Source organism: Sminthopsis crassicaudata, chromosome 3 (assembly GCF_048593235.1).
Source record: "Sminthopsis crassicaudata isolate SCR6 chromosome 3, ASM4859323v1, whole genome shotgun sequence".
NCBI lineage: Eukaryota > Metazoa > Chordata > Mammalia > Dasyuromorphia > Dasyuridae > Sminthopsis > Sminthopsis crassicaudata.
Window position 1 is genome coordinate 364,526,832 of NC_133619.1, and position 255,389 is coordinate 364,782,220.

Below are 255,389 nucleotides of genomic sequence, written 5' to 3' on the forward strand. Positions count from 1 at the left end.
AAATAAACGCTTGATAATTGAAAAAAAACGTTCAAAACAAAGATAAGTGATTTTATTGGTGGGCTTAATTTTCCATAGTAGATGATTTTGAGCTGTGCATTCACCAGATGAGGATTATGATTGGTGCTAGAAAGTAGAGGGTTTAAAAAAAAATTGCTGGAAAACAATAGAGCTCAAAGCTATAGTTGAGGGCAGAGAGAAGATTGGAACAGCAGTCATGTCACCATGTATATGTCATTTTGATGCTCACAGAACAGAAGGAAGAACTTGCATTTGTTCTCCATCAGGTTAAAGGGATTCTAGCTCCACTTCATTCTAAGAATTATCATATGGTCTATGATTCTAAGACTGATTGTCCCTTCCTGTTGTGTTGGTAGTGGGGGATTATAGTCTAATTCCATGAACTCTTTTTTAAGAATAATGTTTTTTAAATTCATAATATAAAATATATAGGCTTACAAAAGAAACTAGTTATATTGAATTCCCTCCAATTTCTGTAACTCCTGAGGAGGATTAAGTATGAACGCAAAAAATGTTTTTATTCCTTGATCTGTTCTTTGTTATATATTTCATTTCATGTCTCAATTGCTTTTGCTATTGGATTGATGAAATGTGATATGTCTAGCAATGGATTAAGACATCTGGAATAGTTAAGAGGGAGAAGGACAGAATTATAAGTGTGTGGTATGCTTTGTAAAGAGTAGAGGGATGGATGATTTCAGTCAGGTGCAGAGCTACAGAAAGGAGAAAATTAGCAAGGAAGAAAGAGGAAGAAGGAAGGAAGTAGCAGGGAAGAAAGAGGAAGAAGAAAGGAAGGCACTCATTTTGGAACCAATAGACCCTGGATTAGAGCCCCAGCTCTTTGAGTTAAAACCTCCCAGCTTCATTCTCTTCATTTTAAAACAAATGATAGGAACTCTGTGTTTCTTTGGTTTTAAGAATTCCCAAAACTGCTATCAATGAAGACAGAAAGGGAGGAAGGAAGGAAGGAAGGATGGAAAAAAGTAAAGAAGGAAAAAGAAGGGAAGGAGGGAGGAAGAGAAACAAGCATTTATTAAATACTTACTATGTGGCAGGCACTTTGCACTTAACAAATACCTGATTTAATCCTCACAAGAACTACCCAAGAATTTGATATAATTATTATTCCCATTTTACCTATATGAAAACAAAATTAAGTGACTTGTACATGACCACATAACCAGTAAATGTTGAAATATAAACTCAGGTTTTCCTGACTCCGGACCAAGACCTTTACTCTACCTCTGTAGATATAAATCAAAGTTTTAAATTCTATGCAAATCATTCCTCATTTGATAAATGGTCAAAGGATATGAACAATTTTCAGATGACAAAATTAAAGCCATATATAGTTATATGAAAAAATGCTCTAAATCACTATTGATTAGAGAAATGCAAATTCAAACAACCCTGAAGTACCACTCATGCCTCAAAGATGATAGGAAAAGATAAGGATAAATGTTGAATGTTGGGGATATGAGGGAACTGGAACATTAATGCAATGTTGGTGGAGTTATGAAATGATCCATCCATTCTGGAGCACAATTTGGACCTATGCCCAAAGAGATATAAAACTCTGCATACTCTTTGACCCAGCAGTGCCACTACTGGGTCTATATCCCAAGGAAATTATAAAGGAGGGAAAAGGACCCACATGTGCAAAAATGTTTGTAGCAGCTCTTTTCATGGTAGCAAAGAAATGGAAAATGAGTAGATGCCTATCAGCTGGGGAATGGTTGAACAAGTTGTCATATATGAAGATAATGGAATATTATTGTTCTATAAAAAATGATGAACAAGCTGAATTTAGAAATTTTTACACAAACTGATACTGAGCAAAACCAACAGAATCAAGAATACATTGTACACAATAACAGTAAGAATTCAAAGATCAACTATGAAAGACTTGATTCTTCTCAGTGGTTCAGTGATCTAAATCAATTCCAATAAACTTTGAATAGAAAATGCCATTTACATCCAGAAAAAAAAAAAAACACAAAAAACTTAGGAGACTGAATGTAAATCAACCTATGCTATATTCACTTCCTTTTTCTGTTTTTTTTTTTTAATCTCTTTCCCTTTGTTCTGATTTTTCTCTCCCAACATGATTCAAACAGAAATGAAAAGTTTTAAATTATAATTTAATTCCCCAACTCTGTAACTGGTAATATAAATAGAATACTTATAAACATTAGTAAACTATAGCAACAGAGAAAACATTCATATTGCTGAACCCATGAAAGTAGTTATATTTAAAAAAAAAAAAAAAAAAAGCACTAGTTTTGGAGTGAGGAGAATCTGAATTCAAATCTAGTCTTAGACATTTAATACTTACTAGATAAATGTGACCCTAAGTCACAACTCCAATTGCCCTTACCACCCCCCCCAAAAAAAAATCCTCTGTAAATAAATAGCCTCTCCTTGAATAGATTTCATTTGAGAATCTCACTTTTTATTGGGATTGCTTGAATTTTTTAATAGATCTAATTGTTTAAAAAAAATTATTCCTTTCATTGTCAAAATATTTTTCTTGTTCATTTTTCAGTCATGGCCAACTCTTCATGATGCCATTTGAAGTTTTCTTGGGACAGATACTGGGATGGTTTGTCATTTCCTTTTACAGCACATTTTATTGAGGTAAAAAGGATTAAGTGACTTGCCCAAGGTCACACAGCTAGTAAGTGCCTAAGGATAGATTTGGACTCAAGATGAATTTCCCAGACTCCAAACTTCACAAGCTATCCACTATGCCACCTAGCTAGTCAAAAATATGCATCAATGTAATTTATGCCCATTGATTCTAGTTCTTCTTCTAAAAAATAAGAAATAAAGAAACAAAAGCCCTTCAGATATTTTAAGGTTATGATCAAATTCCTCAAGTCTCTCCTTATTCAGACTAAACATTTTTTAGACAACATAATGTAAATGGAAAAAATATCCCTCTTGAAATCAACAGAACTGGGTAAAAGCCCCATCTCTTACACTTAAACCCTCTGAGTCTCAATTTACTTATTTGTAAATAGAAGAAATTTCATTAGTATAGAGAGATCTCAGATGAAGAAACAAACTCCCTTTATGAATGCAGGTTGATACCTTTTTTAAAATTTATAATTATTATATAATTTATAATCTAGATTGCAAAATTATTTGCAAAACAGGATAATAATACTTGTACTACTTACCTCACTTTGAGATAAGTGCTAGTCAGCCTTACAGCATTAAATAAATCTTATCATTATTATCATAAATTCATATAAAACAAGTTAATTCAAAATTCCAGGTTGGTTGTTTTGTTTTGTTTTGTTCATATCTGTATTTGAAGAACAGGACTGAGCAGTGTGTCTTATAGTTTGTCACTAGAAACCTCCTCGCTTAAAAGTTATTTGATTTCTTTGGGTCATACATTGGCAGTCAGACGAAACCCATTATTATTATGGTTTGTTGTCTATACTCATAATTGGAGGAAGTCCTAAATTTCAGTTGAAGATTACTAGGGAGAAAAAAGATAAATTTTTTTTTTTCCCATATAAGTTCATTTACTCTCTGAAATCTGTACATTGAAGGAGACTTTGCAAATCCATGGATTCCAAATCAAGAACCTCTACCCTAGAATGGCACCATTCTATTCATTAACACTCGAGTGCAATTGAGTTATCAGCATTTCCCTTTCTAATTTTATATAAAACATCAATTTAATAAACCGATAAGAATTTTGCTGGGAATCATTGTCAATTTTACTGCTCAGTAGTTCCTGTCTAGGATCTACTTTTGGGGCCAATGAGGATATTTGCTATTCCCCAGTTATCCAACATTAAGCCTGTTCTCTAATATTCTACAATCACCATAAGGGTATAGTAGTCACATGTGTTTTTAATATTATTTTATCTATTTTTATTTTTTAATTTAACATTTTATTATTTTATCTAGTTTTCACCACCTTTCCATGTGAAGAGATTTGAATTTTAGAGCAATAAGGTGTTCTCTTAATGGGCATTACTTTGCCAAAATAAAAACTTATTTAGAAAAAGTTTATAGAACTTGACACTAAAATGCTAAAAATAAATGAAAATTTAGATTTGAATGATCCATAGTATGGTGAGTATTGCCTGAGAGACCAAATTTAAGGGGGATACTAAACAGAAAAAGAAAAGAGGCAGCCCAAAGACAAACTTCAGTTATGCCATAGAGGTCCAAGAAGACGCATCCATTGTTCAGTGATCTGTATTGATCTGGATCCTTCATTCTACACTGATCTGGACTTACATTTCACCAAATATTTGTTTAGAATATTATATAAGAAAGGCACTTTTCTTTGTGCTAAGAATATAAAAATTATTTTCCTTGTCCTCAAGGAATTCACATTTTTACTGGAAGTAATAGCAGAATAAATAAGAATTAAAAAAGAAAAACCTTTTTAAGTTATTATGTGCTAAGCACTGAAGATACAAATAGAAAAAGAAATGATAGTACTGGCTCCAAGGAGATCACAGTCATTAGGGAAGATAACACATACACGAGTCCAGACACAGGATGGATGGAAAGCCTTAAGTCTATCATCAGTTTATATGATGCCCAGAAGCCTAGAGAGCTAAGTATTTAAGCTTTGAAAATATGACAAGGGACTGCTAGGAGAGGGAGGTAAGGAAAAAATTCTTCCATCTATTAATTTTTTCCAGGGCTACAGCCACCTAACTATGAAGTTTCTCTCTACCTTATCATAAGGGTGGGTTTCTTTCTCTTTGGTTTTTTTTTTTTTTTCTTTTCTCCTTTCTCAGCTCTCTTTCTTCTTCCTCACCACAGTGCCTTATTTATTGAATGAGTTAACTCTGTAATTACAGTGTAGGGTATATGTATATTGTCCACAAGGTCTGTCTAGATGTGGCTTGAAGGGAAGCATTTAGGGTAAGTCTCCTCTGTCCATTCTCCGAGGAAGATTTTGAGTCCTATTAGGAAACAAATAGGAGCTTAGGGCCATGATACTAGTCATTCTGACCTCCTTAGAAAGATGGTACTGGGTTATAATTATACATATATATTCCTCCATATTTTTAGTCTAGGGAAATAATTTTAGGTTCAAGCTATGCTCCTGATCATTATCCTTTAATAGGGAAGGAGTGACCCAAGCCATATACCTAAGGCTTGACTCCCTTCCCACAGTCATTGCTTCTGGGCATAACAATGAACTATGATAGGGTTTTTATATGATATGATTTTCTTTCCTTTGACTTGGCAAGCAAAACTTCCTTCTCTGATCCTCTCTCCTCCAATATATGTTGTCACCTTTATTAGAATATAAGCTCATTGAAGGCAGGGTCTCATTTTTATTCTTATGTTCCCAATACAAAGTATGGTGCCTGACACACAATAATGCTTAATAAATGCTTGTTGTCTTTCATCTAAGCTTTGTTTTGGACCCTTGCCAGTTGGAAGGTAGACTCAGGTTGGCACTAAAGGGAAGAGAAAAGTATTGCTTAATGTATTCATAGTATTCCACAATGTGCCAATGATCCCAGTTCTCAGCAACCTTGTTAACTCTTAACCAGTCACTGGGTAGAATATTATCCCAACTGGCAGGCCTACAGATCTACAATAATAATGATTACATTACCACCTTGTAGTTGTATAGCTCCTTACATTTTTCAAAGCACTTTCCCTAGGCATTACTTGCTTTGATCCTTTCAATTGCCTTCCCAGTTAGTTATTTGGAAAATGTCTTACCTGATGTTGCTTTGGTTATTGTTCCCTGGGTAATAAATGGAAAAGGAGGTGAGGAGAAAGAAATGAGAGGAAGAATAAACATAAGAAGAAGTTATCACAAAACCAGGTAATGGAGATAGCAAGATATCCTAAGTTTCAATAAGGTATATGAATTTGATGACAAATCTTGGCCCTGGAAAAGAGGGGATGTACCAGCTTCCTTTCCATAGAGAGCAGGGAGGATTATGAGTGTGAGTTACTCTCTATTCTGTCAAACACAATCATCAGTTGTTAAAAAAAAAAAAAAAAAAAATTAACTCTTTTTACTTTGTTCTAAAGGAAGACTCATTAGATCAGGATGAGAGTAGCATAAAGAAGAATAGCAAAATGATTGTAATATATATTTTAAAAGCTTCAATTAAGCTTTAATTTTTTGAAGCTTTAATTTAATAAATTTAATAATAAGAAGAAGGAGAACCCAGGATCACTATTTCATCAGGAAAATATTTCAGAGGATTATTTTAATGAAGAGCATAGTATGAGAAAAATAATCTAAAATGTTAAATATATCTGTCAGAAAATCCTTTTAAGAGGAAAACCATTGAAAATCTTACCATACTTCTTTGGCTACATTAGCTGTCTGTCTGAATTCAGTGGCAAAAAGTATTCTTGTGATTCATGTTGAGGGGTCCTGGCACTGTCTGGCTTGTCTCAGGAGGCCATTTGATTAAGAGCAGCAAGGTACAGAGGAAAAAACTATGTTGGGGTGGGGGTGGAGTTCAATTTGTATAAATACTGACACTGTGCCTTCTTTTTTTAAACAAAATTATTTTTAATTTAAAAGTTATATTTCTAATATACTTAGAAAACTTATTTTTGGTTAGATTCAGATGTAAAGGGGAAATTTCTTAGTATAGACAAGTCTATGTCTCTTAGTGTCCTCTTGACATTTTTGCTTCTGCCTTTTTCATTTACTTGGCCAAAACCATACCACCTTCTATTTCTTCCTTGTTCTGGTATAGTGACTTCTTTTTTTTTCCCAGTTGTTTTTATTAGTTTTATTTTTTATAATAATAGTTTTTTTTGTTTGTTTTTCAACACTCACCCTTGTAAAACCTTCAGTTCCAAATTTTTCTCCCTCCTTTCTCTCCCGCCCCCCTCTCTTAGACAGCAAGTAATCCAATGTAGGTTAAACACGTTCAGTTCTACTAAACTTATTTCCATATTTATCATGCTGCACAAGAAAAATCAAATCAAAATGAAAATGAAAAAGAAAAAAAACAAGCAAGCAAACAAAAGCATCAACAAAAAAGGTTGAAATACTGTGTTATTATCCACATTCAGTTATCCTCTTTCTGGATGCAGATGGCTCTCTCAATTACAAATCTATTGGAATTGGCCTGAATCACTTCATTATTGAAAAGAGCCAAGTCTATCACATTGATAATGACATAATCTTGTTGCTGTGTACAAGGTTCTCTTGATTCTACTCACTTAACTCAGCATCAATTAATGTAAATCTCTCCAGGCCTTTCTGAAATCATCCCGCTGATCACTTCTTGCAGAACAATAATATTCCATAACATTCATATACTATTGCTGATTCAGCCATTCTCCAACTGATGAGCATGCATTTGGTTTCCAGTTCTTTGCTGTTATAGTGATTTTTTTTAGAGCAAAGATTTTATGCTTGGGCTGCCAAACATGGCAGGTCACCAGATGACGAATATTAAGAGGTTTGTTCCTGCGATTCTTATCTTCCTCATTTAGGGACTTTCTCATGATATATTGTAGATTTTTTTGTATAGATTTCTTTGTATAATTTGGAAAGTTTCAGATTTTGCTAATACCATGTGACAAGGCACAGTAGTATTTTTCAGTTCATATATATTATTCTTATCTTTCTCCACAGTAACCAAATGGAGATTATCCAGATTAGCATCCACATTACAACCCTGAATAGGTTTATATTTTCTTTTTATGGTTTTTCTAAGGCGACAGCAAGAATGGACCTTAATGAGAAATAGTCACATTCATGAGTTAAAATATCCTCCATTACCCTATGACTAAATAACCCCACTACTAGATCTGTATTCCAAAAAGATAAAAAGCAAAAATATGTACAAAAATATTTCTAGTAACTCCTTTAGTAGTGGCAAAGAACTGGAAATTGAGGGAATGTCTGAATTAAGTTGTTGTACATGATTATGATGGAATACTATAATGTTATAAGAAATGACTGGTAGGATGCTATCAGAAAAACCTAGAAAGATATAAATGAACTGATGTAGAGTGATACAAAATGAACTGATGCAGTAATAGCAATATTGTGTGATCATCTACTGAAAATAACTTAGCTATTCTCAGCAATACAATGATCTAAGATAATTCTGAGGGACTGGTAATGAAAGGTGTTGTCTATCTTCAGAGAAAGAATTGGTGGAGCCTGAATGCAGATTTTTTTTTTTTTCTGAGGGAGAGGGGTCTGTCTGTTTTCTTTCACATCAGGACTTACATGGAGATATGTTTTGCATGACTGCACATATATAATCTATGTCAGGTTGCTTGCCTTCTCACTGAGGGATGAGAGGAAAAAAGAGAGGGAGAGAATGTAAAAATTAAAATTTGAAAAAAGGAATGTTGCAATCAATTTTACATATAATTGAAAGTAAAATAAATATTAATTTAAAAAAAAAACCCCTGCAAACCTTTTCTGTCCTTCCCGCCACTAATATATACCATATAACTTTTCCATTCATCATTCAGAGCATCAGGAGAGATTTCAGTGGCCATCTGTTTACAATAAAAGGTCTGGATCTTTTGCTCATCATCTATTTAGATGAGTTTCTGGCAGTCATTATCTGGAAGGAGATAGAAGTTTGGGCTTTATATTTACACAGGCCCAGATCATTCTTAGAAAGAGCTCTGCTAGTTATTTCTCACGGGAACTTAAGGAAATTATCTCACATGATAGTTCCTTAGTTTTATCTTTCAAAAAAGTGTTAGAGGACAAGAGTGCTTAACCTAGGGTCTATAAAGTTGCATTTAAAAATATACATTTTGGGGCAGCTAGTTGGTGTATGGGTAGAGCACCATCCCTTAAGTCAGGAGGACCAGAATTCAAATGTGGCCTCAGACACTTACCACTCCCTGGCTGTGTGATCCTGGGCAAGTCATTTAATCCCATTGCCTCAGTTGAAAATTAATTTTGATAGTTATATTTCAATATAATTGGTTTCCTCTATAAATATATTTTTAATGCATTTAAAAAAACATTATTTTGAGAAGGGGTCCATTTGTTTCACCAGACTGCCAAAGTTAAAAAATTTAAGAAGCTAAGACTCTTAGATTGGATGATTTCTAGGGTCCTATCTACCTAGACATTCACCCAGGGACTATAGTGTTTAGAATTCTCTCATTTGAGATTTATCCCAACCTCACAGTGCAGTTTTACTAAGTATTTCTGAAATACATTAAACCAATTCATATTAAGTCCTAAAGAAGAAGTAAGACTAAGGAAAGAAAAACAAGAGGGAAGATTCCCTCTTGTCCAATATATTCATATAATCTATGAATTTCAGGGAGTCACCTGGAAATTTTAGAAGATCAGAATCAGAAGACAGTTTGAAGTTACTTAGCCCAATTTCTATCTGGAGCAAAACAAACTCCTAAATCAAGTTCTTATCTTATATAAACAGGCTTATTATTACCTGCCTTTGTTTAAAGACCTTCATTGATAGTACTTCACATCTTAATTCAGAAGGTCCACCTCCAGAATGTTCCTAAGATCAACATTACTGCTAAAAAAAAGTATTTGGGAAAGGGAAATGGGTACTGGTAGGATTTCTTCTCTTGGGTCAGCTTATCATCTGGTTATTAAAATTGACAAATAAAATTGGGTTAATTTCATCAATAAAACACCTTTGATTTTTATATAGGGAGTAATAATTCCTGATATTTATTTAGTGCTTTAGGGTTTACCAAGTTGGTTATATACCATTTGATTCTTATAATCCAGAGGTAGGTTCTATTATTAAGTCCATTTTCCAAATGAGGAAACTGAGTCTGTGAGAGGTTAAGCAACTTGGTCAATATTACACAGCTAGTAAGTGACTGTGGCAGAATTCATTAAGTCAGGTTTTTCTGAATCCAAACCCAGTGCTGTAGCCACTACAACACTTGGCTGCCTATAATAGACAAAATTAATTGTATTAACAGAACAACCAACACTTCACTGGCTAAATTCTTTATGAGGAGATATGAAAAAAGGGATAATTAAAGTAATCACTGTTTTGAGAGAAAAATTCTATCTGGGTATCCAAAACACATAAAATGACTGAGGGAGCAAGTCTGGATATTGAAAGACAGAGGTCACCTTGATTTATGCATAATGACACTGATCCCTGCCTCTGTTTATGTCACCCTGTTGGAAAGAACCAAGAATCCTCATTTCACATAGATCCTTAAGCCATTCCCACCTGTACAGTGGTTATAGGTACTCTACTCCCAAAGACATGGCCATCTTCTGTACCAATCAGTTCTTCTAGTAAGACATAAGACCTTTAGATCTCATCATCTTCTAGCATATTGTTACATCCTACAGATTCCCAAGTACTGCTGTCTGGTTTACCAATGGATCCTAAAGCCTCACAGGACTTACCACTTGTATTGCTTTCAGAGTTCTGGGTCTTGTCACCTGCCCTAAAACTGACCTCTTACATATGTCATTTCCCCCAACTATTAGCATGAATTCCTTGACATCTGGGACTGCCTTGCTTTGCTAATTATCTCCCTAGTGCTTAGACATTGTAAGCACTTATTAAATAACCTTTCTATTCATTAATTTAATTATAATAATGAACATTTATTAAATACTTACTATGTTCCAGGAACCTTGATAGATGCTGAAGATAGAAATAACAATAAATAAAACAATCATTACTTGTAAGGAGGTTATATGCTTTGAGGGAGAAAGTGGGGTATATAGAATATAAGGAGAATAAATACAAATTCTTTACAAGGAAGGAAGGAAATAAGTACTTACTAAGCACCTACTACATGCCAGGCGATGTGCTAAGTTCTCTACCAATATTATTTCATTTCATCCTCACAATAGCCAGAGGAGATAGATGCTATTATTATCCCCCCCCCCTTTTTTTTTTCTTACAGTTGAGGAAACTGAGAGAGAGACAGCAATTAAGTGACTTCCCCAGCATCACATAGTTAATAAGAGTCTGGAGTCACATTTGAACTGAAGCCCTGACTTTAGGCATTGAGTTTGTCCACTGTGTCAATCTAACTCTTAACACTGATAGTATGAGGGGAAGGGCACTAGTAATTGAAGGGATTAAGGAAAGAGTTCATATGTTTGGAATGCATTTTGAAGGAAGAGGGGGAATCCTATAAGGCAGAAGAGAAGAGTGCATTTCTGGCAAGAAAGTCAAAGAAGGTAATTTTGATTGGATGGAAATATGGGAAAGGAAATGATATGGAAGGGAGCTAGAAAGATAAATTAGATTGTGAGAGCCTTTAAAAGCTAAGTAAAGAAGTTTGTAATTTATCCTGGAGAAAAGTAGGAAACTACTGGAATTTAATAAGTAGGGAAATGTTATGTCAGATATGCATTTAAAGAAAATCCCTTTGGCAGTATTTATTGCTGCTTTTTATATCATATGATGAAATCAGATGAAAGGGAGAGGAAAGAATTTTAAAGAAGGACATTCAGACATGGTTTGGGTGGGGACATGTTTTCATTCTCTCCCTTGATAACATTGGAAACTATAATCTAGCAGACACATAAGAGGCAGCAAGTAGTAGAAAGCTCACTTTGCTGACTAGTTAGATGTCTTTGAGAAAGTTTGGGCCTCAATTTCTTTTCCAGCAAAATGCCAAATGTTGGACTAGATAAGTGATTTCAAACTCAAATAGAAATAGGGGGTCACTAATCTATACAGGTCCTAAAACTCTATTTTGGCTTATTTTAAAATATGTTATCTATGTTTTATTGCATATTTACTTATTTGTTAAATATTTTCTAATTATATTCTAATCTGTTTTACCTAGCACTTGGAGACACTACCCCTGGTTTTGCTATTTAATTCAGGGCTACAAATGAAGACTTCTCAAGCTACGTATCTAATAGGGTATTTTCAGTATTAAGTACCTCAAAAATGTGTCTTGGTTTTGCTCCAAAGTAGGTCTGCAGACAAGAATGACTTCAGAGCAAAAGGAGAGCCTGTGTTGACAAAGCTGATAGCCCTATCAGAACTCAGTAACTTCAGGCATTATAGTCATATGATCTCTAACCAACTAATTGTTAACCAATAAATTGGTTAACTAATCAACCAATCATTTTTTATAGAGTGCTTAACATGTGCAAGGTATTGTTTTAGGAGTCATAGGAGACACAAAACACTGGCAACTTGATTTTTTTTTTTAATATATTTAATACTTTTGAAGGATTAATCTGGAAACAGCAACCTGAGGCCTTGAATTTATGCTACAAAATATGGTTAATTCTCAAAGTGATTTGAAACTCCTCTTGGGATGACCTGCAGACATCAAAACAGCATTCTGAATATCATTCATCAAGGCAAACTTTTAATCTTTGAACTAAGATTTGATTTTTGGAAACAATTTTAAAATACCTGGGGTTAAGTTGGATAACCAGATTGTTGAGTTACCAAACTAGGGAATAGTGTGGGTTTTAAAAAATTAAATATATCCTAATCAATGAAAATCTGCCTTCTCTTTCACTTTATCCCCCTATTCCCCTATTGAGAGAGTAAGAAAAATAAAATCTGAGGTTTTTATTTTTAATCTAAAACCAAAAGTTATGTAAAAGTGAATATTATGTGGCTTATCAATTGATCTTCAGATTGTTTCCAAAATGCTATTTCCAAAACATTGTAAACAATGGTAGCACTACAGGAAAAAGTATATAGCCTCCAAGGGTACTATTTAGAAGGGAGTTATATTCATTTGGATGGATTTATTATAGTGTCTTTGCTTAAAAGATCAGACTTGTTACTCTGCATTAGAGAACTAATGTAGTTTGTTTTTTGGATTGGATTCAGATCAGGAAAAGAAACTTAACTTTTAAACTAACAAGGTCTCAGCAATGACAGAAATGGAAAATCTATTAAACTAGAATATTAAGAGGACGACCCTAACACATTTTGGTTCACAATTAGGTTGAAATACTTGTGAAATACTTGCTCCTCCTTGTGGTCAAAAGAGATTCAACAACAAAGAGATAGTTACTGAAATTTAGACCTCGCTACCTGAGGTCTAGGAAGCCTGTAAACAAAAGATTGTAGAATCATAATTTTAGTGCTGAAAAGAGACTTTATTGGTTACAGTATTCCCATTTTTACAAATGAAGATAAAGTCAAGAGAGATCAAATGATTTGTTCAGAATGAGGAAGGAATTATTAAACCCAGGTTGTCTGATACCAGATTGTACCATGCTCGGTAGGAAACTTTGCCCCGTATTAAAAGCTGTTTTCAGGGGGCAAACGTGAGTGACCTTGTTCACTGAGATCTTTGAAACATGTAGCATGACCCAAGCCCCCTGCACCTGACTGGGTGGCCAACTGCATCCTGTTTTTCTGTCTTTGTGGTTGACTGCCTCCCTAGGAACTGGGTCAGGCTTTGACATGGCTCAGAAATTTCTACAAATATGGGACCTTTTCCCTAGATTGTTGCTGATCCCTTAAGAACCAAGTTTACCTCTCTGTTCATAATAAAATCTGCCTTGACTGAGAAGCAGCTTGCTTCCTGAAATTCTTTACCTGAGACTCCTGGTCCTGACCAATCCTTATCATGTTCTTAGTGGCCCTAACAGGGAACGCGGATAAAAGGTAAGTTCCATTTTCAGTCCACAGTGAAGCACTTTAACCTCACAGTTGGGACCTCCTTGAGTGACTAGAATTCTCAGTGCAGGTATGATTCCATCAAGGTTTAGGCTTTTTGGGATCTTCTTAGTTGTCCAGACTGCTCTCTTAGCCAGGACACACTGCTTGATGAAGTCTTTTTTCATTTTTTCTCCCTTACTAGGTCACTGGTACAGGGGAATGCCTATGGTACTGATGAGTGATGAGACAGGGAAAGTTCCCATTTATTCCCTGGAATTCTACCTTAGGTTGCCTCTTGCACATTTTGACAAGTTTGGCCTACAAGATCTAAAGAAAAGGAGGCTTAAATTTTACTGTAACACAACTTGGCCACAGTACAATTTAAAGGACCAAGAAACTTGGCCTGAAAACATTATTTAAGTTACATGATCCCACAATTAGATCTGTTCTGCAGAGGAGAGGGAAAATGGACAGAAATTCCATGTATCTATGCGTTTATGACCGTCTCCCAGTACCCTGCCTTTAGAAAACATTGCCATATGCTTCTTCCTACCTATGACCCGTCTGCTGAGCAGCCTGATATATGTCGATGATCCCATTCCCGCTAAGTTTACCGACCCAAACACCCTCTGCCTCATGGAGTCCCGGGTCACCCACACGGGTTTCCACGAAGTTCCTGCAGCCTCATTGGCAGGGAGGCCAGGAAGTTCCATAGAGGTCCTAGCCCCTACAGCTCCTTTGAAGCAGGAAGCCCGCACCTGCCCCAGGACCGCCCAGGTGACGACTGGAGCTCCCAACACTGATCCCTCCTGGCACTAGCTGTGGTCTATGGGTTCCCTGAAACTAGAACAGTTCTTGGCAGGACACTTAAGACAGTATGGCCCTCGAGAATGGGGCAGGAACAGGGGAAGGAGAGACCAGACCCAGGTTGGGGATAGGGTAGGGGGGAGATAGGTCAATGACTATTTTTCAGGTGTTTTCTCTTTCAATTCTTTTATATATACCTACTTAGCCTTAGGATGGTGGCTTTCCACCAAGAGGGACAAGTTGTGTTTTTTGTGCTTATCACTCTGGAATCTTATTGTTTATGACAGGTGCTCTAGTAGCTTGCAGGGCTATATTTGGTGTTCTTGGGGTTCCAATTTTTTCTGTGGAGGATAGAAGAGAGACACTACCCTGAGAGTGGCTTGCTTATCCCTCATTCTATGGACTTATTACTCTGCTCATCAGTGATTTCAAGACTTCTAGGAAATGTGAAAGAAAAAGTTCTTGAAAAGATTAGAAGCTCCTGCCTTAGCTAACAATTTTAAAATCTTTTTGCTCATTTCTCTTGGTGATAAATACCTGCTTTTGTTAGGTATTTTTCCTCTTTCAGGTAAGTTGATCTACTTGTGGTTTGGGTTTAAAGTTTTAAAAGTGCCCAAAGGTCCTATCTCTAGAGCTGATCCCCCAAAGCATTCACATTTCAATTGCTGAGTTGTGGGCTTGATGGCAAAATAGCTTAACAGTGTCCTATTGCAAGTGATTTGCCACTTACCAAGGAAGGGTGCTGCCCAATAAATTCCTACTTGATTCTATGGAGCTAGTTGAGATGCTGTTGTAATGATCTCTCTCTGGTATCTAGAAGCTTATCTACCCGTGATTATGTAACAGATTCTGACTTGGGGCATGGAGCCATTGTCCTTTTGACAAAGAAAGCTTCTCTCTCCTTGGATGCTAATACTCATATTCCTAAGACGATAAAATAATATCTGCATCTTCTTTAACTGTCAGCTCTGGAAATATAGTCTATTCAAAGTCTTTGAAGGAGGAGGGAACATCCACTTGGAAAAAAATGTAAGAGTCCCTGTAGATTCATCTTGATCATCCCAACAGCTATGAAGTTCGAAGGCCTCTCCCGCTGGACTCGTGTCCTGGGTAAAACTTATTTCTTATTTTATCACAGAATATATTGAGCAGCATACTTGTGAACCAATCTAGAGCTTAAAGTTTTTCTTCAACAAAAGCAGAGAATGCTTGTGACCAACTTATGACCAAGCAGTTATTTCCTCATTCTGTCTTCTCTTTTTTTTTTCTAATAAATGTATTGCTTTATGAATCATGTTGGGAGAGAAAAATTAGAGCAAAATGAAAAACCATGGGAGAGAGAGAAAAACAAACAAAAAAGAAATGAACATAGCATGTGTTAATTTACATTGTTTCCTTAGTTCTTTTTCTGGATGCAGGTGGCATTTTCTTCCAAAAATCTGTTGGGATCACTTTAGATCACTGAACCACCTCAGAAGAACCAACCCTTTCATAGTTGACCATTGCATTCTTGCTGGTATCATGTACAATGTATTCCTGGTTCTGCTTGCTTTGCTCAACATCAGTTTGTATAAATCTTTCCAGGCCTTTCTAAAATCAGCTTGTTCATCATTTTTTATAGAATAATATTCCATTACTTTCATGTACTTGTTCAGTTATTCCCGAGCTGATGGACATCTACTTATTTTCCAATTCTTTGCTACCACAAAAAGAGCTGCTACGAACAGTTTTGCACATGTAGGTCCTTCTTTATAATTTCCCAGCAATCTACCTTCTCTTTATCTCTGGTTTTGCATACAAAGTATTATCATGTTGCTTCCTTTCCTTTTGTTTTCAGCTTATTCCCCAGGCCTGGGACTGTTTCCTCATGCTGAGAGTTCTAAAGCAGTGGGATAACTAGGGAATTCTGTTGGGTAAGGTGGACTGCAGGAATGCTGGGTGTGTCAACCTGATTCCCAGGACTACAGCCTCATTCCCTACAGCTCTTTCAACTTCAGGAAGTCAACCTCCATGACTTCAATCATTAACCTCCCAGCCATGGTGATTGCTCTTCTTTCTCTAAACCCAATGATCCAGAATCTTTGCTTCTAGGCTGGGGATGGTCAAGAGACCACTTTTATCAGCATTTCAACAAATATAAATGCAAGTGGTACAAGATTCAGCACTATGAAGTTTTTTCCTGGCCTCCTCATGCAGAGTCCCCTTAAATATCATCCAGTGACCAAGAGCACTATATATGTTTACAATATCACCAAACATTGGCCTGGGTTTTCTCTTGTATTTCCCCAGGCCACAGTATTGTGCAACTGTCTGAACCATACTGAGGATTCTCTTTGCACAGCCTGGGGAACTGTCTTCCTGTGTGAACCATCCTCAACAATACCCAATCCCTTGATGTTGTCCTGGCACCCATTGCTTCTCCCTATATCAATCTCTTGGATAGGGTACACTTGGTCCCACTGTACCACAAATTACTATTTATAATAGAACCTATAATGGATCCTATCTCCTACATCAGTGTGTGCTCTCCTTGTTGACCATGCATGCTAAATAGGATATCCTTGCTCCAGCTGAAGGTTCAGAGCCCCTCAATATATCATCTGAGATAAAGAACCAATATGATACCAATAGGTGACTACCCTGTAACTGATAGGGCCATAGAGCTAAGAGTATTTTCTAAAATATCTAATAAGGAGAGAAGTAGGAAGAAAAAAAGTAGGGATAAGGGATAAAGAAATAGAGGAAAGAAAAGAGTAGTAAAGTTAATTATATAATAGTACTATTCAAATTAGAGGCTGAAATGGAGAACTGAGACCATATAGTTAAGCTACTTTTAATGGAATAGGTGAATATTTTTTAAATGCTATGGTAACCTTCAACACATTTGTTATTGAATACCCAATATTTAAGTTCATAGACTTTTAGGGCTGGGGACTTTAGATTGATACAAGAACATTAAAGTGACAAGAAGCCTAAGTTCTAGTTCTGGCTTTGCTACTTATTCACTGTCTCTCTTGGGGAAGTTAATATCTCTAATCCTCAACTGCCTCATCAATGAGGGAAGAAGATGTGGTTGGCTCCAGATTAGATCTAGCATTTTACTGTTTGAAGCATAAAAAGTCCTTTGTCTATTCTCTCATTTATATGAGAATGTGAAACCAATTTTTAATGGGATGATGCTCAAAGAACTACTCAGAAATCTAATCTCGATTCAGCATCCATTCAAAAGAATAGCTCATAAATTTTTACTAACATTTATTTTTACCAAGCCAACCAAGGACACATTAAAGCAAAAGACATTGATACAAATAGCACAGCCAATAGTCATGAGAAAACTCTTCCATTCACAGGGAGTACGTTTTCCCATAAATTCTATAAATAATCAACATAAAAGTAGAGTACACACACTTGACAAGACATATGACCAGGTACATACCTGGAAGAGGAGGTGTGGCCAGAGGATGTGTGTGAAGGGATGTGAGTGCTGGATTTGGAATTAGTTTGAATCAGGATTCTGCTACTGTGTGACCTTGGGCAAGCTATTTAACTTCTTGGGGCCTCAGTTTCCTCATATGTAAAGTGAAATGGTTGGAATTGATGACTTCTAAGTCCCTTCAAGCTCCAAATTTATGAATTATGTGGTTTAGGCATACATGGAAGGCTAAAAAATGACTACACTAATTAAAACAAATTAATGAACACATTTTCTAACCTCTATCCTCCCCCATTTTAAAAAACAGAAAACCCTTGTAACAAATATGAAGTTAAGCAAAATAAATCTCATTTTTGACCAAAAATGTGTTTATTATATTCAGATAGATGGATTTGTTCAGTTATTCTGTGTTAGAGGGATGCTAATAAAGTTTGCTTTTTCCCTTGAAGAATTGCTAGGACAAGAAACTGTTCACAAATAAAAACTGCCTTATAAAGCTGTGGCTACCCTCTAACATTATTCTCCCATACTGAGCAGCACGATGTGTGTTAAATAGCAAGTGATGCTGTCCAATGAGCTGTGGCTCTCTACTGCCATTTGCTGGCATTTCACTATTCAGCCTGAAGAGGACAAAGAGTACTTGATGCTCTTTGCTATCAGCTGCTGGGACTAAACTGGCACTGTTAAGGAACAGTTACTTTAGTCCATGTAGACCCAAGGTATCGATTGTGCTGCTGTTTTCCCACTCTGGTAGTTGCAGGACTGAGGCTTAAGTTTCTCCCATGACTGCTATTCTAAGTCCAAGTTCTGAACAATTATGTCAGTCTTCATATAACCTTACCCAGGGCACTAAACGAGAGCTTGGTACCTTCTTTGGGTAATGCAAGTAATGAATGTACGTTTTTTTAGAGATTAACATAGGTATAGTTATGCTTGTTATCCTTTCACCCTATTTTTCTATTTTTAATATAAATCCCCACAAGCTTCATTTGGCTAATACTGACAGAAATCATGTAGACGGGATCAGCACCACTGGCTTGTTAACCAAAATGATATTACTATGGTCGGGGGTCAATGTACAGCCTGTGTATGGCTAATCAGACCAATAAGTACTTGGAGGGGAGATGCCTTTTTGCACATCTCATGTTTCTTTGGGGCTCTTGCATTTTGAATCTAGCTCTGTATCAAAGCTCTTAGGTCATAAGAATGTGTGATTAAAAAAGAATTTCTCAACAACTATCCTTCACCAACAGAATCATGGAACAAAAATTGAAATCAGTTTTACAAAAAGCAAAAATAGTCCAAGGTAAATCAATTCCAGTGTATGCTTACTCGGGTCACTTTTCAAAATGGGCAATTTCACTATGTTTATAATTTTATATAACTTAACAATCATATATCCACCTTAGTTCAGTGCAATTACACAATAGAACTTTTTTGGTGGTCTCCCCAAATGAAACACTACACAAAGTTCTGCAAAATGCTTAAAATAGATGATAATGTACCACCCTTGGTTCTGTCACTTCCCATTTGTGTGTACTATCATTTAACTTGGTTTCGTTTTTTGTGTTTTTCCTGAGGCAATTGGGGTTAAGTGACTTGCCCAGGGTCACACAACTAGGAAGTGTTATGGTCTGAATCTGGATTTGAACTCAGATCCTCCTGACTTCCGGGCCAGTCCTCTATCCACTGTGTCATCTAGCTACTTCCATTTATCTTTTTAAGGCCTAAGTTTTCTCATTTGAAAAATAAGGATACTGGACGTTAAGGTCCTTTTCAGTTTTAAATCTGTTCTATAATCCCCAAATATATCTACATATTTATATCTATTAAACACAGCTTTTTGGGAAAGGTTATTTATAGGGTATACATCTGAGTCATACTAGGAAGACAAGCCCCAAACATCTCTCCTATTCAAACTATTTGCAGTATCTAAATTTCAGTATTAGAAATGTTTCTTTGGTTTATGGCATTGCCCACTAAAAATAAAAATGTTCCCAGAAAGAATGGACCATACAAAGATGATTTTAATTCTCCCCTCTATTTAAGCCAGCTTGAATCAGTAGATACTCAATTGTGAACTTTCAGAGTGACAAAAACTACAAACTGGAGTTTCATTTATTGTTTTCTTGTTTAGATTTAAGTGATAGAGAAAAATGTAACAAATTTAAAAGGGTGTTGTGGGTACAATTTCATTCCCCTCTTCACCCAGTTGTTGTTTATCAGCATACTGGTAGTTATGCTTTTCAAGTCAAATCTTTGCCAGGTTCATTTGATTTTTAAAATGTGATTTCATCCTAATTATCAAATTTACTTATTAAAAATAACATTTACATGGCATTTTAAAGCTTGCAAAGCACTTCAAAATCTTAAGACATTTGTTGTAGTTCTTGATCTTTCTCTCTACCCTACTTCTTCCCATCTCATCTTTGGCTCAGTTAATGGTACCACAGGACAGAAGGTTACTATGCTAATAGGTATCATGCAGCAAACTTCATGAGGTAGATATTATCCATGTTTCACAGTTTTAGGGATGCTAAATGACTTGCCAATGGTCAAAGAGTTAAAGATGGGAATTAAGGTCAACTAATTATTCTGTCCCAGTCCCTTCTTAACCACCAAAGGGATATTCTTAGAGTAATAGGGATGACTATTATTACTTCTTTGCACAGTAAATCATAGTAGTTCCCTTTTACCTCTAGGATCAAGTGCTTTGTTATCTATAGGGTCAATGGCTTCGAAAGCCTATCTTGTCAGGTTTAATCATATGGCATTCTCTGGCATGCACTGTAATCCACTAAAAGTGGCCCTCTTGTCATTGCTCACATAGGATGTTCCATTTTTTTTGGTCTCTCTGCACAGACTATTTCCTGAAAGGCACTCATTCACCTCTTGGAATTGTCAATATCTAGCAGCTGCTGTACCACGGAGGATGCTTAAGAAATACCTATTGATTGAAGATAACAGGCTCCTTTGCTAGCCCTACTGCTCTTGGGTCAAAACACACATTTTATAGTCAAAGTCTATGAGAACAACCAACAAATTTTTTTTCCCCCCTTGGAATTCTGGTATTTAGTCTGTTTACAATTCAGCTTTAAAAAGAAAACTCCCTATATATTCCTTTATCAGTTTTTTCCTTACCTTATAGTTCTGTTATGTATTAATTTCAAAGTTCAAATAACCAAGATCATTTAGAAGGGGAAGGGTATAAGGAGTAGGAAAAATGCTAAAATCCAGTTAAGAATACAATAGTAGAGGATGATAAAGATTTTTACAAGACCAACTGTATTTGGGGATTCCCCAGCTCAAGCTATCAAAAGTTAATGTGTGAACAATTGTTCTCTCCTATGCTGAAATGAGTGGGATAATCAGGAAGAGTCCATGAGTGTTGGGAATGAGTACTGCAGTTGGTTGCTGATCAGAGTAAAATGGGGAGGCTCTGGGTTCCCTTCTTCAGGGGTGGGAACTAAGACTCATCAATGTGGGCTCCTTACATGTTCTGTTACTACAAGGTTATTTAGTTTCCAGTGGGACATTTTATTTCAGAAATCAATAATAAAAGAATTGCTAACTTTGTACTACCGTGTTTCCCCGATAATAAGACACTGTCTTATTATTTTTTTGGGACTAAAAAACACCAGAGGGCTTATTTTCAGGGGAGGGCTTATTTTATCCTCCATCATGCCCCTTTTATCCTCCATCATGCCCATTTTAGCCTCCATCATGCCCCTTTTAGCCTCCATCATGCCCCCTGAGTGCTTATTTTATTCTCCATCGCTTACTGAACTTACCGAGTTTTTAGATGGTCCTGTCTCAGCTCTACTCCGCGGCGCTGCTCTCAGTAGCGCCAGCAAGCAAATCACCAGGGAAGAAGAGGATGACGCGCTCACTGCTGCAGCTCTGATTGGATGCAGCTCGGAGCGCGATGTGCGTTTCACCTGGGAGGGGAGGGCGGCGCTGCTTACTGAAGGTACCGCTACGCAGCATATAGCGCAGGGGATCACCATGATGACCGTTTTCATAGTAAGTTCGATAGGGCTTATTTTCGGGGGAGGGCTTATTTTAGCGGAATATTAAAGAGTATGTGGGTGTCTTATTTTCAGGATAGGTCTTATTATCGGGGAAACACGGTATTATGTATATATGAGGGCACACAGTAATACATTAATTATTGATAAGCAATGCTTATGAAACAGTATCTAATCATTGTGCTGACTCCTACCAATTAAATGTTTCTTCTACTAATCTCCCAAACTAAAACTCAGCAACCACTTGGATCAGTTACAAGAAAGAATCAAATTCACATTATCACACTTTCCTCAAAATCCCATCTAAAGGCCTACAAGTTAATTATAAATATTGCCAGAATACAACTCTCAAGTCTCCCACAAAATAACTGCCCCCAAAGTCTGAACTTTAAATTACTAAAGCACATCTTTATTTTGCAATTTGAACAAGTTTCACAACTATATTTATTTTCAAGTTTTACCTAAACAACTATTTCTCAACAGAAATTAAATATAGCCACAAAATGTTTAACAGCATCTCACGTGATAAAACAAAGCTTTTCTTAAGACTAAAACAATATTGGTTAACAAAAATTAGCATTTTCATCCTGGAAACTGCTGGTATTTGTAGATTATTTTGTTGTATTGATGGCAAGAGCTTTCATCTTTGAAGACAAAAAACACAAGCCCTTTTTAATGCATACAGTAAATAGCTGCAGTGGAAAAAAAGCACAAATGACAATGTCCAGTGTTGACCAAATTCAAGTTTATACATTTTTTTTAACTGAATCTTTTGCTCTTTTGTCATAGGGAGTTTGTGATAAATTTTGAATACAAATATGTTTTGAAGGGGGTTATAATAATATGAAATCATTAAAAAAAAAGTTAATATAAAAATCCACAGGACTAATTTCAGCTTTGAAACAGTTTACAAACTTGGGATAGTCAATGTCCAGTTTAGTGGAATTAGATAAACAAAAAGGGCAGGAGAAACATCAAATTCTTTATTATAATCAGGAAATAATTTCTGCTATGATTATGATATATATGAGATTCTTTTTTTTATTTACATATAAGCTAGCACCAGGAAAAAAAAAAAACAAAAAACAAAAACCCAACCAAAATCCTAAACATTCTTTATTACACAAATAAGCTTTTCAAAAATTATTATTTAAAATGAGATCACTGTTAAATATACAGTGAAATATCTGTCCCAAAATTAAGCCTACACTGTAGAAAATAAAGACTAGCTTTTCTTATTTGATAAGATAACATGGATGGTAACTGCAGCGTCCTGATGCTGTAGGGCTAGGCAGTTTATTTGTAGCAGATATGTTCTAACATACAGCAGAAAATGAAACAGCTTAATGTAAACTGTTTTAACCCCTTACGCCCCATTTTTTGGCATGTGCCTCGAGTAAAAAGGGTTAGGACTTTTTTCTTAATTGTACTGTTGTACATTATCTACTTATCTTTAGTTATCAAAACCTAAAATAAGTTACAAGTACAAAAAATACATATTTTCAGGTATTTTATGTAAATGTCAAAATAATGCAAAGCAGAAATGTTCATAGTAAACAAAGCCTGTCTGCAGCAGAGAGAATCCAGAGTTCAGCAAGGAGAATCCCTTTGCAGTTTTTGCATTAAATAAATTGATGAAAGGTGGACAACTAAGATTATACCAGTTGACTTCTAGAGATATTCAATAAATTATAAATTGATATTGTCAAGCTTCTGTAGTTGGGCATAATTTTTTTTAATGCTACATGATGATCAATTAAATTCCTTTTCCAGAATTCTACCTCTTACCCTCCAAGCCCCCAAAAGAAGTCAGTAGTTAAGCATAATATAAAGTGCTACTATTGAATTTATAGGAAACAGTATGTTCAAATTTGGTTTTCTAAACAGAAAATTATGTGGCACCACTGATTTCAAACCCATCTATGGGAATAAAATTAGTGATACACTATTAAAAATGGATGAATGCCAGGAAACTTGAAGAAAACATTTGTAATCTTCTAGCCCAATATAAACTTGATCAAGCAAACAACTAGAACATAACATTTCCAGGAGTGCAGAGATTTAAAGTACCTGAATTTTCCACTTAAGGAACATGGTTGTTTGCAATTTATCCTTAGTCTTTTAAACACAGTTTGAAAAGCCTGTATCTTCTTTCTAAGATCCCTATGTTGATTTTGGGGATGGGAGCTTTAAAAAAAAACCCTACTTCTTTGTAATTAAACTAATATAATCAGAATTTTCTCATCTGTAGGTGCCTCTTGTTGAAGGATTTCACTTAGTAATAATGCATTTCATTTATGGCCAACACAATGGATAATTCACTGTGTTTTTCAAATCTTTTAGGACTAGGAAGGCTAATACTAGCACTTTACTTTTTTAAGAAACAACTATAACCAAGACAAAGGAAAATAAGCCCCACAAATATTTAGAGTAGTTCCTTCTTACACACAACTTAATTATTCAAAGTAAAACTGGTTATTAAAACTACTAGAAAGTAACAGATGCTAATGAGCGGCAAGAATGGAGACAATAATGCTTCAGAGAAAAGAATAAAGTTCTGCCTCTAAATTGTAAAAATGACAAGAAATGACCTACTGAATTGCTATTTTCTATACTACACAAAATAATCATTAAAAAAAAGTTGGTTTCATATTTTAGTTTCTTTGCAGATGAGTTAGTAAATCTTTTAGGATTATAAGCAACCAATAGTGTATTATATGTACATGACTCCTAGAATTAAAACTAACCATTTTATTGCTTTAGTGTAATCCACTTATACTCAAATTCAGTATATTTGAATGATATAGTTGAGGATATAGTTGTTTGGCTTAAATCAAAGTTATGACCATCAAAATGTTTGCCTGAATTTTTGGATGCTTTAGGGACAGTCCCTTGAGATAGAATCTCAAGTTAAACACACAAAATATACCAAGAAATATTTGAAAACCTTTTCCTTTTCTCACTTCCTGTATATACATGTCCCCCTCTATATTCCAGAATTCAAGAATACACAACTACATTTAAAAACAATATGCTAAAATTTTTACAAATGATATATGGCCCTTGAGTTTTCAGTCCTAAAGCCAAAAGGAAAACAAAATGAAAAAAAAAATCTGTATACATCAGTCACAAACTTCAGCGAAAATGCTCTTATTTATAATACAATGAAAACCACTTAGGTGTCAAGCTGCATTTTGTCTAAGGGAAGTGTAACAAACCTTACTTTTTTTTTTTTTTTCACCCTCTGCCTTTTTTTTTTTTTAAAGAAATGGTATGAAAATAACTCTTTGTAAAGTCCAAGTCATAATTCTAACCATTATATGTTTAAAAGGTACATTCATGTTCTTTTATAGCATGAATGACATAAAATTTTTTTTAAAGAAGTGATAATTTATACCTAAAGTAAGATTTTTTAGCAGTTTTGACATTTTTTTAATCCATAGAAAAATATATTTACACTTTTTTATGCCATTTATACCACAAGAGAGAGAAAACAAGGTTTTAACTAAAACTTTAATAATATTATAAGGCTTTAAATTTTCTTTAAATTTGCCATGAGAATTCTTAAATATTTTTAAGACCTTAAAACAGATAGGGAACTTTCTTCTAAAATTGTGACCTTAAATAAAAAAATCTGCCCTATTTTTTTTTTTTTAAATAAAGGAAAACTAGAGACTGTACTGCAGATGATGAAAAGGAACTAGCAAAACAATCTGCTTTGGTCCAGAAATTTGAAGATCATAACAAAACAAGAATTCTAACATATAGACTTTCCTAGAGCATTGAGAGGTTAAATGATTGGCCAGTGGTCAAACTCCTAGTAGTATATCAAAGGTAAACTTGAACCCAAGTCTTCCTGATTCCAAGGCTGCTGCTGCTCTTTTATATTCATTAGACCATAAAGCTCTGGTATGTGAGCTATTAGCAATAGTTTTAAATGTGTATTAGAAAACAAGTAACATGGTTAGAAAACCACAAGTCTAACAGATCAAACATGCTATAATGTTGATGCCTTAGAATTTAGTGGTAACCAGTTTTTAACTTTAATTTGGTGGAAACAATATAAAAAGCTATTATGAAAAAACCCTACTTTGGCTAGGAAGCCAAAGCAGTTTCCATAGAAATAAAAAAATCCAAGAGTTTGCATTTTGATGAATGAGGTAATTTAACATATACTAGTGAGATAAAGATGGGAATGGATACCTATTATAATATACCTAGTATAATAGGTATCCATTATACTTTGGCATCAAAATAATAAGACTGTACTTTTTTTAAACACTGGTAATTTGACCAGATTTCTATTCTAGCATAGAACTGTTGTAATGTGATTGGCCAATAATGTTTTTATTGTTAAGGCTAAAACCAGAATAACATAAACTATAAAAATAAATACATCATCTATAACAATAAAACTACCTATAAATTGACTCTGCATCATTGTGGTATAAATGGTTTTTGTGGATGTAAAACTGTTTTGGCAAAGGTTCATAAGAATATTTAGATATGCAAAATAGAGATGCTATGTAGTACACTCTTCCTTTTTAATTCTAGTATATATTCATGATATGAACATAAATTCTTTTATTATAATGGACATGTTCTAAATCTTAATGATAGTTTTATTAAATTAGCCCTCTATAATAAAATTACAGTCTACAATATCTTCATATAATATCAACCAGTTTTCATAAATTACAATGGACTAACAACTATAAAGGCTAAAAGGTTAGATAAGGAGGTTAGATAAGCAAATTCATGAAATAGGATATCACTTATACCTGCCTTTTGAAACATAATTATCTGTTCCCTTAAGTGAAAATCCATAGCTGTCACCCAATGAAAACTGACTGAGGATAGGTCCCTCATGGAGAAATTCAAAACTGTAAAGCATGAACATTTGTGAAATTTAAGCCCATTATAAATTATTGGAAGGAACAAATGATTAGTGATAGGATCATAGTATTAGAGATTCCATGCCTGGGCATAAAAGACAGCAGCTAGTAGAATACAGAGCATAGAAGGCATCTAAATTCACGTCTCTTGTTTTAATGAGGAAAGACCCAGGGATTTTAAGTGAGATACCCACAGTCACACAGATAAAAAGCATCAGAGACAAGATATGAAATCAGATTCTTGGATTTCAAAGCCAGTGTTTTTTCCATTAGATCAAGACATTCTCTAGGCATTAGAAGGCAGTGTAGACTAGTGTAAAGAATACCAGAAGTAAAAGAGACTAGAAATTTGAAGGCAAAAGTTCAAGATCTTGGTTTTCTTATTAATTATGTTCAATTTTCTCACAATCTTCCCTTGTGGGTTATTTTATTGTGGGGGGGGAATTCATTTGTCTGTAAAATAAGAGGTTTGTATTAGATGAGTTTCAGATCTAAGCAGAGGACTTTAGTTCAAACAGACTCAATTTGCTCATATACTAAAAACTTGACCTTATAATTGATCATCCCCTTCTGTGATATTATATATACATATATGTAAACATGTTTACATGTATGTGTGTATATACACACACACATAAAGAGAGAGAGAGAGAGGGGCAGCACACATCTAAAATAAACTTTTCTCTATCAAAGCTTGACAACTGCAAGTAAACGACTGTGCCAAAAGAAATGGCTTAATAAAAATACTGATAAAATTAAAGCCAATTAAAACATCAACTCTCTCTGAATTCCCCTAATCAAGAGGATCAACATTCTTTTTAACTGGCAGGTCATTAGAAAGAAATTTAATTCTGTTGGTCTATCTACTTTGAATATGTGTGTGTGTATGCAAGTACACATATTCTGCTACCGTTTTTCCTCTTACTGCTAACATATACTTTATACCCAAATAATCTCCAAAACTTATGTCCTATGGGGAAAATGAACCTATGAGAAAAAATGAGAGACTTTTCTCTCTTGTTAAAAACAAATGCTCTTAATATCCTAATTTCCACTATTTTCTTCTAAGGAATGGTAGACAGTTGTTAGACAATGAGAGAAGACTTGGCATTTTCTTACAAAATATTACTTAAGAAGGACGGTGATCAGAACAATCCTGAAATTAGGGACCATTACTAGAAATAATTTTTGACCTGAAAGTAAATTTATGAAAACTCCCACAAGTTTCAGTTAGATAAAATTATATACATGTTCAGAAAAGAGCAAAGAATAGGTATATTCATGAAAATGGCTTTAAGATCCTCTCTGTCATTCTTCTGTCTAAGGATAATACACTTATTAGTTCTAGGAGGATATTAAGTCTCTACACAAATGTAAAAAATAAACTTGAGGGTACTCCCTGATAAGAAATGCAAAAGTGAGACATTTAAATATATTTATAACAATTCAAACACATTATCATATACTTATAGGCACTAATAAAAGCATAAGAACTCAAATGAAACCAATGATTACAGTAGACAACAATAACTCAAGAAGAACTCTCAGTGATGACAGTTATCAACTATGACATTTTTGCACATGTTCGTATTCATACATTTTCCTCTTCCTTAGTCTGGTTTTCACATTGGCTTTTTTTTTTTTTTTTTTTTTTTTTTAAATACAATGCCAAACGAAATGACTGAATTCTCAGTTTAATGGGAAAAACATATTTAGTTATTTGGTATAGTGTGGATAAGATTATCTGTTTTGATTAAATTTTCCACTTTTTATATAGGTATTATATAGGTGACTACATTGCATTAATCTGTGATTTTTAAATAGAACTGACTATATTTCTTCATTGTTCATGTTGGGAAGAACATATTTGGGTAGAAGTAAAAGAATTTGCCTTCACTTATCAGTTTACATGTAACTTTAGTATTTAGTATATTTCCTGTAAAACCTCATGGGTCTTGATTATTTGAAACTTCTATTAACTTATAATTGTTCATCTAGATTATACTAAAGTCTCTCACAGTGTGCAACATTTTTAACATCTCAAAATGGCATTCTAAAATGCCCATCATTTGAATCTATGCTCTACATAATTTATTAAGACAATACACAAATCTTCAGAAAACCAGCCATAAATAGTATCTCTTCTCAGCCACAATATATGATCATCTTTTCATCTCACATTCAAAATAGCTAAGTAACATTTCCCTAAGTATATCAAACTGGATAATTTTAAAAATTCTTTCTTCCCACAGGCTACAAAAAAGGAAATAAACATATACACAATCAAAATGAACTCTGATATTACATCAGATAGAGAGATAAAATTTCTCCTGACATACATATATATATAATTTAAATAAGTAGCATATGCAAACATGGACAATTTAACTGCACACCACAGTAACTAGAAAAACCACAGTCATTAAGAAATAAAAATTAGAAACAAATGAACACTGCTTTGTTGCTTACTTAAAAAATATCAAACCAAACACCAAAACAATGTGGATATAAAGTGAAATCAATCAAAATGAGTTTTGAAAAGGAATTTTTGTAGGAAATGGGAAGAAAAATAATCATAAATTTGTTACAAATTTAAGTTTGTAGTATTAGCGTATTCTTCATATTGCCATCAAAAAACAGAGCAGAGATAAAATAAAACATTCAATCTGAAGAACCTAGTAGCTCTCGTTGAAATGTATCCTCTTCCCCAAAGAAATGTGCCACATTTTAAAACAATTTCACAGCAGCAGAGTGCTTATTTCCCCAGTAAGCAAAATAATTTTGTTCTTCACAGGAACAAACAAGCATTGAATACAAAGGAATTGCATTTTTTTGACTCCCTCTATCACTATATGCTTCCAATAACCAGGTATCATTAGAAAATGTGAACCCATCCAAAATGCATAAAAAGGTGAGAATGTACACTATACATACCTTCCCCACTGGGTTTTATGAGTGCCTTTTCATTAGCCATTTGGGAAGTCTCAAGGCACTTAAGGGGTTAAGACATAATGCATGCATTCATTTACATTATATATGAAAAGTTACATGACTTGAAACAAACTAATTTTATGGACTGAGACTGCCATTGCAAAGCATTCTACAGATTCATATTTATACTTTTTATAAGATACTGGCAAATGGGCATTTTCCTAACAAAAGAAAATTACATTTTTCTTCTAATAAACAGTAGATCTATTTGGGGGGAATATTAAATAAAATGTGCCACATCAATAGGCAGTGTATTGGCTAATATTCTGAATATTGCTAATGTCTTAAAAAAAAAAAAAAAAAAAAGAAAAGAACCGGTACATTATAAATATATGAAACACTGGAGAAGACTGTAGCTAATGTCTGATGTTTACTTATTTTTTGTTTCCAAGATGCAGGTGTGTAGCACAGATGGTAGGAATTCCAAGCCTTGTTTTTAGTAATTCAACCAGAATAGGACTGGATGAGCATTACCATGACATTTCATAAATTACTCTGAATACATTTAAGTTCATTCATTCTTTTTTGTTGTTGTTGTTCGGAGCAAAGAATGAAATAAAGTCTTCAAACATAAGAGTTATAGAGTTTGAGAGACTGACTTTTGTTTCAACATAAAGTGCAAGAGTGCTGAATTTTCTAAGTCTTTTGTCAATTCTTCATTGTTCTCTGTTGCCATTGTCTGTAAGTAGTAGTATGGTGGCACAGTGGATACAGCTAGTTCAGTTATAACGGACAAGATTGTTTCAACAAAGATCCCAGCCCTGTTGCTCTCTTATTTATGCAACTATGTCTTTAAAGGTTTAATAAGTCCTTCTTCATAAACCTTCAAAATAGCTTCACAAACAAATCTGTATTGACTCTGAAAAAGAAGATGAAATTAGTTAGGAAAAAAGATATTATCAATAATACAGGCTAAGCTTCCTTATTAGAATATTAATCTAATTCCATTCAAATCTTTGGTTATTATAAAATATTAAAATCAAATTAAATACCACAAAAGGAACTCATCTAAAACACAATTAAAGTCAATGATCAAAAAAAAAATGAGAGAATAAAAGTTTTATGGTTATCTTTAAAAATTCAAAAGCTTCTCGAATGTAAATTGTTAGCACTACTGTCTATCTACCCAGGTTACTTATACCTTCGGAAGCTAATAATTAATGTGCAACAAGAAAATGGTATTTACACACACATATTGTATCTAGGTTATATTGTAACACATGTAAAACGTATGGGATTACCTGCCATCGGGGGGAGGGAGTGGAGGGAGGGAGGGGATAATTTGGAAAAATGAATTAAAAAAAAATTCAAAAGCTTCTTAATATTAAATAATTTTTACTGATCTATTAAGTTAAACCTGATGCTGAGATTATGTGTATTTCAAATACATTAACCTTTCTGGGCCTTAATTTCCATACCTTTAAAATCAAATTAGACCAAATTCCTTTCTAGCTATAAAATCCTATGATTTCTTTTTTTGTTTTTTGAATTTGCTTTAATGCAATTTGATTGTAGTTATCCAATAGTCTAAATACTATTATAATAATGGAAATTTCATTATAATAGATTGATAATTTCAATAGAACTATTACAATGGAAATTCTCAATTTCGCTCAGTTATTATATGGATTCTTATAGTTCCCCATCATTTATGTTAAATAATTGATACGATCATTTAAAAAATGCTTTAGTGTCAAGAAGGCTCAAATTTAAATTCTGCTAATAATATAAAAGACATGTGTGACTATGGGGAAATCACAACCTCTCAGAGCCTGACACTTTTTTTTAATGCAATAAATTATAGTTAGATTGCTAATTTGCATCAAAAAAGAGAATTTCTCTGACTGGGATAAATCATACATTTGGAGCACTCCTACCCCCAAACTTCCAAAAGGTAAACCCAAAATACCTAAAAACAAAAATTTGCTGGGGAATTAAGGGTAAAGTAAGTATAGTGCATAAGAAATTACTATTTGCATTCTTCACAAAAATACTGTACTTACAGGTGTTTGAATCATCATGGCTCTTTGATCTCTCATTGTCCTTACAATATCTAATGGATAAACTGGTTGATTGCACTCAATGAGACACATAGCTGTTTCCATTGTGATAAGAACCCCTGTTCGTCCAATCCCAGCACTAGGGGGGAAAAAAAAGAAATGGGATAGAAGACTTGGCTGAAAAATTTCTGATAAATTCTGGTAAGTAAGATGTACTGCAAAAAAATTTAATTGAAACTTTATTGATCATAATCTATTTGTAAACATGGGCTGTCTGCAATGTAATTTTAATGAGAGAAATATGATTTTCAGAACAATAATGGTCTAAGAAGCTCAACAAAATTCTCTTGTTTATAGTTCCCCTGGTTGCCACTTTTCTATGATAATAAATAATAATATTGATTAAAAATTTACTTTTAGCAATTTGACTAAAAATATAAATGTTTGTGAGCAAACTAATTTTAAAATAAAATAAAAGCTATAAAAATTGTAGTTAAGTACTTTGTATTTATTCTCTCTCCTTTTTTTTTTTTTTTTTTTTTTTTGCCCGAAGTAATTGGGATTAAGTGACACAGGGTCACACTACTAGGAAGTGTTAAGTGTCTGAGACCACATTTGAACTCAGGTCCTCCTGACTTTAAGGCTGGTGCTCTATCTACTGCGCCACTTAGGTGCTCCTTGTATTTATTCTCATTATAGTTATCCTACATATACTAATTTATATTCTTACAGTCTCCCCTGTTAGAATGCAATTGCCTTTGCAATAAGAATTTATTGTACTTAGATTTACAATGCTCAGCAAACAGTAGGAATTCAATACATGTTGAATGATACATATTAGGACTATGAGGCCTTCCTACAAAGGTAAAATTCGGCATTCTTTTCTTATGTTGAGGTTTTTTTTTGAAGAGATCTAAATATGTCTGTAGGTAAAGACCAAGATCGACAATGCATTCCATCCAATCAATAAATATTTACTGAGTTTCTAACTATATGCAAGAAATCTTGCTAGGCTCTGGAAATACAAATCTAATCCAAAGGAGTTCTGTTTTTCTTGCACAATCAATGGTAGTAGAGGGATGGGAATAGAAGGAAGAGAATTAAGAACAGAAAATAAAACTGAATTAAAAAAACTAGCTGCCTTCTCTTTCATATAGGAAGCCCAACAATTTGAGTATACCTCTGGTCATCTTGTGAAAGATGAAAAAAAATTTCTAAGTTTTGTTCCTTTTATTTTTTTTATTTGTAAGTTTTAAATTACTGTATGATGATTAAGCTATCAATCAGTTTAAAATGGATAAAATATAAATCAATGTTCTTTATTTCTATGAACCTGTTATCTATCTATGTACTTGTTCATTCAAAAAAGTAAGAAAATAGAGTACCTGCAATGAACAATGATAGGCTCTTCTTTGCCAGCTCTCTTATTTCGTACATGACAGACAAAATCGAGAAAGTCACTTGAATCATCAGGGACTCCATGGTCAGGCCAGGCTATGTATTGAATCTGGATTAGTTGACGACTCTCATTTTTCTAATTATAAAAAAAGAAATTGTAAGCTTATGATTTAGGAATGCAACTTAAATAAAAGAATTCTTGTATCTTAATTTTGAAAGTAAAGCAAATCCAAAATTAAAAAATTAAATTAAAATGAAAAATGAAAAAATGAAGCAATGGAAATTTTAAAAACAGGCTTTCTTGTACATCATGAAAAATTAATGTCACAGATATAGTACTTATCACATTGTTTTTAATAACCTAATACTTATGCAAAAAATTAACATCTGTCCCCATATGAAAGATTTGTTCTATTGACGCATTGATGTTAATGACAGTTAAGTATAATAATAATAAATAACCAGTTTTTAAATAGCACATACTATGTGCCAAACATTGTGCTAAGTGCTTTACAAATTGTTTGATTCTCAAAATTCTAGAGAGAAGAAATAAGGTCCAATTATCAACCTCATTTCATAGCTAAGTAAATTGAAGCACCAGAGGTTAAGTGAATTAAGATTTACATAAGTAAAATTGTACTTGATTTTGACTTTGCATAAAAAATTTTCATTTTGGTTTCTTCCACACAGAAAGTCAAGGAAATATTACAAATGTAGAATAAACATTTTACCTTGCCCTTGGAGGAAAAGTAAACTTCACTTACTAATTTTATGGTATTACATAAAAAGATGGAAAATTTAGGTCTTAGTTCAAGATATAGCATATTCTGTATGTCTAGTGAGAGAGAAGTACTCCCCCAAGATGATGTAATGAAAAACAAGATTATCTAAAAATCACTGAAGGAAGTGATTCCTGCACAGAATTGATCAAAACAAGACAAAACAAAAAAACAACATTCTGAGGGAAAAAATGTTTATAATTATCTAACTTTAAATTTCTTATTCAAAACTGGGAATTTTTAACTAAGAGTTTCTTATTACCCTGCAATCTGAAAAGTTCACAAAATACTCTAATATGATACAGAAACATTTTATACAAGGCCAGTTTCTCAATTTAGAAGATAGGCTTTAAATTCAGAAATAAGAGATGGCTATGTGTTGTGTAATAAGTGTAAATTGTCAAAAAGTTGAAGCATCGTTCATGATATATATCAAGAGAGCCTTGCAGATCCTTATTTAGAAACGTTAAATTATTATCGGCCCATTCATGATCTAGAAAAAAGATTGGTATACTCTTTTGCAGAGCAAAGTATAGTTTCCTTACCTTCCCATTATTGGGTGTTTAGATCACCAAACACAAATAGAAAGTGTTAAATTGAAGTGGAAATGGAGTCACTGCAATAGGTGCATTTTGATTTAGAAAACCACATATTAATATTAACATTATTCTATTGTATATTTATTTATTTTATTAATTATTTCCCAGTTAAGTTTAGCTTATTTTTCAGATGCATTCATTTTGGCACCTTGGGCTTACATCATCAACTCTTTTTTTTTCTTAATCTTGGTGTACAGTTTTATTTTTTTATTTTTTTTTTATTAATTTTTATAATTATAACATTTTCTTTGACAGTACATATTCATGGGTAATTTTTTTTTACAACATTATCCGTTGTACTCCCTTCTGTTCCAAATTTTTCCCCTCCTTTCCTCCACCCCCTCCCCTAGATGGCAGGCATTCCCATACATATTAAATATTTTATAGTATATCCTAAGTACAATATATATGTGCAGAACCGAATTTTGTTGTTGTTGTTGTTGTTGCAAAGGAAGAATTGTATTCGGAAGCTAAAAATAATCTGGGAAGAAAAACAAGACGAAACAAAACAAAACAGTGCTCACAGTTTATACTCATTTCCCAGTGTTCCTTTTCTGGATGTAGCTGATTCTGTCCATCATTGATCAATTGGAATTGGTACATCATCAACTCTTTGCCCTATAGCAATGTTTCTTAGGCTGGGATCTCTGAATCTACTTTAAAAAATACTTTTATGATTGCATCTCAACATAACTGGTTTCTTTTTATAATATTATGGTTTTTAAAAAAGCATTTAAAAACCATAATTGTGAAAAGGGGTCCATAGGTTTCACCAGACTCTCAAAAGTGTCCTAAAGACAAAGACGTTTAAGAGCCTCTGTGCCAGAAGATTAGTTCATGAATAAAAACTATTTCTAGAATTGGTATTATCTAAATAGTACACAGAGAAAGGAAAGCAGTGGCCAGGAACACAGTTAAGTCTTTTTAATTTGTGCAACAACATCTACCCATCATCTTTACAAATGAGATATTTTACCACATTACCGAGACCTGCTTTTAAGAGATCCAAAGCAAACAATAACATGGCTATGTAAATAGCACACTATTTTTTTTTCTGCATTTAAGTCTATAGCTACATAGAAACTGAAATTTCAACACATTTGACATTGGATGCAACATTATTCTCACCTCTAAGTTACATAGTGTCATATTTCTGAAGACATAGGCAGAATTTCCTTCTTCGGAATGGCAGGTAACCTGGAAAGTCCCATACGATGAACTTTCTGTGAGTTCTGGCCAATACTGGTGACACTTAACCTAAGGTAAAAAAACATTCCCAAAGAAATTGTGTTTAGATTCAAAGATTCTAATTGACCTAGAACCTGGTTTACATATCTGCCTTTGACATGCCCTGAGTGATTTTCAGCAAGTTACTTCCCCTCATGGGCCTAAGTTTTCTCATTCATAAAATGAGGGACTTGATTTGAGGGTCCCTTTCAGCTCTATGCTGATAAATCAAGTATCCCTTTTCATAATAATTGCTTTTATTACTAGCATTTGTATAAGCACTTAAAGAGTTGCAAAGTACTTGCACATATTATCTTATTAGATCTTCTGAATCTCATTCTAATTTTCCTTCCCTTTTAACCTGCTGCTTAGAACTAAAGCATCTATAGACTTTCTGGATATAGTGAGAAAAGCATTTGTAAATTAGAAAAATAATATGTAAATATGTAGTTATAAATGACTGAAAATTGATTAGAGACAGTCTTTTAAGAGAACAGTCAAATCAAAGAAAATCTTTAGAACATCAAAGCAAAGTGTTTTTTTTTTTTAACTAACATCCATTATGAACAAAGTTTAAGGCATTATTATAGACTTAAAAAAAAAAGATTAACACATAATTATAAAATGTAAACCCTGTTCACATTTTTCTATCTCAATGCCTTTGGCTTACACCATTTTCCATGTTGAGGATGTTTTTTTTTTCTTTTTCCTCTCCATAGTATATCTAAACCTTATTCATTCTTCAAAACTCATTTCAAGCCAAACCTGTAGGCTTTATGAAGTTTTCTCCATTTTCTAGAATGTCTCTCCATTTTCAACTTCTACTACATTTATTTCAACTATCATACTCTGTTATTTAATTCTTTACATTTTAGTTTTTTCTTTCCAATTAGATTAAAAGCTCTTTTAAAGGATCATAAAATTATGGAAAGGACCTGAGGTAATTAAATCAATATTCTCATTTTAAAGGTGAGAAAATTGAGACTCAAAATATTAAATAACCTGTCCAGAATTCCCACACCTGATGTCTGAAGAGGGACTTGAATCCAGATCTTCCTAATTTCAAGTCAAACACTCTATGATTTCATGCTTTTTTCATGAATTCAATTAAATAATAATAGCAATAGTTAAAATCTATATAGTGTTTTAAAGTTTGCACAGAACTTTATAGAGATATATATTTTTTTCCTTATTCCTGTGATGTATGTGTTGCTATTATCCCCATTTTACATTTGAGAAAACCAAGGCTAAAAGTGGATTAAGTAAATGTTTAGGATTACACAACTAGTAAATATCTGGGGCAAGATCTGAATTCAGCTATCTTTCTGAGAGCACTCTATTCACAATGCCACCAAACTGCCATGAGAGGCCTTCACATTCTTCCTATCAGTTAATCACCACAGCTAAAACTATTATTAGAATGCATTAGAATGCAGGTCTTTGGGGGCACGACTGGGTTTTGTCTTTCTTTGGGTCCCCAATCTTAGCATAGTGCCTGGTGCTTAAGGGCTTAATAACTGATTGTATTCTGCATAGATGGGACCATCTTTCCAAAGGGCTATTATCTCATGACTTTGTTGGTACTAGCATGTTAAGAGTTACTCATTGACTCTTTAGTGAAATCTTAGGAAAACCTTAATCAAGACATTACAAGAACATAAAGTTATAGGTTAAAAAAATTATTTGACTATTTTGGTTAAGAAAAATTCTCTACTTAGTAGCACATAGGATCCAAGTTCTGACTTACTCTGCCTCGTTCCACTTGTGTAGTCAACATTACAACCATGGAGGAACCTTGCTCCCATGTCATCTGCCAAAAATCTGTACAAGTGTTTGGTAATGGCCCCTGACAAGCAATATACTGATTTATAATGCTGGAAGAAGGGATTTCCATCTAAAAGGAAAAGAACAAAAGCAGCATAATTGTATTATTTAATTATCATCCCCTTTGGACAACTAAGTATATGAATCATAGAATAAATCTTTGCTGGATAATTTAGATTGAATTACAAAAGTCAGATTAGAATGAAAAAAGGCTTTAACAATAATAAAAACATGTCTGATAAAATACATTTCTAGGACTGTTTCTGTGACTATATGTCTCTGTTGTAAGACAAATTACAATGGGGAAGGCATATATACTATAAGGAAATGATAAGTCCTATTATTTTAAGATTAGTCACAACTGAAATAATTAAAATATATAATTTTTTATATAAATTTCTAGTTAATCAGCAGTAACTGTTATATTATTGTGAGGTCTATGAAAATAATTTGAATCAATAATTTACTAATTATAATTTGCTAAAGAGTGACTTATTGACCTATTTGATGATAGCACAACGAATTTTTATTACCCATATCTAAGTTTATCAGGAGAGGAATATCTTTGGAAATGATGAGCATCAAAACACATACTTGTGTCTCTTTAGAGAAATGAGGAAGCCAGTCATTTGTTTGTTCATTTATTTCAACAAACATTTATTAAGCAATTATGTGCCAGGTGCAGGAAATACAAAGACAAAAGTGAAATAGTCTCTGGAGTCAATGAGCTGACACTACTGGAGTGTAGGAGAAAAATAATACAAAGACAAACAAACACAAAGTGATTTTGCAGGGAAGGAAGGAAGGGTGCTAGAGTCTGGGAGATCACAGTATGTTTAGTTTAAGACATGATGTCTGTTACTGAGTCTTATAGGAGGTTAGGAATTACAAAAGGGCAAGGTCAGGAAGAAATATATTTTGGGTATGAAGGACAACCTAAGATATGCAGATGGAAGACAGAATATTATATATGGAGAAAGAAAATAGGCTGACTGGGTTGGAAAGTCGAATTCACAAAGAAGAATCATATGTAATGAGTCAGGACAGAGGTAGGCTGGAACACATTTTAAAATGCCACACAAAAAAGTTTTAACTTTATCCTACAGAGAAGTGGGAACTGAAATATCTGAAACTGTGGAATGACAAGTTCAAAGGTGTTCTAGGAAGCAAATATCAATTTGGTAGCTGCATGGTGGATGAACAGAGAAAGACAGACTAGAGGGGAGGGACACCATTAAGAAGGCTCCTATAACAGCCCTGGTAGGACGTGATTAAGTTTTCATTTGTGTTCTAGGCATCACTCCTGACTCACTGGATTTTCTCCACCATGTCATAGGAGCTTTCCTAATACCAGTGATAATAGCTTTCTTACTGTAGAACCTTCTGCCCTTGCACCTACTGGTAAGTTTCCCTAGGACCCTCCTGGTTGAGGAAGGGCCCAGGCCAACTATTCATTTCTTTCTTAGCTGTTTCTAACTCTCTAGCTTTCTCCATCATGCCCCTAACATGAGTGCTTTGTTCTTTCCCCCCTCTTTTCAACTTGGTTTTATAAGTTGTTTACCTTTAGAAAGTAAGTTCTTTGAGGGCAAGGGCTACATTTTTGTTTGTATTCGGATCCCTAGTGCTCAGAAATGCTAGACACATAGTAATTTTAATAAATGTTTCTTTTTAAAAATTATTATTATTGTTTTTGGTAAGGCAATTGGGATTAAGTGATTTGCCCAGGGTCATACAGCCAGGACGTATTATGTGTCTGAGGCCAGATTTGAACTTAGGTCCTCCTGACTTCAGGGCCTGTGTTTTATCCACTGCATCAAGGTGTCCTTTAATAAATGCTTCTTGATTTGAAATAAGGTGTAGTCACTTGGAAGAGGAGAAAAGGATTGATGTGAGAGATGTGAAGGTAGATTTGACTTGGCAACAAATGTAGATGAAGTTTGTGAGAGGAAGCATAATGCAAAATGTTTTACACCTTAGTGACTAGGGTGGTAACTTCCATAGAAATGAGGAAATTTGGAAGACCTGTTTTAGAAATAGATTCAATGTGCCTAAAAGACAAAGGCAGTTGCTCCAGGACAGTTATTTATTGTTCTAATTATTCGCAAGACTTATGGCTTTAGAATAGTTTAATAGAAAGCCAACTGCTTACTTTTTTGAGATTAGCAATCATTTATGACTAATATAGAGTAAGTAATTTTATTATATGTTAATATAGATAGTGTAAATTGTTGGGAGAATATGCTATGAGGTTCAAGAACTCTTAACATCTGTTTTTTTTACTTACATATTCATAAGGCAGTTTTAGAGTCATGTAAAAATACTGTTTTAAACCTCCATTACATACAAAGAAATAAAGAATATTTAAAGATTTGTGATTGAAAAAACTCATGCTAAGTGATAACTCTAACAAAAAGATTTTGGGGTAAGAAACTTAAAAATGCCCTACCATTCTAAATACCACTGACATATAGAAAATTAAACTTACATTTATGTAATTTGCATTGATATAGTCATCATTATCCTTTAAAATAACCCGTGTAGCATCATCTGGAAAAAAAAAAAGAGTATTAAAACAATGTTATTTGGCATTTATAAATCAGAAAGATCAAAATATTAAAAATTAATTTAAAAATATACTTACAAGGCGAAATATCTCTATATCTATTTTTGGAAATATTTTGAGGTAATTTGGCACAAGACATTGTCATTCCAGGCTTTTTCCGATAGAGTTGCTATAAGGGAATAAGTCACAAGTTTTGGTTATAGTTTAAGATCCACATTAGCACACAGACAACACCAATAAATGTACACAGGAAACTTCAACTACAACAAGAAGCAATGAACTCCATTCTTTTTTACATAATCCATGTGAAAATCTGATATTCTTCTTTAACTTGCTAAAATAAAATCACTACTAATAAAATGGAAGAATTTCAACAATGTTCTTTGTCATAAAACTGTTGCACTATATTTGGGTTTGGTTTTGCCATTAGTGAACATAACATTTTGGTATTCCATTTTCCTAACACTTATTTGCCAACTTTACATTTTGTAAAAGTACTTGGATCAATTATCTTACAGGATTATAGGGACAAAAGTGCTTTGTAAATGATAAAGTATTATGTAAGTATAAATGTAAGTAATTATTGTTACTACATAAAAAAAGAAAAAAACTTTAACCTATGAGTGAAAGGGAAAGAAAAATCTTAAAAACCCAAACAAAACCAAATTTATAAATGTGTAAAAATTCAATACTGGTGGGGCTGTGAGAGAAATAAGCTAATATTTACTCTTTAGGGAATATCTGTGAACTTCTTTGGAAAAGAATAAAGAATTTGTCAAGTTAAAAGAGTTGACTTATCAAATCTCATTAGAGAGTAAGAAAATAATATTCACAGTTGCATTAATCAGAATTAGGCCAAATAAATTATAGTATATTAATGTAATAGAATATAATTATAACATCAAGAGTAGGAAAAATGGAATATGGGAAGACATTTACAATAATAATTATAATAACTGCCAATTACACAGAATTTTAAAATTTCCAAAGATTTTAAAATATGTTATAATTTGAGTCTTATAGTAGCTCAGCGAGATTGAGATAGATTCTGGAGGCATTATATGATTTTAGAGATAAGGGATGTAAGATTCAGAGAAGAATTAATTTGTTCATGATCACAAAAGTATCAGAGATAGGGCTTGAACCTAGATTTTTCTAAATCCAGAAGTATATCCTCTTTGTCATGATGCTTCTCTAGTGATGAAAAATGAAGCAGATTAAAAAAAAATGCATCAACTACAGCTACATAAATGAAAATAACATTAAATAATAACAAGAGGTCACAGGTAAATACCATGGATGATGTTGGTATTGCCTTATTAAAATGAAGTCTTAAGAAAACAATGAAAAAAGTTAAATTAGTTAAAATAGAAATCTCTTAAATTTAACTTATGTTAATTTCTGACTATATATTTATTATTAGGGTTGACTTCTAAGCTAACAAGATATAGAATTTTCTCTTTAAGTAGACATATGTTACTGCTTATTTCTCATTTCAATCTCTTCAATAATCTATCTCCACTAGTTAATGCCAGCTGAAGAAACACGATTTAATTTGCATACATGAGATCTATTCTCATTTCTCATAAAGATTAGTTTAGCATTAAATAGTTCATTTAAAACTCTTCCTGGTTTGCCTTCTTTATTTTTCAAAGGGATAAACACATGGAGAGTTTTAATTGGAGCTAAGTAGAAGACATTTGTTTTAATTATATCTTCACTTGGGAAAAGCAATCTTTAAAAAATCATTTGAAACTTAAAATATAATTCCAGAGGCCTCAGTCCCCCCATGGTAAGAGTTTAACAAATAGTCAAAAAGAGTTTACAGAAGTTTCTTTGCTAGCACTTAAGCAAATCACTGTAGCTTTGCCTATACCTTAATTAGGTTCACAGTCCTGAGAGGCAGACACCAGTATATTACAGCCTGTAGCCATAGTGGAATGGGGACCTTTCTCACAGTTCCAGAATGGAAAAGAGTATTTGTGGTCACTCACATGCATTCATGGCAATGATGTTTGCATACTCTGCTAGAAAGAATATGGCAAAGGGGTATTCTACGTTGAAACCTGATATTAATTTGGATTCTCCTTTGTTAGGTCAAATGGTACTCCAGAAGAGCAGTAAAGTTATCTCTTCTTAGATCATATCATCTTGGGGAGAACTGAAAATTTACAGGTCCTTAGAAGGATCTCTGAAAACGGTTGCACAAAACCCCTGAAATTGGGACAGTGTACTATCTACCCTAAAAGTACAGCCCTATTTTAACAAAGAGTTAAAAGTCAAGTAATAAGCTGGGAAAATGAGCAAACAAGAAAAAAGATTCTAACCACAGAAAGTTACTTGGTGATAAGGAAGACTAAAATACACCTTCAGAAGAAGATGATAAAGTCAAAGCTCCTACATCCGAAGTCTCCAAGAAAATGTGAAACAAGTCTTGGGTCATGAAACAGCTCAAAAAGGATTTAAAAAATCAAGTAAGCAAAATTAAAAAAAAATTGGGAAGAGAAATGAGTGACACACACACACACACACTCAAAAACCCCCATGAAAAACAAGTCAATAGGCTGGTAAAGGAGACAACAAAAGAAATACAGAACAAAGTAACACCTTGAAAAACAGATTAGGCCAAATGATAAAGGAAGTTTAAAAAAAAAAGTACAAAAAAAAAGGAGAAGAATGCCTTAAAAAAGGCAGAACTGGACAAATAAAAAAAAATGCACTGAAGAAAACAACGCCTTTAAAAGTAGAATTGATTAAATAAGAAAGAAGGGACAAAAGCTCACTGAAGAAAGTAAGTTTCTTAAAAATTAGAATTGAGCAAATGGAAGATAATAATTTTATGAAAAATCAAGGAACAATAAAACAAAACCAAAATAATGAAAAATAGGAGACAATATGAAATATCTCACTGGAAAAACAACTGACCAGGAAAACAGGTCTAGGAGAAATAATTTAAAAATTATTCGACTACTTGAAAGCCATGACCGAAAAAAAAGAATTTAGATATCATCTTTCAAGAAATTGTCAAGGAAAATTGCCCTGATATCCTAGAACCAGAGAGTAAAATAGAAATGGAAAGAATACATCAATCACCTCCTAAAAAGATCCCAAAATGAAAACTCTCGGGAATATAATAGACAAATTCCAGAGGTTCCAAGTCAAGAAAGAAACATACCAAGCAGCTAAAGAGAAACAATTCAAGTTCTGTGGAACCACAATCAGCATAACACAAGATCTGGCAGCTTCTACATTAAAGGATCAGAGTCCCTGGAATATGATATTCCACATGGCAAATAAATAGAATTACAATCAAAATTGAATATAATGTTTCAGGTGGAAAAATGGATATTCAATGAAATAAAGGACTATCAAGCCTTCTTGATGAAAAGACCAGAGATGAATAGAAAATTTGACTTTCAAACACTAACCTCTTGAAGAAACAAAAAAAGTTGAATAGGAAACGGAAATCATAAGAGACTTAATGAAGTTAGACTGCAAATAGTCCTATGTGGGAAGATGATACTTATAACTCAAAAGAGCTTTCTTGTTATTAGAAGAGTTAGAGGGAATATTATGTAGACAAAGGGCATAGTCAAGTTAAGGAGTATAAGAGAAGTACAGTAGGAGAAAGGGAAGGAGCAAGCAGAATGGGGTAAACTATGACAAATCACAAGAAGAAATTATTATAGTGAAGAAGAGGAGGGGAAACATAAAGGAGAGTGAGTGAACCATATTCTCATAGAAGGAATTATTACCTCAAAAAGGAAATAAGATATATATTCAATTGGGTATAAAACGCTATCTTACCCTACTAGGTAATATCTACCCTACAGGAAAGTAGGAGAGAAAGGGGATAAGAGAAGGGAGGGCATATTGGGGAAGAAGGCAGTCATACGAGGCCTTTTTAAGGAAGGACAAAGTGAAAAGGAAGTAAGAGTGGAATAAATGGGGAAGTGAGTAGGAAGATAATGGTGGAAATAGCAAGAGTAATTGTGAAAAAAAAAAATTGAAACAAGTTTTTCTGATAAAGGACTCATTTCTTAAACAAAAAGAGAACTAAATACAATTTATAAAAATAAAGTCATTTCCCAATTGACAAATGAACAAAAGATATGAATAGTTTTCAGATGAAGTAATCATAGCTATCTTTAATCATATGAAAAACGCTCTAACTTATTATTGATTGGAGAAATGCAAAATAAAAGTTTTGAAGTACTACTACCACATAGCAATTAGATTGTCTAATAAGATAGTAAAGCAATGCCACTACTAGCACTGTATCCCAAAAAGAGACAAAAAATAAAAAGGAAAAAGACCTGTATGTACAAAAAATATTTACAGCAGCTCTTTTCTGGGGGCAAAGAATTAGAAATTGAGGGGATGCTTATCAGTTGGGAAATGACTGATTATTGTACTCTTATAGTAGTACAATGATGGGCAGAATGCTCTCAGAATAACCTGGACTTCCCTGAGCTTAAGCAAAATGAAATGTACTGTGAACAAAGTAACAGTAGTATTGCAAGATGATTAGCTGTAAATAATATAGCTATTTTTGGCAATACAATGATGCAAGACAACTCTGAGAGGCTTATGATGAGAAATGATATCCATATCCACAGAAAGAATTTGATGTCTAAATTACTGATTGAAGCATATGTTTTTTAATACTTTATTTTTCTTGAGTTTTTTGGGGGGATGGGTTTATGTTTTCCTTCACAACATGAATATTCTGCAAATGTTTTGCCTGACTGCACATGTATAACTTATAGTGATCTGAATGCATTCTCAAAAGGGAGAAGGGGAGAGAATCTGGAACTTAAAGTTTTAAAAATCAATGTTAAAAAACTATTTTTACATATAATTGGGGGAAAGTGAAATACTACATTTAAAATAAAGGAAGCAGTCAATCTCCTCTTCCCCTTATATACAAAATAGAAAAAACAAAACAAAACAGAAAAAGAAAACTTTGTCATTTGCATAACAGAACATAAAAGATTCAAAACATGTAACAAGTTTCTATTTCAAGAAAACATATATGATATTAGAGCACATTATATTCAGAGCTGTCCATTTTCTTTGCTTCAATGTAGGTTTTCTTTTATTTTTCTGCTGTGTACTTTTTATTTTTTTTCTGCCTTTTTCCTCCCTTTCACCTTACCCAAATATACTATAGTTAAATACAACTGTTTATTTATGCACACACACATGCATATACACATACATATATACCTATAATGATACAAATATATACATTTATATGCATCTATATAAAGCACTATGCTTATTTGTCCTCTTTTTCTGAAGATAGATAACATCATCCTTCTTAGGTGTAAGTCTTTTCATATTTTTCTAAATTCATCAACTCATCATTCCCTAAGCCACAGAAATATTCCAACCTTATATTAGCTAAGCCATAATCTTGGGCACATAAAATTTATCCAGAGCAGTTTAAATTTCATAAAAATTCATTTATTGTTTTTCAATATTGAGACAGTGGTTCCTTACAGATTTTGAAGGCATATTAGTTTATGGATTTTAAAGTTAATTATTCAAAAAACATGGAACTAAGACTGGAAAACTACTTAAGATTTTATGAAATGAAAGGAAAAATATTTTCTAAAAACACAAATGCATTGTTACTCACATCAAACTGTGTAAGGATTGTCCCACTGTCAAGACCCTCGGCAAGCTGGACCATTGATTCCCTCAAAGCATTATCATTCTGATGAACACCATCTAGTGGGGATTTTTCAGGGATATATTGGAAATCTGGTTCATTCTCAAATTTTTCTTCTACTACATCATATACAGCTGAAAAGGAACATGGAAATTATTAGTGTCTTTCACTTGCTGGACATGTTCCTAGGGCAAACAAATTAAAGACAAATTAATTTAAGAAGAAATATATAAAATTTGGCATCCATTACCAATACAGGAGAAATACCCCTATTATGCTGAATAACATTCCTACCTTTGGCATAAAATCATTACCAAATTAAAGCCTTTTCTAATATAATGTATCTCAAAGGAGTGAAGATTCAGAATTTCTTTAGTTGGAAGACCAACAGCCTTAGTAATCAGCACATTACACTAAACAGAAGAACTTCTTATAGGAGGGTAGTCTCTGAGCATGAATGGCTGAGTGAGGCTACGCTCTGAAAAGGTCTCAAGACTCCTCACCCACAGACTCTTGTGCTCAAAGGACAGGCGAAAGACAAAATCAATTTTTTCTGAAGAAGCTGCCATACTCCCAAATGAGTAGATATTAGTATAGGAATTTTGGCAGACTCTGAGGATTTGAAGAAAGTAAGATTATTACCAGACTGACAAAACAGAAGAAAATAGATAAAGATTGCAGCTGTGATTTCATTGATAGAGAATTCCCTATAGGAAATTCTGGCAATGCAGATAGAACCTTCTCTGAAATTCATAATCTTAAGAGAATTGCCTAGAACATTGAGGGATTAAGTGATGTGTGCAATCATTAAGTCAATGTAAGATGCAATTTAAACCTGTTGCTTCCTGGTCCTGAAACCAAATGCAACATTTAGTTACAGAGCAGAATTTTCCTACTAGGGCCAAAGCTAGTTACTATGACTATATAAAACTAGCAACACAGAGAAAAGGATACAAAGCACAGAGCACAGGGACAAGACAAAGAAGATGAATTAACATTACAGTGTATTAAAAGGTCAGAGAAGTGTCCAGTCTGACAGCTAGAAAATCTTTCTGTATAAAACCTGAAAGTGCTATAAATTACCCAAGCTCTGCTAAATAGGGGTCTAAGGCCCTAATCTTATATTGGTTCTTAATTTTTCTCAGATTTAAATAAAGCCTATTAAGGACAAAAAATAACAACCAATCTCTGCTCAACATGCCTCAGATTTTTTTTTTAAGTTATCTTTGGTTTTTATATCAACTCTTTTGTCTTCTCTTGCATATTTAGTCACTTCCATGTACAAAGGCAGAATAGCAGACTGGGACAGCTGAATTGCTGCTGGATTTATTTCACTTTAGTGAATTGACATCAGGGATCTGATCTAGTTCCAGATCTTTGTTCTAATCTTTATAATATCAGATATTTAAAAATAATACTGACCAAATAAATTCTTTATAATAGTATCTTCAGAGCCATCAGCAATATGAATAAGGATGTATGGTTGACAGTAAGCATAGTATAATGAGAAGAATATTGGATTTGAAATCAAAGGATTTGTGTTCAAAACCTAGATATCCTACTTTAACCTGTATAATCATGACAAATCACTTAAGCTCTTTTTAAACCAAATAAAAAGATTGGATTAGATATTGTTAAGGTACATTCTTGGTTTCAAATTGTGAGAAATACTCAGGTTTCCACAAGATGTTACAAGTTTCAAGGTAATGTAGAATAACAAAGCATTGCTGACCAACCAGCTTTCAGAAGAAGGAACCAGCCTAATGCAGTCTTGATAAAGGGGGCTAGGCTAGAAACTGGCTTAATCCAGGTCAGGGTCAGTGACTGGGAGAAGGCAATCTGGTAAAGCCTGATTACTATTGAGGTTTGTCATCTGTCTTAAGGAAACACTATATTTTCATTAGAGTTAAAATAAAAATGTAATTTCTTTTCTCATCCAAGATCATAGACCCCTTTGAAATCTATCTAATGATCTGTTATGAATCTTTGTAATAATTTTTTTTATTTCACTACAATCTTTCCCCCCTATTCTACTGTGTATACAAAGTGCTCAATTTAGTTGCTATTTATTAAATTCATAATAATTATTGAAAAAGTCATTTTCAGAATATATAAAAGGAAAGGAGAAGAAAACTTGGATGGTTTGACATGCCCACTAGATTTTATAGGAACTTATTTAAAGATTCAGATGAAGTATAGAATCCCATAGATTAAAATACTATAAAGAGAAGTAGGCCCAGGAATGATGGAAAACTGAAAGAATAAAAATTTAAAAACAAGCTTTACTGATGACTTTCATGTTTATATTAATTATCTCTGGACATATTTTTTTTGGGGGGAAAAAACTCCCTTTTAACAAAGAAGAGCAATTCAGGAATCATATCTATGTAAATAAAAGAATGAATTTTCACTGAATTTTTTTCTTGTTTTATTATGAACTTAAAAAAAAAAGAAATTTTTATGAGATGAATCACCATGGTAAAAGACTTAATTAAAAAACTTAATTCCTACATTAATTGGGATCACAAATCTCAGGAGAATAACAAGGTATATTATATACTAAGCTGATTTTACAAATACACTTAGTGTAGGGCAAAGAAAGGCTGCAAGGTTTTACTTTTTAAATTTGCTTTTTGTTTGCTCAAATTTCTGTTTAGCTTCTCTTTTTTGGTCTTGTTTTTGTTTTGTTTTTGCTGAGGTACCTGGGGTTAAGTGACTTATCCATGATCACACAGCTAGGAAGTGTTAACTGTCTGGAGGCCACATTTGAATTCAGGTCCTCCTGACTTCAGAGCTGGTGCTCTATCCACTGCTTTATCTAGCTACCCCTAAATTTCTGTTTTAAAGTTTCTTACTGTGGACCTTCAGAAATGACATGTATTAAGCTTGGTCTAAGAAGCAATCTGAGAAAATTCACTTCCTTTCTTTCTTTGGATAGAAGAGAAATAAAGGTCTGAAATGTGGCACATATTGTCAGATATACCCAAGAAAATAACTGGGTTTGCTGAAATGATTGCTTCCTTCCTTGGATAAATCCCTGAACAGAGGAAGGGGAAGAATATATTTGAAGATGAAGGTGATAGAAAAACAAAAGTTATCAACAAAACTGAGATTTAAAGGAAAGAAATGGTAGGTTTTGGTCCTAAAGCATTCAAATTGATAAAAGGATCATTTCAAATTATAAACTGGATGACTGGGGAAGGGCAGTATGAGATTATAGATATTATATTGAGCTCTCAGTTACCTCCTGACCAAATGTAGGAACTACTAGTCAGATGACTCTTTGGAAAAGACAAAGAGCAAAGCTGGAATAAGGTGATAAGAGAATCTTTCATTTTAAATTTTTACATGCCATTATGTTGTTGAAATAGAAGAGAAGCAAGAGTGATAGTGGTTCTTTGGGAGAAAGGGAAATCTGGATGTGGGACTTCAATGGTTAAAGGAATGCTTGGAAATTTTCTTCAATGATGAAAATAAGTAACTCATTTGCAAAAGATAGCTTTAGAGAATTATAGTTTTTAAAAGCTGCCTAGGAACTAAGAGGTGACTTCATGATTACAGAATAAGTTTGTCCCAAAGGCAGGATTTGAACTAGGGTTTTTCTTGACTCCAAGGCCATTTTTCTATTCATTATGCCATATTTTTAAACAATGACTCTTTCTGGAACTTTTTATGATGCTGATTACCTTGAAAGAATAAGGCACAATTAGAAATCCTATATGACATTTTAAAAAAATCCCTATAAGAAGAAAATCTTGTCAAAAAGATTCTCCAGAGTATGGTTCAAGAACACTATATAGAGCTAAAAGGAAGACGAAATTTCAAGATTATATATAGAAAAAAAAAAAAAAAAAAAAAAGATCACTCACCATTGGGTCGAACTAGGAGCACAAGTTCCCCTGAGTGTCTCTCACAGCTAGCTTTTATAAACATGACAACTTGATCATGAGTATGTTCTGTGATATCTCTGCCATTAATCAGCACAACTTGATCCCCTTCATTCAATCGAGGGACACAGAGGTCAGCCTAAAATATGATGGAAATAGGTTTCAAATTCTTAATTTTTCCTTAGATCAAAGAATTACATTTTTTTTTTTTTTGGATGACAACATATCAGAAGAACATTAGATGCAGCAATCCAAATTCTAACTACAAACTAATTTACATGCATCTTATATTGAGAAGAAAACTAGCGCTTAATTTCCTTTTGACTGCCAGAGTTCATTCTCTAGTCATGGCAGGGATTCTGTGTTACTTGTCTAGATTATACAGAAATTGCTGACCAGAACCTGATATGGGTCTGTATCTGTCTTTTTTTTTTTTTTTTTTTTTTAAATTTAGGTGATTTTGTCTCTATTCAGGAGAAAGCTAAAGGATACATACCTTCCATGCAATTTAAAAAGTGGTAATACTTCAGGGGTATATATAATGATTTCTCACAGTGCCTTAAATAGACTATGAAGAATTTTCTTTAAGCCTGTTCTTCCTGGACACCAGATTAGAGGACTAGACTCATGATAGTATAAATAATGATAGTATAATAAAAATTAATTGGGTACCTCAAGTAAAAAATTTTTTTTTTGTCAATGGAGATAACACTTTCATGCTTAATATGTCCTTTTCAGATATGCTACTGTCTTTCTTTCAATGACAGAATGCTATCATTGAAAATTAAACAAACTCACAAAGATCTAAACATTTTATTAAAACATATAGAACACTAAATTGAAAACTCTTAGGATATCACTTTGAAATTTTTTTGGGTAAATTGCAAGCTTTCTTATACTATTGTTTAGGATAACATAATTATCTTAACATAATGTACAAAAAAAATTATTCTTTTTTTTTTTTTTCTGAGGCAATTGGGGTTAAGTGACTTGCTTAGGGTCACACAACTAAGAAGTATTAAGTGTGAAGCTGAATTTGAACTCAATAGAGTGCCTGAGTTGGCACTCTATCCACTGTGCCATCTAGCTGTCCCCAAAAGAACATTCTTGATAAATTATTTGTAAAGAATTATAAAAGCCTTCCTGCCTTGTCAAATAAAGTGATTTGCCTTTATTTGTATCTAAAAGGAGCTCAATGACTTTCAGAAGGATCATGTAGTTAAGGAAAAATGGAACACAGGACCTTCTTCCCTTTTGAGGACATTTAGACCCCTTCTGTACTTGGAGGCCTTTTGTTGTTTTTTATTCTAGGTAAAGGGAATGGAGTCTCAGACCTTAGAAGTTGCAAAAGGTTGGGAGAGAGTCAAAGGAATCCATGAATTGAAAAACAGGTTGAGTTTTGCAACAAGCATAATGCTCAACCCTAAAGTACAAAAAGAACTGACAGCCACCTTAAGAACTTGGTAGGACATTTGCTATGCAGGAAATAAGCTAAGTCCTTAATCCTCTATCTGGGTATTGGGGGAAATGTTTTTATGTCTATTCTTACTTTATTTTTGAAATATATATATATATATATATTTTTTTTTTTTGGCAAAAGTTTTCCCTCTTCTCCACCCAAAAAAACTACTGTGTTTTAAAAGCAAAGACTGAGTATATCATTCACTCAGTAGTCCTTCAACAGTAAGTAGGATATTGACTTGAACTAGCACTCAATCATGATGACCATATTTATAACAAAATTAAAAAGACAATATTTCTGTTCAGCTTTGCACTAATAATGGAATATTGTATTCACTCTAGCACATTTATCTAGTATAAGAAGTGTGTGTGTGTGTGTGTGTGTATACATTATATATATAGTATAAAAAACACTCAAAACTAGGACATATTCTTTAGTAATCAACTGCCAAAATATGGTTCCTAATCTGAAGATACTGGAAGTACTTACTTAACTTAAGAAATGGCAATGAATGATTCATTTTATTTTGATAGTCTAAATCCTAGCAACATTGTACATATTATAGTTATATTTTGTATAAAAAGGGAAGATTTTTATGATTTTAAAATAGGATAAAAATAAGCTTACTTCATATCTAATCATTTCCTTGAGAACATTTGCTTCACAATCATAAAATTCAAAATAAAGGTTTGCCATTTAATCATATTTTTGAGATTTTAACTGAATAGTAAAGCTACAAATAGCTACAATATTCCCTAATATCTCATAATAATGGAGCTTGATTTCATCAACTATTATAACCACTATCCAAAGTACTTATTTTCTAAGTCACACATCTTAGGAGCACTTAATTACATTAATTTTGGTGCTATATTATATTTCATTTTGTATTCCTATTCTTTTTCGTGTAATTATAACCTATAAACCTATTTTAAGTAGGGAAACACATTATAGATTTCCTTTGTATTTACCATTAAAAACCTAGAGACAGTGCTAGACACAGAGAAGACATCCAAGAAATGATGAGATGAAATTATAGAAATTATTAAAAGCACAGAATAATTAAATAAAATTAGGCTTTACTTACTGAACTAAGGCAAAGGACTGGCAACACAGATAATCCCAAATATAATTTGTATTTGGCTTTTAAATGTGATTTTCTTTTTTAAATGGAATACATATATATGTTTAAGAAAGTCATAATATTTCAAAACTAAATAATCAAAGTCATGCCACAGTGAATATATGATATAGGAAGTATCCACCTGGGAAATAGTTCAGTTTCTCTAGCTTGCCATATACATTAAATTCCCCCTGTGATCCTTATTTAATAGTACAAATGGCTAATTCATGTCTCAGCTGCTACACAAACTGCACAATCCTAAAGCAAGTGAGTTCCTCTCTGTCAGACTGCTGCTAGATGAACACTCTCCCCCCACCCCGCCCCCCCTGAGGCTGGGGTTAAATTACTTGCCCAGGATCACACAGCTAGGAAGTGTTAAGTGTCTGAGACCAGATATGAACTCAGGTTCTCCTGAATTCAAGGCTGGTGCTCTATCCACTGTGCCACCTAGCTGCCCCTTGGTGAACATTCTTTCCTAAATTAAGCTAAATTTAATTAATACTAAAATATTTTAATTTAAAAAGTTCATTAAGAAGGAATAAAAAAATCCTGTTCATTGTAGAATAAAATAAAATGATGCATAAGACAATTAGAAATGGATCAAGTTTTGAAGAGTTTCACATGCCAAACAGAAGAGTTTATATTTGTAAAGGTAAAAGGGAGTCAGTCACTGGAGTCTATGGAGTTGTGGGACAACATAGTCATTATCGTATTTCTGGAAAATCACTTTGGTATTAGAGTAAAAGGGAGATTTATGTGAGAAGAAACCTGAGGCAGGGAAATGAAAAAACAAACTACTCTAAGTCTTAGGTGAGAGATAACAAGGATATAAACTAATGTGACTATGATCATTGAGTGAGTGGAAAGAAAAGGATTTTTGTGAGAGATATAGTATAAATAACAATAATGATAATAATTTTAAAAGATAATATTTAAATAATGCCTACTTAGTGCCAGGCATTGTACTAAATGCTTTACAAATATCTCATTTAATTCTCACTACAACTCTCAGTGATAGGTGCTATCAATACTCCTGTTATAGATAAGAAAACTAAGGCAAACAAATAAGTGACTTGCCCAAGTTCAAACAAAAAACCAAATGTTTGAAGTCATATTTGAACTCAGATCCTTCTGACTCAAGTCAAACACTCTATCCACTGTGCCACCTAGCTGCATAAAGTAAAAGAAACAATAAAACTTGGCAAGTGACATGCTACAGAAGAGTGAGAAGGCCAGGAGGACATTGAGTTTGCAAATCTTGATGACTGGAAAAATGACAGTGGCTTCAATAGGGAATTTTGGAATGGGGTGGATTTTGGGGAAAAGCTAATAATTTCTCTTTTGAATATGTTAGTTTTGGGATATTTATGTGACAATTAGTTCAAAGTGTTCCAAAGGCAGCTATTGATATAAGGCTGACATTCAAGAGAAAGATGAGGGCTGGACATGTAGATTTGGGAGACATCTGCATAAGATAAAAACTTAATTAATTAATTAATTAATTAATTTTTAATAATAGCCTTTTATTTTCAAAGATAGTTTTCAACATTCACTCTTGCAAAACCTTGTATTCCAAATTTCTGTTTCTCTCTTCCTCCCAACTTCTCCCAAGACAACATGTAGTCCAACATGTTAACCATGTACAATTCTTCTATATATATTTCCACATTTAAGATGATAGTTTAAAGAGCTCACCAGGTCAGAATACATGAGAAAACAGAAAAGGGCCCAACACATTCTTGGCCCACAGTAAGTGGGCAAGACATATATGAAGATGTAGTATCAACCATGGAGACAAGAGTGCTCAGAGAGGTAAAAGGGGGAAAAAAAAAAAAGGATGTTAGATTTGCTAATTAAAAGAGTATTAGTAAGTTTGGAGAAAGCAGTTTCAGATGATGATAAGGTCTAGAATTCATATTGCAGTAATTATGAGCACAAGGGAAGTAGAAGCACTGAATATAGATTTTTTTTTTTTCCCAAAGGTTGGCTAAGAAAGGCAGAGATGGCAACATCTATTGAGGTTTTTAAGGAAAAGACAACACTTGGATGGATTTATGGGCAGCAGAAAAGGAACAAATAGATAAGGAGAGACTTTAGGTTAGAAAAAAAAGAGGGGATAATACTGAGGGCAATTTGATGGAAGAGATGAGACCAGTGGTACATGGAGAAGGGTTGGTCTTGACAAGAAGGCCATGCCTTTATCAGAAACTAAAGGAGAACAGATAACAATGTATATAGGAATTTGAAAAGACCTGGTGAATATAAATTATAGTGAGTACAATCTGTCTTGAGATGATGAAGAGTTAAATATAAGGCAAATATATTCTAATTTATTTTCACTTCCATTGTGGTTTTTTATTTTAAAGGAAAAAAATCATCTAATTCATAAATGTAATGCTAATAAATTATTTTACATGAAAAATTTCAATTTGCTTTTATTAAAACCTGGAGCTCAATACAGCTGACTTACTTTTTTGTTACTTCAAGGGTTATAGCAACAAAACACTCATTTTGCCAAAGATATGGCCAGAAAATTGAGACAAAATTCAACATGAATTAAAAATAAACTTACACTAAAGGAGAATTAAGGAATGTTTTTCAGTAACAGGTTAAATTAACATTTCCATTTTTAAATGATGAATTTAAAGGGAAAACAATGTTTAATTTTCTTTACCTAAAGAACCAAATAATTAGACATCCAGATAAAGAATATTACTTTTAAACAACTCCCATGAAACTGAAAAATTTATAAAGAACTTACTGGTGTTCCTGGAGCTACACGAGAAACTATCACAGGCATCTTCTGATCATATCCACCCTTAGAAAATGTATTAAAAGTTAGTGTCAAATTTATGAGAGAGAAAAATTTCTTAACATAAAGATAAGCTAATTCAATTACCTTTACATTGAATCCAAACCTTCCATTCTCATCAGGTTTCATTTTTATCAGAACAAGATTATCCTGAGGAATACCACCATTGGGCTAATTAAAAAAAGAAAAGAAATTATGTAATTTCCTTTGAATTTACAAGTGACTATTTATATTTCTTTGGCCTAGAGATCCCATCATTCAATTAATCAACAAGGTTTTTATTCTTCCCCTTTTTTTGGTGTGAGGGGTGAGTAGATGGGAGGATAGTGAAGAGGACTGTTGTTTTTAAAGGGCTGAATTTCCTTTCTTATCTAGGGTGGAAAGAGATAGTTCTGGACTTAGTATGGAAACTTGGACCTATTCCATTTCCAACCTTGGCTGGGTCAACCCTGCTTAGGAAATATGGTAGCCTTTGCTCTCAAAAGATTCTGAAATTAATGTCAAAATTAGTGTAGACACCCACTCAACAGGTAAAGCTCACTGTAGCTTAGAACTTCTGAGGTCAAGTGATCAACCAGCAAACTGGTGATCTCTCTTAATAGGATTATATGTATATATGTATATACCAATATATCTGATTGCGAATCAACAAATATATATTAAGGGCCTAATATGTGCCAAGCACTGTATTCCTCCTCCTGGGCTTCTGAAATAATACTCTCTTGATTTTCTTTCTACCTATTTCAGCATTCCTTTTCTCAGGTTCCTATGCCAGATCATTACTATTCTACCTAGTCAGCATGGATGTCTGAAGGTTCTAACCCAAGCAGACTTCTCATATTTCCTCTCTTTATGATCTTTATGATCTCAAGTTCTACAAATCAAACACATAAATTAATCCTAAATCTATATATTTAACTCTAAGTTCTCTTAAAAATTCCTGATAACCATTTGCCATTTATCTCCAATGGATGTATCACATATTTTAAGATGCACATTTTAAATATAGCAGAGGTCTATAATGAACTTCTTTCTTTTCAGATAAAACCATACCTCCTTCAAAAGTAAATTTTTCTAATAAAGGTGTTGGTGTTCAGTCATTTTAGTTGTCTAACACTTCATGGCTTCATTTTGGGGTTTTCTTGGCAAAGATAATGGCATGGTTTGCCATTTCCTTTTCTGTTTTGCTAAAGACCTCACCATATTTCTAGTCTTTCACCCTCCCAACTTCACAGTTATACATGACTCTTCTCTTATTCATTTCCTAATCCCAATCAAGAGTAAAGCCTTGTAGATTTAATCTCTCTTATCTTTCCCCTTTGTCCTCTTTCCTATACTTGGACAACCAGCATCTTACATCTCCCAAAGACTATGACAATAACTCCATCTAGTCTATCTGGTTAATGTCTCTCCTATTCTCAATTCATTCTCTACATTGCTGCCAAAGGAATTTTAAAACAGGCATTGACCTGTCCTATTCAAATATGTTCGGTAGTTCCTTATTGGCTTAAGAGAAAATAAAAAGTCTGACACTGAAAATCCTTCACAGTCTAGTTCTAATTTACACCACTAAATTTACTTACCAAATTGGCATATTTGCTGAATAAAATGTTTTCCTCTCTCTGTAAATTTTTTATACAGCCTAGCCTGCAGGTCTGGGATAAACTTTCTTCTCATCCTGGCCTCTTAAAACACTTAAGTTACTCCAAGGTTCAGCTAATATTACTATGCTCCTTCCGCCTTAGGAGAAACCATTTTCTTTCCTTTCTCAAAATATCTGCTATTTGCTCATGATAATATGTTGTATTATTAGAATATAAGCTGTTGAAAACACCTAACTGGTTCCCTTATACACAGTAGGGGTTTAAATTTTTATTGAATTGACTGAAAATGCTACCTTTGATATTCTTGACCCTTTTCTCATGCCCTGTTGTCCTTTCACTATTATCTCTCTTTGATCATAATTTCCATCTTCTTGTCTTTCCATCTTTCCTGATCCCCGATATTAGAGTGAAACTTTAAACTCAAGAATATGCTTCCCTCTTTATTTATTAATGTATAATGAGCCAAAACTGCCTAAAGAACTCAACAAAATGCTACTTGTTAAAATTCCAAAGTTAACAATCACCAAAGGCTCTGAGATAAAAAAGCATGTCCCCAAAATATAGTGATTCAGGCATTTAGAAAATTTCGAGTAAATTTTACAATATGAACTTACCTAGGTCTGCCAGTGCGTTTTTAATCAATTAATTGATTATAATAAAATTATAAGTTAATTTTATTAAAGTATCTTAATTAAAAAAATTTATATTCCATTGAAAAGGTATAGTTTTAATTTGGAATGGAATTGGTATTTACATTCAATTTGCCTTTTGATTTCTATGGTTCTATTCAAGACTCAGCTCAAATTAGATTTGTGAAAAGCCTTTCTCAGTCTTCCTATTACCTTCTATTTCTTTATAAATATATGTATGTACATAATTAATTGTACATTGTCCTGTTTATTTGATTTGGAGCTCCTTGATGATCAGGATTATGTTTTTTCTTTCTTTTGTATTTCCAGTGCTCATAATAGTACCTAGAACATAGAAAGTGCTTAATGTTTGTTGAATGATTTATAAAGTACTTACAATGTGCTAGGAATATTTTACATACTAGGTATAAAAACATAATAGTCCTGACCTCAAAGACCCTAAAATCCAATAGGAAGAATAAGACCTGTAAACAAGAGTTTCCAAAATTTGGCTGTACCATAAAATGGTTAGGAAATAGCAGTACTGTAGTTAGATCCATTTTTAAGATATGCCATATATTTTTAACATACAAATAACAAATAACAATATATAAAAATATAAAATGAATACATGTCAAGTAATAACTGACTGTGGATTTTTCAGGTGAAGCAGGAACATCAAATGTTTCATTAATATGGTTGTCCAGATCTTGCTGGGAATGTGAGAAATGAATCTGGTTCCAACTATTTTTCTTAGATTGTTTAGGTGGTAATGCAGGAGGCTGCCCATCTTCTGAAGTCTCTTGAGATCTAGAATATAGAAGGAAAAAATGGGAGAGAGAAGACAGTTCCCTGAAAATTTTTTTAGTAGAAGCATTAAGTTTTTTTTTAAAGGTAAAACATACAAGAAAACTTACACATTTTCAATATTTATTAGAGATGACTTCAGAATAATAATTCAGCACTATCTAAATGAAAATTCTTTAACTTTTTACTTTATCTAATCAAATCCATTGCTGTCAAATTCTGACTTCTACATATTAGTTTACATACAAGGTAAATCCACATGAAAATATATTTTAAGGGAAAAAATCTTGAGTCAAATAGGCAAGATAATTATATGTGTGTGTGTGTGTGTGTGTGTGTGTGTAGTGAAATAGAAGGTAGCAGCAAGGAAGATTGAGAATCACCTTTTCCAGATCTAATTTGAAGTGAGTCTTGAATGAAATCTGGAGCAATTTTGAGAGTGCTTTTTTCTTTCCAATGATTTGTCTTCTTTAATTTTTTCTTCACTTTTTTTTTTAGGGGGGGGAGAAGTTAAGTAACTTGCCTAGGGTCACACAGGTAAAGAATTATTAAGTGTCTTGAGGCTGGATTTGAACTTAGGCAAACCTCCTGATTCTAGGGCTGATGCTTTATCTATTGCACCATCTAGCTACCCCTTCTTCATTTTTTAAAATTAAAATTTTCTTTATTATGAACTTGACAAAAATTTAAAAATGTAATATACATAAAAGATCATGAATTTTTTTTTTAATGATTAGGACCAATGTTTGATTTAATTTGACCTCTCCTTTTCTATCCAATTCTTTTTTTTTTTAAATTAATTTTATAATTATACATTTTTGACAGTATATATGCATGAGTAATTTTTTTTTTATAACATTATCCCTTGTATTCATTTTTCCAGATTTTCCCCTCCCTCCCTCTACTCCCTCCCCTAGATGACAGGAAATCTCATACATTTTACATGTGTTACAGTATAACCTATATATAATGTATGTGTGTAAATCCAATTTTCTTGTTGCACGTTAAGTATTGAATTCCGAAGGTATAAATAACCTGGGTAGATAGACAGTAGTGCTAATATTTTACATTCAATTCGCAGTGTTCCTTCTCTGGGTGTAGTTGTTTCTGTCCATCATTAAGATCATGAAATTATAAACTCCTCCTATGTAGTTTACAAAATATGTACATTAATTTTAACAGTATAGTATATTTCCCAGCTAGTCTAGCTTCCCTTCAGAACTACTTTTTATTCCTTCTTCCTCTTTTCCCTCTCCCCCTCCCTCTCTCTTTCTTCATGAAGCATTGGGGTTGAGTGACTTCCCAAGGGTCACACAGCTAGGAAGTGTTAAGTGTCTGAGGCCTAAGTTGAATTCAGATCCTCCTGACTCCAGAGCTCTATCCACTGTGCCATCTAGCTGCTCATATTTTCTTCTGCTTAAGCAGAAGAGTATTAGTATTTTTGGGGAACTCGTTTGCAAAAAGGAAGAAAGAGAGCAACTAAGAATTCTGAGGTCAGAATAAAGATGAGGGTCTAGAATGCCAGATCAAGCTAGAAGACATAGGCAACCTTTAGAAATATGTATGTAGGTTTAGGGATTTCAGAAATTGAATCTAAACAAGGAACATTGGAAGAAGACTTGTCAAGAATAGATAGGTTCAAAGATCAAGATATGTAGGGAAGAGAAATATGCAACAAGAAAGCTTAAGTAGGAGTGTATTTGAGTGATCAAGAATTCAGGATGGGTATGAGAAAATGGGTGGGGAAAAAGAGGCTGAATAGGGAGAAAGGGAAATAGTTATCTTAGGGTCTTAAAGCAGCAACACCTTCACTAAAAAAAATTTAAAGCTAACATTTGAAAAGTACCTGGATCCTTTAAAAGGTTTTAGTTCCTGACAATAATGAGGTAAAGAGTGGAAATCATGATTTATTTATATAATTATTTGTGTATTTATTTATTTATTTTTGCTGAGGCAATTGGGGTTAAGTGACTTGCCCAAAGTCCCACAGCTAGGAAGTGTTAAGTATCTGAGGTCCAATTTGAATTCAGGTCCTCCTGACTCTAAAGCTATCCACTCTATCCACTGTGCCACCTAGCTACCCCATTTCTGATTTTAAGAATAAAGAAACAGACCCAGACCAGTTAAGTGACTTTTCCACAATAAAATGGCTAGTAACTGGATAAAACAGAGCTCAAAACTAATTTTTTGTCCCTACATTTTGTGCTGAATTCTGTCATAAACTGAATATGACTACTTATCCCAGGTAAGCCAATTTCTGCTCTTTGCCATAGTTTTAAACATAGCTACACCAAGCCTGGCACATAAAGACTCTCTGCACTTTCTCCAATTCATCAGCCACTGGACATGGAGGCTATAGAGGCTGTTTATGGTGGTGGCCACTCCCAGGGTAAGCCTTTGTCGGAGTAGAGGTGGGCATGGACTCTAATGCTTCAATACTTCAATGGAACCATAAGGTCACTCTAATAGATATTCTCTCTCCTAAGGTACAGCCTTTCAACAACCCACATCTTCTCAGTCTGAGTGATTTTTATTCAAGTATCCTCATCAATCCTTCACTTATTCACAGACCTTTATCATTCCATCACAGGTGGCCCACATGGAAATCATTCTCTGTATGTTTTAATACTCCACGGGTACTACTCCAAAGTTACCAAGGAAGGGAAAGAGAAAGGAGGAGAAAAGAATAAACATTTATTATGTACATACTATGTGCCAGACATTATTTTAAGTACTTTACAAATAGCTTATTAAAGCCTCATAATAACCCTATGAGATAGATGCAATATGATTCCCATTTTACAGTTGAAGTACCTGAGACAAACAGATTCAGTGACCTGCACAGGTCACTCATCTTTTAAGTGTCCAAAACTGGGTTTGAAATTGTGAGCTCAGTATCTAATCTACTATGTCACTTAGCTGCCTATAAAGAAAAAAAAATGGCCCAAATGTATAAATATAGTTATAGCAGTTATTTTTGTTGTAGCACAAAAACTGAAAACTAAGAAGGTGCCTAACAACTGAGAAATGGCTGAACAAATTATAGTGAATGAATTTATTAAAATATTATTATGCTATAAGAAATGACAGAAGGGATGAGTTAAGAGAAACTCTGGAAGACTTTGAAATGAAGGAAAGTGAAGGGAACAGAATCAGAACAATTTATACAGCAACAATAAAACTAAGAGAGAAAAGAATGCCTATTAATTGAAAAGAAAAAATAAGCTAAAAATATAAGTACCAATGCTTCATTTACCACTTATCAGACCTTGTTCTTGCTCTAAATCCTGATCATAATTTCTTAGATATTATCTTTTATGGAATGTCTTACATTTTTTTAAAAACAGGCTACAAACTATTTGAACCTACCATAAGCATAAGTTTCCATTATCCTTTGAGCCATTCATGATGTTAATTCTTCAGACTGTGGCATATATGATAACAGTTATAAAAAATGACTAAAAGAATAGTGATGCTTTAAAAAAAAGTTAGGTGTTTGTGTAAAATGGTTGAAAGCACTGTATTATTTTCCAAATAAAATTCAATCTTTCATTTTATTCATTTCAAGGCCCTCTGCAATGTCTACTTAAGCAGGACCAACTTCGTAAGCTGAAGTATCAATACATTTGGAAATATCTATCCAAAAGCATATTAAACTACAAACATTTTTTCTGCTAAGGGCCATTTGGAAATTTATAACGTCATTCATGGGCCAAATAAAAATATCAACTTAAAAGAAATCAAGCAATGGGAGACTGTTATCACTTGCAGTTGCCTTGGCAGGGCCAGACCAAGCAATTCTGTGGGCCTTATATGGCCCATGAGCCAAATGTTCCCTCACCCCAATTTAGAGTGACAGGCAGGAGAAAAGGGAAGAATAATTAATTAGAAACTGAGCATGTGGGTACTGTTTATCTTTTTTTTTAAATTAAAGCTTTTTATTTTCAAAACATGCATAGATAATTTTCAACTGTCACCCTTGCAAAACCTTGTGTTCCAGATTTTTTCCTCTCCCTTCTTCCTACCTACTCTCCTAAATGAGAAGTAATCCAATATATGTTAAATATGTGTAATTCTTCTACACATATTTCCACAATTATCATACTGCACAAGAAAGATACAGATCAAAAAGAAAAAAAATGAGAAAGAAAACAATATGCAAGCAAACAATAGCAAAACGGTAAAAATACTATGTTGTGATTCATACTCAGTTCAGTGCCTACAATCTTCTTTCTGGGTACAGATGGCTCTTTCCATCACAAGTCCATTGGAACTGGCCTGAATTACTTCACTATTAAAAAGAGCCACGTCCATCAGAATTGATCATTGTATAATCTTGCTATTATTACAGTACTGTTTATCTTAAGGGTTAGAACCAAGTAAGAATCTAAGAGAATTAGGCTAATTTGGAAAATAATACTGAGAGTGACAATAAGTAATCAAGAGCAGAAGTGTCAAACACATAGCCAGGAGGCTCTACGTGGCCCAAAATACTCTCAAGCATGGCCAAAACAGACTAAAATGTAATTAGTAACTATTAAATAAAAAATAAATATAATACAGTAAGTAAAAATATAATATAATATAGATAATGTTAATATGTGATTTCTAAGTCAATATGCTTCCCCCAGAGGGCTCTTCATATATGATTAGTGACCCTTGTTTCTATTTTAAATTTGATACCACTAATCTGAGGGGCACAGATAGTCAGGATGGGAATTAACATTTAGGGAGGAAGCTACTGATATCCAAGGGTAAAGCATAAATTATGATTCAAGACAGATATAAGAAATAAGGAAGTAAACAGTTCAGGCTTTGATATGGAACAAGATCTCAAGAAATGGAATAGATGGACAAAAATCAATATAGCAGAACATAACGAGCATTGTGCCTTCTGTACTCTGATTTTATATAGTATTCCTGATTTGTTTAGGTAAAGTTAGCAAGTCAGCACTACAGTACTCAGGGTGAAAGAGTATTATCTAAGTGTTAGGAACTAAAATAGGGAACGAAGACTTTAGGACCACCTCCATAAAGCTAACAAAGGCACCCTTGACCACCCTTAATGCCATTTTTCTTTTATTAAAAATCACAAAAAGTAATGAGATAACCATGTTATACAGTGGACAGAGGGATGATTTTGGAGTCACAATGACCTGGGTTTAAGTTCTGCATTCGACACATACTAACAGTATGATGACCAATTGGGAAGTTGCTTCCGGAGCTATCTGAGACATTGACAGAACGTACCTTTAAGCCACAGAGGAATTACAACAAATTTCTCATGCTAATGAAATTATAGGTACAGAGAGAAGAGAGAGAGAGAGAGAGAGAGAGAGAGAGAGAGAGAGAGAGAGAGAGAGAGAGAGAAACATATAATGACCAATTAGTTACCCTGAATTCTAAGAACAAATCCCTGACTTGCAGTATAACACATCAAAGCAATTAAATTCAAACATTTTCATGTCTCAAATTCCTAAGCAGTTATGTTGACATGTGCCCCCCTAATAAATGACACTTTTTTTCAAACAGTTATGTTTCTAAGATATATATTCAAAGGGTACTCACAAACCAGCATAATCTGTACAGAAGCTATATCTCTCCATTTAACATGTAGTCATTCTGCTGCTTACTTTAAATAAAAGATCTGTGTCTGCTTTAGCCAGTGATGAGTTTTATAGGCAAACTAAAAATTATAATGGGGAATTATAATAGATTTAAAATAGTATCACTAAATAGGCCAATTCTAATAGTAGTTCCTATTTTGGGGTCAATGTAAAAAAAATCTGTCAAGTGTAATAGGGTAAGGAGACATTGTGTACTTGGGAAGAGCAAGTTAGTGGAGAGAGTTAGAAGGGGGAGGGGGCACTCTAATGAAAAAAGGAGGTTAAAGACTACTAAAAAAGTGAAGGTAGGACCAAGAAACTGAGCCCTAAAAAAGGAATTTCTTTGATGCATAGCTAACTACCTAAATAGGTCTATATAATTCATTAAAAAAGGAAGTAAAGTATTTTCAATTAAAAAATTTTATTTTAAAAAATTTATTTTCAAAAGTTTTTGAAATTTCTTTTATATTAATATCACATTCATTTATGAACCCATGTCTTCCTCTTCCTTACCCATTATCAAGGGGAAAAAGGATTTCAGCAAAACAAGTACACTGATCACTTTTTTTCTTTTCTTATTATTATACTTTTAGCAGTACAACAATAAGAAAAAAAGATAAAAATAATAATTTACTCAGCTGTAATAAAGATCACAAAGTCAACTTTAACCATCAAAATGGCCAACTTCTCAATTCTGAAAAAAGAGTCTTAATATTTCATTCTCTTAGGATACCAATTAAAACCTCTTTCCAAGAATTCATGTTTCTTTGCAATATAAATTAGGTTAAACTCAAGTTTTCTTGTAAGTTGTCTTGAACCTTTTTCTTTAGTCTTTTCTTCAGCTATCACAAGTGACAATTCTCTTCTGAATCACAATTAAAACTCTCTAACTCTCAAAACAAGTAAATCCCAATTCCAACAGTTTCTTTTCTCATTTTGTTTTTCAATTACAAGCATTTATTTTCTCTCCTTTTCATTCTAGTTTCCAATTTAAAAGAAAAACAAAATGCCTGTAACAAATAAGCATAGTCAGCCAAAACAGAACTTTTTAAAAACCGTATGTCATCTTGAGTACATCCCAGATATAAATGTACATCTTCATTCAGACAATGTACAAATGTTACAGTAATTTCCTTACAGTGCAAAAAGTATAAAAATAATATTTACATAGGAATCTGTTCATTCTGTAAACCTCTCTAAAACGCTTTCCAAACGTTTGCCTCCTCTAACTGGAGGCAAAGGATGGTATATGTCCCGAATAAGATAGGTTTCCTTGCGGTTCTGGTCTAGAGGTGAAGGCCTGAGAGGAGGATTCAGGGATGGTGATCTACTCAGTTTGGGAGGCACTTGGCTTGTTTTATTAACCTATTTCAGAGCAGCAAGCAGGACGACATGTGAGGGAAGGAGGGAGAGTTGTTGGTAAGCAGACTGTCATGGCTCAATTCTTGCTCAATTCACAGAAAATGTGGCCTGGCTTCCCTTCTCCCCTCCAGGAGAGCCTACTCCAAACTCAGGAAATGGGACTGTCTGTATGGTTGGTTTTGTTACATACAGGCTTGTTATCCTCAACCTAGCCCGGGGCTTGGCCTCTATAGTCTTGGAGGGAGGAACATGGGAAGTGAAGAAGGAGAGTAGAGAGTACAATCTCTAAGGTAACCTTGGTGACAGAAACTGAAGTTACTGTATCACTCTGGGGTAACAGAGCCTAAATTCTAAGATGAGGTCTGGAGTGTAAAAGAAGTGGGGGGGGACACGAGAGTTCTGGCCCTAGGAAGAGAGGTATGTGGCAAATGCTTTGTTTGGCTACCTGCTAACAGGGAATAAAGATACTAAGGGGGGAGGAGGGAAGTGAGTCCCCTTCTCCCCAATTTATTTTAGTTTATTTATTTTTAATGTACATTGTTTTACAAATTATGTTGGGAGAGAAAAATCAGAGCAAAAGGGAAAATCATGGGAGACAGAAAAAAAAAAACCCAACAAGTGAATATAGCATGTGTTGATTTACATTCTCTATCCTTAGTTCTTGTTCTTTTTTTGGATGTAGATGGCATTTTCTGTCCAAAGTCTATTTGAATGCCTTTGGATCACTGAAAGACTGAGAAGAACCAAGCCTTTCATAGTTGATCATTGCACATTCTTGATATTATGTATACTGTATTGTGTACACCAATGTATTCCTGGTTCTGCTTGTTTTGCTCATATCAGTTCATGTAAATCTTTCCAGGCCTTTCTAAATTGGCTTGTTCATCTTAAGGAAAAGTCCATTTATTCCTATACTCTAGTCTTTTTAAAAGGAATGGGTGTTGGACTTTATCAAATGCTTTTTCTGCATCTATTCAAATAATCATATGACTTTTGTTGTTTGGTTATTGATATAGTGGATTATGTTGATAGTTTTCCTAATATAGAACCAAGCTCTGCATTGCTGGTATAAATCCTACTTGATCATAGTGTATTATCCTGGGGATGACTTTCAGTAATCTCATTGCTAATATTTTATTTAAGATTTTTGCATCAATATTCATTAATATATAATTTTCTTTCTGTTTTCACCTATCTAGTTTAGCTATCAGCATCATTTCTGTGTCATAAAAGGAATTTGGTAGGACTCCTTCTATCCCTATTTTTTCAAATAGCTTATACAGTATTGGAATTAATTGTTCTTTGAATGTTTGGTAAAATCCATAGGTAAATCCACCTGGCCCTGGGGATTTTTTCTTAGGGAGTTGATTAATAGCTTGTTCTATTTCTTTTTCTAAAATGGGACTATTTAACTTATTTCCTCTTCTGTTAACCTAGGCAATTTATATTTTTGTAGATATTCCTCCAGTTCATTTAGATTATTATCGGCATTAATTTATTTTAATTTAAATTAAATAATAAAATATTGGCATATGGTTGGACAAAATAAATCCTAATTATTGCTCTAATTTCCTCTTTTTTGGTGGAAAGTTCTCCCTTTTAATTTTTGAGACTAACAATTTGATTTTCTTCTTTCCTTTTTCTAATCAAATTAACTAAAGGTTTATCTATTTTGTTGTTTTTTTCATAAAACCAACTCTTAGTTTTATTTATTAATTCAATAGTTTTCTTATTTTCAATTTTATTAATCTCCCCTTTTATTTTCAGAATTTCAAATTTGGTATTTAATTGAGAGTTTTTAATTTGTTCTTTTTCTAGCTTTTTTAGTTGTAAGTCCAATTCACTGATCTCTTTCTCTATTTTATGCAAGTAAGCATATAGAAATATAAAATTTCCCCTTACAACCGCTTTGGCTCTATCCCCAAAATTCTGGTATGTTGTCTCATTATTGTCACTCTTTTGGATGAAATTACTGATTGATTGTGTCTATGATTTGCTGTTTCATCCATTCATTCTTTAGGATTAGATTATTTAATTTCCAATTAACTTTTGATCTATTTTCTCCTGGCCTTATATTGCATATGATTTTTATTGCATCATGATCAGGAAAAAAAAAGCATTTATTATTTCTGCCTTTCTGCATTTGACTTTGAGGGTTTTTTTATGCCCTAATACATGGTCAATTTTTGTATAAGTTCTATAAACTGCAATCAACTTGTTCATCATTTTTTATTTACCTTCATGTACCACAGCTTGCTCAGCCATTCCCCAATTGATGGGCATCCATTCCTTTTCTAATTCTTTGTTGCCACAACAAGAGCTGCTACAAACATTTTTGCACATGTAAGTCCTTTTCCCTCCTTTATGATGTTCTTGGAATTCAGTCCCCATAATGGCACCGCTGGGCTAAAGGATATGCATACTTTGATAGCCCTTTGGGACATATTTCCAAATTGCTCTCCAGAATGGTTGGATTGTTTCACAACTCCACCAACAATGCATTAGTGTCCCATTTTCCCCAAATCCCTTCCAATATTTATTATTAGCCATTCCTGTCATCTTAGCCAAACTGAAAAGTATGAGTTGGTACCTCAAAGTTGTTTTAATGTGCAATTTTCTAATCAATAGTGATTTAGGTCATTTTAAAAATAGTTATCAATTTATCAATTGGGGAAAAAAGGTATATTCTTATAAATTTGACATAGTTTTTTAAATATTTTAGAAATAAGACCTTTATTAGAAATACTAGCTATAAAGACTTCCCCCCAGCTTTGTATTTCCCTTTTTTGGGGGGGGTGGGGATTGGGGTTAAGTGACTTGCCCAGAGTCACACAGCTAGGAAGTGGTAAGTTCAAATTTGAACTCAGGTCCTCCTCACTTTAGAGCTGGTGCTCTATTCACTGCACCACCTAGCTGCCCTTATATTTCCCTTTTAATCTTGTTTCTGGAAAACCTTTTTAATTCAATGTAATCCAAGTTATCCATTTTGCCTTTCTTAATGTTTTTCTACTTCTTCTTTGGCCATAAATTCCTCCCTTCTTCAAAGATCTGATAGTTAAATTATCCCTTGTTCTCCTAATTTGTGTATGGTATCGTCCTTTATACCCAAATCATCTATTAATTTTAATATGGGGTGTAAGATGTAGATTTATGCTGAGTTTCTGAAATATTGTTTTCCAGTTTTCCCAGCAATTTTTGTCAAATAGTGAGTTCTTATTTCAGAAGATGGAGTTGGGAGTTCTCTGTCCCCCATTTTGAAGAGCAAAGGGACAAGCTGGCCAGTAGAAAGAAGAAATCTCTGATTTATACAATTTGGAGAGGGAGGTCATTTATAAGGGCCTGGTGGCTGGTCGATGTATTTATAGTAATCTTATAGGCAGTGGGCAAGGGGGGAGAAGGAAAAACCAAAACAAGCCACAAATGTCCATCTTTAAAACCATCATCTCTCTATCAGAAAGGATACAACAGAGTTCAAAATCAGTTCTTAAGAATCATGATAGATCACTGGATTGACCAGAGTTCTTTCAAAGTTGTTTGTCTTTATTCATAAAAATGTATTCAAACATTCCTAGGTTTCTCTGAAACTACTTGCTTCCTTCACTCCTCTCTCTCCCTGAAAAACCATAATCTCTTGCCAAATTCTGGGTATTTCATCTTTATATCTCTCATATATGCTCCTATTTTCTGACATCACCATTACCTTTATTACCTCAAGCCTGGAAGTGCTGCAATAGATTTTTAGATATCCTCCTTGTCTAAAGTCTCTCCTCATTCCAGTCCATCTTCCATTCAGCTATCAGAATGATCTTCCCAAAGTACAGGTTTGATTACATCAGGCTCACATTAAATAAACTCCAATGGTGCACTATTACAACCAGGATCAAAAAGACAACCCTGTTGGATTTTAAAGACCTTTCTTTATACTCTGGTTCCTTCCTAGTTTCCAGTTTTCTTATTCTTTATTCTTCTCCTCTGTCTCTGTGGCCCTTTTCTCCTTCTGGTTGGTTCTAGTTCTGACCTGAATTTAATGATCTCCAGAAATTCATAATTCTTCAAGATTGAATTCAGTTTAGTAACTCATATCTCCTTAGATTATTTCTTACCCTAACTGCAGGACTCTATTATTCCCCTGGACCAAGTACTCTTACCTCCTCCTCATCACTTTTCAGCTTCCTTTTACATGTTGTCTTCCCCCCTTAAACTGTGAGTTCCTGAGAACAGGGACTGTCTCTGGAGTTTCTTTGTATCTGAAGGGCTCACTACAATGCCTGGCAAACAGTAGTTACTTAATGCCTGGAATCTCCTGCTCATTTCTGACTCCTGGCTTTCCTCTCTGCCTTCATATTTCAGCTAAAACACCACTCGTTGCAAGTTCTTCTCAGTTCCCCTTAATGCTAATGTCTTCTTTCTAAGATTAATACAATTTCCCTTAATGTACCTGACCTGACTCCATATTGCTAATAGTATGCCATTTCATTCATATATAACATAATCTGGCCATTTCCCAACTGATTGGCACTACATTTCACACCCAGAGTACTCCTTTTTAATGAAAAGAAGGAAGTGAATTTCCATATTGCTTCTCTGGGTTAAGAATGATTACTTTAATTATAAAACATTCAGTTTTATTTTATGGGTTTTTTTTTCCTTAAATATATTTTAAAGAACAGCACTTTAGTTAGGCTCCCTGTAGGTAAAGAATTGAAATTAATTTCAATTTAAGCTATAGTTATTCACATTTTGGGAATTCATTAATAAAATAGTCCTTGGAAAAGAATTTGTTTTTTTAAAACACCTTTTACTTTGAGATATTTTCCTGTAATAAAAGACTAATAAAAGAAGAAAGAAATGAAACCAAGTGCCTAGTATGTATCAGGTATGGTATTAAATGCTTTACAAATACCTCTTTGGATCCTGGCAACCACTCTGGAAGGTAGGTACTGTCATGTTAAATTATATTTTAAATTGAGTAAATTGACACAGATCGATTTAGAGTGACTTGTCCAGGGTCACATAGATATTAAATGTGATTATCTGAATCCAATCTAGGCAATATAAAATTGGATTTAAATTTGGGCCTTTTAGATAGGAAACCTAGAGCTTTATTTATCCACTGTCTTTATTTGCCTTTGACTGATTCTATTTATTTATATTTAACCTCATGTCTTAGACAAGGCTAGTAGAGAGTCTTTCAAATTTTATCTTGTCAATATAAGTTCATTTATATGAAATACAAAAATACAAAAGTATACATAGCAAATTCAGTGCTGAGTTAATTTATATTTCCAAGGCCAATAAAATACAAGAGTATAAAAGACACATAAAAGCCAAAAATGAAATTCCCCTTGAGCAAAAAACACAACACATGACAAGGTTTTCTGAAGACTTGGCAGCTCCGAAATTAACTTGATAAGCTACTATTATAACAGTGGCTTTTTTTTCTTCTCCTCTTTACTCTCTGTGGTTGTAAGTTTCATAATCTAGGACTCCTAATACTCAGTATCAGAAATGGCTAACTATGCAAAATATAACACAAAGAATCTAAGACTCACAGACAGTGGGAATGGGAGGAAGTATAGCATCATAGAGCTCCTCAAGATGACAATAATACAGTTGGACAGTAAGATCAAGGGAACATTAGGATTAAAGATAAGTTCAAGTTCCCACTTGGAAAAGAGCCAAGAATCGTTTGAGAATATTGGTCAATCTAAAATTGGATTTAAATCTAGGTCTCTATAGTTCAAACCATAGTAATATCTAACAAATTATGTCAGCAAGTATCTCAGTAAAAAAATATGTGAAGAGATATTTTATATTTATGGATAAATATGCTACACAAAAATCAGTACACAGTACTAGAAAGAAAAAAGATGCTATAAACCATCTAAGTACATTTAAATTTGTAATTTAGTTAGAATAAAGGTTCTTATTTTTTCAATACAGAGAAAGAATAGATAGGAGGGAAAGAATTCTGAGCTGAAAATGAAATGATTTTTAATTGTTAAATCAAATACAAATTGGAAAGATTTAAGAATTCTGAGCAATGCAATGATGCAGTGATTAGCCTTTGATAAGTTGTGCCAGCTACTCCCTTCTTTAACAGAGGTGTGGACCCAAAATGCAGTATAAATTAAATTTTGGGACATGGTGAATCTATTTGTCTTTGCTTTGTCTGACAACACTTATTTGTTACAAATGCTGTGTTTTTCTCTTTTTATTGATAGAAAGGGGATTTGTGGAGAAAGGGGAAAAAATTCAAAAAACTTCATTTTTAAAAACCACAAGACAGAATAGAAATTCAGGGGAAAACAGACAAGCAGTAAAATTCTTAAAGTGATGGAAATATTCTTTAATTGGTGTTCATTAAATTCAGAGTTTTTTTTTCCCTTGAAAATAACTACAAATCAAACCTTTGTAACAGTTACAAATAAGTCTTTCAGGAGGGTTTAACTATAATGCTGTTGTTGCATAAACTGTTCACCTCATGTCCTAAAGTTTTCCCAGGATTTTTCTGAAACCATTCCCTTCTTCATAAATTAAATCACTACATTTTATTTGTTGGTACACTAGGAGGACTATTTCCTTTATTTTTAAACATTCTGATCTCAAATGTAATTTCCAACAAGCATCTATATGCTGGTTAATTAATATGTATCTAGTGCATTCCTATGGTTAAGATGAAATATTATTTTATTTGAGTTAAATAGGACTCTAAAGATGTTATACAATATTTACCTACACTATGAAGATTATAGACAAGGAGGTATTATGTACCTTATTAACTAATAACTTTTGATTTTAAGAAAGGTTGAGATATAAAAGAAAAAAAATTCTAAAATGGTTCAAATTGTCCAAGGCTTTAATATTTGGGTTTTCTCTCTGTAAAAATATATGCAATACTGTAATGTACTATAATATATTAACATAATGAACTGTGATAGCTGACAATCTATTAATGGGCAAAACTCACCCTCCTTTATAGATAGATGCCTATTCAGCCTTGAATTTCCTTATGAATGCTTAAATAACAGCAGTTGAAGCAGTTTAGTCTGCAGTCAAAGCAGCTCTAAGGGTTATGGTTTTCAGTGATTTGCATCACAGTCAAGAAACATTTATTAAGAGCTCCAGGCATCATGATAAGTTCCAGGGGATACAAAGAAAAATAAAGACCGTTTTGGCTCTAAAGAGGGAGACAGCATGTAAACCAAAAAACCAAAAGAGCTAAAGGCAAGATTAACTAGAACAAGCAGGAGTATAAAGAAAGATGGAAATTTCTTTAAAAAAAAAAAAAAAAAAAAAAAAAAAAAAAGGTGGAATTTTAGCTATACCTTGACTTTCTAAGCATCTTTTTTACATAATTATATGAGTATGTTAATATTTTTAGTGTGATTTTATTGAAACAAACCTTTACCAATTATTTTCACATTAATTCATGTGGTAGATTATTTCAATAAATTATAAACAAACATTCTAAAACTGCTGTTCAAACAGCCAGACACAAGAAAGGAAAAGACAACTTGGTATCTCAGTAATATTTAGAATTAACTAGTGAATATGACAATCATCATAATTGCAATGTTTCCTCAAATCTATCTACTATAAATACCTTTAAGCAAAACAAGAAATCACATATCTGATTCTTTGGTTAACTAAAAAAAAATGAATGTTAACTGTGGACTTTCCTTTTCATCCATTTCCTTTTTCCATTGCTTGCAAAGATTGCAAAGGGAGGAAGTATAAGCTAGTGAAAAGAATACTAAATCTGGAATCAAAGACCTGTGTCCTCCTTTTATTTTTACTACTTTTGTGTCGTATGATTTTCAGTAGTATTTTATTTTCCCAAATACATGCAAAGATAGTTTTCAACATTTACCTTTGCACAGCCTTGTGTTCCAAATTTCCCTCTCTAAGACAGCAAGCAATCTGATACAGATTAACTATGTGCAATTCTTTTAAAACTATTTCCACATTCATCATGCTGTGCAAAAAAAATAAAATAAAATAAATCAGATCAAAAGGGAAAACTGAAAGAAAAAAAACAAGAAAATAAACCGTAACAATAACAAAATGTGAAAATACTATGCTTTGATCCCCAGGCTCCATAGTCCTTTCTCTAGATGCAGATGGCACATTTTATCACAAGTTTATTATAACTCCCTTAAATCAACTAGTTGCTGAAAAGAGCTAAGGTCATCACACTTGATCATCACATAATCTTGTTGCCAAGTACAACTTTCTCTTGCTTCTACTCACTTCACTTTAACATTAGTTCATGTAAATCTTTATAAGCTTTTAAAAAATCAGCCTGCTCATCATTTCCTATAGAACAGTAATACTTCACAACACTCACATACCATAACTTATTCAGCTATTCCCCAACTGATGGGCATCCACTTGGTTTCTTGGTTTTTTGCCTCTACAAAAAGGGCTGCCATAAACATTTTTGTACATATGGGTTCCTTTTTCCTTTTCTTTTTTTTTTAAATCACTTTGGAATATAGACCCAGTAGAGACACTGCTAGATCAAAGGGTACGCACAATTTTACAGCCCTTTGGTCATAGTCTAAAATTGATCTCCAGAATAGCTGCCCAACAATGCAACAGTGTCCTAGTTTTCCCACATTCCCTCTAACATTTACATTATCTTTTCCCATCATCTTAGTCAATATAACAGTTGTGAAGTTGTACCTTAGAGTTAACTATCTTAATTTGCATTTCTCTAATAGTGACTTAGAGCATTTTTTCATATGACTAGAAATGGATTTAATTTGTCTGAAAATTGTCTGTTCATATCCTTTGTGTGCCATGGGATCTTAATCACAATACTTAAAGCTTTATTTTTTTCATCTGTAAAAGCAGAACTACTTCCTTACTTCTGAAGACACCATAAGATTGAAATTAACACGCAAAAACAATAAAGAAGTCTGGTATGATGGATTGAGCTAACTAGACTTTAAGTAAGAAGTCTTAGTTTTGGTACTTATAAGCTATGAAACCAAGCAATACATTTAAACTCTATCAGCCTCAGTTTCTTTATCTGTAAAACAAGGATAGTGCTTGCACTACCTTTACCACAAAGTTGTTGGAAAAAAAAAAAACAACTTTCTAAATTATAAATCTAAATATCAGGTATTAACTATTGCTTACTTCTTTCTTGATTGTGCAGAAAGTACTTTGTAAACTGTGTAAATATGGCTATTATAAGGCAATTTAGAATTCCTTTGAAGATACTACACATAAATCTAAAATACCTTTTAAAAAATTAAAAATTTCTAAACGAACTGAAATTTAATTGAATTGAGCACTTTCATAACATAAGCATTAATAAATGTTAGTAAAGTAAATGAATTTATCTACATCAGCTCTCTAGCTCCTGATCTGAGAAAATGCTAAAGGAAATCGTGTGTTAGAGTTAAAGGTAAAGTCAGACTTACTTTCTTTCTTTCTTTCTTTCTTTCTTTCTTTCTTTCTTTCTTTCTTTCTTTCTTTCTTTCTTTCTTTCTTTCTTTCTTTCTTTTTTTCTTTTTTTAATATTATAGCTTTTTCTTTACAAGATATATGCATGGATAATTTTTCAGCATTGATAATTGCAAAACTTTTTGTTCCAATTTTTCCCTTCCTTCCCCCTACCTCCTCTCCCAGATGGCAGGTAGACCAACAATGTTAAATATGTTAAAGTATATATTAAATACAATATATGTATATATGTCCATATATGTATATATGTATATGTATATAATTATTTTGCTGCACAAGAAGAATTGGACTTTGAAATAGTGTACAATTAACCTGTGAAGAAAATAAAAAATGCATACAGACAAAAATAGAGGGATTGGAAATGCTATGTAGTGGTTTATAGTCATCTTCCAGAGTTCTTTAGCTCAGTGTAGTTGGTTCAATTCATTACTGTTCAATTGGAACTGATTTGGTTCATCTCATTGTTGAAGATGGCCATGTCCATCAGGATTGATCATCATATAGTATTGTTATTGAAGTATATAATGATCTCCTGATCCAAGTCAGCCTTTCCTTAAATTAAACTAGGTGACACATAAAAGAACTGGCTTCTGGTTTCATCAGGCCTGACCTAAATGATTTAGATATTCTCCGTTTGGCTTATTATCCTATAATTGTAATAATTCATTTGCATTCATTTCAGATTATGCAAAAGGATAAACCTTAAGGAATTAAACCCAATTCAACAAGGATTTACATGGAATGTTATGTTAGGTTTCACCTAGCATACAAAGATGAAAATAAAAAACACTTTGTTCTCCAGAAAATTTACAATGCTATAAAATTTACATGTTTCTTATTCTGTATTTGAGTTCTTCAAAATAATATGTATAGAATGCTACAGAAAACCAATCTGTGGCACACAATCTTGGAGTATTAAATTAATACTAACGTTAGTTATGTTTGAAATTCCTTGGAGCACTTAGAAGGTGCAGTGGCTACAGCAATGGAGGCAGGAGGATCTGAGTCAAATCCAGTCTCAGATACTTACTATATCTGGGACCCTGGGCAAGTCATTATATCCATTCCTTCCCCCAAAGATATTGCTTTTCATTGAGGGAGTAATTAGTGATAAAAATTTATTATATAACACTTTAAGCTTTTACATTTATTATTTCTTTTGATCATTACAACATTGCTGTAGAGCATTATTATCCCCGCTTTATAGCTGAAGAAACAGAGAATCAAAATAACTTTTTCACTGTCACCTAGTTAATGTCAGAGTAAGGGTTTGACTATGTCCAGAATTCTTTCTATTATATTATTATGCTTCTCATTTGAAGTTAAGATTGATTTTTAGATTAAAAATTGAATAAACAAAACTCACATTAGTCTTATAATAGCATTCATATTGAGAGAAAACATCAGGTTCTAGAGAAAATACTTTGAAAATCTTAAGAATGTGACAGATTTTGTTGAATTAAATTTACATTTTGCTAACATGTTTTAAGATTAAATTCTTTGCTTTCCATTTAAGTTTGAATGCTTTCTTCAAATGATCTTTGCTGATTATAATTTTTACTTCATTACAGTAATTAAAATGATCTCTTTACTATTTCTGCATTTCTGATTATATGTAGCATATAATCAAATTTACTTTGGGTCTTGACCTCAATTGTTGAACTTTTTGGTAATTTGTTTAGTTAGGTCTGAGGAAGTGAACATTGTGATCTCCAACTATAAAAATTTTGCTTTCTAAATCTCCCTGAAATTTGATTGGCATATACTTCAATTATTTCAGCATTATGTTATTTGGTGCTTTCAGAGATTATGCAGAGTATAAGAAAGGGAAGAACTGAGTATGATTCCTAGGTTGCAAACTGAAAGTTCTCAAAGGATGGTGATGTACTTAATGGAAATGAGAAAATCAGGCAGAGAAGGGAGGGTTTGGAAATAAAAGCAAAAGAGTTATAAGTTCTGATTTGGAAACACTGAGTTTAAGATACCCACAGAACAACCAGATAAACTGATAAATACAGCTGGGCCTTAGTTTATGACAAACATTCAAGACCAGATATACCAATATTAGCATTATATGTATAGAGCCATAGTTGAACCAATGATGAGATAAAAAGTATAGAGAACAAAGAAAAGAAGTCTTGATACAAAACTTACATAACTGCCCTATTGTTTTAAGTCTGGTTTCCACCCCAAGTTAATACTTATCTTTCCCGGATAGTTACAAAAATCTTCTATTTGGTCTCTCTGCCCTTATCATCCAACTTGATTCTGTTACAACGTATTCCTGCCACATGTATTCCTAAATTACAAATCAAGCCTTTCTATTCTCTTCCTCAAGGCCTTTTCTGCACTCTTTTTCACTGAGATGGATTAAGAATTTATGGTTATTCCAGAATAAGATTAGTCTGTTTTGATGATATATGTCAGTAAATTAGTATTTAAATTTTGTGATATATAGGTGTGACATTGTACCGTAAGTTGAATAGGTATTTGTAATGAGTCAGCCTATATAAGGTTCTATCATCATATAGAAAAGTCTAGATATACTTTAAGTACTTTGCTTCATTAGTTCTTTTGAAGTTGTAGGGGGAAGACAATTTTCTCATATTTTTTTGTCTCTAAAATACTTTTTCTAACATAACTGTTTACTTTTCAGTGCTTATAAAAAAAGGAGAACTACCTCTACTCTAGATATTTTCTCCCCTTTTCTCTTCTGCTACTGATATTGTTTTAGAATAAATATGCAAGTGTTGAGTCAATAATCTGAGTCAATGAAATGATAAGAAAATTCTGTACTAATGGGAACCTTGATAAACAAATTCATATGAGGTATAGTCTCTGTAAATATCAATATATATAAAAATTAAGACATACATTTGGGTACATTCAATTTTAGTTCTACTTATCTTAAATTATGGAATTTGAAATGTTGAAGAAATTACTTATAAGAAAACACTTATAAAAACTAAATAAATTAAAAGCTTACGGTGATGATTCCAGAATGATGCTATTAGCCTGTGTTGACGATGGAGATCTCTGATTCACAAAAACTTCACTTGGAGATGGGTGGACTATATGATCTACCAAGTGTCCAACTGAAGATGGTCGTAATCGGTTTCCTTCTTGTGTAAATGCAGAGTTGCGACTAAATAAAAGTTGTATAAAAATTTTTAAACTTTTAAATTAAAACTTTTGCACATTTTTTTTCTGAACTGTGTAGACTAAAAACTTTTCTTTTAAAAGATTCTACATAATCAAGATGTATATGTGTATGTATATATATATAGATATAGATATCAATATCTATATCTATATCTATCTATCTATCTATCTATATATATATATATATATAGTTTCAAAATTATTTTGCTCAGTTACTCTCTCATCATTCCTATCCTTCATTTTTTTAAGTGAATCTAACATATGAATATGTGACCCTCTCTTTAGAAGAACTATAAGCATTTTCCTTTATGGTGGCTCAAACATTTGTTTAATGTTGTTTTTATAGGAAGTTTCAATGGCTTGATCTTCATCCAGATGTGACGTTTGTGTGTGTGTGTGTGTGTGTATGAGAACAAAAGATAACAAAGATTAGTTTTCACTGGGCAGAAACTCATCTTAGAAAATTTGTAATAACGCAGACAAGTGAGGAACTGGGTTAATTTGAAGAGTGTAAGTCAGATTTCCCAAGCTTTTAAAAAGAGAGATTTTTAATTATTTTGAAACACTTTTGAGCAGGGGCAGTATTCTACTATAAAAGGAACTGCTTATAGCTGACCCTTTCTCTAGAAGAGCCAGGATATGACAACAACACTAACTTGTAATTATATCAAGTAAAGCCTTGGGATCCAGTAGTAGGTTAAATGGTAATCCACTATGTTAACTCAATTTTATTGGAAAGGGTAAGATAACAGAATGGGAACTATGTAGTCAGAACAGATGATTTATGCATACTGTATGATTAGCTTATAGTCCTACATATAATGTACATTTGGGAGTTGGAAAACATTGACAACATTATTTAAGAGGCTCATACTAATGCAAACCTGAAGTTTTACTTACTGATTTGGTGTTCCAGGTGGAGAGCGTGATGGTAAACTTTGTGTTTCTAATCTTTCATCAGACAATGAATTCCTACTCACAACTTCCCAATCCATCAATTTCCGTGCCAAAGGTTTACTGGGAGATCTGTAGAAATAATAGGAAATGGCTAAAATTATAACACAGGACCTGGTTTACCTAATCAAATCTTAAATGAAATCATAGTTATTTCTTTCAGGTAAATGAAATCTCTTAAGTAATTATATGCAAGAAATGAGTGTATTTTACAATATATTTTACAGTATTCTTTGTAACTCACTATGACATCTTATTATACTCCCTCCCACCTCATCCCTAGCCCTAGTTCTTTCCTAGGCCATCCCTTTGCACTGATTATATTCTTCTCCATTTTCATTTTGAACTGTTGATAAATCAGTTCAACTCTACATCTTCCTCTTTTTTTGAGTTCCTTGCTTCTTCTATCAACAATCTTGCCTTGCCAAACCTTAACTTTAGATTACTCTCAACATCTTGTGCCTTTATTCCTATTCACATGGTGAACCAAACTAGAGAAAAGGAAAACATGTAGTACACTACGAATTTAAGTCACCTAATTCCAATTATGATTCTCTACCCCTTTTCACTAAAAAGGCTTTTCCAAACCTTTTCATCCTTCCTCTAAATATGATTCCCTTTCCCTTTACTCTCTCAGCTAAGAAACTTGCTTCACAAGTTTAAACCATTCTCTAAGATCTCTTTCCCCACCTTCAGCTATCTTTTCCCACTTTCCTCTCTTTCACATATCTCCATGAAGAAATGGCCCTTCTACTTGGAAAGGTAAACCTTTCTACCTGAATAAGATATTCTCATTTCATAATTCCTTGTTCACTGGCTATTTCCTTGCTGCATTCACTTATTCTTGGGGGGAAAACAAAACAAAACAAAACACTTCATTAGATTTAACCATCCAAATAAGTAATTGTTTTCTACTCTCTTCTTTCATGGCTAAACTACTAGAGAAGTCTGCCTACATACAATTAGTGTTTTCACATCCTTTCCTTTCACTCAAGTCTCTTTAGCCTATCTTCTAAAATCATAATTCAAGAGAAACATCTTTTATCACAAACCTAATGGCCTTTTCTCAGTCTTGATCTGTCTGGACCTTTCTCCAACCTCTTTGATACTTTCAAATCACCCTCTTCTCTCTGATACTTTCTTCTCTCTAGGTTTTTTAATTATTATTCTAATTAGTTAAAAAAAACAGAAAAAAGCAGAAAAGGAAAACAAAATAGAACACTGCCATGTGCACAGGAGAACATCAGGGAGAATTCAAAATATATAACAATAAATTACCAGTTCAAGAAAGGATATATAATAGTAAAAGAAATTATATTCACAAGTGTCTTTGCTTTCTTGTAGGCTGTTCTTTTGTTATCTGCTGTGCCCTTTTTTAACTTTATTTTTTTCCCCTTTCAAGCAGGGTATAGTTATGTATTTCCCCCCACCATGTATCTAGAGATACACACACACATACACATAGAATAACATAACAAATACATATGCTTAACCACACACACACAGACGTGCATTTACCCATTTATAAATGTGCATCTAAAATAATATTACTATGGCTGACATATAATGTGTTTTCTCTCTTGATTGAATCGTTAAGTTTAACTTTGTCTAAGATTTATGATTACTAGGCATACTTTTTCCTTAATAAATTTTACTCCTGATTTTTGTACTCTTTAACTTGCCTTGCTATTATTTAACCTCCCTTCACTCATAGATCCTTCCTTTGTCTTCTTCCCCCACCCTTTCCTTTCCACTTCAGCCATCTTCTCACCTTATTTCTTGGCATAAAAGTAATATTGCCTAACTATTTAACTCTGAACTATAAGCCCTCCTTTCCCTTCTAATGCCTCTTTGCTTCCTCAGCACTTCATTTATATAATATAATCGTTATTTTTTAGTTAACTCTGCCCTAATCTTTCTTTTGAGCTTCCTAATTGCTGATGTCAATCTTAGATAAATGGCAAATATTTTCTTGCCAAAAAACCATAAAGCAATTTCTCCATGTTAAGTTTCTTGAAATTGTTCTTTGGTATTAGCTCTTATGTTAAATTTTCTATTGAGTTTGATTGAAAGTTTTGAAAATCTTCAAGTTTGTTGAATGTCTGTTTTTTTCCCATTCAATATTATGCATAATTTTGTTGGATATATTTCTGGCCACTGGCCTAGGTCTTTTGGTTGCTGATATATATGATTCCAGAACCGGTGGTCTTTTATTATGGCTGCTTATATTAAGTCCCACACAATTTTAATTGCATTTCCAGCATATTTGAATTTTTTTTTCTTGTTTCTTGCAAATTTTTCTCTTTGACATGGGGATTTCAAAATTTGGCAATAATACTACTGTTTTTTTCAAAAGGGTCTCTTTGAGATTGCGATCAGTCAATTTTTAAAAATTTCTAATTTTTCCTCCTGTACTATCACTCCAGGAAAATTTTCTTGGATTATTTCTTGCATTATTGTGTCAAAGTTCTTTTTTTGGTCACAGCTTTCAGGTAGTCCAATTAATTTTTTTATTTTTTCTTCTTGATCTGTTCTTCAGAACTGTTGTTTTTCTTAAGATATTTCATATTCTGTTATATTTGTTACTTCAATGTTCTCCTAAGATGAACCCTGGTCTTCTCTATGGTTCAATTCTTTCTTTGCTGGTTCATTTTCTTTAAAATGACAAGTATTAGTGTAAGTACCTCTAATGGTGAGGTAGGGGAATGTGTCTCTAGCTTCACTTCAATCTCTCCCCTCTGACCTAGAACCCTAAAACTCCCCCCCTCTTGTAAATGCCCATAGTCAGCAACAACTTTGTCCCATTGTTTCTGCACTTACTGGGAGTGCCAATTCCTTTTCATACAGGATGACATTTCTGCAGCACAGCTGGGCTTGGCTTTCCTAACTAGCCAAGGTTCCCTCAGTGCTCCTGGACACAGACCCCTCCAACTCTACACGCAGTCCGGGAGGTGACTGTGGTTCTTGCTGAGACTCCAGCCAAATCCAGCTATCTCCAGGGATTCACACTTGGTGTTTCTAAGTCTCTCTAGGTTTTGTGACAACAATCTCTCTTCCTTGATTCTACACCTAGTTTTTTTTAGATCATCAACTATATTATGCCTACTAATGTAGATACCTCCGAAAGTTCATTTCTGGCTTGCCTTCTCTTTTCTCTTTATAATGTTCATTTTGCCTGGTGATCTCCTTAGTTCCCATGTATTTAATAATCATTTCAAAGCAAATTGTGATCAAATTTACTTATCTACACTTAATCTCTTCAAACCCAACTGCCTATAAGGATATCTTAAGCAGGATGTCCTATAGACATTTTAAATTCAATAAATTTATAACTGAACTCATTATTCTCACCTATCTCCAACCTTCACCTCTCTTTCTTATTACGGTTGAGAGCACTATCATCCTTCCATTTACTAAGGTTCAGATCCTCATTTCTTCACTCTCTCACATACTTCTCCATTAAGTCATTCTTTACCAATGTCTGTAGATTCTAACTTTATAGTATTTCACATATACTCTCTTCTCTCCTTTAACAGTTATCATCCTGGATCAGGTTCTTATTACCTTAAAACTGTACAGTTATAAGAGCCTCATAGTTGATCTCCTTTTTCCAAGTTTTTTCCCATTCCACTCAGATTCAAAATGATTTTTCAAAAGTATAGGTCTGACCATGTCATTTAACTCAATAAACTAATAAAATAACTCAATAAATAAGTGATTTCCTATTATTTCTAGGGTAAATCTAAAAACCTGTTTAACCCTATACCAAGATAAGGTAAAAATGGATTAATGATTTAGACATAAAGGGTAATACAATAAGCAAATTAGGAAAACAAAGTATAGCCTACCTCTCAGATCTATGGAGAAGGAAGGAATTTATGGTCAAAGAAGAACTAGAAAACATTATGAAATGTAAAATGGATAATTTTGATTATATTAAGTTAAAAAGCTTTTATACAAAGAAAAACAATGCAGCCAAGATTAGAAGAAAAGTAGAAAACTGGGAAAAACTTTTTTACACCCAAAGATTCTGATAAAGACCTCATTTCTAATATATATGGAATTGTCTTAGATTTCTAAAAATACAAGCCATTTTCCAATCGAGAAAGTCAAAGGATATAAAAATAAAATTGTCATATGAAGAAATAAAAGCCATTTAGATAAATGCAAATTAAGACAACTTTGAAGTACCACTACATATCTCTGATATTAAGTAAGATGACAGGAAAAGATAATGATGAATGATGGAGGGAATGTGGGAAAACTGGGACCCTAACACATTGTTAATGGAATTGTGAACTTATCCAACCATTCTGGAGAGCAATTTGGAATTATGCCCAAAGTGTACCTTTTGATCCCGCAGTGTCTTTACTGGACCTGTATCAGGGAAAAAGACCCACATGTGCAAAAATGTTTGTGGTAGCCCTTTTTGTATAGGCAAGAAACTGGAAAGCAAGTGGATGCCCATCAGTTGGGGAATGCTGGTTATAGTATATGAATATAATGGAATGCTATTATTCTATAAGAAATGATGAGCAGGATGATTTTAGAGAGGCCTGGAGAGACTTACATGAACTGATGTTAAGTGAAGTGAGTAGAACCAGGAGATCAATTGAACACTACAAGAGCAAGATTATGTGGTGATCAAATGTGATGGACGTAGCTCTTTTCAACAATGAGATATGTAGGCCAATTCCAAAAGATTTATGAAAGAGAGAGCCTTCAGCATCCAGAAAGAGGATTATGGGGACTGAATGTGAATTACAACATATTTATTTTCATTTTTTTGTTGTGTACCTTTTCTTTCTTTTTAATCTGATTTTTCTTGTGCAGCATGATAAATGTGGAAATATGTATAGAAGAACTACACACATTTAACTATTAAATTACTTATTGTCTAGGATTACGCTTGTAGTAGAGGAAGAGGATGGAGGGAAGGGAGGGAAAAAAATTTGGAACATGAGGTTTTGCAAGGATGAATGTTGAAAACTACCTTTGCATGTATTTTGAAAATAAAAAACTATTATTAAAAAAAAAAACTATTTAGCTTTTTAAAGTCCTTCATAATCAGAATTCTTCCTATCTTTCCTGTCTCCATATGCCTTATTCCCTTTCATATACTTAATGATTGAGTGACACTGGCCTCTTTATTATTCATGAAGGAAGACATCTCCCTAACTTATACATTGTCACTTGTTGCCCTCAGTGCCTTTAATTTTTTCCCTCCTCACTTCTATCTCCCAGTAGTATCTCAACTAAATTCCACTTTGTGCCTAAAGCTTTTACCATGATCCCTTTGACATATTTTGACAATTTTGTGCCATCTTTTCATATAATAGAATATATCCTTGAGCAATCTTAATCTGGGTCGGTAAATTTGGGTTTAAAAAATATTTTAAAAACATTCTGTAATTTAAAAATTAGAAGAACATAGAATAGTTTACCTCTCAGACTTGTGGAAGAGGAAGGAATATGTAACCAAAAAAGAACTACAGATCATTATTGATCACAAAATAGGTAATTTTGATTATATTAAGTTAAAAAGGTTTTGTACAAACAAAACTAAGGCAGACAAGATTAGAAGGAAAGCAATAAACTGGGAATACATTTTTTACATTCAAAGGTTCTGATAAAAGCCTCATTTCCAAAATATATAGAAAATTGACTCAAATTTATAAGCAATCAAACCATTCTCCAATTGATTAATGGTCAAATGATATGAATAGACAATTTTCAGATGAAACTGAAACTATTTCTAGTCACATGAAAAGTGCTCCAAATAATTATTAATCAGAGAAATGCAAATTAAGACAATTTTGAGATACCACTATTCAACTCTCAGATTGGCCAGGATGACAGGAAAAAATAATGCTGAATATTGGAGGGGATGTGGGAAAACTGGGACACTGATACATTGTTGGTGGAACTGTGAATGGATCCAACCATTCTGGAGAGCAATTTGGAACTATGCTCAAAATGTTATCAAACTATGTATACCCTTTGACCCAACAGTATTTCTATTGGGCTTACATCCCAGAGATCTTAAAGTAGGGAAGGGACCCATATGTGCAAAAATGTTTGTGGCAGCTCTTTTTGTAATGGTTAGTAACTGGAAACTGAATGGATGCCCATCAATTGGGAGAATGGCTGAACAAATTATGGTATATAAATGTTATGGAATATTATTGTTCTGTAAGAAATGACCAACAGGATGATTTCAGAGAGGCCTGGAGAGACTTATGTGAACTGATGCTGAGTGAAATGAGCAGAATCAAGAGATCATTATACATGGCATCAGCAAGATTATGATTATCAATTTTGATGGACCTGGCTCTCATCAACAAAGAGGTGATTCAGACCAGTTCCAATGGTCTTGTGATCAAGAGAGCCACCTGCACTCAAAGAGAGGACAGTGAGAACTGAATGTGAACCACAACATAGTATTTTCACTCTTTTTGTTGTTTGCACTTTCTCAATTTTTCCCTTTTTGATCTGATTTTTCTTATGCAGCATGTTATTTGTGGAAATATGTAATGAGGAATTGCACGTGTTTAACATATATTGGATCACTTGCCAACTGGGGGAGGGAGTAAGGGAAAAAATTAGAACACAGAGTTTTGTAGGGATGAATATTAAAAATTATACATGTATATATTTTGAAAATAAAAAGCTATAATTTAAAACAAGATTATGTCTGCTAAATAAATATGACATCTGATTCTTAAGGCCAAAATCAATAATCTTTTTTGTTTCCTGAAATATAATATACTTGATAAGAATGTTGGAGGGGATGTGGGAAAACTGCATTTTTGGTGGAGTTCTGAGAGCAATTTGGAACTATGTCCAAAGGGCTATCAAACTATATATCCTTTGATCCAGCAGTGTCTCTACTGGGTATTTCCTAAAGAGATCTTAAGGAGGGAAAAGGAACCACATGTGCAAAAATATTTGTAGTAGTCCTATCCATTGTGTCAAGGAACTGGAAATTGAATGAATGCCTCTCAGTTGGAGAATGGCTGAATAAGTTATGGTATGAATATAAAGGAATATTATAATTCTATAAGAAATAACGAGCAGGCTGATTTCAGAAAAGCCTGGAATAAATGAGCAAAACCAAGAGAACATTGTACATTGTAAAACAAGATTATATGATGATCAAACGTGATAGACGTGGCTCTTTTCAACAATAAGGTAATTAAAGGCAATTTCAATAGATTTGCGATGGAAAGTACCATTCATATTCAGAGAGAATTATGAAGACTGAATGTGGATCAAAACATAATTTTTACCTTTTGCTACTGTTATTGTCTGCTTGGTTTTTTTCCCCTTTTGATTTTTTTTTTTTTTTTGCTTAGAATGATGAACATGGAAATATGTTTAAAAGAATTACATGTGTTTAACCTTTTTCAGATTGTTTGATATCTTGGGAAAGAGGAAGAGAAGAGGAGAGGGAGAAAAATCTGGCCCACAAGTGCTTACAAAGGTGAATGTTGAAATCTCTTTACATGTATGTACTTAATTTTTTCAAATACATACATGTAAAGAGATTAAGTACCATCAAAAAATTAAAAACAAAAAGAAAAATATTTTCTTATGGGATATGATTTCATAGGAATAAAAAAAAATCAAGAACAGATTAGTCATCACCAGTTTTTCTTTTGATAAATCATTATCATTAAGAAAAGCACTGATAAAAAAAATTTAACACCTCTATTGTCAATTTATACCTTATACTAGAGAAGTAATGCTAACTGTAAATGTGAAATTAAGTTGACTAAATGAATACAGTGCTTAAAAGAGAAACTTCTCATTAAATTTTGAAGTTAAGAGGAATACTAAAATTTTCAAATTATAATCTGATTTAGAACATTCATTTCACCTGCTTTCATCAGCTACTCATTCTCCAATATTTAGCAAAATTTCATTCTATCTCCATCTTTTCAATACCAATTACATCAAATCTTCATGATAATATAACTTATCTCTCTTTCCTTGGCAAACTTTGAAAAATCCTTTAATTCAGATTTGCTTAGTGCTTCTACTATGTTCAAAATTAAAGACCCCTTAATTTTTATGCCTCATCCTTGCATGTTCCTTTCACCTTCTGGAATTCAAAGAAATTCTATTCTCCTAGAAAATATTTCCCTAGCCATCCTTTCCAGTATTGGTTATACCTTCTTTCATACCCTAACTCTCTGGCCCCAACCTGGGAATCAGAATATTTTGGTCTCCACTGGGGATCTTCAGGTTCTCAATTATTAAGCTCTCCTCTTTTTTAAGTTATCCTTATCTACATTTGTCATTTATTGAAAATCCAAGCCACTTTTATTTCTTGGGCTCCAAATATTTTCCCTTATAACCCAAAACTTTTTAATCTTTTCAACTTCCATTACCCACTCATCTACTTCACCCAGATACAAAATGGGACAATCATACCCTTGATCTTTTATCTCTCAAAGTGTTTTATTTCCTTAATCAGTAAAAATAAAATTCTCATATAAATTTCATAATGTCTTATTTCTCCTGCCTCTCCCAATGCTAAATTTAACTTAAATCAATATATGATACTGTTTAAACACCTCTACATACATGATTAATCTCATTCCATTCCATCTACTGCAACAGATTGCTCCCTTCTACTTTCCCCATTCTCTCACTAATCCAGTCTCTCTCCATCTACAAAAATTAGCCAGGTCTTAAGACCTTATTAAAAAACAAAACAAAACAAAACAAAAAAGCTTTCAGTCTGACCATGTCTAATAGCCATATTTTTATTTCTCCTCCCATGTTTGGTTAAACTTCTTAAGAAAGCAATTTCTATACTTGGTTTCTATATCCTTCCTTCTCACTAAATTTCACTTCTGATTCCAATTACCTGAAAAATACTTTCTATGAAAGTTATTGATGACCTCATAACTATGAACTATAATGCTATTTTCACAGTTCTCATCTATTTTGACTTCTCTTTAGAGTCTGACCTTATCTAACACTGTGCCTGCTGGATTCCTTTCTCTCTAGTTTCCCGTGACACTTAAAACTTTGACTGGTTCTTCTAAAGTGCCTATACTTTCTCAATCTCTTTTGTTGGCTCTTCATCTAGCTGATTTACACTAATCAAAGGCTAAAAGGCTTTGTTCTGGACCTTATTCTCCTTACTTAAGCTGCGTTCCAAGAACTTAAAAAAAATTATCTTATTTCAACATAATTCATTTTTCTTGTAATCCATCATAGTTTGTATTATGCATTTAAAATGATTATTCAGGATACAAAAATGTCACTAGATTGTTTAAGGATTGCACCAAATTATATAAAAACAAATAGGGTAAGAACACCTTGTCAAATCCAACAAATTCAATTATCATTCTATGTAAATGATATCTTTCCAGAGCTCTAATTCTCAAAACATCAACTATCTCTCAGACCTCTTGAATTAAATGTTCTACAGGCCATTTCAAACTGAAAATATCCAAAACAAAATTTATTGGATCCAGCCAAAATCATTCCCACTTCTTCTAAATTTAGTAGTTTTCTTATACAAGACACCATCATCTTTCCGAGGCATCCACGCTCACAATCTTAGTGTCATTCTTAATCAATGATACTTTCCTTATATATCCAAACTATTGTCCAATCTTGTTTCTATCTTTACATCTCACTTTTACATGTCTCCTTTCTCCATTCATAATTATGTTAAATTTGTCACAGTGAAAAGAAAAAATACTATCTTATACTCTTAAATAAAATGGACAGGTCAATGCCTTAAAATGCACAAAATCAATACTTATTTGAACTTCATAATAAATGTTAAGTAACCTACTAATTGTACTATATAAGAACATTCAATTACCAGTCAGGGATTAAAACAGTTTTTGTTTCCCTTGGGGGCATAAAGATTCATTTGAAAAAAACAAAACACTCACCTTACATGTGGAGATTCGAGATTCTTTATGACTCTGTTACTATCATAATTTGAACTCTTTTGTATCTAAAGTAAATTTCAGGTATTTATTTTATTAACAGTTTTAACCTCAGGGACCCACCCACTCAAGTTTGCTGTCTATATTTCCTGTTGTGTGTGGAAATTTCAGAGAAAAAAATACCACATTGTATCTGTGACTTTGCAGTGTGATAAGATCTATTTTTTGACCATGGCACTCTTTTTCTGCTGTGTGGATACATTCTTATCCTCTTTCTTTATAGACAGTAAAATATACTTCTAGGAAGTTAAAAAGCCAAATATATATAAATATAAATATAAATATATATATATATACACACACACACACACATATATATATATATATATATTTTCAAGTAAAATAACTTGCCCAATTACTGTTGAAAACAGTTTTTATTTTATAGAAAATGTTAAGCAGAAATTTATTCTATTTTTTTTTTCAGAATTTCAGTAGATAATGTCACTAAGATAAGAGTTCTATAGCTTGTTTAGTGAAATAAATTATTTATATAAGCAACTATTAAAGTTCTGGTGTATTCTTGAAGACACAATCATGTCATTAGAATAAGATTAACATATTTCATATAAAGTTTACAAGATGAAAAGTTAAGGGCCAAATGTCATTGTTTAAAATAATGGTGCTAATTAAGTTAAATTGAGTCCTATACTGCAATAAAAATATCTGTCTAAAAAGACTTCCAACCTTTAGCTAATAGTTCCAGCAGGACTCAGGGCAAATGTATTATAGCACAATTAAATAATTAGGACAGTCCCTTGGAACTTACTCTAATGAGATTTGATCTATACTGGTTATACAATAAATGTGATTCATTTTAATTATTAAAAAAAATCTGTCAAATTAAAGATGAAATATTTTTATTTAGTGACTACAACTATAGAAGTAGCCATTAGGTTTCAAATTGGATAAAAATATTTGTACATTTCTGAATAGTTGTGACTTTGAATGACTTCACTTACAAGAAAAAATATGCCAAGTAATTTGTAGGCAATATTAACCTCAAAATATATCATTAACAGTTTGGGATCTGAAGAATTCAAAAGCAAGCCCTGACATGGTAAACTTAATTTAATCTCATGTTTGGTATAACTTTGTCAATATTTAATGAGTGCCTACTATGGATAACATAGTATGCTAGACACTTTAGAGTTTACATAAATGAAAAAATATGGTCCCTGTCCTCAGAAACTTTTAATTTAGTAAAAAGAAATATGACATGCATACAAATGACACTAGAACAAAAATTCAATGTGGTAAGTGAATAAAAAAAACATAAAACAAAACTATTTTTCCATTGATTAAGTTGACTTCTGATATTTCAGGAATAGTAGAAGAGTTCCATGATATATATAACTAATCACAAAGGAGCATAATGCAAAACACATATATTGGTCTTAAAAACATGTGACATCACTGCTGTTATATAGATAAAGCAGACACTCTTTATAAACACTACATCAATCTTGCTACATGTGTAATCAACTCTTATACTACTATTCAAGTACCACAAGTCATCCTGTTAGTTCTATCTCCACATTACTCCTGCATACTGTTTCCTTCTACTATCTCACTACTGTCTCACCTCAACTTGGCAGGAGTATAATTGGTCTCCCTGCTCCTTCCCTCTCTAAACCTCCACATTTGTCAAAATGATACCTTTTTTTTAAAAAGACTTTTTCCTCTACTCCAATACCTTTATTTTTTTCTCAATAATATTTTTCCAATTACATATAAAGATAGTTTTCAACATTCATTTCTGGAAGATTTTGAGATGCAAAATTTTCTTTTTTATATCTTACACTCCTTTTCCAAGACAGTGAGCAATTCAATATAGATTATATATGCACAATCATTCCAACATAATTCCTTTTTAGTCATTGGGAAAGAAATACCAGAACAAAAGGAGGAAACTACAAGAAAAAAGCAAAAAAAAAAAAGTGAAAATATACTTTTAATCTTCATTTACTCTTCATAGTTGTCTCCCTGAATGCAGATGTATTTTACATGTCAAGTCTATTGGAATTGTCTTACATCAATGTACTGCTAAGAAGAGCAATGTCTATCATAGTTAATTATCACATAATCTTGTAACTTATACAATGTACTTTTGGTTCTTCTCACTTGACTAATCATCAGTTCATGTAAGTTTTTCTAGGCTTTTCTGAACTCAGCTTTCTCATTATTTCTTACAGCACAATGATATTCCATGACATTCATATATTTACCATAACTTATTCAGCCACTCCCCAACTGATGGGCATCCACTTAATTTTACTTCCTTGGCATTACAAAAAGAACTGCTACATTTTTGCACCTGTGGGCCCTTTCCCCTCTTTTATGAACTATTTGTGGTACAGATACATAATGACAATGCTGCAATGGGCCAAAATTCTGGAGAAATTCTTACAACAAGGTGTTAACTCAGTGGAATTGATAAGACAATGGTTATCTACTTTAGCATGGTGATTAATAGTTCTCTAGTTCAGTACATGTACTTAGTACTTAATACAGCTCTACAAGATTCACACCTACAATGATGTAATTATAAGAGTATATAAACTGCAACAAACTCAGTCAGAGACATTCATTCCATCTCCCACTTTTGTGGTGGCTGGAGGCAGGAGCACAAGCACTCAGACTCAGGGAAACTTCAAGACAGAGAACCATTGTGGTGGTCTTCCTGCCTCCCCCACAGAAACCAAGAAACATTCCAGAGGACCTCCAGAAAGCTGGCCCAGGCCCCAGGCAAGGAAACTAGACTGTGAAGGAGATTTAATAAAGAATTTGGACTTTCTGATTCTTTTTGTACAGCAAAATAACTGTATGGACATGTATACATATATTGTATTTAACTTATACTTTAACATATTTAATATGTACTAGTCAACCTGCCATCTAGGAGAAGGAGTGGGGGGAAGAAGGGGAAAAGTTGGAACAAAAGGTTTTACAATTGTCAATGCTGAAAAATTACACATGTACATATCTTGTAAATAAAAAGCTATAATAATAAAAATAAATAAATAAATAAAGGATTTGGATTTTATCCCTGGCTATTCTCGTCATGATTATTCTGCTGAAAAGCAGGCTGATCCAAAAATCTCCAGAAAACCAACCAGAACACTACACAATGCTGCATCAAAGGATATGCACAATCAAAATGATATTCCCAAGGCCTAATTCTTATCATGTCACTCTCCTGCTCAATAAACTCCAATGGCTCCTCATTATATTCAGAATAAAATATTTCCTTTGGCTTTTAAAGTTCTTCACAAGAAAGTTGTGACCTTCCTTTTTAGCCCTATGTAAAAGCAATCTTTTTTACACTTATTAGTCCAGTCTGATTAAACTTATTGTTTTTCTTCATACATGAACATTCCATTTAATATCCTTATACCTTTGCATAAACTATCTCCTAGGGTTGCAATACACTTCTGTCTTTCTTCTTCTCCAGAGAATCCCTAACTTCTTTCAAAGCTCTACTTAAATTCTACCTACTCCATATCCTTCAGCACCTATATCTTCCTATCAGGAATTCAATCAGTCAAAAAGCATTTATTAAGTTCTTGTTATGTGCTAACATGATAAGTTATGGGCAAAGAAAGGCAAAAAAGCTACAGCCTTCAGGAAGCACATATTTGTACATAAAAAATACAGTATAAAACGAAAGGCAGAGAAGCTAAATGGCATCATGAAAAGAGTACTGAGCCTAAAGACAGGGAAATCTAAGTTCAAATCCAGCGAGAGATTTTCTAGTTGTGTGAACCTTGAGCAAGTCACTTAACCTTGTGTACCTCAGTTTTCTTATCTGTAAATTGATACAAAAAAAATGGCAAACTATTCTAGTATTTTTTCCCCAAGAAAACCCCAAATGAGATCATGAAAAGGTTGCAGACAAATACAATAGCAATGATAAGAACAAACAGAAGATGTAATCTTAGGACTAGTAGAAAAGCAAAGACACATTACAGAGTGATGGACCTTATACATAATGGGAATTAAAAAGAATCTAAATGAAGAAAGCTAGGAGTTGGAGATGAGGGAAATAGAAATAGGAGATAATCTGCAAAAATGAATAGGCATAAGAGTATTAAGTATGAGCAACAGCAAGTCAGCCACAATAGCTAGAAGGAATATCGAAAGAAATGGCAAGAAGGGAACTGCCAAGAGTTTTAAGTATCAAAGCTATTAATAACAATTTATTAATTTTTAAAGAAATTGATCATGGAGATAAAAGGAACCTTTGGAATTAATTATTGAGTAGAGGAATAGCATGGTCAGATCTATTAATTTGAGAGAGTCACTGACAATTGAGTATAGAGCAGAATAGGGAGAGAAAGAGGGAGACATGAGGAAGAAGGCTATTTCAGCTGCTGAGAGGAATGAGAGTTGGTTTTGTGAGTAGAAAGTAGGTTGAAACAAGTTTGATATTCTGAAACCATAAGATTGGCCAACAGATTAAATATATAGCTAAGTATGAGGAAGTAAAAGTAAAAAATTAGGAATGACAGTGAGGCTATAAAACCTCGGAGGAGGAGGATGGTATAGTATTTGGAAGATGGGGAGAAAAGTTTAGAGTCAAAAACAGACTTTTATTTTGGACATGCTGAGTTAAGGTGTCTATAGAACATCCAATTTGAGATGTCCAAGAGGCAATTGGTGATGCAGGAAAAGAGATTAGGCCTAGATATCTCACTGTTTAATCTATATCTATATCTAATGTATATTTATTTTCTTTCTCAAAAGAATGTTAAGTTTCTTGAGACAGGGACTGTTACATTTTTGGTTTTGTATGTGTTTGGCACTTGGAAAGCATTTATTATTTACTGACTGATTATAAGGTATATTATATTAAAGGAACACTTTTGGACAAAAGAATGTAAGACAATTTTATTCTTTTATTTGTAAGTAGATAAAACATTCAAGTATCTTAAAGTTGTGTAAGGTCCTTACTCCAGCAGCTCACAACATCTATTTTCTTTAATAGTCTAGGGAATTAGTACTGTCTTAGTTACAAAAAAAAAAAAAAATTTAGATTTACAAAAAAATCTAAAAATTTATCTAATCTAAAAAATTTAGTTACAAAAAATCATTTAGAAATGTTTACTCACTTCAAAACAAGGAAAAAATTATTAAATCTTCAACTTAGATGAATAAAAATGAATTACACATAAAGACTACACACTTCCATTAACTTAAAGACTCAGAAAAGTACAAAACTTCAATGTGCAATAACTTCTTGTGATAAAGTATTGTTTGTACTAAGGATTGGTTGTGTTGTTTTTTATAAGTTCTTCATGTGAAAGCTTGTACCAAATATAGGAATACCAAAGTACTTACTCATTTTAACTCATAGACTTCCCAAATACAGATTAAAAGTAACTTTTATCAATTAGTGCACTGTCAAGAAATAGTCTGATTAAAGTAACTTCAAGTTAGGTATGTTTAAATGTATAAATTATTACTGTAATTTAAAACAATTAAAAAAGAATATTCTGAAACTGGTACATGGAACAAAATCTTGACCCATTCTAACACATTTGGTACATTGCCCAAAACAGTAGCTAGGTGATGCAATAAAGAATGCAAGGTCCAGAGTTAGGAAGATTCATTTTCCTGAGTTCAAATCAGGCCTTAGATATCGCTAGCTTTGTGACCCTGGGCATGTCTCTGAGCTCAATATGCCTCAGTTTCCTCATCTATCAAATGAGCTAGAGTTAAAAAAAAAAAAAAAAAAAAAAAAGCAGCAACCCATTCTAGTATTTTTGCCAAGAAAACTCCAAACAGATTCACAAAGAATTGGCTACAAATGCAAAGACTGAGCAACAAAACAGAAAGCTCAACTGAACTTTTGAACATTTGAAATACTCTGATCTAAAGCCACATTTCCATTCTATTTATGAGTTAAACTGGGGCCAAGTCTTTTATTTTTTTTATTTTTTTTATTTTTGTATTCATTTTTCCAAATTACCCCCCCTCCCTCTATTCCCTGCCCCCGATGACAGGCAATCCCATACATTTTACATGTGTTACAATATAGTCTAGGTACAATACATGTGTGTGAATATCATTTTCTTGTTGCACAATAAACATTAGAATCCGAAGGTACATGCAACCTGGGCAGACAGATATTAGTGCTAACAATTTACATTCACTTCCCAGTGTTCCTTCTCTGGGTGTAGCTACCTCTGTCCATCATTGATCAACTGGAAGTGAGTTGGATCTTCTTTATGTTGAAGATTTCCACTTCCATCAGAGTACATCCTCATACAGTATTGTTGTTGAAGTGTACAGTGATCTTCTGGTTCTGCTCATTTCACTCAGCATCAGTTGATTTAAGTCTCTCCAGGCCTCTCTGTATTCCTCCTGCTGGTCATTTCTTACAGAACAATAATATTCCATAACCTTCATATACCACAATTTACCCAACCATTCTCCAACTGATGGACATTCATTCATCTTCCAGTTTCTAGCTACAACAAAAAGAGCTGCCACAAACATTTTGGCACATATATGACTCTTTCCGCTCTTTAGTATTTCTTTGGGATATAATCCCAGTAGTAGCGCTGCTGGGTCAAAGGGTATGCACAGTTTGATAACTTTTTGGGCATAATTCCAGATTGCTCTCCAGAATGGCTGGATTCTTTCGCAACTCCACCAGCAATGTATTAGTGTCAAACTGGGGCCAAGTCTTGACAAAGGCAGTGAATGATGGACTTGATTCACTACAAACTATTTCATTTTATGCTATTTCACTATAAATGATCCCCTCATTGCTACTCAGCAGTGGATCTATTAGTCTCTTGTTGATTATATTAATGTACTTACTGGTATAACTTGCTAGCTAGTATTTGCCTGTAATTTGTTGCAGCACAGTAAAGAGAGGAGACTCACAATTAGTAAGACTTAAGTGTGAATGGAGCTTTAAACACCTAACATCCCTGAGACAGTAAGACACTTATCTCTGGTTCTGTAAAATGAGGTGGTTGAATTTCATGACTTCTAAGTTCTAAACATGATCTTATGATCCTATGAGTTAAAGTCATAGCACACATCTCTTGATTTACCACACCTCCCACTCTTCTAAGACAGCTATTTCCTATTGCTTCTACTACTAAAGGTAAGCACTAATATTTGTTTTGTTTTCTCTTTCCCCTTGAGTACAGAAGAGGTACCTGTCTTCCTTTCAATAGTTAATATATTCTGTCTACTTTCTTAGTTCGATTGGCAAACTTTTCAAATGTAAAGTCTATACTCTATTTTTACTTCTTTTCTACTTCCTCTCCCATAAACCCCCAAACATGGCTTCTGCTGCTTCCATAGGTCTTTGAAACAGCAAATTTTTGAATGTTTCATCAGTTTCAAGGCTATTTTCTTTTTTGTTGTTGAAGCAATTGGGGTTTAAATGACTTGTCTAGGGCCACTCAGTAGTAAATATTAAGTGTCTGAGGCCACATTTGAATTCAGGTCCTTCTGACTTCTGATTTCAATTTTTTTTTCCCCATCCTTGAGGCTTATAGTGTCCAAAACATAACAGGCATTTAAATGCTTATAGATAGCTTGAACTGTGATTTCTTTGTCCTCCAAATTCAATAACCAATAACCTTTTACTTCTTCCTTCATATTACCTTTTTTAACCTAAACTTTCTTTTCCTTTCTGTTTTCATTGCCAGTGGAATATCACTTCATACCTTGAATACTGCAGCAGACTTACTTCTTTATTCAAACAATTTTAAATGTACTCTACTCAAAGATTAATCTGAGTATACATTTGTACAATGCTATAAAGTTTGCATACAATATATGCTGTTCTTTCTTACCCCATATTTTTGCAAATACCATTTCCTTTACCTTAATGGTCTCTTCCCTTATATAAATGAATGAAAATCTGTCTCATATTTTTGTAATAAGTTCAAATTTTACTTTTTTTCTCTCCCAAGATGAACCAGCCTGAAGTGATGTCTCTTTTCTTTTGATCCTTATAGCAATTATTACCTATAAAATTCATTTCACAATCACATATTATCTTGAAATATGACTTCTATAATGGGTAGTTTTAGCTAAACCACTGACTACTTAATTTCCCAAGCATTTTTCCCACATATCTGAGTTTTTCAATTAGGGTGAAAATTCTCTGAAGGTAGGAGATATTTCTTCGAGTCTCCCATAAAGCATTCTAAGTTGCAGGTATTCAAATAAATATACTAATTTATAGATTTCTGGATTGGCTGAAAAAAATGACAAGTCATATAAGTATAATCTATTCAAGGGCTAAAATTGCAATATCTTACCTTGCAAATACTCTGTCTTTGTTTGCTTTTTCTTTGCCATATTGTACTGACTGGACTTCTGTTCTCCCACTAAAAGGAACAAATTTACACAATAATGAAAAAAAAAAAAAAGAAAAAGAAATGATTATGCACAATACCATTTTGTTGAAAATTCTATCACGTCAAAAGTTGGGGAGGGGGGAATTATGTGTGGTGGTGGTGTTTTAGGAAATAAAAAAGTGAAAAAATTATAGACCAATGTGCCTAATGTATACTAATATACAAATCTTAAAACAAAACATTGGCAAAGAGATCACAGCAGCAATTTATCACCAAGATAATGACCAAGTGAGATTTATATCATAAATACAAGGCTCGTTCAATATCAGGAAAACTATGAGAATAACTGATTATATTAATAATAAAACACATAGAAAACACAGATTATTTCAATTTGACAAAACAGCACTTATTCCTAATAAAAACACTACAGAACATAGAAACAAATGGAGTTTTCCTTAAAATCATAAGTGGCATCTATGTAAAAAAACCCATCAACAATCAATGTATAGAGATAAGTCAAAAGCATTCCCAATAAGATCAAGAGTGAAACAAGGATTTCCATTATCAACACTATTATTCAATATTGTACTAGAAATATTAGCTTTCGCAATAAGAGAGGAAAAAATATTGAGGGAACTAGACTACACAATGAAGAAACAAAACTATCACTCCTCTGCAGACGGTATAATGGTATACTTAGAGAAACCTAGAGAATCAACTAAATAACTACTTGAAACATTGAACAACTTTAACAAAGTTGCAAGATATAAAATAAATGCACAATAATTATTGACATTTCTATATATTACTAACAAAGCCTAGCAACAAAAGACAGAAAGAGAAATTCAATTTAAAATAACTATCAATACAAAATATTTGGATATCTATCTGCCAAGAGAAACCCAGGAATACAATTACAAAACAATTTTCACACAAATAGTCAGATATAAAATTGGAAAAATATCAATTGCACATGGGTAGAACAAGCAAATATAATAAAAATGACAATTCTTCTTAAGTTAATCTACTTATTTAGTACCATATTGATCAAACTGCCAAAAATTATTTTATAGAGCTTGAAAAAAATAAAAAATTCATCTTTTAGAACAAAAGGACAAGACTATCAGGGGAATTAATGAAAAAAACAAAATACCTACAAAGGAAGGTAGTCTAGCCACACCAGACCTAAAACTACATTATAAAGAGGTAGACATCAAAACGATTTGGTACTGGCTAAGAAATAGTGGAATGGGTTAGGCACATAAGACACAAAAATAACCATAGTCAAGAACTGTAGTAATCTACTGTTTGATAAATCCTAAGTCTTCAGCTTCAGGATAACAACTCACAATTTGGCAAACATTTCTGGGAATGCTGGAAAACAATATGTCAGAAATTAGGCACTGACCAATATCTGACACGCTATACCAAGATAAGGTCAAAATGGGTATATAATTTAGACATAAGAGATGATTACATAAGCAAATTAGGAAAGCAAGGGAAAGTTTCTGTCAGATCTTTGAAGAAAGGAGGAATTTATGACCAAAGAAGAACTAGAGACATTACGAAAATGGATAATTTTGATTACATTAAAAAAGTTTTTGCACAAACAAAATCAATGCAGTCAAGATTGAAAGGAAGCAGAAAGCTAGGAAACAATTTTTACAGTGTTTGATAAAGGCCTAATTTCTAAGTATATAAAGAACTGAGGCAAATTTATAAAAATACAAGTGATTCCCAAATTGATAAATAGCCAAAGGATATGAAAGGAGAATTTTCAGATGAAGAAGTTAAAGACATCTACAATCTTATGAAAAATTCTTTAAATCACCACTGATTAGAGAAATGCAAATTAAAACAACTCTGAGGTACCAACTTATACCTATTACACTAGTAAAAATGAAAGGAAATGTAGAAAAACTGAAACACTAATGCATTGTTGGGAGATATGAAATAATCTGCATTCTGGAGAGCAATTTGGAATTATGCCCAAAGGGCCATAAAATTGTACATATCTTTTGATGCAGCAGTGTCATTACTGGGTCTATATCCCAAAGAAATCATAAAAGAGAGGAAAAGATCCACATGGGCAAAACTGTAGCAACTCTTTCTGTAGTGGCAAGAATTGGAAACTGAGTGATGATCATCAAATGGAGAATGGATGAATGATATCATGATGGAGTATTACTGAGCTATAAGAAATGATGAGCAGGTGGATTTTTAGAAGATTTACATGAACTGATGTTAAGTGGAGTGAACAGAACCAGGAGAACACTGTACATAATAACAGCAAGATTATATGATGATCAACTATGACAGACTTAGTTCTTAACAGTATATTGATCCAAGATAATCCCAATAGAGTTGGGATATAAAATACCATCTGCATTTAGAAATACAATTATGGAGATTGAATGCAGATTAAAATATACTATTTTCACCTTTTTTGGGGTTTGCTTTTTCTTTCTTGTTGTTTTTCCTTTTTTGTTCTGATTTTTCTTTTTCAAAATGACTAATATGAAAATATGCTTGGAATGATTTTGAATATATAACCTATATTGGATTATTTACTGTCCTGAGAAGAGGGGAGGTAAAGAAGGGAAGAAGAAGAAAAAAATTTTCAAGTCAAAATCTTACATAAATTAAAGTTGAAAACTACCTTTATATTTAATTGGAAAAATAAAATACTAATGAAATTTTTAAAAATCATAAAAACATAATTTAAAAATTGTCACATACTAAGAAACCCAAATATAGTTAAATCAATTAGTTCTCTTATAAAATGTGCAGTGACAAGTTCAAAATGAATCACAAATAGGAGTTGGCTGAGAAAAAAACCAAACTTATATTCAAGACCATTGCAGTAATGTCTTTAATTATGAATTCTTCCACCATTTTAATTTTATGGAGAGGTATAAATAAGGAAAATGGTGACAAAGAATTTGGTTGTTGGATATACTCATGCCATTCTTTATAAATGACAATTGATAGACAAGGGTCAGTGGCAGAAAAGTGACCACTGAAAATTTTTCCGTAAACATTTCTTCACAATTAAGGTTCGGAATTTCCCTTTATCCATCAACTATGTGCAAGTACTATATTATCACTTTGTTCACCCATTGAGAAAGAAAAGCAAAAACTCCAGGAAGTTTTCTATTCATTAAGAAAAAAACACATGCAAAACCTCTTTTGGATTTTGGGTGTCTTACATCATGAAGATAGTTAAAGTTGCTTATATATTAACTTATATAATTAAATATTAACTGTTATATATAATAATTATGTATTAGTTAATATTAATATAGTATATATTAATATATAACTATGGTTATATATTAACTAAAATTAATAGGTTTTTTTGATGTCGATACTTTCCATTATTCTAGAAAGATGGATTATCCATAGATTAAAAAAAAAATCATGGAAAACTTTAGAGACCAATAAAGCAAAGTAAATATCCTTGCTTTACTTTCACATTGGAAAGATTCTAGTGTAACTCTTTTGCACATAATGTTTGCTTTCGGTTTCTAATAAATTTTTATGATATTAAAAAGCTTTTCTAATATCTACAGAGATAATCAAATGGTTTTGAAAGTTTTGACTTTTTAACATGATTATATTGGCCTTTTTCTAATATTAAACAATGTTGCATTTTTCCTATGATTCTAACTTTGGCATAAGGTTTTCTTAGATGAATTGCAAAGGTTCATTTTACAAAATTTTTAAATTAATCACCATTACAGATATATGCCTATATTTCTCCTTCTATGTTATTGCCTTCTCTGATTTAGGTATTAAATATATAAAATGTATTAGGACTCTCACAAAAGGAATAATATTTCCTCAAATTTTGACAATAAACCTGAAGCATGGGAAAATAATCATTCTCTAAGAGTTTGAGAGAATTCCCTAGAAGACCATCAGAAACAAGGGGTTGTTTTTTGGTTTTTTCTAAATTCTGGCAACTTCTTTACAATTTACATTGTTGCTTTTGTTCAGAGTGAATTATTTTAAAAATTTCAACTAGACTTTTGTTAATGTGGATAGTTAATATTTTTAAAGGTATTATTCTATTTGGGGTTCTTACTTTGCTAGCATATAACAATCTATTTTCTTTCTTTTGATTTCACCTTGCTCATCTGTTAATTTTGATCTGATTTTTTATACTCTTCAAGATCATACTGGCTAACGGTTCATCAATTTTATTACAATTTCTATGCAGAGGACCAGCTTTTACATTTTCATAGTTTTATGGATTTCAGCTTTTTTATTTGTTTCCTAATTTTTAACAGCCTCTTTTGGGCTCTTAATTTGGGTTTATCTGTTGGCTTTTTAATTTTTTAAAATGCAATTCAGGTTCATTAATCCTCTTTTTTCTGTTTTGTCAATATATCTTTATAGGTATAGATAATTTTCTTCTTGAGAATAGCTTTAGTTGAAGTTTCCTTGTTTACCCTTTTCAAGCTTTGAATGTCTGAATGTTCTGATAGTACAATTCCAAATCCTCCTTTTTAAAATTTACCCTGCTAGAAAATAAATTATTTTCTCCACTACTCATTTTAATCCATTTATGTCTGTTTTAAAAATATTTTTGGTAAGCAACAGATTGTAGGATTCTTAATCGATGTCACTTTTCTATTTTATTGGATTGTAGGATCCGTTCACATTTAAAGATATGAGAGTTAGAGTTCTTCCTCCATTTGTCTCTAGTTGGTTTTTATCAATTAGAACTTTTTTTCCTTCCTGTTCTATAAACATAGTAATGTGCACTTGTAACACATTATAGAATATGTCATATCATTATGTTATATTATATAAATATATTATATAAATAATAAATAAATTATAAATTATATAAATGTATGTAATAGGTTATGTCAGTCAAGCAAAATACTAGAGGTGGAAAGGAACTCCAGAATCATTCTATTTTAGTTAGGATCTATCTATAGCACGTATGCCCATTCAACATATTAAAATACTTCTCTATCTTTTAGATGAAGGAAGAGCTTTACAACAGATTGATAAGATTAAATCTAGTTTGTGTTTTTTTTTTTGTTTTTATTTTTTTTACCTAACCATATATTGAACTTCTTTTAATAAAAAATATTTTCCCCAAGTTATATATAAAGATAAATCATTTAGAAAAATTTGAGTTCCAAATTCTCTCTCTCTTTCACCACCCTGGCTCCCTGTATTTAACTTCTTTTTGCAAACCATTTAACAAATGGTTGTCACTCAAACACAATGTGCTGATTAATTGTACTTTTACGGTAATTTAGGCTTTGTTTTTGTTGATATGAAAAAAATGAATAAGTGAAAGTATTTTTCTAGCAGATATCAACTTAAAAATTTCCTGAATTATAGGCAATAATTTTGTCATGATCTTATTTTCATATATGGCTGACATAAGTTTTAGAATATAATTTGAGGGTTTTAGTTCTGTTTTTTAAAAAGTTCTAATTTTTTTTTAAATTTACATGTAAAGTTTTTTTTTTTATTTCTTTTTTAAATTTTGAGTTCCAAATTTTCCCCTTTCTTCTCTCCCCTCTACACTCACTGAGATGGCAAGTAATTTGATATACTTATTATATATGTATAGTCATGTAGATGTATTTCCATATCAACCATATTTTTTAAAATACAGAATATACAAAAAGGGAAACAAAAGTTCTCATCTGCATTGATTTCTTCAGTATTCTCTGGAGATGGATAGCATTTTTAATCCTGAATCCTTAGAAAATGTCTTAGATGACTATAATTGATGAAAACGGACAAGTCATTCATAGGTGATCATCCTACAATATACTGCAGTTGCTGTGTACAATGTTCAACTGGTTCTTTTCCCTTCCCCTTGCATCATCAGTTCACCTTAAGTCTTCCCAAGTTTTTCCAAAGTATCCTGCTCCTCATATCTTATAGCACAATAACATTTCAGCACAAACATATCCCACTTGTTTAGACTGTCTTCAATTGATGGTCAAGCCTCTTAATTTCCAATTCTTTGCCACCACAAAAAAGCTGATATATTTTTGTACATTTATATCCTTTTCCTTTAAAAAAAAAATTTATGTACAGTGTGATAGCCTTTCCAAACGACTTATTCCTTACATGACTGGATTAGTTCACAACCCTAACAACAGTACACGAGTATCCTATTTTGCCGTATCATCTCCAACATTTGTTATTTTCTTTTTCTGTCATATTAGCCAAATCTAATAGGTGTGAGGTGGTACCTAAAGAATTATTTTAATTTGCATTTCTCTAATCAATATAAAGTAGTTTTTCATATTAATACAGATAGCTTTGATTTGTCTGAAAACTACATATTCATATGCACATATGCACATTTATCAATTGGGGAATGAATTGCATTTTTATATATTTGACTCAATTCTCTGTATATTTGAAAAATGGAGCCTTTATCAGAGAAATGATGTAAGAAGTTCCACTTAGTTTTCGGCTTTCCTTATAATCTTGGCTGCACTGGTTTTGCCTGTGTAAAACAGTTTTAATTAAATAAAAAATATTTATTTTATATCTTGTAATGCTGTCTTTTGTTTAAACATGAATTTTTCCCTTATCCATAGCCTGTATTCTGGCAATCTCACAATCAAACTATTTTATGCTCCTTTAATCTGCTTATGGTATCACCTTTTTTTGTCTAAATCATATTCCCATTTTGACTTTATCTTTGTGTATGGTGTGAGATTTTAGTCCATACCTAATTTCTGCAAAATTAAGTTCCAGTTTTCCTAGCATTCTTTGTTAGATTAAGTTCTTATCCAAAAAGCTTAGAACTTTGGATTTATAAAACACATTACTGTGGTCACCTATTATGTATTGTGTACCTAATCTATTTGACTGATTTATCATCTATTTTTTAGTATCAAATTCTTTTGATGGTTAGTTTGTGTTTTTTAAAATATTTTTTTATTTTTAAAAATTTTAATAGTATTTTATTTTCCCAAATATATAGTTTTCAACATTAATTTTTTTATTATAGCTTTTTATTGACAGAACATGTGCATGGGTAATTTTTGCAACACTGTCCCTTGCACTGCAGTCTCACACATCAACATTCAATTTTTTAAAACTTTGTATTCCAAAATTTTCTCCTTCTCTTCCTTACCTCTCCTTCTCCCCAAAACAGTAAGCAATTTGATATTGGTTAAGTATGTGCAATTCTTTAAATATATTTCTATATTTTTATGTTATACAAGAAAAATCAGATCAAAAGAGAAAAAAATTCAAGAGAAATAACACACACAGGTGAAAATTCTATACTTTACTCCATGTTTGTTCTCTCTTTTTGCATGTGGATGGCATTATTCATTCCATGGCTGCTGGAATTGCCTTGAATCACCATTTCGTTGAGAAGAGCAAAGTCAAGATGATTATCATTTTGTAATATACTTTGAGATCTGATATGATTAAGCCACCTTACCTTCCTTTATATTTTTTTTCATAGATTCCCTCCATATTCTTGCTCTTTGTTCTTCCAGATAAATTGTTACTATTTTTCTACATCTATAAAGTAATTTTTTGGCAGTTTGATGGTACGGCACTGAATAAAGCAAGTTAATTTACATATAACTGTCATTTTTATTATATTGCTCAGCCTACCCATTAGCAATTAATATTTTTCCAATTGTTCAGAGATAACATTTTTATGTAAAAATTATTTTGGAATTTGTGTTCATATAATTTCTGTGTTTATCTTGGCAGCTAAAGATTGATGTATTTTATAATGCCTACAGTTATTTTAAATGGAATTTCTCTGTCTAGCTCTTGCTGCTAAACTTTGTTGGTTAGAAATGCTAATCATTTATATGGGTTTTTTAATATACTTCAATTTGTTTAGTATTTCAAGTAGTTTTTAACTAATTTTCTAGGATTTTCCAAGTATATATACCATTATATTATCTACAAAGAGTGATAGTTTTGTTTCCTCATTGTGTAGTCTAATTCCTTCAACTTCTTTTTCTTCTCTTATTGCTATAGGTAAAATTTCAAGTATGCTATTAAGTAATGTGGTGATAATGAGCATCCTTTCTTATAAAACACTTTATAAAAATATATTGAGATGGACAAAATCTGTGGCCAAAATTTAGATAAGAAAAATTAGATTTTTATATAGTTAACATGACTAGGCACCGTGAATATTTTATGGTACTGTAAACTAGAATGTGACTTCCAAAAATGACAATTAATATAGCAAAACATTAATCATGAAAGTGGTACTTACCAGTATCGGAACTTTGAACCCAAAGTAAAATAATGTGCAAAAAAATTCTTCTGAGGTGGCAATGGTCTATCCAAACGAAAAAATGTGTGATGTTCTACACATGCTTTCCATAAATTTTTACAAGCTCTATAATTCACCATATTGAATCCCAGTAATGTTTCTCTAGATTCATGCTGTAAGAAATGAAACCCCCATCCCAAAACAAAAAACAATTTGATAAAATGTATTATTTTCTACAATTAGCATTAATATCATATCATTTAGAAGGATTTACAATTAAACTACTGTAGAGTCACTGCCAAACGGTGTTCCCTTTCCCTATCCTTATACTTTCTTCCTCTCCTGATGATCTGTGCAATCCACACACCATCTGGATGGCCAAGTAGAAAAAACAAAATTCTTCACATTTGGATGATGTTTACCCTGATTCAGCAATAACAATTCTTCCACTTACATGGAGGACCACAAGGACTTTTAATTTGTATTACCACTGTGTCCCAAGGTCTGGTAGGTCATACAACATTGCCTTGTTATTATTTACTCCAGACAAATGGGCTTAGCTACCACCTGCTAATTGAATCCTTGCCACTGAATCCTTAAAACAATCATAGATATTTCTCCATATGCCTTAAGAGCTGTACTCTTTTAAATGTATTGTCATCCCAAGTGAAATACGAATTCCTTAGGAACAGAAAGTTTCTCATTTTTTCTATTTGTATTTCTAGCTCTCAGCATAGTGTTTAACATATCGGACTTAATCAATAATTTTGTTATTTACTCATTTTAGAACTGCCCACCTTTTGTTTTGTTTATCTTAATGCTTCATTTATACATACACATTTATAAATGAAGTTATATCTCCTAGTAACCAATAAGTATCAAACTTCTTTATATGACTAAAATGAGAACATTCCTTGTGTTTCAAAATAGCAGATTCTCTATTTCTGTCAAAGGTATCACAGTCACCAACATTCACAACCTTTATATCATATTTGACACCTATTATTCACCCTACAGTTGGTAAGTCCTGTTCTATGTTCATAACAATTCTTACATATGTTTCCTCCTCTCTACTTACAAAATCTCCAAACCAAGTTCAGGCTTTTATTAGCAGCTATCATCTACATGACTATAATAGTCTCCCTGTTTAGGATCCCTCTCTTTAGCCTCTTCTCATTCCAAGACATCAACCACGTAGGTAGAAAAGAGATTCTGTAGCATTTTAAAATCATGAACTTGACCAATCATCAACAAATATGAACATTTTCAAATACAAAAGACAGAAATAAAATTATTATATATGAAAGTTTATTTTTTAAAGTGTAAATTAAATATTTCATGGTAGGAGCAACACTTCCTGGGCTTCTTACTTTCTGAATTTCTTTCCACTCATTTTTATTTAAAATTATTTTTGATTCACGTTGTCTTTTTTTTTAAAGTATCACTACCACACTTTCTTAAATATCTCCACTTACTTCCTTAAGCACACACACACAAAAACATTCCATTTCCTTATCATCTATTTCTATTTTATATATTTAAGCTTGCCTTTGCCCACCCAAAATGAGGAAGATTCATGAGATACGTCCTCCTTCGTATTTGCAACTCTTTTTGCTCATGTGCCCCAATTCTGAGAGAAAATTTTTTTTCTACTATTGTCTAAAATTTTCCAGTATATTTCTGTCCTCTAGCAAAGTCAACAAAACACGGCCAAAGCACACATTAGACCTGTGTATGTCTGAGACCTCAGAAGACAATGGAATTCTGAAGGGACACTTATCTATGTTCCCTTTCTAAGAATGTAAGCCCTTAATTATCATTTAATCAATTCCAACTAATAATATATATTTACATTTCTAGATTTCTCTTACCTGAAGTATTTGCATTTTAGAATTTCTTCTCAGCTCTGGTCTTTTCATCAAAAAAAAATTGAAAAACCATCTATTCTATTAAAGGCCCTATTGTGAGCCTGCAGAATTACAGGGTAAATTATTCTTGACTGAAAAAACCTTCATCTTCTGCCTTTTCAAAGACTTTTTTCCCTCTCTCACAGTTGCAGAACCCAAATGGTTGATCCTGTGTGGTGTTCTGCTATTTGAACTCATCCTTTGTGATTACTTGTCTTTATTTTTTCCTTTGATTTGAAAATTTAGCAATTTGACTATAACTGTATGTTTTCAGCATGGAGTTTATGTTAAGAGGTTATCAGTATATTGTTTCTTAATTTTCATTTTGCCTGTTAGCTCTATTAGTCTGAGGGCAATCATCTTTTTTGATTTCTCAATTTTTGTTTAGCCATTGTTTTTGTTTAAAAACAATTTTTTTTAAAAATTTTTTTAAAAACATTGTTTTTGTTAAAAAACAATTTTTGTTTTTGTTTAGCCATGGTTTTTCATGGAGTCCATTGATTCTTTAATAATGTTTCCTCAACTGCTTTTTCAGGTTTTTTTTTTTTGACAGTATATTTTCTTCTATTTCTTATATCCTTTCACTTAGTTCAAGTATTTCTTATTGTATCATGGAACCACTGAGTTCTGTTTATTCCACTGTATTTTTTAGGAAGCTCACTATCAGATTTTGGTCAGATTCATTCTAATGTGCATAAGCAGGTTATCTTGAGATAACTTTTTGATATATTTAATTAAAAAGTCATGATGACATTAATTTGCACAGATTTCTAATAAATGAAAATTAAAGTACTTGCTTTTGGCTATTAGAGTGTAAATTTCATGAGTGATGATATTCAAAATTTTTCTATTTTCACCAAGTACTAAATGAAGTATTCTAAACCTGTAGGTACTTAATATGTATCTGAGGAATTATTAAGTAGATGATGGTATAAAGGATAGGAATATAATATTAATCTGCTTTTATTTATATAAAACTTTAAAAGTAGCAGAAATTCCAAACATCGTCAACCTAGATCTCAAAATATCCTCACAGGATGAAAGGAGCATAGCATTAGAGCTAGAAGGGACAATAGGTTAGATATCTACTCTAATCCTTTTACATGACTTTTTTTAAATTTAAAAAAGTATTTAAGAGTACCTAGGTGGTGCAGTGGATAGAGTACCAGCCCTGAACTCAGGAGGACCTGAATTCAAATCTGGTCTCAGACATAATATTTCCTAGCTGTGTGACCCTGGGCAAGAGAGTGTGTGTGTGTGTGTGTGTGTGTGTGTGTGTGTGTGTGTGTGTGTGTGTATGTGTGTGTGTTGTACAACCACAAATACACATATACACACACACTATAGAGACATACACACATACATATAAATACTATGTATATACACACACACACACATATATATATACACACATAACATACATGTATAATCAAGAAAAGCAAAGCAAGATGCCATGCATGAGAATGCATGTCTAGTTCTATACCTTTAGTCCATCAACTCATAAATCAAGAATCATAAGATTATAAGACAATCAAATCTCTCTCTCTCTCTCTCTCTCTCTCTCTCTCTCTCTCTCTCTCTCTCTCTCTCTCTCTCTCTTTATATATATATGTGATTTATTCTATTTCCTATCAACATAGCTTATTTAAATAGTTCAGGTTAAATCGATGGTCTTTTCTCACTTTTATAATTTTTTTTTCTAATTTGATTTTAAATTTGACTTTTATCTAGATGATGATAGTCCAACAGTAAATAGGTAGTTGATTTCGATAATCCTTCTATGATAATTCATTGTTTCCTTTCTACTAACACATACACAAATTCATTTTTTGTGTGTGATGTCACTCTATTTTTGCTATGTCAAGTAAGTCCCTTCCAATTATTTCTGAAAGAATTATTTATGGTGCACAGATGTGAGGCTTCTGACTAGTCTGCAAGTATTTGTTCTCTTTCACTTCTCAAATCTGAGTCATACTTTCCAGTTTTTCATAGACTATAGATTTACAGCTAAAAGGGACCTTGGAGTCTAGATTAACCTCTTTACTTTACAAATGGAGAAATTAAAGCTTAGAAATGGAAAAACCTTGCCCAATACCATACATGTAGTAAATAGGAATGTCAGGATCTGAATCCAAGTCCTCTGACTCTAAAGCCAGTCTTTTTCTTTTATTCCATATGTTTACTTTCATATAAAGATAGGAAGTATATTTGAATTAATTTGAAAAATTTTGTCAAATTCTATATAGCTTTTTTCATCCTTTTGTGCAACAGATATTATCATCACACAAACTGCCATTTTCTTTCCAGTATGAGCATTGGCTTATACTTATTTTGAGGATGGCCAAGTATTCCACAAAAAGTGGCTTCTTTTTTTGCTTCCAGACACACAATGAAACCAAATGTCAAATTACTTGGTTTATTATCTCTGAGGAAAATCTGTGAGCAATTCTTGTATTTAGTATATACATGTAATTTCCCCTCCCACCCCCCCACCCAGTTTCTGTTTTTCACAAACATATCAATATTGGTATAGTTTGGTTCTTCCCTCTCTCCCCCATAAAAAAGTATGTCAATTCTTTGGTCATATTTAGATTATCAACAATAAAACTTTATAGATAGTAAAATAACTGTCAATCTTGGCCTTCCCTGTCATTTTCAAGGACTTTTTATTGTTGCTTTTTATGTAAGTAACTTCCTGCATAAAATATACTTAGTAAGTAAGGAAAATCTAATTTTTATGGATCTATCAATAATAAATATCATGTCCTAACTAAAAGGAAACTTATCTGGTCACATATAATTTTCAAATTCATCACTACTTAAAATTTACACAAATTTATTTCAAAAGAAGTTATAGCAATGCAGTTATATGAGCCTCTTCTATTCAACAAAATGTGAAAAGCTTATAATATGAAAATGGCTATATTGCTCTCTAAAAATATATCTTAATTTCTATGTTAATTTAACAAAATAAGATTAATACTTACCAATTCTTTCCTAAGTTGAATAAAAAACTGCTTGCACTTAAATGAAATTTTTACAATCTTCAACCTATAAAAAAAAAAATAAGATCAGACTGGAGTATTTGATACATATATGCCAAAGATGATTTTAAAAATAGATTTATTCCATGACAATAACCACATAAAGAATCATTTCTATCCAAACTGAATATATTTTACAAAAACCATTGTTTAGAAAGATAATGCAAAAAGAAAATTGAGTTGAAAATGTCTTATGATGGATAAAATATAATTACAATAAAGTAAAGGAAAATAATTGCTTGACTAATTCAAAATTGCATATGGGCTACTAAAACCATGAATAAGATTCAAATTTGATATTGCAATTTTTGGTAGAGTTTGAACCACTTTCCAATAAATTAGAGACTTTCTATAATGCTCATGAAGTGATTTTTAATACAGTCCAAATCACAAATGTTAACTAAATATAAAGTCGGAGAAGTAATTTACAAGACTAATTCTTGGTCTCTTTTTAAAATTACATTTCAAAATGATTTAAATTTATGCTTTTATGTTTCTTATGCCATTTTCCTCTTAATGAACAACTTTAATGCAATAAATATTCTAAAAAAGACAAAACGAAACAAAATACCATCAACAAACTCCAATAACATAAAGCTCTCTCCCTTGTATTATTACATGCAGCTATGAGTATCCCTCAGATTTCTTTACACTTCAATTTCTATAATAAGGAACTGTAAGTGGTCCAGGATACAGAAATCTAGTTTTGGAAAGCTCTTCAGCAACACAGACAGAAAATAATTATTAATTTTATATTTATAATTAATGTCTATATTTCCAAAGGGAAGGACATTAGTACATAATTTAAGAAGTATCTTTGAAAGAAGCAAATGAAGTGAAATCTACATTTCATTTTTTGGGGGGAGAATACTCCTTTACTTGCTTTAAATATGAACTCTTTAAAAAGCTGAGGTTTTAAGTATATACAGACTTGTAATTTACAGTTGGAGAGTCAAAATGGATTTGGGCATTTCTTTTGTCATATCACATGTATACATAAGTTTCCAGACATAAAATACGATGAAGAAAAATACAAACCCTGAATTTTTAGGAAAAACAAAGAGCATATACTTATATGTGGAAACAGCAAAGTAGCTCAGTGATAAAGTGCAAAGCCTGGAATCAGGAAGATCTGAATTCAAATCTGGCTTCAGACACTTCCTAGCTGTGTGACTCTGGCAAGGTCACTTAATCGATTGCCTTAACCCATTGGAAAAGGAATGACAAATCATTCTAATATCTCTGCCAAGAAAATCATGTATACTATGATCCATGGAGCTATAAAGAGTCAGACATGACTGAACAACAATATACTTGTATATATGTATTCATATTAGCTATACCATATAGCAGAGTATGTCTGTCCACACACATACATGTATCCATATAGATGTTTATAGTTTTAGTTCTTGTATTCTATCCTTTAAACCCAAATAAAAACTAATAGACATATAAGATTTTTCTTGGAGCTAGAAGGAAATTTAAGAGTTAATCTAGTTCAATATCCTGACATTAATTTGTTTTATTGATGCTTTTTTATGCCAGTCACTTCACAATACCATCTCCTTGTACCACTTCCCCTCCTAACAAAGAAAAATAATCAAGCAAAATCAAACAGTACAAAACTGGTATTTGTCACAAAGTATGGAATATTCTGTACTTACTGTGCCTGGTAATGTCCACTCTACCTACTTACTGAGGGCAAGGAGGTGTGTTTTTACCATTTTTTCTTAGGACATATATAAATGTCAAGCTATTGGCATTATTATTATATAGTACTAACAAAAAATGCAAAATGATTCAGTGTATTAAATAAGGAAATTTCTTTGGAAGACTAAATATTTTACATATAACATGTATTACAATTTTACAACCAAAATATTAATTCACTTAAAAGGGTTACTGAAATCATAACAGATTATCCTGTGTTTTCTTCTGATTCTAAATCACTGCTTTTATTTGTGTAAAAATTTTGCAATTTTCTACAATCAAATTTTCAGTTTGTCTTTTATCTATCTTATCATCTGCCTAAATATGAAATGTTTCCTTATTCCTATTTGGGAAATATAATGCTCTATTCTCTAATTTTTAAATGATATAGAATTTATAGTTAGATTACATATCTGCTTGAAATTTATTACACTATGGTGTAAAATGTTGATGTAAATCTACTTTTCATCAGTTTCCCAGAGGTTCTTGCTTTAAAAAAAAAAAAAAAAAACTATCACTTGCCTACTAATTTGCTCTATGTGTTATATGTGTGACACTGTGTTTAATTCTAGATACTGGATATCTGTTCTAGTCTACAATTTCATTTATTGAAAAAATGCTCGTTGAAGACAGGTAAGCTTTGCTTATTAAATTGTTAGATAAAACAAATTTTAAGGATAGATAAAACAAATTTTAGTAGATAACATACTGGATTACAATCACATCCTGAGAGATCTTGAAAGACTAGATGAAAAGCTAAATAGAAAAAAATGAAAAAAGGGGAGGAAGACAAAGTTTATATTTGGATTAAAAAGTTAATTATGCAAGTATAAGGTCATTAATATGTATACGTATATGTGTATGTATTACCTATCTATCTTGTAAATTTAAAACTTAAAGGGAATGCAAATATAAAGTGTGTCTAGACAACAGACTACAAAAGAGACCTAGTACTTTTAGTGTATTATAAATTCAACAGGAATCAATGATGCAGGGCTTGCAACCTAAGCTACCACAATTTAATTTACATTAAGAAGGCAGTATCAGATACAGAGATCTACCCATAAGTTCATGGAGCTTATAACAGTCCCATTTTTAAAAAAAAACTCTGGTCAAACTATTTTAGGAATGCTCTCTAACTACGGATACCACATTTTAGGGGGATAGAGGCAAATTGGAATCTATCCAGAAAGAGATTACCACAACAATAAGGAGCCTGGAGAGCATATATTATGAGAATGAATATAAAGAATTAGGGATGTTAGGCCCAAAGAAGACTTAGTGGAAGATATGTTAGTTGTCTTCAAGTATTTAAAAATTTATGTGAAAGAGGGATTAGACTTGTTCTACTTACCCCAACCCCCGAAGGCAGAACTAGGACGATTGGGTTGAAGCTGCAGAGAGGAAGATTTAGGCATGAAGCAAGAAAAAATTTTCAACAATTAGAGCTACCCAAAAATAGAATGGGTTGCTTTGGTATGTAGTGAATTCCTTTTCAATAGTTTTTCAAGCTTAGATGAGTACCTCCTAGGGAAGTAGTAGAGGGGATTCCTACTTAAGTATGAGCTGATATAGATAATTTCTGAGGTCCCTTCTGACTTGGTGATTTTTTTGAATGTGATCTTCCTAGGCCTTAATTGATGGGAGCAAAGACATATGACTATGATTGGTCGTTTTTAATGGTGGTGTACTGAATTAATTGGATGTAATCACAGGATATTGGGAAAATCTATAAAAATATAGTTTTTAAAAATTAGTCTATTTAAAGGAAAAAAATTATTAAAGGGCACCCACAATGGTCTAGATTGATGAAAAGAGGCAGAATCAGCGGACACTTCAACTTTCTAATGTTGGAAATTTAAAATGTGGTTAAATACAAGTTTCAACTAACAAGACAGACCCAAATACTGGACCCCAAAAAAAATCCAGGTGATTTTTTTTAAAGTCCAACAAAACATTAAATACAAATATAAAAGAAAAGGCGTTAATGGAATTTCTTACCATGGAAAGGTGTTCATTCGTACCCTGTTCTTATAAATTAGTATCCCTCCTGACATTACGCCAATCATAATTTCATTATTACTTTGATCCTTTAAAAAAAATACAAAATATCACAGAAAAGAAATAGTAGGCTTTAATTATAGGATCGAATTTCATTTAAATGAAGGAGCTATTTTAAAGAGCAGTATAAAAGAAATTACTTAATGATGTGCTTCTAAATATTTTGTCCAATTAGTACAGAAGAAACCAAAAATGACAAATGCAATTTCAAAAAAATAAACAGCTATGTTTAATGGAAATTCTTGTTTCTAAAATTCACAAGATTCAAAGTTACATGACTTTGGAGTTTCTAAAAGGGGGCTAACTAGGACTAATTATTCCATGTTGCAAGATCAATCTCAGAAGTCAAAGAATTCATTGATACTATAGCCTCTAAAGAATGGTGAGATAACAGCAAAACTAAGAAATTCCCTCAACAGTATTTTCCCTCTTCCAGCCCAAATACATAGCTCAATTGTACAACTGAGATGAGGAAAAGATCTCTTTCTAAAATGCAGAATGACATGGAAACAAAACAGTTATAATTCAATATTTGTTAGCCAAATGATGTAAGCAAAACATACCTACACATTAAAAAACTTTTACAAGAATAAAAAAAGAAAAAAGGGAAAAGGAAAAAAAAAATGCTACAATCTGCATTCAAAGTCCAGTAATTCTCTTATCTGGAGGAAGAGAGCATTTTTTAAAATGAGTTCTTTGGAAGTGATATGGATTACTATAATGATCAGTTACTAAAGCTTTCAGAGTTGATTAACTTTACAATATAGAATTATTTTGTAAATTATTCCCTCAATTCACTTTGTATCAGTTAATAAAAAATTCATAATAAATTATATATATATATATATACACACACACACATATATATATACATACACACACACACACATATATATGTAATAAAAATTTTTTTAAAACTCTTGCTTGGTTCATAAATTCATTTTGTATTTATAGATCTGACAGGCAATTTCTTCCATAGCCCCCTAATTTACTTACGGTATTACTCTTTATGTCCAAATCATGTATCCATTTTGATCTCATCTTTGTATATGTGAGATGTTGAGCTATGACTCTTTTCTGCTAGACTGCTTTTCAATTTTCCCAGTACTTTTTGTCAAATAATCTTGCCCCTATTAATAGCTGGGATCTTTGAGTATCAAACACTAGGTTACAGAACTTTGTTTTTGTATATCATATACCTAATCTTTTCTACTGACCAAAATCTTGTATTTCTTAACTAGCAGCAAATTATAACTTTGCAATATAGTTTGAAATATGGTACTGCTAGGTCACCTTCCTATTCATTCCCCCACCCTCCATATATTCTCTTGATTTTCTTGACCTTTTATTCCTCTAGATGAATTTTGTTATCATTTTTTTCTAGCACTATAAAGTAATTCTTTGGCAGTTTGTTTGACATGATATTGAATAAATTAATTGATTGAGCCAGTATTGCCATATTCTTTTATACTGCCTCAGCCTATTCGTGAGCAATTAATACACTTATTATTTACAATTTTATTTGTGTGAAGGGTTTTGTATTTTGTATTTCTCTTCATATTACTCTTCTATATACCTTGGCTTGTAGACTCCTAAGCATGTTATACTGACTGCATTTATTTATCTGAATTTTTCTGTCTTCCTGCTAGATTTTGTGGCAATATATAGAAATGCTGATGACTGTTTGGGTTTATTATTATTTATACTCATTTACTTATTCATTCATTCATTTATACAATAAGTCTTTTATTTTTCAAAATAACATGCAAAGATAATTTTCAGCATTTGTTCTTGCAAAGCCTTGTGTTTTCTTATTTTTCTCTCTATACCCACTCTTGACCCCTAGATAGAAAGTAATCCAATATAGATTTATCATGTGCAATTCTACTAAACATATTTCCACATTTATCATGCTGCACAAGAAAAAAAGGAAAATCAAATCAAAAGAGGAAAAAATGAGAAAGAAAAAAACCAAGCAAGCAAACACCAACAAAAAAGGTGAACATACTATGCTGTGCTTCACATTCAGTTCCCATAGTCTTCTCTCTGGATGCAGATGGCTCTCTTCATCACAAGTCTATCTGAATTGGCCCAAATCACCTCATTGTTGAAAAGAGCCAAGTCCATCACAGTTGATCATCCCATAATCTTGTTGCTGTGTACAATGTTCTCTTGGTTCTACTCATTTCACTTAGCATCAGTTCATATACATCCCTGTTTTTCTGAAATTAGTATGCTGATCATTTTGCATAGAATAGCAATATTTCATTATATTAATATACCATAACTTATTCAATCATTCCTCAAATGATGGGCATCCACTCAGTTTCCAATTTCTTACCACTACAAAAAGGGTTGCCACAAACATTTTTGCACATGTGGGTTCTTTTCCCTTTTTTATGATCTCTTTGTGAGATATAGATATAGATATAGATATAGATATAGATATAGATATAGATATAGATATAGATATATATCTATATCTATATATTTGGGTTTGTCTAATATTCCGCAACTTTATTGAAATTATTCATTGCTTTGTTAGTTGTCTCTCTAAGGTTATCTAGGTAAACCATCTTATCATCTACAAAAAGTGAGTTTTCTTTTCTCATTATCTATAATTTCTTTTTCTTGTCTTATTCTTATAGCTCACTATAACAATCAGTACAATATTGTACCCTATTGAATGATGACAATGGTGATGGATGTCCATCTTGCTTTACCCTTGATCTTATTTGGAAAGATGTCTAATTTATCCTCATAATAGATAATGCTTGCTCTTGATTTTAGTTAATACTACTTATAATTTTGAGAGAAGTTTCATTTATTCTTTTATTGTCTAGTGCTTTTAATAAGAATTGCTGTTGAAATTTGTCAAATTTTTTCTTATTCATTTACCTTCTTTTTTTGATCTGAGTTTTTTTGTACAGCAAGATAACTGTATAAATATGTTTATACATATTGGATTTAACATATAGTTCAACATATATTGGATTGCCTGCCATCTAAGGGAGGGAGTGGAGGGGAGGAGGAAAAAATCTGAAACATAAGGCTATGCAAGGGTCAATGTTGTCAAATTATCTGTGCATATGTTCTGAAAATAAAATGCTTTATTAAAAAAATTATTCCTCTTATTTCTTCCACCTATCTGTTCCTTCTAAGTGTGTTTTGTGAGGTCATTATCATGATACTTAATTGTGGGTCTACCTAAGGCTAACTCAACTTCCAACTCCCTTTTTTTTCTCCCAACTTTTTCTGTCTCTCTCCAAAGTTCTAATCATGCACTGTCAACTGCTTATTAGAAATTTGGAACTGAATATAAAAGGAAGCATTTCAAAATCAACATGTCTAAATTGGACTTATCTTTCCCCCACATCCCTAATTCTTAAACTTCTCCATTTCTGTCAAGGGTAGTATCACTTCCTTTTTAGTCATTCAGGTTCACAATGGCAGTTGTTATCCTTGGCTCATCCCTTGGCTTCACCCTTCAACCTAAACATTTGCCAGTTTTCATTTCTACTTCCTACAACTTTCTTCACATTACTACTACTGAAGGTTTAGGACCTCATCTCTTCTTGCTTGGATTAATGCAATACTATTCTAATTAGTCTTCCTGATACAAGTCTTTCCCTACTTTACACTACCCTTCAAAAAGCTGATCATTTTTCTAAAGCATAAACTTCAATGACTCCCTATTACTTCTAAGATCAATACATAACTTCCACTGATTTGCATTTAAAATTCTTTATAATCTGGCCTCATCTAATTTCTATAGCATTTATAGACTACTTTTAAACTGTAAGCTCCTTGAGGGCAAGGGCTATTTTTGTTTCTTTTCGATCCCTAGCACTTAACACAGTGCCTAGTTCATGGATATATTATGGACTTGGCTTTCTTATTGCAAGAGATTTAGGAATATTATTCAAGTTATAAATGTAAATCCGACACATGACTTTACATTCTTATAAAGATTCAAAAGTACTTCACAAAAACTGCTGAGATCTATATGATTACTTAATTGCCTTAATTTAGGTCAGTTACTTAGAATTCAGAGGATTTGCTAAGTGAAAAAATCCTTTAAAAATTAAGTCTTTTGATTTTATTACAATTAAAAAGTAAACAATATCTAGTTACACAAATACTAACCACTATGTACATCACTTAACAATTCTCAAGACTTAGTTAAAAACAAAAGAATATGGCTAAAGGACAGTAGGACAGCCCCACATGAAAGATCTATGAGTTGATAATTATATAATTTCCTTACCAACACAGATTTCAACCCCTGTGTTCCTTGCCATCTATGTGATTGTTTTCATACCTCTCCCATAAATATTTTATGCCATTTCTGTTCCTTAGTAACCTTCTACTCTCTACAGGTACCTTTATATTATTTGTAAATTTAAGTCCTATGAGACAAGACACGGGAAGTAGGACCTCAGAGATGCACTTGAAGTCTATAGACTTGAGATCTATTCTTATATTTACTAGCTTTGTGACTCTTACTGTACTGGTATTAAAGAGTTAGGAGCTTGCCAGTTTCCCTCTTTCCATTCAGTTTGATATCCTTCTTTTAACTCCATTCCAAGTCTAGTTAACTGTCAAGCTGTAATGTTTGCCCAATATTATAAAAAGAAATGGACTAATTTGAAGGGTGACTCACAATCCTGGCAGGTCACAATTTTCATATATTTAGATTTGCTCAGGTTGGACAACCAGTTTCCTTCATTTGACAGGGTGTATTTCTGAGGAAACTTTATAGGGATTCCAAAAAACTTGTCTGTTATTAACAAGACAATAGCATTTTACAAAATTTCACTACAAATCACAAATTCCTCTTTTATGAGCACATTATAAAGGACATTTCCCATAACAATGACAACACTTTTCTAGGTATCAAGAGTCTATACCTTGATATAATATCCTGTTACAGAATCTTAATATTTTGACATAAGGAAGAGAGAATCTTATCTGATAAGAGATTTTAAAGCTATTTTTTTCTACAGAATAAAACTTTCTTAAAAACAACAGAGAACAATGTAATGTGATATTATAGTCGCAACCCTCAGCCACCCATGAGATAGGCCTCAACTTTGTTCCCTAAAAAGGGAGCTAAATTAATTTTTTGAAAGGAATCTGACAGATATATACTAGTAGACTTTTAGAGGAGAAACCATAGCTTTGAGGAAGAAGCAAAAATTTAACATAAGGATAAAGGAAAGAAAAGGTTAGAATGTGTGTGGTAGGGAGACTGTATCTAATTATTAGATATGACCATGCCATAAAAAAATTTTATTCTTCTGCAAAATGTAGATAATTTGGCATTGATCTGATTTATTAGTTGTTTGGCAAAAAAAAATAATCACATGTAGCTAAAAGAAAAGAGTTTAATGAACAGAATTATAAAATAGAACTCAAATGGATGCAAGAGACCATCTCTAATCTCACAACTTACAGTTTAAGATTGTTACATAAAAATTATTAGCAAAGTTTTCACCATTTTATGTCTCAGGAAAATATACAGGAAAGGAAGAATTAAATATATAGAAAAATTTTTTTCTAAACTTTTCAGATTGCTTTCATTCACAGAGAAACATTTATGACTAATTTACTATTCAACTGGCTGAAACAACATCAGTAAAAGAAATTAACTTTCTTATCTGTTTAACTAGGCATTAAATTTGAAAATCATATAAAAATGAATTCTAAACTGAATAAAAATAATACATTCATACAAGGAAAATGTTTAGTGCAGCAGCAAGTACTCTATAAACACTTTAATACTACCTTTAACAAAAAAATTACTTTTTCTTAACAATACAAAAGCAATTTTTTAGGTTAAATTAAAAAGTATAACTTAAGAATATTAATATGTAATCCTTACCCTTGCATAGTGCAATTCAACTCCATACAGTTCTAAGGTTCGAGCTGTATTGAGATAATTGAATTCTGCTTCTGCAGGAGACAAGCCTCTGTAAAAACAACACTAGATTAAAAATCAGTTAAGTCTCAAATATGGATGTACTTTGTATATATGACATTTTCCAAGAAATTTAAAAATTCCTTGAAACTTAGCATGTATTTGAGTCTCCTATGACCATTATTTAATGACAATTTTAATCTTGTACAGTATAAAACTACTGTTATCTTAAGGTGACAATCTTAATAATGTAACACATAAGAACCAGGAAGGTTCTTTTTATTTTATTTTTTTAATGTCTTCTGGTTACCAAAATAATTAGTTTCAATATAAGTGAAAGAACAGTAAGACATATTATGTTTTAGGTTCACAGTATGGATGTGGAGTCAGAAAAGTCCTCAGAAGCCCTTTAGTCCAACACTCTCATTTTACTGATAAAGAAACTGAGGTCTAAAAAGATTAAATGACTTGTTCAGGGTTACCTAGGCAGTGAATATCAATCAGAGAGAGAATTTGAACTCAAGTTTGCTGACCTCAAGTACACCAGTGTTATTTCCTTAAGATAATTCATGTTCTCAACCACTTAGTAGGAATAATAAGACATATATATAAAGTAACAACTGAAAACAGAGGGATTACAAAGAAATTGTTAAATTATAATGAGGGTATCTGGAATAGAAAAAGAGAATACCTTAAAACTATGCCATTGTGATTAATTTCCATTCATACACAATTTTAGCATCCCTAATTATCTAATGTTTCAAATGACATCAAATTAAAAGACATAAATTAGAAAAGAAAAAGCATAGAGGCAAATACAAGGATAAATGAAAACTGACAAGTACCTTCCAAGGAAGGAGATGAGAAAAAAAACCCACCGTATTATAGTGTGCATGATTAATGTAAGGATCATAAAGATATCTTGAATCATCAAGAAAAATCAGATTCAATTAAAATGATTAAAAGTTTTTCAATGAGCATATAAGCTTCAATTACTTAGAAAATTTACATAGGATTTAATGAATGTCTGAAATATCTGAAATATATATGACAACTGTTTCAAAAATGTCTTTCTAAAAAATCAAGTAATAATGACAAAACCAATCCATCACATTTTCTTTACCCCATGTATTCACAAAAGATACTACATAAATGGATAAATAGCAAAGTAATGGAGGGTTCTTTTTCTTAGCTCCCTGATGAGTCTTACATTGCTCACTTACTATTGTATACTACATGAAAGTGAATCAACAATATGCAATTTGACTTTGAATTATAGCTTAATAAAAAATGAATTAAACAACACTGAATAAGTTTCACAAATTTATTTGAAAATCTATCTCAGTCTTATATAGTGAAAACCTTTTTTTACAAAATGTCAATAGTTATTTTTCCAATTACATGCAATGATAGCTTTCAAGATTAATTTTTGTAAGATTTTGAGTTCCAAATTATTCTCTCTCCTCTTTTTTTGCCTCTCCTTCTCCAGGACAGTAAGCGATTTGATAAAGGTGATATATGTACAATCAGAAAATGCCTTTTTTTTTTTTTTTAAAGTTACTTATAAATTTAATATCATTTAAAATAATAATAAATCTTTTTTTCTTTAGAAGAAAATAACTTGCAAATGATTGCTGAGAAGGAATGATATGAATGTCCAGTATACAGAAAGATAAAGGTATATATAAAAATCATGAGTAAATGATGCATTTATTTAAAAACTAGCAACTTGGGGCACCTAAGTGGATACAGTGGATAGAGCACCACCCCTGAAGTCAAGAGGACCTGAGTGCAAATCTGGTCTCAGACATGTAATACTTCCTAACTGTGTGACCCTGGGCGAGTCACTTAACCCCAATTGCCTCAGCAAAAAACAAAAAAACCTAGCAAATTAAAATTGGGTAAAAGAATATTTTTGTTTAAATAAAACTGATATGTTGGACTTCTTTCAGCACTTTTCAAATGATGCCCCATTTTATTTCCAGTTCTTTGCTAAAACAAAAGTGCTATTATAAATGTGTGTACATATGGGTCTTTTCTCTTTTTAAAAAAAATCTTTTGTTTAGCTAAAGGGTATGCATGATACATGGAGGGACATTTTAGATTGAGTTTTAAATTGCTTTCCAGGAAGCTTGGGGCAATACATAGGCTTAGCAACAGGACAATGATAAACCTCCTCTTATATAGCTTCTCTTGTAATTATCTTTACCCTTTTTTCGGCAACTGTGCCAATCTGATAGGTATAAGGAAGGTATTATCTCAGTTGTTTTAACTTACAATAAGATAAATGTAAGTTTTTTGCAAAACCTTCTATTCCAACTTATCCCCTCCTTCCCCGCCCCCAGATGGCAGGTAGACCAATACAAGTTAAATATGTTAAAGTATAAGTTAAATACAACATATGTATACATATCCATACAGTTATTTTTGTTGTATAAGAATTGAACTTTGAAATAAGGTAAAAATTAATCTAAGAAGGAAATAAAAAATGCAGGCGGACAAAAACAGAGGGATTGTAAATGCTATGTAGTGGTCCATACTCATTTCCCAGAGTTCTTTAGCTGGATGTACTGGTTCTATTCATTATTGAATGAACAGAACTTATTTGGGTCATCTCATTGTTGAAGAGAGCCATGTTCATCAGAATTGATCCATATGATTATTGATACCTTGCATTTCTTTTTTTTTGGAAAGTGATTACTCATACATATCTTTTTCTAATGGGAAATGTTTTTTTTTAAATCAATTTGAATTTGAATCAATTACTTACATATCTTTCATCAATCCTTTCAGAAATTTGTTAAAAAGTTAAAAAAAAAAACAGTTAATTTTTAACTGCAATTTTTTTCCAATTTTATATTGACTCTTTTAGCCTTATTCACATTTTTAAAAATATCCAAACTGTAGAGATTTTAAAGCAAATATCTATGCCACAAACAATAACTGTAGTTAATAAAAAGACTCAAATTATTCTGATTTCCCTAAATAAGTAAAAGTTCCAAACTTACAAATGTTGCTGATGCAATTTTGCGATTTCTTTTTCAAAATCTTGAGGCTGACCAGGGATGAAAGAATAATCGGAGAGGTAGCCTGGCAAGTTTTCTGAATGGTCGTAATCTCCCAATTCAGCTAACAAAAGAAAAATGCTCACACTTTAAGACATGAATCTCTTAATCAATACAACTATATGTAATTTGTAAAAGGGAAAAAAATTTCACTTTAGCAAATGAACAAGGATCTATCCATGTCACTCTTCAACGTCTGTCTAAAACCACTTAAATTACATTTTACCAAAAGTTTAAGGTACACTTTACCAGTTTTCATATAAAAAAATCTATTAGGTTTTCTATAAGGTGATGGTTTTCTACAACACTCAAAAGCATAAAATTAATTAATGAAAAAATTTTAAGTGATTACTATAAAAAAGCATTGGGATGCTAATACAGATGAGATAGAAATAAAAAACCCTCCATAACAACTATTTATCATTTTTTAGTTTGAGAGACTGAGAAGTACTAGGTAAATGTAAAATTATAATACTTACACTGTATAGCAAAGGAAGCCAAAAGGGCAGCAGTATTATAAGGACAGGGCAATCTGATTTAAAAAAAAAAAAAAAGAGAGAGAGAGAGAGAAAGAGAGAGAAAGATAAGATATGTATTGCAATTTTTCAAAAAGGCTCACAAAATTTATATTTCAAAGTACTGACTTGAAATTCCTAGTGACTCAGTATTTACAGTTTAACCTCAAAACAAGAACAAGTTCTTAAGATTCTCTGGTAATCCACAATGTGCTTTTCCTCATTTCTTCTTAAATGTAAACTCTTAAGAAGACAGTAGCCACACCTCTGTGCATGTAAGGTTGCCAACTGGCTAACATTAGACCAGTCTGGCTTGAATTTTATTTAAGAAGTTGAAGATACTCTTTTAAAAGAGTCATGGCATAGTTTGGTCTTTTTAATAGTTTTTCTGTCACAGTAAAGCATGCAATAATATATGTATTTATTCTTTTACAACATTTTTATATGTGTCGTGGAGAAGAGAATTGGATTTGAAGTTTAAAAGGCCTAGATTTGATTTTGATTTCAGACACTTAATAGTTATATGATCCTGGGCAAGTTATGTAACACCTCTTATTCCCATTCTCCTCACCAGTAAAATGGGCATATGAATAGAACCTACTTGACAATTTTGCTGTGAGGGTCGAACAAGATCAAATAATCAATTAATAAAATATATTAAGTACCTATTATGTTCTAGGAAGTATTAGGTGCCAGAGATAAAGATCTAAAAAAAGTGAAAGAATTTCTACTCTCAAAGAGCTTACACTTTAACACAGAGACAATATCCATCGATTCATCTAATCACACATATAAGAGGCATATAAAAATAAATAAATATAAATTAGGATGGTATTAGAAGTTGGGGAAGGATCAGAAAAGCCTTTGTGTAGAAGATTATTCTTGAAAGAGATAGTTCCCAGGAAGCAGAGGCAGAGGACTATATGAGATGATCAGCACGAAGACAAGGAGCTAGGAGATGGAATACTTAGGAGATGAAGTCATTATGCCTAGAGCAGAGTCTGAGGAGAGTAACATAGAATGAGATTAGAAAGATAATAGCCAAATTTATATTTGACCTCAGGGAGCATGTGGAGTTCATTGAGTAGAGTATTAATAGGGTCAGATGTGGATTTGAGGAAAATCATTTTGACTTATGGAGGGTGTCATTAGAAGGCTATTGAAATATATAGGAGATGAGTGATGAGTGCAAGAATTAAGGTGGTGGCTATGTAAATAAAGAGGAATCAAAGGAAGAACTTAAAATTTGTTAAGGGATTGGATAACTGAGGTGAGGGAAAATGAGGAATTGAGGACATTAACTTCATTATAAAGCTAGGACATTGGAAGAATGGTGGTACTTTCAAAATATAGCAAAGTTTGATAGAGACAGGTTTTGAGAGGAAAATAGAATTAGTGGCATCAGATTAGAATTTAATGGTGATAATAAGGTTGTAAAGAAAGATGTGTCATCTCCCCAGAGAAAACTACTAAGAACCATGGGAGTTGGTGACTTTAATGAGAAAGAGTGTGGAAAACTAAGAGAATGCCCAGAGAGAATCTGGATAGAGATACTATATATAATTCATTTTGCAAACTTTAAAATGCTATATAAATATCAGCCATTATTAAATAGAGAAATTAAAATTCAAGATTTTGCATTCTGATAAATTTTAAGCATAAAACTATAGATGGAAGAATACTTGTGTAACCAATTAGAAAATAAAATATAATTTTATCAAAAGATTCAAACAGCAAAAATAGCTTACCTTCCAGTAAGAATGTCTTGCTTAATTTGCAAAAAATACTGGTATCTTTAAAAAGAAAAAGAAAAAAAATGACAACCTAAGAATATGTAATTAAAGAAAAAGATTACTTTTTATCTCAAAATACATTTACTCTAACAAAATTAAAACAAAAATTAGTCATCTGACTTCTTAATCTTATATACTGATATTTTCATATATAAATTTACAAAATACATTGGATAACCACGAAGCTTAATGTAAAGAAAACAAATGTTTTTCTTTAAAAGCTCCCTGAACAGTAAAACTGAAACACAAAATCCTTCCAACTTTCATCATAAAACTGAAAAAAATTTCAAGAGTGTTACCAATAGGGCAAAATAGTGGGAAAAATTGATAAGAGAGTTAATGGCCTCCTGGGTACAGAATTTAGGAAATATTATACTTAAGAGAGAGAAAAGTAGAGTGCCAGAAGTGCTAATATATTAGTCACAAGATTACAGATAAAGTGGTACCATTCCTTCTGGAAAAAGAAAGAGGACTTTAAGAGCTAAGCATAGAAGTTTATATTTAACCTATAAGTAACAGAAAGCCACTAAGCTTGGTTGAATAAAAGAGTCAAATGATCAGATTTGCAAAATTATTTTGGTAACAGTGTGTAGGGTTATCTACAGTGGTAAATGACTTGAGATAGGGATATTCATTAGGAGGCTATTGCCAAAACTTAGAACAGATGTGATGAGGCACTGAATGAAGGGGGAAGAAACTATGTAAATAGAAAAAAAGGGAAAATGGGAAAAAAATGGAAAAAAGATGTGACAGAGTTGACAATTCTGTTGTCTGCTAGAGAAGAGCTGGTCCTCTATGACATCATTCTAATTTCTAAAATTGTTAATTCCGATGTCACTGTGTTTTAGATCTTCAGGAAGTAATAGAAAAGTAAACCCTAAAAGTATTTACTGTGTATGTAACATCTTTGTAAGAAAATGAAGAGAAAATTGTCTCAATATTTTTAATTTTATTTAATTTTTCAGTTAAAGATTAATGTACTAAAATGCAAAAATTACCCTTTTCTTCATTCTAATCAGGGCAATTTTATTTCATTTTTATCAAGCTAAATGTGTCTCCAGAACTAAACACAGATGTTCCTGGTGAGAGTCAATTGTTAAAAGAGTTGACTGTTCATCTACCCAGGGGTTCTCAAACTACAGCCAGCGGGCCACATATGGCCCGCCAGGCTATGGCAAATGAACTGAGGGGCAGAGACAGAGTGTAAGGTTTTGTTTTTACCATAGTCCGGTCCTCCAATAGTCTGAGGAAGAGTGAACTGGCCCCCTATTTAAAAAGTTTGAGGAACACTGATCTACACCACTGACAAATCCTGGTAAAATGTTTTATCTATATATGGAGTTGGAGACACAGAGTCATTGTGCCTAAGGTGCCTGCACTTGAATTTATGTCTTCCTAAGATTCCATATCTTAGGAAGACATAAATTCAAGTGCAGTCAATGACACCATATGGGTATGCAAATGTCTTCTTGTTATTCAGTTGTTGTTTGCTTGGCAAAGATTTGTCATTTCCTTCTCCAGATCATTTTACAGATGAAAATCTGAAGCAAATGGGGTTAATTAACTTGATGAGAGTCATACAACTAGTAAGTGTCTGTAGTTGGAATTGAATTCATGAAATTGAGTTTTCCTGATTCTAAATCCAATACTCTATTTCCTATGAATACATAGCCATGTGACCTAAAGCAAGTTACTTAACATACTCACATCCCCAAGCAATATTATCAGCCCAATTTAACATATTATCTGAGGAACTATGTAAGATAGAGGAAGTTTTCACAGTCTCTGATACTGATGAAATCACAGGCCTAGACCCCCCAAAATGAAATGTACTAGTCTTAGAATGGTCAATAATACACAGAGAATCAAGGAGAAAAAAAGCAATTTTGAAAAACACCTTTTAAAAATTCAAACTAAAAATGCCAAGTCCAAAATGAAAACATTTCAGGTTTAAGAGTAAGACAATCTAGTCAGTAAGTGTTTAATATGCACCCTACTGTGTCAGAATCCTGTTCTGGATATTATAAAAAAACAAAAAAATTATAACTAGAATTTATCACTTCTAAAAAATTCCTAATTTTAATGTGATTAATCAGAACCTTTTGTTATTAGATAAGAAGCTGCCACATTTTCCATCCTGAGGCGTATCTTCCTTACTAAAAGTCCTATTATTGCCAATAGAAGTTCAGCCATAAGGGATGTAATGATGGTGGCACAATTCTTGTTCTATAGAATCTGTTAGTCAAGATACACTAAGTAATCACAGAAGCCTAGCAATAGCTTTTGTTACACATTAAAGTCACTGGAGAATCAACATCAGAAGTCTGAACTAGAAGAAAAACTGCAAGAAAACAAGTAGCAGAATCAAACAAGATAATCAAGTACTTGGTACAAAATTTCCATGATAAACTAGTAATTTTGAACACAATTTCTCTTTCTTTATTTCTTTGGATTTCATTAATAATATATGGAAATGCTGATAATGTTTATAAATTTACTTTGTAGTCTACTATTTTAAAACAAAGTATTATTTATTTCAATTAGTTTTTAGTTGAATCTGACGGATACTTTAAATAAACAATAAAATCATCTGGTGATTTTGTTTCCTTTCTTGCCTGCATGTATTCCTTTAACTTGTTTTCCCTATCATAATGCCATATCAAGGATTTCAGGAATTAAATTTCTTAACAGTAAACACAATGGACAATACTTTATCTTTGATCTTATATAATATGAATTATTTGGTAGTTCTCTTATCAAGACATAGTAAGGACTTATAAGACAATAACTACAGGCAGGTAATAAGACAACAGATTCAAAATGAAAACATTCCCAGACATGGCTACATGGCCAATGTCTTGGTTTACTTTAAGGTACTATACATCTTTCTTACAAAGGATGACAGGTCTATGGGGCTTGGTTAGAACATCAATAAAATATTTATTGTTAGAATGAGAGGTCGAATTTTGTTATCATTTTGTTAAATTTCACAAGCAATTTAAACTGACAGAAATGATTTCTTATGCAATATTTTTCTAATTCATTTTTTGCATGTTGAAATGTTTATTGACAATTTATTTTCAAAACAAAGGAAATTTTTTTAATTCCATAATATTCTACTGAGCTTTTATCAGTAAATTTCAATAAAAATATTTCTACTAAAAAAACAAAAAAAAAGGAGAGGTCTTTTTTGTTGTTGTTGTTTTGTTTTTGGGGGGGACAGGCAATTTGGGTTAAGCAATTTGCTCAGAATCACACAGCTAGGAAGTATTAAGTGTCTGAGATGATATTTGTACTCAGGTCCTCCAAGAATCTAGGGATGGAAAAAAAAGGTCCTAGATGGCTTAACTTAAGGTAAGACTTCAACTCTATTTTCAAATTTGATAGGGCTTGGTTTTTCATCTTTTTTGACTTAATTCCTCTATCAACAAAAATATCTTAATGATTTCACAGATCCTGAGCAAATAAAAAATACATCCTATCCACAGCAGCAACACTGAAGATGTCATTTGTATTAGACACCAAACTCGTAAGCAAGTTGAATTTCTGAAGTAAGTTCAGAGATAAAAGTATAAAAGAACCTAGACAGTTATAGGACAAAATCAATTAACTGTAAAGAGATCAACAAAAAAATTATACAGAACAGGGGGCAGCTAGGTGGCGCAGTGGATAGAGCACCAGCCCTGAATTCAGGAGGACCCAAGTTCAAATCTGGTCTCAGACACTTAACACTTCCTAGCTGTGTGACCCTGGGCAAGTCATTTAATCCCAGCCTCAGAAAAAGAAAAAAAAAAAAATTACACAGAATAAGTTTAATCTCCATATTAAGCTCACACATTCATTTTGAATATATTGTGAAATATGGTACAAGGTGTTAAATCTGAATTCTGGTAACTGCTTTCCAGTTTTTCAAAGAGGTTTTTTTCCCTAAATAATTATGTTTTCTACTCTATAAAAAATGGCTTTTTAAAAAGTTCTATAGTTTCTGATTATTCCTATATAATCCGTTCCACCGATCTTTCAAAGCTTTAAATACTAGATGAATTTGATGACTGCTACTTTATTATATTGTGTGAGGGTCTAAAAGTGGCTATTCCCACTTTGTCCCTACTTTTCCTAATTTCTCTTGATATTGTATATCTTTTTTTTCCCCCTCTTCCAAATGAAATGTTAATTTTTTTAAAAACTCAAGTAGGGCAATTTGATGTAACATTAGAAGCATAAATTAATTTTGGTAATAATCATCATTTTTATTATATTGGCACAGTCTAGCCATTAGCACTTAACATGTCTCCAGATAGTTAGTGATTTCTTTTTCAATAATATTTTATTTTTCCAATTACAGTATAGTTTTCAACATTCATTTCTGTAAAATTTTGAGTTCCAAATTTTTTTTCCCCTTCCATACTTTTCCCTCTCTCTCCAAGACAGCAAGTAATCTGATATGGGTTATACATGTACAATTAAATTCTCTATTTCTTTAGGAGTACTTTGTAATTGAATCTATATAAGTCTTGTGTCCTTTTATATGTTGATTTCCCAGGTATTATATGCATTTTTCTAGTTATTTGAAATGCTATTTCAACTTCTATATAAGTGTTTCTTTTGCTTTGTTATCATTATACAGAAATGCCACTGGTTCCTGAGAATTTATTTTGTATTTTATAACTGCTGAAACTACTAATTATCTCAATTTGTATTTTTGCTGATTCCCTAGAACTTTCTAGGAAACCATCATATTGTTAGTAAATAGGGACAAGTTTTATTTCTATCAACAACAACAAAGAACACAGAGAAGAAATGAATTTGGTAGAAAGTGATAGAAATAGGATTCAAACCCAGGTCCTCTAAATTAAAATTCTTTTTTGGGGGGGGGGCGGGGCAGGATATCATCTGCTATCCATTATGGCCAAGGGGGGAAAAGGTATATGCAAAATAACTGGAAAAAGAAAACTTATGATCTCAGTTGTCTCTAAATCAACATGCAGACTTATAATTAAATTGTTTATACATAATTATTAAATGAAGCCCATGTGTACTAGGTAGAAATTTAAGAATTGATCCACATTTGGAGATATGTAAAAGATAGGTTTTTAATGACAAATATAAATATTGTTAGAAATAGGGTAGGGCAGTATGATAGATTACAGTAGTTTGTGTTGGGTTTCCTAGAGAGTATTCATTCAATCACCATGTAATAATGGCATTCTTTTCCTGAAATTAACAGTTCTCACTCTAAACATTCCACAGAATATTCTTCTAGTAGACTAGGAACAATTCATGTCATGTGAAATACATAAATTCAATACTAGATAACTTGTGACCTTAACTAAGAAAAACCTACCTTAAGTCTGTGTCCTGTCAGAATGAAGCTAAATATTTCTGTATAAAAAATGTGTGTATTATCAAATAGTTCTGAATACAATCAAATAACACTATTAGGCCTAGATATATCAAAGACCTTTGAAATAAAAGCAATTGAATTAACTTTTCAGAATGCCTTTATTTTTTTGATTACTATTAGTGTTTAAGAAAGTACAAAGTAAAGAACCAAAAATTGCCACTGAACTCTTAAATAACTTACATATAAGCATTTCATGTTCTTCAAAGAGAAGCTAAAATGGATGAAAGATATGCTTTATCATCATACATTGCTATTAGAAAACATTATGCCATTTAAAAAATGACAAGTTCTATTTGATTATAAGCAGTTCACATTTCTAAGATAGGAGCAAAATCATCAAATTGTTTCAATTAGTTACAAAAAATGCCAGTCTTTTTCATTTTTTGCTTCACTGATATTCACATCTGACTAATTTTCTGATGACCTATCTAAGAAAATAAACTTCTTTAACCCACCTTGTATATTCTTCTTGTAGCTTGTTGGGATCACTTACAAAAAATTTGACTCTCAAGTTCAAACTGTAAGGAGATCCTCCTAAAATTAACAGAAGTATGTCTAATTAATTAGGTTATCATAATTCTTTATCTTTTGCAAATGATTCTTGGAAAACAATAAATAGATATATGTGCTCACTTTTTAACTGCTTCCTTATTGGTTTGTTTGGATCCAGCCACCTCTGAAAAATAAATAAATAAATGACTTTAAACTATGATTTCTTTTCTCTGTCTCTCTCTGAAATGCATCAAAAACCACTAAAGAGTCTGAAAGCAATATATCAAATCTGGGAAATTTGTTCCATGCTGAAATTTACGATACTTGGTAAAATAAATTTAGTGAAAAGATTAAGAAAAATATATGTGATTCAATTAAATTTATCTATGTAAGTTCTGAATCTGAGTTTCTCAGATGATAAACCACAAGGTTTACCATGTGACAAAGGTAGTATTTATTTTTTAAAGTAAAGATACTCTACTTTATTAATTATATTGTATCACGAGCAATCTGTAGTGGTCTGGGCTTGAGAAATTTCTATTACCTTAAAAAATTCTTTTGAACTACCTATAGTTTACATTCTTTTATTCAGATCAAAGGAATAATCTATTTTTGAGTGCTTTTATAGGCTCACCTAAATCAATGTATTTATATGAAAATAATTTCACCAATTTACTCCTTTTAAATATGACAATTTAGATGAAAAAGTAGTTAGAATCTGAAAATAATAAGTTACAAATTAATGCATTTTAGAAAACTATTATTTGTGGATATTCACAACTGGAATCAGAAGACAATAGTCCAATTAGCCACATGTTTAAGTAATGAAAAAAAAGTATCCAAAATATATAATAGATATGAAAGCACTTTGTCTTTTTTAAAAATTAATTTTAAAATTATAACTTTTTTTTGACAGTACATATGCATGGGTAATTTTTTTTTTTTTTAACAATCTTATCCCTTATATTCATTTTTCCAAGTTTTCCCCTCCCTCCCTCTACTCCTTCCCCTAGATGACAGGCAATCCCATACATATTAAATGTGTTACAGTATATCCTAGATACAACATATGTGTGTAAAATCGAATTTCTTGTTGCACGGTAAGAATTGGATTCCGAAGGTATAAGTAACCTGGGTAGAAAGACAATAGTACAAACATTTTACACTCAATTCCCAGTGTTCCTTCTCTGGGTGTAGCTGTTTCTGTCCATCATTGATCAACTGGAACTGAATTAGATCTTCTTTATGCTGAAGATATACACTTCAATTATAATATATCTTCATACAGTAGTATCATTGTTGAAGTGTATAATGATCTCCTGGTTCTGCTCATTTCACTCAGCAAAAGTTGATGTAAGTCTCTCCAAGCCTCTCTGTATTCATCCTGCCGGTCATTTCTTACAGAGCAATAATATTCCATAACATTCATATACCATAATTTACCCAACAATTCTCCAAATTGATGGGCATCCATTCATTTTCCAGTTTCTAGCCACTACAAAAAGAGCTGCCACAAACATTCTTGCACATACAGGTCCCTTTCCCTTCTTTAGTATTTCTTTGGGATATAAGCCCAGTAGTAGCACTGCTGGATCAAAGGGTATGCACATTTTGATAACTTTTTGGGCATAGTTTATGGAAGCACTTTGAAAAAAATTCCCAGTACTACATAAATATAAGAACAGTATAATTATTTTGGAGCCCTAGTTTTACATTCTAAGCTCCATTCAGGACCTTTTAAGTCAAATGAAGTCAAGAAATGTTAACAAGCATGAGTTGGGCACTTAACCCTAGGAATAAAAAGGCAAAAACCAAACAACCCCCTCCTCCCAAAACTCCAGTCCTTGCTCTCAAAGAGTTCACAATCTAATGAGAAAGAGAATAATCACCTCCAAATAATTTAAATAACAAGATGAATTGGAGAGAATTTTAAGACTAGAAAAGACATATTGTAGAAGATGGAACTTTAGTTGAGACTTTAAAAAGCCAAAAAGTGGAAAGGATGGGGGAGAGTATTGGACGTAAGGCACTGAAAATCTCCAGTCAGGAGATGGAATGTCATGTGAAAGGAACAAGGTTGTCAGTGTCACTATATCAGATTATATTTAATGTACAATATAAGAAGGGGAGAGGTAAGGAGCTAGGTTATAAAGGAGTTAAGAAATTAAAGACTGGATAGTATAAATGATTCCAGAGACAAAAGGAAGGCATTAGAGTTGATTGAATAGGAAAGTGACATGACTAGAATTGAGCTATAGGAAGATCATCCCTGAATAGAGAATGGACTAGAATAAGGAAAGGTTAGTGACCAGCAGTTCAATAGTCGAAGTATAAGAAGGTGACAGCTTGTAACTGAGTGGTAACAATATCAGAAGAGAGAAAAAAGTATATAGGAGAAATTCTGTGAAGATAAAAATTGAGGGGACTTGGAAACTAAGTTTTCAAGGTTGAGAGTAAGGAGTGGAGGTAATACTTAGACTGAAATCTGAGTGACTGGGAGGATAGTCATTACCTTGACAATGACAGAGAAGTTTGGAAGTGGGGAAGAGTTTTTTGAAGAAAGGCAATTAGTTCAGTTTTGGACCTTCTGAATTTAAGATATCCATGAGACATATAGTTCTCAAAATCCAATAGAGGTGAAAGTGTTAAACAAGAGAGTTCTTTCTTAGGAGAAAGGATAAGGCTGAACAAAGTAATCTGAGAATTATCTCTAGAGATGGTAATTGAGTCCACAAGAATTAATATGGTCACTATATGAAATAAAAATGGAAGAAAATAGGATCCAGGGCAGAACCATGGGGAACATCCAAGAGTTTGATGTGGAGGAAGACAAAGCAAAAAGTAGTCATAACAGGTAGAAGAACCAGGAGAAAGAAACTTTGTCACCACAGGTTACAAAGAGAGGCAATGACTTAGTGAAATGTGAGGGGAAAGATGCCATAATTATAATTGTTTAAATCTTAGCTTAAACCATATTTTTTGGGGGGGAGCTAAAAAAGCATTTTAAGAACAGTTAGAAATACCTACAATTAAATAATCATTATTCTTAAAAATATGCTTTATGGTTTGAACAACCCTATAATATAGTTGAATATGAATGCTAACTGAAAAAAAAAGATTACCTTAATTTTATAAAAGAGAAAAACAAAAACTACACTTTCAGAAAAGAATTGCTGACTTCATCTATATATACCTGTTTTTATGCTCCTTTCCATGGATTTAATCTTGCCCTCTTATGTTGAAATGTCAATTAGCAATTCTTCCTATTAAAGTAATTTTCTTTGTGAAATTATAACTGCCTAATTCAAACTTTTCAAAGCAACCAAGAGTACACTATAACAAAGTAACCACAAAAAGTCAAAAGAGCTGGCACTTAACCATTTATTTTACTAAAAAAGTTTTCTAAGTAACTAATTTCCATTATTAGTTCATTATATACATTGTGAATAAAAATTATTTTGAGAGGGAAATCAAGTCTCTGTTTAGTAAACCTGACTAGCCTGCAGACTAAGAAATAATTAACAGAACAAAACAATATTGTGAACAAACAAGTTAAAAAGTCTGATTCTTAAGTAAAAAGATATTTTTAATATAACCATTGGAAAAATGATGAAGCCACTGAAAAATTTATTTTGAAATATTTTCTTCCTATTATCTTGAAATGGTGTGTGTGCCAAATATTTGGCCACTTCTTTTTATCATGTCATATTATAATTCTTATTTCAAAGAAAACAATTCCTTATGAAAACTGTTAAAAGCACTGATTAGAATATAAGATCCTTGTGAAAATGTAGTTTCATTCTTTGTATTTTTATTTCCTAATAAAGCACTTGGTATAGGGAGGTAGATTGTGACTAATAACTTAAAGAGTTTAAAAAAGCATTTCTTTAATATTTACCATACTTAGTAAATTAGAAGCAGGAGTAGAATAAGTACTCAAGAACCCAAAAGAATTTTAAGCCCCTTGAGGATATGTCCTGTTTCTTCCCCCCCTCTTTCTTATTCCCAGCACCTAGGAGTGTCTAGTTGTAGCAGTCATTAATAAATGCTTGTTGAATCAATGACATCTCCTAATCCTTAATCTTATGCTCTTCTACGACCCCATTATCTCATAACTAGTCATTTATTATAATACTATGCCCTCTTATAATCCAACTCTGTGACTCCTGGCTGAAATGATATTTTCCCTTGCTTTGGGCATGGAACTATTCTATCGATCACGAGACACTTTTTTCCAATGATAGCAGGAATTTGAAATATGTGTGTGTGTGTATGTATATATATATATATATATATGCCATGTAGGTGTGTCTAAAATAAGAGACATATATAATTAAAATAAATTTTTCTATTTTTTCTATTTACACTTTAATTAAGTTTTTGACTGGCTCCATACCATAAGAAATTTCTACATAAACCATTATAATAGCTATGCAGAATTGAAAATTTGTCTTCTAGAGTTCTGTAAAAGTTAAATCTGTTAATTTTTATTTTTGGCTCAGACCTATGATTTTATTGGCAAAGGGTTCTACTCTCTGTGAGGAAACTTTTTGCCAATGTGTACACACACACACACACACGTATATACAACACATATGTATGTATGTATGCATGTATGCATGCATGTATGTATGTATATAGGGGTCTCTTGCTAGACTTCAAGTTGTCTGGGACACAGAAAGAGTAGCACATCTAACTAAATCAGATGGTTAGTATGTGAGGTAAGCCTTGAATCAAAGTTTTCCTAATTCTGAGAATGGAGCTCTATTAGATATACAATGCTGCCTCTCAATATAAATTATTCATATTAAGCAAGAGGAAAAAAAAACTCTTGATATCTAAAAAAAAAATCTATTTTAGATACTCTCCTTTTCTCTTATTCAATGAAAGAAGAAAAGGAGGGAATAGTGGGGAAGTCAAGAGTCAGAAAGTCAGAGGGCTCCTAATCCTTCCCTGACAGGATCTCTGGGGACATGTCATTTCTTGTTTTGTGACTCTTTCCTTCTTTGTATGGTAGAGGAAGCTGCAAGAGTGTCTATGCCACTTGCCTTCCAAATCTATAAAAGACCAGACAAGAAAATAAAAAAATAGCTGTCATGAATCTTTTATGGGCACTGACAAGCTTCTTGGATCAAATCATTATACTACCCTTTGGAAACAAAGCTAGGGAGAAGAAAGTTGCCTAACCTGTTTTTCTCTGCAAAGCATCTTCTAGGACTGATTCACCTCTATTTTCTAAATCTGTTGTCTCTCTGTTTTACACCTTTCCTGGAATGGGATTTCAGTCTTTTCCTTTAAAAACAGTTGCTAGCAATTAATCCATTAAGAGTTCAGATTATGATTTTTAGGCTATTAGTAATGATCCATTTTTATTACCTCTTATGCACTAGGACTTCTAACAGCAATAGAAAACACTCAGGCCACAGAGAGGCCCGGAGGACATTTATTTGTGCCTGGAATATATCTATAATTTCTGGCTGCTAACTGTATGATAGTTTCAAATGATTCTGACAATTGTTGACATTTTTTAATAACAGCAACAAAGGTTCCTCAGTAATCCGGCTTTAGTAATTTTGTTTTCAACTTGTCAATCAGTAAAATGGTCAACAAATACTTCCTGTATCCAGGACTGCAATGAGACACTATAGGAAGTAGAAAGAGATAATTTTATTTTTTTTAAGTCTTGCTTTGGATGGAACATGCCATCTATATTCAGACTCAGAACTATGGAGAATGAATATTGATTGGAATATAGTAATTTCACTTTTTTGGGTTTTTTTTCTTTCACATGGTTTTTCTCTTTTGGTCTCATTTTTCTCGCACAACATGACAAACATGGAAATGTGTTTAAAAAGACTGCACATATTTAATCTATATCAGATTGGTTCCTTCCCCTTAAAAAAAAAGAATATTGAAAACTATCTTTACATGTATTTGGAAAAATAAAATACTATTAAAAAGTCTTGAACCTCAAGAAACATAATCTACTTAAGAAAAAAGGAAATACATAAAGAAGATAAACAACACAAGAAATAAATAATAGGACAATATAAAACAGCATAGTTCAGTATAAAAGTATAAAAACTGCCAGTTACTAAGGCATTTCATGATCAAGTACTCAATAAATAGTTCAGAAAATAAGTTCAGAAGAAGATATATTACTATGCTAGAATCATCAGGAAAACCTTACAAAGAAAGTAGAATTAGAATAGATTTTTGAAGGATATGTGCAATCTTTAAAGGAATAAAAATAATTAAGTCACAAACAAATGAAAAAATAAAACACACTTGGGAACTAGTAAGTGGGTTTGGAAAATGTCAAGTCTTATGCAAACTGAATTTCTGGTGTACTGGCAAAGCCAGGAAATATAGATAGGAGAATACTGTGGAGGATCTTGAATGAAAGAAGGGAAATGAATTTCATCTGAGCAAATAAAGAATCACAGAAGATCTGTGAACAAGTAAACATAATCAAATTGGTTTTGAAGAAGATAAAAGTTTGCGCAAAGTTTATAGAATTGATTTGACTGGACAGGGAACAGTTAGGAAGCAATTACTATAATGTGTGATGAAGGTGTGAACTTAAATGATAGCAACATTAACTCAAAGGGCAACAGAAAGGACAGTTGAGACAAACTGTAAAAGTTTTCAGAACTGATTAACTAAATGGGTATGAAGAAGAGAAGAATCAAATACTCAGGCCTTCATGCTTAGAAAATTAAAATATTAAAAAATTAAAATATTAACAATAGCAAATTCAGTATAGGTATAAAATATAGTAAATTAATTTTCTTTTGCAAATGTTTTCATTACAGAGATAATGATTTCAATATTTATGGGTGAAACAACTGATGTATTAAAGATAAATTTAGTCAGAAATGACAACAAGACTACATCTCAGTCCAATTCATTATTAATTAAGCAGCTAAGTGCACAATAGAGAAAAAGTTGTGGGCCAGGGACCAGGAAAACCTGACAACAAATCGAGCCTCAATTACTTACTTGCTGTATGACTGTAGCAACTTCTGTGTGCTTCTGTTTCCTCAACTGTAAAATGAGGATAATAATGGAACTTACCTTCCAGAATTGTTGTGAGAAACAAATAAGTTCTGAAGTGCTTAGCACAGTGTTATAAAAATCCTACCTATTATTAAATATCCTGCCTTTATAGCAACTAGTAACATATTTTCATCTAAAAGTTCAAAACCCAGATTTCATGTCTGATTATATATTTTATTTATTTGTATCACTACTATCTAAATAGTTTCTTTTTTTCATTCAGACTTGTTAATTCCAATATATAGTTGTGAGAACAAAAGAATAGAGTTACAATCATATACTGGGAGGAAGTAGGGTTATGGGAGGGAGGGGACAGGAAGGGAGTTATGGGCTTAAGCTCTCACTGCATGAGGAGACTATATTAACAAGCTTATTTTCCTCTAAAAGCAACAATCTTGTGCTGTTTTCATTTAAAATTAGATTGCATAAAATAAACATTATATTACCATATTGTCTTATAATATAATTTGATTAAACATTGCTCATTTCCAATCCATCAATATGTTTTAAAGTGGTTTTTTGCGGGGGAATGAGGTGCAGGGTTTTTTGTTTTTTTGATTTATGAAAAAAAAAATCCAAGCATTTCCATAACAGTAGATTTAACAACAAAAAGTGCACATGAAATTGCAAATCTTTTGTATATAACTTGTCCTTTAAAAACAAAACTTAAAAACTATAGGTTGTGACACTATATGAGGCCATGTAACTGGTGAATGTTGAGACCACAAAACATTTGGCAACAGTGAAAGGTTTTTGAATGCAGTGATCAAAAATTAATGCAAAAGTCAATGCATAATGAAACTAAGTCGTTCTTAGCAGCGATTGCCCATGGTGCATTGTACGACTTCATGGAAGACTTGGATCTGAACACATGATATGCCCCCTTTCCCCAGTGCATACATGAACACTGCCAGAAACAATTTGGCTCAAATTTGATTTAGGGTCACAAAAAATTTCTTGGGTAAAAAGGGGTCACAAGTGGAAAAAGTTTAAGAAGCCCTGCTTTAAAATATGTAATAATTACCATGTGACTTTTTTTCCCCTTCCCCTCCCACTCCAATCCTAGAGATGGATTAGACACAAATATGTATATATGTGTAAATTCAGTATAATAATACTTCCAGTTAATAGTTCTTTTTTGGGATATAGTTAGGAGCTTCCTTCAAAATTCCTTTGTAATTTAGATATTCATAATAGTCAAAATGACTTTGTTGGTCCAAGTTCTTCTTAAAACCACACTGCTATATGCAGCATTCTCGTGGTTCTACTCATTTAGCTCATTATTTCATGCATGACTAGCCATGTTTTTTCTAAAATCACTGAGTTCAGGGCAACTAGGTGGCGCAGTGGATAGAGCACCAGGTCTGAAATCAGGAGGACCGGAGTTCAAATGCGGCCTCAGACACTTAACACTTGCTAGCTGTGTGACCCTAGACAAGTCACTTAATCCCAATGGCTTCAGCAAAAAATAAAAATAAAATAAAATAAAATAAGCTCATCATTTCTTATAGCACAGTAGAATTCCATCATCATAATATCCTACAACTTGTTTAGCGATTCCCCCAGTGATGGACATTCCCATAATTTCCAGTTCTTTGCTATGACAAAGAGAACTGCTACAAATATTTTAAAACACATAGGTTCTTTTCCTTTTTTCCACAATCATCTTTAGAAAACAGATCTAGTAGTGTTATTGTTGGATCAAAGAGTATATAGGCAATTTAATAACTCTTTGGGCATAGTTCTAGGCTGCTCTCCAAAATGGTTGCATCAGTTCATAGTTCCACCAATAGTAAATTAGTATACCAGTTTTTCCACAACTCCTCCAGCATGTCGCTTTTCCCTTCAATCATTTTAGCCGATCTGATAAGTACAAAATAATATTTCAAGTTTGCTTTAATTTGTATTTCTCTAATCAATAATGATTTGGGTAATTTTTTCATATGGCTATAGGATTTGATTTCTTCATTGGTAAAATGACTGTATCCTTTTATAACTTATTAGTAGGGAAATACCCTATATTTTTACAGAAATGACAAATTTCTTTAAATATTTGAACTATATTCTGATGGAAGTGGATATCTTCAAAAAAGAGAAGATCTAATTCAGTTCCAATCAGCTACACCCAGTTTTCCCATTTCCACTGGGAAATGAGTGTAAACTGTTTGAATTTTTGTTTTTCTTCTCAAGTTATTTTTACCTTCTGAATCCAATTCTTCCTGTGTTACAAAAAATTCAGTTCTGCACACACATATTGTATCTAGGATATCCTATAACATATTTAACATGTATGGGACTGCCTGCCATCTAGGGGAAGGGATAGAAGGAAGGAGGGGAAAATTCGAAACAGAAGTGAGTGCAAGGTATAATGCTGTAAAAAATTACCTATGCAGATGTACTGTCAAAAAAAAGTTATAATTATAAAATTAATTTTAAAAATTAATAAAATTAAATTTAAAAAATATTTGAACTATGAGATCTTTATCTGAGAACTGTTTATAAAATTTTCTTCTACATTTCTGCCTTCTTTCTGATTTAGCTACATTTACTTTATTTGTACAAACATTTTAAATTTAATGTAATGAAAATAATCCACTTTATACCTCACAATGCTCTTCATTTCATTTATTGATAAACTTCACCTGTCTAGTTTATCCATACAAAATTTTCTTTGTTCACTGTTCACTTTTGGCCCTTCTCAAATCTTAACAGGAACTAAGCTGTAAGTGTAACCTAAGAAACAAAAAACAATGGGAACTTTGTTCTATTGCTATTTCAAGAGTATACTGGAGGATTCTCATTAAGTTTACTCCAAACCAGTGTTATTTTGGTAAACATTTAACATTCATCACTCTGAAAAAAATATACATACATACAAAAATGTATGTGTTAATGCAAGTGTACATAACTATTATAAATTTTTTTATAATAATAAGATTGTAGCCTGCAATTTAAAAAATGTAAATTCTTTATTCTTTATTGTAAATTCCATAAAACCAACTGTTTCTCATATAATGCTTTCACTGATTTTTGCCAAAATACTTATAGACATAGCCAACATTATAGTCACAATTCAAATATGATTTAACAAATGGGATGTGTTAACCATCTGCTAACCTTTTTCCTAATAAAATTGTCAATAAATGACATATAATCTGTTAAAATATTTCTCACTCTTGTACAAATCATATTCATCAAAATGAAACTTCTTTTAGCTTTAGCACCAGTGATTTCAATAGTGTTAGCTATTTTTAAAAATTTTCATACAGTTGCAAAGATTGGAACATTCAGAAAGTTTAAACTAGTATGTTTTGAAATTTCACTTAAATGGTTTAATATATGTTAGTTTTTCATTAGGCCACATAGTTGGTTGTAATAAATTAAGATAATCAAAAAGATTTCTATCATTTCAATTTGATAAAAGATATAACTTCATGTTTTAATTATTTTCTAATAACATTCTCAGAAAAAGGTACTAAATTATTTATCTATCTTAAAGTCTTCAATGTAAGATTTATGCTATTTCCAATCTTTAAATTTTTCAAACATGTTAAGATGCATTTGATGAATTTTTATGCTTTATGAGTAATTAGCTTGACAGCAATGAAATTTGAAGTAATGAAAATTCTTCAAGAACATCGATCTTTACATCAAAATATTACACAAAATTAATGTGAACTTGAGAGAAATTATTATTAAATAATCAACTATTAATATTGAGGAAATTCAGGATTTTTTTCCCCTTCCTATTTCTTCATTCTCTTTCAGGTCAAATCACCCTCTAAATAACAGAGCTGATAATAAATCAGAGTTGACATTCTTTTCAATCTAGTTCAAACTCCATCCAAATGGGTAAGTTTAGTTTGGATTAAAGAATAAAAGGAATTTACTTTAGGTGAATTCCAGTCCTAAGTATTTTATCAGGCTTGGTGGGGTGGCAGATCTATCTAGATTATCTGAGGTTCAAGGAGTCTGGGAGGAGTGATATGATCAAAGATTTATCTCCCAGCCTCTTATAGTATTCTTTCTACAAATGTTAACCAATGCTACTGCTACTTGGTGGCCATAACCACCATGTAAGGGGCAAGAGCTTCTATGATCTATCTTTGGTTGAGAGAAGGCCAAGAGATTAATTCCTGTTATTAATTATTCATAAGTCATATTTAACAAAAAGATATATTACCCAGAATTATGTCTCTCAAACGTTTTATACATCACAAACTAATCTCTTTGCCAAACTAGAATAAGAATAAGAAAAATAATACAAATTATAGAACATGCATAATACACAGCAGTAACAGCTCTTAAGAAACATAATGTGTATTTTGTTCCCCTTTAAAAATTTCAAGTTCTTTAGCTACAGCTTCTAAATTGGTGCAATTTTTATTATACTGGTCACAAATAGAATAAATCAAATTTAGAAATATTTAAAAATAACTTGCTTTATTTCAGATACCTAGTTGTCAACTGACAACAGCAATAAATGCTTTAAATAAGGTCAAATTTTAGGAACTTTTTCATGTCAGAAGTTGGTGAAAATTAAATTTCTTGCACTATAAATTTAAGTCCATTTCTCTGACCTGCTTTTACCTATATCCTACTATAAAAATATTTGCAACACTTGAGACTATTGTACAATGTAGTAAAAAAAAATTTAAACTATTTGTAACAGCTCTTTCAGCGACAAATAATAGTAAATTGAGGGGATGCCCATTAATTGAGGAATGACTGAACAAGTTGTAATATTTGATTGTAATGAAACAATGCGCTATAAGAAATGAAGAGCAGAATGATTTCAGAAAAACCTGTATCTGCAGGAAATGATACAAAGCAAAATGAGAAGAACCAAGAGAACACTGTACAGAGTTTAATAGCAATACTATACGAAGATCGACTGTGCATAACTTAGCTATGTTTTGTTTTTTTTTTAAATTAAAGCTTTTTACTTACAAAACATTGACCCTTGCAAAACCTTTTGTTCCAAAATTTCCCCTTCTTCCTCACACCCTCTTCCCTAGCTGGCATAGATAGTCCAATACATGTTAAATATATAACTTAGCTATATTCAGTAATATAATGAATGATCTAAGACAATTCCAAAGGTTTCATGATGAAAAATGTTATACACCTCTAGAAAAAGAAAGCAAAATATTTTTCACTTAATTTTTTCTGTTTGTCTTCTTTTACTACATGACTAATATGAGAACATTTTTTACATAACTGCACAAGTTATCTGTATCAAATTGGTTGTCATTTCAGTAGAGAGAAATTAGAACTCAAAATTCAGAAAAAAAATGCTAAAAAAATTTTTATATGTAATTGGAAAAAATAAATGAAAAGAAAGAGAAAGGAAGCTACCAACATTCTCAAGAGAAAAAAAATTTAAGGTCAAAAATATATTTCTATTTATTTTGAAAACATATTGTTAGGATACATTCATTATCTAGGGCTTCTGTAAAAGAAAAAGAACCATCTTGATTTTTTTTTTTGTCTCCCAAGCAAAATAGGGGGACATTCCTCAGGAGATTGTGTCAGAATACAATGTATCAAAGTACTGAGTTTATGCTATTTTTGTCTCAGCATGTTTGCTTGTTTATTTCCAAGTTAGGATGGATCATTTGTAAATGTTTACTTGTTCTATCTGTATTTCATTGCTCATAATAATTTGTGCTTAAGGATATTTTACTATGTCTCAAGTCTATAGCAGGGATTCTTAAACTGGGGTTCATAGAAATTTCAAAACATGCATGAAATGGAATGAGAAAAAAATATAAATTAATTTCCATTAATTTCTAATTAAAATGTAAAATTTCTTCCAATTAACAATTTTAAAAAACAATATTCTAAGACTTTGTCCATTGGCTTCCCAGTCTGCCAAAGAGCCCACAACAACAACAAAAACAAAACAAACAAAGATTTAAAAACCTCTGCTTTATAAGCCACAGTTTTGAAACAGCCAAAGCATAGAAATAGCTACCTTCTATGATCATTCTATGATTGTACTGGGTACATTCCTGAAGATAGAAGATCATGTGGCTTATGGTGCTAGATAGTCCATTCTTTATTTTGTTTATTTCCTTGAGTTTAAATGAAAATGACTTGATAAGCTTGAAATCTCTTTAGCTCAACTTTTCCATCCACTATAAAAATAGGATCTAATACAGGCAAGTAAATAAACAATGAATCCTCTAGCAGATTCTATATCAAATGTTCTCTCTCCAGATAATTAATGGCTGCTTATTTTTTAGCCCTACATTCATTCATCAATAAATTTTACTTTTCAGTTTAAAAAATGAGCAATGATTAATATGGAATTTTATTTATAAGAATTGTACATGTTTAACCTATATCAGATTGCTTGCTGTCTAGGGGAGGGGGAAAGAGAAGAGAGAGGGAGAAAAATTTGGAACACAAAGTTTTGCAAATGTGAATGTTGAAAAATATCTTTGCAAATATTTGGAAAAAATAACTTAATTTTAAAAAATAAAATTAGCACAGGACATGGAGAGTTTGGAGACCTGGATATGATTTCATTTTGGCTTCTTCTGTAACCTTAAGCAAACACTTATAAATGGGGATAATAATAATTATACTCACTAGGTGTTTTTAAGGTTCAAATAAGTTAATGTATGTCAAAGTACTTTGTAACCAAAAAGCAATACACAAATTAAAGGTTGAGTATATGGTTTCAAAATCATTAATATTTCATTCCCCTTTATTAATTTTTCATTTTTAAAGTTTCTACATATCTGAAAACAATGGAAAATCCTACACGTAATTTGTTCAGTGCTTTAAAAAGCAATATTTCCTCCAATAATTTTTTGAAAATTCCTTTCACCTTTCCTTGGTTCCCCTAAGTACTATCTGGTTACAATAAAATCCAAAGTCTTTGAAATATTTAAGTCTCATTGGAATGAATTGAAAAGAACCGGGGCTAAGGCTTTTAATCCTAGAATTTGCTTCTGTGTGTCCTTGAGCAGCCTCTTAATTTTCTAGGATTAATTTTCTTCTTCTGCAAAATGAAGTTTTAAATTTTTAGTCAGAAGGACTAAAGTAGCAAGTAATGATTTTTTAGAATTACATTAAAACTGATTTGATGGAGAAGAAAATTTCAATAAATTCTATGGACTGACCTCTTCCTATAACTACATTAGTATCATCCACTAATAATGTTCTGACATCTTCAAGTATACTACAATGAAGTGTTTGGAGTAAAATAATAATTAACCTTTTAGGTGATGTAGAATACTTTTAAAATTTTAAATATCCTCTGCTTCTCAAATAGTTTACTCATTAGATATGGTGATTTTACACTCTCTTAGAGGTAAATAAGAGAAAAAAATTAAGAACTGAGTATTAGATAAAAATGAACATGAGATTCACAAAAAGGAAAATAAAGAATGAGGTTAATGAGTATACAGTGTAATGAGTGTAAGTAGGAACATGGACAGCTATGGCTAGTACATCGTAAAATTAACAGCAACTTCATATAAAACTCAAGATATTTTTCTAGAGCTTTTGCAATAGTCATCTATCCATTCAACTCTTTATCCCATATGTCCGACATTCCTTCCTCACTTCTACATATCACAGAATCTTTCTCCTTCAAGACACACAAGTAAGATTCTGCAGAATCTTTCCTAATCATCTCTTTCCCCACGATTGCTAGTATTCTCCATTCCAAACTCCTTTGTATTTATATTTATTATGTACATATTTATATATTGTTCTCCACATTAGAATTCAAGCTACGATAGGGATTATTTAATTATATATTTGTATACCTAATACAATATAATTGCATTATATATATTTGTATACCTAATTCTTAGCATAGTGCCTGACACAAAATAATACTTTAATAAAACTCAAATTATGGTCTTGATTATTTCTATAATGATACCTTCAGTCAAAATGTTGGATTCAGGATGAGAGGATTATTTGGCAGTAAAGCCTTTTTCTTTCCAGAACAACACTAAGTTTTCTGTACAAAAACTGTTCCAATGTGAGCAGTGACCCCTGCTTTTGGAAATAGAGTCCCTAGGGAAAGGAAAAGGCCAAATCAAATTTTAATTTTTCTCCTTTTTAAAATCTTCTCTTTCTATAAGTCAGTCTAATTTTATTAGTACATAATGATACATAATATAATGGATAAAGAGAGAAACTAAGAGTCAACAAGACTTGGGACTCCTGATACTTCCTGGCTGTGGAACCCTGAGAAAATCACTTAACTTCAGAATCCCTGACAAATTCTTAAAACAACAAGTTCCTATAAATTACTAAGTGCTTATCTGCATTAACAGAGGGGATTTTTTAAAGCAAGACTTTTGTATACAAATTGCTTGATATCTCACTATATATAAATTTATATATAATTTTTTTCACTATTTATATAGCTTAGGATATTAGACTTATCAAAGAAAATTAATAGAAAGTTCCTTTCTCATTCAACAACTTAACTTTCTTATCCTAGTTGCATTAATTTAAAGGGATTAACCCATCCCTTTAGAATGTATTATGGAGTGTGCTGTAAATGATGATATAAATCTAACTTCTGCCAAACTGATTTGTAGCTTTCAATTCCTGCTTTATCAGGTAGTTTGAAGACTGAAAGTGTTATTCCAGCTTTGTCCTTGCTTATTTTAATTATTTCCCATAATATTATAGACCTTTTGATATTCCAAATGAAATGTTATTATTTTAACAAATTCTGCAAGTAACCTCCCTCCCACCCCCACCCCCAATTCGTGTGACTTAATTCTGGTAGCATTGTCATTTTTATTATATTAGCACAGCCCAGGCAAAAGAACTGACTATTCCTCCAGATATTTAAGTTATTTTTTTAAATCTCTTCATAGTGATTTATGTATATATCTTAAGTATATATACTTAAGTAAACATTTGAGACAAAAACCACTAATAACTGAGGGGATATAAAAAAAGGCTTCATTTAGAAGATGTGTTCAAGTTGCCTTAAAACAAAAAGAATTCTAAGGCTGAAGAATTGAAAGAGTAACAAGCACATAGGTTGCCAAATGCCATACTACAGAGGCAAAATGAGGGGAGAAATATAGCAGAGGAACTTGGATGGGGTGAATGAGTGAGCAAAGAATTCAGGAAAGTGCTCATAAATCTCTATGAGCAGAGGAATAAAGATATTTTTGACAGATAATGAATAGTATTAAAGAGTGGTGAGTTTAGGGGAATGATAGTGAGTTCAGTTTTAGCCACCCTGAGTTCAGGAGTCTCTTGGATATATTGTTCTAAATTTCAATAGGCAAGTGATAATGTGGGCCTAACTGGCAGAGGAAAAAACAATGTTGCACCTATACCTCTGAGCTCTTTGTATGGAGTTGTGAAACACCCAGCAGACTTGATGAAGTTGCTAATTAACATCAAAGGGTACCAATAAATCCTTTAATAAAACCACACATATAAGAATTAATCTTAATTCTTTATGAATATATTTTTGTTTTCAATTTGTAATACATTTTAAAATGAATTTTACAAATCATGACTTTCTGGTTAAACCTGTATTCCTTTTTAATTCTTCAAAATTTTACCTTCAATTATAATTCTCAATGAATTAGGAAAATTATTCAATGTGTCTTTAAGAATTTTTATTTCCTGCAAATTAAAGATATCTCTCAGATTGACGAAGATGACAAGAAAAGATAATGATAAATATTAGAAGGGATGGGAAAAACTGGGACACTGATACATTGTTGGTGGAGCTGTGAATGGATCCAACCATTTTCCAGAGCAATTTGGAACTATGCTCAAAAAGTTATCAAACTGTGCATACCCTTTGTTCCAGTAGTGTTTCTACTGGGCTTGTATCCCAATAAGATCCTAAAGGAGGGAAAGAAACCCACATGTGCAAAAATGTTTGTGGCAGCCCTTTTTGTAGTGGCTAGAAACTGGAAACTGAGTAAATGCTCATCAGTTGAAGAATGGCTGAATAAGTTATGGTATATGAATATTATGGAATATCATTGTTCTGTAAAGAAATAACCAGCAGGATGATTTCAGAGAGGCCTAGAGAAACATTAACTGATGCTAAGTGAAATGAACAGAACCAAGAAAACACAGCACACAGTAAGAACAAGATTATATGATGATCAACTGTGAAGTACTTGGCTCTTTTCAACAAGGAGGCGATTCAAAGCAATTATAATACAGTTGGGATGGAAAATGCCATCTACTTCCAGGGAGAGTTTTATGGAAACTGAATGTAGATCAAAGCATAGTATTTTCGCCTTTTTGTTGCTGCTGCTTGTGTTTTTTTCTTTCTTGCGATTTTTTTCCCCTTTTGATCTGATTTCATTTTTTTCCCTCAGCATGACAAATACAGAAATATGTTCAGAAGAACTGCACGTTTAACCTATATTGGATTATTTGCTCTCTTGAGGAGAAAGGAGGGAAAAAAATTTGGAACACAAGGATTTGCAAAGGTGAATGTTAAAAACTATCTTTGCATGTATTTGGAGAAATAAAATACTATTAAAATTTTTATTTCCCACTCTTTCAACTGTGTAATAGTGTATCTTTTAGTTCTACTGTTCTAAGATTTTATGAAAAAGTTTTTGTCCAATCCATCGATACTTATCATGATTACAAATAAATTTCTCTAAAGTATTTAATTACTAAGTCTAGTACCCCTTTAAAATTAAAAAAATATATATCATGGGCATAAGAACTAGAAAGATCAAAGATCATTTGGTCTAAGTCCTTCATGTTACAGATAAAGAAAGTGAAGCCCAACAGAGTTTAAGTAACTTACTAAGATTGATACAACCATTACTTCAAATTCTTTATATTTGCTGAATTCAGGCTCAAACAACTATTTTGCTTGGATATATCTACTCTATCATAAAAGTGGTATTAAAAATTATTTTGTTAAAAAGATTTTTTAAACAGAACTTGTAACCATAGCTTCATAGCTCATATCCTATGTGTGTCAATAAGCAGAAATCAAATTTGGTGTATTTTACTTTCTTGTGCTATATAGGCTGGAAAAGGAGAATAGATTTAATGATCGGACTAGAAGATTAAAACCTAAAAGAAAATAACTCATTATGCATTAGAATCAAACAAAAAAAATTAGCTAATAAATAGGGGAAAATATATAGGAAAGGTTTAAAAAGTGAATGTTAAATTATTAAACTTAATATTAAGACTACTAAAACATGCAATTTTTATAAATAAAAAGTCCAATAGAATAAAAAAATTTTCAGAAAACCATAACAAAATATACTTACTGGGTTATCTGTAGAATCATCAGCCAATTGTAAACCAAAATAATCTCTTTCAGTTAAATCAAGATGTTTAAAAACTATATCCAACAGAACTTGTCCCTGATCGTGTTTCTAGAAGAAAAATGAAAGAAAAAAAAATTTATGTCCTCACAACACATTAAAATTCTAATCTGGTCATTTTACACTTTACATTAAGATTGGAGGTTTTTCCATAATAATTCTATCTATAAAAATGGGAAAGAAAAATGAATATACCAATGTAATATGACATGAAAAACTTCCCAAAATGAGAACACACTTTTAGTAATCAAATTTGGAAGAGCTACATTTACAGAGGTTATTAGTTTTGGGATGAATAAAGTCAAAATTAAATCAGGAAGAATAGACATAATACAGAGAAAAATCTTTATATTAAATATTTCTGAAAAAAGCATGATAATAGAGAAATTGAGGAAATTGACAAAAACATGCAAAATTAAAATTATATATACATATATATATATATATATATATATATGTGTGTGTCTGTGTGTGTGTGTGTTCAAAGGTAAAAACTGTTACCTAGCATATGAAAAAATGCTTAATTCACAGATAATAAAATATGCAAATTATTATAATTCAAGCTTTAATTCATATTGATCAAATTGGTACAGATAATAATGGATGAAAAAAAATAGTGTTGGAGGAGCTAAGAGAAGGTAGATACTACTGGTATGACTGTAAATTCTGATCAACAATTATAATTATGAACATTGTTCATATTCTATGACCCAGAGATCATACTACTGGACGTATTCCGTAAGGAGATCAAAAACTCAAGAAATGCCCACATAAACCAAAACATAAATAAATAATCTTTTCTTTATGGTAGTTAAAAAACTAAGTAGACTGGATTGCTTGTTAGGAAATGGCTCTAGTAAAGTGAAATATATTGATATAACATCATTGCAAAATGTAGAGTTTATTCCATTTAGCATTTGAAACTTAAGTAACCAGTCCTTTCAAATTCATTTATTTCCATATATTCTACAATCCAGCTATACTTGCAGAAAATAAAATACTCAATAATCTATCTCCCTATTATGCTTTATGATTGATTGCTTCCCTCCACCCTGCAGTCCTGGAATACACTCCTTCACCTCTTGGCTTCTAAACCTTCTTTAATTCTATTTTTTACAAGAGTTCATCTCTCCTTCCTTCCCCAAATCCCTGCTATTACTATCTTCCCTCTGAAGAAGTGAGTGTGTGTGGGTGGGTGGGTGTGCGTGCACACGCTCATATTCTATTTCTGCACAAAAGGAGCTCCCTGCCCTGGACCTTGTGCTTTTGCCCTTTTTTTGTATGCCTATTACTTAGCACAATGACTACCATGATAGGAGCTTAATAAATGATTTTTTCATTGTCATATTTGATATCAGACAACAGCAAGAGAATATCAGTGAAATATGTCATGTCTCCCTTTCACCATGTGACCAATCCAATTTTATCTCATAAAATTTGTTGATGTCCTATTCTTTGAAACTTCTCAAGGCTTATATTTACACACACCATTTGCCATTTTGTAGCCTTCTTCTAAGAGATATTTATCTTCAAAGGCAGTGGTATTCAATGTCTAATCAACAGAAGAAGCCTCTGATAAAAATACTATTATTACAAGATGGACATTTGCTTATTTTTATTCTAAGGCAGTAACTGAAAAAGATAAATACTGTTGCTCCATTTCTCAAGGAATCCTGAATGATGATCTTGATGTAAAACAATGTTGTAACAGAGCTGATAAGGTGACAAATGTTTTTTGAACTAAAAAAAAAAAAAAAAAAAGCACAATGGGACCTTATAATTTTTTCAATTAAACAAAATTACAAAAATGTGGTCCATTGTTGACTATCAACTGCAAAAGTCTGCTTTGTTCCCTGCTAATGCTCTTCTTGAGAGTACTTTCAGTTGATGGAGAAATGAGCCTCATAAAGATTTTGTACTAATAGAATATGCACAAAGGTTGGCAGTTGATATTTACTTGGACAAGATTTCATTTTCAGAGCACAAACAAAAAATCTTTAGAGCTTCTATAAAACTAGATTATAACTGCCCTCAAAATATGTACAAACATACCATAAATATCAAAAAAGGAAACTTTATGGCACCCTAGAATAATCATGTAAATAAGAAAGGCGGAAGGAGGAAGGAATTAAGTTTTTGTATGGAGCCCATTATATTGTAGGCACTGTGTTAAATACTTCAAAAATTCTATCTCACTGTTTCTCATAACAATCCTATGAAATAGAGGCACTATTAAGATCTCATTTAATAATTAAGGAAAATGAGGCATAAAGAAATTTAGTGACAGCAATTTGGAACTATGCCCAAAAGGCTATCAAATTGTGCATACCCTTTCCAGTGTTATCTACTAGGTCTGTATCCCAAAGAGATCTTAAAGGAGGGAAAGGGAGCCACATGTGCAAAAATGTTTGTGGCAGGCCTCTTTGTAGTGGCAAGAAACTGGAAAATTTAAGTGGATAACCAACATTTGGAGAATGGATGTTATGGAATATTATTGTTGTACAAGAAATGTTGTACAAGAAATGATCAGCAGGATGATTTCAGAGAGGCCCGGAGAGACTTACAAGAACTGATGCTAAGTGAAATGAGCAGAATCAAGAGATCACTGTACATGGCAACATTATGTGATGATCAATTTTGATGAACGTGGCCCTTTTCAACAATCAGGCCAATTCTAATATTCTTGTGATGAAGTGAGCTACCTATACCCAGAGAAAGGACTGTGGTGACTGAGTGTGGATCACAGCATAGTATTTCCATTCTTTTTGTTGTTCACTTGCATTTTGTTTTTTGGTTTTTTTTCCCTTGCCTTTTCATCTAATTTTTCTTGAGCAGCAAGATAATTGTGGAATTAAGTATAGAAGAATTGCACATATTTAACATATATTGGATTACTTGGGAGGAAAAATTCAGAATATAAGGTTTTGTAAGGATTGACATTGAATTATTCATGCATATGTTTTTAAAATAAAAAGCTTTAATTTAAAAAAAAAAAAAAGAAATGTAGCAACCCTTTTTGCAGAGGCAAGAAATAGTGTACAATTAGCCTGTGAAGGAAATCCAAAATGCAGGTGGACAAAATTAGGGGGATTGGGAATTCTATGTAGTGGTTCATACTCATTTCCCAGAGTTCTTTCTCTGGGTGTAGCTGGTTCAGTTCATTACTGCTCTATTGGATTGATTTGGTTCATCTCATTGTTGAAGAGGGCCATATCATCAGAATTGATCATCATATAGTATTGTTGTTGAAGTATATAATGATCTTCCTGCTCATTTCACTCAGCATTAATTCATATAAGTCTCTCCAGGCCTTTTTTTAAATCATCCTGCTGGTCGTTTCTTATAGAACAATAATATTCCATAATATTCATATACCACAATTTATTCAGCCATTCTCCAACTGAGGGGCATCCACTCAGTTTCCAGTTTCTGGCCACTACAAAGAGGGCTGCCACAAACATTCTTGCACATCCAGGTCCCTTTCCCTTCTTTAAAATTTCTTTGGGATATAAGCCCAGTAGTTAACACTGCTGGATCAAAGGGCATGCACAGTTTGATAACTCTTTGAGTATAGTTCCAAATTGCTCTCCAGAATGGCTGGATACATTCACAATTCCACCAACAATGTATCAGTGTCCCAGTTTTCCCACATCCCCTCCAACATTCAGCATTATCTTTTCCTGTCATCCTAGCCAATCTAACAGGTGTGTAGTGGTATCTCAGAGTTGTCTTAATTTGCATTTCTCTGATTAATAATGACTTGGAGCAACTTTTTTATGTGGCTAGAAATAGTTTCAATTTCTTCATCTGAGATTGTCTGTTCATATCCTTTGACCATTTATCAATTGGAGAATGGCTTGGTTTCTTATACATTAAGAGTCAATTCTCTATATATTTTGGAAATGAGGCCTTTATCAGAATCTCTGACTGTAAAAATGTTTTCCTAATTTATTGCTTCCCTTCTAATCTTGTTTGCATTAGTTTTGTTTGTACAAAAACTTTTCAATTTGATATAATCAAAATTTTCTATTTTGTGATCAATAATGATCTCTAGTTCCTTGAAATATTTTTAGAAAGAAAACCAGAACTAAAGAGATCATTTGCTTCTTGAATACTCCAAGTAATAGAAATCAGAAGAAATAAATAAATGCAGACAGTAACAGCAATAATGACAACAGAAAGAATATAACAAATTCCATTAATGACAACAGAAAGAATATAACAAATTCCTTTATATTTGAATATTTTCTCTCTTGGCCACTTGCAGAATTTGCTTGTCACTGGAATATGAAATTTAATTATGTGTCTTGAAGTTCGAAGGATAGAACTTTTTTGGAAGAAAATGTAGCTTCTTTGGGGAAAATCAAATTAAGAGAAGCAGAGGAAAAACTGGAAAATGAAAATTTGAGAGTGACACAAGAAAATCATGAAAAATTAGTCAATGACTTGGTAAAGGTGGCATGAAAATTTAAAAAATAATAACATAAAAAGCAGGTTTGGTGAAGTGGGAAAAGATAAACAAAAATTCATTGAAGAAAACTCCTTAAAAAGTACAACTGGTCAAAAGTAAAAGGGGCCAAGAAAAAGAGGTACAAAAGCTCACTAAAGAAAATCATTCTTTAAAAAACTGAACTGGACAAATAGAAGCTAATGACTTTGTGAGATATCAAGAATGACTTTGTGAGAAACCAAAAAAGAATGAAAAAGAAAAGGGAAGAAAATGTGAAACATTTCATTAGAAAAACAACTGACCTAAAAAAATACATCGAGAGATAATTTAAGAACGAATGGACTACAATTCTTTTTGTACAGCAAAACAACTGTTTGGATATATATACATATATTGTATTTAATTTATATTCTAACCTATTTAACATGTATTAATCAACCTGCCATCTGGGGAGGGGAAAAATCAGAACAAAAGGTTTGGCAATTGTCAATTTGTAAATTACCCATGCATATATCTGGTCAATAAAAACTATTAAAAAAGAAAAAAAAAAAAAAGAATGAATGGACTACCTGAAAGCCATGATCAAGGAAAAAAAACAAAAAAACAAACAAACAAACAAAAAAAACCTAGACACCATCTTTTAAGAAATTATTAAGGAAAATTGTCCTGATATCCTAGAACCAGAAGGTAAAATAAACAAACATTGAAGAATCTACCAATCACTTCCTGAAAGAGATTCCAAAATGAAAACTTCCAGGAATATTATAGCCAAATTCCAGAGTTCCCAGGCTAAGAAGAAAATATTCCAAGCAGCCACAAAGAAATAATTCAAGTATTAGAAAGCCACAATCAGGACAACAGATTTAACAGTTTCTACATTAAAAGATCAGATGACTTGATAATTCAAATGGCAAAAGAGTTTAGGATTACAACCAAGAATTACCTATCTAGGAAAAGTGAGTATAACTCTTCAGGGGGAAAAAATGGTTTATTCCATGAAATTCAGGATTTTCAAATACTCTTGATGAAAGGACCTAAATTAAAAATCTGACTTTCAAATACAAAACAAGAGAATCAAGAATGAAATAGTTAAGAGAAATAATTAGGGGTGCAATAAGGTTAAACTGTTTACATTACTACATGGAAAGATGATACTTGTAACTCTTAAGAATTTTCTTATTGTTACTTATACCTTCGGAATCCAATTCTTAATATGCAACAAGAAAATTGGATTTACACACATATATTGTATCTAGGTTATACTGTAACACATGTAAAATGTATGGGATTGCCTGTCATCTAGGGAAGTAGAGGGAGGGAGGGAAAAATTGGAAAAATGAATACAAGGAATAATGTTATTTTTAAAAATTACTCATGCAAATGTACTGTCAAAAATTTTTTTATAATTTTAAAATTAATAAAAAAAGAGAAGCTTCAAGAAAAAAAAAGAATTTTCTTATTATTAGAGCAGTTAAAAGGAATATACATAGACAGTGGGCACAGGTGTGACTTGAATACGATGGGATAATTACATAAAAAATAAAATTCATGAGTTGGGAAAGAAATGCACTGAGAAAGGGGAGAAGGAAAGGTGGAAAGGGTTAAATTATCTCAGATAAAAAAGGCATGAAAGAGCTTTTACACTGAAATGAAGATGAGAGATGGAGAAGAAGCACATGTACATTGCATTTGGCTCAAAGAAAAATAATATACAAAGTAGTTGGCTATATATAGAAATCTATCGCCCTATACAGGAAAGTTGGAGGGAAGAGAGGTTAACAGAAAGGAAAGGGAAAAGCAGAAACCAGAAGGATTTTTTTTTACACTTTTGAGGATGTATAAGGTAAAAGAGGAGAGGGAGTAGGATAAATGGGGAAAACAGGAAGGAGTGAAATATACAATCAGTAATAATAACTGTGAAAAAAAATTACACCAAGTTTGTTCATTTGGCTTGTGTTTTCTTTCCCAATGTTATCAACAGGGAAATATGTTTTGTATGACTCCATATGTATAACATATCAAATCGCTTGCCTTCTCAAAAAAATAGAAGAGGGAAAACAATAAAGAACATGGAACTCAAAATTAAAAAAAAAAAAAAAGGTTAAGAATTGATTTTACATGTAATTGGGGGAAATTAAATTATTAAATTTTTTAAAAGAAAATCAGGAAATGACATTATATGAGGACTTTTTCCTTTACAAAAGGGTACAAAAAGTATAAAATAGGATTATTATTTTTTTTAAAGCTCAGTTCCCACAGCGATAAGGAACTTTGTTTATGGAACACTAGAAACAATTTTAAATAAACTATCTTTGTTTGTGAATGTTAGCATCACTAAAATAGATTAGCAAGTTACTTCAGTTTAAAAATGTAGTGGCTTTTTCAACTTAAATGCAGAAATACAATATAATTGAAAAGAATACTATGAGTTCTTCCTATCTGCTCACTTGTGTTTATACACATTTGAAGTCATTACCAATTTAAAATAAAATTTAAAAAAATACCAAAATTAAATTAAATTAAAAAATTAAATTAAAAAAATAACGTAAAATAAATTGTCTCTTCAATGAATCAAGTAGCAGTATTCAGCATATCATTAAGTTTTGCAGTTGAAAAGTATCTTAAGATATCTCGGCAGTAAAACTGGGTTTATTGTTGAGCCGTGTACATGTATGTTACCATATTAGAATATAAAGGGGAAAAGTAGAAATTGCTTTGAAGAAGTTTCACTCTATTGGATATTAATTTGGTAAGTAAAATGGACACAGATAAATCAATATAAGGAGGAATAGAGAACTCAAATGGGATGAGAAGAGTAGAACTTTCAATAAGACTTTACATATCCTTTGACCGAGCAGTGTTACTACTGGGCTCATATCCCAAAGAGATCTTAAAAAAGGGAAAGGTACATATATGTGCAAGAATGTTTGTGGCAGCCCTCTTTGTAGTGGCCAGCAACTGGAAACTGAGTGGATGCCCATTAATTGGAGAATGGCTGAATAAATTGTGGCATATAAATATTATGGAATATTACTGTTCTGTAAGAAATGACCAACAGGATGATTTCAGAAAGACCTGGAGAGACTTACATGAACTGATGTTGAGTGAAATGAGCAGGACCAGGAGATCACTATATACTTCAACAACAGTACTATATGATGATCAATTCTGATGGACATGGCCATCTTCAACAATGAGATGAACCAAATCAGTTCCAATAGAGCAGTAATGAACTGAACCAGTTACGCCCAGCGAAAGAACTCTGGGAGATGACTATGAAACACTACATATAATTCCCAATACCCTTATTTTTGTCCCCCTGCATTTTTTATTTCCTTCACAGGCTAATTGTACACTATTTCATAGTCTGATTCTTTTTGTACAGCAAAATAACTGTTTGGACATGTATACATATATTGTATTTAATTTATACTTTAACATATGCAACATGTATTGGTCAACCTGCCATCTAGGGGAGGGGGAAAAGGGGAAAGGAAGGGAAAAATTGGACCAAAAGGTTTGGCAATTGTCAGTGCTGTAAAATTACCCATGCATATATCTTGTAAATAAAAAGCTATAACAATAAATAAACAAAAATTCCTCAAATGACTCCTTTTCTCCTGAGTAATTTTTCTGTGACTCTGGTACATGGATATAAAAATAGATATAAGAGCCAAACATTTACTGATACTATGTAATAATTTGGCAACCTTCACATTCAGTTATGGGACCCCCATATGGGGTCACATACCACAGTTTAAGAATCTGGGCTTATAATAAAGCTATGATAATGTCAAATTCAGTGAAAAGTTAGACAATTTGGATAAGGCATAAAATGCAAGCAGGTGAGTAATATGAAATAAGGCTAAAAAGCTAAGTTAAAGATAAGAATGCAGAAGACTTTACAAGCTAGGCTGAGGAATCTTATCTTAGAAACAATAGGAAAGAGGAGAAAATTATTAAGCAAGAATATATCAAGGTAAAACCTACGCCATAAGGGTTTTGGCAGCTATGGGGATTAAGTATTGGAACATTGAAGTATGGGGGTTAGAAACAAAGCTAAGAGTGCAGAGGAAGTTCAGATGACAAATGATAACTTAAACTAGATTAATGACCATAAGTGGTCATTGTGAATTGATGTGAAAATCAATGTGGATGACCAATGGCTATCTAAAACCCAGCATGTCACAAAAAAACTCATATTCTCCCATAAATACATCTCTCTTTCAAACTTCTCTAATATTTTCAGGAACTACAGGTTCACAACCATAGTGTCATCTTCAATCCCTCATTCTTCTTCACCCCACATATCCAATCAGTAACCAAATCTTATAATTTTTTTTCTCTAAAATATATCTCATATTTGTCCGTTTCTTTCCGCTCACTCACATAGCCTCCTTAATTGGCGGATGCTCCAATCCATTCTCTATTCAAATGCTAAACTGTTTTCACCAGACATCCATACTGGGTTATCTGCCTCAATTTCATCTATATACACTTCTATTGTGCCAAATTTGTTTCTTCTATTCCCTTTCCCTATATAACCCATTCTTCTCATCTTTGTCTTCTTCTAAGACCATTAAAGCAGAATAAGATCCACAGTCCTTTGTGTCACTTTTATTTTTCTCAATGACCCTCAAAGATATACTAATGTTATGGGAAGACATGTGTCTCTTATCCCCATATTAACAATTCACCCCCAAAAATTCATGTTCAATTAAACAAATTAATTATCCATGTTTTTCTCAGTAGCTGTGTTTACATTACAAAATAAGTTCTTTGTTCTGGCCTTTTCAACAGGAGTTCTTCATTAATTACAAATTTCTTCTTTTCCCTTCTAAGTTTATTTTTAGGGTGGCCAGATAAATTATTTTTTTGGATGTAACTTATCTCTTCCATTTTGTAACACTGGATCTCAAGTTCTCCTTTCTTTAACAATGCAACTGCTAAGTTTGTGTGAATCTTCTCGTAATTCTTGATACTTGACTTCCCTTTGGCTACCTGGAACACTTTTTTTCTTTAATCCTGAAGTTTTGAATTTTGGCTTGGATATTCGTGAACATTTTCATTTTGGGGTTTCTTTCTGGAAGTTATGGATAGACTGCTTCTGTTTCCAATTTAACCTCTGATCTAAAAAGCTGGGTCTCCTCTGTGAGCAACAAATTATCTAAAGGACATTTGTAATGTATTTCTAGATAACTCAAATATGAATATCTATGACAAGAGGAATTTACATTTTCAGAACAAAAATAAAATCAATAAAATTAAAATCAGATTATCATCTTCTGTTACTCCACTGCTGCTAATTATAATGATATTACAGGCTATTAATTATCAGGAAAGGATAAAAATTAATTAGCTTAATATTCATTATATTTGGGGAATGGAGGGTGAAGTAAAGAGGAAACACTCTTCTGAGTTAGATAACAAGATACAGTAGAAAGAAGACTGGCTATAGTGAGAAAGCCTGGATTAAATCCTACTAAGTTTTACTTTAGACAAACCACTTAACCTCCCTGTCTCAGTTTCTTCATCTGTCAAACAAGGGGGGTTGCTGATCAAATAGCTCCTGACAATCCCTTGAAGTTCTTACTCTATGATTTTTTCTAAACTTACAGTTGTTTTATAATACATTAAAGACAAATATACATATCAGCAGAAAGCTTATAGTATTTTAATTTATTACTTAAAAATATAAAATTAAACATCTCTTTTTCAAGGAGATTTCTGATTTTTACTTCAAAAAGAGAAGTAAAACATATATCAATACATCAAATAGTAAAACTAAAATGTTTTAAATGGCAACCATTATATAATTTCACATCAATATTAAATCACAAAGCTAATCAAAGGCAATTGACATTACAATTATTTATATACTAAATTAGCAATGAAGCCCAATTCTAGTAAATATGGCATAATTCTAAAATAGCTAGACTACCAAATGGATTTATCTATTAAGGAATCTTGCCAATTAAAGATCTGTCAAGAAATATTTATACTGAAGGTAGTTGGGTAGCACAGTGGAAAGAGCACTGGCCCTGTACTCAGCAAGACCTGAGTACAAATCCAGCCTCAAAACTTACTAGCTATGTGACCTAGAAAAACCACTTATCCCCAAATGCCTCAAAAAAACTTTTATATTGTTTAATATTTTTTCTGCTTCATATTACTGTAACTAGGTTTATTTTGGTGAAAAAAATACAAATAAACTACACTCTTGGGTGATAGCAACAGAAATATCTACATTCAGAATGTGAACTTTTTTTTTTTTAAGGAGCTATATGTAATATACAACTGATTAGTTTAGCAAAACAAGATGCTTACAGATTCAGATGAACTGTCAATTCTGAGCAAATTAAACAACTCTATAAAGTTTCTGAAATTTCTTTCAAAAAGATATAACTTCATATGGGAACCAAGATGATGGAGTATTTTATACATTTCACTTAATATCCAAAGAACTTAAAAATAAGTGTCAATAGAATTTTGGAGCAGCATACCCAAAAATTGGCATACGATATTTTCCCAGCCCAAGACAACTTAGACAGTCAAAACTTTGTGATAGCTGAATAAGGGCTGGCTAAAAGTGCAGTGTAGTGACAATACTAACATTGGCTGCAGGCCTGGAAGACAAGAAAAGTGACGTTACAGTAATGTCTAAAGCTCTTACCACTCAAAGACAACAAGATAACCTCCCTGTACTGGAACTTGGGTGTGAGTCTGGGTAATGTCTGGCAACTTCACTGCCCTACTGTCCGTTACCTAGAACTAGATACCAGTTTCAGGGCACAGAGAAACACCTGTAGTCACAAGGGCCTTAGTGATAATTCCAAAAGGGGATCATTATTAGGACTTGGAAGTTTCAAGGGGAAAAAGCTGGTTAAGGACTATAGCACAGACCAGGAGAGCAGTAATCACACTGTTCCCCATAACACAGCATCTGGAAGCAGTAAAAAAAAGTTTTCCAGAATTAGTTTTGAAAATAGCAAGGCAAAAAAAGACGGATGCATGAAAGTATATCCCACCTCCCTTAGAATAGCAGAACTCTAACACACAATTCAAAGTCAAGAAAGAGACTGGAAAAATGAGCAAAAAAAACCTTGAACTTGATCATAAAAATCCATATGGCAACAGAGAAGCTCAAGACAAATTCAGAAGACAACAATAAGCAAAGTCTCAAAGCAGGAGTTGGAGAGGAAAGAATTGCATATTGGACTCAGAACCAACAAGAATTCCTAGAAGAGCTAAAGAAAAAGAAAAAAGAAAAAAAAAGATTTCAAAAATCAAGAGATACAAAAAAAATTAATAATTTCTTAAAAAGTAGAATTAGCCAAATGGAAAAAGTAAAAAAAGTTCACTGAAGATAACAATCCCTCAAAAATTAGAATTGGTCAAGTAGAAGTTAATGACTCCAGGACACATCAAGAAAATAACAAAGTCAAAAGAACGGGGGGAGGAATGTGTAGCATCTTATGCAAAAAAAAAGAAAAAAAAAGAAAAATAACTGATATGGAAAACAGATCAAAAAGAGATAATTTCAGAAATATTAAACTACACAAATGCCACATTTTTTAAAAAAGTGCCTAGACACATTTAAAGAAATTATAAAATTGCTTCAATATCTTAGAAACAGAGAGCAAAATAGAAATTGAAAGAACCTACCAATTACCTACTGAAAGAAACCCCCAAATAAAAATTTTCAGGAATATTATAGCCAAATTCTAGGGAACCTAGATCAAGAAAAAAATACTATAAGTAAACTATTCATATAACACAGAAGCACTATCAAGTTAATACAAGATTTAGCAACAGCCACAAAAAAGGAACAGAGGACTTGTAATAATAGTATTGTGGATGGCAAAGGACCTAGGATTACAACCAAGAATAACCTAGCCAGCAAAACTGAACTTAATGGTTTTTTTTTTGGGGGGGGGAGACGGGAGATGGAAGGGAATGGTCATTTAGTGAAATGGAAAATTTCCAAGCATTTCTGATAAAAGGAACAAAGTTAAATAGATAATATAACATTCATACACAAGACTCAAGAAGCATAAACAAACATTAAGGGGAAACTGCTTATATTCCTAAATGGTATATACCATGTAATTCCTAAGAAGTTTTATCTTTATTAGGGCAGTTAGAAGAATTCTTCATAAGACAGAAGGCACAGGTGCGAGTTCATTATGTTGGATTGATCTCAAAAAATAATAATAATAAAAATTCAGTTAAGAAAGGGACACATTGGGAGAAGGAGGAAGAAGAGGGATGGAGAAAATCATTTCACATAAAAAAAAGGCATAAGAAGGAGTTTTAACATTGGAGAGTAAAATGGGAGAAGGGTATAGACAATGCTTGAATCTCATTCTCAGAACTTAGCTGGTTCAAAAAGGAGAAAAAATATATGCATTTATAATATATATTTATATTTATGCACAGTTAGTTGTGTAATCTTTCTAATTAAGAAACAGGAAAAAAACCAAAAATTTTACCCTCTTTCAGAAGGAAGGTAAATTAAAGGAAGAAGTGGCCACAAGCAAAACAAACAAACTTTTGAAGAGGAAAAGGATAAACAGAAGAAAAAAAATAGTATGGAGAAAAATACATAGTTGGAAATAATAACTGTGACTGTGAAGGGAATAAATTCATCCATTAAATAGAAGCAGATAGTAGACTGGATTAGAAACCAGAATCCATCATTTACAAGAAATATACTTAAAACAAAGAGACAATAAACAACTGAAATAAAGGAGTAGAACAGATTTATTATTCTCCAGCCTAGTAAAAGAGGCAAGGGTAGCAATCATGATCTCAAAATAAAAGAAAAGCCAGCCCTAATTTAAAAAAGTTAAGCAAAGAAACATTTTGCTAAAAGATAACATAAACAATGAGCCAATATTAATACTAAATATAAATACCAAATGTCTTAATATCCAAATCCTTAAAGGAAAAGTTAAATGCGTTACAGGAAGACATAGATAGTTACATTTTATTGGTAAGGTAACCTCAATTTATACCTCTTAAGAGTCTAACCATACAATAAGTAAGAAAAGTTAAGGAAATAAATATATTTTTAGAAAACTTAGATATAACAGGCCTCTGGAGAAAACTAAACAGAAATAGAAAAGAGTATACCTTTTTCTTACCTGCACAAAGCACTTTCAAAAAGAGTAATTATGTATTTGGACATTAAAAACCTCACAAACAAAAGCAGAAATGCACCCTTTTAAAACAATAATGCAATAAAAATTGTATTCAATAAAGGGCCTAGGAAGCATAGATTAAAAATAAGTTGGAAAGTAAATAATCTAATCCTAAAGAATGAACAAGTCAAAGAACAAATAAAAAATATAATAAATAATTTCATTAACTACAATAATAATTCAACAACAAAATTTGGGCATGCAGCAAAAGCAGTACTTAAGGTAAAATTTGTATATCTAAATATAAATTTATATCAATAAAAGAAAAATAGAAGATCAATGAATTGGGCGTGCAAATAAAAAAACTAGAAAAAGAACAAAGAAAAAATTCCCACTGAAACACATACAAAAAACCTGAAAAATCAAAGGAGATGAAAAAATAAATAAAAGTAAAAAAATTAGTGAAATAAGGAATAAAACTAGAAGGGTAATTTTTATTAAAAAAACAAATAAAAAATATAAACAATTGATGAATATGATTTTTAAAAATAAAGAAGAAAACCAAAATATGAAAATTAGGACCAATGAAAAATAAAATTAAAGGAATTTTAAAGGGAGATTTTCCTCAATTATATGTCAATATAATAGACAATCTAAGTGAATTATGGATGGACAGTTACAAAAATATGAATTGATCAGATAAACATAAAAGGAAATGGAATACTTAAATAACCATCTTAGAAAAAGAAATTGAAGAAGCCATAAATGAGCTCCTTAAGAAAAATCCCTAGACCAGACTGATTCATAAGTGAATTCTAGCAAACACTGAAAGAACAAGTGATTTCAGTACTATGTAAACTATTTGAAAAACCAAAGACAGTCTCTTACTAAATTCTCTGTACAACACAAATGTGGTTTTGATATTTCAGAAAAAAGTATCAAAGCTATCAATAGTCACATGAAAAAATGCTCTAAATCACTTGAGATACACAAGTTAAAAGAATTTTGAGGTGCTACTTTACACCTATCAAACTGGTAACCTGACAAAAAAGGAATGACAAATGCTAGATAGAGGAGATATAGGTAAATAAATACATTAATGTAGTGCTAGTGAAGTTTTGAACCATTCAGTAAATCAATATGGAATTATGTCCAAAGGGGTATCAAAATGTTTATATGTCCTTTGCATAGTAATACTACTAGTAGGTCTATACTCCAAAAAGATCAAGGAAAAAGGATATATAAGTACAAAAATATTTATAGCAGCTCTTTTTCTGGAGATAAAGAAATGGAAATTAAGGATATGTTCATCATTTGGCAAATGGCTAAACAAGTTGTGGTATGTGATTGTGATAGAATATTACTGGGATATAAAAAATGAAAATGTGATGGTTTCTGAAAAACATGGAAAGAGTTGATGATATAAAGTAAAGTATGATATACATAAATATGAAGTAAAGTAAGTATAACCAGGAGAAATTATGTATAATAAAAATATTTATATAATGATCAACTGTGAAAGATTTTAGGTTCTCTATCAACACCAGATTGTATGACAATTCCAAAGAACTCATGATGAAAAATGCTATCCATCTCAAAGATGATGAAATCTGAGTGCAAACTGAGGCACTTCTTTCCACTTTTTTTAACCTGCTTTCTGAGGGGACAAGAACATACATTTTGTATGTCTTCATATGTAAAATTGATATTATGTTGCTTTGACTTCTCTTTGGGTGAGGAAAGGGTTAGGGGGAGGGATAGAGAGAATTTGGAACTGAAAATTCAAAAATGAATGTTAAATAAAAAACTTAAAATAAGGGGCAGCTAAATGGCACAGTAGATGAAGCACTGGAAGACCTGAGTTCAAATCCAGCCTCAAGATTCAAACACTTCATAGTTATGTGACTCTGGGCAAATCACTTAACTCCAATTACTTCACTACCACCCCAAAAAAAATTAAAATAAAAAAAAACACTTTTAAGTGCTTAGATATAGGTATATGTAACCTAGAGTTACATTAAGACTTTAAGAAAACAAAACCACCATTAAACTCCATACTCATAATTCATAAAACAGACAAAAAGGAACTAATTCACTAAAATAGCAAATAATTTTGGTGATAATTTATTCAAAATGAATAAACCAGAAATATTAGAATGAGAAAACTATCTTCTACACAATCAACCTAAATGCCAAGTACTACAAAGCAAAGGCTCATAAACATATTTCCAAATCCAAATTCTCATTAAGTCCCTTAATTCTTTACAATGAATAACAAACAACTTATACAGATTGTATTTTGTATCTTTTAAATGTCAAATAATAATTTCTATTTGGAAACTTTATAAGGTTCCTCTGACTTTTTCCTCCCCTGTATCCCTAAATAATTGTCTTTGATAGATCACTGCCATTTCTGTTTAGGGGAGTGCAAGAATTTTTATCTAATTCAATGCCAATCAAATAGTATATATTAAACTATTAAGATCTTAAGAGCCATGAAGAGTTAGACACAACTTAACAACAAAAAGTGCACAGATGTGATTCTTCTGATTACTCTATACAATTTTCTTACCAAATTATAGTCTATCTAAAATGTGCCAACAATCCTATCTAAGCTCTATTGAGGTGCACATCAGAAGGAAGACTAACACTGAAAATGGATCGATCACCAACTAATTTTAAAACAGTACTTCATATTTTTAGGAATGCTCAATAATAAATAAGTAAATATCTTATAATAAAAATAGGCTTCTCTTTCATGCTTTAATAAAAATAAGGCCCTTAATTACATTGAGGCCAGTTCTCTAAATCTTTACCTATTATATACAATATTTTTGTTTAAATTACAGCATACTTTGAAAGCTTTCTCCTAAAAGAATTTATAAATGATACATAATAAAAGTTAGATCCAACAAATATTTATTTAATCCGTATCATGACATCAATATTATTTTGTAATTGGTTGGTAGGCAATATAAACTATAAACCTGCTGGGCACTTGGAAAACAAACAAGATTTCTAGTCAGAGTTTACTTTGTTTTCTTCTGCTGTGGTATTTGTTACAGGAATATTTTACTGGACTACTAGAACCCAGAATGAGGTCACTTAAATTATGTCTTGCTTGTTTTGACATTTTTGTTATGTAATCCCAGTATAAAAGTTAAATTCTGTTTAAATTTAAATAAAAGAAAGCTCAGCCAATTTAGCTATATGTACAATTCTTGCAAATAATTGCTTGTATATTTAAATTCTAAATCTTTCATAAAAGATTAGCCTTATGAATACTAATTTGGATAAATGTTACAACATTTTGCTTCAATAAAAAATTATAAAACAAGAAAGGGCTACAGTGCAATTAGATGTGCCCTCTTTACAAGATTTTGGGAAGACATGGAGTTGCAAGGAATAGACAGGCATGTAGGGGTTGGCATCTACAATATTGGAGGGAGTATAAAATACATGAGTCTTTGTATCTAGAATCAGAAGGATTGAGTTCAAATCTCTTATCAAAATAAGTATCTCATTAGAAGGAAAGCAATAAACTGGGAAAACATTTTTACAATCAAAAGTTCTGATAAAGGCCTCTTTTCCAAAATATATAGAGAATTGACTCTAATTTATAAGAAATCAAGCCATTTTCCAATTGATAAATGGTCAAGGGTATGAACAGACAATTCTCAGATGAAGAAATTGAAACTATTTCTAGCCATATGAAAAGATACTCCAAGTCATTATTAATCAGAGAAATGCAAATTAAGACAACTCTGAGATACCACTACACACCTCTCAGATTGGCTAAAATGACAGGGAAAGATAATGAGGAATTTTGGAGGAGATGTGGGAAAACTGGGATACTGATACATTGTTGGTGGAATTGTGAATGTATCCAGCCATTCTGGAGAGCAATTTGGAACTGTGCTCAAAAAGTTATCAAACTGTGCATACCCTTGATCCAGCAGTGTTACTACTGGGCTTATATCCCAAAGAGATTTTAAAGAAGGGAAAGGGACCTGGATGTGCAAGAATGTTTGTGGCAGCCCTCTTTGTAGTGGCCAGAAACTGGAAACTGAGTGGATGCCCCTCAATTGGAGAATGGCTAAATAAATCGTGGTATATTAATGTTATGGAATATTATTGTTCTGTAAGAAATGACCAGCAGGATGATTTCAGAAAGGCCTGGAGAGATTTACATGAACTAATGCTGAGGGAAATGAGCAGGACCAAAAGACCATTATATACTTCAACAAGAATACTATATGAAGATCAATTCTGATGGACATGGCCCTCTTCAACAATGAGATGAACCAAATCAGTTCCAATAGAGCAGTAATGAATAGAACCAGCTACCTAATAAAAGAACTCTGGGAAATGAGTATGAACCACTACATAGAATTCCCAATCCCTCTATTTACTCTCTAGTGGTATCTTACCTTAATGCTTCCCTTCCCATACCTACAAGTGAGAGTTGAATCACTTTTGAGTTTCTTTCTTCAACTATTTTTTTGATACTATTTTTGCTGATCTTCATTCTTTTCAATAATACAAATAATAATATTCAGTATTTATTATATAATACATTAGGATTTTCAAAGCACTTTACAAATATCCTCTCATTTTATTTTTCAGATAACTTTTGGAGGTAGATGCTATTAATTATTCCCATGTTACAATGATACTGAGGCAGATGAAAAAAAAAAAAGATTGAATGGCATGAATCTGAGATACTTTTTTTGGGGGGGAGATGCTCTATTTATTTATTTATTTTGTTATGGCTTTTTATTTACAAGATATATGCATGGGTAATTTTCAGCACTGACAATTGCAAAACCTTTTGTTCCAATTTTTCCCTTCTTCCCCCCACCCCTTCCCCCAGATGGCAGATCAATATATGTTAAATATGTTAAAGTATATGTTAAATACAATATATGTATCTGTGTCCATATAGCTATTTTGCTGCACAAGAAGAATCAGATTTTGAAATAATGTACAATTAATCTGTGAAGGGGTGGGGGGAAGAAGGGAAAAAATTGGAACAAAAGGTTTTGCAATTGTCAGTGCTGAAAATTACCCATGCATATATCTTGTAAATAAAAAGCCATAACAAAATAAATAAATAAATAGAGCATCCCCTCCCCTAAAAAAAGTATCTCAGATTCATGCCATTCAATCTTTTTTTTTTTTTTGCCTCAGTATCATTGTAACATGGGAATAATTAATAGCATCTACCTCCAAAAGTTATCTGAAAAATAAAATGAGAGGATATTTGTAAAGTGCTTTGAAAATCCTAATGTATTATATAATAAATACTGAATATTATTATTTGTATTATTGAAAAGAATGAAGATCAGCAAAAATAGTATCAAAAAAATAGTTGAAGAAAGAAACTCAAAAGTGATTCAACTCTCACTTGTAGGTATGGGAAGGGAAGCATTAAGGTAAGATACCACTAGAGAGTAAATGTCCAAAGAGAACCTTCTTGATTCTAAATGAAGCATGGATTAAATGGGGAAAAAAGAACTGGGAAATTAATAGGGTGGCCCCTAATTGGGAGGTGTCTGAATAAGTTGAAGTACATGAATGGAACGGAATGGAATGACTACTCTGCCAACAGAAATAATGAAAAAACCAATTTCAGAGAAATCTTGGGATTCAAGATTTGATTAGTGAAATGAGAAAAATCAAGAGAATGGGTTATAAAGTCAAAATATTTTAAAGAAAAATTTAAGGACTTTGATAAAAGCAATGACTGGCCAAGACTCTAGAGAACCTATAATGAAACATGTTATCCATTACAGAGAAGTCATAGACTCATGGAAAGGAAAATGACAAATATTTCTGGACATTGTCAGCATGTAATTTATTTTACTTGATTATAATGATTTGCTAAAATAGGATTTTTTTTCTTTCTGTTTTTAATTGAGAAGGAGGAAAGGTTGGGAGGGCAAAAACAGCAATGTCCATGGGAAAAATTAGGAAAGAAAAGAAGGGACCATCATTGAAACATTTAAAAACGAGCAGAACTAGGGAATCATTATACACTTCAACAATGATCTGTATAAGGATGTATTCTGATGGAAGTGGATATCTTCAACATAGAGAAGAGCTAATCCAATTCCAATTGATCAATGATGGACAGAATCAGCTACATCCAGAAAAGGAACACTGGGAAATGAGTGTAAACTGTGAGCATTGTTTTTTTGTTTTGTTTTGTTGTGTTCCTCTTCCCAGATTATTTTTACCTTGCGAATACAATCCTTCCTTTGAAACAACAACAACAACAAAATTTGGTTCTGCACATATATATTGTACCTAGGATATATTATAAGATATTTAATATGTATGGGAATGCCTGCCATCTAGGGGAGGGAGTGGAGGGAAGGAGGGGAAAAACTCGGAACAGAAGGGAGTACAAGGGATAATGTTGTTAAAAAAAAAAATTACCTATGCATATGTACTGTCAAAGAAAATGTTATAATTATAAAAATTAATTTTAAAAATTAATAAATAAATAATACTTTTTAAAAAAGAGAGAGATATAATTTTTCTATGTTGTTTCCCTTATCCTGTGAGCTCCTTGAGATTTGGGATTTGACTTTCTTTGTATCCGTAGTGCTCAGTACCAGGCACAAAGGAGGTGTTTAATAAATTCGTACAAACGGGATCTTCTTCACAACAGTACAGGTAACAGAAATGCTTAAAGGTCCTCATTATAAAAAATGTCCCAGCCACCAATATCAATCTAGTCTTTCTTACCTCTCATCTGTCAGCAAAATACCTATAAACTTGTGAAATAGTTACAATACAGAACAGGATGATAGATTAGCAACTACAAGAAAACAACACGAAATACAAAATTATTTGTGGTAACAAAAATGACTTTGTTAAATCTTAAAATGCTAAATAATATGAATTATTTTTCTACCTCTTTTTTTTTTTTTGGCTGAGGCAATTGGGGTTATGCCCAGAGTCACACAGCTATGAAGTATTAAGTGTCTGAGGCCACATTTGAACTCAGGTCCTCAGGGCTGGTGCTCTATCCATTGCCCCAAGCTGCTTTTATTTTTCCTACTCTTAATAAAGAAAAAGTTAATTGTACCAAATTAAAAAGTTTGATCTTAGCTCTATCACATTCTACCCTAAGGGGCAAGAAAGTTTCATCATATTATACTTGTGTGTGAAAATGATTTTGAGCTACAGAAATTCATGTTGAACTCAGGCTGGATTTTGGTTTTCCCCACTGAGAGATATCTTAATCAAAATAATCACATATCTCAAATTCTTTACTTCAGATTCGATGCTTTCTTGGGGGCATAAAGCAAATACTGGATACTAATAATATAACAGACCTCTAAGAAAGGATTGACAATGAAATTTTTCTACACACTAAAAAAAAAATGTTTTTAAGGTTCAAGTGTCAAGAATAGTTTTTTAAAATGGTGCTCTGAAAGTTGTGTGAAATCAAAGTTATTAATAAGAAAAGCTGACACAGAGGAATCTGTGGTTTATAAAGTATTTTTTTGATTTACAATGGTTGTTTTCTAGTTTAAAAAAATAAAAGGGGTTTTTATTATTTTTTTTCTGTCACCAGAGAACCTGGGTTATTGATGAGATATGCACATACCAGACACTCAAAAATTTTGGTTAACAAATAAACAATTCACATAAAGGCTAGGCTTTTCTGTCTGTCATTCATATTAACATATTAATAAAATAGCAATAAGCTTAGAATATTTTTGAGATTTGTTTTCAAGAACTTTCAATGCATTTTAGAAGAATGATTTATAACTGATAGATTAATTCCAAATCAATGCTGAACTGTTCATTAAAGTTTTCTAAAGCTCTCCAATGGATCAACATATTTGTTTAGACTAGTTTGAGTTACTCTCCATACCAGAGAATGAAAATACTCAAATATACTACCTCATCGTTGTGGATGCTCAGGCCAATGATGCCAACTGTAACCCATACAAACCTGCCTGTTTAACAGGCTTCTTAATCATTTCTTCACACAAGCTCATAACAGAGGCTTCACCCAATTATCTACTAAGGGCATTTTTGTTTTGTTTTGTTTCTTTGAGAATGAGAATACCAGTGAATTAACATGATTTTCCAAGAGTCTTCTCTTTTCTATCACTACTTGACCAACTCATTTTCTTTTGTAATTGTACATTTCTTTTCATCTATTACTTCAGTATTTCTTTGCAAATCATAGTTATTTCCTGTTTCACTTTATTTCTTCACTGTATTCTGAGAAATTAATCTATAAATTAGACTAACTTATCTAAATAATGCTTCCACTAAGAAGTGAAGATGTTCATTTTTAATTATTTTAATGCTGTAAATGTATCATGCAGCCATAATACCACCAATAACATATGGGTATTAAGACTGATCCTTGTTCCTAAAATACTGTTTTAAATTCTAAAATATATTTTTTAAAAAATTAATGTTTTTCCTAAATTCAGACTGGCTTTTACCTCAATTAGACCAGGTTAAATATACATGAAAATTTATACTAGTACAAAAAAAAGCAATAAGGTTTGCATATGATACTTACATTGACTTTGAAAGCTTGTACTGTGTTATCCAAGAGAAGGATATTGCAAACCACTTCTGTATGTTGTCTGTCTCGTGCCAGCTCGGATGCTCGTACATTGTAAGTTCTGCCAGCTGGCAATCGGAAGCGTGCGGTCATTACTGTCCACACAGGGTCTTTGCAAATAAGGGAAAAAAAATGATAGCATGGTAAAGAAAGATATAACATAATCCTTAAATGTGTTAAATTTTACTTAACAAATTTTAAGAAAATAAAAGAGGGGCAAAAAATATCTGGCTACATTGTGTTTGAAACAATTTGTTTAAAATGTCAAGATACCCTAATGAATCTGTACATAGATTTCAGGGATGGTTTGTAAATTTGGATAGAAGAAAAACTATATAATTTAATTAACTTCTAATGACTTCAAATTATTGTGAGAAATGGTCCATAAGGTCACAATAGAAAAAAAAAAATGTTAAGGACTAGTTATTTAAAGCAGACAATAATTTTCAATTAAGACTTTAACCTCTTGCTATTTAAATGTTTAAATTTTAAAAGTTTATTACTTTCCCTAAAGAACTCATTCAACAAAATTAAAATTGAGATATCAGAACAAGGACAAAAGAAATCAAGAAAACATTTGGAAATTATTATATATAGTTTCATGAATTTAGGACAAAAAGATCATCTAAAAATGTATAAAATATTTCAAGCTAAAAAGCTTCATCTCAAAAGAGAAATTAGACAACCCATTTAAGAGCTACTCTACAAAAAGAAAATACCTGTCCTAACTCCACAAAGAATTACTTGTGGAAAAAATGATATCACACTGTTTTTAAAAAAAATTATAGCAATACAATTAATTTGAGTAAATATTGAGGGTTCACTATGCAGAAATCACTGTGGTAATTTATAGATATATGATGACAAAAATGAAAATAGTCCATCAATCAATCAATAAGCATTTATTATGTATTTACTATGTAACAATGACTATGACAGGTGTTTCTGATACAAAAACAAAAATTAATCAGTTCCTGCCACCAAGGTACTTTTATTCTACTTTAGAAGACAACATTTGCAAGCCAACATGGTAAAATAGGATATGAAGTTACAAGACCTCAGTTCAAATTCAGACTCTTGACATTACCTGAATGTCCTAATTAATAGGTTCTAAAATGTAAAATGAAGGAATTTAACAGAATGACCTTAAAAAACACCAAATATAAGATCCTAGTAGTGCATATGTTTCTGTGTGTGTGGGAAAGGGAGGAGAGGAGGAACAAAGATAGCAGGAGGGAAGAAGGGAGGGATGGAGAGAGAGAGAGAGAGAGAGAGAGAGAGAGAGAGAGAGAGAGAGAGAGAGAGACAGAGAGAGAGACAGAGAGAGAGACAGAGAGAGAGACAGAGAGAGACAGAGACAGAGAGGGGGGGGAAGAGAAAGAGGGGGGAGGGAAAAAAGAGAGTGATCTCACACAAAATAAAATAGAAAGCACTCTGGAAAAAGATCTTTACCACTGCCTGAATAAGATGGTAAATGAGTGAGCTCTGAAAAAAACTTGGGATTCTACAAGGTAAAGGTAAAGAGTCAATGCAGCCCAGGCGTGGACAATGCAAAAGAACAGCAAAAAAAGACAGTGCTGTTTAGGAACAAAAAGACTAGTTTAATTGTGCCAAAGAGTGTGAAGGAGAATAATGTATATTAAATCTGGAAAGAGAAGGTTATGAAAAATTTTAGAGTTTACTGAGTAGAGAAATGACATTTTCAGAAAACCGTTTTAGGACCATGATTCCAGCAGCTCTGTGGATTATGGACTGGAAGAATCATAGACCTTGAGACATAGAAAACAATTAGAATACTACTGTAACTGTCCAAGCAAGAGGTGATGATATCCTGAAATTGAATGATACAACACATAAAAACACAACAAATACTTATGAAATATCTACATAATACAAAGGACTGTGAAAGGAACTGGTTAAGAAATAAAGTTTAGTAAGACACAATCCCTGCCCTCATAATGCTTACATGTTTTAAATAAGTAAACAGGCACTAACAATGATATTTAGGAAGTTGTCATTCCCTTCTATACAATACAATGTACACATGTAAGTATAATATGAAGTGATCTGAAAAGGAAGAAAATGCCAACAACGGGGCAATGTTGAGAAAGATTTCACAGAAGTGTCAAGTTAGTTTTGAAAGAAGAAAGAAGAGGCAAGAAGAATGGGAGAATGCAGGCAGAGTTGACAAAAATGTGGCAAATTTTTGGATATCTGTGTTTGGTAAGAGTGGAAAATTGAGGCTGTCACCAAGATTGGGAACTTAGCTCAATAAAAAGATGGTGCCTCAACAGAAAGTTTGGAAGAGAATTGAGAATTATGAGTCTCAGATATCAATGGGATATCTACTTCCAAAGGTCCAAGGGCAGCTTCTGAACATTGTAGACTTAAAAGCAATCAACTTAGTCATGATAATTAAAACTTTGTGAGATAATGTCACAGGGGAAACATAGAGAAACAAATAAAAAGGCTGAAAACAGAGTCCTAATGTACAAACAAAATCAGGGAATGTGACATGGATGATGACCCAAAAAAGGACACTAAGAAGGAAGTTTAAGAGATTTCTTACCAAAATTCAATTAATGTTAAGACTCTGCTATAACAAAGATGAAAACTACTTAACAATCCTTTAGTCAAAGAATACCTAACCCACTTACTAGACATATGGTAACCATATAAACTGCTTTATAAAATCTTACAGAAAAAAAATGCTGATGACTGTGAGCAGCATCACTTCACAAAGCATGAAGAAGCAGTGGAAAGCATTTTTATCTGTGGAAGACTAGAGAGATAAAACATTACATATTCTGATGGACTCAGGTTCATATTGTTAAGTTCTGCTATGCTGCTTTTTTCCCCTCCTTTAAAAATTTTGTCATTTCCATGTATACATATTGTATTTAAGTTATACTCTAACATATTTAACATGTATTGGTCAACCTGCCATGGAGGGGAGGGGAAGGAAAGGTAAAATTGGAACAAAAGGTTTGGCAATTGTCAATATTGTAAAATTACCCATGCATATATCTGGTAAATAAAAAACTATTAAAATATAAAAAAAATTTGTCATTTCTCTAAGTAGGAGATAATGGGTAATCAAGGTGACATAAGAAAAAATATCAATAATGATCAACTAAAACAGGAGAGAAAATATAAACTGTGATTATAAAAAACTTGGTATGAGAGAGCCAATTAAGAAAAATGATCCTAAAAGAATGAAGGAATGAAGCTGGAAATATGGCATGAGATAATAAGTGAAAAAGATTTGTTAAGATTTTTAACATTTAAGCTTCATCAATGACAACAGAGCTGCCACTTTTAGAGTCAGTATTATTGTTCCTGATAAGCTACACAGGAAACTAGAAAAGTTATAAAAGGAACATACAAAAGCAATGAAAAGTACAATTATTTAGATCAAATAAGGTCTAAATAAAGATCTGTGTTAGAGGTAATACACTTTTGACAATGTTGAGAGATTTAAGGTGTTTAAAGATTCCTACAGAAGCTTGTAAATAAAACAAGTGACCAAAGTGCCACACTTTATTGTTTTTTAAAAAGACAAAAAAGAAAATGGAACTCATATTTCCTATATTTTTCGATCTATAAATTTTTATGAGAATAAAGTACCCAATCAAGGACATCCCTAATGTTAGAAAAGGAAGGGAAAGGTACCCTATCATAAATCCTCTATAACAATAAAATTACTGGCTGAAAAGTGTGTTATTTTTGCTTGGTTGTTCAATTGTGTTCAATTCTTCATAATCCCATGAACAATGCACTGTTCATGGGGACTTAGGAGAAAAGATACTGGAGTGGCTTGCCATTTACTTCTCTAGTGTATTAAGGCAGAGTGTGGCTTGCCTAGAATCACACAGCAAATAAGTGTCTGAGAACACTCTTCTCTTTTTGACTCTAGATCCAGCAATCTATCTATTGAGCTATCTAGCTGTCTCCTAGATGATTGAAAGGTATAAAGAATACATAAATCCCATAAAAGTTTATTCCTTGTTGTCTATAAAAAGAATTTGATTTAATAAAGCAAAACACTGATTTAGCTCTATACGTAAAAACAATCTAAGATTTTTTTAAAAGTTATAATGAATCTCTAATTTTCAATGAGACTATTCAACCAGCTATGACTATCAATATCAAATGAAGTATAAAACAGGAAGACTGATGATGCTCATAAAATTGTCCCATTATGGAAGACTTTTTTTTTTTCATCTTTAATTTTTTATTTTATTTTATTTTATAATTATAACATTTTTTTGACAGTACATATGCATGGGTAACTTTTTACAACATTATCCCTTGCACTTACTTCTATTCAGATTTTTTCCCTTCCTCCCCCAACCCCCTCCCCCAGATGGCAAGCAGTCTTATATATGTTAAATATATTACAGTATATTCTAGATACAATATAAGTATGTAGAACCGAATTTTTTGTTGCACAGGAAGAATTGGATTCAGAAGGTAAAAATAACAGTTTACATTCATTTCCCAGTGTTCCTTTTCTGGATGTAGCTGGTTCTGTCCATCATTAATCAATTGGAATTGGATTAGCTCTTCTCTATGTTGAAGAAATCCACTTCCATCAGCATACAACCTCGTACAGTATCATTGTTGAAGTGTTTAATGATCTTCTGGTTCTGCTCATTTCACTCAGCATCAGTTGATGTAAGTCTCTCCAAGCCTCTCTGTATTTCTCCTGTTGGTCATTTCTTATAGAACAATAATATTCCATAACATTCATATACCATAGTTTACCCAACCATTCTCCAATTGATGGACATCCATTCATCTTCCAGCTTCTAGCCACTATGAAAAGGGCTGCCACAAACATTTTGGCACATACAGGTCCCTTTCCCTTCTTTAGTAGTTCCTTGGGGTATAAGCCCAGTAGTAGTATGGCTGGGTCAAAGGGTATGCACATTTTGATAACTTTTTGGGCATAATTCCAGATTGCTCTCCAGAATGGTTGGATTCTTTCACAACTCCACCAACAATGCATCAGTGTCCCAGTTTTCCCACAGCCCCTCCAACATTCATCGTTATTTGTTCCTGTCATCTTAGCCAATCTGACAGGTGTGTAATGATACCTCAGAGTTGTCTTAATTTGCATTTCTTTGATCAATAGTGATTTGGAACACTCTTTCATATGAGTGGAAATAGTTTTAATTTCATCATCTGAAAATTGTCTGTTCATATCCTTTGACCATTTATCAATTGGAGAATGGCTTGATTTCTTATAAATTAGAGTCAATTCTCTGTATATTTTGGAGATGAGGCCTTTATCAGAACCTTTAACTGTAAAAATGTTTTCCCAATTTGTTACTTCCCTTCTAATCTTGTTTGCATTAGTTTTGTTTGTGCAGAAACTTTTTAATTTGGTGTAATCAAAATGTTCTATTTTGTGATCAATAATGGTCTCTAGTTCTCCCTTGGACACAAACTCCTTCCTCCTCCACAAGTCTGAGAGGTAAACCATCCCATGTTCCTCCAATTTATTTATGATTTCATTCTTTATGCCTAAATCTTGGACCCATTTTGATCGTATCTTAGTATGTGGTGTTAAATGTGGGTCCATGCCTAGTTTCTGCCATACTAATTTCCAGTTTTCCCAGCAGTTTTTGTCAAATAATGAATTCTTATCCCAAAATTTGGGATCTTTGGGTTTGTCAAAGATTAGAATGCTATTTTTATTCACTATCTTGCCCTGTGAACCTAACCTATGCCAATGATCAACTAGTCTATTTCTTAGCCAATACCAAATGGTTTTGGTGACTGTTGCTTTATAATATAGCTTTAAATCAGGTACACTTAGACCACCTTCCTCTGACTTTTTTTTCATTAGTTCCCTTGCAATTCTCGACCTTTTATTCTTCCATATGAATTTTGTTATTATTTTTTCTAGGCCATTAAAATAGTTTCTTGGGAGTCTGATTGGTATAGCACTAAATAAATAGATTAGTTTGGGGAGTATTGTCATCTTTATTATATTCGCTCGGCCTATCCAAGAACACTGAATGTCTTTCCAATTATTTAAATCTGACTTTATTTTTGTGGCAAGTGTTTTGTAATTTTGTTCATATAATTCCTGACTCTCCTTTGGTAGATATATTCCCAAGTATTTTATACTATCGACTGTTATTTTGAATGGAATTTCTCTTTGTATTTCTTGCTGTTGGATTGTGTTGGTCATTATGGAAGACTTTAGCACTGAGTCCAGATGGTAAGCTCTCCAGATGTTACTGTTTGCAAAACAATACTGTGTCAATTGAATTAAAATGTGGCACATTACAGAATCTCTTAAATCAGATCTATAATCATTCAGGAGTTTGGTATAACTCTTGATGCAGATTTCAATCCATTCTGAATGTAAAGTATTTTGCAAATCTTAATGCTACCAAGGTATCAATTTATCTATCTATATATATCTCTCTCTCTATATATATATCTATATATATATATATATAGATATATATATACACAAACATACATGCACATATTCATGTGTATACCTGAGCTACTATTATCTATCATTCTTAATGACCATATCTACCAGATTTCTGTCCTCCCTATATATTAGGGACCTTCCCCTAAGTCTTTGGTTACAAATGCATGGATACTAATATATCAAAAAGATTTTTTTATTATGTACCCCTTATTTTTTTATTTTACTTTAAATTCATTCATTCATTCATTCATTCATTCATTCATTCATTCATTCATTTATTATAGCTATTCTATACACAACATATGCATCGGTAATTTTTCAACACTGACCCTTGCAAAACCTTCTGTTCCATCTTTTCCCCTCCTTCCCCCCATCCCCCTCCCCTAGATGTCTGGTAGTCTAATACATGTTAATATATGTTAAATCCAATATGTATACATATTTATACAGTTATCTTGCTACATAAGAAAAATCAGATCTAGAAAGAAAGAAAAAAACCTGAGAAGGAAAACAAAAATGCAAGCAAACGACAACAGAAAGAGTAGAAATGCTATGTTGTGGCCCACTCTCATTTCCCATAGTTCTCTCTCTGGGTGTAGCTGATTTTCTTCATTACTGAACAACTGGAACTGGTTTGAATCATCTCATGTTGAAGAGAGCCACTTCCATCAGAATTGATCCTCATATAGTTTTGTTTTTGAAGTGTATAATGATCTCTTGGTCCTGCTCATTTCACTCAGCATCAGTTCATGTAAGACTCTCCAGTCCTCTCTAACATCACCTTGCAGATCATTTCATACAGAATAATATTCTTTCACACTCATATACCAGTACTTATTTAGCCATTCTCCAATTTATGGGCATCCACTCAGTTTCCAGTTGCTAGCCACTACAAAAAGAGCTACCACAAACATTTTTGCACATATATGGGTCCCTTTCCCTTCTTTAAGATCTCTTTGGGTCTATCCCTTGTTTTTAGCACATAACTAGCACACTTGGTTTTTCAAGCATACAGCCCTCTATCTTTATTCCTTTCAAATACAGTATTTCCTTTACATGTATTACAACCTACATTCTTGATCACCAGATGCCTCTGCAGTGCTCTTTGCATAACTTTCCACATTATCATCAGTAAAAGTCTTGGAATATAATTAGTTAGAAAGCCTGGGTGTCCTGTGTGAGGTCTAGAGTTAGGAAAACAAATATTCCTGAGTTCAGATGTGGTTCCAGATACTTAGTGGTAACTCTGGACAAGTCACCTAATCTTGTTTGCTTCAGTTTTCTCAGCTTTAAAATGAGCTAGAGAAGGATATGATAAACCACTATATCTTTGCCAAGAAAACTCCAAATAGGGTCATCAAGAGCTGGGCACAACTGAAGAAACAATTGAACAATACTAAGAACAAAAGAAATATTAGACCATAGACCAAAAAAGCTAACTGGAAATGAATTAACTTTATCTTAAAAAATAGTTGTGTCAAATAAGAAATAATACAAACAACTGATAATTTCATTAAGTGCAAATAGGAAACAACATACCAAAATGTGGAGAATACAGCAAAAGAATTACTTAAGGAAAAAATTATATCTTTATAAACTTACATCAATAAAAGAGATAGAATAAATCAACAAACTGAACATGCAATTGAAAAAATAGAAAAACAAAAAACTTCCAATTAAGTATCAAAACAAAAATCAAAAAACCTCAAAACACTGAGCAAATAAATAAATCCACCAGCTGTTTGTTTTTTGAGAGGAAGGGAAAGGGAAAATACAATATAATAGATAATCCACTGGCTAATTTGATTTTCAAAAAAAGATTTTCAAATTACCAATATCAAAAGTGAGAAAGGTAAATTAACCAATGAAGATGAAATAAAAGCAGTTATTATGAGTTGTTTTGCCAAATTATATGCCAGTAACACTGGAAATCTAAACAATATGGGTGAATATTTAGAAAAATATAAATTATTCATATTAAAAGACCAGGAAAAAATAATCACATCATAAAATAAATTGAACAAGCCAAAAATTAGTTAGGAAAAAAAAAAACCCAGTATCAGATCTCAAACTACAATACAAAACTATAATTATCAAAACAACTTGGTCAAAACAACTTGGTACTCAATATGAAAGAGAGGTTGATCAACAAAATAAGTTAGCTGTACAATAAATAGAAAGGGGGGAAGGGGGAGGAAAGCCAAGATGGCAGAAAGGACCCACATTTCTTTCTGACCTTCTCCTTCTTCAGACTAATTAGCAAATCCAGCTTCTGAATTAGTTCTGGACTGGCAGAATCCAGGAATATTGGGAATGCAACAAATTACCAGCAGAAGATAATTTTAAAGATCACCAGAAAAGGTCTGTTTCAATCAAACAAGGAGGGAGGCCAGTCAAGTGCAAGCCGGCTGAGCACAGGTAGCAGAGAATCTACAGGGAGGAATCTATAGCAATGTTGGTTATTCTGCCCTGGTTGCAAGCCAGTAGATCAGTTAAAAAAAACATCAGAAACAAACACAAAAGATCAATAGTGAATCTCCTAACTCCACAATCTCACAGGACCTGGTCATGCCCACCCAGCATTGGGAGTGAGTCAGAAGGGACTCAGCACAGTTGCAGTCATTTGTAGAGAAATCTTGGAAAACCTCTCCTGTCCTATACACAGACCTTAACTTTTTTTTTTTTTTTTTTTTTTTTTTAATGAGTAAAAAGGCAAAGAAAACTCTGACCATAAACAGTTTTTATGGTGAAAGAGAACAGATTTCAAACCCTGAAGAGACTAAAAACAGATTGTCTCCAGACAAAGCCCCAAAAGGTGATATAACCTGGTCCCCCATCACACAAGGTTCTCCTAGTAGAAATTTAAAAGGATCTTAAAAGAGAGCTGGAAGAAAAACGGGGAAAGGAAATGAGAACTTTGCAAGAGGGTTTAGAAAACGCTTAACTCACTAACAGATAGATTTGATAAAATGGAAAAAGAAAACAACTTCCAAAAAAACCGAATTTGTGAAACTGAAAAAGAAAATAATTCCTTAAAAAACAGAATTCATGAAATGGAAAAAAAAATCCACAGAACAAAACAACTCATTTAAAAATTCAATTAGACAAATACAAAAAGAAGTAAATAATTCACTGAAATTCAGAACTGAACAAATAGAAATGACTCAATGAGACAAGAATGTCAAGCAAAACCAAAAAAAAAAAAATGTAAAATACCTAATTGGGAAAACAACTGAAAATAGGTTTAAGAGAAACAATGTAAGGATTATTGGACTCTTTAAAAACCATGATGAAAAAAAGAGCCTTGATACTATTTTAAAGGAAATCCTCAAAAAGAACTGCCTAAATGTCAGAATCATAAGGTAAAATAACCATTGAAAGAATCCTAAAAGAGATCCTAACTCCAATGAATATCATGGCTAAATTTCAAACTATTGGACCAAGGAAAAAATATTTACAAGCAGCCAGAAAAAAATAATTTAAATACCAAGGAGCTATACAATAAGGATTATCCAGAACCTAGCAGCTTCCACCAAAAAGGATCAAAGGAACTGGAATCTGATATTCCCAAAGGCAAAGGAACTTGTAATGAAGCCAAGAATAAACTATCCTGCTAAACTGAGTATTTTCTTTCAGTTAAGAAGATAGGCATTCAATGAAACAGGTGAATTCCATTTATTTCTAATGAAAAGACCAAAGCTGAACAAAAAATTTGATCTCCAAATATAGAACTCAAGAGAGGCATAAAAAGGTAAAAAGAAAAGAACTCAAGAACTGTATTTTCTTTTATGGGTATACATAGAAAGTGCATGTATATGTATACATATATTGTATTTAATTTATACTTTAACATATTTAACATGTATTGGTCAGCCTGCCATATGGGGGAGGGAAAGAGGGGAAGGAGGGGAAAAATTGGAACAAAAGATTTGGCAATTGTCAATATTGTAAAATTACCCATGCATATATCTGGTAAATAAAAACTATAATTTAAAAAAATTAGGAAAATTAAAAAAAAAAGTGCATATATAATCTGATTTTACTGCTACAATATAATAAAGAAACTAGAGGTGGAAAGGGGATTGTACCAGAAAAAGGGAAAAGGAGGTAAAATGTGAGAAATTGCATCTCACGAAGAGGCAAAGGAAACCTATTATATTTGATGGAAAGAAGAAAGACGGATAAACATTTTGTGAATCTCACTCATCAGATTTGGCTCAAAAATATTAACCATATTTAGTTTACAGACAAACATTTCTTGTCTTATTGAAAAGTAGGAAGGGAAAGGAGAAAAGGGAAAGGGTAGGCTAAATAGAAGGGAAAACAGAAATAGTAAGGGAAAAGTATAAAAAAGGAGTAAGGGCTTTTTGAAGTAAGTAGTGCTCTTAAGTAAAATACTGGGGAGGAGGGAAAGAGGAAAAAGGGAAAAGACAAGTATAATTTGGGGGTTAATAAAATGGCAGGAATTACAGAATTAATAATTTTAATTATAATGTGAATGGGGTGAACTCTCCCATAAAATGAAAGTGGATAGCAAAATCCTACAATTTGTTGTCTACAAGAAAGAGATTTAAAGCAGAGAATACATACAGAATAAAGGTAAAAAGCTGGAGCAGAATCTATTATGCTTCAGGTAAAGTAAAAAAAGCAGGGATAGCCATCCTGATGTAAGATCAAACAAAAGCAAAACTTGATCTAATTAAAAGAAATAAGGAAGGAAACCATATCTTGCTAAAAAGTACCATAGATAATGAAGCAATATCAATAGTAAACATATATGCACCAAATGGTATAACATCTAAATTCCTAAAGGAGAAGTTAAAAGACCTATAAGAAGAAACAGACAGCAAAACTATAATAGTGGGAGATCTCAATGTTGCACTCTCAGAACTAGATAAATCAAACCACAAAATAAATAAATAAAGAAGTTAAAGAGGTAAATAGAATATTAGAAAAGTTATGTATGATAGATCTTTGGAGAAAACTGAATGGAGACAGAAAGGAACATATTTTCTTCTCAGCAGTTCATGGAACCTATACAAAAATTGAGCATATATTAGGATATAAAGACTTCAAAATCAAATGCAGAAAGGCTATAGAAATTGTAAGTGCATTTCCTTCAGATCACGATGCAATAAAAATTACTATAAATAAAAGCCTAGGGGAAAATAGACTAAAAAGCAATTGAAAAATAAATGATCTCATGCTAAAGAATGAATGAGTGAAACAGCAAATCAATAATTTCATCCAAGAGAATGACAATAATGAGACAACATACCAAAATTTGTGGGATGCAGCCAAAGCAGAAATAAGGGGAAATTTTATATCTCTGTTGGTTTTATTAAAAAAACAACAAAATAGATAAGCCAGATAAGCCATTAGTTAATTTGATTAGCAAAAGGAAAGAAGAAAATCAAACTGTTAGTCTCAAAAAAGAAGAATTTCCTCTTCAGCAATGAAGAGGAAATTAGAGCAATAATTAGGAGTTACTTTGTCCAACTTTATGCCAATAAATTTTAACAATCCAAATGAAATGGAGGAATATCTAAAAAATATAGATTGCCCAGATTAACAGAAGAGGAAATAAGTTACTTAAATAGTCCCATTTTAGAAAAAGAATAGAACAAGTTATTAATCAACTCCCTAAGAAAAAATCCCCAAGAACAGATGGAATTCTAGCAAACACTTAAAGAACAATTAACTCCAATACTATATAAACTATTTGAAAAAATAAGGAATGAAGGACTCCTACCAAATTCCTTTTATGACACAGACATGGTACTGATACCTAAATCAGGCAGGACGAAAACATTGAAAGAAAATTATAGACCAATCTCCCTAATGAATATTGCTGCTAAAATCTTAAATAAAATATTAGCAAAAAGAGTACAGAAAAGTATCCCAAGAATAATACACCAAGACCAAGTAGGATTTATACCAGGAATGCAGGGCTGGTTCAATATTAGGAAAACGATTAGCATAATTGACTATGTCAAATAATCAAATTAACAAACCATATGAGTATCTCAATAGATGCAGAAAAATCATTTAATAAAATCCAACACCCATTCCTATTAAAAACACTAGAGAGTATAGGAATAAGTGGAGTTTTCCTTAAAACAGTCAGTAGCATCTATTTAAACCATCAGTAAGCATCATATGTAATGGGGATAAACTGGAACCATTCCCAATAAGATCGGGGTGAAACAAGGTTGCCCACTATCACCATTACTATTCAATATCATGTTAGAAATGCTAGCTTTGGCAATAATAATCAAGAAAGACATTAAAGGCATTAGAGTAGGTAATGAGGAAATTAAATTATTACTCTTTACAGATGATATGATGGTATACTTAGAGAACCCCAGAGATATTAGAAGTAACCCACAACTTTAGCCAAGTTGCAGGATACAAAATAAATCCACATAAATCATCAGCATTTTTATATATCACTAACAAAATCCAACACCAAAAGATACAAAGAGAAATTCCATTTAAAAAAATAACTGTTGATAGGATAAAATATTTGGGAATCTATCTGCCAAAAGAAAGTCAGGAATTATATGAGCAAAACTACAAAACACTTTCCACACAAATAAAGTCAGATCTAATCAACTGGAAAAGTATTAAGTGCTCTTGGATAGGCCGAGCAAATATGATAAAGATGACAATACTACCTAATCTATTTATTTAGTGCTATACCAATCAGACTCCCAAGAAACTATTTTAGTGACCTAGAAAAAAATAACGAAATTCATATGGAAGAACAAAAGATAAAGAATTTCAAGGGAATTAATGAAAAGAAAAGCAAATGAAGGTGACCTAGCTGTACCAGATCTACAACTATATTACAAAGCAGCAGTCATCAAAACAATTTGTTACTGGTTAAGAAATATAGCAGCTGATCAGTGGAATAGGTTAGGTTCACAGAACAAAATAGTCAATGGCAAAGCAATCTAGTATTTGACAAACCCAAAGACCTCAGCTTTGGGGATAAGAATTCACTATCTGACAAAACTATTGGGAAAATTGGAAATTAGTATGGTAGAAACAAGGCATAGATCCACATCTAACACTGTGTATGAAGATAAGGTTGAATTGGGCTCATGATCGAGACATAAAGAATGATATTATAAACAAATTAGAAGAATATATGACCGTTTGCCTCTCAGATCTGTGGAAGAGAAAGTAATTTGTGACCAAAGAACTAGAGGTCATTACTAATTACAAAATTGATTATTTTTCTTATATTAACTTAAAAGTTTTTTGTACAAACAAAACTAATGCAGACAAGATTAGAAGGAAAGCAATAAACTGGGATAACATTTTTACATTCAAAAGTTCTGATAAAGGCCTCATTTCCAAAATATATAGAGAATTTCCTCAAATTTATAAGAAATCAAGCTATTCTCCAAGCAATAAATGGTCAAATGATATGAACAGACAATTTTCAGATGAAGACATTGAAAGTATTTGTAGTCATATGAAAAGGTGTTCCAAATCATTATTGATCAGAGAAATGCAAATTTAAGACAACCCTGAGATAACACTACACACATCTAAGATTGGCTAATATGATAGGAAAAGATAATAATGAATGTTGGAAGGGATGTGGGAAAACTGGGATACTGATGTATTGCTGGTGGAATTGTGAACGGATCCAGCCATTCTGGAGAGCAATTTGGAACTATACTCAAAGAGTTATCAAACTGTGCATGCCCTTTGATCCAGCAGTGTTTCTACTGGGATTATATCCCAAAAGAGGGAAAGGGACCCACATGTGCAAAAATGTTTGTGGCAGCCCTTTTTGTCATGGCAAGAAACTGGAAACTAAATGAATGCCCATCAAATAAAATATGGTATATGAATGTTATGGAATATTATTGTTTTGTCAGAAACGACCAGCAAGATGATTTCAGAGAGGCTTGGAGAGACATACATGAACTGATGCTAAAAGAAATAAGCAGAACCAGGAGATCATTATACACGACAACAAGACTTTAAATGAGGATCAATTCCAATAGACATGGCTCTCTTCAACAATGAGATGACTCAGCCAGTTCCACTTGTTCAGTGATGAAGAAAGCCATCTACACCCAGAGAGATGCCTGTGGAACTGAGTGTGGAACACAACATAGCATTCTTACTCTTTCTGTTGTTGTTTGTTTGGATTTTGTTTTCTTTCTCAGTTTTTTTTCTTCTTTATCTGATTTCTCTTGTGCAACAAGATAATTGTATAAATATGTATATGTATGTTGGATTTAAAATATATTTTAACATATTTAACTACTTGCCATCTAGGGGAGGGGGTGGGAGGAAGGAGGGGAAAATTTGGAACAAAAGGTTTTACAAGAGTCAGTGTTGAAAAATTACCTATGCATATGTTTTGTAAATAAAAAGCCTAAATTAAAAAAAATAGAAACTTAAAAAAAATAAATAGAAACAAATGAGAAAAGTAACCAACCAAATGCTTCATAAACCTGAAAATGACAGCCATGGGGACAAGAACTCATTATCTCACAAGAAATTCTTGGAAAACTCCAAACTAGTCTTATAGAAACTAGGCATAGACCAACATAGGACATCTACATAAGTTCAAAATGGTACATTGATTTAGACATAAAGAATGACATCATAAACAAATCAGGCAATCAAAGAAACAAATGACCTTCCATATCTATGTACAATGGACAATTTCATAACAAAAGGAGAAAGATAGATAATTTTGATTACATTAAATTAAAAATGTTTGCACAAAGCCAATGCAGCCAAAATTTGAAGTAGGAACAGGGATGGGGATGAGAGTAGGGATAGGAAATGAATAGCAAGTTTCAGGATAAAGATCTAATTTCTTAAACGCATAGGAAACTGAGTCAAATTTAAGTCATTACCCAATTGATACAAGGTCACCAATAATTATTGAACTGAACTAAATTTCAGCTCACAGCAACAGTGACTCAGGCTGTTTTAATAATTTTAAGGGATATTTCTGGGAAAGAAGTAAACAATTTATTAGCCATTTACTAATGACAACTGGTACAAGGTGTTGGGGACATAAAGATGACAGTGACACTGCATTCAAAAAATTCATAAACTGATGGGAAGTAGAGAGGGACAAAAATAACTATGATACTGGAGAGAATAAGGTAAGGGGGTAAAAAAATGTCTAAGCAGAGCATTATGAAATTATCTGAGGAACAAGAGAGATTACTTATTCAGCTTTAACTTCTTTCCTGGTCTCCAATCTCCCATCTCCAACTTCCTATTGGCCATCTCAAATTGGATGTTGTTTTATCAAATCATTAATAATTAGATGATTGGAAATTAAAGCAATTCTAAGTTTTCTCCTCATACCTATTAGACTAGAAAAGTTGACAAAAAAGGAAAATGACAAATGATGGATTATAGAAAAACTGGCATGTAAATGAACTATTTTAATCAATGGTGCTGTAATCTGCAGACATCCTAAAAAACACTTTGGAACTATATTCCAAAAATTGTTAAATAAATTGTATATCTTTTGACCCACAGATAACTTTACAAGGTCTATACTCCAAATGAATCAAAGACAAAGAAGCCATAAGTACAAACATATTTATATTGGGGGGCAGCTAGGTAGCGCAGTGGATAGAGCACCAACCCTGAAGTCAGGAGGATCTGAGCTCAAATTTGAACCCAGATACTTAATACTGCCTAACTGTGTGACCCTGGGCAAGTCATTTGATCCCAATAGCCTCAGCAAAAAAAAAAAAAAAAAAAAAAAAAAAAAAAAAAAGTTAGAAAGAAAGGGGAAAAAAAAGAAAAAAATATTTATATTGGTTCTTTTTGTAAAGGTAAAGAACTAGAAACTGAGGGAGTCACCATCAATTAGAAACCGGCCAAACAAACTATAATAAAAATTTAATGGAATACTACTGTGCTATAAGATTAGGAAGTTGAGGATTTCTAAAAAACCTGGAAGACTTATATGAAGTGATTCAGAGTGAAGTGAATAGAACCAGGAAAACTGTTATGTCCAGACTAGCTTTCTGAAGGTCCTCTGACGGGCCTTAGTCTCAGCAGGATAGTCACCATGAGGATAATCAGGAATAGAGTCTAAAGTCTTTATTTTCTCCCAGTCTGACTCTTTCACAGTCTGTTCACTCTGACTGTGTCCCCAGTTCTCTCAGCTCTTAAATTCCCTATTACAATTACATCATTACAGCATACTGACTATGTGTGAACTAGAGAACCATTATATCACCATGCTAAGTACTAAGAATATGTATAATAAAGAAGCATCATCTCTCTTCAATTCCACTGAGTTAACATCTTGTTTTAAGTATCCTTGTTTCAGGTATACTTTTTCAGAGTTCTGGCCCTCTACAGAAAACACTTTATATAACAACAATACTGTAAAGACACAGAACTTTGAAGGCTTAAGTACTCTATTCAATACATTGATCCAACCCTGACACAAGAGGCCTCATGATGTAACAAATTACTCATGACAGGACAAACATGTGACATACCAAATATGTAGAGTCAAAACATTTTGGGGAGGCATGGTCAATATGCCTAGTATGCATATTTATTATATTTCATTTTCCTTCCTTTTACAATGGGAGAAGATGGTTTTTCATTAATCTAAAAATTATATAATAGTTTATTTTAAAAAATCATTAATAAGAGAATTGTCAAAATATTGTGCCTTCCTTACATATCTGACAAAACAAACCAAAAAACCAACAGTAACAACTAGATAAATCTCCACTAATGGTAAGTGTTTTGCTAGAATCATTTTATATTATAAAATCTAGGTAGCAGGACAAACCAGACACTTGAATAACCACATACTTGGATGAAACTTGTGCTCAACGAAATACATCTGTTTTGTTCCATGTTTATGTTTTGTAGATCATAAATCAACAGAAAGTTCACTGTTCAGAGATCAGGGGAATCTAAGGTTAGCCTTCTTACAAATGCAATCTTCATACAAAACTAAAATAGCTAAAAAACAAGAAAAAAGGACATTAAAAATTAATAGGCAAATGTTTGTGAGAACACAACATTCCCACCCCTGCCCCCAAACTGTTATGTTTTGTATTTATATGTGAAAATATGTAATTCTTGCCTAGACTATGGGAATATTTATGTACTTTTGAAAATTGTCATAAACATCCTTCAAATACCTAGCATTAATAGAAACCTAACAATCACTCAATTAAAAAGTCATTAGCATCTAAAAATATTTTCTGTTACTAAAACTACATAAACAAAAAAACTACATAAAACAATTATTATAAAGAAGATTATACCTGTTCTTTTTCCCCTTAGCAATCCAGTAATCTAATAATGAGGTTTAAGGATTTTGTGCCTATATTTAATATGCCAATTTTTACATAATTTTTGAAACTACTGATAAGATAAGTTGAATTCCATTTGTTCAAAGTTTAAAATCATTCAGACTGGATGAAAGTTTATCTTTGCAATAAATTTCATTTCATAATCCATGGAAAGGCTTTGCTAAGGTAGGTCAATAGTATCAAGAGTGCAAGGAAAAATTGTAAAACTACTTAAGGGAACAAACCCTTCTCAAGAACAATAGTAACATCTAATTCTCTGACCCATAACTCATAGATTAATTATAAATTCTAATTATCTATTCATTAAAGCAATACTCTTCAAGAGATCAGATTAAGCAAAGGAGGGAAATTTATGTTTACTTAGATTCAGCCTAGAATTTCACAAAATCATAGATTTAAAGCTATTTTTTGTTTCAGAGGTGATTTTATAAATGAAGCCAAAAGAAGTTTAAGGACACTGTTCAAAGTCACAAAAATAGTAAGTATGGGACCTGGGCAAGACTGTCTTGTGCAGTAGAGAGTCATTCCTTGAATAAGGAAGAACTAGGATTCAGTTTAGGTTATGAAATACTAACTCTGACAGACCCATCAGGATCCCAGCCACTTTCCCACTGCCTACCGATTGGTAGGCAGTCTAATCTAAGACCTTCTGGCTTCAACCTATCTTTCAAGGTTTATCAACCCTCCCTTTCACACACCTTATGCTCAAAGCAGATTACTATATAAATTTTTTTTAGACTATACCCCACATTTATCCCCTTCTGTTCCACCACTTTAGTTACTCCCTACATCTTGGATGCACCCTTCACAATGAATCTTCAGTCTCACAACTGTCAAAAGAGTTATACCTCTTATTACTAAATAATTTCCAAGACGGATAAATCCTTATGTAATTTCTCACCCTGACTAGGCATCATAAATAGGTGGCACAAAGGACAAAATATCAGCACTTGACTTGAAATCAGCAAAACTTCACGAGTTCAAATCTGGTATCAGACACAAATAGCTTTGTGACTTGGGGCTATTTAATCTTGTTGGTCTCAATTTCCTCACCTGTAAAATGAGCTTGAGAAGGAAATGGTAAACCACATTATTATCTTTGGCAAGAAAACCCCCAAACTGGGGTGTTGAAGAGTCAGACAGAATAACAATAATAATAAAAAGACGAAAAAAGGCAAACTTCCTCAAGCCTCTTCTGTATTTTAGTCTCATATTTTTCTAATGCTAGTCTTTGCGATCTTTAGATGCTGAAATTTATTTTATTAATAACCTCACACTTTCTTGGAAAACAACTTAAGCCCAAAAAATCCCACCCAAAATATCCAACAAAATATAACATCCCAGAAGCACCTGATATTCAAATGATCTTTTATTACCAGTATTTGTGATCATACAACTGTTTTGGTAAGTGTCTCAGGCCAGATTTGAACTCAGTTCCTCCTGACTTCAGGGCTGGTGCTCTATCCATTTCACTACCGGTGTACCTGCCCCTTTTCCTCATTTCTTAAATATGAATATACTTTAGTATTACCTCTGCAACTTTCATAATCTACAAACCAAATGTATTCACACTTGCTCCCAAATTCACTTTTGACTAAACTGAAGCGATTCTTTTGCTTCTTTCATAATTTAATGCAGTTCAGTCCATTATTTAAAATTGTGCAGTTTCCTGAAAGTACAAACTAAATTCTCAGAATATTAGTGATGTAAACTTGTTAAAAAGAATCAGTCACAACATTATTATAACAACAACTAAAAGAAAACTAAAGCAAAACCTTCAAATATTTACATTATCAATTAACATTTTAAGTCCTTAAAGTGGACATTATTTCCACTAGATTGTTTAAACAGCAGAACTGGTTTGCTTTTAAATCAGGTTACCTTAGTAAGTTTTACTAACAAAAACTACTGGCACAAGTAATCACAAAATAATTTTTATTTGACTATGAACAAAGTTTGTTAAGGACAGAATGGCTAATATAAATTACTTTCTAATCAGGCTTAGATATTTATAAAAGAAATTTGTGTTTTTTTAATATCACTTTAAATTACACAGCAATAAAGATCAGGAGTAGAATTTATTAGGTTAAAAAAAGCAGGGATAGCAATCATGAGTTCAGACAAAATTAAAGCTAAAAATAGATTTAATAAAAAAATAGGAAAATTATATTATAGTCATATTAATTAACATTGCTTTAGACCATTTACAATCACTAGACAGTATAAAGTTGGAATATTGTTATGGTATAGGAAATGAAGAGTTGAAGAAAGCTCTCCATCTTCAAAGAAACAAAGGACATGGTATGGATTTATATAGATGTATATGAATGAATGTGTGTGTGTGTATATATATATATGTGTGTGTGTATGATTACAGATATCAAATATGTATGTATATGTAAATTATATATGGAACAAAAGAAAACTATAAGGAATCAAAAACTGGACAGCTCTGAATACAATATGTAGCATTTATTATGTTGGATTTCTTGAAATGGAATTAAGTGACTTGCCCTGGGACACACAGCTAGCATTTGTTAAGTGTTTGAGGCCAAATTTGAACTCTTGTCCTCCTGACTTCAGGGCTGGTACTCCATCTACTAGAACATCAAATCTTCCTGACTTTTCAAATTCACTGCTCAAAGCAATGACCAAATAAAAAGAAAAGTAAGTCGGAGCTGAACTCTGATAAATTATGATCATAGATTGAAGAATTATGATTCTATGACCATGAATAGAAAGAAGATGGACTGTTTGCTCTTCCATGTAGGCGATTTCAAGTATAAGTTACTATTTTTGCTTGTTTGTTACCTAGGGAAGAATCAATTAAGCAGAGAGCATATGCCAAGAAATGAGTATAACATCAAATCAAAAATCGGCAAATAAAAAAATGGTGGGGGGGGGGAATGAATTAGAGTACTGGTAAAAGAACAGAGCTAAAAAGAAACAGAAAATTTGTAGACTTGCAGTGGTCCTCAAACTTTTTTAAATAGGGGGCCAGACTGTTGGAGGGCCAGACTATAGTGAAAATAAAAACTCATAGTCTGTCTCCACCCGTCAGCCCATTTGCCATAACCCAGCAGGCCTTAGTGGCTGCATCTCTGGTTTGAGAACCCCTGACTTAAGGGAAGGGAGGAGAGGCAAAGAAGAAAAGAAGCTGGATAAATGAAAAAAAGTGTAGGGAACCTTTCAGCAATCAAAAACCAACAATATATTGGAAAGGAAAGAAAATATTAAAAGTACCTTTCCACTTCTCTAAATTCTTAAATTAGTGTTAAAGTAGCAAAAGTATAGCAAAATAGCAAACTATATTAAGCTAAAACATTTATGCTAAAGGGTATCATCTCATTATTAATGAATTCTGTAATAGCATATCTAACTCAAAAGATTTTAATCTACTTTACAGAAAAAAGAATTAACCAGAAGCAAATAAATGTCCTTTGCTTTATAGGAGAAACCCAATTTAGTAAAGCTGCCTATGAAGGAAATTTCAATAAAGTGAAAGCATTTAAAAGTTTTACAGCTCCAAACCTAGAAATGTAAATTAAGGAGCTGTATGATGATATAGTTTTACATTCTAATAGAGAAGAAGAAAGAAGTATCCTTTCCATAATCTTAATATCTCAGGAGGATATTTTACTGAAATGAATACTGTCATAAGAAAAATAATGGTGGAAATAGCAAAAATAAATTTTGACTCAGAACAAAAAGCAATGAAAACAAATGGAAAGAGCAAGGTTATAATTTAACAATATCTAGAAAGCCAACAGATAGCAGAGCAATAAAAAGTAACCAAACTTGAAGATAAATATCTAAGACCAAGACACAGACACTCATAGACCAACACAGCATCCTACCTAAAACCAAAATATATGGGCTTGGTTCTAAGATCTTTCCAACAAATCTAAAGATCCTTTTCGAAAGTAGAAGAATGGCACTTTAACATGAGCCTTCAAAGAATTAACAAAAGATTTCAGTTCAAACAATCATTAATTATATTATATTTATATAATATATTATATTAATTATACTCTCCTCAACAATAAAAAAGACGGAAGAAATCAAAGAATTAGACATACAATTAAGAAAACATGAATAAAATATCCTCAAATAACAAGTTAGTTCTGGAAGTTATACAAATTATTATAAACTAGCTAGTAAATTATTTAAGACGAGTAGAAATCTCGAAGATGAGTCTCTTACTTCAGGACCAATTTTATCTACTGTGCCATCTACTGTGGGTCAATGGGAAGGGCACAGTTTTGTAGCTTTTTGGACATTCAGTCATCCCTTTCATATTGTGGAGTTTAAGAGAATGGCACCCCTACTTTCTGAAAAATCCAGTACAATTTTTTGGTTCTTTCCATGTACTAGAGAAAATTTTTGAATTTTTTTCTTTTATTGAGTTTCTTACATTATTTTATTACACAATTTCCCCCCATTATTGCTTTCCTTTATCTTAGCAACATTGGTTTTATATGTGCAAAACTTTTAAAATTTAATGTAATCAAAATTACCCATTTTTACATCTCTCTCATCTAGTCATAAAATTTTCCCTTATCCAAAGATCTGACAGATAAAATTTTTCAGGTTATTGGAAGAAAGCTTTACCATGACAAAATTTACAGGACAAACTGAAAAGCAGTCTGCCAAATTAAATTTATATCAACAATTCACACAACACAAGCTCCACATAGGTATAAGACCTAAATATAAAAGGTTACATAAAGAAATTAATAGGTCCAGAATTTCTGATAAGTATTTTGAAACTATGACCTAACAGCTAAATTATGTATATCCCCTTACCCAGCAATAAAGCTACTAGATCTATGACCTAAAAAAAAAAAAATCAAAGAAAGAGAAAAAGTACTTATGGATACAAAAATATTTATAGCAGCTATTTTTGTAGGAGCAAAGAATTGCAAATTGAGCAATGCCTATCTTTGTCATTATCCTTGTCAGAAAAATCCCTGATGGGGTTGGACATTGGAAACAAGTGAACATGAAAAAAATTAATGTAATGAAACACTACTATTATTTTATGAAAAGGTGAAATTCCCTTCATACAAGGCAAATATTTGTATGAACTAATGCAAAATGAAACAAGCAGAAATAAGAAAACAGTTTATGTTACAAAAATAATGTAAAGATAATCAACTGCAAAAGACTTCGAAACTAACTCTGATAAACACAATGATTGACTATAATTCCAAAGGATTCATGATACAACAAGCTAATCACCTCCAGAGAGAAAGAGAGCAAATGAATCCAGAGTGTCTAGAACAGCTTTTGTTTTCTTTCTGGGGTGGGGGTAGGGCTATTATGAGAATTTTGTGTAACTATGTATTTGTAAAGGATTTTGTTTTTTCTTGCCTTCTCTATGGCTTCAGGGAAAAGAGATATGGACAAAATATTAAATATATATATATATATATATATATATATATCAGAGGATTAAGGAAAAATTACTTTGGGGCAACATGAGTAGGGGGATTTCATGTGAAAATAAAGATAATAAAAAATAAAATGAATAACTGATTATACAAAATGGAAAGGTTTTTGCAAAAAAAAATGGAACATACTAAAAAGTAGAAGGAAACAAATAACTGGGGGAAAGTAATGTTTGCAACAACTTTCTGATAAAAGCTTCATGTTCAAGATATATAAGGAACAGCAACAACAAAAAAGATATATAAGGAACTAATTCAAATGTTCAAGACTATTCCCCAATAGTCAAAGGATATGAAGTTTTCAAAAGAAGAAATCTAAGCTAACAAATATATTTTAAAAAATTATAAATCATAAAGAGAAATAAACTTTGAGATTTTATAGTCATACTAAGAATGGCAAAAATGTAAAAAAAAGGTAAAAATGAAAAACTGGAGGGACTATGGAAAAATAGAAATACTAGCCCACTGCTGGTAGAGTTATGTATTTGTCTAGCCATTCTGGGAAGCAATTTAGAATTATGCTCTCAAAGTTACCAACTCATACATATTCTCTTACCCAGCAATACCACAATTAAATCCATTCCCAAAAGAAACCAAACCAAGTAAAAAGGATGTATGCATAAAGATAGATATTCATAATAGTTCTTTTCATAGTAGCTAAAAATTACAAACTAAAGGAGCCTCTACTTATTGTGAATTGGTTAAACAAATTGTGGCATTTAGACATAATGAGATATTATTGTGACAGAAAAAATGGTGAAATGGGACCGTTTCAAAGTGGAAATTAGTGCATACAGATCAAACCAGGGAGGCCTAAGAGAACTGATAAATAGCATAATGCTGAAAAACAACTTTGAATTTACAACTCGGTAAAACCAATGTCAAGCCAAGAATCCAAAAAGAATGAAGTTGAAACATGCTATTAGCCAGAGGTAATTAATTTAAAATGCATAAAAAGTTACATTTCTAGACATGACCAAAGTATAGATTTTCTTTCTCCTTGGACCAAACATAAACATTGGGAATCTTTTTTTATTGTTTTTAGACTTTGCTTTTTAATTGGCTCAAGAGTGGTAGTGGTGGTAAGGAAAGGATGTATGTATGTATGCATGCATGTATGTATGTATGTATGTATAAATAAATAAATAAATGAATGAATAAATAAATAAATAAAAGAGTGGAGGTGCTTCTTTGATGACACAAGGTATGTAGTGACATAGTAATACCAAATAAAGAGAAATTAATGAAAAGAACATCAATTAAACATTTAAAAATGCAGTGTCTAATAGAAGGAAGTTCAGAACAGGACACAGAACATGCAGAAAAATTGTTACAAATTCATTTACAATCTTTTTCTGTACTTATTTGCTTATTTCAATGTTTATGCTTGTTAAATTCATTTTTAGAAAGATTTCACAGGTTCAAGACTTTAGAACTCTGATCAATTCAATGATCAATCAGGATTTCTGGGGATTGACTTGAAGCATTCTACTTACTACTTTCTGCCAGAAAAGTGATCACCTTAAAATTCGGAATAAGAAGTAATATTTTTTGACATGGCCAATGTGGTTATTTATTTTGGTTGAGTAAGCATATTTTCTGTAACAGTTTTCTTTTTCTTTTAAATAGTTCAAGTGAGAAGAGGGATGAAAAAAGAGAGAAAATACCTGTTAATCAGAAAAAAATAACTTTAAAAAGACAAAAGTGAAATTCCTCGACCTCAAGAAGACAAAGTTTAACAAGGAGACACAAGATAATTTGAATGGGAAAGGACTTAGCACTAGAGGGATCATAAACGGTCTCCTCCTAAATCATTAAGGAAACCAAGGACTCCATTAAGAAGTAAAGAAGAAATCTATTCCTACTCTGAGAGAGAGAGAGAGAGAATTCAGAGGGCAGATAGGAAATTGAGGGTCAAGTGTGAGGAAAGTAAAAGTAGACCAGTATGGCTGGACCAAAACATTGGGTAAAAGAAGATAATGTATAAAAAGAGAGGGAGGGAGGGGAACATGGTTATAAAGAGCTTTAAATGTCAAACAGCAGTGGTTTTTGATCTTATATGTAATCTGAATCTACTGAAGATTACTGACATACTCAAATCTGATGGATTAGAGTGGGGAGAGATTAAGGCAAAGAAACTAATTATAAAACTATTGCAATAGTCCAAGGTCAGAGGTGATAGTCCAAATTAGGGTCTTCGCTATTCGAGTGGAGAAAAGAGGAAATATTCAATAGATGTGTCAGAGATATAAACAAGGTCTGGCAAGATATGGGAAGAAAGTGAGAAGTCAAGGATGACTTCTCACTTTCTTCCCATAACATCAAGGCTATGGAAGTGGAATAATTAAAAACTGTTAGTGTTTTTATTAAAATGTCAATGTGGTAAATTTTGAACACAGTAAAGCATTAGTTTTGGCACATCAGCAATGTGCCATAATGTAAAGAACACTATATTGCTGTCTACATATCACAGAGCAATATAATCAATGCTTTAAAAATTTTTTTTTTAAATCAAATAACTCTCACTGGATCCTATGATCTCTACTAGCTAGCTATATAACTCTATTCCTGGTTCTTGACAAAACTCTGAAAAAAAAGAAATATTATGGATTCATATATTCTGTGCCTCTACTTCCACTGACCTCTCTCCCCCCCTCTTCTTAATCCTTTCTCCCTGCCCAGGGTTCAGCAAATTATCAAGAGCCAAATCCAGTCCACTTCCTAGTTCTGTAACACCTTGCAAGCTAAAAATGATTTCTATATTTTAAAAATACAATAAAATTGTATTTAAAAACAAAAACCACTGTCAATTCACAAACAATACAAAATAGGGTCTTGGAATTCTACTGTTTGCTCATCCCTGAATTCTAATACCCAAATCTAATGGCTAATCTTAACTCTTTATTCTTCTTATATATAGTCTTTTTTTGCTGGGTTTTTGTGACAACTATCTCTTGACCTCTCCTCTTACCTGACTGTTCCTTCCCATTTTGGGGATTATCAAAGATATCACACTTACTCTAATTCTACCCTGAGGTTCTTTCCTGAGCCCTCTCCCCTATCTCCTCTAATTTCTCTCTCAGATTAGCTAATTGTCACCTAGTGAGAACCTGGCCTGAAAAGTAAAATATGGGACTAGAAGGAATAGAGGTAGAAGGGGAAAATGGTTAATTATGAGTCCAGAGGGAAGAAGGGGGAAAAGTAAAATGGGAGTAGTGGATAGGAATAAGAAGCCAAAGTGGAGCAATTTCAAAGAAAGTTTTATATTTAGAGAACTGAGTGGGGCAGATGTACAGAAAGAATGGTTCTGAACTCTAAATCGACTCTCTACTAACCTAGGAAGTTAGGGATTCATAATATTCTGTAAGAAACACCAGATTACATGCTATTCTCCATTAGTAAAATGAGTCAATACTTAGGGACACATCCATTCATTTATTTTAGCTAAAAGGAGAAAAATTATATATACTGATGGAATGTTTTGTACTAGGTGCTAAAATCTGTTGGTGTAGAGAGCCAAACCAGTAATCACAAGATAGGAAAATCTAATACAGCTCTCTAATCATTTATTAACTATCCCTCTCCTCCATTGCTAAATACCTTGAAATCCCTTGAAAAAAATCTTTATTCTAGCCTCTGATGAAGAGATAACCCATTATTTCATCAAGGAAAATTTTCTCCTTCTAACCTTGATCTCTTCCTATTCCATGTTTCCTACAGATTACACTCACAATCACCCCATCCATTATAATTTTTACACTTTGCCAATTTATACTTCTTGTGGGGCCCAGGTCTTTCTCATCCTTACCTGACCCAACAAACTTTTCAAATTATTCTTCTCCTGTAATCTAATTTTTTAAAAAAAGCTGCTTGCATGATAATTGTGGAAATATGTATAGAAGAACTGCACATGCTTAGCATATTAGATTACTTGCCATTTAGGGGAGGGGTGGGGGAAGGGAAGGAGAAAAAAATTTGGAATGCAAGAGTAAATGTTGAAAACTACCTATGCATATGTTTTGAAAATAAAAAGCTTTAAAAATATAATCATAAATTCATAGTCATAATTCATTAAGTCATTAAAACAAACAAACAAAAAAAGCTGCCTATCTTTACTGCCACAACTTTTCCCCTCACACAAAATAATCTCTTTTAAATCTGGCTTTCCACCTTACTGAACTGAAATTGCTCTCCAAAGTTACCACTGACCTCTTAATTGCCAAATCAAATGGTCTTTCCTTACCTTCATCCTTTTTTTACATCTCTGCCACATTTGGGACTGCAAATCAATCTTCTTTGTTGGATTATCTTCTCTGGGTTCTCAAGATACTTAGTTCTCTTTTCTCTATAGTTGCTCCTTCTCAACTTCCTTTCTTCAGATCCATCCTATGATGATGGATCAATAGCCTCACTATATATAGGGATATCCCATAGCTCTTTCCAAGGCTCTCCTCTTTTTCTCATGGAATCCATCTTTTTATACAGCTTGATTCCTACTTCCATACATCTGCTCCAGTCTCTCTTACAAACTCCAGTCCTGAAACAATCTCTTAGGCATTTGAAATGGATGTCCTATAAACATTTCTTTTTTTTTTTCCCCTGAGGCTGTGGTTAAGTGACTTGCCCAGGGTCACACAGCTAGGAAGTATTAAGTGTCTGAGACCAGATCTGAACTTGGGTCCTCCTGAATTCAGAGCTGGTGTTCTATCCACTGTACCACCTAGCTGCCCCCTCCTATAAACATTTCAAATAATATGTCCAAAATACACCTCATTTCCCCAAACTCACCCTTTTTCCTAATTTTCCATTCCTATTGAGAGTACCATCCTTCTACACACTCAGATTTACAGCCTTAAGTCTTCTTCCTTCAGCACTTCACTCTCCCTCATGTTCCACAGAACCACTCAATTGTCAAGTCTTGAAAACTGCAAATCCTTCTTTTATTCTGATGGTTAGTGCTGGAACTCTGTCTTCCCAGAAATCAGCTGGAGTCAGGATCAATAAACGTCTTTATTCTTGATCTTTTACAATCAAGGGGGGTTAGGCCTAGCTACTTCACACACACCTTCCTCCTTCCAATGCCAGGAGAGACTGAGTCAGTTTCTGCGTCTCACTTCCTCTTCCTCCTCCTACTCCTCCCACACATGTCACTCTCCCCTCTGTCCCACCAATCAAGTTGGCACAGAACAACTGGGGAGGGTCAACCTTCAAACAAGTTAATAGGGAACTGTCCAATTGTGCTTCATTATCCAAGTGCATTGCTCAGTTCTAGCCCTTTACAAGTTAGTATCCTCTGGCCATTAAGATGTATTGCTAAAACTGCTTTCAAGTCTCTCTCAGATCCCTCTTCCACACAGATGATGAAGTGTGAAGCATAGTTTAACTATCTCATTCCTCTGTTCAAAAAACCTCCTCCCAAGGTTGCCTATTGCCTCTATAATCTAAATGCCTATGGCATTTAAAACACTGTTCATACTAGGGGATCATTATACACTTCAACAATGATCTGTATGAGGATGTATTCTGATGGAAGTGGATATCTTCAACATAGAGAAGAGCTAATCCAATTCCAATTGATCAATGATGGACAGAATCAGCTACATCCAGAAAAGGAACACTGGGAAATGAGTGTAAACTGTGAGCATTGTTTTTTTTTGTTTTGTTTTGTTTTGTTTCTCTTCCCAGATTATTTTTACCTTGCGAATACAATCCTTCCTTTGAAACAACAACAACAACAAAATTCGGTTCTGCACATATATATTGTACCTAGGATATACTATAAGATATTTAATATGTATGGGAATGCCTTCCATCTAGGGGAGGGGGTGGAGGGAAGCAAGGGAAAAACTCGGAACAGAAGGGAGTACAAGGGATAATGTTGTAAAAAAAAAAAATTTACCTATGCATATGTACTGTCAAAGAAAATGTTATAATTATAAAAATTAATAAAAAACAAAACTAAAAAATAAATAAAGCACTGTTCACAATCTAAATCTAGTCTACCTTTCAGACTTATTACACATTATTCTCCCTTGTACATGTTACATCTTCCAACCAAAATGCTGCTTTCTCTTCCTTGTACAAAGAGAACACTTAATCCCCATCTTCATGGCTTTGCACATGCCATTATCCATGCCTAGAATGAACTCACTATTCAACTCACAATCCTTTAGTTCCTTCAAAGCTCAATTTAGTATAGCTTCCCAGATAAGGCTTTTCCTGATAACCACAGCTGCTAAACTTTTCCAGAAATTACCCTGCATTAATTTGTGTATACTTATTTGTGTACATATTGTTTTTCCAAGTTCCTTAGAAGCAAGAGCATGTTTCAAGTTTATCTCTGTTTTCTAGTGTTTTCCAAGCAAAGAGCTTGGCATTTGGAAAGCATTTAATGTGTTTGAATGACTGGTAAAGATACCTTGAATCATCAGTTTCAGCATCAGTAAAATGCTTTTATCAGTAACATATATATATATAGCCCCCTTTTAGGTTTTTATGTATTTGGCATGCACATATTTGTCCATGAATATGATGAATTTACCTCAAAATAATTTTTTCAATAAAGACTTTTATTTTTTTCTTAGGCAAATTATATAAAGTACTAGCTCAAATTCGGACAACATAGCTACTTTTCTTTCAAATTAACAAATGTAACCATTTTTGGTGAAATATTTAAAATACTTAAATGCTTTATTCTAAGGTGTTCTTTTTTTCTCTCAATCACAAAACTACCACACAAATTCTTCAGTTTAGCATCTAACTACTATCTATCATTTCCAACCTCATTTTACATTGGTACCCATTGTATTCTATTCATTAGACTAGACATCTTTCAGATCTCCACCTGATAACTTCTGCCTTGGTTCTTTCAACAGGCTGTCCTCCAAGACTAAGAGACTTCTTTCTCTTCTCCACCTATTAAAAATCTACTCTTCCTTCAAGTCTTACCTTAGGTTCATGCCCTTCCTCTAAGAAGATTTCTCAGACATTTCCCTTCCTTCACAGCCTACACAAATTCAAACACACCAATATGTCCTCAAATTTTCTTAAGAGCCTCTTTTCTAGATCTTTTCTTTATATGTAGCAATCTACTTTGTGTTATATTTATATGTGTAAGTATTATTTATTCCCTTTATAAACAGAGGGTTTCTGATAGATGTAACTATATTATTTTTCATTATTGTATTTCCAGCATCTAAGTAATGCTGTGAATTAAAGAGAAAAATTATTTTCAGGCATAGTTTTTAGGTGTAGCCTCACAGACCCATAATGGAAGAGCCTCTAATCTCAACCTAAAACTCAAGAACTCAGTATTTATGACTGCTGTGTCACAAAGATCGTTGAATAATATTGCCCTTTGCTTGTTGATGCTAAAAAAAAAATTTTTTAAAAAGGACAATTAAATAAAAGATACCTTATGTAAGACTTTATAGTTTTCATGATGCTTGTGCATTTAGTATGTTTCTTTATACAAAACTAAAGTCTTCTAAGAAGGACAGATATTTTAATATTCTCATGGCTCTATGAGGTTATCCAAGATCAGACAACTAATGAAGTAGCAGAGATTTGGGGCTTGTTAAATTTAAGAGTTTCTCATTCCCTATCCAGTACAATTACTGAAAGGTAAATTCCTCCTGCTCGATCTGGAATAGAAAAGGCTTAAACTATATTTAGAAATTAATGATGATAATAACTCTTAGTAAACATAAAAGTTTTTAAAGCTTAGCATAACTCCAATATGCACCAGTAGAAGATAATGAAATCACAGGTCCTTTAAAGTAAAAAAGTGTTTTAGCCCATTATAGGGCTTCTATTCCAAGAAAGTCATTGAGTAAAAAAAAAATTCCCAAATACTCCAAAATATTTACTATTTATATTAGCACTTTTTGTGGCAGTAAAGAATTAGAATCAAAGTTGATGGCTATCAGGTGCCAACTGTTCAGACAAAGACACCTACCCAAATTGACTACTCAAGAGATCACTGATAAAAAACAGAATATTTGTTAGAACTCGAGAAGGGGACTATACCATTCTGTGAGCTGAACCTCACAGCAGGAGGGCCACTGCCCTTGAGAGTGGTCACAGTTTTTATACATTTCACCCTCTATGTGTTGTGACTGGTTACACAAGTCTCTATTCCCCTATTTGGTAAGTGGAATGCAGTAGATAAGGTGATGTATAGCTTCTCTGGCCATGTGTAGTTTTTAATCCTTTCTTTGGGCAATGAAATGTAATCCAGGCCTTATCTAAAATCAAGTGACTCTGGAAAACGAAACTGAGACCTTAAGGCTTCACTTATTTTAGCTAACAATCATTGATCAATATATACTTGATCTTTAAGTTCTTCACCTTTTCCACACACTACAAATTAAGGAACATGAATGTAATGGAATATTACTGTGCTGTAAGAAATGATGTGGAAAAGGTATACAGAAAAACATGAAAAGATCTGTATGAATGAATATAGAATAAAGAGGCAAAAAAACATTATATGCCATTATTACAACAGTGTAAATAAAAAGAACAACCACACACACAAAAATCAAAAGTTAATGTAACAAAATTATAAAGATCCCAGCATAACTCAAATGAAGAGATAAATTTTTTACCTCCCTCTATGGAGATGGAAAGTCTATAGGTATTATATATTGCACATTCAATATAACAATCATTTGGGCTGACTTGTTTCTCTCTCTAAAAAAATACTATGGGATGATTTTCTGGGAGTTGGAAGGGGCTATATTGAGGCTACCTGTGATAATGTAAAAGTCAATATAAATTTTTTTTTTCCCCAAAAAGTGTTATGCTTTAAGGCAAATACTGAGAGTGACTCAATAAAATGCAGTAGATTCTAACTTCCTTGAGAGAAGGGATCTAGTCAAAAATTATCTTTGTAAGTTCTATCACCTAAAACAATATCTTAGATGCTTAACAAATGTTCTAGTTGAAATAAACTGTCTGATAACAGTGCCAAGTAACATAAAATGCTTTTGGCTTTGAGACAAAGGCACAACTATGCTGAACAAAGTCTTGTTATTTAAATTGCCATCTCCTTTCTTATTCAGTCTTATGATTATACCATAAATACCGACTGTGATATAGCTAATTTTAGTGACAAAATACCAGGTCCCCCAGTCTAGGAACAGACTTTGCATAAGGTGAAAAGTTCTGAACTATCTCAGGGCCCCAAAATCAAGACTGCAAAGCTCTTTTGTCAAAAACAGCAAGGGCTCCACTGAGAAACAGTAACCCCTCAACCAAATAGATGCATTCCATCAATCCTAATCCCAACACTCTCTCTCTAGCTCAGGTCTCAAGAAAAATAAGGTTATATGACGGATAAGATGTTGTGAGCAGCTTTTCCCAAGCTAAAGAAGAAAAGGTTCGTAAATATATCACTTGCAAAGGGCAAAAATACTTTAAGATTTTGGTCCATAAAAATACAATGTGGTCATTCCAGCTTCCCTTTCTGTAAAAAAAAGATCATAGTGAGAGCCATTAAGTATCTATTATGTGCCAGACATTATGCTAATGATACAAAGAATAGGGGGAGAGAGGGGAGGAGGTCCCTGACTCTCAAGGAGCTCATATACTAAGGAGAGAGATAATAGAGAAACAAAATATATTCAAAAATCAAGAGTGAAGGCACTAAAATTAGAAAGGCTCAGTAAATGCGTCTTGTGGAAAGTAAGATTTCAGCTATAATTTAAAGGCAGACAGGAAACCCAGGAGGACTTGATGATGAGGGAAAGAGTTCTAGGAATGGAAGACAGACTAAGGTGATGGAGTATATAGTTCTTGAAACAGCAAAGAGGTTATGGCAATGTATTTGTTACAGCATTAAAGTAAAAGAATCCTGGGCAAAGAATATATGAGAGAAGGAACAGATTATGAAGGGCTTTTAATACCAAACAGAGATGATAACCACTAGAGATAAAAAGAGTAAAGGGGTTGGCCCTGTCTGATATGCTTTAGGAAGATTATTTTGACAAGAGTAAAGAGTAAAGGATTCAAGTGGAGAGACTCTTCTAGCATTTAAAACTCATTACAGCCTCACCCATTTCTTTCTTTGCAGTTTTCTTACATAATTCTTATTCTATGCTCTAGACTTAATGGCCTAATCATTCAGGATACACAATATTCCATAATTCTTCTAGGTGCTTTTGCTCTAAGTTGTCCAGCACTCCTGAAATTGCACTCTTTTCTTGTGTCCCACCCCTTAGAACCACTAATTTCTTTCAAGAATTAGATCAAGATAAATGGTCAAAGGATATGAAAAAACAATTTTCAGATGATAAAATTAATGTCATCTATAGTCATATGAAAAGATCTAAATCACTATTGATTAGAGAAATGCAAATTAAGACATCTGAGGTACCACTTCACACCTCTCATATTGGCTAAGATGACAGGAAAAGATAATGATAGATGTTGGAAGGAAATGTGAGAAAATTGGGACACTAATGCATTATTGGTGGAGTTGTGAAATGATCCAGCTATCCTAGAGAGCAATTTGGCACAATGCCCAAAGGACTGTAAAAATGCATATACTCTTTGATCTAACAGTGTTACTACTGGGTCTGCATCCCAAGAAAATTATAAAGGAGGAAAAAAAGGACTCCTATGTGCAAAAATGTTTGTAGCAGCTCTTTTTGTGGTGGCAAAGAATTGGAAATTGAGTATGCCCATCAACTGGGGAATGGCTGAATAAATTACGGTATTATGAAAGTTATTTAATATTATTGTTCTACAAGAAATTCGGTTTTACACACATATATTGTATCTAGGATATACTGTAACACATTTAACATGTATGGGATTGCCTATCATCTAGGGGAGGGGGTAAAGGGAGGGAGGGAAAAATTCAGAAAAGAAGTGAGTACAAGGGATAATGTTGTAAAAAAAAAATTACCCATGCATATGTATTGTCAAAAAAAATTAAAATTATAAAATTAATTTTAAAAAATTACTGTTCTACAAAAAATAACAAACTGATATTAGAAAGGCCTAGAAAGATTTACACAAACTGATGCTGAGTGAAACAAATAGAACCAGGAATGCAATGTACATAGTAACAGCAAAAATACACAATGATTAGCTATGAAAGACTTGGTTCTTCTAAGCAATTCAGTGAGTTAAGGCAATCCCAATAAATTTTGGATAGAAAACATCATCTGGATCTAAAGAGAGAACTATAGGTAGTGAATGTAAATCAACATATGCTATGTTCACTTTTTTTTTCTGTTTTTTTTTCCTCTCATGGTTTTCTCCTTTTGTTATGATTTTTCTTTCCCAACATGATTCATAAAGAAATGTATTTTTTTACATTAATGTGTGTGTATGTGTGTGTGTGTATAAAACTAGAAACATAAATAAATAAATCAATCAATTAATTAATTAATTAATTAATTAAGGGGGGGGAGAGGGAAGAAAGAATGAGATCAAAAAAACTGTTATGGGCTTAGCTCTTTTCAATAATGAGGTGATTCAAGGGAATTCCAATAGAGATATGTGAGAAAGAGCCATCAGCATCCTGAAAGAAGACTATGGGGACTTAATGTGGATCAAAGGCTAGTATTTTCACCGGTTGTTGTTGCTGCTTTGTTTACTTGTTTCCCCCCCCCCCCTTTTTGATATTTCTTGTACAGCATGATGAATATGGAAATATATTTTGAAGAACTGCACATGTTTAACCATTGCTTGCTGTTTAGGGGAAGGGGAAAGGGAGGAAAGGAAGGGAGAAAAATTTGGAACACAAGGTTTTGCAAAGGTGAATGTTGAAAACTATCTTTGCATGTATTTGGAAAAATAAAAAGCTATTAAAAAGCTTTAAAAAGAATTAGATCAAGAGAATACATAGACACACATGCATGTAATACACATAAATAAATACATGGGGTTTCCTCTTTTAGAATCAAAGTCCCTTTAAGGGCAGGAACTGTTTTACTTTTGTCTTTGTATCTCCTGTATTTACTACTGTGTGTGGCACAAAGTAAGCATTTAATTTATACGTTTATTAATTAACTCTACCAGGACATAATGTAGAACTATTTCTCCATGAGAAAAATACTACAATTTAAGTTTTAAAGTTTTCATTTCTGATCAAGAATTCAGCATCAAAATTAATCTTAAGTAAGGCAATGACTATTCTGACTATTCTGGCACACAATTTAGAATTTAGAGTCAGTATTCAACAGCTAGAAATGATCTTATAGATCATTGTAAAGGGCTAGAACTGAGCAATGCATTTGGATAATGAAGCACATAAGACTAATTACCAATTGGACAGTTCTCTATTAACTTGTTTGAAGGTTGACCCTCTCCAGCTGTTCTGTGCTGACTTGATTGGTGGGACAAAGAGGAAGAAGTGATATGTGTGGGAGGAGTAGGAGGAGGAAGAGGAAATTGAGACACTGACGCTGAGTCAGTCTCTTCTGGCGTTTGAGGGAGGAAAGTGTGTGTGAGATTGCTAGATCTAACCCCCTGACCTTGACCATAAAAGATCAAGAATAAAGACGTTTATTGACTGGGAAGACAGACTTCCAGCATTTTGGCGTCCAAATGTGGGGACAACACCCTATTTCCACCGAAGTCCTCAGGTGACCAGGAGATTAGGTGAGTATTCTAATAGAAATAAGGAACTTAACTTGTTAAGGATTAAACCAGCAATCTCTAATAGCTGAGATGGGGCAGGTGTTAGGTACAGACATTCCCTAGGCCTCAGCCGACCCTGCCCCAACCCCAGCCCCTGCTTCAGCCTCATCTAGAAATGCTATAAAGGATATAATTAAGATAATTGATGAGAAGAGTTTATTTGTAACCAGCCCACAAACGGATATTCTCTTAGACTCATTGAATTGCACTTCCCCTTGGTTCTTAAAGGAAAAAAAACTAAGTGTAGATAACTGGAAGCTAGTGGGACTTGAAATAAAAGAATTTTATGCAAAAATTGGGCCTTGTTCAATTTGCACAGAGGTATTTTATATATACAACGTGATTCAATTAGACTTAAGCTATCGAGCAAGTTATAGGAGAAGGAAAAGTTCTAAAACTGAACAGAGGAGGAAGTGTGAGGAACAAAAGATAGAAGATAAGCAAACTCAAGACCTTGCCAGAGGGCAAGGGGATATGAATGAGGAATTAGGGTGTGTTGACTCTGATTATCCTGAAGAAATTTCAACCCCTCCTACAGAGCAGATTATTGATCAGCCCACATTAACTCCACCTTCAGGGACAGAGGGAGGAGGAGTAGTGGGAGGGGTGGTGATATTACTATCACCTCCCCCCCAGCAATCACCAACCCCTATAACTAGATTACAAAAAGGGCTTATTGAAGCCATTGAAAATGGAAAAGAAATAGATAATGATTTCAAACTTCAAATTTTTCCCGTGATTCAACAGCATAATTTTGCAGGCCAAGAAAGTAGAAAATATGCTCCTTTTAATATGGATGTCCTTAAAGGCCTGAAAAAAGCTAGCACTCTCTTTGGGGCTACATCAGATTGTGTTAAGATGTTAATACACAATTTGGCTTACGAAGCCTTAATTCCTAGTGACTGGAAAATCATTGCAAAGGTGTGCTTAGAACCTGGACAAAACTGGTTGTGGTTTTCTGAATATAGTGAGCTCTGTAGGATTTAAGCCCAAAAAATTAGTCAAAGTGGAGTTAATATTTCAATCACTTGACCTAACAGGTGTAGGTTCTCATGCAGAAGTTTCAGTACAGATTGATTACTCCATAGCAGCATTTGAGCAAATTGCTGCTGCTGCTATCAAAGCATGGGCTTCTCTCCCCAGTAAAAACTACAAGGGTGAGACCTACACAAAAATTGTACAAGGACAAATGAACTCTTTGCTGATTTTGTGGCACGTTTGAAGACAGCTGTCATACAGACTAATGGTGAAAATGAAGTAACAGACACTTTGGTAAGGCAACTTGCTAGAGACAATGCCAATGAGGTTTGTAGAAGGATTATACTAGGACTAAATAGGGATGCTCCTTTAGAGGAGATCATAAGACACTGTGCCACAGTAGGCACAAATACCTTTTATAGCCAGGCTAAGATGCAGACTTCCCAAGATCCCAACATAGGAAGACAGGGTCCCTTTTGGCAAGGAACTTCTAGAGAGACTCGTCAATGATTTCAATGTGGTAAAGTAGGCCATCTGAAAGTTCAATGTTGGCATAGAGAAAACAGGATGAACAAGACCCAAAACCCCATGTCCAAAATGCAACAGAGGACTCCATTGGGTATCTAAGTGTAGACTGATTCAGAGAAATGGGATGAGGGGCCCAGCTCCAGGGCCCCAGGCAAAAATCACTTGGGGCATGATGGCAGCTGATGCCACACCCAGAGAGTGCCTCCAAATCCAATACCCAGACATGACCAATCAGCCAGGAAGCCATCTGAGGGGAGAAAGAGATTACACAGTCAGTCAGCCAGGAAGCAACATAATGGGAGAAAGGGACTACAATTAGGGAGGATAGAGTTATATGCAGCTAGGACAACTGAGATACCCCCTGGAGAGGTGAAATCTATTCCTCTCCAGCCTGTGGATCCCTTGCCTCCAGGCACAGTAGACCTGGCCATTTCACCTCCTGAGAGTACTTACAAAATAGTTTCCATCCATACACTGATGTGGAAATTGGGGAATGTGAAGATAATTTCCCAGTCACTAACACAGGTAGACAATGTTGTGACTTACCAACCAGCGGAAGTAGTAGCATTGGGTTTATTGATATAGACTCCTAATAAGCAATCTGGTAACAGTCACCCACATTCTGACTCCAAGCAGCAAAGCCCAAGAATATACTGGACAGCAGCTGTTGCAGCTGAGCGACCTATGCTCACTATCTATATAAATGGCATACCATTAGAAGGACTGGTGGACACAGGTACAGATCACACAGTCATTAGAGGTGCCAACTGGCCCAGTCACTAGCCAAAGACTAAGGCAGACACCTACATGTCTGTCATAGGAGGATCAATAGCAGCTGAAGTTAGTGCTACCCCTTTAAGATGGATATTTGAAGGTGAAACAGGAGTTTTTACTCCTTTTATACTTGAAAAAATCCCCATCAATCTGTGGGGAAGAGACATTTTACAACAGTTAGGGTTAAAAATGAGTACTTCGGTTTTTTAGGCAGGGCTGCTGTTGAAGGCATGCCAACACTTTGACCTGTTCCTATCCAATGGAAAACTGATTCACCAGTGTGGATAAAACAGTGGCCCTTAGGTAGTGATAAAATTTAGGCCTTACTAGACATAGTATAGGAACAATTTGACCAAGGACACTTACAACCTTCTCTAAGTCATTGGAATTCCCCAGTATTTGTTGTAAAAAGAAATCTGGAAAATGGAGGATGTTGACTGATTTAAGAAAGGTAAATGAACAGATGGAAAGTATGGGAACTCTTCAACCTGGACTTCCATCTCCTACTCAATTGCCTAGGGAATGGCCTCTGTGGGTTATAGACATTAAGGATTGTTTCTATTCTATCCCTCTAGATAAGGAGGATATGAAAAGATTTGCCTTTTCAGTGCCCAGCATTAACTTAGCTGAGCCTTATAAAAGATATGAATGGACAGTTTTGCCACAGGGAATGAAAAACAGCCCTACTATGTGTCAAATGTATGTTGCTGCTGCTCTTACTCCAGTAAGAAAAGCATTTCCAAAAGTAATGTTATTACATTACATGGATGATATATTGGGATGTGCACCTGAGGAACAAATGTTAGAAGCATGTCTACAAAAAACCATAGAAACACTAAGGAATTATAAATTGCACATAGCTTCAGAAAAGATTCAAAGACATGCTCCTTTTCAATATTTAGGATATGAAGTTTATCCTAAGGTGCTTACAGTACAAAAACTCTCCTTAAGAACAGAGAAGCTAAACATCTTAAATGACTTCCAGAAATTGATAGGAGATATCCAATGGATGCGTCCCGTGCTAGGCTTGACTACCTGTCAATTGCAACCATTATATGACATTTTGAGAGGAGACAGTGCTTTAAATTCACCACAGCAGCTTCCAAAGGAGCTCAAGAGGCTTTGAGACAAGTTGAACTGGCTTTATCCAATGTGGTTGAAAGAGTCACTCAAAAACCCTTGGAAATATCAGTTTTTGCTACACAAGAGGCACCCACAGCAGTCCTTCATCAAGGAGACAGTGTGATAGAGTGGGTGAACCTCTCAGCACAACCAAAACAAAGCCTTATTCCTTACCCAGTGCTTGTGGCTAGAATTTTATTAAAGGCCATTAAATGAGCAGTACAATTATCTGGGATAAGACCTGACAAGATATACACCTTTTATACTAATGCACAAGTTAATGTGTGCTGTGAAACCATCCCAGAGTGGCAAATTTTATTAGCCATGGCTCCAAATTTTACACACAGGTTTCCATTAAAGATAACCAGACTGTTACATAATTGGTGATGGATTCTTGAAGGTTTCTAAAGTTCCTCTTAAAGGACCAACTATCTTTACAGATGCCAGACATAATATTTGCGCTGTATACTCTCGTGACTTAACTATAAAGAGAGAATCAGAACTCCTTTTCAGTCCACTCAGCAGAATGAATTGTATGTAATCATTCTAGTTCTTGCTTATTATCCGAGAGACATAAATATAATATCCGATTCGGCCTATTCACTAGGTGTGGTACAAAGAATGCCACAGCCCAAATAAAATTTGTAGCCTCCAATATATATCAGCTCTTTAAGGAACTTCAAAAGCAAGTGAGAAAACATCCAAGTAAGATTTATATTTTGCATGTCCACTCCCATAGTGGACTCCCAGGTCCTATTTTTGATGGTAATTCAAAGGCAGATAACCTTCTAACCATGTTGGCCAATACTCCTTTATTTCAGGAAGCACAAGAATCTCATTCTAAATATCATCAGGTTGCTCAAGCTTTATGTTCACAATTTGGAATAACAAGAGAAGAAGATAGGAGCATAGTAAAATACTGTACAGCTTGCCTTCCTTTCCATGCTCCTATACTCCCTTCAGGGAAGAATCCTCATGGTTTGAGACCTAATGAAATTTAGCAAATGGATGTGACCCATTATAAATCTTTTGGTCGTCTGTCTTTTATCCATGTTGTGGTAGACACCTTTTCAGGATTCACATTTGCAATGCCAGCAGCAAAAGAGACAGCCCCAGTGGTCACTGAATTCCTTATACAAGCATTTGCAATTATGGATGTGCCACAAGCAATAAAAACAGACAATGGACCTGCATATACGTCTAAACATTTAGCACACTTTTGTGCACAGTATAAGATTTTACATACCACGGACATACCCTTTAATCCTCAAGGGCAAGCAATAGTAGAGAGAAGAAACAGAAATATTAAGACACTCCTCCAAAAACAAAACAAAGGGGGAGCCACCCTAGAGAACTTCTAAATTTAGTTCTCTATACCATTAATTTTTAAATTTTTGACAAAGATGCACTGGCTCCGGCAGACAGGTTTTATAACCCCTGAAAGGGCAGTGTCCAGTGCAAGCAGCTCCACTATCTTTAGATAATCGCCAGGTGATGTGGAGAGACCCAGAGAATGGTGATTGGAAGGGACCAGATAGGTTAACTGCTTGGGGGAGAGGGTTTGCTTGTATCTCCACAGATGGAGAAGGAATCAGATGGGTGCCAACGAGCCGTATTCGCCTTGTCCATTGGAGAGGGATGGAGCAGACTCTTGAAACGAAGAAGACCCAAGAAACATCGGGTGTTTCTATTGCTGACTGTGCCCACCACTGAAAGAACCTGGCAGTTAGCGTTTGACTCATGGACATAAAAAACTGTTGGACTTGAAAATCCTCAGAAATCATTGGATTCTCTGAGATATGATAAGATCATTATAGGACTTGAAAACCCTCAGGAATTATTGGATTCTCTGAGACATGATAAGACTATTGTAGGACTTGAAAACCCTCAGGAATCATTGGATTCTCTGAGACATCATAAGACTATTGTAGGACTTGAAAACCCTCAGGAATCATTGGATTCTCTGAGACATCATAAGACTATTGTAGGACTGAAAGTCTTCAGGAATCATTGGATTCTCTGAGGCATTATAAGACTGTTGCAGGACTTCAAAAACTTGTGGGGATCATTGGATTCCCTAACACGTGAAGCAATGGACAATAGATTGGTTTTGGACTCTCTCTTGGTTGCTGAAGAAGGCATATGTGTGACTGATGTTTGCATATCCTCCTTCTCTAGGCCTTCTGGAAATCTTTTACAAAACCATGTTGATTTATATTGTTTGTTATATCACTACTTGTATGTATAATTCCTGTTTGTTACACCACATCGAGTCTGCACTGAATGTGGGGAGTCATCACTAATAGTCTTTGCGTTATTTCTATGTGCTTGTGCAATAACTCCCATGCTGATGGGTTTGTGCATACTTGTCTCTAATAAGGCCCTTCACCCAGAAACCCGCTAGCACCAGAAACCCGCTAGCAATCCCCACTTCTCTTTGGTGCTTTTCATCTCCCCTCCTGAGAAGTCGGGGGGGGGGCGTGATTGCCTCCTTTTTGGGGTTCTCACCTCCCTGAAAAGTCAGGGATGACGCGACCACTTGTGGTCTAAAACAAAAGAAAGCAGGAGATGTAAAGGGCTAGAACTGAGCAAATGCACTTGGATAATGAAGCACGTGATACTAATTGCCAATTGGACAGTTCTCTATTAACTTGTTTGAAGGTTGACCCTCCCCAGCTGTTCTGTGCTGACTTGATTGGTGGGACAAAGAGGGAGAAGTGACATATATGGGAAGAGTAGGAGATGGAAGAGTAAATTGAGACACTGACACTGAGTCAGTCTCTCCTGGTGTTTGAGGAAGGAAGGTGTGTGTGAGATTGCTTGACCTAACCCCCTGACCTTGACCTAAAAGATCTAGAATAAAGACGTTTATTGATCCTGATTCCAGCTGATTTCTGGGAAGACAGAGTTCCAGCAGATCATGTTGTATAGCCCTTTTGGTTTAATTCAAGCAAAATGAGGCCTTAAAGAATGATAGAATGCTTAGTACTATAAAGGGCCAAACATAGATTCCTGGGACACTCCATCACAGATCTTCTTTTCAGTTGTCAATATACTTCTAAAAATGTATTCCACACCTAGCCATCCAGTCTATTCCAAAGGCATATAATTGCACTCTTTCTGTTCATATCTCTTATCTCCAATTACAATTATCCCTTTTACATTTTAGGGATTAGGACACAGCACTCCAACAATCTGGATAACCTGCATAAAATTTTTTGACACTGTGTACCAGAAAAGAAATCTGAATTATTATGGTATTAAATAAATTATGTTGATATTATACACATATTTTATGCATTTCTGAGTTTCTAAACTTTTTCTGTATCATCTGTTGACCTCCACATGTCTGCAGCTTCTGCAAATTCCCATTTAATTTATGTCAACACACAAAACTATTATGGGGAAAGTCAAGATGTGGAAGGGATAATTGTATTTCAAAAGCATGAGAGGCTGTAAATACTTTGTTAAAATCTGGATGAGTGTGGCGTGGTGGATAGAGCACCAGCCCTGAAGTCAGGAAAACCAGAGTTCAAATCTGGTTTCAGACACTTAGCACTTCCTAGCTGTGTGACTCTGGGCAAGTCATTTAACCCCAATTGCCTCAGGAGAAAAAAAAAAAAACTAGATGAGTGTGACCTTGAATGGGATTAGATTATCTCCAAAGTTTTTTTCAGCTCTACAAAACTAATTTAGAATGTAATTTTCTCATTTAAAATTGTCAGGGGCATATAACTATTACATTAAAAGGATTACAGATTTATAGCTAGAAGGAATCTTAGGATGGAAAGTGGAGTTTTATATATAAAGAGTAGCAAATAGGTCAGATTTACATTCCACACTGAGTTGTTTTTATTTTATTTTAGAGGCAACAAGGGTATTTTTGAGTAAGAGCAATGTTTCATTTTTGTCCTTGTATACTCATCTCCCAGGGCATTGGAAGTATTTCATAATTGCTTGTTAACAGAATCATACCTGGGTTTTAAGAATATCAATTTAGAGCTGTATGCAAGATGGCTTGGAGAGGGTTGAAAATATGGAAATCAACTGAAATAGTACCAAATGAAGCTATGGAGCTTTAAAGTCAAAACCTGGCAACTGATTAGATATTGAAAAATAAAGGACAGATAGAAAAGAAATAGAGTCCAGAATAACTTAAGTATAGAGAAAAATAACCTACATGTACAAGAATATTCACATTAGCAATTTTTATTGTAACAATTAGGAAACAGCTGAAAGAAATAATGAATATGACAGATTCAAAAAACTGTAGAAATACTTATACAAACTGATGAAAAGTGGAAAACAGAACTAGGAGAACATTTTGATGAACATAAATAAGACTTCAGAATTCCAATCAGGACAGGGACCAACTATGACTTGAAAGACTGAAGATGAAATATGCCTTCCACTTCTTGGTAAAGAGGTGACAAGACTAGCAATAGACTCCAAAGTGGGCACCAAGAAGAATCACTTCTGGGTCTAGGGCTTGACCCCAAGATGGGGATGTAATCAACCAACCTAAAAGGGTAGGAAGACAATCTGCATCCCATCTTCACTGCCACAGCCAACTGTGGTGCTTGTCTCAGACAACTGAAGTTTCCCCAAAACTCTCCAACTTTATACTCTTTCCTGTGCAAGTACCTGACATCTCCCCTTCTAAACCAAGTTTCTGCCCCTTAAGATAAGTTATGACCTAAAGTAGATGCTGCCCACAAAAGCTACATAAGTATTAGTTGGGAAAATCCCATTTTCCTCTAGTCCTTTAGAGAATATTATTGTTTCTTATTTTTTATTATCATCTTCCATTATTGTCTCTGCATCACCAATGCCTAACAAAATAAATCTTTAAAGGAAAAATTTATCAAATTAGCTTGGAAAAATCTGAACTCTTGATTCAGCTTAGGTACTATCCTACTCATCTTCTCCCTTTCCCTTTTAAACTTCTGAAAGAATAGTCTACACTTGCTGCCTTCACTTCCTCAACACCTACTCACTTCCTCAACCCACTACCAATTGTTTGTGCCTAAGATTCTAGTGAAACTGACATCCTTAAGATGACTAATAACCTAATTACTAATGCATAAAATTCCTTCTTAAAAATCGCTTCATGAATTTTAAATTTTATCTCCCATTTCCAAATATTTATTTGCTCAGGCTAATCTTCATATCTCATATGCACTTCCCTTTCAACTTCACCTGGAAGAATCTTTGCTTTCTTTCAAAAATTAGCTCAGGATTCAGTTTCTCCATTAAACTTTCCATGACACTCCTCCCCCCCAGTATTAGTATTCTATCTTCCATCAAATTACATGTTCTTTTTCCCCTGACTCAAAAAGAATCCACACTTCTTGAAGGAATAGAATATTTTGTTTCTAAGTCCCAACACCTACTATAGTGCCTAGCATATATTAAATGCTTGAGTTAAAATGAAAGAAAAGGAATACAAAAAAATAAAGGTAGAATAGAACTGACTGATAACTGATTAGAATGCAGGAAAGAAATAGAGTAGAGGAAAAAAACAAAGATAATGAAACTTCAAGCTTGAGTGATTGAAAATAATTATACTCTATTCAGAAAATACGAATTTATTAATAATGTGTCAGGAACCATGTGATCAATTGTTTAGAAATATTATAATATTTTTCCCCCCTGAGGCTGGGGTTAAGTGACTTGCCCAGGGTCACACAGCTAGTGTTAAGTGTCTGAGACCACATTTGAACTTGGGTCCTCCAGAATTCAAGGCTGGTACTCTATCCACTGCGCCACCTAGCTGCCCCTGGAAATATTATAATATTGAATTCAGTTTTTGATACTTTGAGGTTAAAGAAAAATAAAATAGAAATATCCAGTCAGTGTTTAGAAACTTGGGGAAAGAGCTTAAAGAACCTAAACATACATTTTAGAAGTCTTCTACATAATTGATAAAATGAAATTTTTAAAAATCAGACAAATGAGAAAATATCCAGATAGAAGAGGGCCCACAGCATGAAGATTCTCAAATACTCACATTTAAGGAGGAAGATAGCCAGAAAAAGGAGGCCAAGAAAGTAAGTGAAAGAAAACTGGTAGAAATCTTAAAAAGGGTATTAATAACCTGTGAGCTTATAATAATGACAAAATAAAAAGCTATGGGCTTTAGCAATTAAGAGACCACTGGTGAGCTTGAAGAAAGCAGTTTCAAGAGAGAACTGGGCAACATTTCGATAATCATCAAAGATTTAGGGGGTGGCAAAGTCTGTAGAGATCATTATATCCAACTAACTAATTTTACAAATGAGGAAACTATGAGGTCCGAGGCCAATAAGGCACTTGCCCAGATCATAGATGACAGAAATGTGAAGGCAAGTGGTTTTTTTGTTTGTTTGTTTGTTTTTAACACCAAAGCTAGTAATCTTTCTACCACATAATAAAGACATTAAAAAATGAATTTTAACCTGGTAGTTTAACAATGAAAGGAAAAATGAAGGATATTGGCTTCAGGGGCTTGAGTTGCTAAATACAATTTCCAATTCTAAGAACAAATTGTAATTTCTTCCAGTTCTAAATACTAGAACTTTATGGTTCTCATAGAATCTGTTAAAAGAAAAGGAATTAAGAAAGAGGGGATAAAATTGGAGGGCTTGAGGAGATAAGAATGCTAATAGGAAAATGTAGGGGGAAAAAAAAGAATCCTTGTATTACTTGTATTACAAATAAGAAACTTTGATTTTGGCAAAAAAAAAAAAAATTAAACAAAAAATTTCCTATTAAGTGGTGATTTTCTAAATATGAATGTATTTTCACTGCTATCTAAACTTTCTGAGAATCAATTCATATCTTTTAGATGAGAGTAATATTATAACCTAAGTCACATTATATTGTAAGTCACATATATTGTAAGATTATAAAAATTCACCACGCTCACTCATTAAGTGAATAAGCATTTATAAGCATATACTATGTACCAAGAACTGTCCTAAGGAAATACCAAAAAAAGAGGCAAAGAACAATCCAGGCTCTCAAAAAGATCATTATCTGTAGAGGGAGACAAGCAAATATGTTCCGACAAACTATATACATAAATAGAAAATAATTAAGAGGCAAGATATTAGAATTAAGTGAAATTAGAAAAGATTTCCTATAGAAGGTAGGATTTTAGTTGGAACTGGAAAGAAGCGTGGGAAGTCAGGAAGCAGAGGTGACTAGGGAGAGAGCATCCTAGTCATGGGGAACAGCCAATGAAAATGTCTGGAGCTAAAAGATGGAGTGTCTTATTTGTATAAAAGCAAGATGTCCAGTGGCTCTGGGTCAAAGAGAACACAGGAGAGATTAAGATGCAAAAAGGTTGGAAAGGTTGGGGGAGGGTAAGTTATGAGGGCTTTAAACCAAAGAGAAGATTTTATATTTGATCCTAGAGGTGCTAGGGAACCATTGGTGTTAACTGAATAGAAGTTAGACCAGTGCTTTAGGAGAATCACTTTGATAGCTGAAAGAAAGATTTATTAGAGAGAGACTTGAGGCAGGCAGACTTACCAGAAGGATATTGCAGTAGTCCAAGTGTCAGGTAATGCCACAGTGGTGACAGAGAAAAGGGAATAGATTCAAGAGATGATGCAAAAAATTGCAATTGTTGGCAAAAAGCAACAGTCCTTGGCAACAGATTGGATATGGAGGTGAGAAACAAGGAAGAACTGAGGATGACAACCAACAACTTGGAAAAAATGATGATGTCCTCCACAGTAATAGGGAAGTTTGCAGGAAACAAGTTTAGAAGGGAAAGACAATGAGTTCAGTTTTGGACATGTTGAGTTTAGATATCTAGTTTAAGATACATCTGAAAGACAGTTGGAAATGTGAAACTGGAGATCAGCAAAAACTTTAGGGAAGGATATATAGATTTTATATATATAGATCATCAACATAGAGATAATTAAATCCATCAGAGCTAATGAGATCACAAATGAAGTATAGCATAAAGGCAGAGAGTATTGGGGCCAGAGCCCTGTGGGACATCTACCTACATTTAGTGGACATAACCTGGATGAGGACACACAAAAGAGACTGAGTAGAAGCAGTTTGGCAAGCAAGATGAGAATCGGGAGTAGTATCCCAAAAACCTAGAGAAAAGAGGATATCAAGTAAAAAAGAGTATAATAAATAGTATCAAAAGCTGCAGGGAAGTTAAGGACTTAAAAAAAAGGCCACTAAATTTAATGATAAAGAAATTATTGTTAACTTTGGAATTCTGTGGAATAAGGATAAAGCTGGAACAAGACTGTAGACAGTTAAACTGAGAGAAAAGAAAAGTGGTGGCAAGATTGTGGACTGTCTTCCCAAGGAAGCAGAGAAGATATAGGAAGATCCTTAGCTGAGCAGAGGGATCAAGTAAGGGTTTTCTGAGGATAGGGAGTTTTGGGTATATTTGTAGATAATTGGAAAGGAGTTGGTAGTTGGGGAGAGACTTTAAACTTAAGTGAGAAGGTAGGGATCACAGAGGGGTTATTACATGTGAACATAGACAAATGCACACTTACACACACTCACAACACTCTACTAAAATTTTCTATCAACATCATTTTCTACTGTGTGGCTATTAGGTGATGTTAGTAGACTGCAAATTTTGTCATCTAGATGGGGCTTAAGGCTGAGAAAGTCACTAACAGAAAGCTAATCAACATATAATGAATTTCTATGGTCACAATTTAATGACCAAATCCTAAGTCATAGGAGTGCTCTGATTTGTTTAAATGGAGGAAGTATCAGTATGATGAACTAACATATCTTTTGAACTATACACACAAATACATACATATATACATGCATTACATCATATACACAATTATAAATTGCATACCAGTATTAAACTAGTTCCATATACTAGTACCCTAGTACCATATACAATAAACCATATACCAGTAATAAACTTGAGTAGTTAAGTTACATATTACCCACCCCCACAAAAAAACCAGGACACTTCTTAAGAGTTGATTCAAATCAATAAAGTTTCTCTTCATAATTCCAATAGGTAAAATCCACCCTACTGCTCTGTTGGCTATTGATTTTTATTAAAGGAAGTGAAAATGTTTCTACACATACAACAGAGTCAAAATGTCTACAGATTTTCAGTAAGTACAAAATGAAACAAAATATTTATCCGAACATATTTAAGTACTTTACATATAATGATAACCAATTTAAATAATAATGAGGTTCCTATCCCTGAAAAAGATTAAACTTAAATTATGAAATTCTATAATTTTTTTTAACAAAAAGTCCTTAACAACAATGAAATGTATATTAATCACAGCAGGATGGTTCAGAGGAACTTTCCTGAGGCTGCAGTATACTCGACCCAGAAAGTATTTTTAGCAAGTGTTCAATCAAAGTTGGTTTTGCACATAGCCTAAATTAAAATAGAAATTGGGTGGTAGAAATTTAAAGTAACATAGTTACATGGGATATTAAAAAGCTATTTGATTAGTGCTTAAAAGATTTAAATACCTAATAGTTTGAGACATGATATTATGCTGTATCTAACCAACCACAACCCAGAATCTATGCACACTAGAATTAAGTAATGTGAAAATCACAACATTGCTGATTTTAAGGAAGCATCACACCCCAAATAAAGGTTTCAAATTCCATAACTTAATAAATCTACTATATGTAAAAATCAAGGTCCTGAAACAACTGAGTACCCTCAAAACTAAAGTATTAAAATTTACCTTAAAATTTGACAGTTGAAAAGTATTTATTATGCATCTGCATAAAATTCTATGCCAAATAATAAAACTGATAAGTTAAATAATCTCAGCATGCCTAAGGATTGATGCACCATCAGTTTGATTAAAACAAATAGTTTTTGTATATATATACATATATGTATATATGTATATATACATATATAATAAAAAATGTGGTGGAACAAAAATTACTTTTGGGTAAACTAGGCATGAATTATGTGGCCAAAAATATGTGGCACACGCTATATTAATAGAAGACTGTGTGCAGTAACAATTTCTGTAACAATAGCCAAATATTTACTTAAATAAAACTGGTTTCCAGTCTAAATTTGAGTTTTATCATACTGCTTAATCATATTTAGTATTTAGTTAACATATCTAGGTTACAGTGCAACAGGCACATATTGGTCTTGAAAGAAATTTATTGTGGATCCTAAATAAAACATCCAAAATCTAATCCTTCCACTCAAGATTCAACTCCAAAGCGCGGAGAAATTCGTAATAACAAAATGCCTGGGTTAGTTTTTTATTTCGTTTTTGTTTTTGTTTTACAGTCTAACAACCCTTATTAGTACTAAAATCACCCCTTCAAAGATTGAGATACGTCGAGATTAGCGGGGCTTTTTTGTTCTCCACCCTATGAATACTTTAAAATGTTGGTAGCCACAGAGTTCTACGGTTCAAACAGAGGCCCAAGGTTTTGTCACATTAACACTAGAGCCGTGTTACTTAACCTAGGATTAGATCAGCTGAAATATTAAAACATACTTAGGTTCTCTCAGAACAAGTTCTTTTAAAATCCCACAAAACATTTTGTGTGTGTGCTATTGGATATCTCAGACACCATCCTATATGCACATACGTAACTGGAAGTCTTCAACTTATGAAGACTTGAGGAAATGCTCAGGCACATTTTTTTAGCTTCTCCTAAACTTTTTTTGGGGGGGAAGCACTTTCTTAACCATGAATATACACTAGAAGTATATGACGCTAGAAAAAACAAACGTTAACCACGTTCTACTCGTGCATCGATGCTTCATACAATTCACTAAACAAGTATGTGAAGCCTAAAAACAAATAGCATCAATGCTTAATGAAAGTCGTTAAACAAATAGAAGTATACGAAGCTTAAAAACTAAATTGATTGTGGCCACATTCTACCTTTGCATCAATGCAATCAACTCATAAGTCAATCAATAGAATCCTCATCAATAACGGATAATTCTGAAATGTGTTACCCCTATTTTAGGTCTGGAAGACCGTCGCATCCGCCCTACTACCTTTCTTCTTGGAGCAGTCGAAAGCAGAGATTCCAAAAAACTGTTTTCACTTGAGAAAGGAGTGAAAAGGCCTGAGGAAGTATGGGGTGGGAAAAAAAAAAGTGCCTTTTTTTTTTGGCCTTCCTCATTACCCACACCATTTCCACAATTCCACAATCCTTTCTTGCCTGGAGTAAGTACCTCCTTTAGAAACCCACACGTAGTGTGGGATGGGAAAAGGTGGAGGAGAAGAAGCCTCTTACCTTCATATATCAGCCGCGTCCTTTCGGATGGAGGGAGGGAAAAATTAAAAAATCGTCCGACTCCCCCCCCCAAACGCTGGCTCTCAGTGACCCCCAGACAGCAGGAGAGGCCACCAGCCCATTGGCCTCAGCAGCCAGCACCACCTCATACTGCGGGGCTTGCAGCAGCCGAACCGGGTGAAGGAGGAGAGGGGGAGGGGAAGGGGGAGAGAGAAGAGATAGGGAGGGAGGGAGAGGAAAGGAAGCAAAAACCTTTTACCACTCTCCCTCCCCCCCCCAAAAAAAATAATTCGTAGCACCCTCCTCCTCAAAAAAAAAAAAAAAAAGATGAGACCACCGATGAGCAGAACTGGGGGGGGGGGAACCCAGGTGATAAGGTGGGGGTGTGGAATTCGCAACCCCACCGTGCCCCCTAGCAAAAATATATCCTAACCCTCTCTCCCGAGACACTCCCCCCTCAATTCAGCCTCGAAGACCCAAGAGTCTGGGTGGGAAAGAGGACGCAGGGAAGCGGGCGGGTGTCAGCGTAGGAGCGTGAGAGAGAGCGCCAGAGGAGGCTCAGTCACCGCCCCCCCTTTCCTCTTCCTCCTCCTCCTCCTCCTCCTCCTCCTCCTCCCTCAAGCTCTCCCCGTCTCCCGGGGCCGCAGCATAGCAACCGAACATGGCGGCTGCGCAAGCGCCGCCCGCTCAGCCGAGAGGAGAGGGCAGGGGGAAGGGGAAGGAGCACAGGGAACACCGAGCCGGGGCGGGAGGTGGGGGGAGAAGAGAAGTGGAAGAATCTCGCGAGAGTAGGAAGCCCTTAGCCCAGCTCGGTCTTGGTTTGGGGAAGGGGGGAAGGTTGCGGCAGAAGAGGGAGAATGTGGGGACGCGCAGGTGCGAGAGGAGGGGGTGGAGCGAAAAATGGGAAATGTGTAACTCCGCCCCTCGCGCTTTGAGCTTTGAGGTGATTGGACGGATGTTCCACCTCCGCTTGGCCACAGCCAAAGAGAGAAGAGGTTGCAGGGCAGACTGAGGTTAGGTTCGCTGCAGCCGCAGGGCGCGCTATTCCGAGTGCCGACGTCGCTGCCCATCGGAGCGTACGACCCTAAATCTGGGATAAAACAGACAAGCCAGAGTGGAAAACAATACATAATTCATTTTTATAGCGGATGAATTCGGTGTTTTCATTACAAGTGTGGAATTTAGCCAATATGTGCATTGTTATTGTTTGTCCTTTTTTTCTAAGGGAGAGTTAGGACGGGGGAGGTGACTCCATGAAATGCATGTGAATGGGATTTAAGAAGGAGGCTATGTGAGGTCACCGGCCAAGCTTTCCCTCCAGACCTCTCTGCGTCCAGGGGTCAGCCGTAGATGGCGGCCCTGGAGGCAGTAGGAAACCTTAGCCTTTGTAAGCTAAGGTCTTCCACAGGTCTCGGGTAGACTGATTAAGGCTAGTTAGCAATTGAAGTGAAGAATCTCTTTCCTCCAGTAAAAAAAAAAAAATCGAAATAAATAAATCTTGGAGAGGAAGATCCTCAGGGTTTCTGGCCCAAGCAGAAAAGATTGCTATTTACATTCAACGCAAATGGAGGAACACCAAGATCTGGGTGCAGATCGTAGTTCCTTAGGGAAACCAAGCCCCTGAAAAAAGCACGCTTCTTACCAAAGTTCGCAAAGCTATATAGCCATGTTAGGATTCTTACAAGGTGCTAAGTCACTGGAATGAACAGAGACCGTGGTTAAATCTAATCTAGCACTGATTTAATCCTACAACATATAATGGTTTCCTAGTGATATAATGATTGATGTATACTCAGTGTGGGGTATATAAGGAAGAAGCTGTCAGAACTTCGGGAGGACTTCAGAGAACTTCAGGGGACTTAGGGAGGACTTCAGAGAACTGAAGGGAACTTCGGGAGGACTTCAGGAGATTCAGAGCCAGGATTCAGTGGGGAAATTCACATGTCTAAAGGAGAAGACCACTCATGGACTTCCAGGAGATTCACAAGTCCACAGTCACCCACAAGCCCACTAGAAGTCAGATTCATTCCCACTTCCACCTTTGTGCTGGCTGGAGATATTGGGAAGACAGAGTCTGAAGCTGGCAGAAACAAAGGACTAGCAGCAAGAGCTCTCGGGAACCAAGGAGAGACGAAGGCCTCCAAAAACTAGCTGAGCCCCAAGTGAAGGAGATAAGACTTTGGAAGAGACAATAAAGGATTTGGACTTTAACTTCTGGCTGCATTTGGGACTATTGAAACTGAACTGAAACTAAAGCTGCCTCCAGAAGTTCCCCAAGGGATCTGCTCCCAGAGACCGATTATATATTAGAGAAAAAGAACATTACACAGCCTAGTAATTCCATCTCAGGTACCCTGATTCCCAAATTCAGACACTGCCTCTCCACCAACCTGCTTTCTCTATAACTGACAAGTAATCTGTTATGCTGAACTTCATCCATCCTCCTGAATTACCAGCAGCTGTGATATTTATGCAAATGTAGCACACTGAAACTTGCTGTTATCACCCCAGAGTCAAAAAGGGCAAGATTCTACTCTGTCTTCAGATAACCAAAAGCAAGACCAGTAATTCACTAAGAGTATAAGTGGAAGAAAATTGCCAAACTGCATCAAAAGAGCAAAGTTTCCACACCCAAGTATTCCCTACATTCATAAAACTCATCAGTCAACTTAAAAACAAAATCAAAAAAAGCATCAACAGGAAAATCATATTGATAACTGTTTATATATATATATATATATATATATATATATGTGTGTATATATATATATATATATATATATATATATATATATATATATATATATATATATTTAATATATAACTTTACCAGCCAATTGTCTGAAGATATAGCTAGATAAATTTAAAAAGACTTGCCATTATAAGTTTGATTAGCAAATGATTTTTTTCAGCCCTAGTAGCACAAGAGAGTCTAGTAAAACACAAAAGAGCTTTAAGCTGTGTCAGTGGAAGATATACTTACATTAATGAAGTCAATCAGTCAATAAACATTCATCAAGTACCTGCTATTTAACAAGGGCTTTTCTAAGCATTTGGGGATTCCAAGAAAGACTAGACAGTCTGGTTCTTAGGGAATTCACAATTCAATGAGAAAATATCTTACAAGCAATGGAGAAAACTATGTACAAGCAAGTTATAGACTGGGTAAATTAGAGATAATCAGTAAAGGGAAGACAATAGTATTCAAAAGGAATAGGAAAAGTTTTCTCAGTGAAGATGAGACTTGGAGGATGCTAGGGAAGCTAGATAGTTGAGATGAGGAGGGAAAAGTATTCCAGATAGATGAAAATGCTCAATCCGGACCTGAAATTCTTGGGAACAGCAGGAAAGACTGTCACTGAAAAGATGGGTAGGGGAAGAGAGTAAAGTGGAAGAGCAAGTGTTGATAGACAACAACACTTGTGTGTACATCCAGAAAGTATGGGGTATCTCCCTTGCTTTGACATAAGCCAGAACAACCTCTAAAAGGGGCTAGCCTTGTACAGAGGCGGCTCAGACTATTTCTTAACCTGCTGACATTTAAGTGATTTATAAAAGATCACTCTCTCACTCAAAATATCTTCTCCCCTATTCTGCCTGAAATGGGACTATTCCTTTTGAATGCTATTGTCTTCCCTTTACTGATTATCTCTAATTTACCCTCACACGGGCTTTGGCTGTTCAAATCTGTCCCACACTATTCGCCAGCTCACTGAGGCCTTACCTCTCCCCACCCCACTCCCATCCAATGAACTGAAAAGACTCCAATCTAACCCCTAACCTGTCAAAAATTTCCATTCCATTCACTCAGCTTGTCAGACCTCAACTAAAAGTAAGAAGGAAAGCAATCTGAATAAACTAAGTTATGGCTAATGACTCACAGCCATTAATCCTCTAGGAGATATTTGCATTTTAAAAGAGTAATTAGTCCCATTTCTGGCAGAATTGGGGAGATATTTTGAGTGAGAGAGTGATCTTTTACAAACCACTTAAATGTCAGCAGGTAAGAAATAGTCTGAGCCGCCTCTGTACAAGTCTAGTCCCTTTTAGAGGTTGTTCTGCCTTTTAAACTTATGTCAAAGCAAGGGAGATACCCCACACTCTCTGGATGTACACACAAAGTGATTCAGCATGGATATAGTTATGTATATATGAAAATAAAAAAAGGGAGCATAAGTCATAGGCTTGGAGCTGGAAGAGATTTTAGAAAGCATCTGGTTCAACCTCTTGATTTTATGGATGAGAAAAGGAAGGCCCAGCGAGTTACAAGAATGGATGAATGAAGCATTTGTTAATTCCTACTATGTGCTAAGCAAAGAGAATAGTCAGTCCCTGATCTCTGGGAACTCACATTCTAAATAGGGAGACAATAAAGTAGATAGTAATTCCTCTGGTTGAACTATTTGACAGTGCTAATGACACTGGTGGTAAAAATTTTCTTTTGTCAGACTTCAGTAGCTATGATTGCAGTACCTGCAGGAGTGATTGCAGGGTTTCGTCTCCATAGAGATTGCTTCCCCAGGATGATGACAGTTGTCTTTGTGCTGCAAACATCGCTATTCCCAAAGTTTTAGAGTTCAAGGTCCAAACTATTTCCTCTGAGAATTTGAAGGGAAATAGTGGTCAAGATGGTGGTTGTGGCTTGGATACCTGGTATTTAATGTTACTTGGTGTCTCTCTGTCAGGGTAGCTTGCTGCTTCTGATAGCTTGATTTGCTATTGTTGTAGTTGTAGTTGGCTTGCTCAAGGGTCACAAAAATAGTAGAGTCAGAATTCAAACTCAGGTCATTTTGATGGAAACTCTGGAATAATTTGTGGGCTAGACCAGTTTATTCTTAGAAATAGCTAAAATGCCCATCCTGGGAATTTGGTTATGCTCAGACTGTCCTGTTTGTATGGAATAAGGAGAGATCTAAACCCTTAATTAGCCTTTACACTCTTAAATTGGTCCATTTGGTTTTCCATTGTCTAGAGCTCCAACCTCAAAAACTAGTCTAGTTAGCATCTTTAATGACAGTCACAGCAATCTTGGAGATCTTGATTGGCATATCAGGTCTGGGACCTAGTCAGGCAGATTGACTCCTTTATCCCACTTTATCTCCCCAACTCCTCCCTGGTTCCTCCCTTTACTTCTAACATCCTACCTCTGCTCTCCTGAGATTATAAAAGATTGTTTTCTCAAACCAATTGCTCAATCATTTATGACTTTTATGTTCTATCTGCTAGAGCCTTTGAAGCTATTTTCATGTAAACAAATAGCAAACCTTTGTAACTTGTGATATCTGTCTGACTTGGTTTCTTCAGGTAGATTGAATTGTAACCCTATGAACTATAATCTCTATTATACTATTTTTATATAATATTCTTTTATAATTATGCTGTCCCAAATATATTTCTGTTTACCACTTATGGTACCTTTCGTACCACTTCACTTTGATTCCAAATCTAGTACACTCTACTATGATCCCAAAAGGTAAAAGATGAACTTCATTTCTTTCCTCCTTATCTTGTATGTTCTGAAGAGAATATAAGTATCTTGAAGTTATGAACTGGTTTTGAATTTTGTTTATATAATCTGGTGCTAGGCATATAGTATATATAGTATAAGTACTTAATACTATATATATATATATATATATATATATATATATATATATATATATATATATATATATATATATATATATATGTACTTAATAAATAGATTCATTAAGTTCCTCCTGATATTCTTCCCCTTCAATTAATCTTTCTAAAACACTACTTTTTTATGTCACTTTCTGCTGAAAGACCTTCAGTGGCTAACTTACCATTCCCTACTAGGCAAGAACCAAAATTCAACAAGATCTTCCATGATTTTGTTTTGTCCTCCTTTTCTAAACTTATTTCCTAATAGCTCCACCAAAAGGATAGTGAGGATGGTGGTCTCCTCACTATCTCTCTAATTAAATTTATTTTAATCAACAGCAAACTAATTCTCTCCTCTATGTCTTTATCTGTATGGTCTCCCTTGAGACCATCAAAATCCTCCATCCAAATCTATTAGGCTTTCAAGACTCAACTCAAGTCTCACTTCCTCTATGAAGCTTTCTAAGACCACAGTGATCTCATCTTTGAGAATGAATAGCACTTACTGTCAATACCACTCATTTAGTTCTTAACATTTACTGCCTTGTATTAACCTCTAATAAATCAGGAAATTGGGAAGACTTTGACTCAAGTCCTACTTCAAACATTTCTGTCTGTGTGACCCAAGGCAGATCATTTAACCTTTCAGTGTCCCAGGTAACTAAGACTCTAAAAAGCAAAGGAGATGCTGACCTTCTTTATTAGGGACATTTTTTCCCAAGAAGCTCCCTAAGCTGATGAAATCATCAGTCTAATTAAAATCAGTTTTTAAAGTATCCTCTAATGTAGATCTATTTTTAAAATTTAGGGGTTCAAATGAAGCTTCTGACACTCATTAACTGTGTGGCTCAGAGTTAATCGTGTAATGTTTGCATGCAGAAGGCAATTCTGCCTTCTAGTAAGTCCTAGAAAATCGCTAACCTGCATTGGTACTAGAAGTTGATTTGTGCCTCTAAAGATTTCAGGTAAACTAATCTTGTTTCCCTATAACCTATTGAGTAGGTACTGTATCTTTCACTCATTTTGTATTCCCCATGTAATCTGATAGTCTGCTAGAAATGTAGTGTATTTTGAAGTGAATAAAGAGTCATTGGAAGGCATCTTAGAATCATTTAGTACAAATTGCTTACTTTACAAAAGAGCAAACTGAGATCTAAAGAAGTTAAGCAATTTGCCAAGATTTAAGTAGTGACAACAGAGGTAGATTTGGAGTCCAGGTTGCTGTTAAGTCATTTCAATCCTATCTGACTCTGTGACCCGATTTGGAGTTTTCTTGGCAAGGATACTGGAGTGGTTTGCCATTTTCTTCTCCAATTCATTTTACAGATGAGGAAACAGAGGTAAACAGAATTAAATGATTTGCCCAGGGTCACACAGCTAGCAAGTATCTGAAGTCAGATTTGAACTCAGATCTCTCTGACTCCAGTGTGCTCTGCCCACTATATCACCTAGCTGCCATTTTGGAGTCCAAGTAAGAGGGCTCTATCTGCTGTACTGGCTGGCATAGCCTTATACTGCTCAATTCAAATATCAGAAGGATCTGGACCCATTACCCTTTGTGAACTCTGCAGCAGGTAGTGTTGCTTTATTATATTCTCCTTTTCCCTGCATGTGATACTTCTAACCACACAGGAAAAGAGATTCACTAAGCAACTGCAATATGCAGTTATTTGGGCCATTTATTTGAGGACATTTGCCCTCCAAAAAATAGCCTTTCCTGGAGACTCTAATATTAATTATTCACAGAATTTTCCTAGCAAAGGCTTTTTTCTTAGAGATGGAACTAAATAGGTGCCAATTGGTAAATCCCAGAGATTTATGAGGAAGGCAAGGAGCCTCCACTATTTCTGAATCCCTATATGAATAATTATCTCCATAACTCACATTTAAAGTTGACAAATCACTTTCCATTCAACTGCTCTGTAAAGTAATATCCAGAGGGATAAAGACTCAAGGATTCCCAGTTTTTACTCCTCTCTATGTCTCCCTTAATTATAAGTTATTGGACACAAAAAGGGACAGCTATTGTCATTTAGATAGCACTGATACATCTTGCTCAGTTTGAATTGGTAAGTTTCTTAGTCTTCATGCTTTAAGTTTAGTAGTGTTTTTGCAAATTTTCATTTTATTCACCTCTATGACCTTTTCCCTTTTCTTACTTTCCCTTTTTAGATCCTTACTTTCCTATCACTTTTTCCTCTTTTTCTTCTATCCCTCTTTTCCTCTTATACTCTTTCCTATTGTCTTATTCCCTTCTCTTTGATTTCCTGCTCTAATGGTAATTTCTTTCCCCTTTCACATCTTTTGTCTTTTTCTCTCTCTCTTTGATTCCCTATTTCTTCTCATTTACCCTTATTTCCCCATCTCATATATTACTATCCTCTTCCTCTTCCTTTTTTTTCTTAATTTCAATAAATAAATATTTATTATTTATTACCTAAGTAGTCGAAAACCTAAGTTGTTAGAATAGGTACTCCCTCCATCAACTCAGACTAATTTAGAGCCTTTTACAGAGTTGCCTTAGACTGTCTCTCAGAGGTTTGCACAATTAATAAGTAGTAGAGTTAGAATCAAAATACAAGTCTTAACTTCTTTGACTAGCAGTCTATTCATAAAACCAAGCTACTATGCACTTTATTTTTTTTTAGTTTAAAAAGTATTTTATTTTATTTTTTTAACATTCTTTAAAAAAAAAACTTAGTTCCAAATCCTCTGTCCACCCATTATACATTTGAAGTCATGCGAAACATATGCACTTTAAAATATGGTTTATTAAGTAACTATAACTTGAGCAGTCCTAGGATGTTCTCTGGAAGATATAAAACAAAGACCCGGCCTGTCCTCAAGAAGTTTATAATTAAGCTGAGGAGTTAAGATTTACTTATAAGAAACAGACTAAAACCCACAGAAAACCATAGGAAGGGGAAGTCACTGTGGTTAAGGATGTGGTTAAGTGCTAGGAATAGAGTTGGACCTTAAATAAGTACGATATGGACAAAAAATTCATAGAAGGGGCAGACTTGAATGGATTGCAACATTTGACCACAAATCTAACAAATGCTAGTCTGTTCCCTTGGATGAAGAAGATGAGTCTCATATTAGAGGTAATTAGGTGATTCAAGGGCAAGATCCAATGGGCAACTAGGTGGTACAGTGGATAGAGTGCCAAGCCTTGAGTCAGGAAGGCTCAACTTCTGAGTTCAAATGTGACTTCAGACCATTAGCTGTATGACTCTGAACAAGTCACTTAATTCTGTTTGCCTCAGTTTCCTCGGCTGTAAAATGAACAAGGGAAAGATATAGTAAACTACTCCAATATCCTTGTCAAAACAAACAATAAACAACCCAAATAATGGGGTCATTAATGTGGTACAGTTTTTTAGGAAGGATGTAGCAATAACCCCAAGGTCCCCTAGTCTTGGAAGTGATGTAGTTAGAAATGATGTATTTCTTTCCTTAAATTATCCTGCCCCAGTTTACTCTATATGATCAGGATGCTAAAGTCACAAATATTGCTAGCTGTCAGATAATAGCCTGTTGGTCAGTGATGATGGGTTCTGAGACTACTTAAAATTAATTCGAGTACAAACCAAAATTGGATGCCCACCACTTGACCTAGTGGACCAAAAACACATCTCTGGAAGGTTCCTCTCCTTTCTTTCTCAGCACTGCTCCACCCTCCCTCCCCCCCAGCAGCCCAGGTCCAGGGAACCTGCAACTGCTCACAAAATCAGAACCAGGCCACTCCTCAATTCCACCTCCAAGCCATAAAATTAGCTTATCAGTGAGAGGAAGCACCTGGTTTCTGTAATTTTGCCCTATAAATTTTCCTTTTTGCTTCTGGCTATTTGTTAACTTCTTTTAGAATTTAATCTGCTTTAATTAGCATCTCCACTTGGAGAGGGGTCTGAGCCTGCAAATTCTTCTGAGACACTGATCTAGAGCCACAACATTTTTGAGTCCCCCTTAAGCCCCAAAAGTCATGAAGACTAGGATACAGCTGAACAATCTTTGACATCAAATGCTGCATTTTTTCTTTTATGATAGAGTTGCATATCCTCACTCTCTAGCCTACTTGTATTCTTGATTGTTGTTTTAACATCCATAAAATAAGGGTTAGACCAGATAATACCTGAAGCCATTCCAGCCCTGAATTTATGATCTTGTGATTTTGTAAAAAAAACAAACAAAAAAATTAGGAATACTAAGGGAATAAGTCTTCCATCTTTTTAGAATTCTTTGCAAGTTATTTATGATGAATAATACTGTTCTAAATAAGTCAAAGTACCTATGAAGGAATAATTTACATACCTTTTTATAATTGCAACCTTGATTTCTATGTAGCAAACTTCCTTTAAGTAGATGAATATCCATAAGCTCCCCTGAAATATTGGATGACACATACTATAGAAATTATGGTTCATTTCTGTTTCTTATGAGTCATCCTATATGGACAGAGGGAGGGAAGGAGGGAAAGAAGCAGAAAAGGAGAGAGATAGGAAGGAAAGGAAAAAAGGAAAGGAGGAAAGGAGGAAGAAAAGAAGGGAGAGAGAAAGAGAGGGAGGAAGGAAAAAAGGGAGGGAAGGATGGAGGGAAGCATGAAGAAAGGGATGAAGAAGAAAGAAAAGGATGAAGGGAGAGATGAAGAAAGGAAGGGAGGAAGGAAAGAAAGAAGAGAAGGAGGGAAGAGGGAGTGAAGCAAGGAGAAAAGAAAGAGAGAAAGAACCTTTCAACTGATTCCAGTTTGTGGACCAGATTTACTCAGAGATTGTTGCTTGTCCTAAAGAGGATCATGACATATGCTTTGACATACAAATGAATTGGATTTAAGTGAAAAAGGGTTCCTTCCTTCCCTCCCTCTGCCCATATACGGTATCATTCTCTTACTTACAGAGGCTCTTAAAAGCATATTTTTCCTCTTTTGCACCTTTGAATCTTCCCAAAATATCTTGGGATTTGCTGCCTAGATTTCTTTCTTAAGGACTAGGCTTTAAACCAAAATCAATCTGATTCTAATCAGAAATAAGATTAAAAAGAAGACCAAATTACTGGTATAAAAAATAAAAAAGGAGAATTCACAATATATGAAGAAGAAATAGAGGGTATTATTAGAAATTATTTTGACTACCCTGTGCCAATAAAACTTACAAGTGAAATCAAGAAACTTGCCTAAAAATACAAAAATACCCAAATCAGCAGAACAAGAAATAGAGAATTCAAATAACCTGATTTCAGGAGAAGAAATAGAATAAGCCATAAATGAATTTCCAAAGAAGAAACGTGCTTTATTATTGGTTTTCTGAAATCATGGTTAGTTGATAAATTTCATTGATCAGAATTCTTATGTATATTCTGTTACATATACAAATTATGTTTACAGCTCTCATATATACATATGTATGTACATATATATACACACATAGAAAAAGGAGGGGGGAAGGGAAGGAGGGAGGGAGGGAGACAGAGACAGAGAGATGCAGGCAAGGATAGAGTAGAAGAAGTAAGAGAGGTCACCTCAGATTCAGGAAGATTTACTGACTTTCTGACCCTCAACATGCCTTTTAACCTTTGATTTCCCCCAGGCAAATTTCTAAGAACAGTAAGACAGTGATGGATCTGCTTTTGTACTGGATGTTTCCTCACTGGGAGCTTCCAGTGCCAGAGACCACAGTCACTCAGTCTACAGACACATAATATACAAGGACATTGTGCTACATTCTGGAGATACAAAAAAAGAATAGTCTTTGACCTCAAAGGTTCTATTCTATGGTGAAAGTGAGAAAGGGTGAGGACAGAACCAATGTATACAAATATAATTATATTCAAAGTATATATATAGTTTGGGGAGAATACATTAGTAGCTGGAGAGATCAGGGAAGGGTTGTGTAGGTCACAATTGAGGCTCTTAAGTAAGACGTATTTCAGGCATAGAGAACAGCCAGTGCAAAAATATAATGATGGAATTTCATTTTTGAGGAACAGAGAAATTAAATTTGACTATACTATAGAATAGTGGTAGGAACTGCCTATTGTCTTAGAAAATCATATATTAACATTTTGATGTTCTGTTGTATTTTTTGTTTATTTAAAAATATATTCCTCAATTGTATTTTTATGTTTTAGATGTTTGACCCCTCTGTTGTAGAGAATAATATATAAGACAGAAATGGTAGATTAAAACAAGGTTGTATAGAATTTTAAATGCCAAAACACAGGAGTCTATAGTCAGTCCTTTTGATGACAGGGAATCTCTGAGGTTCATTAAATAGGAGAATGACATAATCAGTCTTACACTTTACATAAATCATTTGACAGCCATATGGAGGGTTGGTTGTAGTTGAGCAAGACTTGAGATAGGGAGAGCAAGTATAATTGTGCAGGTAAGGAGTGATGAGAGGTTGCCACGATGTAAGTAGAGAAGAGAGATGAAATGATAATAAATAAAATAGAAATGGAAATCATAAGATGTGACAATAGTTTGGATATATGGAATGAGTAAGTAAGAAATAAATGATGATATTGAATTGTCAAACCTGAGTGAATAGAAGGATAGTAGTGCCTTTGACAGATAGGAAAGTTCAGAAGAGGAGTGGTTTTTGTGGGGAAAGATAATGTTGTATATACTGAGAGATACCTACAGGATAATCTAAAAATAATCTATTTGTTTTTAGCAGAACAAAGACAGGAAAGATGTGTATATTCAATGTTCTGGATGAGGTAATGGAAAAATTTGGGATTTTTGAGGATTGAAAATAGTGGGTCACAGATAGTGTTTTAAAATTTCTATTCACTTTAACTGTCTTTGTTATACCTAAAACTAGGCTTTAGATATTTCATTTGTAAATATACATACATATGTAATATATGTGTATGTGCATATATATGAACATATACATTAGCTATTCATATTATATACTAATTACTCTAAATTTTTTCCCCACTCCTAAGTATTGTTATATGGGTTTTGAATCTTGTTCTGGGAAACAGTTTTAGTTTTCTTATAGATGGTAGTACTATAGCTGAGAGGCCTCTTAACGAATATGTCATGGACGACGTGTTGTTGAAGGGAGTGAGAAGTAGGGATGGAAATAACTCTGATACAAAAATGGAGAGAAAGGAGGACATAAAGTGGGACACAAAATGGGGACACTTAAGGGATCTTGAGTGACATCTAGTGGTCTCTGACCTATCTTTAAATTTTTTGTTATTTATTTTGATTCAACTAATATTTATCAAGTGTCTGCTGTCATACACTATGCTAGTCCTTGGAAGAAATGCAAAGATAAATGGCCTTACCTATAAGCAGCTTATGCTTCAGTAGGGGAGTAGGACATAAATAAAAATAGTCTACAAAGTAGCATATGACAAGTGCATAGGTCATATACAAAGAACAAACTTTGAAAGATTGGAGTGGGAGAGACGATTTCCAATGTGCTCACACCAATCAAGACATCAACCTGTGATATCACTGGTTTTCTTTGAAACAAAGGACAAACCACAATAATGAAGAATAGTACCAGGCATTAAAGAATAGAAAGGATTTCAGTAGAGAGCTAGAGAAGAAGAGATGTGAAGAGAATCTTAAACATTGGGTAGACATAGCATAAACATGTATATTAATATAGGACCAGTCACTGGAGCTGGAGTAAAGAACCTCTTTTTTGTTATATGTAATTTACTGCTATTGTTTGCTTTTTAATATTTAAAAAGTACTTTAACAAAATAATCATTATGTATGCATTTATGTTCACAATATACCAGACACCATACTAGATATTAGGAATGTAAGTACAAAGAATGAAACAATCCCTATTCATAATAAATTTATAGTATAATGAGCAAGAAAACATATATATGTATACATATAATACATATGTTTTATATAACTATCATATATATGTGTATATATAAAATAAGTAATATATAGATCCGGTTAATTTTAGTTTACCAATTTTAGTTTATCCAGCCAAGTTTAGTTTAGCTAATTCACTAGTACCGTGTTTCCCCGATAATAAGACCTATCCTGAAAATAAGACACCCACATACTCTTTAATATTCCGCTAAAATAAGCCCTCCCCCGAAAATAAGCCCTATCGAACTTACTATGAAAACGGTCATCATGGTGATCCCCTGCGCTATATGCTGCGTAGCGGTACCTTCAGTAAGCAGCGCCGCCCTCCCCTCCCGGGTGAAACGCACGTCGCGCTCCGAGCTGCATCCAATCAGAGCTGCAGCAGTGAGCGCGTCATCCTCTTCTTCCCTGGTGATTTGCTTGCTGGCGCTACTGAGAGCAGCGCCGCGGAGTAGAGCTGAGACAGGACCATCTAAAAACTCGGTAAGTTCAGTAAGCGATGGAGAATAAAATAAGCACTCAGGGGGCATGATGGAGGCTAAAAGGGGCATGATGGAGGCTAAAATGGGCATGATGGAGGATAAAAGGGGCATGATGGAGGCTAAAATGGGCATGATGGAGGATAAAAGGGGCATGATGGAGGATAAAATAAGCCCTCCCCTGAAAATAAGCCCTCTGGTGTTTTTTAGTCCCAAAAAAATAATAAGACAGTGTCTTATTATCGGGGAAACACGGTATATGAGGAGGACTGAAAACTATAGATGGGATGAACTCTGGATTAGATTACAAAACCCTCAAGGGGACAAGGGGAAAAGAGAGTCAAGGGAAATCAATAGCATATAGCTGAACTGGTTAACTTCAAGGTCAATACTATGAAAGCAGGAAAGTGAGACTAAAATCTTTTTAATCAAAACGTCTGAGAAAAGGAACATACTTCAGCCCTCTCTTGTCACTAATTATCCAGAAACCAGAATGCTTCCATAGATCATATCTTATGGTAACAGACTTTTTTTTTTTTTTTTTTTTTTTTTTTTGTAACCAAAAACTATTCAAACACTAGGCCCAACCAAGAAGCAAGGTATGTTCTTCAGAGAGTGTTCTGTTTGTACATCATCCCCCAACATCTTGGGCTGAGACAAAGGAACAGATATTTAAGATGAGTTCACTTGGGTCTCCAAAGGCCTGATCATCAAATATTTACCAACCTAGATGGCTTATTCTATCTCCCTTCTTTCCTGAAAAATGGACTTTTCCTCTCATGTTTTAGAGTATTTCCTGATAAAAACAAACTAAATGGTTTCAGAGCTATTCATCTGATTTTGTTTTCACTCAGTTTTGAAAATTTTTAGAAAAAGCCATGTATGAGAAGAACTTATTAAAATCTGTAAATGATAAGGGCAAAGTAAGCCTGGAGAATGTATACAATGCATCTTAATACTGGTATTAATGGCTTATATTTCTTTGATATCCATAGAACTTTCTGTCTGAAGACATATTTTAGAACACTTAATTATTTGCCAGCCAGTAAGATAACTTTTGTAAACCAGTGTTTTTTCAATCAAACTGAGACCTGTTGAAGAACCTTAGCGTAAAAAGGCCAGTGTCTCCCATTGCATCCAGAACCATCTCCAATCTTCCTGATTTATATCTTGCCATTGGACCCAGATGGCTCTAAAGGGAAAAGTGATGCTGGTGACCTAGCACGGCCCTCCCTTACTTAAATCCATTTACTTGCATGTGACAGCATCATCTTCCTGATGTCATGGTCCTCATGAGAGCAAAAGAATAACAACAACCATGTGACAGGCACTGTGCTGAAGTGCTGAGAACAAGAGAAAAACAAAAACTCATCTCTACTCTGCAGTAGCTCACAGTATAACAGAGGAGATAACATGGAAACAATTAGGTAAAAAGGAAACAAGCTCTACAGAAGATAAATTGGGGATGGTCCCAAAGGAAAGGCACAAAGATTAAAGTTAACTTGTGATGAGCATGTAGATCCTTTGATAAATGACATTTGAAACCAGAGGTTTATGGTTCGTGTCCCTGTACTTCTAATTTCCTCCACCCACGCTGTAACTGGCAGCTGTATCAAAGAGTCATTGAATGGCCATTGAGCACTAAGTAGTCTTTAAAGAAAGGGACAATTTAAACTTCTCTTCAAGCTTGGGACTGTTTTTTATTGGGCTGCCTGTACATGAAGGCAGCACATAATCTAGCCTAGATAAAATAAGCCTGAGACTAGATTAAAATCTCACAGGGTATGAACATTTTAGTCATTCTCTTCACATAATTCCAAATTGCTTCCTAGAATGGTTGAACCAATTCACAATTTCACTGAATTATTGTGCTCATCTTTCCACAATTCTCATTAGCTATCACGATAACTTGGGTATGGGGAGAAACCTCAAACTTGCTTTGATTTACATTTTTCTTCTTATTAGTGAATTAGAGCATAATTTTATGATTGTTAATAGTTTCCAGTTCTTCTTTTGAAAACTCTTTTTTCATATCCTTTGACCTCTTTATCTTTGCCTTGGGTTTTTCCACATGAACTCTTGCCCAGTCACATGCCCCCTATCTTGTATTTGTACAGTTTTTTTTTGTTAAACTTTCTATTACATTTCATCATCCTAGATTTGGCTCAATTGTTTCAGTTTATTGAAGTCTTCTTGGATCCTGATTTTCTTACTCAACACATTAGTTGTCCTTTTCAACTTTGTACCATTCCCATATTTAAAAAAAAGCATGTCATTTATGTCTTCATAATGCTTATTGATAAAAATGTTCAAAAGAATAAGGCAATGGCTGGCGTCCTATGGTATTGCTTATAGATATTCTTTCACACTGCTATCAGTCTGTAAATTACCATTTTTTAGATCTAGTTACTTACCCAGCTAAATAATAATTATTATTATTACAGTTAACTTTTATGTAATTCTCCAAAACTTGAAAAAACTATACTCACTGCTGTAATGTTATTGTAATATAGTGTTATCATAAGAAAATTGTTTTTCAAATTCATTGCTGAAATCTAGTCAAATAACAAAAAGAAAGAGACTAGGTTTTTGTTCTTGGTAAAGCTATACTGATTTATAGTGAACATTCACAAATCATCCAGTTAATGACATATACTAGCTGTTTGCCAGCATTTAAAGTTTATTGTCCTGTAGTTTAAGGAATCAAACTTCTTTCAGTTTTTAAAAAATTAGGACAATTCAGCCATGGGGCACTTTTTGTTGTTGCTGCTGTTATTTTTCAAAGGAAAATATCCTTTATAGCCCCTTAATATCAAAGGACCATAATTTAGGTCATTCTCCTCAATTTGAGTGTTAGATTGCAAAGGAATAGGAAGCATTAGGCAAGAAATTTAAGACCATAGGGATATAATGTTTTTCTCAATGTTGCACATCTGAAGCAAAGGATATATAGATGAAAAAAATTAATTTAGGAAGTGAACAGCTGGCTAAGAAGATGATAATTGAGAATAAAATTTAGGTTTCTAAATTATGGTTTATAGAATCCAGAGAGAGACCACATCTAATAAAGGTTGGTAAGAAAGCATTTGCAAGGTGTCTTACAAATCTAATTAAAATGTCTTTACACTGAAAAAAGTGTAGAGGTGTGTGATCATGTTATATTTTGCCCTTATGAATTGGGTCCTTGTGGGTCTGTCTAGATGTGGTTTACAGAATGTATCTCTAAAGTCTCCTCCCACCACTGTTCTCCAAGGGAGATTTTGGTTCCTGCCAAAAGAGTAAGTAGGAGGTTGGGACCAGAGTTTGGCCACCTGGCTCTCCTCAGAGAAAGTAGGAACTGGAAAAGGATTATAACTATCTGCTACTTTAAGTATTATTAGTCTAGGGGGAATTTTTAGGTCCAAACTGAACTTATAATCACCAAAAGGGAAAGGAGTGGATTCAAGCTATATATCCAGAGTTTTGAGTCCCATCCCACCAAATGCTATTTCTACAATGAATATATAGAGCAAATAGCAAATAACCCATTTATCTAAGCTGAGAGCAAAAAAGAGATCAGAAAAAGTATGAGAATATATACAGATGATAAATAAAGTGAATGAACTAGTCCATTGAGAAAGAGATTGCTTCATTTCAGCTGAGAAAGAGAAAAAGAAATTCAGTTCCAAACTCACCCAAGGGGAAATTCTTCTAAGTTTCTAGGATAATAAGCTGGGAATAGGGACATGATTGACTTGCTGACTCTTCTACATGCCAGCTTCTTCCCAGGATCTGTGTCTCCCACTAGAGACCTGAAGAAAGTCTGGAACCACATGTCTTTTCTTCCTGATGGCTCATGATCACTCAGATGTACAAGCATGATATTAATCTATGTCTGATTTAGAAGATAATAAGGAAATTGTGCTCAGTCATTGCTTGTGAACTGCATAAGTTTTTAAGTTTAAAAAATAAGGTAAAAAACAAGTTGCACTTACAAGCAATAAACAATACTCATAGTAACTAATTTCCAAAATATTCAGTTATCAGTGTTAAAAATCACGCAATCTGTGAGTCTATTACAAATGAACAAAAGCAAGCTTAAGACTTTAGTTAAAGATAGTCAGATGACCCCACTAAAATAATTCATAGTTTGGCTAACTTGAGAAAACCCAAGTTTGCAATCATATCAAATACAATGCTAATGAAACAGATTTTATTATCCTGATTAATGAGCAGATGGTACTAAATATGGAGGTGAAAATGCTTGGCATAATAGCTGGGGGGAAAAAACAGAAAAAACTACCTCCCTAGAACAGCTTGAGAGGGACTTGCCAATAATTTCCCCGAAAATCTAAAATAGATAAAGCATTCTGACATTTTATTTAAGTCCTCTTTCCTTATAAAAATAAATCACCAAGGTATAATTAAAAGGCAGTTTGGTTAGCCCAGATTGGGATTTCTTGGATTTGCCCAAACTTCAATCAATACTTTTAGCTGTCATAGTTATTATTCCTATCACCAATAAATACTTGTTATATTGCTAGGAAGTATGGCTTTCAGAGAGAAACAAGACAGAAACAAAGTTCAATCACTTTTTAGCCCTAAATATCACTAGGGGGGTAATATGCCTGGGGACATCTTAAACTCCTTATGCCCCAAGCTAAACTTGTTAGTTTTCCCTTGTTAGCTTTTGGAGATTGCCAAAATTTCCATACTACCAACTTCCCATTTTCCATTGTTGTTGCTGTTATTTTTCAGAGCTCACATCTCTTAGTATCAAAGGACCATATCCCAGTTCGTTCTCTTCCCTATCCAAGTATAAAAATGAATTGTTATCTCAGCCAAGCATGAAAACGAATTGTTATCTCAGATTCTTTTCTTTTCTTCTTCTCTTCATAATCAACTTCCCAGTGCAGATTTAACTTTAAAGTTTTTTCATCTATGCCTTTTTGTCCTTCCCTCTGATCCTCCCTTCCTTTCTCCTCTCTTTTCTTTCCCCTTCTTCCCATCTCCCCTTTTCCCCTTTTTTTCTCCCTCCTTTTCTATTTTCCTTTCTTCCCTCTCAGAGTTTTTCAATGTCTTTGTGTCTTTTCATAGCCAAAACAAAAGAGCAAAGTAGAAGTTTAGCACAATGTCTTCCAGAAATAAATTGGTTTTTAGAGCACAATAGTTATTAGTGGAGGTGGGAGGGACAGGCTGATTAGTCAAGTCAATGAGGGAGGATGGTAGTTCAGTAACTGGTTAGTTTTTATTTTGTATGAACAGTTATTTAAGGGTGACTCAAGTGTATAATTTAGAATCCTACACAAAATTACCTTTACTGAGAGTGACTTGGAATTTTTTAAGTAAAACCTCTTCCTTGCTAAAATATGTTAGCAGACTGCTCTCTGACCCACCCACGCTCTGGCTTCCTCTAAAACTCCTTAAAGTCATCAAGAGACTTTTTGCCCATTTATGCTTTTCTTGGAACTGTTAAAAAATAGTACAATTCTGCTGTAATTTAGAATATCAGGTTGTTTTTTTTATCTCACATAAATGGTCTGTGAGTTCATGTAGATGATTTTTGATCACCAACATGATGTAACTGATGTCTACACCAGATGATAGATAGTAGGCACCAAAAATCGGGGTTCAGTCATACGAAGAATTCATTCTCTTTGGTAAAAGGTGGATTTATTTAGGAGAATAGGTTACAGACCAAATAAAGGGATACATAGACACCAGGAATGGTAAATATGAAATAGAGTGGGAGATCATGTGAAAGACAAGCTCCTTAGTGGAACTCTCAATTATCCAGTAGAAAGGGAGCACCCCTTGAGGGTGAGGCATGCCCTTAGCTGGCAGGCTAAATGCTGAAAGGGACTGGGCACCCGAAAAGAGTTAGCTGTAAGGAGAAGTGGGGTTCAGAAGCATAGTGGAGTCAGGGAAGATACCATGTGGTGTGGGGGAAGGAGAAAGACACTACAAGACAGAGTGCCATGGCAGAGGGTAGCAACCATGGGTTGATCCAAGAGTAGATTTTGTGGGGAAAATTTAACCTCAGGGATATGACTAGGGTTTCTGACAGGGCATAACAAGGTGAGACTGCTCCAGACCTCTACAGAGCCTGGGTCTCAGGGGTTTGACATAACTTGGATTTTAGACTGAGTACCTCCCCAGAAGGTGGGACTATGGAGCTAAACTGATCTCTCTCAGTGCCTTCTCTCTGGTTGCCTCGGGGATCAGTTCTTTAGTTTCTCTGTCTAAAACACCATTCAGTATCTCATTAATGTCAGATACTTTTTGATTGAAATTCATAATTATATTAAATATATTTTCAAGACTGTAAAAAAACATTGTGAAAAGTGCTCTTAAGTTTGGTTCTCTGAATGATCTGAGAGAGATCATTATTCAGTGGTTACAGTAGAGAATAGGAAGCACCAGGGATAAGGGTCTAGAGGTTTACCTGAGCTAGAGGTTTACCTGAGCATCCTGAGGAAGGGGATAGTGGATAGATGGAGGCAGGAGGGTTAACTCTGGGAAAGGAGAAATAAAGATACAGAAAGGAAAACAGGGATAGGTTTGAAGATAGGCTTCAGATGTTTTTTATTTTTGCCCAGTTTCTTTTCATTATTCCTTCCAACTCCCTTTATACACTATTCACATTATAAGTCCCTATTCCTTGGTCTCTCTGCTCTGATGCCTGAATTGAGCAGCTTGACATCTTTCCTTCCTGTTCTGGTTTCAGGAAACAATATGACTACTATATTTTCAACAAGGGTGAGTCTGCTAGACTAATTCATACATAATATCATACTAGTGTGTGGAGTAAGGTATGGTGAAGAACTTACAGATTAAGCACATATTGATCAGGGACTGCTAGCTAACGCATAATCAGGCCTATAGGCCCCAGTCACCGGAAAGCCTAGGCTGCATTCCTTTGCCCAAATAGGGATTAACCTATACGTGGCTGAAGAAGCTATAAATCACATTGCCAGCTGCATTCCACTGACCAAATATGACCAATCACAACCTGTGGAGGGTGGGATTTTGAAAGTTCTTTGTTTGAAATGTATAAAAGTCGTGAGGGAGTGGCTGTCTCCTGCTGTGCATCTGGCTCACAGACCAGGATGGGGTCCGCTTCTCGAGATTCTAATAAATAATTCTGCTTTTCTATGAGTGATCTCTGAGTAGTCATTTTTGGATAGGATTTTCTATCCCTCACACTAGGATGATACTGGTAGATGAAGGCTTAATATAATAATTGTATTTTAAAAGAGGCATTCCGATCATCTACCCAAAAAGTGAACAACGTTAAATGAGTTACATTAAGTGAAGTATTCTTTGCTGAAAACCTTCTTCTATCACTTCATCATGATGAAGAGGGTGTGTATGAGGTGTTTGAGGACTTCTGGTGTGAGGGCTTGCTAAGCCCTTTGCAGGGCTGCTCATCTACCTTTGGTATCCTCCTATCACCCAACTGTCACCTGTGGCTGCTCCAAGAAGGTGTAGCAGGCTCGTGGCTATACCCTAGTAAAACTGTCTTATGGCTGACAAATTAAACAAGGTTGAGGAAAACACATAGGCCTCAAATCCATTGGTGAGTTGGGGGATGTTTACCTCAAGTGTGTGAAGACTTCTCCTAGTGGAATGGTCAGATGAAAACAGTCTGTTCCAGCAGCCAGGAAAGAGGCCAAAGTAGGTGCTAGGAAGTCCAGTCAGACTTCAAAGATGCCAGTGTCATCCCCTTCATCTCAGGCCATCGCCAGTCATCCTGACTTTGGTCCTGACACTGGACTTCAATGACTGTAGAAGAGAGAGACTGACAACTTTGTTCACTTTTGCTTCTCACTTAAATCCAATTCACACTGGAGTCAAGACATTGCCCTGTGAGGTCATTGGTCTTCTTTGATGGCAAAGGACAAAGAACAACAATGATTCAGGGGTGGTATAGGGTTCTTGAAGGCTACACCAGGTAGAGTAAGCCCTGGCAACATGACTTACAGTCCATCACCTTAGTACCCAGTTAGTTACATTTGGAGGGCCTTTTATTAGAGTGAGCGGAACCAATCTCAGTTGTTTTGATTTCTGTCCTGCTACAGGACTCTGATGAGTCTGGAGGAAACAGGCTAATGATTGCACAGCTTTGTGTCACATAAACCCAATTCACAAGCATGTCAAGACATCACCCTCATGATGTCACTGATCCTCTTGCTGAACAAAGGATAAACAACAACTGGAGTGAAAAAATGTTTATGGCTGCAGGATCACAAGGTCTATCAATTAAAGTAGAATTTCAGAGGAAGAAGATTTCAAAAGTAACTTAATCCAGTTTATACTTGAACACAAATCCTCTTTCCAAAGATCCTTAATGCTTTATAATCCAGTTTCTTTTTTGGAGACTTCCAAGGCAGATCTTTTTAGGAGACTTCCAAGGCAGAGAGTTTCTTGAGGCTATCTATTCCAATTTCTAAAACTTGGATTCAAAAAGTCAATTGTATAAGTATAGAATGGGGCTTCTTTTTTGAGGGAGGACCATGAATAATATGGAAATATGTTTTACATGATTTCAAATGTATAATTGATATCATATTGCTTATCTTCTCAGTGGATGTTGGGAGGGGTCGAATTGATAGAGAAAATCTGAAGTTTGGAATATTAAAAAAATTAAAAAAATTTTTTTTTCAGTGGGAGGCTCAGTTCAAATTTAAAATGTAATAAAAATAAATTTAATTTAATTTTAAAATAATAATACATGTTTGGGAGGAAAATATAAGAAGACTGAAAAGGTAAAAAGGGGCTAGATTATAAAGGGTTTTGAATGCCAGACATTTTATTCTTGCTCTTGGAGACAATAGGTTATTGTTGTTTGGAACAGGATCATGATATCAGGGAGATGATGCCATTGCATGCAAGTGAATTGGATTTAAGTGAGGGAGGGCTGGGCGAAGTCATCTGCTTCACTTTCCCCTCCAGAGTCTTGTGGTTCTAGTGGCAAGACATAGATCAGGACGACCAGAACTGGCCCTGGATACAGTGGGAGACCTTGGCCTTTTTAAGCTAAATTCTTCAATAGTGGAGCCAATGGAATAAGTGGGGTGACATGATAGAAAGTTTATTGGAAAAGTGAGGTAATGAAATTAGAGCTTTATATTAGGAAAATTATTTTAGAGGCTAGATGAAAAGTAGATTGGAGTGATAAGAAACTTGAGGCAAGCAGACTCTCCCATCCCAGCCCCCAAATATAGTAGTACAGGTGTGATGAGGTGATGAGGGTCTACTCTACAGAGACAACAGTATCAGAGAAGAAGGTGTATACAAAAGATGTGGCAAAGGTGAAATGGACAGGCATTGGCAACAGCTTAGATAGGAGGGGTGAGAGATAGTGAGGAGCCTGGTGTGATTCCTAGTTTGTGAGCGTGAGGGACTGGAAGGATGCCCTTTACTATGAGAGGGAATATGGGGAAGGTTTACAAGGAAAAATAATGATTTCTATTTTGGACTTATTGAATTTAAGATGTCTTCTGGACATTCACTTTGAGATATCTGAAAGGCAGTTGATGATGTGAGATTGGGGTGGGAAAGGTCAATTTGAGAATTATCAGCATAGAGTTTGAAATTGGAATTAAATCCATAAAAGCTAATGAGATCAGCAAGCGTATCAGTATACAAGGAGAGAAGAGAGCCTAGGACAGAGCCCTGAGGGATACCTCTGGTTACAGGGCACGAACAAGGGGGAAGCAACACCTGAAACATGGTGTCTTTATCTGTGGCCCATACTTTAAGAGGGACAGTAACTAACTGAAGTGCACCTGAAGATAAACAATTGATATTGTGAAGGGCCCATAGACCATGCCATATGAAAAAAAATTTGAGGGAATTAAGGTTGTCTATCCTAGAGAAGAGCTCATTCAGGAATAGCATAATTGTAGCTGTCAGATAAAAGGGAGAGTAGAAATTCTTTCTCCAAAGGATGGACAGCAGATTTTGGTTCACTGTCAGATATAACTTTCTAATAATTAGAGTTCTTGCTCCTCCTTGCAATATTACCAGAAAGGACATGCTGAGGCTAGTAGGTTTCAGCAGCTAATCCCAAGGCTATTCTTCTTCACATGGTAGGCAGGCCAGAAACAATACGTGCTCATTTTCAAGCCCATATGGAGATTGCATTAACAAATCATGCTACACATGTTAACAAGGACTTAGTTCATTGTTCAGTCCCTTGCTGCAGATGGAAGACATGCTGTAAATTTCTGGGAAGAGATAAAGGCCTTGGTCCTTAATTCTTCCACCCAGATCCATATGTAGCTAAGAATACGGGCCTCTGTTCCTTACCTCTTTGTATTTTTTTTCCCTTAGGTGAAAGAGTACTGAAGACAGAATGAACAGAGCTATGATCATGAATTGACAGGTTGGAGGATCAGAGGTCCAGGAAAAGTGTCAGCAAGACCTGAGGAATGACCTAAAGGATGTAGCAGCAGGGTCCTTCCTGGCCCTCAAGAACAACCTTCTGGACTCTGCCCAGGAACTTATTAGACCCAAAAGCCACAATACCATTTTCTAGAGCTATTATAGCCATTAGATTACCCCAAATTTGGAAGTGAACTTGGAGGGGTGAATGCTTGTAAGTTTGAGTTCTCTCTGCAGAGACTAAAGCTGCAGAAGGGAGATTGTATCCCTGATAGGGGAGAGTGTTTTATACATTTTTTCCCCTTTATCCCTTCAGAAAATTTATTTGATATTAATTGGTTAAATGATATTGTGTTGATGTCAGTGATATAAGGAACATACTAAGTGCAGTGGACAATTAACATTGGGAAAACAAACCAAAATGAGGGCTTGAAGGAAATGGAATCAGCAAATTTATCCCCAAGTCCTCAAGGATAGCCCTGAAATCCTTAGGGGGGAATGTCTTGCTTCTGGGAACCTGGTTCACCTTTAAGAGTGGGAGTCAGGGTATAAGCGCCTCAGGGCTTATAAGAACAATTTATGAGTCTTATCTGGCTTTAAATTAGACACTTCTGGACTTTGGAGTGGTTGTCTACCTGGAACTTTAGTTATTTAGAAGATTTCCTAATTTTAGGATTCACTAGGGAAAAAAAGTACCAGTTTTTCTCTTTAACCTATACTTGTTTTGAGACATAGTGGGATATATTAATAGGGTATTAGCATGGGAATCAGAAAGACTTGAGGTCTAGATCTCTCTCTGTCACAACTTGTGTGATTCTGGGCAAGTCATTGAACTTCTAAATACTTCCCGGAATTCCTAAGGCCATAATTTGCTGAAGAGTTGCCAACCTGCATTAGTGATGGGAATTTTCTTACCCAGAGAACCTATGGCTTCTTTATCTTATTTTTAAAAAATATTTTAATAGTTTTTATTTACCAGATATATGCATGGGTAATTTTACAACATTGACAATTGCCAAACCTTTTGTTCTAATTTTTCCCCTCCTCCCCCCCCCCCTCAGATGGCAGTTTGACCAATACATGGACCTATGGTTTCTTTAAAACTTCCTACCCACCTCAACCCCAAGAAAAAAAAAAGTGTTTTAGTTAAGTGTTTAACAGGTATAGAAAGAGCTCTGAATTGGAAATCTGGAGACTTGACTCTCAACCTGATCTTAACCATTCACTAGTTGTGTGATGAAGGCTGTAACAGCTACAAGAGATTGGGAAAACCACTACAAATGTAAAAACCACTTTGGGCAAATCAGTTACCATCTGTAGACCTCAATTTCCTTACCTTTAAAACTGACGTTTAAATGAGAGAATCTCTAATATACCTTCCTGCTCTGATATACTGTGAGCCTTTCTCCTCTTCCCTCACATCCATGTACCCACATATACAACCACTGAAAGAAACATATCTAAATTTAGTTTAGTTGTGATTTTCTGTTGCATGTGTGAATTCTTTTCCATTTTCCATTTTTTACTTATTTGTATTTTATTGTATGTGTATGTAGTTTTCAATATTCATTTTTGTAAGATTTTAAGTTTCAATTTCTTTTCTTTTTTGATATCCTTTGAGCCTCTCCAAGATAGCAAGCAATTTGATATAGGTTCTAAATTTAGTTTAAAAAAAAACCCCAATCATTTTGGAAACAAATACTTAAATTCAGCCATGCAATCATCTTCCCCTCCCACATCCCCCATATAAGCAATCAATTGTCTGAATTCAGTTGTCCTCCTTCCTCCAAACTCTTCTGCAAATATAAGGCCTAGTTACTATGAAAACCACAATCCTGCTATTGTTACCATAGGGGTTCAGCTGCATTTCACCTATATTACTTAATTGCTTGGGAATACTCAGATCAACAGTAATAGCCAAAGCAAGGGATAAACTCTGTTGATCTATTTCCCTGAAAATTCATAGCAGAAAAACAGAGTCACAGAAATATAGAATAATTAGAACTAAAAAGAACTTAGGAGCCTTTTCTCTAAAGGAACTGGGGGAAAAGGCATTTTTCATTTTATACCTGAAGCAAAAAAAGTCATTCTAAATGTATCTTCTTCATTCCAGGAAAGCATGTTTTGCTGGTGATAGATTCTATTTAAGAGGGAGAAAGGTTAGTGTAACACCTGCTGTCAGAGCCATCAGCAAATTGGGATGACTGATCTGGGCCTGGGCTTTGGGTGTATGGGAGGAGGAGTATGTATGTGTTGCTGCCAGGAAGAGGCACCTGGAGTAAATTAGTGAGGCAGCTTGCTGCCATCCTTTGCAAAAACTTGGACTGAAACCCGGAACACACGAGCCGGGTGGGCCTTAGGCAAATTGTGGAGCAGGCAAATTTTTTCTTCCATGTGTCCTTCAGACCCTTTTCATTTTGGCTTAGTCTTTCAGGTCATTCTCCTGCCCCTCAGGTGTCCTGTTGCTTTGAGTCTGTCTATCCCTTCTTGTCTTGCTACTCACATGTTGGTCCCTGGATGACTTGTTGGGACCTGTTATTGTCATGCTTTCTCCAAATGAAGCTTTGCTTTCTTATGTTTCTTCCCTTATGACCCAACTAAACTCACAACACTATCAGTGGAGTTTGAGAAGACAATGCCAAGATAACATGAATATTTTATCTGTTTTTTTTTCTTTAAAAACCTTTAAAAACCATGTTTCGACGTGGTGGATATTTGTCAAGAAACACCCAAACAATGAATGCTCAACCCAAAGGTGGACATGGACATTTTAGCTTTGGATTTCTGAAGATAATGTCCCTGCTTTAAAAAACAAAAAATCTGACCTATTTATGACTCTGTTGTTGGGAATTTTAAACCAAGGTAGGCCAATGGGGTAGGTCAATAGCATGATATTATCAGTAGGAGGTAGGCAGCCAGGTGGCTCAATGGATCTAGTGCTTGGGTTGGCCCTACCTGAGTTCAAATTTGATCCCAGGTACTTATAAGCTATGTGACTCTGGGTAAGTCACTTAGTCCTGTTTGCCTTAGTTTCCTCACTGGAAAAAATGAGTCAGATACGGAAAAGGCAAACTCACCCCAGGATCTTTGCCAAGAAAATCCCAAATGGGGGAGAGGGGTCATGAAGACTCACTCAGATGTGATGAACTGATCCAACAAAGACAGCAACAAAAGCAATAATCAGCAGGGGGGGTGTTATAATAGGATGATGGCATTGGGTAAGAGGAGTGGGATCACAGGAGCACAGACTGAGATGGAAGGAACTTTAGATGTGATTTAGTCAATCCCCCTCACTCTAGGACCACAGAGCTGGAGCTAGAAGGTACAACCTAGGTACTCTAGTACAAGAGTCTCATTTGATCTCCAGGAAGGTCAAAATGACTTTTCTCAAGTCATAAAGATATTGAGGGCCTGACCTAGGGTATGAATCCAGGGAATCTGACTCCAAACCAAGGTTTTTTTCTACTATGATATTGCTGATTACTCTGTGCAGTTAAAAGCTTTTACTTTCACTCCATTTACATTACCTATATATGTAGATAGACATAAATATGTATATGTAAATATATAGCACTGCATCTTAAACTTTTTCTAATTGTGACCTCTTTTTGCTTGAGAAATTTTTATATGATCCTGGGTATATAGGTATATAAAATAGATACACAAATCAAGTATTTACTAATATTAAATCATAATTTCACAACCTCCCACATTCAGTTATATGATTCCATATAGGGTTGCAACCCACAGTTTAAGAAGCTTTGATATATAGTATGTATATGTATTTATATACTTCTATATACTTGTTTATATATTTATACACACATATAGAACTATAAATCTAAACTATTCAGCTTCAACTCTATGTATATTCAGATTCCAAGGCTAAATAAATAAATATACATATATGTATATGTGTGTATATTTTATAATACATATAGTACATATTCACATATATATAAATGTGCATATTGTGTGTGTATATATATGTACATATATGTGTGTGTATTTGTAGTTTGGCTATGCATATATTAAAACTTGATTAGGATTTTAAGACTTTAATTAGGGAAAATAATGTTACATCCCCAAAGATATTGAGTTATTATGCACATCATAGATTAGACTTTGTCAGTCCAGTTATGGCATCCTACAGTCTCTGAAGTATTGGAGTTGAAGATTATCCATAAAGCAATGGAGAGAGTTGCAGAAGTGTGCTTAGTGTAGTTGGGCATTTTTGAAGAGGAGCAATGACATCACAAGTGATGTCTTGAGTCATGTGTAAATTGGATTTAGGTAAGGCAGGACTGTGACTGGTTCTTAAAAAAAAAAAATACTTAAGACATACTTTAAAGTTTAATCGGCATCTATTTTTTTCTCTATCACTTCCTTAAATCTAGACATTCAATAAAAAGAACCAATCAGGCCCTGATTTGTAGTTTGTTGAATTGTGAGGTATAAATGCGCACATTAAAAATGTAACAATTAGATCTAGAGTGCCAATTATAGTTGGTTCCAGTAATACTGCTGCTGGTGAGTGTGAGCAAGCTGAAACCTATGACAACACAGGGAATATGGTGGAAATGATGTTATAACTGAAAAAGTATTCACACATAGTAATCTGACATCAGAGCAGATTACATCAGCCAGTTGGAGCTGATGAAGAAACTATACTCTCATTCACTTACGATGCAAGGTGACCATTGAGACTTTGGGGCAGAGCTTTGAGAGGAAACCATAAAATGAAGTGTGGGATAGCTTGGTACCTTCCAAACGAGTTGAGACCTGAAAAGAGATGGGAGATGCCTTTATCAGCACAAGGATGGAAAGACAATTTGATTGGAAGCCGAGGTAGAGTCGGGAGAATAAAAAGGTGTCCGAGGGCCAAGCTGCCCTCAGAGGGCACCCATATCTGGTATCATCTTCCTCTCCTGAGGCTCACAGAGATGCATTGTGCTCTGCTGACTGCCCTGGGATCTAGAAATACTTCAATTTGGATTAAGCAATTTAGGAAAACTACTTTTCTGGAGAAGATGCCTTTGAACATTTTCCTTCTTGTAATAAGGCAGACATGAAAGGGACTTTTGCCAGGTGATTTGTGGTCCAGCTCTGTTATTTACCAACTCTCCACTAGATGCTACACCAAGACCAGCAAACCTTTAATGAAATCCAATCAGGTTTTAAGTGTTTGGAAAGCTGGAATGCAGCCACCCCTGAAAGCAAACACTGGCAGGAAGTTTGTGTTGTGGGCTTTTTTTATTTTAAAACATTTGGGCTGCGAGAATCACTCACAAAGTCCAAAGGCCTGTGGTAGTTTTCAGATGGACTTGTACAATATAATTATATAGAATGGCTCATAAAGCAGTTTACAATACCTGGAATGAAGGAGCCTAATCAGCCGGCTTTTCCTGCTCCAGCTCTCTCTGTTAACTTCAATCACATATTCTCTGGAACTTCAGAGGAGTTTCCATTGTTGCTCCTACAGGGAAGGACCAAATTCTTCCTTTACTTTGTAAATTTGCTACAGAAGGGTAGCAGGTATGTTCATCAGACCTGGTGCTTCTTGAGATGATATCACTCGGTGAAATGGAAAAAGGGTTTTACATTTGGAGCCAGAGGATCTGAGGGTATGATTGTGGATCAATCAGTTAACCTCGTCCAGAATTCAGTTCTTCATCTATAGAATAATGGCCACTGATGTCCCTTCCCATTCTGCATCTATGCTCTTTTATGAGACTCCAACATACTTTAAAATAATTTCAGTCTTCACTCTACAAGCTGAAGGATTGACTTTGATGTTTTAACAAAAGAATGTGTTATATGATCCAGATATATGTACTTATATGATCCAAATATAATCAGATAAAAAACTGATCAAACCATTTTGCCTATAGGATGCTAAAGCAACATTTTTTTTTGTCCTAGCAACAAATATATACTTTTCTTTTTTTCAAAAAAAAATTAATAGTACTTTATTTTTGCAAAGACAGTTTTCAACATTCACCTTGGCAACACCTTGTGTTCCAAAAATTTCTCCTTGTCTCCCCTCTTCCCCCCTCTCCAAGACAGCAAGCAATTTGATATCGATTAAACATGTGCAATTCTTCTAAACATATTTCTGATTTTTTTTCATTGAATCAAATATATTTCTGTCCCTGCTGATTTTTTTTTTTTAACATACTACTTGATTTGGCATTGTGCGGTCATAAATTAAAGAGGCTTATCCCACTATTCTATCCTGTAACAACTTTTACCTTATCCCTTTATGTTCATGTGGAGTAGCAGCATGATATAATGGAAAAATGCTGAATTTAGAGTTGGAGGACCTTGGTTCAAAACCTGGGCTCACCAAAGTGAGATTTAGACTGTCTAGAGATTTTTTTCCATGATAAGTATGATCCATAATTTCCATGGACTCTCTATGGAAGATAAGGGAGACTTATAATGACTAATAATCACAATCACGTTTTTAGAGCTGGAAGCCATCCAGTCCAGATCTCTTTTTTGAAGAGGAAGAAACGGTTAAATGATTTGCTCTAGGTTACAAAAATAATGCCTTAGAGGCAGGATTTGAACCCAGATCCTCTGTCTTGTGAGGCAGTAAGTTTTCTACACTTCATACCTTTTCAATAACTTGACATTGAGAACTTTGAAGAGAGTATCCATATTAATGGGCTCTCCTATTCATCCAGAAAAAAATGGTTTACAGTAAGGATAAGAATAATTTGCAAGCTTTCTTTGTTGGGCAAGCCTCTAAAGTTGTATTAAGCAGAAGGCTAACTACTTGGTTCTTCCAAACTTCCAAACTTCCAAACTTCCAAACTTATTAAGATTTCCACTTCACTTAAAATTCCAGCTTGACTTACAAACCATCAACAGACTCATTTAAAACATCAAAATTCTTCTTTTCAGATGGGAATTCACCAATATCCTGAATGTGAAATAATCACTTCAAATGACTGCTCATTTCCTTTCCCATGGCAGGTAATATTTTTTGATGTGTGTGTATAAAAGGAAAAGCTGGTTTAATTAATTAGCTCTACTATTTGTGTTAATTTACAAAAACATAAACAAAAACAAAAACAACATGGTCCTTCCTATAGAAGATGTTTACATATTCATGAATATATGTAATTATTTATTTCTGATCAGGGTTCTATAAATATTACCCAGTGAAAGTGGCCTGAAATATAATAATAACAATATACGACAGGTTTCTGTAGCACATTATGCTTTCCTCCTAAAAGTCCCCCAAAGGAAATTGTGCAAATATTAGGAACTTGAGACACAGAGACAAATTGCACAAAATCACAGAGCTTATGAGTGTCACTATTGGAACTAGAACCCAGGGCTCCTAATCTAGAATATAGAGACCTTCCTACTACACTGGATTCAGAGTTAGGAGATTTGATTCTAATCCTAGCTCTTCTACTAACCACTTGGGTGAAAATGGGTCCCAGTTTCCTCATCTGCAAAATAAGAGGGTTGGATTCAATGCTCTCTTAGCACCTTAGCAGTTTTAATATTCTCTGAAGTATAAATGTAGGTTTTGATGAAGAATAATAAAGGAATTAATCTGCGCTGAAGCAGGAACAGTTTCTTTCCTCAATTTCCCTTTCAATTTTTCTGTCCCTTTCTTTATTCTCTGGCTATACTTCTCAGTGCGACTAAATGGAAGATCCATGAGCTACTGCAAGCAGCAAAAAGAGAAAGCAATTTTCTTTTAGTGTTAAATGGACCATCTGATGATGGATAACCAGCAAAGCACTTGGTGTTTTTTTTTTTTCCTTGTTGAATGTTTGGCTAATTGATTGTAAGACTGGTATCTTGGTGACAGCATAAAATAAAAAGGATGGGCTTTTGGATGTCCTTCCCTTTCAGCTGTGAGAACTTGAATAGAAAGCTATGGGGGGGGGTGGGGAGGAGAGGGAAGCAGAGGGAGGAGAGAAAGAGGGAAAGAGAAGGAACATCTTTCATGTTAGTTAGCTGAGAGAAAGTTCAGCTTAGTGCTGCCAGCTATGTCATGGAATATGGAATTGTCTTTAACTGTGGCAGTTCTCTGACCTCTTTTAGGCTGTGGTGTTCCTCTGCACTATTTTTAAAAACGTCTGTGGAAAAACACAGGAGTTTGATGGGGCAGCTGGATAAAAGCAGTAGTTTCATAATGCTTGAAATATTTGGATTCTGTTTTAAGTAGATTTTTCTTAAATAGATGATTTTAAAAACTCAGTGTCAGGGGCACTTGAAAGAGAGGTAACTTTAAAAAAAAAGGGAGAGGTCCTATGGGGAGAGAGTAGGAGAAGGCCCAGAAGAGAGGGGTTGAAGTAGACCTAGCCAACATCAGGAGAATCTGACCTAGAATAGTGGCTGCCTGTGAGAGGGGAGAGAAAGGGAAAGATTGGGTGGGGGGTGAGGGAGAGAGAATACAGTCAAGATTAACTCTTGGGTTATGAATTTGGGTCACTGGTAGGATCACATCTTCCATATAAATAAGAGGGTCAGATTTGGAAGATAATATGAGTTCTATTTTGAACATTTCAGCATTGAGATACCATAAAGAAGCTAAATATTTAAAAAAAAAAATTTTGTCTTTAATAGAAAGAGAAGTAGCATAGAGTAGTAGAATGCTCAGAATGAGCAAAAACCTAAATTCAAATCCTACCTCTGATATATTCTGGCTGGGTGACGCTTTATAATTCTATTAATTTTTCAGTTTCTTTAGGCAACTTTTCTGAGGGATGGAGGAGGTAATCAGGATTAAGTGACTTGTCCAGGATCACATAGTGTTTGAGGTCATA

At 33.4% G+C, this 255,389-nt stretch overlaps 1 protein-coding gene across 10 annotated transcripts; it reads right to left on the bottom strand.

Moving 5' to 3' along the window:
- Positions 1–22,229: 22,229 nt before the first annotated feature.
- On the bottom strand, positions 22,230–222,928 carry PTPN4 (protein tyrosine phosphatase non-receptor type 4). 10 transcript variants are annotated; one of them, XM_074301807.1, is made up of 29 exons: positions 222,271–222,849; positions 171,671–171,825; positions 149,464–149,571; positions 138,146–138,190; positions 131,285–131,327; positions 131,107–131,185; positions 125,203–125,247; positions 123,419–123,471; positions 122,883–123,003; positions 119,839–119,926; positions 113,895–113,983; positions 110,127–110,190; positions 105,233–105,405; positions 96,946–97,014; positions 78,627–78,752; positions 77,551–77,709; positions 72,961–73,065; positions 57,963–58,122; positions 55,167–55,250; positions 55,029–55,085; positions 49,665–49,821; positions 45,763–45,929; positions 40,197–40,287; positions 40,041–40,102; positions 37,479–37,625; positions 35,633–35,761; positions 33,114–33,262; positions 31,732–31,867; positions 22,230–30,587 (listed from the first exon to the last, which is right to left on the bottom strand). In XM_074301807.1, exons 2-29 carry the CDS (start codon positions 171,806–171,808, stop codon positions 30,513–30,515), a joined length of 2,919 nt encoding a protein of 972 aa, XP_074157908.1. In that variant the 5' UTR covers positions 171,809–171,825; positions 222,271–222,849; the 3' UTR covers positions 22,230–30,512. The 10 variants fall into 10 exon arrangements, with proteins under 10 accessions (XP_074157908.1, XP_074157907.1, XP_074157911.1 ...); XM_074301806.1 differs by having other exon boundaries at positions 131,107–131,206; XM_074301810.1 differs by lacking the exon at positions 138,146–138,190 and having other exon boundaries at positions 222,271–222,928.
- Between the last annotated feature and the right edge of the window lie 32,461 nt (positions 222,929–255,389).

Coding starts and splice junctions, on each gene's coding strand:
- PTPN4 (XM_074301806.1), bottom strand. CDS start 171,808: ATGACCGCACGCTTCCGATTGCCAGCTGGCAGAACTTACAATGTACGA. Junction 55,251..57,962: donor CTTCACCTGAAAAATCCACA/GTCAGTTATTAC, acceptor TTTTTTAATTAG/CCCAATGGTGGTATTCCTCA. Junction 40,288..45,762: donor CAATCCTTACACAGTTTGAT/GTGAGTAACAAT, acceptor ATTCCCTTATAG/CAACTCTATCGGAAAAAGCC.